General features: G+C 36.5%; 23 protein-coding genes and 3 long non-coding RNA genes across 55 annotated transcripts; 13 read left to right on the top strand and 13 right to left on the bottom strand.

Moving 5' to 3' along the window:
• The first annotated feature begins 7228 nt into the window (after window positions 1–7228).
• Window positions 7229–10800, top strand: LOC143463210 (uncharacterized). The gene is made up of 9 exons (XM_076961621.1): window positions 7229–7437; window positions 7645–7761; window positions 8044–8108; window positions 8299–8377; window positions 8610–8741; window positions 8885–9100; window positions 9206–9300; window positions 9375–9547; window positions 9713–10800. The coding sequence occupies exons 1-9, from the start codon at window positions 7303–7305 to the stop codon at window positions 9841–9843; spliced, it is 1143 nt and encodes a 380-aa protein (XP_076817736.1). The 5' UTR covers window positions 7229–7302; the 3' UTR covers window positions 9844–10800.
• A 793-nt stretch (window positions 10801–11593) lies between these two features.
• On the bottom strand, window positions 11594–16514 carry LOC143462402 (cytochrome P450 2B11-like). 2 transcript variants are annotated; one of them, XM_076960557.1, is made up of 11 exons: window positions 16235–16514; window positions 15396–15557; window positions 14896–15012; window positions 14260–14380; window positions 13875–14121; window positions 13456–13665; window positions 13149–13338; window positions 12828–12965; window positions 12631–12723; window positions 12380–12540; window positions 11594–12077 (listed from the first exon to the last, which is right to left on the bottom strand). In XM_076960557.1, exons 1-10 carry the CDS (start codon window positions 16401–16403, stop codon window positions 12422–12424), a joined length of 1566 nt encoding a protein of 521 aa, XP_076816672.1. In that variant the 5' UTR covers window positions 16404–16514; the 3' UTR covers window positions 11594–12077; window positions 12380–12421. The 2 variants fall into 2 exon arrangements, with proteins under 2 accessions (XP_076816672.1, XP_076816670.1); XM_076960555.1 differs by having other exon boundaries at window positions 11594–12540; window positions 16235–16513.
• A 5411-nt stretch (window positions 16515–21925) lies between these two features.
• LOC143462347 (uncharacterized) lies at window positions 21926–26900 on the top strand. Of its 2 annotated transcripts, XR_013118163.1 has the most exons (4): window positions 21926–23868; window positions 24058–24110; window positions 25155–25282; window positions 25488–26900. It is a non-coding gene; the product is annotated as an uncharacterized LOC143462347 (long non-coding RNA). The 2 variants fall into 2 exon arrangements; XR_013118162.1 differs by having other exon boundaries at window positions 21926–24110.
• Window positions 26901–31522: 4622 nt separating this feature from the next.
• LOC143461897 (zinc transporter ZIP3-like) lies at window positions 31523–37723 on the bottom strand. The gene is made up of 3 exons (XM_076959831.1): window positions 34687–37723; window positions 32939–33042; window positions 31523–32823 (listed from the first exon to the last, which is right to left on the bottom strand). Exons 1-3 carry the CDS (start codon window positions 35067–35069, stop codon window positions 32204–32206), a joined length of 1107 nt encoding a protein of 368 aa, XP_076815946.1. The 5' UTR covers window positions 35070–37723; the 3' UTR covers window positions 31523–32203.
• Window positions 37724–41107: 3384 nt separating this feature from the next.
• LOC143463032 (BRISC and BRCA1-A complex member 2-like) lies at window positions 41108–46199 on the bottom strand. Its single transcript, XM_076961390.1, has 9 exons — window positions 45998–46199; window positions 45361–45446; window positions 44924–45083; window positions 44640–44763; window positions 42871–43046; window positions 42210–42380; window positions 42037–42119; window positions 41807–41960; window positions 41108–41416 (listed from the first exon to the last, which is right to left on the bottom strand). The coding sequence occupies exons 1-9, from the start codon at window positions 46111–46113 to the stop codon at window positions 41353–41355; spliced, it is 1134 nt and encodes a 377-aa protein (XP_076817505.1). The 5' UTR covers window positions 46114–46199; the 3' UTR covers window positions 41108–41352.
• Window positions 46200–46934: 735 nt separating this feature from the next.
• Window positions 46935–47554, top strand: LOC143463033 (uncharacterized). The gene has a single exon (XM_076961391.1). The coding sequence runs from the start codon at window positions 46980–46982 to the stop codon at window positions 47325–47327; it is 348 nt and encodes a 115-aa protein (XP_076817506.1). The 5' UTR covers window positions 46935–46979; the 3' UTR covers window positions 47328–47554.
• A 2643-nt stretch (window positions 47555–50197) lies between these two features.
• Window positions 50198–54397, top strand: LOC143462964 (L-2-hydroxyglutarate dehydrogenase, mitochondrial-like). Of its 2 annotated transcripts, none has more exons than XM_076961292.1 (10): window positions 50198–50388; window positions 50626–50765; window positions 51231–51382; window positions 51567–51695; window positions 51899–52037; window positions 52176–52216; window positions 52501–52665; window positions 52825–52982; window positions 53136–53267; window positions 53395–53857. In XM_076961292.1, the coding sequence occupies exons 1-10, from the start codon at window positions 50285–50287 to the stop codon at window positions 53630–53632; spliced, it is 1398 nt and encodes a 465-aa protein (XP_076817407.1). In that variant the 5' UTR covers window positions 50198–50284; the 3' UTR covers window positions 53633–53857. The 2 variants fall into 2 exon arrangements, with proteins under 2 accessions (XP_076817407.1, XP_076817408.1); XM_076961293.1 differs by lacking the exon at window positions 53395–53857 and adding an exon at window positions 53864–54397 and having other exon boundaries at window positions 50199–50388.
• A 516-nt stretch (window positions 54398–54913) lies between these two features.
• On the bottom strand, window positions 54914–57677 carry LOC143462965 (28S rRNA (cytosine-C(5))-methyltransferase-like). Its single transcript, XM_076961294.1, has one exon. It carries the CDS (start codon window positions 56668–56670, stop codon window positions 55300–55302), a length of 1371 nt encoding a protein of 456 aa, XP_076817409.1. The 5' UTR covers window positions 56671–57677; the 3' UTR covers window positions 54914–55299.
• A 1953-nt stretch (window positions 57678–59630) lies between these two features.
• On the bottom strand, window positions 59631–67944 carry LOC143462966 (putative RNA-binding protein RbpD). The gene is made up of 2 exons (XM_076961295.1): window positions 66334–67944; window positions 59631–59891 (listed from the first exon to the last, which is right to left on the bottom strand). Exons 1-2 carry the CDS (start codon window positions 66662–66664, stop codon window positions 59863–59865), a joined length of 360 nt encoding a protein of 119 aa, XP_076817410.1. The 5' UTR covers window positions 66665–67944; the 3' UTR covers window positions 59631–59862.
• Window positions 67945–76716: 8772 nt separating this feature from the next.
• On the bottom strand, window positions 76717–83632 carry LOC143462065 (putative RNA-binding protein RbpA). Its single transcript, XM_076960088.1, has 2 exons — window positions 83146–83632; window positions 76717–77153 (listed from the first exon to the last, which is right to left on the bottom strand). The coding sequence occupies exons 1-2, from the start codon at window positions 83552–83554 to the stop codon at window positions 77095–77097; spliced, it is 468 nt and encodes a 155-aa protein (XP_076816203.1). The 5' UTR covers window positions 83555–83632; the 3' UTR covers window positions 76717–77094.
• An 11224-nt stretch (window positions 83633–94856) lies between these two features.
• On the top strand, window positions 94857–98558 carry LOC143462069 (putative RNA-binding protein RbpA). Of its 4 annotated transcripts, none has more exons than XR_013118136.1 (3): window positions 94857–95276; window positions 95588–95678; window positions 98195–98558. XR_013118136.1 is itself a non-coding variant. In XM_076960100.1 (3 exons), the coding sequence occupies exons 1-3, from the start codon at window positions 95091–95093 to the stop codon at window positions 98252–98254; spliced, it is 354 nt and encodes a 117-aa protein (XP_076816215.1). In that variant the 5' UTR covers window positions 94943–95090; the 3' UTR covers window positions 98255–98558. The 4 variants fall into 4 exon arrangements, 2 of the variants coding, with proteins under 2 accessions (XP_076816214.1, XP_076816215.1); XM_076960100.1 differs by having other exon boundaries at window positions 94943–95276; window positions 95571–95678; XR_013118135.1 differs by having other exon boundaries at window positions 94858–95678; window positions 98195–98236.
• Window positions 98559–99317: 759 nt separating this feature from the next.
• LOC143462072 (uncharacterized) lies at window positions 99318–100703 on the top strand. Its single transcript, XR_013118138.1, has 2 exons — window positions 99318–99691; window positions 99808–100703. It is a non-coding gene; the product is annotated as an uncharacterized LOC143462072 (long non-coding RNA).
• Window positions 100704–101729: 1026 nt separating this feature from the next.
• Window positions 101730–103952, bottom strand: LOC143462068 (putative RNA-binding protein RbpA). Its single transcript, XM_076960098.1, has 2 exons — window positions 103470–103952; window positions 101730–102098 (listed from the first exon to the last, which is right to left on the bottom strand). The coding sequence occupies exons 1-2, from the start codon at window positions 103849–103851 to the stop codon at window positions 102049–102051; spliced, it is 432 nt and encodes a 143-aa protein (XP_076816213.1). The 5' UTR covers window positions 103852–103952; the 3' UTR covers window positions 101730–102048.
• A 5448-nt stretch (window positions 103953–109400) lies between these two features.
• Window positions 109401–113458, bottom strand: LOC143462063 (putative RNA-binding protein RbpB). 3 transcript variants are annotated; one of them, XM_076960083.1, is made up of 3 exons: window positions 112986–113370; window positions 112588–112695; window positions 109401–109760 (listed from the first exon to the last, which is right to left on the bottom strand). In XM_076960083.1, exons 1-3 carry the CDS (start codon window positions 113220–113222, stop codon window positions 109611–109613), a joined length of 495 nt encoding a protein of 164 aa, XP_076816198.1. In that variant the 5' UTR covers window positions 113223–113370; the 3' UTR covers window positions 109401–109610. The 3 variants fall into 3 exon arrangements, with proteins under 3 accessions (XP_076816198.1, XP_076816199.1, XP_076816200.1); XM_076960084.1 differs by lacking the exon at window positions 112588–112695 and having other exon boundaries at window positions 112986–113458; XM_076960085.1 differs by lacking the exon at window positions 109401–109760 and having other exon boundaries at window positions 112986–113458.
• Window positions 113459–127207: 13749 nt separating this feature from the next.
• Window positions 127208–132652, top strand: LOC143462067 (putative RNA-binding protein RbpA). 3 transcript variants are annotated; one of them, XR_013118134.1, is made up of 3 exons: window positions 127208–127676; window positions 127960–128075; window positions 130629–130992. XR_013118134.1 is itself a non-coding variant. In XM_076960097.1 (3 exons), exon 3 carries the CDS (start codon window positions 131283–131285, stop codon window positions 131637–131639), a length of 357 nt encoding a protein of 118 aa, XP_076816212.1. In that variant the 5' UTR covers window positions 127683–128075; window positions 130629–131028; window positions 131172–131282; the 3' UTR covers window positions 131640–132652. The 3 variants fall into 3 exon arrangements, 2 of the variants coding, with proteins under 2 accessions (XP_076816211.1, XP_076816212.1); XM_076960097.1 differs by lacking the exon at window positions 127208–127676 and adding an exon at window positions 131172–132652 and having other exon boundaries at window positions 127683–128075; window positions 130629–131028; XM_076960096.1 differs by lacking the exon at window positions 127960–128075.
• Window positions 132653–132856: 204 nt separating this feature from the next.
• LOC143462070 (putative RNA-binding protein RbpA) lies at window positions 132857–133333 on the top strand. Its single transcript, XM_076960101.1, has one exon. It carries the CDS (start codon window positions 132955–132957, stop codon window positions 133297–133299), a length of 345 nt encoding a protein of 114 aa, XP_076816216.1. The 5' UTR covers window positions 132857–132954; the 3' UTR covers window positions 133300–133333.
• A 1361-nt stretch (window positions 133334–134694) lies between these two features.
• Window positions 134695–154133, bottom strand: LOC143462066 (putative RNA-binding protein RbpA). 7 transcript variants are annotated; one of them, XM_076960095.1, is made up of 4 exons: window positions 153758–154037; window positions 138243–138347; window positions 137850–137957; window positions 134695–135059 (listed from the first exon to the last, which is right to left on the bottom strand). In XM_076960095.1, the coding sequence occupies exons 1-4, from the start codon at window positions 153887–153889 to the stop codon at window positions 135000–135002; spliced, it is 405 nt and encodes a 134-aa protein (XP_076816210.1). In that variant the 5' UTR covers window positions 153890–154037; the 3' UTR covers window positions 134695–134999. The 7 variants fall into 7 exon arrangements, 6 of the variants coding, with proteins under 6 accessions (XP_076816210.1, XP_076816205.1, XP_076816206.1 ...); XM_076960090.1 differs by lacking the exon at window positions 137850–137957 and having other exon boundaries at window positions 153758–154133; XM_076960091.1 differs by lacking the exon at window positions 137850–137957 and having other exon boundaries at window positions 138243–138305; window positions 153734–154132.
• On the top strand, window positions 144949–147548 carry LOC143462071 (uncharacterized). The gene is made up of 2 exons (XR_013118137.1): window positions 144949–145689; window positions 145961–147548. It is a non-coding gene; the product is annotated as an uncharacterized LOC143462071 (long non-coding RNA).
• On the bottom strand, window positions 147036–150524 carry LOC143462062 (uncharacterized). The gene is made up of 3 exons (XM_076960082.1): window positions 147550–150524; window positions 147274–147341; window positions 147036–147172 (listed from the first exon to the last, which is right to left on the bottom strand). Exon 1 carries the CDS (start codon window positions 149962–149964, stop codon window positions 149074–149076), a length of 891 nt encoding a protein of 296 aa, XP_076816197.1. The 5' UTR covers window positions 149965–150524; the 3' UTR covers window positions 147036–147172; window positions 147274–147341; window positions 147550–149073.
• Window positions 154134–165097: 10964 nt separating the features above from the next.
• LOC143462064 (putative RNA-binding protein RbpB) lies at window positions 165098–170821 on the bottom strand. 2 transcript variants are annotated; one of them, XR_013118132.1, is made up of 3 exons: window positions 170296–170821; window positions 169905–170012; window positions 165098–165462 (listed from the first exon to the last, which is right to left on the bottom strand). XR_013118132.1 is itself a non-coding variant. In XM_076960087.1 (2 exons), exons 1-2 carry the CDS (start codon window positions 170717–170719, stop codon window positions 165413–165415), a joined length of 474 nt encoding a protein of 157 aa, XP_076816202.1. In that variant the 5' UTR covers window positions 170720–170821; the 3' UTR covers window positions 165098–165412. The 2 variants fall into 2 exon arrangements, 1 of the variants encoding a protein (XP_076816202.1); XM_076960087.1 differs by lacking the exon at window positions 169905–170012.
• A 13247-nt stretch (window positions 170822–184068) lies between these two features.
• LOC143461906 (interleukin enhancer-binding factor 2-like) lies at window positions 184069–188236 on the top strand. Its single transcript, XM_076959842.1, has 7 exons — window positions 184069–184276; window positions 184564–184707; window positions 184830–184940; window positions 185142–185374; window positions 186826–186975; window positions 187121–187241; window positions 187735–188236. Exons 1-7 carry the CDS (start codon window positions 184121–184123, stop codon window positions 187945–187947), a joined length of 1128 nt encoding a protein of 375 aa, XP_076815957.1. The 5' UTR covers window positions 184069–184120; the 3' UTR covers window positions 187948–188236.
• LOC143461905 (S1 RNA-binding domain-containing protein 1-like) lies at window positions 188235–194109 on the bottom strand. 2 transcript variants are annotated; one of them, XM_076959840.1, is made up of 17 exons: window positions 193981–194109; window positions 193723–193866; window positions 193388–193505; window positions 193026–193264; window positions 192553–192730; window positions 192192–192326; window positions 191976–192046; window positions 191739–191836; window positions 191485–191609; window positions 191280–191407; window positions 190908–191082; window positions 190697–190803; window positions 190476–190609; window positions 189643–189856; window positions 189451–189536; window positions 189079–189317; window positions 188235–188615 (listed from the first exon to the last, which is right to left on the bottom strand). In XM_076959840.1, exons 1-17 carry the CDS (start codon window positions 194037–194039, stop codon window positions 188448–188450), a joined length of 2418 nt encoding a protein of 805 aa, XP_076815955.1. In that variant the 5' UTR covers window positions 194040–194109; the 3' UTR covers window positions 188235–188447. The 2 variants fall into 2 exon arrangements, with proteins under 2 accessions (XP_076815955.1, XP_076815956.1); XM_076959841.1 differs by lacking the exon at window positions 193981–194109 and having other exon boundaries at window positions 193388–193527; window positions 193723–193862.
• Window positions 194107–195518, bottom strand: LOC143461907 (uncharacterized). Its single transcript, XM_076959843.1, has one exon. The coding sequence runs from the start codon at window positions 195425–195427 to the stop codon at window positions 194975–194977; it is 453 nt and encodes a 150-aa protein (XP_076815958.1). The 5' UTR covers window positions 195428–195518; the 3' UTR covers window positions 194107–194974.
• Window positions 195519–199050: 3532 nt separating this feature from the next.
• LOC143461883 (uncharacterized) lies at window positions 199051–209920 on the top strand. Of its 4 annotated transcripts, none has more exons than XM_076959803.1 (22): window positions 199051–199282; window positions 199386–199460; window positions 199841–199925; window positions 200113–200258; window positions 200649–201503; window positions 201755–201883; window positions 202377–202436; window positions 202654–202719; window positions 202825–202865; window positions 203110–203176; window positions 204258–204306; window positions 204501–204616; window positions 204802–204903; window positions 205121–205238; window positions 205468–205544; window positions 206055–206270; window positions 206438–206545; window positions 207280–207597; window positions 207844–207934; window positions 208319–208553; window positions 208778–208948; window positions 209425–209920. In XM_076959803.1, the coding sequence occupies exons 1-22, from the start codon at window positions 199148–199150 to the stop codon at window positions 209609–209611; spliced, it is 3447 nt and encodes a 1148-aa protein (XP_076815918.1). In that variant the 5' UTR covers window positions 199051–199147; the 3' UTR covers window positions 209612–209920. The 4 variants fall into 4 exon arrangements, with proteins under 4 accessions (XP_076815918.1, XP_076815916.1, XP_076815915.1 ...); XM_076959801.1 differs by having other exon boundaries at window positions 200095–200258; window positions 203113–203176; XM_076959800.1 differs by having other exon boundaries at window positions 200095–200258.
• Window positions 209921–212392: 2472 nt separating this feature from the next.
• LOC143461887 (myosin regulatory light chain 12A-like) lies at window positions 212393–213894 on the top strand. Its single transcript, XM_076959816.1, has one exon. The coding sequence runs from the start codon at window positions 212696–212698 to the stop codon at window positions 213215–213217; it is 522 nt and encodes a 173-aa protein (XP_076815931.1). The 5' UTR covers window positions 212393–212695; the 3' UTR covers window positions 213218–213894.
• A 65-nt stretch (window positions 213895–213959) lies between these two features.
• On the top strand, window positions 213960–238185 carry LOC143461886 (uncharacterized). Of its 9 annotated transcripts, none has more exons than XM_076959809.1 (41): window positions 213960–214289; window positions 214366–214522; window positions 214745–214772; window positions 218333–218435; window positions 220101–220199; window positions 222265–222357; window positions 222806–222869; window positions 223167–223265; window positions 223520–223663; window positions 223896–224110; window positions 224882–225034; window positions 225656–225742; window positions 227247–227333; window positions 227424–227597; window positions 227704–227818; window positions 227948–228122; window positions 228288–228396; window positions 228493–228764; window positions 229232–229472; window positions 229706–229912; window positions 230039–230167; window positions 230309–230413; window positions 230539–230738; window positions 230827–231039; window positions 231198–231342; window positions 231530–231736; window positions 231827–231931; window positions 232332–232484; window positions 232599–232733; window positions 232955–233197; window positions 233342–233417; window positions 233557–233777; window positions 233868–234029; window positions 234184–234401; window positions 234490–234607; window positions 234732–234821; window positions 234920–235044; window positions 235139–235247; window positions 235384–235556; window positions 236254–236343; window positions 237071–238185. In XM_076959809.1, the coding sequence occupies exons 1-40, from the start codon at window positions 213960–213962 to the stop codon at window positions 236339–236341; spliced, it is 5967 nt and encodes a 1988-aa protein (XP_076815924.1). In that variant the 3' UTR covers window positions 236342–236343; window positions 237071–238185. The 9 variants fall into 9 exon arrangements, with proteins under 9 accessions (XP_076815924.1, XP_076815925.1, XP_076815926.1 ...); XM_076959810.1 differs by lacking the exons at window positions 220101–220199; window positions 236254–236343 and adding exons at window positions 218831–218842; window positions 221150–221161; XM_076959811.1 differs by lacking the exons at window positions 220101–220199; window positions 236254–236343 and adding an exon at window positions 221150–221161.
• Window positions 238186–240395: the final 2210 nt, after the last annotated feature.

Below are 240395 nucleotides of genomic sequence, written 5' to 3'. Positions count from 1 at the left end.
AACAAATTATGGGGGCATGGAGCTACAAAGACAAGACATTTCACCAGCGCTTTATGCAAAACTGCAGAAGTGTCAACCCACATCAGTGTCTGTGGAGCGCTCATTTTCCTTACAAAAGTCATTTTTCCGTCCAAATCGTAACTTCAAAGACTCTAACATTCCACAATACCTGAAACTGTACTACAACAGTGATTTAAAATAAAAATGGATGTGTATTACTGTTATGTTGCGTATGTTTTACTCTTTAGTTCCGTGAGTGACGTTGTTCGCATGTAAAAATACACGATTTTCACATAAAGTCATATTTTCCAAAAAAAAAAGTCATATTATTATTGATTTCTTAAGGTCATATAAAAATGGCCCTAAATTTAATAACAAAAGCAAACAGACAACGTTAAGTCTCCTTTAATTTCATGATTTTGTTATTGTAAAGTGAACACAATGGAACTGATACCATTGTGTTTAACAGAAGTATATTGTTATGTAGTCGCGACGGCGACCGAATGTCTTGAAAATTGTTTGTGTGAGGTACGATTATTTTATTGTAGTCTAAGAGGAAAACGCGGCATGGGCCTATGCACCAAGTATAGGCCAAAGCAGTATTTTAGACCTGAAAACTGTTAGTGGACATATACACCGGGATATACAGAAAGTAAATGAATAACTTGATCTAGTGCACCATCATATTTGCCAAAGTGGAAGAAAATATGCTTAATAGCAGCACTAAGAGGCTACAATACTGTTTTAGCCTTCGTTTAAATCAGTGTTTATATTACATTTTTATAATGTCATTTTGGTATTTTCAAAGTCTTGCTAATCCAACAAAATTGTTCAGAAAAACAAGATTCTACTGTATATGATATATATAACTATTATACTTATTTATCCAATCCCCAATATATTTTATACATTTCAAGTGTGAACATGGCGAATCAATAATATGAAAGTTTTTCCAACTGCAGGAATTTGGTACAATAATACAAATTAAATAACTAAAAATGGGGGATAGTCGTATAGTGTTTGTTGGGAATCTTGCTGACGAAGCTACTGTGAATGACCTTTGGGAGTTATTTCATCTGCGTGGTAATATGGAAGATGCGGTTATACGCTATGATCGCGATACTGTCATATCTCGTGGTTTTGGATTTGTCACCTTCAGTTCTCCGCGTGAAGCCTAGTTGGCAAACAAGGATAATCAGGGATGAATAATTCAAAGACGTCCTATCAATCTTATGGTGGCGAATTCAGAAAGAGTTGGTCCTGGTGTTGGAAAATATGGTGTTGGAAAATATGGTGTTGGATATGAAAGTGGAGCTTAAGAAAATGCTTGCAAAAAAAAAATGTATCAGGAGTGCGTGAACAATTTTTATTATTAACTCATTGATTAAATCCGACTGTACAGATATACTAGTTTATGTATAATACAGTGTAAGGTATAAGCTACTATTGTGTTACAAAGCATGAATGAAAGATAGTTAAACGCACTTAAATAAAACTTGATTCCATTACAAAATACTTCGAGTGATGTCAAAACTATGCACATATTTTTGAAACCAGTTAGCAGCTCCAATCAACAAAATCTACCTGTATCAGACCAGATACTTATCCTTTGTTCCAGTAAAGTTGACTAGGTTTTTCTAAGGTACATAATTTAGATCAGGGGTTATAAAACTTTTTTGTTCTGTAATCTCATTTTGAAAGTCTTATTAATGAACAGCCAATGTTGCAAAGGATGACCTGATTTCTTTAACAGTGTCACCTTCATAACAATTCGGTACAAAAACACGATAGTATAAGACAAATAATGCAGCAAAGATATCTGGTCAGTTGACCACATGGTCTTCTTGACTTTGTCTTGAGCAAGACAAAAATAAGTCAACCCAAAGTTGAAGTTTGTACATGAAAATTAAAGAAAAAGAGGCGCCATTTTCGAATGCTTGGTAATTTAAAGGGATGTTTATCTGTTTAATAACAGTGCTTCCTGAATTTTACATTCGTAATCTGTTTTGCCCTTTCGTAATATTTTATAGATATTTATGCGGGAGTCAATTATGCTGCACTTAATACATTGTTCTGTATATCTAGACACTACTGATTTTGCGTACGAACGGTGAAATCTCGAGTGTTTAGCCTACCTGTTTTCTTTGTCGCCATGACAAATGGAACTGCGCACCTTAACGAAAATGTTGCGTGGCATCAAGAACAAATAGCGCAAAAGTGGGTCTCAGAGTCTACAATCCTTGTTTTTGCCAGTCCCCAATAGAACAACTGTACCTTGATGCTTTCGTGCACTGAAATATGCCTGGGCATTTAAGTTTCTCTGCTGGGCTATCTTTTTTCGCCATGAACTCTGCAGTTTTCTTCGTAGTCCAACGAAACCGTTGTGCACAGCACATCGGCTTAACCATCGTACTTCAGTGTGATATAGTAAGTCAACCGGATTGTCACTTGACAAAACAGTCAGATTGGCGGGATTCAAACTTCGCGCGCTGATAAAATTTACAGTTTGCACGATCACTCTCATAACACGATCCAATTTTAGTATTTTGCAACACAACGCTTCCTGATGCAAAATGCAATAAAATGCCCAAAAATCTTGTTCTTCATTTGCTGTCGGCATTTTCTCTGAATTTTGTCGCAAAACCTGCTTTTTTCTCAACCATTATTGGAACGCCATTTGTAGCCTATAGCCAAGCTGACAGCACGGAACGGAAGATGTCATTTACTACTGTGGTGTCTTTCATACACACCAACTCACGGAACTCTACGATGATGGTCAAAGTCTCAACAACCTAAATATGTTCAGTTAAGTTTCGACAAAGGCAAGCTGCTCTTCAAGGCATAAGACTTCTGCATCAGCATACTGTGCATGTTTCCACAAACTGACCGTTAAAACTGGCTTGGATATTTGTACCCGGTAGGGGAGAAGGTCTCCATGAACCATTTTTTGCAGTCAGCACCTTATTAACTGCAGTATCTTTTTATCTTAAATCACGTTTGCGATAGATTTCGAATCTCCATTTATTATTAACCATATTATCTTAATTGTAATTAATTTTTGAAGTGCTTGCCATACTTCAGTTAATGCGTTTAAAGTGCTGCTCAATTTGTTGCTGCCATCTTACCTGACATTTGGAGAACCTCAGATCCACCCCTCAGGAAGGTTTCCATGTAACATGTTTGTCACATAGATAGTCTATGACTCTCGTCGCGTGTTGATCTTGCAATGTTCTCTATTGCAATCCTCTTTGACTTTTTACTGAGATATATCTTTCAACGACTTTTGAAGGAGGTGGACTTATTGTCCAATATCCTTAGCATGTTCTTCAGGAAGATAACAGATTTACAACGTTCAGGACGGGGTGATACGCATTAAGTTCTGCAATTTGCCCGAAACATTCTCATATAAGTTATAACATAACTAACAATTTAAAGTTAGTCAAGTTTTTTAAATAGCCTACCGTGTTGAAGTGATTTGCTCTAACCACTTAATGTAGAATCTAGTACTTCTAACCTAGTGTGCATTGGAATAGGTTATTTTGAATGACAGGCGTCTTCAGGGACGTCGAACTAACTTATATCTGTTCTTGTCAAGAACTTGACTGCAAATATTTTCACAGCAATCAAAATTTATGCAATCGTCTACCACAAATCTATTAAACTGAAGACCTAATAAGTTACAACCAAACAGTTGAAAATAAAAAATATTTAATAAAAGACACTACCTTCCTAAACAACTTGTTAGCGGTGAAAAATAATATCGATTTGGTGTTTATTTTCAATCAATAAATCAACTTTAAAACTAATCTACTTTTTCCACTGAGAGCAACTACTTCTTTTGATGCTAAGCGTAAGGAAGCCCATAATAAGTTATTATTCAAAACTGTGGCAGTTTGAAATTTTTTAAATCCAAGACTTTCGTTAGAAATATCACGTAAAGCTTGCATTAAAGAATTTTTTATGATCGGAAAATTACTACGTCATCGCAGAGCAGCTTGCTTATTTTTAGGTTTTTATATTATATAACAGGGGTGGCCAGACCTGCTTCATTGTCGAGCCGCACATAACAAATTCCAGTTTTAAAAGAGCCACAACACAAACACAATAAAAAACACGAATTTATTCACTCACATCGAAGTGTAGCTATTGATTAACATTAGTGCTGCGTGGTGATACTATGAGTCTCCAACTGGGCTTCACCAGCTCTTTTTGCAATTATTAGTAGAACCGCAACCAAGATTTAAAACTAGGTCAGCCCTGACGTACAGATTCAATCTGACAGTTTACTTAACTACAGTGTACAAGTTAGCACACTTCTTACAATAATGTACTTTTTGGTGTGTAATTTGAGTATTACTAACATTGATTCCATTGTTACTACCTGTGACAGAACGTATTGTTTCATAATTTGATCAAACAACTCATCTAGACCGGGAAAATGCATGTCTAATTCAACAATGATTAATTATAATTCATTGAAGAGCCGCATGCGGCTCGAGAGCCGCAGTTTGGCCACCCCTGTTATATAAGATCACGTATATTTTATTTTATATGAAGACGTATATTTAACTACGTCTTCATATTAGGGGAACTACCTCCAAGGCATTTTTTTATGTTGTTGCTTGGTTGGTTTATGTTTCTGTTCAGTATTCTGTTCTGTTCTAAGCTTAGCATAAATTTTTAGTAAACCAAGGTGTTTGTTTGCTAAGTTTGTGGCATGTTGCCTAGCGGTCTATACTTTGATTATGCATCAATTCTTTCTACAGGTTAATTCTTGAATGATATTGCTGTTACTTTAATTCAATGTGGTGCGACGTAACCTAACTTCATCGCGCTACAAATGAAAGCCACGAACTAAGTTTGGTTTAGCTGAAAACAAGTGATTTTAAAAATTTACACCCAAATAAAGTTAATTTTGAAAAATTAACATGCCGTTAGTAAATGCAAGTCAAACGAAGCCTAAACATGACATTTTCATGAGTTGCTCAAGTCCATTGCTATTCATGAGGTTAAACGCAGTGGTGGTCAGTAATGAAGTAGTTATACTTAAGTAATTTCCTTCTACTTTGGCTACTCACTAAAGTACTTTTGTTCATGGATACTTTTACTTAAGTAGTTTTAAGGCCAAAGTAAATTACTTCAGTAGGTTACCAAATGCTGAAGTAGAAGGTGGCCAGTGTTTTAGTTCGAAGAGAATTTGCAGTAATTTTCATTTGCTAGGCCTAGCCTATCACATCAGCACAAAACTTTTATATACAGTCTGCAATTTGATTTTCATGTAACAATGCTCTGACGAAGGACAAAGGCACGTCTGAAAACATTTAGCTTCATAACAGTATATATTTCCCTGCATTCAGGCAGTTGTATTGCTTTTATCAATACTAAAACTTCCTAATTGAGTAACTTAAAATGTGCTACTTCCTACTTGAGTAGTATTAAACAGCAACACTTCTACTTGTGCTAGAGTTGATTTTTTCGAGAGTTACAATACTTCTGCTTAAGTAACTTATGTCATTACTTCGACCAGCAATGTTTAAATGTGATGTAAGAAGGAAGGATGTTGCAAGGACAGGAAAACGTAAGATGGTTCGCTTCGTAGCGATCAGTCGATTATCGCCTGTTTTTAGTCCAATGATGACAAAGGTGAGTAGGCAGGAATAAATAAATCACAAACATTCCAACACCAGTACAATATTCACCACAGAAAAGTGCAAAAAATCTTTCTTAAGTACTCCTATCTTTACTTAGGTTACGAAACTTATAACTAAGCTTTAAAAATGTTTTCTGTTTTACTCCCAAGCAAACATTTGACGACTAATATAACCAGTGCAGTCTTAGGCCTATAGTAAAATAATTAAGTCAAGCCAAAGTAAGATATATGTGAGGCATCAAAACAATCAGCAATCATTTATTCATTTTTACTTTTTAATGAACTTTTTGAAGTCGCTTTAGATATTTCAAGACTGTACCTTGAGTTTTATTTGCGATAGTAATTTAATTTTCTTAACATATCGTTGTTGTTGTACCAGTTGTATTTCCAGGGTCATGAAACAATTTTCTGTAAAGTTGTGAATGGAAAATCAATTAAAAAATCTATATATATATATATTTCCCATAATGTCGGTGTTTGTGAAAACATAATCGCATCATCTAACACAAGAATTAAGGCATGTGAAAATTTCACAAAATATATTTCATTATAGCCACTCGGAGAAGTAAGCTCATGCTCACAAAAGTTGATAGAAATAAATTAAAGTTAACCTTTGAAGTGCTACGTTACTCTACTCTTACTTTTATACTGTATACTGTAAGTTTCATGTTTTATTTGCGTTTCGCCCTCCCTTGATACTGACATTATGTCAATCCTCTACTACGTAGACAGTAGATACACATATACATTTTAACATTTTCATCGGTACCAAAAGACTATAGAAATCCCATTTCAATTAAAGGTTAAGACTTTGTTAGTGCCTAGCTATAACTGTAAGTTTCGTACTTAGCGAAAAACAGTGCGAGATGGTCAGAGCAAATAGCACGATATGAAAATGTGAAGATGAAAACAAAATTGGATACATATTAGCCTAAGCATTTACTGCTCAAGAAAATAACAGTTCGTTTTTCTCTTGTCATAAATCTGTGATTTAACCTACTAGTACTTTGTAAAACAAAGGCAGTAAAATAAAATGCCATCATTGTTTTATGAAACAAATTTCAAAAAATGTTTAAACAGTTGGGCTATCTGCTTAATCTTTATATCAAAAGCACAAAGAAGTAAGTTAATTGTGCTAAAATCTGCATTAATCAATCAATGGAAGCCTATGAAAGGGTTCAACAAAGTATCTGAGGCTATAGTTCAAGTCCCTTTTGTTAGGTCACCTAGAATATTGCTTGTAGGCTATCAAAACCCATACTCTGGCTGCACATTCGCGAAAAACGTGTACAGCCGGAGTGTTGGACCCCATTGCCCAACAAAAAATAACAGAATTTCAGCAACGGAAATGTCAGTTTCCTGCTGAACTACACGAAGGTGCATATATCTCGACTGGTCAATTGCCATCATTGTATTGGGCTCTTCTGCTGTATGGTATCATCACTGTAGATTGTAACTTTTCGTAGTTATATTATATGAGGTATTTTTGAAAGTTTTTCCTCTTCAGCTTACATTGCTGCTTTTAATTGTGTCTGGCAGTCTAGTGGTGGCCTTCATATCATGCCAATCTTTCTTTTTTTGGCAGGTTTCAAAGCCTGTTTTGGCTGCATATTAATCTTGTGACAATTGTATATTAAGCAGTCTCTCATAAAATGTCTAAAAAATTTGCTGTCAATGCCAGCTATTATTGGAAATGGTTTACAGTGACATTGCTTTACAGCATTAACATCATGGTTACAAACCAAGATGCATTTACCTATGGAGCTCCAGCCATTGATGAGAGCCAGGTACAAAGTTGGAGAGTATTTGTCTGTTATCTTTTTGTGTGCAGTAACTTTAGCTCACTACTACCTACCACTCTGATTATCCTTATACAAGTAGTAAATTTCTTGATCAGTCAACCCTATTCTGGTTCCATGTGATAAGTTATTGGCTAGTTTTTAACAAATTTACATCATATGTAGCTTAATTCAGATTGTATCAAATTATTTCAGCATGGAATCGATATTGATCTTATTCCAAATGCGACAAAGTGCATGGAAAAAGCTAAGTGGACAACACAAGACATTTTGCCTTCACCACCAATTAAAACCTGTTACCCCAGAACAAGGGTACACATATTTTACGCAGTTTAATTGATTTGATTTATTGGTTGCAAAACACCTATTTTATTTCGTGATGAAATTACAGTAATAGTCAGGGCACAAGCGAGGTCATGTAATTGCATGACTAGCAACATAATGCAAGCTGTCACATAAAGTGCTTTGCTAAGTTTGTCACAGAAACAGATGAATGTATATACGTTAGGTTTTTACTGGTTGCTTTCCTTCACGAAAATGTGAAAATGCTTATTGTTATTGAGTTAACCCTTTTAAACAAACATTGTTTTACAGACTTGGCACGTTGGTATTGAAGAAACTATAGACGACTTATATCCAAGGGATCAAATACCCAACAGGTTTTTGTGATGTTTTATTTGCTTTTATCATATCAAGTGTAGAGTAACTAAATATTGTATAGAACATAGTAAAAGTGGACCAAGTCTTTTACAGTAAACAGAAATATAAAGGTACTAATTAACTGCATAATTGCTATCAACAAAGTTTTTTTTACCGGTACTTATCATAGATGTATACATGTTAATTTAGTGGGCCACATCGTGAAGCATGGGCAGTGTTTGGGGAATATGACTACCTTCCACCTGGCAGATACGTTCATAATTTGGAGGTTGGATGTTGTATTTTATGATTAAGCGTTTCATAACATACCACATACATACAACATTAGCGCAATATAATGTAGCTGATTTTATATCATACCTTTATGTGGTGGGTGGCCTTACATTAAAATTAAAATTTATCAGTATAAGCAAATATGTTTTAAGTCCTTAACGTAGTTTTTTTTGCCAAATCCCAACTAAACAAAGCAAGTAAATAGGAATTTATGATATCCATTGCAGCATGGGGGTGTTGTTTTTCTTTACCATCCTTGCACGCCCGATGAAATGGTTGAGAAATTACGGCATGTTGCTGTTACCTGCACTTGGAAGTACAACTTGTCCAAATATCCAAAGATACTGAATATTACATCAGTAAGTTGGACTATCTCTAGCCAAGCTGCTTGATTTTCCAATGTTAAATGAAATGCTGTACATGCTTGGCCTGTCTTTATTTCAATGCTAGTGCTTTGGTATGTCAGTTTTCTTTATAGTTAACTTGTCATTTTATATTCTAGCCAATGGCAGTTGTGGTATACGGATGTGTTTACAAAATGTCATATGTAAAAGCTAGTGATATTCGATCATGGATAAGGCATAATCAACATAGTCCAGAAGCAAACGAAAATGCCCAGGGACCTTACAGTTACGGTCTCATTCATCGTTCTGATCCACCAAAAGAAAATGGGAACTCAGGTTACTGTCCTGATCTTCCTGAAGATAACATAGACATGGTATGTTCATTTTTTCTTTTGTTTTTAACAGTAAATCGCATTTACTTTAATGCAAAGTAAAAGATGCAAGCATTTTCCTACTCCAAGTTATACAATTTGGTTTAGAATGTGAGCCAGCAACTGACTTTGGAAAAGAAAGTTTCAGCCGATAATTCTACTGGCAATTCTTCATTGCAAAATCTACGACCTTCTACACCTAGGTGAGAAACAACAGAGACACTGTATTTAGTTTTTTTTTTTTCATTTTCATCATAATTGTTATTACTTTTATTAGAAATAAGGAGGAAGCAAGGTGGGCCGTCGGATCTTTGGTGTTTCTCGTCATTCTGCTGACGTCAGCGATATGTTACACTCGTTTATGGCAGAAAGGAAACAACGGAGAAAGTTTTGCCAAAGTTGCAAACTTAAATGATTCACCACACACAGACGAAACGATAGATATAAAAGGTGTGTAAAAATGTTATTCTTTATTTGATGTTTATTGTAGCATGTTGAGATAGACAAAGATATCAATAGGTTAAAAGATAGGTTGTTTATTAAACACACTTCTTGCTTCGATAATTTTAGAATTTTTCAAAATTTTATGCTTAGATATACCCTTCCTTTATGCAGGTATTTTGAAAAAGCTACCTCATGTGCTTAAAAAGAATCGAAAAAAATCACGCAATCATTCAAATTCAAAGGGTGCAAATTATCACTTGCTGAATAACGATGACGAGGAATCAGAAGAAGACCAGGTTTAGTTGTTCGAGCTGAAGTCAACTTAAATTCTATGACATTCGTATTTAAACAGCTGAGTGATACTGCCGCGTATCGAACGTATTCAACCTTTTGTGTATTGCAATATTTGAAGCAAATATGTACTATTCTACATGTTATTGTTCTACTTTTCTCACTATCCATGCAGTTTTCGCCGTTTATTTGTCAGTTTCACATGTCAGTTAAGGCAATAAGGGCAACCCTTGAGTTGTTATTTTTTTCTTCAGTTTGTTTTATAATTAATAGGTAAAAATATGTGCACAGTCACCTAGTTAACAGCTGGATTAATAGGACACCATGTTTAACTGAAATTTCTTTTCACACTGGCGAAGTATTATGTCTCTATTGTCATATTCCGATATATTTATCAGAATAATGTGCTTTATGTTTTTGTATATTCTCTTGTTACGTTTTGGTGTGTGCCTTTGTCAAAAAATGTTGCAATGTCTTTGGTTAGTTGTACGCTACAAAACGAAATCACTCAATGTATGCCATTTGCAGTATTGATATTTCGCATTTCTACTGTATCTCTCTTTTTCACTGTATAACGGATATTGCACAAGCAGCATTCATTTTGTTCTCAAAAATGAAATATGAATCGCTTGAAAAATGGCACTGATTGTCAATGACCATATTGGGAAACGGCTGTAGCCGGTGTTTTTATTTGTTTCATAAGTGGGTTAATCAACGTGGCCAAGTATTCGACCAGCCAAGTAGCCGTATCGAACAAGCTTCAAACGTCATTTTGTGCAAACAGTGGTTACCGTCATTTCCCACTGCAACTGCCATTGTAAGCGATCCCTGGCAGATAAATATTTCCTACCTAGTTAGTATATATTCAAGAGATTATACATTGATCCACTATTTCTTTGTGTTGGTTAAATCATAACTTTTCTGAGAGCTTTCCATTGTGCAAATAAAAAATTGGCTGGATTACGACATCGCTACTATAGTCAAAATCTAGCTAACTTGTGCCGTCATGTTCCAAACAACAAGAGCCCGACCGACATACAATATTGCGATTTCCATTATTTTGTTGGACGTTCTGTGTAATATTTTTAAAATATTTGTTAGGCCAGTACGACCGGTGTTATTTTTAACAGGTGGCTCGTTAAAAACTTCAAGTCACATGCATAAGTTCGCTTGAAAATGTATGAAATTTGACGTTTTTGACCCAAAATTCTAGTCTTGAGTTTAGCAAGCGCAAGAGTTAACTTATTGGAATTTCATGAAATAGCCTAAGGCAGACTAAACTCACATTCAAAATTTCATTGAGCTCTATGCGGGATTTTTAGAGTAGCCGAAATGTATTTTTAGTAATTTCACTTAATATTAAAACCAAAAAATTAACCCTTTTTACAGAGGTTGTCGACTGCCGAGCCCTTAAGTCAGTGATTCCCAAACTGTGTGCCACCATAGATTCTCAGGTGTGCCGCGAATCTTTTTGGAATTTTGGAGAAGAACTGTATAAATATTTAGAATAATTAAGGCATGCAGACAAGCATATGCGACTTAAAAGCTTTCTAACTGCTTCAATAGCTGATATATAAGCACATGTGACGATGAAAACAATTATGGCATTGCTAATAGAGTATCGTAATTTTTTAAAGCAACTTTTCTTCTCTTGTAAGTGTGCCACGAGCGTTTTATAATTTTTCTAGTGTGCCACAAGCTGAAAAAGTTTGGGAACCACTATCTTAAGTGCTGTAACTACTGCAGTAAAACACTCGTGCCTTTAAGAAACATACAATTCGTATTTCTACCCAATAAATAATCACCTGAAAAGTACATAAAAAAGCAAGAGCTACTTTCATGAAACAAGATTTTTCACACAGGCATGTAGTATGTGGTAACTGATAACTTATTACAAAGTGTTGTTAACGGTGAAAGCTTTCTGTACAAAGTGCAACAAATAAGGTAAATTTTCATTTCTCGGCAACAATAATTTTTGAGATATAAATATATTCATAACGCCTGAAACCAACGGTTAGAGGTAAGTTATAACATGGAGGTATTTATTTCATAGCATTTTCGGTATGTTTGATAACAACGCAACGTTTGCCTACTCCAACATTTGTAAACTAAATTCGACTAAACTTATTACAGAATTTAGAAACTTCAGTAATTTGTGGCAAGTTGATTCAAAGTTGAACTTGTTGTAGAAGCTGTAAAGGGATTGAGTTGCCCTGTTTTAGGCATCTCAGTTCATATTTGCCACCTTAGCAAAATGGAGATTGTAACTAAAAACGATTTGTTGACCAGGTAGTCCATAAAAGATTTTCTAGTTGACAGCCAACAGTGAACCCCAACCCAGTAAGCAATTTCACCAAAAAAAACATACAAACAATAAGATGGAAAACTGCATACATTGCAACATATTTCTATAAACGGAAACAGCCAACCGTTTCAAGTTAAATCAATTAACGAATTAAGTTATGCTGAATTAAAATGCTGATTTACAAGCAACCTTCCAAGTGGTAGACCTAGAGTTATTTTCACAAAAACTAAAATCGTAATTACATAAACATCAGATATGTCCCTGACCAAGTTCCAAGACCAAGACTAAACCAAAGCGGTAGAGTTCGGCCTTTTCTTGGCTCTCATCACGAAAGGTTTGCAAGTGGCGAGCATACCAAACTCGTGGTGCACAACAGGTTTTAAATCTTCCGACGCCGTTGCATCTATTAACGAATGAAGACAAGCAATGTGTATGATTTATGCTATAGTACATTGCAAATATGAGATAGTTTCACTTGACATGACTGACCAACCTGGTGGAAGAAACTCAAGATGCTGAATCAGTGTAACAGTTGTTATAAACAACTGCATTCTAGCAAGGGATTCGCCAGCACAAGATCTTTTTCCTGTCAGTAGGCAAGAAAATTTATCAATGATAGTAGTAAAATTGAGTACACAATATCCCCTGTCGTCATAAGCCATAACGCATAAGCAAGTTTTTGTGCGTTACCTAGTCCAAACGGAAAGAATCCACGCAGAAGATCTTTCCTCAGCTTTCCTTCCTCATCTAGCCATCTGTCCGGGTTAAAACAAAATGGATCGGGAAATCTTTTCTCATCATGATTCAACGTCCAGTTATTGTAAATTACTGCAAATACAGTATAGTAAATTTATTGAGTTTATGGCTGTTAACATATAGCTTAGTTGTCCATTTTGTTGCTTAATGAAGATACTTTGAAACCAATAAGTGTAAATATAGGCGTTCTGTTGGCTACTACGTATTCGATTGTCTTTCCGCAAAGCAAAAACGACTTTGAAAGGAAAGAAATACCTTCAATATTTCCAGGAACGTCGTAACCGGCTATTGTCGTGTCTTTCCCGGTGGCATGTGCAACTAATGGCAATACAGTTGACACGCGTAAAACCTCGTTGATTAACGCGTCAATGTATCTAAGTTTTGAACGGTGGGCCATGCTGGGAACTTGATCGGCTCCAATTATTTCAGTTATTTCTTTATATGCCTGACCAGGTAAAACAATACTTTCTACTGTGAATCTGAAGTACGAGAAATAAAACTATTTCCAACTTATCTAAATTGTGGTGTGGTCAATAACACAACGAAACCTTCAGATTCCCACCTTGTCCTGAACGTCTTTGTGAAGCACTAGCAATAGAACCGTCCAGTGGAAAACAATCCCTGTTGAATGAGCGCCTGCGATGATCACATCTTGCAAAACATCCGGCAACTCACTAAATTCTTTCTCTTCTCCACTATCATTCGCTCTACCGCTAGATGGCACGCGTGCGTGAATGTTTGTCGTATTTTTGGCTTTGTCGGCGTCTCGTGCCTATATATTCGCAACACGATATGTTGGATCATGGATGATCGCATTTAATAATAATTATTGGTCGATGAAATTCGTAATTAATAAATAAAAACGTATAGTATCCTGGTTTATTTAATATATTTAATACTTTTTGCAAATTTACTCACTCTACATGCAAATTAGAGCTTGCAGCCAACATAGACTAATCTAATTCAGCAATAACTTATCACCTTTAGCCAAGCATCAACAAAATTATTGGTATCTTTCTCATTGTACGTTTTCCTGTGTTCGTCGACCCGATCGTGCATAAATTTATTTAAGTTCTGAAGCTGTTTATGGAAGCTCCTTAAGCTGAAACCAAGGATTCTTCGAAGCCAACTTGGAAGAATGTCGTAGATGCTTGCGGTGGCCAGAATGTTTACGAGCGTTTCCACTGTATCCATTACGTAGAGCAAACCCGGATGGTCATAGTCATACCTGAATGAACAACGAATGCGTGAATTATGTTGGTGAGTTATTGATTTTATTTTAGGCAAGCTCATTTTCTGCATCTAGCCTGAGCGCTACCCAAGGAAAAACATACTAGCTTGAGAGTTGCAAGAGCTCCAAATTTACCGTTTTCCAAAGAGAATCCAACAAAGAGTGTTTACGGGAGAACGTCGTAGCATGTTTCTCGGCTCAAAATTCTTTTCCCCGTTTCCTCCGTTATCCAGCATACATTTTATTAAGCGCAACGCTGCACGAAAATAATTAATGATATCAATGGAAAGGACACGCTGAGTAAATAACTTCATCCAGTGCCAATTACCCTCGGCGTAAACAAGTAAATTTTTCATGGGACGAGTTTTGCCACATCACATGACAAAATAAATACATTTAATAGTTTCGCTACTTTTTGATGCGTAAAGTGTCGATAAAATGGGAAGGCTTTAGCATCATAAAACCCTCTTCTTGCTCATGCCAACGCGTGCTGCAGGTTATTATGCGCAGCAAACACTTGCCGTGAACAATGAAATGAAAAACACGACGTGCACGTTGTGCCGCTGTCGTGCAATGAAAATTTGCAATAAAAAATAGACTGTTATATTTTATCAAAGTTTCCGAGACCTGTCAGTAGAAAAGCAAATTTACTATTGGAGAGCAATCCAACTAAGGTGGATGGAAGAGAAATAAATAGTTTACGCTTTCACCTGGGGAAGAAGTTTTAAAAATGGGTCCCAATATACGGTAAAATGAAGAAATAAATCTTACTCTCTTCGTAGATCCGGTCTTCCATGAATGATTTTCCCATACCAAAGTCTCGTAGAATGGTTAGTGTTCTTCGACGCGTGTTCATCCACTTTTGCGAATAAGGCAAGACCGATAAACCTGTTTAGGAGGCGACAAAAACTCTTAGTCAAACGCTGTACATTTTAAATCTTATAAATTTGGCTTCGGAATGAAATTATAAGCGACAGAACAAGATTTTCTTTACAAGTCTTTCACATCAGGTGAATAAAGCATGTCTGTACATCAAGTGCCCCGGTCAATAGCTGTATGTGTTGTAAACTTGTTTACCATCTTTACTAAGATAAAATCGTCAGGTCGGCCCACGCAGGTTCAATTTAAATTAAAAATGATTAGTGATTGTTACGATTACGCAAACAGCAATTAAAGTTATTAAAAAGTGTTTGGAAATAAATATTTATCACATCTTACAACTGTAAATAGTAATTAACTGTATCATCGATGCTGGTTTCGATATAAATCACCTCTAAACGTTGTTATAAAACAGTATCTCCACTGGCATCGGCTGTCGACCGCGGGTGATTTGGTCAACATGGCTTCTCGTACGGTATCTGCATCGCCAAGAACGACAGACGTTCCAGTGCCAAGGGTGAATCTATAAATTTTTCCGTATGCCTTTGTCCATTCTGTAAAATAAACGTTTGTAAGAACGACTTTTAATGCTAGAAATACACTACAAAATTTTCTGCTTTTAAAATCAGTTTGGGAAGTGTCGGTTTCGGTTATTCCCCTCTTACGATGTCCTTCATAAGTCGCGTTCCATTCGTCTTAGGATGATGTCATGACGTTTGTTTGATAATGTATGGAAATGCGAAAACGGAAACCAGAACGTTTGCGAGATAGGTTCAGGAAAAGTCCAAAATAAATTAACCTGGAAGTACTAGAGGATCTCGATAAGTGGGACGTGAGTTTTCACCAACTGCAAATGGCTTATCACAAACACGCCTATGCTGCTTCAAATATATTGGTGTTTTGTGAAAACTGCAGTACGAATACCAGAATACGCTTGTAGTTGAAATAATACCGGAGACGTGACCGACATAATGAGCTGTAATACGCACGATTTCTAGTCCAGCGGTTGAAAATTTATGTAGTAAGTTCATCACACTAGACCACAGACAACTTGTTAGATCATAATGTAAGCCTTTTGCAGAGAGACAGCAAGCGGTTTTTCTGTCTTAACCCAAATACTTTAAGCGTTCGTAAGAACATAAGTTACACAAACACCAGTCGGACATGTATCGATAACCACAAACCAACGCCTACACGAACAACAAGAGCATAACAAGTCTATAGCAGTTACCTTGAAAAACGATATGGGCTGGCGCCTTCAAAAAACTTGGGAACGTTCCCAGTATTGGCAACCCCTTGGGTCCTGGCGGCAGATTGTATTTTTCGGCCTTGCCATTTTTTCTCAGTTTGTCAACAGCGAATAAGATTACGACCGCCAGGAATAAAACAGCTAGCCACATGGTTAAAAGTAATAGTTACAGAATTTGACAATGATGCATTTGATATTTCAGTTATACACACCTTATGCTTTCAGCTTTCTTATCTGTAAACGATTATGCAGCAATATTAAACACCACAACAGAATAATTAAAGTTTTCTACAGTTTCGTCAGAATTTTGGATTGAAGATTGTTTCTTGCACCACTCCAAAAACCTAGTTAACTGACTTACCCAAAGGCTACAGAGAGTTGCACTGCTTGCTACTTGTGGTTTTCAAGTGTGTACGTATTAATACTGTATCTTAAACACATATGCACGACATAGCCTAATTATAATGCTGTACACTAAAAGCTAAGTAACTGATAAAACCAATTACGTCGAACAAGATAACCCGTGATGGGCCCACATGGAAAAAAATAAAATTGTTTGCCGGGTTTTGCAATTAAATCGACCACCTCCCAAAATAGAGCACACGCGCACGTAAATTTTTCCGCTGACTGCTAAGTTACAGTCAAACCTAGAAGTCCAAAACGAAGACCATAACCACAGCCTAAACTCTAGTCAACTGTAGCTGTAAATATTAACATAAATTAAGCCATAAAATAGTTTACAAAGAAGCGCTAAGACGTTTTACGCACCTCGTCACAAGATACAACGCGGCATATGCTGCTGATGCGAGCTCTATACGTAGCTTATATACACGGTAACCAGAAACACGACGCAACCACGGTAAAGTTTTACGTAGCAGACGGTTGATGTCCGATAAACTTATCTGTAAACAACAGTGCTAATACGTCATAGCCAACGGGTGTTAATTTTCCTTTCTATTCGAAAAAAAAATTCCCAACGACTTCGGTTAATCAGCGTGATTAAACATTTTTATCAAACGTCGCGTCATTGCGTAAGTGGCGTAAAAGCGAAAAAACATTTTCCAATAATTGGGAAGGGTAATATTTAGTCTTAAATTTGCGATAAATTTATATTCTATGTCTCGACCTGACCAGAGCCGCTATCCTAGCCATCAACAACCAAGATTATCTTTGATTCTCTTAGAACACAGTGTGGTAACGTAATGTTGACAAACAGTAGTAGGCCGCACGTGTTATTTCACACGTAGTTCAGGAAGTTACTTATTGCATCATACTTTCAATTATGTCGTCATAAACAGATATTAATTCTTAAAACGAAATGTTGTTTGCAGTAGATTGTTTCCGGAAACAGCAAAGAACTGATTCACGCATTGAAACCCTGATATCATACCGGCGTTTAATTTAAGACTAATTTTAGACTGGGGATTTTTAAAAGACGTAAATTTAATTAATGCCATGTTTCTTACCGCATTTTAATTTTGAACTTATAAGCCTACTTCCAACGAGAAGCTATCTTAAAACGTATGCTTGCGTTAGTAACAACATGATGGTGGATCCACCGCTGTTAACCTCGTAAAATTCTCATTTATTCTTATCTCAACTATGCTAAAAACCGTCATATCACTGTCTGAGCACAAAATGAGACTGGGGTTAAAACTTTCGTTATTTCTGCTCGGTCTGAAACACGTAATTGGTCCCTCATCAACCACGATTATGTTTCCGTTACGTCATTAGCAACATCCCCAACAAAACGTTTAATCCGAAATTTGAACATTCTATGCTCAGAAACTTTGTTCAAGAGAAGAATATAAGTATTTTTGTTTGTTGCGATCGTTTTTGCTTTGTCCTCTGATAAACTTTACACTTTTAACCTAAAGTTACAAAACACAAAATCTGTATTTGCTCAAAATGGACCCATCCAAGATTTCCAAGGTCACAAAATAAAATTCTTGCTACGGCCAAAGTATCTCTGAAATCACTCATGCATGAATCACATATGCCCATACCACGTAAACTTTTGCAAGTTAAATGGGTTCGCTGGGTATTTTTTTCTGGCTTTCGCTAATTTGTTATGCTTAATAGCTTTTACTTTACTTCATTCCTTCTGACATGTAAGTAATAAACAATCTACATACACTGCGTCAACCAACTCTTAAAGACGCCTTGTGCAAAATAGTTACTTTACAACTGCAACGACAACTTTTAAAATAATATTGCAAACGAAGGCAGTTTCCCATAACCGTACATAACAACTCGGACCAAGGTTCGCAAACCACGCCAGAGAATTGTGGCTAAGAATGATTGTAGTATTTAGAATGACAACAACGTCATTTTCTTTATGTCGTGGAACTGCTTTTTACTCGGCGATACCACTGCACCTCTATACCATGTCGCGTTTGAATGCTTTAATGATATAGCCGACGTACTGCTTAGTTGCTCAATGCTGTTGCCATTTATTGCCTATTTTGGCCTAGTAGGTTATATTTCGTCAAAATAATTAGTGTTACGCGCTTACCGTGTTGATTTCAGCTTTGTAAACCGCTGCTGTTGGCTCAAATTTTTGTCTTTAAAATTACCAAGGTATATTTTGCCGCCTTTTCTCTTTAGTAATTGTGCCTTGGGTAAAGTAACCTACTTGAAATTTTGCAAACGAAAACTTTTTCCACTTCAAAATATAGGTTGAGTATATGCCCTCGGCGTGTGATAGTGTATCGGAGAAGCTGATTAAGCGTACTTGCTCTATAAGCGTTAAATAAATTTTTGTAAGTATAAAATTTTTGCATGTTTTATTTTTATCTGAACCGGAACAATTAGGAGAAATTGGATAAAGATGAATACTTTCTGAATTACGTAAGAATAGACTATTCCACCATATAATTAATCAAATTTACATTTAAAAGACAAAACGTAGTTTTCTCAAACCTGATTTATAATTTATTAAAGCAGCTCTTAGTCCTTTGCTGAACAACACCTTTTCCTGATACCCTCAGATAAATCATCCCAAAATATACAACCAGTAAATAGTAGAATTGTTTTGATGAACAACCCTGTGAAGTTAGGTTAATAGTTTTGTTAATTTTCTGGCAACTTTGTTATATTATTTTTTTTTTATTTTCAAAACGTGTTGCAGACCGCGTGGCAAGTATCAAAAAAACTGTAAGTAAGTAAACTGTAAGTGTTGAAGTGATTTATTTCATATTTCAAGTTACTCATTGAAGTTCATTGGACTACATGTTGAATCAAATCACGTCATTGCTACAGAAAGATATACAAAACCACGAAGGTGAATTACGCAAAGAGAAAACTTCCTTTTATTTGCTGAACTTTATTTGACTTTAAAACGGAAGTATTTTGCTACTTGTTTGTCTACCTGTCACTCATGTATAGACATAAATTGCTGTCACGTGTTTCGACGCCTTCCAGATATACAAATATGGTATGATTGCAATTTCAGGGGATTTATTAAATATTTAGACAATTTGTTGATAGGATATCATAAGTACCAATCACATAAGGTGCTTACCCATGACGTTACTGCATATGCTTATATCTTATTGATTTGGAAATAAACGTATATTTTTAATGCGAAAAATGCATATGGCAAAGCAAGACAAATGGCAACTCATTTCCGTGTAAACGGCAGTTAGTGGACAGTTTTCAAATGTTTTTGCACTAATTATAGCAATCTATGCATGACCACTTTTGTATTTAACAGACATGGATTAAGCAAACATTGATTAACATTTTATATCCAGAAGTGGCTGGCTGCAATTACTATGATATAGACATTTGTCAAATCGGCCATATTTTAGTATTGATATTTTGCAGAAAACGCTGGCTTTACTTAGAGTGTACGTATAGATATTTGTTAAATCCACTTTTAGTATAGGTTGGAAAATAAAAAAATTGAAAAATAGAAAAATTGTAAAATCAAACATTAAATATAGCTATTTTGTTATTTAATGTTTGTTATTTGCTGACGTTGCGTTTATTCAACCAAAACGATAAGTATTTTTCAAACTAAAACTTTGAAAGTTTTTATTACAACGGCACGACATTATTTGCCGTATATTTGCATATTTAAGAAACTATAAGTGGTGGGTGTGTTGCATCTAATTAACGTTAACTCGATGGGATAGGCCGTAGAAGAAAAATTTGTGTAATTTTGGAACCAGATTCGTTACGTACTTTGAAAAAATCGGCAGCGCTTTTTAATCTTATTGCACGATTATGTTAAGAAACATACAAATTAAACATCAGCTATATATGTCTTCTAACATAAAACCGATTATATTTTTATTAAATTGTTTCTGATTAGACTGATGATACGTCTCAAATTAAAGATCTGTTCCTGTGTGCCATCTTGTTTATAAGCTTCATCAGCTAGATTCTAGAATGATCTTGATTTATCGCGGTTACTTTTAAACCGCTAACGGTTTAAACAATTAATGACTAATATATTTCGTTATAATAAATTACTCAGTGTGAATTATGGCGGTGTGGGGTAATCAAAATTCTTTCAAGAACACGGTGGACAGGAACAAATAAATGTTGTTTTATCTGGCCAGCAATTTGAATTGTACGTTTGTCTGTATTCATTGCAATGTTTCACTTACATCGTCTTTTCTGTTTCATAGAAATGATATACACTGAACTGATTCGGCCTTCTTGGCATGTATGTTTATGATTTTTTCCACTGAAAATATCAATTTGTTCGCGCAATAATTAAGGCCTGCAAGTCGTGAACGTCACTTGGCGGTGGAAAAGTTTGTGAAATTGGTCGACAGTATTTTTACATATAAAGACATAAAATTCTACCAACTTACTATGTTAGAAGAGCAAAAAAAAGTAGATGTAATAATACTTGAGTCCGTAATCTGATTAGTATCGCTTTAATTGTTGAGACAAACCGGCTATTTTAGGCCTCCACTTGACTGAAAGTTAGTTCCTGCGATGCCAAAACAACCAGTTATCACGTTTGCAACGGTTTTAACGGCAGACAATCTGCTTAAGGTGATGTTCTTCAACATTAACTACTTTTATTAAGCAAATTTTATGAGCTGGGCAGTTAGATGGCAAATTGCATTTAAAACCTGCCAGGCGTGCCGAATCTACAGGACTTTGTCGAACAAGCTCGGAACTGGTTAAAAAATACAAGTTCTTCTACCATTTCTACAAATCATAAAGCGACTGTTGATAAAACAAATTTAACCCACGAGGTCGTGCAGTAAGTATGTTATCAAAAAGTTAAATCGAAATAAACGTTACTTCACATGTAAATCATATTTTCATCATAATTTCCCAGTTTACATTATAATCCTCTGTTGTATATTGATTGCGTCATTGATTTGGAAATGCTTTAGTAAGCAAAAGTTGTTTAGAAACACAGAGGTTTCAAAGATGTCGAAATGTATGAGTTATCTTGCCAATGATGCCACATGCTGACTTCATTGACAGAGAAAAAAGTAGACTTTTACGTTCTTCCAAGAATATTGTTTTCGTAAACGCTGAAGTTGTTTTTACCTGTAATGGTGCAAGTTTGTAGTCAAAGAGGGTAAAACTGGTTCGTTCAAAGTTGTTGATTAATTCTTTATGACGTAATTACTTTGTTCTTTACGGCATAAATAAACCAATCAGCATTTTTTGTTAAACACGGAATGTTTTTAACTTTCTCATTAACCAAATAGATTTTTCTTTCTCTTTTCGAAACCCACGTCTTCCTCTCGGGAGGGTCGTTGGGGGCAGCAGCTTTAGAAGCTCCCGGAACAGTTCGAGATCTTTTGCCACGTCTTTCATTTCAGCTATAGGAATATCAGTCGTGACCAAGCCAGGTCAGTGATATTATTATATCACCTGGTTTTTGGTCGACCCGTTGGTCTTTTACCGGTTTAAACTAGATTTAACAACCCAAATATAACATGCACTGAAGAACGCATAAACTAGCAGGATTTTCCAGGAAGTAACTTGTATATAAAGTGCCCGAACATAAAACTATTCGGGTCTAACATTCAAGATCACAGGCAAGCAAACCTATTATAAGTTAAACGAGTTAATTCGGTTATTTTTTCCGCCGAATTCCGCATAGCTGGGAGGTCTGACTCAGAATAACCAAGCAGGATTTTTTTCTCGCATTTAGGTTACTATGTTAAATATTATGATACCTGAAATAATATGACCCTTGAGTCATAATCTTAAAGTTATATACAGCATTATAAACGCTCACTACTGACGTTTGCAAAAGTACGACGTCAATGTCAAAAACACGGTTGTAAAATGCTAGAGTCAAAGCGGCTTTAAAAAGGTTTCACATCATACCACGTTCTCTCAAGCCACGCCAGTAACCATCAGTACAACCAAATCATATCGACCGAGCTCCGCTGAGCCGATGGACTGCAGCACAAGATGTCTAAATTCGCCATTTCTATAAATTGATACATTTTACTGCTATTAAGACAGCCCGCGCGACTGCACTTAATTATAACCACTACAATCAAACATTTGCACAACGAGGAAAAAAAACGCTTCATGCGTTTTTCACGTGAGAATATTACCTGTTCACAATTTGTATTACTGTAACCAAAAAGAAAAGAAGCAAGAAAGTAAAAAATGTGAGCTTTCGAGTTCCTTTCATGAATCATATTGGAACAGTGCTGTACCGGTTTAACTGACTTGTTGACCTATGTACAAATTTTCATTTGAAATGACTTTGCCGGGGGCATAACGAAAACAGCACGTTCTTTTAATTGAAAACAAACCGTGTTTGTTTCAACAAGAATGTAGCCGGGTTTTATGCATAAAACAATAAACTAATAAACTGATTTGAAACGATTCAAGCTGCATCCGTGATGAGGTGACTGTTGATGAACAGTAACTCAAGGTGAAATGGAAGACCGACTTCAGGTACAAAGAAGAAGCTAAATGGAAAGACTTTTTTAAATAAACAACCACAAAGCTGCACCGAAGAATAGGACGCTCGCCATTGGTGAAACAAAGTCGATTAGCACCACCATACGGAAAAAAATAAACACAATGAAGCACCATCATTGGGTGATTTTAAAACGTAACCCTCCAACAGGTTACCTTATATGAAATTGCGTTTGCTTCTTGTTTTGAATAGTGCAAGAATTCTTCCGATGCAGAAAAATGGGTTAGCATTGGCATGCACATGAAATTGACTAGAAATACATGTGTGGTTATGACGTTGCGCTATAATCTTACAACAGTTTTCGACTTACCAATAATTGCTTTTAACTTGCTTGTTCCACATCAAGCTGCAATAGTAAGTTACTTAAAATAGCTCACTTTATGCAGAGTAAAGGTTTATTGAAGACAGATACATTAATCACATATCTGCTGTAATTGCAGCAATGCTTTATATATCTTTATTTTGAAATAATAGTGATAAAGTATAAACCGCACTAGCTAATCAACTACTGTACAAACCATTTTAAACATAAAAATGTAGAAAATCAGTTACCAACTATACTTGCATTTTGTTTTCCCTTAACAAGTCGTTTTCTTGTAGGGCTGTAGGCTGTAGGAAATTATTGATTGTTATGAGATGGGCATTTTCCTATTGGGAGGATTTGCAGTAAATCACTAATTCAAGATCTTAGGTTTGCTTTGGTGTTGTAGTTTCTTATTTTGTCGAAAGCTAAGCTGTCGTGCCTAATCAAATTGAACAATCAGGTCGAGTCTGCATGCAGCAATCGACTACCGGTGCATTGCTGACTTCTTTTATACAGTACAGCTATTAATTATACATACCAACTGGTGTGTTCAGTTAATGAATGTAATCTGTGTAGAGAAACTTAGTTCTGGCAGAGCAAAGATTAGTGAAGGCAGACTAACACAAATGGTAAGTGTGTTAGACATTTGAATCAAATCTAACTTAGCTTAAGATTTCGAAATGCAAATGATATCTTATACATCTATAGATACTATATTACAAAGTATACTCATATGTTAAAATTTGTTTCAAATTTGCATATATATACACCCATTCAGTTAGACCTCGTTTATCCGAAACCCGAAAAAAACAAAACCCCTTCAAACCAAATCCGACATGAAAATATTACAGGAATGGTTTCCTTCCCATGTTGTTTACTAGGGATGTGCTGCGAGGAAGATTATTCGGGTTCGTGCGAACCCGAATATCATGAAGGTCGACACGAACGAATCCCGAATCTATTCGTATTAGAACCAAACAATAAAATTTCATCCAAAAGTTCTTAAGTCTTGCTTGTAAAATGACGTAATCGATAAACAAATCGCTTTCTTTCGAAAAATAGTGTTTAAAAATCGATTGAAAAAGTAAAATTGTTAGGAAAACGACCTTCATTGTAAGTACTGGAGAGTTAGTTCAACTAGTTCTAGTTCAACTTTGTCGGGAAACTAGATCACCATTTTTAACAAAAGTCAGTAAATTTATAAGTAATATTGTATTTGGGTTAGCTATTTTTGGTATTCGTGTTCGCCCGAATCTTCCATGAAGGCGATATTCGGCGAATCTATTCGGGTTTGGGTTCGTATCGGCCCATCCCTATTATTTACTAATTTAATCCGGAAAGCTCGCTCTCCAAGTCCGACACCGCCGTCTAGAAACGGATCTTCCAAATCAATAGAAAAAACCGTTAATCAAGGTTCCGTCAAATGTTAAAGTATTTATATCTTAATTTTTATACTTGTCACAAACCATTGTTTGTGTTAGGGCCAGTCAATGATCAATGATCTATTTTCCTTTACATGCATTATTCAGTTTAGGCGCAATTAAATCTTGACTACAGTTCTTTTATGCATCTTAGTGTAGTCCTAAATGCATGCTATTTTACGTAAATTGATTTCACTGTGATATTCCTTCGATTTCATTTATCTGGATACCTGCTAAACCGACATTTTACAGATTAACCAGCTTGACGAGATGTGATTCATCTGTATAATCTGTAACGAAAATCTACACGCAGCTGTGTGCATACTTGATTTACACATTTTTGGCCATTTAACTTCAATTTTCAGCATGTTTTTATAGTTGTAAGTTTTATAATTGGATTCAAGACCGTATATAAGGATGCTCCAAAAATGCTCTTGCGCTTTCGTGGTAGTTTTCGTTTTTTCACGTTGTTTATAGTGTATACGTATATATAGCCTACGTTTCCTTTAACCAGTATTTTTGCATGCCTATGAATAATACCAAATACTTTTTTTAGTTGTAATGTTTATGGTCAATCTTTTTCAGAATACTCACATAGCACACATAGCTACAGACAAGATTAAGCAAGGAGTTCAAGGAAGAGTGCAGAGGAAGTGTATGCCAATCTAATGATTCCATAAGACAGGTCTTCAATGAAGTGTCTAGGAAAAGAGAATCTAAAGGGGCTGAAACGGTATCCTTTACCGAAGTAAAATCCTCAATGCTGTACAAAAGACGGCGGCGATTACTTCCACCAAACCCAAAATCAGTTTGTGACGTTGAAGCGTCGGTTCAAGCACCCAATCTTCATCAAATTGATGGATCAACTCCGCTTTTGCGAGACACTATACGTGATAGTGACACTGAGACAGCTTCTGCGATTGCGAACGAGCAGAATAGCGATCGTCAAAAGAGCGATCGTTGAAATAGCGACTTCAACACAGAAATCGTGACAAAACAACAACTTTGAAAATAACGATTTGAAAATGGCAACCATAACTAATAAAAGAAACAGCAAAACAGCGAACAACCCCAAAATATCTAGGTAGGAAAAAGGAAAAATGTAGGAAAAATGATAAATGTTGATGATAAATGATGATAAATGCGTTTGTAAGGAAAGGTAAGTGCTTACCACTGCTTTCTCCAGGAGTTATTGAAAATGAAGTGACAGAGCTTGGTCATATTGTTCCAGAACCAGTGAGTCCACTTCCGCATTTCACGCTACCTTAGTTAGAATATGTTGACCAACATTGGATTAGAAATAATGGACTCACTCGTCTGTTTGTTTCAGAATGTTCATCGAGAACAAATAATTTCGCTGAAAACTTTCATTCATGAACAAACGGAAGCGAAATCAACCATACCTGCATTTGACGCAAGTAGAACATCTCCGATGAGTACAGTTGTGTGTTGTTTGTTTGTTCCAAAGAAGGGACAGGATTTGTTGAGACCTTTGTGGACATCCTCAGTGCTCAGGTTTGGAAGGATCGAAATCCAAGATGTACCCCTTTGCTGCCAATGTGACCACCACCGTTCTACTTTGTTCTTAACGTGAAATTATGCATGTTGTAAATGACTTTACTTTCTTGGTCGTAGAGAAAGTTATGTTTTGTTTGCGTTTATTAGGTTGTTACTACAAAACCCACATTTCCTACAAAACACTATTAGATTAAATTACCGTTTTCAAGGTATATCTCACAATGGTGCTTATGCAAGATTTGTTTGTGATTTGAGTGTGAGGAAAATGCTCACCACAGTAAACGTCGTATTCTGAATTCTAAATTCCATCAAAGAATAAATTGTGCCTTTTTAAATGGAAACACGCGTTATCGATACTCTCCAATAATCTCATTGACCATTATGTCAATGTCCATTGATCAAAATAAGTGAGAAACCTTTTGGCCAAAAACATCTTATCTGTAAAATGATCGCCGAACGCAATATAAGAAAATAAATCGTGAGCAGATATTGATCGCAAATGTATAGTTATGCAAGTAACGACCAATAGGAAGTTCCCAATATGGAAATCTTATAGTTTTCGATTAAAAGCATAGTTTCTGCGACTTCTTTAATAGATCTTATAAAATTCATTCGTATATAGTTAAATGCATATTTTGGAGAGCATAAATGTTACACTGTATTTTACGTAATGCCGTAGATTCGTAGAATATGATGTGATTGTGAAACTGTGCAAAACGATATTTTGTTTATAGCAGCCAGAAGTTTCGAAAGCTCATAGTTTCCAGAAGTTCATTGATCTTGTACGTTCCACGACAATCGTGTCGGGCAAAAGATTTTCAACCTTCTGTGATGACGTCATTAGCTGACAACTTTAAAAAAAGCAGTAACAATTGGACTACTCCTCTACACTAAAAGTCATGTTTATACGCAGGCCACAGGAGCTAAAGATACACCAGCTTGTCGCAAAGACCGTGTTATATACAGGTGTGTCGCAAAACTGTATGTGCAAATCTTTATAGTTTCAACTCACATACTTACAGAGTAAGCTGGCACCGGTAAATGCACGGACACGCCACCCGCCCAAAATGAGAATAATCGCCCAATATATAATAACAAGCAATATATCAAGTCCGATGTTCTTCTAAACACTGACCCAAACATAAAACCATTGTAACAAGCACAAACATGTCACTAAATTAAACCATGATGTGTATTCTGTATTTCCTATTTATTTAGATATATTTTTAGTTGAAATGTGTCGCCGAATTTTGAAGGTTGTATAATTGTTTTGCATATTGAATTATTGGCAGATTTACAATATTTGGACAACCATACAATACAAAGTCGCATCTCATTGCAACGCAAGCCGTCGCAAATGACGGTTTTCCTACGAATCGCATTAAGTATGCAGGCACGTTTAAGATTAGGTTCCGTTTAGTTGGTGCCAACTAGCGGCTGGATTTTTAAATATAAATTCCGAACAGGGTCGCGCAAAAGTTGTATTTAAGGGTCATTGGTACTCATTCATCTTTACAAAAGCAGGATCTTAATTGAGTTGGTACAATATTTAGGGCACTTTAAATATTTTGTAAAATTTATGTTGCGACGTCGAAAATCCCATTAAAAACACAACAACGTAAAAACGCGGTCCCTTGAAGTTTGTTGCCGTTCTAAAACATCACATATAAGTTATATTCATGGTGAAATGGACTGAGAAAAAATGTCGCTCGAAAATAATAAATCATTGATATCGACCCAAGAAGCATTTATTTACAAGTTGTTCAAAAACATGCTGCTAATTAATCACGAAGAAGAAAGAAAAATTACGAATGAAGAAAAGTCTTGGTAAGGGAAATCTTACAATACGGCGTCATCATAACTGTTTCATTAAAGCAAAATTAAAGTTGTAATTAAGGCTTGGGTTCAGTGCTTTGCAAAACGACTGACCTTTTAGTATTCCCAGAAGACTTAAATATTGTAAAGACGTGTTCTTGTCATCAGTAATGGTATAATTTTGTAGTTGGAGAGGTTTAAAGTGGTCAAGTAAGATTGGTGATTGGCTGTTTAAAACGTTGTAAATAATTGTGCTAAAAGGCTAACGACATGTTGCCCATAAAAGGCAACCAAATTTCTTTGTCGGGTCACGTCAGGTCGTCCTGCATTCCATTTGACGACATTGATACGTAAAGCAGCCAAAACAATTACTAATTCAATTTTTAACTATAACAAAATATCAGTCGTATCTTAATTATGTTTTTATGGAATCGGCGATAACTGCCTGTAGACTTTGCAAAAACCACCCTTTAACAATGATTGTAACAAATATCACAAACTGTTCTTTTAAGTCAAACAGTATACGGTGAGTAATAGTAGCTTATATAAGATTCACTGACCGAAGTGCATGAACCTATCAGTAGATACGTAAATGATAAACGACTGCACTACAAAATGGTCACAATATTGCTTTCAAATTACGTTACAAACATAAACTACCAATTTTACTTTAACTCCTTATGACAAAGTTCCGAAATTGACCAAGTTCAGTTGCTTTCTTTTGGTTTAGAGGAGTTATCTATGTATACACTGATCTTTTCATGCGGTTTCGTGCAGTGAGTAAGCCCACAATAAGTTGCGTTTAGAAATTTTTTACACCCCCCTTGCTGTTAGTCGAATTTCACAGTTCGCTGGTAGTCTAATGAATTGGGGTAATGTTAGGAGACGAAGAGTGTTGTGTAAAGTTGTGCAATATGTCTACAAACGGACCACGTTTTCCATCCAAAATCGTATTCATTTTTAATCTATCTTTGTCTTGAAAACAATTCTTAGTTCTTGAGTGTTTTCCGTGTATTCCCGTTTAGATCGGAGAGCGGTGAGAGTGCCCAGTAACATACAGCATTGCGTCTTACCAATAACATGTTATCACACATGAAAAAGTATCTGATCAAGCTATAGCACGTACAATTCTTCTGCTATTTTATATTAAAAATTTATGTGCAATAACTATCTACGAACGATATATGTAATGTATATGTATAGTAGGTCTATATTTACTGTACAATAGCTTCAATTGTGCAAAACCTTTAATTGTTGATAACTTTTTTGATGTAGATACTTTATCGCATTATATAACGGTATTGTTGCTAAGCGAAATAAATTGAAAACCAATATCTTGCAGTTAACGATGTCTCTTAAAGTTCCCTTTAAGACCCATTTATTGAGGACTCTGAGGACATTTTTTAAAACGACAATCATAATCAAGGACAAATTACACAAGAGATTTCATAGCTTCGCTTTTTAAAATGTCATTTTAACCTCTGACACAAGTTGCGTAAAAATTGAATCAAACTAATCACAAAGCTGATCAAAAATTAATGCATTCCTTGGTTTGTGACAATTTCGATCGGTGATCAGCGTGATTACTGAATAATCGCTCCAGGACAAGTAATACAAGATCCATCATCTCATTATTTAAGCATGTGACAAGCCATAAAAAACAGCAAATCGTGTGCAAAAATTGCCGAGAGCGAAATGACATGATCCTTGTGTCGGGTGCAATAGGTTTCCGGATGAAAAACAGAAAATATTTAAAAACTAACCTGCTGACAACGCTGTACTGGTGAGAGCTTTGTAACCAGTAAGTTTGTGGTGTGAAGGTTCTTCCATTTTAAGACATTACCGCGGGGCTAGCAACCTTTCAATCACAACAAGTTTGCGGTGACAAAATAGGTCACCACAACGCTGCTAATCATACCGTTAGTGTAAACATGTAAAATCTATAGGAATTCCTTTTGTTTACCTAGCTTTCAATTCCTTATCTTTTGGCCTTCAAAGATTCTAAATCTAACCTTGAACCATTTTTGTTTAGATATTAACATAAGTTGTTAAAGGCGTAGAGACAGAAGGATTTTGTATTGTGAAAACTTTCCATTTTATCACATTTTGAAAATTGTTGCACTGAGGTATCAGGTTCATGTAAACATCTTTCACAAACACTTTTGTTGACGACATTTTTAGTGAATTTCCTTTCGTTCATACGAAGTTCGCCTTCATTGAACACAATCCATTGTTTACTACAACTAGTAGGAAACAGATTGAGGTGGGAAAGTTGTTGCATAACTCCTTACATAACCGTTACGGTTGTAAGCAGTAATATTAGACCAGAGTGTAAGAGTTTTGCAGCACACCAAGACATCAGTCTCTGGATCATGTCCAAAAATGAGTGCGGAGAAGGGGGCATCACTTTGCATTTCAATCTTTGAGCGTCATGAAAGCGGTCATCAGCTCTATTTTTTGGACTCGTGATTCAGTCCGTCAACTGTGCACACGGACTTTTTATCAGAAAGACCCGAGGGGACATACCCCCTCAACCTTTGGGGAACATTTGGACACATAAGTCTCCTGCAAAGTTTTCTAGCAAGCGATGTCTCTCACCATGCATGAAATGTTAAAATGCCGATTGAGTGTAGTCTAAGTGTGCATTTATGAAAACATGCATTTTTAAAAACGACTACCACTGCCTTTGATCATTATACGTTTTGTGATAAAGACTTATTTTTCGATATTTTACGAACATCCTTGTCACACGGGTCGAAAACCAAGTATTTTTATGAAGCGTATTTTAACGTCAATTATATTTCTTAAATACTTAGCTGTTTTGCTGGATATTTATGTTTCAGTACAAAATTTTATTTAGCGGCAGAGTTCGAGTCAAATGAGACTAGTTATTTCCTTCTGAGAACCAGAAATTGTTATTTGTGTATAGAATACTCGTGCAGATAAGTCAGTTACTTTACGTTGCTGTTACACATGTGTTTACAACAAGCGAGTTTCACGACGTTTTTAATAAAATGATTTAATTATCTCTCAGAGCACTTATAAAACAGACAAGCAGTAAATATTTGTACATATATTTCGCTTTGGGAAAAACTTTGCCCTCGGGCTGCATGGTATTTGAAACCTGCTCTTTTGAACTGTTCTCATTAAAGTTGGTTTGTTTTCTTCAGTTAAATCGCAAAATGTTCGCTCCGCTTTGTTAGTCACAGTAACCCGCTGCAAAGCGTATTGCACCTCCTAATGGTTTAAGTGTCTGTTTCTCTTGAAATGTCAAACTACAGAGTCGGTTTGAGTAATGGCAATTTATTATTATGATGAGTAACAAAACGTTCTAGCAACACAAAAAATCAAAGAACAAAATAAGTAAAAGGATAGGAGGCGAGCCAAAACAGTTCAAGCGCCCTCTAGCGAAAACTATTAGTAAGTTGAGTGTTGAAGGGAAAAGAAATAAATTCAAAAATTATTGCTTATTAAGTATTGCTTCTATAAGGGACAAATGAAGCCCAAATACAGACTACTTTTGCGAAACATACAAGCGCAACAAAACTTCACGCAGGTGTTTGGAGCCGGAGCCTGGAGCCCCGGAGCCGTGCATTTTCAACGGAGCTGGAGCCAGAGATCTACGTGAGATTCAAATGGAGCTGGAGCCAGTTGTTTGAAAAATACCTCCTGCTCCGATGTATTTCATAAGATGCTAGCTTACTACTATTGGCTAAATTCACATAATTTAACATCAACCCTTCACAAAATTAAGAATTGTTGCCTCTTTGGCGCCACCTTTTCTAACTAACCATGTTGCTGGGAATTTGACGGCAAAGCAGTCACATGTTCATAGCTGCACAGTTTTTGATGTAATGGAGCCGGAGCTGGAACAGGAGCAGTGGTATCAATGACCTTATTTATGATAAAAGAGAGCTCCGGAGCTGGAGTAATTTAACATTTACGCTTGCTCCAAAGCCCTGCCTTCTTCACGCATGTTGAGCGATAAAGGAGACCAGAACTAATGCGTAGCCTAGAAGCAAGGAGAAAACCTTTGCAAATCGGTTGCCATTGGATTCGAACTCACGAACCAAAACCTCAAAGAAAGTAATATACAAGAAGGTGCCAGTGGCGATTGCTTGCAGAACGGCGTTAACAAGAGCGGTTGTCATGTTTTCCTCTCCTCCTGTCGTTTTCAAGGTGAGGCCAATCGCGATACCGAGCGGAGACATGAAAGAAAATAGGAAAGCGGCCGACACGATTTTCTTGGTCGTCTGTTTTGCCCGGACCAGGTTGGTGCCCATGCTGAATGCCATCAAGGACTTGTGGAAGAGAACTGCGATAAATATGGCGAGAATACTTCCAACCGAATCCTGGAGTCCGATGGCGATGCCTTCTAGAAGAGAGTGAATGGAAAGAGTCGCGACCAGCATCAGAGATCTGATCCCGGCGTGATCATGATGCGCTTTGATAAGAGTTTCCAGCCGGTTGGTCTGGATAGATGCGCTCCGTCCATCAATAAACGATGCGGATGTTTTCAGATTATTCGCCCCGTTGTAAGGGTTCTTGCGACGTTGTCTCCACTGATTAATAGAGTGTGCGGTTTGTTCTAAAAAGGAAAAACGATAAACGTCACGGTCTTTTCCATATTTGACGTCACACGTTAGCCGCCCAAAAGAAAAGCATAAAAAACCGCAAACAAGTGAAAGAGACAAAACACTCACCAACTGTTAGTATCAAGAATAATCCACAACACACAATGATCTCAGCAATGGGCATATTCTCCCCTTCTTCTTCTCCCACCTCAGCAGTGACGTTCGTTGAAGTACTGCAAAACAAAAACAACTGCCATAGTTAGCCTATAATTCTCGTCCCAGGAGACGACTAATAACGATGTCACTTTCAAAAACATAAACAGGAATTCCCAAAACAGTTACATATGGCCCGTGCAGTTACGTGGCAGTCAACTGCACATGCCAAACTAGCGCATGCTACCACCATTTGTGGTATTAACAATCTTTCAAGTTTGAAACAAAAAAAATAAGCATACATATGTGACTTATCTTTGTTAAGAGCTATCGCGTCAAATCGTCCATTAGAGCGTCTTTAATGCATAATATCCGAGTAAAGAACGCGAAACATATAACTTAATCCAATTATCGATCGGATAAAGCTTTTGCAGAAAGCCGCTGGCCACTTTGTATATCCCGGTCACATGAATCTTGTAGAAATGTAGAATATGCACGAGTACTCCATTGTCTTGGCCAATAACTATGTCGTGGTTGAAATGAATACTTACGGCAAGTACATGGGGAATGTAAATATTTTAACAGTGGGCTACATTTTATCAAATATTATTGTAGAGCTTCAAACATCTTGTAACTTTAAAAGTTCAGTGAAAGTGAACGCCATTTGGAAGGCGGTGTTCGTGCCACTAATAAAATGGAGTAGTTACGTCAAAACACCTGACCGTTTCTTTCGGCGGAACTACACGTATTTCGTACAGTATTTAGTCTTAAACAAAAAAATCTCAATGCATTTTCAATTCGAAGATATTTTGAAATATGGCAAATTTTCTGATATTATTCCTCAATGTAGTGATATATATATCAGCCAGTGTGCGTTCCCATCGAAATGTTTCAAACCGTTGTTTGCGAAATAAACTTCATCAAAACCTCACATGGCGTCCGAATAAAAGAAAATACCTTGAAACGTTCTGAAAATCGTTTCAATTCAAAACCGATATTTTCTCGTTAGAGGCGCAAAAACTAGACAGTTAAAAATAATTATGTGAACGCAGTCCAGGGATGATGAATAACAGGAAACATTTTTGCAATGACCAATACTATGCGTGAACAAAACACCAAAAAGTCAAGATTGCAATAAAGTCAATGCAGAAATGTATGGATTTAAACCTAATTCAATAATACAAGCCTTAATATTAGTTTGATTCCGTCCCCTTCCCTCCAAAATTGGTTTTCACAATAGTGCCCCAAGTAGCAATTATTTATAACTAACTAGGGTAAGCGGAAATAGTCATGCTTGGTTGATTGGTATTTTATTTTATTTGAGTATTGTGAAAAAATTAAAATTTGGCGTTAACTTACTGTAGTTACAGCACTGTTATAGTTGTTCTTATTTTATAGTTTAGATACAAAGTTAAGTTCAATATACGTGTTAATGTATATACGACCGTTATTACCTCGCCCAAAAAATTTACCTTTAGAGCTACTTTTCTATTTTTAACCCATAAGTTGAATAATTTTAATTTGAATTTAACTTCAATTTAATCCCAAGAACTTAAAAACAAGTTATTTAATCCTTCACTAACTTAACCGCATGTTAGTAACAGCGGACAGCGTGACTCATACTAACAATTAAACACTGATGCTTTAAACTAGTAATTTTGGTCTACAGAGTTTACATCACGGTAAAGCAACTAAAACTGCTTAATCCGATGCAAATAATTCACCTGTTATAGAATGTTGGCCACTGTATATTGAAGGCGATGAAATGTTCACGAATCTCCGGAAGCAGACCGATGAAGCTTGTCCCGAGGAAAATTCCTCCAGCAAAGCAGTTCAATGAACTTAAAATGAGTTTCGACCGGCTCTTTCGACGGTTGGCCTGCGAGGCTGTAGTACGGATAATGTCATTTTCAAGAGCGATGTCGTTAAATTCTTTCTGATCTTGCTTCCTCTTGAAACAGCGGAGAATTCTGTTCCAGACCGATTTTTCTCGGCGGTGTCGCCTTCTTCTGATATGCCTCATGCATAGCCAAGGTATCAAGGCCGCAAGTAGGGTTGAAAAGAAGAGACCGAAAATTATTAGAATCTTCGTGATCAGGATTTCCATCTTGCCCTTTACCACCGTTCGCAAATGGCAAATGTTGGGTAGATTAACGGATAAGATCGTTGACTTTGCGAAAAATATTAGTTCTCTAATATTTTCAAAGTTAGCAGTTGAGATTGCAACTCATTTGTAGCAAAAAAACTTCATAAAAAACTTACCGAAATAATTCTCTGTCACAATAAAAAGAATTGCCTCGACTATTACACAAATAAATTTATTATATTTGGGGATAGCAACGTATGTTTTTATATCCAATTAGAAAAACTGTAAAAGTATGGTATAAACCTTAACTGAACAATTTTGGCATAAAACAGCTTAAATTGCATGGAAACTGCGCTGTCCAATTAAAGACTGCTTGTTAGCACTCACTGGTGTAGGCAAACTGATTACTTTGCAGTATGTTTGACAAACATTTACGTCGTTCTTACCTTCTTTCCTACGATCAATTACAGCTATCTGAAAACCAAAATTATTACATTTAAATCGATATAATCCTGACAGACTTTAACGATTCTGCTTGGGCCTTCGTTAAGAATCATACAATTTTATAGGAACTCTGGCAACTATAGGAGGGGAATGCGATCGAGCAGTGTCGTCCGAGTTCTGCCAACAACGTTAAAACAACACTTCTGTGTGGTGAGAGGTACAACATGTGCGAGTGATCACACGTACGTGCGTAATTGTTTTTGAACATTTGTTTAATCTGGTTTAACTTAGTTATTATTTTATAAGGCAGATTGTAATTTGTTAACTAATTATAAAAGTTTTTCAAAATACATAACATTCTTCAAAAAAGAAAGGCGTCCTAAAATATGTCTATTGACCCTATGAACTAACTAGACCAAAAAAAGTGCAAAAGAGCTTTTTCGCCTTTCAGCATGCTGTCTGTTAAAAAAAGTTACGATGCCAACGCAGCATCGATTGGGCATAGATTGCAGGCTGGTGTATTTTCCACTCTTCTCTCGTAGTAATTTGACTTTTTAAGTGACCCAAACACCGCCGAAAACAATCCTTCTGTTTGTGTCGACCTCGTGATTCAATCCAAGAATGACTTTAAAAAATCGCCAATAATATTATAGCCTCACGTGCGGTGACTTGGATGTTTCCAAAACATCTGTCCTCGGGGCCCATTGCTTAGACTCGTTATTCGTTTGCAGATTAACTACATGTCCGGGCAATCGTTCACCATTTAGAGGATTCTTGTAATAAATACAACTGACCGAACTTGTCTATCGCCCGTTGTTTTGACTCGTTATTAGTTGGCAGATTAACTACGTGTCCAGGCAATCGTTAACCATTTAAAGGTTTGTTGTAAGAAATACAACTGACCGAACTTGTCTATCGCCCAAGGCTGTAGAGTATAGACTCTGTTGATGTTGTAAAAAATAATCTGACAAAACTTGACGTAAGTGTTGATCGAGAATCGTACACAAGAAAACAGTAAATACATAAAACGGTTTGTGACGTGTTACATAAAACTGGGATTTTCTGTGAGGCTTACTTAGACAGCTAGGGCATTAAGCTCAGCAAACGTTTATCCTAACCATGACTACGACTTGCATTTTCGAAAATATTTACATTTGTTTCACAAAGTTTCTGCTAAACTTTTTGCTTTGGCCGATCTGTTTCGAATAAATATAGTAAACCGTTAAGCTCCCAGTTAAATAAAAAAAAAACAAACCAATTCCAATCAGTCAGGTTAACAGTTGCAAGTAGGCTTAATCTTAAGATAAGATTATGACCGACTTCGGCGTAAACGGCGAATTTTGATTCAGTAGGCGTACACCTGCGCCTTACATACTTACCTTCAACAGTGCCTGTGGTAAGTCATGCGCTCTCATCACGGTTGACTGCTTCTGGAAAGGGAAATACTGTACAAAACTACGCATTTCTGCTATCAATCTCTGCTAAGGGAAGCTGTAAAGACATGGCATTACGCTTAGACTTTCTAAATGTCGACATATGCAACATACATCATTAGAACACGTTTCATTACTCCCGATTAACTGCAGGTAACCGCTGTGAAACGTCATATCTGTACCGCAATGCCTAATATAATCTGCCACGCTCCTTTCCTAGTGGGTAAACAAAACCACCAGCAATAAGATAAAGGAGTTGTTCTGTCATAAATAACAGCCAGGCGAAAAATGCTATGAACATAATCTTTTAGTCCTGAGTCTTAAATTGTACTTGACAGAAATAAGAAAAATCGCATTAATCAACCAAACTTTTGTATTATACTGTATGTACACACAGTAAATTTGACCGCTACATTGAAGCATTACTTTATATTTTTAGTTGAACTGCCAACTCATCTGCAATCGGCTAACATGCATCAGTTAAACAATTTAGCGCTGCCATTTGAAATTTTGACTTTCAGTAAATGAACTTATCACACCGAAATTGTTCGTTTAGAATCGTTTTGTTAATGCGGAAATGGTCTTGGTATGACCACTAATTGCACCCGTAGCATTACTGACTACACTTCCAAATACAGAAATAAGTATATTATTATCATATACACCATGATGATGACACCAACGCCTTTCCAGCTAGAAACAATAGATTAACATACTACACGTCAATATGTATCTAGCACAGCAATTTATTATTATCTTGTCACCGTCCACCACCATTTGTTTGGCTCTATCTCCTTCTGCTCAATGCTATATCTTAGTTTTGTCGAACAGCATGCCCAAGCATTATGTAGCCAACGGGCTTTTTTTAGCTGCTTGATTGGTCATTTAGCTTTTTTCGCGTACTTCTATTTTGCGTTTTTCAACCCATTGGCTTTCCCTTGGATGTCAACTGCGTTCACTATGTTATCTTTATCAACATTTGAGAGCATTTAAAACTAATTATAGAGAAACCGCAGTTAACCGACTTCGGACCAATTCCAGCAAACCGTACTACTTATTCGCTGGCGTGCACGTTATCATTTCGCTGACCTATTGCCTGTGACATGTGTTAAGACTGCATTGAAATCTGCGATAAAGCTTTCAAATCAATTTAAGTTTTCCATTTACGCTAACAACCATTGTTTTCTGCCATAATAGACAGCTACTATATCATTTTATTGTCGAAGCGTGTGTTCAAATTTTACTTAAAGAATTCACATTGTAGAACTCATTATTATTTACGTATATCTTTATTCAAATTCTTACAGCAAGAAAAAAAATTCGACCACAGGAAAAGTCTGTTTAGTGGAGGACTATTGTACAATTCCGAAATCAATAAATAACTCCAGTGATAAATAACACAAACGCGAGGCATATATGGTGCAGGTTAAATAAAATAGACATCAAAACTCAATAAAAGACACACATCTGCTGCATCATGACTGGTGAAAATTTGATTTATAAAATTTTCAGTATTAATAATTAGTTGTTACTTTCGTACTGCATACATCAAGGAAACTCAACAAATCCAACAACAGTATTTAGAATCGGTTATTATTCGGAAACTATATAAAAACTGCGCTAAACGTTATGCTGTTAAGCATACATAAATTTTCATTTCTAGTTTTAAAACACATGGAGAACAAATGCTTATTAGGTGTGTTTTGTGACGTCTTTTGCATGTTTACCAGCAGTTAGTGCTTTAATATAACTGCTTTACGCAATGTACATTCGCAGCCTGTTAAAACATCGCACCTTTAAAACAAATACTCATGTTCCACTGAATATAGACTAGGCTAGTATAAAAAGAAGTTAAGGCCCAATCTGTTCACGAAATGTGTTAACTATAGCGCTATATTCACACCACAACTGCTGATTATTATCAAGTTAAATGCTATTACGCCATTAATATAAATTGAAACTGTGCGACGCGTGAAAATTGGAAACAATGACCGGACTTTTGCGACTGAAAATTTGATGGCTATAGATTTGTACGAAGTTAAATATAAATTCTGCTGACTAAACGACCTTATCTTTGTTTGTTTTTGCGCACGGCTCAACGTTGTTATTCTGCCGACGGCAAATCATGCGCATTCAGCACACACCAAAAATGTTAACCTTTGCAACTGGGATTGGAATTACAGAAAAAAAACTAAACAATACGAAAGGCCGGTACTTTAGAAACGTAATTCTCGTCTCTCCAAGAACCGTATGCGGGAAATACTTTCTGTCAACAGTCAATCATATCTTCGTCAACTGGTTTACATCGGCTGACGTATTAATATTTTTCGCAATTTAACATTGCAAATTGCAAACAGAGCTTAGACATTTTATCAGATAATTAATACTGTAAACTAAAATTTTGAACATTTTAAAAGACTTTTTAATGAAATCAAACCATTTCGTAGCTCACTGTAAAACCAGCTGGATGTAACAGCAGCAAGGCATTGAAGACAATGCGTATATTGGTATACCTTTATTTATTTATTTACGTAAGCAGCTAAGCCTCACATAAAAGTTAATCAATTAATTGCTTAAGCAAGCTTAATTTGAAAAAAAAACTGTATGAACTCTCTTTGAGTTCCTGGAAAGCTAACGTTTTTTGCAACGTTGATTAAATTATTATTATAATTGCAATTACCTAATTAAGGAAATGCTTTTCTATGAATGTTTTCCATCATCGAATATACCTATAGACTATTTTTTCTGTAAAACCTGCAGCGTTCCTACGCTGGTGTCGTAGTCAAACTCAAAAGCTATAAACTGAAATGCTTGGATTGTCTCTATTTCATTGAAGTTGTTTTGCTAAAGTAATAGCAACTAAAACTCATACACGCCACCTAGGCTATCAAGAACGTGAAACGAAACGACATTGACTATAAATTTACCTTTACCGTTACACCCTTTAGCTATAGTCGTGCTGAAATACAATCCTGCTAGTTAACATATTGCGACAACTTTCAATACGTCATTGCTAACCTCCAACGTACTCAATTGACCTCGTTTGACCATTCACTCAATTGACCCCCAAGAACATCGGATTTGGTTTGCGCTTTCATACAACTCAGTTTTAATTAAGTTAGTATGGTTTCTATTGCTTATCATTTATATTTTCTTATATTGGTTATATAACTAATACTGCGGGAAATTTTTTCATAACCGTCTGTTTTGCAATGTATTTCGGCCCACAACTTCTTTTTATGGACGGTACAAATTCTTGCGGTCTCGTTTACGGCATGACAAGATAATTTAAACATTTTATGCCCAAGTAAAACCATCATTTGTTGAAGATATTAAAGTGAGCTATTTCATTCACTCTGAAATGCTTCACAAAATTTTGTATTAATTTAGCATTATTCAGAACCAACTAGATAACAGAAAAACGTTCATTAGAACCTAACGTATGTTTAATATTTTTCCTTTGTATTATAGCCTAAGATCTTGGATCCGAGTAACATATTTTAGTATAAGAGCATTTGGAATTCTGTTTGTAGAGGTTACGTTTACTCTTTTAAATGAAGAATTTTTTGTTTTAACTAGTATTGTTGAAGCATACATTCAGTACATTGGTATAGGCTACTTTGCTACAGCGGTTAACTGAAATTGCAATGGTTAACAGATTACTATTTTCAATGGAAATCGATTTAAGTCGCTCTGTCATTAATTCTAAATTCGCGAGCGGTCGTTGGGGTTTATCAATGGATGACTGGATTAGCAAATACGAAAGTTAAAATAAATTTATTCCAGTAGGGACTCAAAGCACCAGGGGGTTTATCAACGTCACTCGAATCGAATGAAGGAATCGACAGGCCTATTTATGGAATTCTAATCCAATCCAGTAATATCAAGGCTGTTCCGTGCTTGAAGTAAAGCCTGTCAGAATCATCTCTTGAAACGTGAAGGCTCAGAACTTCTGGCGCATTGTTTTATCAAATCTAATGAAACTAAATGCGTCCTTGGCGACATCTAGTGACAAAAATAAAACAGAACCTGAATCGTCGACTTTCTCAATTTAGTTTGTTTTTCATTTACTGAAAGATGAAAGGCAATGATTTTGCTACCTACTCGGCAAAGGTGCCGCGTAATAAAACGTTGGGCCCCCGAAGCGTCAAATAGATTGCACACAGATGGTAACAACCTATGTAAAGCAAGTTTGTTGTTTTATTTTAGCCTCAATAAAATCGGATCACAGAATGGCGCTAAAGAAAATGACAAATACAGAAAAATCATTATCTTTTTTTGAAAGCACAATTTGTATAAATGGCTAAGAAACACGCATCGGGTATAAGTAACTGCAATCATTTCAAGAAGTGCAATAATTTTATCAAAAAAGCATTTGGTTAGCTGCGAACAATAAACATAATTCACAAACCACTTGACACGATTATCTAAAGTACACCGCTACGTATGCATGTTTCTTTGAAGTGTGGAATCTTCTCCAGGATAAACAATCTGTAGTAATGAATGGAAGCAATTAAATAAAACTAGTGAAGCTTTTTAAAATAATTTTTAATCCAGAAACTTAACTCCTACTTTCGCTGGGAAACCAGAACAAATGGGCAGCTTTCGTATCTTAACACTGGAATAATTTAAACAGCGCAACTACAAACCAAACTAAATATATCATAATTTTTATGTTTGCTATCTCTTGCGTAGTTATGTGGCTATATTTAAACCGGATTAATCTGGTTTAAATATAGTCACGCATTCCTGAATAAAATACTAAAGTAATTAAAATCATGTAGCTACTTTTAAACAAATATTTATACAAAAATGCTAGAAGGGAATAATACAATGTAAATTAAGAAACACTGATCATAAAACTAGTTATTAATCTCATACTTCGCCCGTTTTGCCATTTCTGAGCCTGGCCATCTTGGACTGTATGGGTAATTGTTTGACACGCTTTGACATAATTGACTTCGCTTTGTTACGTGATAGGCTGACTGAAAAGTTATCACTGGCTGTTCACTTGGAAAGAGTTTTGTCAAACTTACTGAAAAGTAAAAAAATGCACTCAAATTTAAGAGAAAGTTTATGTAACTGGATTAGCTTGAAGTAGGCACACTAACCATGAATAATAAAGAAAAAAGTCTGATAATTAAAAAGCAAACTGATCTTGAAAAACTTCTCTGCGTCGTATTCCAACACGTGTCTGCAAAGCAACAGGATCAATGTCAAAGAACTTTACACCGAAACTTCGGCTTTTCGTTGCAGAATATACATTTTTATCTTTCAAATTTACCCTGAAAATTGACTTAGAAAGGCGGCAATGTATTCACAACGTTTTTCGTGGCTTTCTGACAACGTTTTAATCGATTCATTCACGCGCTCTCTTGTTCTGTTGACGTAATCCAGTACAGTGAGTCCCACAGTGAAGGGTGGGGCACCTAGAGCTCCTCTTCCACCCAATACCCTGCAAACAATGACATCTTCCATCAGTACAAAAATATTGTAGGGAATGGGTTACTCTATGACAGAAGTTCTTAAACTGTGGGGCGTGGAAGTTCGTACGCTCATTGTCAGTAACCGGCTAACAGCCGACAGGTCTTGTCCATCAACTTTGTACTGTACATATATTTCACATATATTACATATGTGTTTCCAATTAACTTTGAATTAATGATGTAAAAACGACTGCTCTATGACTACTTTACTATATGCACTATTCATGTGGTTTCAACGCTGGAAACGCCGGCAGTACTGGTTCTAAAATAACAAATTCAGAACATTTCTGTTCAGGTATGCATACATTCCCCAACTTTTACAAGCCTTTGAGCTTTGTCAGGTAACAACATCAAAGGCACCGGCATCACTGCCTTAGGATAACAGAACAGGATATATTTCTATATCACAGATATACTTGGAAATGGACTAGAAACAGTGAAACAAAGAGATTCTCTCACCTTTCTACATGAGATGGAAGGAAGAGAACAGGAGCTACTTTACCAGTGTTTAATTCATATTTTATTAGCAGAAGTGGACTGTGGATCACTGCATCCAGTGGAATGTCTTTCTCAATGATATCTGTGAAGTCAGCTTGAAACTGCACCAGTATATTCATAGTTCGCTGATTGCCAGTCTGTCATGTAAACAACAAAATTCAGACTTGAAGTTAAAGGCTTGGAACCGATAAAGGCTTTTAGTTATTATCGTGGCGTTGGTACTATGAAATACTACACTAGACTTACGACTGTGTAACGCATCATAAAATTTTATCGCACAGGGGATCACAAATCAGACTTAACATAAGTTAAGGATGGTACAAAAATGACAAAAATAGTAAAATTGGTACTAGACCATGGCTTACTATAATCACAGTGACTTGTCACATAACCATACTAGGTAGCAGTTTATTTTTCATTTATATAACTTTAATTTAGATTTATAGGAACTGGCAGTGGGTATAGATATGTTATATAAAATGACACTATGCCTGTTATTAGAAAACCGCAATGTTGTAGGCCAGGGGTGTTCAAATGATTTCTGCCATGATCCACCGCAGCCAAACCTGAGAACGTGATGATCCACTAAATACGAATAGTAAACATATTGGACATGCTTTAATTTTTATGGTGCTTTATTTAAGTAAATGTACCCTACATTTTAGGGCCAACAACATATTTATAACTTTGTAAAAGCCAAAAGTGATGTGTGCTTCAGCTGCAAGATTGTTGCAAGACTACATTGGAAGATCAGTACATTTCAGTGAGAAAAATTATGAGTTGGTTTAGATTTGAAGATCTACACAAAAAGTTGAAAAGATCCGGATCCGGATCGAGATCCGCCATTTGAACACCCCCATTGTAGGCAATTGACGAACAAAAGATGTCATTATCCATATAACATAATTAACCAATACGTAATATGCTTCAAAATTCAAAAACACTGAATTAAAAAATGCATCCAGATCAGTAAAAACCTGTGCAAACACGCAAAACCCTATTTTTATTTTCCAACACCCTTTGGTTTGCTGCATGATGGTAACTTTAGAATTTCTTTGATAAATTGAAACGTTACCAAGAAAACAAAATAGTTTAATCGCTACGCTGCAGTTTTAACCCACTGTACGTATGAAGAGTAGACATGTTAGCCTACATAAACTAAAGCAATGAACTAAAAACTGTTCTTACTTGTACTTTGACGATTAATTAGCCTGCAAAAAACTATTTCCAAAAACGTATGCCAAATTTTTGTAATTCAAGGATACTGTGTCAAACACCTGTCGAACCCAAGTTAAGAACCACTGATATAAGACCAGGCTAATGAGTTTTATCAATATTAGTATGAAATATCATAATCTTTACAAATCTCGTAACTCTCTTAAGTATTGATGACCGATAATTACAATTCAAAATAAGTTCTGCATTACAATGTACAAATGCTATTAGTTTTCGAAAATCTGCCAAAACGAACAAAGGTTTTGATTTGCTAAAAAGGGAGATACCAGCAAAAAATTGCATTGTCTTGTTAACGAGTAGTGGAAGTGTAACAGCACTCCTTTTTTCGCCTGAAGAAAAACATTTGGCAATACTTGAATTTGTCCAAACATTGTAAATATGGGAGTATTTGAACAAGGATTAGGATTTTACTAGTCCTATCCTTATAAAGTATACAATTTATTGATATGAATTGAAAAAACATAATCTATCTTATACTACAAGCCTGATGATACCCTGTCAGTTCTCTTAATGCTAACTTCAACATTGAGTCCTTCACATTCAAACAATTCTTCTAATTCCGTCTTGAATTTTTCACCAAGTTGATAGCATTTAAACTTGTGGTGATCTTTGTACAAGCTATATAATATATAATATATAAATTGTGTTAACTGCAATCATAACACATATTTTAATTGATTTAATGTGTATATAAGTGATACAACACCACATAATATATTTCTTTTATGTTTAAAATTAATTTTTAGTTAAATTTCAGTTAAGCATATCTGTACCGCACCCTACAACATCCTTTACAACATGTAAAAGATTTTCTTCATTTTCCTGGTCCCATTTCACTAGACTTATAATATCGTCATATTCTGGGTCAAAGTCTTCATATTCAGAAAACAGAATATCAGGGGGACTACCAGGGTTGGATCCGTCAAATATAAACTGCCCTGCCGAGATAAATGATTATTTAGTTGACAGATAAATGCAATTACACAAGCTATAAAGAATCATCATTTATTTAACAGCACTTAGTACGTCTATATATCGATATATAAATCACTACATGAGTATATACAAACCACAACATTACATCTACATAAAGTTCTAATTATGCTTATAGCGTGACGTATATACTGTACGTATCCATCACATCAAGCAATGAGCGAATTTTGTCTTAAAATTCCTTGGTCAAAATTGCCTCACAAATCATGCGTTCTAGCTTACATCGAAGTATATCACCAGCTAAAGGGATGGCGATGCTGAATATATCATTAGCATTTTTCAAAACTTCATGAGGAACACAGGCAGCGCTAAAAAAATAAACACAAACAAAATATTAATTTAGTGAGAAACCACGTAACACACCATATATGAAGTCAGAGAAGAGTCAGTATTGGCAATGTTTTAAATAAATTTTGCAGTGATATCACTGATTAACAAATTATGTAGTGTGTATGTGCCAATGCAATTCGCTACGTGTGTTGATGCAAGTTGCAGAATATCTAAACCACCAGTGTATATAGATGTCTACCGAGTGTACGAACTTTTGTTTTTACTTTATTAAATTAATCTTGTTGGAGTGCAACACAAGTTTAATAGCGGTTCATGTGCAAAGTATGTGGAAATACCATTGATATTGAAAATACAAGAAATGCTAAAACTAACGCCTGTGATAAATGCAACAGACTTTTGGCAAATTTTGTACATTGATACTGTTTTCACACACTTCACACACAAACGGCACATTTTGTAAGTATTGTCACCAGCCTATTTGCAAAGTGGGCTTGTGGATTTAATTTATAAACCGTGATCAGTGATGACAATACTGCAATATAATTACATACAAAAACCAGCCACTCACCTGCTAATAGGATCTTCAATTTTTAATCCACCAACACAGAAGCCAGTGGGCCCATGAAGAACTTGTTTTACAAGTGGCTGGATCCAGTCACATAAACCCCACTCACTCAGCTCCATTAACCACACAAATTGTCCTTAGTCTGTGTAACAGAATTTAAACTACTTACAAAATCACTAACACATGCAGCAGAAGTAAAATACTGTAACTAAAGTTAATTTAATAATATTTGCTTTTTGAGTTTTTTCTATTTTTCTTTGTACAGGTAACTGCCAAAATCTGTATAATCTCTATGAACAGACTTAACTGGAAAGTACCTCAATTTTCAACTAAAAATCATGCAAAGAAGCAAATTTTGGTATGCTCTAATTGTTTGTTTGTTAATTAAAAATTGTTTTTTTGGATGAAAAAGTTTGGCGTGCACTTTGATGAGTCTCGTTCATGTAAGTGCTGCAGACCAACTTTCCTCTACAGCTGTATGATAAACATGGTCTCGCAAGACAGAAAAATTCATGAGCTAATGGACTATCGGCAGAACGGTAATGTCAGAGAGGAAAACCAAGTAATATTACCATTAGATTGGATAAGTAAAATTAAAAATTATCTGGACAAGTAAATGGAATGGCCTTACCCAGCAACCTAAAATTCAATATGTTTACAGAATATACCACCAGGTAGCAAAGGATGCTTAACCACTTGCCTTACCTCCCCGAGTTAACTTGGAATCGGTCGACGGAAAAAAATTGACTATCCCGAGTTAACTCTTTTCTAGGACAAAAACGCTCGCATATGCACGAATGAATTCGCTTAGCTATTTAATTGTAGTTTTAAATCAATAGCGCCATCTACAATCGATCTTTTTGTTATTTCCACCGCTGGGTGGGCTGGAGAGCCAATAGCATAACCAATACAAAACTGTTTTAAGCAGTTTTCAGGTGAATAGAAGGAGTAACTATTGTGTTTTTACACAGAGTAATATACTGTAATGGCTAACTTTGACGGTGGTAGTGATAATGTAACTGCACTAGTTGTGGCGACTGAAGAGACTGATAGTGATGACTCCCAGTCTAAAAGTGGCTCGTCAGACTCCTTTTTGTGTGACTACTCTTCTAATGACAGCAGCGAAGATGACACTCCTGGACAAGATGCAATAGGTTGGATGAAATTGAGTGATGAAGGACAGAGTCAAACACTTTTTGTCTATACTGGGAATTCAGCCAGATCTGCAGATGTACTGGAAAGAGATGAAAGTCGCTACTGGTGCGCAGAGTGCAAAGTTGGCTTGTGTGTGTCTCCTCGTTTTCAAGTGTACCACACAAAATCTGCTTTCTAAGAACAATTACACAACCAACTGCAGTGAATCAGATCACTATTGATGTTACTTGTTTTTTGTATGAAAACAAAATGTTGGCGTCGATTTTGTGCTGTTTTGGGGATTTTGTTGACTACTTTGTGTGCTTTGTACATACCAAATTAAAATATGAATTTCTCAAAAACTGTTCACTTTTGTCCAAAAAAATTTTGCACAGTGTTTCATCTCAATGTACTAGATCAAAAAATGCAATAAAAAATAGGCATTTTTTGACCACCATCTCCAAAATAATTGGTAAGGCAAGTGGTTAAGATGCACAGAAAAGTAAATGTGATCTCTCCAAATGCCCGACTGGGAAGTACGGCAATTTTCGACAATAAACGCTGTGTGCAAAGACACAAATTTGGCATGATGGTGTGCACCAAAGCCTCAATTCTTTGCTTATTTATTATAAATTTACATTTAAACAACCAGCTTTTCGTTGTTTTTTATTACAGATCGGCATAAAGAAAAAAAATTGAGTGTGCACGTTGATAAATCTCATACATACAGCTGCCACACTTTCCGCTATGGCAGTAAAGTTTTAATTCTTTGTTTATTTATGACAAATTGGTGTGATGAGTAAAAGATTCGGCTTGCATGTTGGTGAATCTTGTGCATGCTGGTATCACACTTACCTTTGGCTATTGGACCAAGTGTGCTCACTGCTCACAAACAGCTGAAAGTGTATTTAGCAGCAAAAATGCTAAAACGATTTTTTAAACAAAACTGATAGGTCTACCAGTATGATATGATAATGTTCATCCTCGGACTGAGGAAAGTCTTTGCACGACTTGAACGCAGTAATAATTCCTTGTTACTCGAGTTCCGGTTAGAGTCACCTTACTGGAAAGCATGGCAAGTGCACCCACAACATTTTAGAAATCTGTGTTTACTGCACTCGAACATTTCACATTTATCTCTCAAAAACGAAGTCCACAGGTCAAACCGGAAAGTATTGCAGTTTTTGACGAGAAATTTTAGGTGTAAACACAAAAATTTTGGCGTGATGGCGTGCACTGAAGTCTCGATTCTTTGTTTTTATTATAAACTGGCGTTTAAACTACAAGTTATTCTTAGTTTATTTAATATAAATAGGCATGATGAGTAGATTCAGAAATATTCAGCGCGCAGCTGCAACATGTTGCAATGGCACTTTGGACCACAGGCTAGTGCGTTTTGCCTACCAGACTGCAAAATGCAACTGGTACATTATTTTGCAACCAGTGCACCTCAATCTTAGCCATCCTGCTCCAGGTCACTTCGATTTTGGCCGTCCTGCACCCCAAAATCTCGTCGAAAAGCGCCATGCTAGGCTATGCACATGTGCATAGTCTGGGTTATCGTTTTACCGAGCTAACCTAGCCTTTGATCAATTCCGATTATCACACATTTTTTATTTTGTTTATAGTATAGCCGAATTTTGAACTGTGCACCAGGTCACCTGAACAAGAGCAAGCCTCGTTAGTGGTTTGCACAAACGCATTACAACGGTATAGCAGTATGGTGCCACTGGCAGAGAAACACGGAACCTGAGCAGAATTTATTGCGATGAAAGCCCTCGAACCACCCGGCTACCGAGCCGACAAACTGCATAATATTCACCGAGTCGGTGACACCGACTTTCCCCTTCCGACCTCCGATCACCGCCACCACACAAACATCCCAAAATATCAAACAATATTTTAGGTTTTGGTTTGGGCAAATTGCAACAGGGCTTGTATACCGCAGCTTCTAATCTAAAGTCATTATTTTGTCTTTTTGGAAATGTAGTTCATAAAAATCTTACTACTCTGTTAAAAAAATAATCTGCTTTGTGATTATAGACTAGTAATAGCATGAGTGTAGTGTCATTTTTCCTTCTCTCTTTTTGACCCAGTGCATCCTCTCAAGAGGGTCGTGCGACTCAGGTGCGACTCGTGAGGGTAGTAGCTTTAGGAGGCTCAGCTCTGTAATGACCGTTTAATCTTTAAGACATCCTTCATGTCTAAATGATATCCCCAAACAGTTTGTGGTTTTCAGCTCCTACCTTTTATAACAGATCTACTTACGGTGAAATAGTCACTTGCAAAACTTCGTGCTTATTTATCGTCATGTCCTAATTCCGATGAAATACGAGTTTGATCGTTGTTGTATGTGCAATAAAAATTTATATTATGGTTTGTATTTATTATGTCGTCAATCTTGTGCCGTTTATATATTCGTGAGCGGGTTTATCTTCAAACAAATACTGCAGGCTATACATGCAGAAGCATGACAAGTCGGCCTTCGCAGTTTGTAAAACTTGTTAAACAAGTGTTATTCTCTGACGTCATTTGACACGATAGCACACGTTTGCAAACACTTTGTCATTTGGGGTATGTTGGCTACAGGTTGCTTGTTGTACTTGAACTGTTAGGCTAGGCTCCGCTCAGATGAGCCTAAAAGGCTTAAAATGTAGTTAGGGGGCTATGGTTATAATAGTTATACGGTACTCAATACTCATATCTGCTCATGTAGTTATGTTATGAGGTCTCTTACTTTTGCAATCCGCCAGGAAAACTTGAATGGAAAGAATTTTTTAATGTAACAATACCCGTTAATGACATGATTGTCAAAAGTATACCAGTCCACAACCACAGCATGCCTTTGTATACTAGACACCAGCTACTCAAATTGTGACGTCATCTGGTTGTGCACTTGTATATTAGAATTAGACCCGGTTTTTCTTGGGTTTGTTCATAGGTTAGTTGAATTGCCCTGAGTTTACTCGTCCATTGCTTGAATTGACTGACCACCTAAAACATAGTTTTCACATCACTCTCATGAGCCGCCCCCACAAACTTTTCTACATAGTGTTGTTGGTATTTTTGACAGTTATTCCTAGTCATGGATTTTGCAGGTTTGCTTTTTAAATTAGAAAAAAGTTTTTAGCTTGTATTTAGGTTATTTTTAGAAAAATGGCTTGTAATGTTGCAAAGTTTTTATGGCCAAGATTCTCAGGAAATAGAAGCTTGTTATGCCAATTTTGTGTTCGTTCTAACTTCAATGGCCATCACAAAAGGTATGCAGTATTACCAGATTTACTAAGTTACAGGAACTCGTCTTTAGTAAAAGGATTCCTAATTTTAAAAGAGTTTGTATAGAAAAATTGCTTTGAATGTAGTTTATATACGAAAACAACAAGAAATTTGGGATCACCGTATTTGTATTCTGCATGCACAAAAGGTTGTTTGGATCGCTGTTGTGCATTTGTAAACAAGGTCAAGCACAGGCTCAAAAAATGTGATGTCTTCTTTAGGAGCTATTCATCGGATTCAGATAGCACCTGTGACGTCACGGTTGTTGGCGGTGGGATTGTTGGTCTTGCAAGTGCTCGAGAATTGAGTCTAAGACGACCAGATTTATCAATTACAGTTTTAGAAAAAGAAAAGGAAATCAGTAACGCTCTGTTGTTTTTATTACCTTCTGTATTGTTACTTGTGTAAAATGTATATGTATCGGGGGTATCCAATGCTCATGAATTACATCTACAATGGCCAGGTTAAAATGATCGGCCAATAAAGTTGTTGTATCAGCTAATAATACTTTACTTATTAAAAGGTTTAATGGTTTTCACTCATGAATTGTTTAAGGTACAGTTAAATTGCTTTCTTGATCGTTAAATAAAACAAAAAACCGATAGTAGGTAAAAATGCTAACTTTTTTATTTGAGTCCGATCGACTTGAAGTACCTTTTGGTTCAATAGGGCAATCGCGCATGTTGGTCACCCTTCATATATATGGTCTATTTTACACTTGAAATTAACAGATGTGACTGTGAAAATAATGAATATGCTACATCAGTTAACAAAGTATATGGTATTGGTTAAAAAAAATCATATTTTTATTTTGCTTTTGATGAAGGTATGCATCAGACTGGGCATAACAGCGGTGTCATTCATGCTGGCATTTACTATAAACCTGGTTCCCTGAAAGCTAAACTTTGTGTAGAAGGTCTAGATTTGCTATACAAATACTGTGATGAGCAACACGTACCTTACAAGAGAGTGGGGAAGGTACAAATCACTTTTGCATTCATACAGCAATCTGCACTATCTGTAATTAATCGTAGTGGCCCTGGGCAACGGCCAACTTGATTGCATTAAATGGTCATTTTTTGTCTAGCTGTCACAAACATTTCTTTGCATAAATCTACTACTTTCTCATGAGGTTGGATTATGTTTACTTTCTTTTTTTTAGTTAATTGTTGCTGTCGACAAAGAAGAGCTTGGAAGGTTAGATGACTTGTACAAACGAGCTCTAAAAAATGGTTGTACTGTGTCTATGGTGGAAGGAAAAGACATCAAACAGATAGAACCACATTGTAAGGTGGGAAAATAGTTATCTGCATTTCCTAGTGTACGTTGCATGATTTAGATTTAGAAGTATAGTAACATGCAACAGTAAGTCTTGTAATGTCATTGTCGTAAAATATATTATCTTGTTATTCCTCCGATTGAAGCTATTTAGAAAAAACACCTTTTTCATAGTTTTAGTTTGTAGTTTTACACAAATTTTTATACGTGGTGCAGGGACTTAAAGCCATACATTCTCCACTAACAGGAATTGTTGATTATAGTGTGGTCACCCAAGCGTATGGTAAAGAATTCCAAGCCCGTGGTGGGAATATTCAAACAAACTTTTGCGTAAACAAATTTTCTGAGAATACTAGTAAGTACTAATCAGTTCAGCCAGATTGTAACAAAATCTAAAATTTTAACTTCCAGCTATTTGTTACATAAGAATATTATACATTTCATTAGATGTAGTGGGATTTTAGTTGCAGAACAATCAACCGAAAACTTTTAGGTTCAAGTCATCCAGTGTCAACACATTCAGAGCATGGAAGCGTAAGTTGTAAAATTAACGTGTTAGCATTAAGCAATTTATTGTAAGTTAAAGAAAAAAAAAGCTTTACTTTGTTTTTTGTTGTTGACAGTTAACAGTTTGTAGACTAGATTAGCCTAAGCTGGCATTGGGTCGTAAATTAAATCCTTTCAAAATTATACTCCAGTCACATTGCTATGGTAAATGTCACGAGTTATTTACTTGAGTGAAATATGCAGCTACTGTTATTACGATGTATTTATTTATGCAAACTTGTTACATGAGGTCTTATTTTGGTCTTCAACAGAATATCGTCAATTCACGCTACGTGATTGTGTGTGGTGGTCTGTACTCAGACAGACTTGCAGCCATATCGGGAGCAGAGAGTCTTCCAAAAATTGTTCCCTTCAGAGGGGATTACCTTGTGCTGAAACCAGAAAAAACTCATTTAGTAAATGGAAACATTTATCCAGTGAGCACACTAGCACAGTATAGATACATTTCTGTCTAAATTTTATATAAAATGCACATTAAACAATTTTCATGCCAAGGTAGCTGTTTTGCTGGTCAAGGTTTTATGTATTGTCTACCGGTTTGTCATTGATTGAAAACAGTAACAAAATTTTTCAAGGTTCCAGACCCTCGATTCCCATTCCTTGGCGTGCACTTCACCCCTCGTATGAACGGCGATATATGGCTCGGGCCTAATGCAATCCTTGCATTTAAACGTGAAGGCTATAATTTTACAGACTTCAATTTAAAAGACTTATCCGAGGCATTGATGTTTAGGTGAATGCAGGATCTCTTTGGTAATATTTATTGTCCATTATGTATGGGTGTAACAACAACCCTTTAGGAATTTGAAATATAAAACTGTATTTGATATGTTACTTTTATTTATTTTTTCCTGTGGAATGAAATAACAATGACTTTTCGTTGCAGCGGCTTACGGAAGCTGGTATTTCGCAATTTGACTGCTGGATTCGATGAATTATACCGAGTCATGAATAAAAATGCACAACTTGGCAAACTGCAAAGATTTATACCAAATTTAACAATCAATGATGTAACAAGGTAAGCTTCATTACAAGGGTTTTTAACCTGGGTTCCATGAAAAGGTTTCAGGGGGTCTGTTAAGGTTTAGTAATTAATTAAAAAGATTATTTATTTCATTCATTCTTGGATTTGATATTTTGTTTAGGTATAGTAACTGTATCAAGCTAAACAAGGTTTTAAATTGCTTATCAAAGCAATTATTAAATAACCTAAAAGGTCATTATGAAATAATAAACATATCAACGTGTGAAAAGCAAAGGAAATTTTGTGCTGCAAAAGGACAGGAAAGTAAAATATATAAAAAGCGTTTTTCTTGTGGAAAGCTTAGTCTACTAACCTATTGTAATGATTTTTTGTTGCAACTTGAAAAAGTTAAAAATTGAAGGACTTTTTTAAACTTATATATTGGAATTCGTAGTCTTCAAAAATTGTTCCATGAGGTCCGTGATCGAAAAAAGGTTGAGAATCACTTCCTGACTACACTAATATCATCATATTTCACCCCACTACTCACCAGCAGTTGCTGTAAATGTAGGCTGGCAATTACTCTCGCACTAAACAGTCATTTTATTACATTATATGTTTCACCAAAATATTTATTTACCTCATCACAGGGGACCATCAGGAGTGAGAGCACAAGCCCTGGATGCAGATGGCAACTTAGTCGATGATTTCATCTTTGATAGTGGGAAAGGAAGCATCGGGAAAAGAATGTTGCATGTGAGGAACGCTCCATCACCCGCTGCCACTTCATCACTTGCCATTGCCAAGATGATAGCAGATGAAGTTGAAAACAGATTCCAATTATAATCGCTTTGCATTTCAGTGTTAGATCTTACCATTTCAATCAAGACTTCATTCTAAGGAAGTTTTCAATCTTAAGCAATAAAGTGGCACTTACATCTATTTTTACTGTATTCTAGTTAGAAACAATGTCTAACTCGTAATTGTTATAAGTCATTTTTCTAATTACCGCGACATGATATGTGTTGTTCTACTGCTTATTCTGCATTTCGTTGCAATATTATGCAGTGATTTTGTTGTAGTATAATTTGCAGAGCGTGTATTTAATTTGACTGCGAGTTAAACTTACTGCTCATTATTTTTGTAATAGAAATCCGCACTTAAGCATGAACGCTGAACAGGCATCTGTGTGTAGTCTTGATATGTAGCAAAGTACGAGAACCGAACCGAAAACTTTTCCAGTATTTTATCAGCTAAATCTAGCTCAATGTGATTCAATATATGCAGCCGGCTCATCATGTGTGGTATGTGCAATATAAAGAATAGAATAGTTCTTTCTCAACAGAAATTGAGCTGTATACAAAATTTTATAAAAAACATTAGTTTGAATAAAGTCCTAAGGTGATTCAGTTTTCCAGTGTGATTTTCTCTTTTTCTACCTGCCTTTTCTACTATATTTAATAGCACCGTGTATGAGATGTCTAGTGGCATGGAACAAAAGACTGGTATGACAATGGAATCTTCATCACCAGATGATTTCTCAACACTTGAGTCCCAGTTAGTTTGTTTGGGTGCATTCCCCTGAGCAATTCACATTTTTAAATAGTGCCCAGTACATCGCGTTAATTAAGAATAATTAATACAACACACTTTAAACTCACATTCCAGTTTTTAATAAGCACAGTGCTAACAGAGAAGTATCGAGTTTGTTGGTATTTATTCTGTCACAGTTCAAAATGGCAATTTTCCACCTTAAGTTTACGCTTTTTCAACTAGAGTCCGACTTGTGGCACTTGAAGCTTTTCAGTCCCATCTTCACCTTTAGTGCAAAACTAACAAATGTAGTAAGCATGTTTGTGGAATACATACAAACATTTTTGCTTAGTTATAATAACTTTAGTAGTATATTATTGTATGCTTTGGTTCAAACGAAGTTGTTTGACAAATTATTCATAAAGATTTTGTTCCAGCATCAAAAGAATCCCGTAAATACTACTAAACTGTCACTTTTTGCCTTTTAATGACCACTAACCATTTTATTTAAAGAATGATGCACATGTAGATCACTTTGATTACAATACAAGCATCAAACCTTTATTTTATTACTGTCTGTTTTGCCATTGCTTTTTCTTGGCTTTCTTTTTCTCGGCCTAATCAGTTTAGCTTGAACATGTTCAGCAGGACAAATAACAGAGGATTGAGTTCTTTCAAACAAAGCAATAAAAAATCCATTGGTTCCATCCAGCTCCGGCTGACATCTGACACACATTTCTGCTTCGTCAGTAAATCCTTTAAGAGCGTGGCCTCTTCTAGTCCAGGTAGGTAAACATTTGACAAGTTTGAATTTGCTGTTATTTGCCAGTGCTTGCTTCACTACGTCTTCATTTTCGATGTCATGAATAGAACAAGTTGAATACGCAACTCTTTCTACTTGGGGAAATGACAGGGCATGATTCAAAACCTGGAGTTGGAACTTTGATAATGAAGACAAACGTTTATCACTGGAGCTCTCTGCATTATCAGTCAAATGTGACAACCGCTGCACCATCCCTGATCCTGAGCAGGAAGGATCAACAAGAATGTATCTCACATCCTTGTACTTAAGGTCATCTTTTTTAACGTGCAAGAAGTTAGATTGTGTTACTTCACAATTAGCAACACCAGCTCTATCCAACAAAGTTTTCATAGTTCTGATTCGTTTCAAATCCAGATCAAATGCATAAATTGTTCCAGTGTTGTTCATCAGTGAAGATAAATGAGAAGTTTTGTTTCCAGGGGCTGCACAAGCATCAATTACAGTTTGATTTGACTGTGGGTTTAGAACTTGTGCTGGAATGCAACTCGCTTTGTCTTGGAAAATTAAATGACCATTTAAGTACAAATCGTGTTTATGAAAATTCACTTTATCATTGAAAACAAGCAAGTTATCAATGTGTTCGTCAATCTTGAATTCTTTGATACCCATTTTCTTCCAGTTTCCTTCAAATAAGTTGTAACCCTCACTTTTTAGGCAGTTAGTCACAGATTTAAGAGTTGTTTTTAAAGTATTTACACGGAGATATTTTGGAATTTTAACGTTTGCTATTGGATCAGTAATTAGTTCAGCATTGGTAATAATTTTCTTTTTCATTTTGATTCTTGCCAGGGTGGATTGCAATGAAGACTTATTCGCCATTACTGCTCTTTTGTATTTTCCAGAACATTGTATACCTTTGCCAAACAAAAAATCATACACAAGCAATTTTGCTAGTGGTTTGCTGAGCCCTTTGCAGTGTTTGAAAAACTTACTAGACACAAAAATTTCATCAAGTACTTCAGAATATTTTAAGGTCTCACAAACAAGAGCATATAATTCTTTCACATTTCTGTATTTTGATGCAAATACCAGATTTTTGACGGAACCCTTTTGCTTAAGGGCTTTTGACAGAACTACTTCTCCAACTCTATATAAAGCCATTCCTGCATTGCACAAAATAAATGTTACAATTCATTGTGATCTTCGTTTTAGAAAGGCTTTAATTAACCCTTTTACTTATACAAGGTAAACAAACGTTAACTCAACCTGGCATTTATCACAACCGATAACAAATTTAACAAAGATTTAACTCTTTGTATGTCTTTTTACCAGCCTTGAACATTACAATCTGTTGGTGAAGCAGTCTTCTCGATTTCAAGTTTTATTAAAATCTCAAAATAAATGTTTTTATGCAAGGGGTATTCCCTAACCAAGAAAATTCATTACAAAACTATTTTGAAAAGAACTACATTTACAATATTTGTAAATTTTAATTAATTAATTAAATTCTGCAATAAAAAGTTACTGGCAATCTTTGCGGTCTCAATCCCGCATAGACTGACCCAGTTTATCGCTACATATGCTAGTACAAGTGTACACAGCCCTTACGCCGTCTCCACAAAGAAACTGCCGTGAACGTAACATACGTTCATGGTTTTTGGAAGCATTACAGTCTACGGCATACGTGTCAAACTCCCGGCCCGCGGGCCACATCCGGCCCGCTTTACATTAAAACTTGGCCCGCAATGCTATTTTATACATAGAACTATTTCTGGCCCGCGAGATCATTGTATAGTAAAACTTACTTTTTTCAAGCAAGAAACAAGGTTATAACAAATCGTAAAATACAGCAGCACAGCAGTTACCCCACAATACGACAGAATAAATCGATTTATTCTAACGCTTGTAATCTGGGCTGCTTTTTTCTTTATTGTTTGTTAATTCTTTAATGCTTTTGCAAAGAGAAAAATGAAACATACCGATGTAAGAGAAGAATAATTAATCAAAAATAGCCCAGACAAAAATCGTCAAAAACATCAAAAATTTGGTGTTGTTTCGCTGCCTGTTCCAACTCATGTTTCTTGTCACGAAATGTTTAATCAAATTTTATCCTTGACCGGCCCGCGGCGTTAAATAAGTTTTGAGTTTTGGCCCCTGGTGCGATTGAGTTTGACACCCCTGAGTCTACGGGAAATAAAAAACGTTTCTCTCAGTCTCAAGCAAATTTTTAGTTGCTGTTCTATGCCTGCGACCTCAAGTGTGAGAAACATCACACCCCCTCCAAACAGGTACCCTAGTACAACCGCTTGCTCACTACGTTAAGTCAAACAAAGGTAATCAAGACTCTCCAGCAAATTCCATGTGGGCACAGTTCTGTACATTAATAAAGCCAAATTGGTTTGCGGATGACATTTCTATGATAAGGTGTTGCGGCATTTAAATCCTGAACAACCCAAACCAGTAAAAAGGCGAAAAGTTGAAACATTACTCTACTATGTTCGAGCAAAGAGGGTTCGAGTAAATACTGTCATTTTCGTTAGTGTAATAGCCTAGGTTTAATGTAAAACCAATTCAAATTAGAACCTGGCCTAATTTTATTTTAGTAACTATAGGCCTACTACTACCATTATAACCATTTACTATAGGCCTACGTGTGGAAAAAAATTACTGGAAAACAATGTTTCATCTGAAGCCGGGTAACTTTACTATCTGACAAAATAGTCAGCGATTGATCTTATGCAAGAATGCTTCTTTTTCGATTGAATTTTGCAATTGCGTTTCTCGTTTTTCCTCGGAGATTACCCTCGAGTTTAGGGAAAACTTACAGGGTTACAATGACTTAACTTACAAACAAGAAGAGAATACATAGAAAAACACTGGGAATACAAGGTTGTTGATGGAAATAATTGCGATGAGTCATGCAACATTTTTACGTCATAATACCTGGTACTCTAATAGTAACCGAGTAAAGCAGTTTTGATTTCAAATATTACGTACGGTATACAAATGCCTATAATTGTATATTGACCTAAATTTACGGCCAATGCTAAGGGAATCGACTTTATCCATTATTATTTGTACACAATGTTCATTAATTAAATTATTCCTATGTCTTCTTATCTCAAGTTGAAAATAATACTAAACACGCGGCTAGGCATTCGCCATCTGCTGGTTAGTTACATCCTACTCCAAGGACATGCTAGCCGACTCTCATGGTTAGTTCAGTAGAAACATCTCCACAAGAGTGAGTGTCCCAGAGCAACATTTCATTTAAAATAAAAACAGTTAATTTCTGCCTTAGTTTTGTGACTGAATATGGAACACTCATCCTACAAATTAATGTACTTGCCTAAATAATGAGACTCAATGAATTTACAATACTTATTTTTAATGCAATTTCTTGGCAGATGTTTTGATTTTACATCTTGTCCACACATTTGCAAAAATGCAAAAATAGTCCATTCCGATAAACAACCGAAACATGGTTTAATGTTACAGTACTGTGGGTTTGGCGATGTGGATTGTTTTTACGTTGGCCTAAAGCCAAAGGCTATTAGTCTTTCTTTTAGAACTCCTAGACATTTGTGTCTTTGACTCCGTTGCGCCTGCTTTCTCTATGTTGTTTCTTAAAATCAACACCAGATTCATAAAGTCTAATTGCTATATTGTCCAAAATATTGTTGATTCACATCGGAAACATTTTCATCATCCTTTCACATTCAAATAAAGCTATAACTTCAATTCAGTAATGAACAGTCCAGAAGGTAAAACTGATACTCTGCGAAAAGTTAACCAGGAAGAAGAAACAGAACGATTTTGACCAAACTTTAGTTTTTATACCACTGTATCCACCAATGAGCGACAGCTGCGCTACTTTTACCATGACACATATAACACGTGTCTTTGTTGTACATTATCTAAGCGTTTTCACATAGTACTATCGATTTTATATCGAGAAACACAATAGCTACTTGACACACTTCAACTACGTCGGTATGGAACTCGTACGCTTTAACTACGTAGAAGGCACTTCAAATATTCATTGAATCTAACTGGAGACACACCCAATGAATTTTTTAGAATGCCAATGCATAAATTATTGCAAATACTATCACGACTGCCACAGTACAATCCACTTTATTTTAGAAGTGCTGAATTTGAAATATAAGAAACACATATTACAAAATATTTTCCCAAAAGGTCATATACATCAGTCATAACGATGAAGTTCAAAAGTTTCAAAGCTTGTCTAGAGCAGGCTATTGTTGTTAATGAAGTTGTTTTGATCAAGAAACGGTTGACTAGGTAGTGGTTCATATGTACAAATCAATAGCGGTCACTATATCTATCCCTTCAGTGTCCACCGTCGCCACTGCCACCACCTAGAAGAGTATATATTTAATAAAAATATTTGACAAAAAGCACAATGTTTAACACCAAATGCCTACAAGATGTGTATACGGATCATTGTAGATTTGTGAACTTTTAAGCCTAAAATGATACACAATTTAGAATGTATCAACTGAACAAAAATATAGAGTGCACATGATTGAATCGAGTTTAAAGATGATTCATGGTTATATTAACAAATGGTATACTTTGGATTTTGAATATTGTTGCTTAAATACAACTCATAAATGATTTAACTGGTTAAAAAGGTACTGTTTAATTGCATTTATTTTATTGTTTGTTTTACTTAAATGTAGTGTATATAGAGTAAAATATGCTTGCTGTAAAAAAAACCTAATAATTATGTAAATATATTATATGTACGTGTATACAAGCAAAGCCGGGCAATGTTTTCAAATAGAGCGTTGCCCACCAATGAAAAAGAGCATGGCTCATGCTTTTGCTCTTGCATAAAAAATTGAGTGCGCTCGTTATGTTGCTCTCGCTCTCTTTTGTACCTATTAAAATATATTTTCACTCGGGCACATTCGTACGTTGAAGTTTGCGATTTGCCGTAATAATCATTTTTTTACCATAAATCGAGTTATTATTGACCACATACGATTTCGATAAAGTTACAATAAGCAATTTCGTTTGGAAAAAATGTTCATCAGTAAAAAAAGTGTTTAAACCAATTCACCGTAACATGGTTTTGATTTGCAAATTATATTGTTCAATTTTCGCTATCAACTTTGTGCTTAGCAAAAATTGTGCGTGAAACTACTATCAAAGCATTCATTTATTTTATTATTCATGTTTTCATATACATAATTCAATTATCTATTCACTACATAAAATTATGGTTTTATGAAAGTCGAAAACCCTAATATTTTTTTCAACCCGACCATTTGTATCCAATTTGTACATTTGAGTGACAAGCAAATAACCCTTGAAAGGAGTGTTGCTCGTGCCAACTTCTATTTACATGGGAGCCTACTTTAATGCAAGGTTGGCCAGCCCCTGTATGAACTTGGCGAACAAGTCTTCATGATCACTAACAACTTATTAACTTAGAAAGCAGATTAAGTTGGATTAATCTAACTCAAGCAATCAGCCCTAATTCTGTAATCATGCGTATGATAGCAGTTCCCATTGTGTGATACCAAAATTTAAAGGTATAGTTTGTTATTTATGCTGTTATTTATGCTAGTTATTTATGTTATTTATTTATTTATGTTATTATTTATTGCCATTTAATTCTATGTGATTTACATTGTAGCATCTTTGATTTTGCCTGGAGTATTTCTTACAACTGAATGCGGGAGGTTAAGACTTACAAATAAAGCCGATTTCAACGTTTTAAACATAACATACCTAAGACTGTCTTTTACGGATGGTTGTACTATTGCAGTGGAAAAAATCGTGCGATTGAAGTTATTTTTTACAGTTTCTTGTTGACCTGTGTTATAACTTAGTAACCTAATCTAAATCCAACTCCAATCAAACCATAAATTGCTAAAATCAACTTTTGTATACCCATTCTCCTACCCTAGCCGCCTATCTTTAACAACAGGCTGCATGAGCTATGTAAGGTGCAATAGTAACATCATTTAGCAATTGCTTGCGTGTGCCGTGCCCACACAAGTTAGTTCATGGCACGGTGCATGCTACAAATGAATCCGCAACAGTTCCTTGTTTTTCAACAGATTTTTAACTGGTTTTAAGACGTGTAAAAGATATGAAAACATTTCTGAAAAAAATATATATCTTTACAACTAAAAGCAGCCATACATACCAAGTTATAGAAAAATAATTACTGATAAATGACTAAGAAAATCTATATAGATCTATGTAAACATTAACAAAAATATCAAGATTCCTAAAGAAAATTTTACAAGACATACATAAACGATTTTCATTCGTACTGAAACTTTTCCAATGTATGGTCAAATGTCCAAAAACGGGCGCACACAACTTTCCCACCCCAAAAAATGCACTTCGTTTATTATAAAAATATCGCTTTTATGTCTTTTCGTTGACTTATCTTTCATCTAACACACTAAAGATAAGCTCACTGCATGCAGTCTGACCTTATCATATTTTTGCAGGCAGGTGGATTCAGCCGCGGTGATGAGATGTTGAAACACCACCATCAGTAATTAAAATAAATTACGCAAGTACTCTTTACTTTTTTAGTTAAAAACAAGCAGTAGTTCGTTTCAATGCAAACATGCGGCATAGTGCATTTTCTAAATGTTTTAATGACAAGAGGCACGCATATTTTCCTCTGTCCGGCTTCTCGCCTTTCTCTCTGCCCATTGCCCAAATTTTTCTTTTCTCTCTTTCAAATATTCGTATCTGGTTTGAGTGCAGCCCCCTGGAATTGAAACCACATTGGTACTACCAACAATACTTTGGTGGGAATGAAAACTTAAAAATTTCCCCGCACAAAGCGTGTCAGTGGCTCATATCGGCTTCTAGATGTCGCATCGTCATTTCGCTTTACGAAATATTATTAATTTATTATACGAAATATATAATTATTAAAACGAAATATATTATTCAGGATAAACAATAAACACAATACATTGATTGCTCAGCGATACTGGAAGACTCTACACTTTTGTGGTATCTGTCAGACATGAGCAACAACATTACCAGGCCATTAAAAGCTAAGAGACACAAACAAAATATAACTGGATACGAAAGGTCAATATTTGCCATACAATTATCTGGTTAGTAGTAATCATTGTGGTTATCTCATTTCATTCTTATTAATTAATATATCTATTTCTGCAATCGTTGTACTGGATATATACTAATCACAATTACATCGTTTTGGTATTGTTATCATAATTATGATACTACATGTGTCCAGGTAATTTGATTAAACAATTGATTGACACACATTTGATTGATTGATAGCCCACAATTGATTGACAGGTGGTGGGTCCTTGCGCAAATATTTGTTTGTTTTTCTTTAAAGAAAACTTCGCTCGACCGCACAACAAGCATTCATCTTTCGGATTTTAGTAACAATTAGCAAAAAAAGATTAGACGTGCCCAGAACATGTCGTTTTACTATAACGATTAGCGCTTTAATTTATTAATGAAAGCGGTGGCGTATACAGTTTGTGTTGTTGTTGTTACCAATGTCGACAAGGCTAAGCTGAAAAAATGACTAACACAAACAAAAAATACAGCACAGGTGTCAATTTTACACACAAAAAAATGTGTAGACTTTTTTATTCCTTGCGTGTTATTTTCTGCAAGTAAGTTTTTTTACGTAAATTCTGTGACGTTGCCTGATTTCCTGGTTTTGTTAAACACCTTACATCAAAGGCTATGGTGAAATACAGATATTGCCTTACATTTGTATAGTTACATGCGTCCGTGTGCATTAAAACATCGTGGGAGATGTGATGTAAAAATCACTTTTTGAATAACGTGTTCAGGTATTCTTAATGAACACGTTTCAATTTTTGCTAAGTATTAATGACCTACGAGCAACGTGTTGAATGACATGGGTTACCCCTTGGTAACCCACAACCCTTGCAATGGATTAAGCTCGGCTCAGAACAATTTAGTCTTTTCAAAAAGAGCACTAATATTTTTAGTTCACTGACATATACACTATGGATGGGGAAAAGAAAAAATGTAAACTTGCATCAAAAAAACTTGAAAAAATTCCCATATCTTGACTTCTTGATGAATCCCCATATTCAAAAATTGTGACGTTTAGAACATCCCACTAAAAAAATTCCAGATCCGATCCTGGTGTTAGGCCAATAACATTTTTCGCATTGGTTTTCTGACATTTGTTGTGACACGATCAATGGAAATAGTTTTTAATTATTATAACATTATTGGTGAAATGTAAAAGATTGTAAAAACCTTCAGCAGAGTTAGAAGCAATAACGTGCACTTGGATTTGGTATGCATTTTGAAGTTTGTACAGAAAAAAACACAGGTCAAGTAAGCGGTCTTGAGAGGAATCTTTGGACTCAATTTTTTACGTGACTGAAGTTTTTCCCGTTTTTCTTTGATGCCTTGTTAGATGTTAAGCTTTGTTTTACATTTGAAATATGTTTCATGAAGCAGGTTATTTCCACCCATGTCCAGTGCAAAATGTCAGTAGTATATATCAAGTTAGTGACTAGGTTTAAAATAAATTCTTTTATAAATATAAATGAATTACAAGAATTCCAAGGCTATATTTAAACTGTCAATTTACCTACCACAAAACGCTCTTAAATTAAGTGTAACAAGTTGATTTAAGCCTAAACTGTATTCATTTGGTTGAAAAGCCCTGGAACATGCAAGTATTGTCCACCTTAGGATGCTTAAATGACCAGTTATGATGTCATAACAGGCATTCTGGCTTTGCTAATACACAAGTTTTGAAAATGTTTATTAAACGTTTTGGGTGTTGCAGTCACATCGATCAAATTTTAATCTTAACCTCCAACATTCATCTGTAAATAAATTTTCCAGACCAAAGCAAAAATGCTATGATGTATGTCAGATGGAATTATAGGGTTAACAGAATAGCTCAATTCAACCGATTCGTCTGCTTTCCGCCCATTAAAATGGAGGAAAATGCGGTAATATTTTTCCATTCGAAAGGCAGGAAGTATGCCTTTCTTACCCTAAAGTAAGATATATGCATTTGGAATGGGGAGATGTTTACTTCAGCAGAAATATGGTTTGTGGGAAACCCCATTGCTGAAAGCAGGTCCATTTTAATGGGCAGAAAAATAGACAAATGGGGTTCACAAACCATACTTATGCCGAAGTAAAATTCTCCCCATTCCAAAAGCATATATCTTACTCTAGGGTAAGAAAGGCATACTTTCAACCATTGGAATGGGAAAATATCCCGTACTGTGGACCATTTTAATGGGCGGAAAGTAGACGAATGGGGTGCTCAATTATATTTTTTTAAATTTCAGTATCACTGATGAGTAGGGCAATTATTTTTGGCCTAAAAATTGAAAATTTTGACATTAAAAAACTTTTTTTGACATACCGGTATATCAAGAACTCAAGTATTTAAATTACGCATTATTGTACAAAAAGTTAAAATTTATTGTAGTAAAGAAGGGCAAAAATCTGAACGCAGACCTAGCCTATTCTGAAAAGGGAAATGAGCTAATCACAAATCAATGCCAAAAAATTGCAACAAAGACACAACAAAAACAGGTCAATACATTTGTCTAAACCAGCGGTTCCTAAACTAGGGTCCTTAAAGCAGTTTCAGAGGGTCCGCAATGAGAATGCTTTTTCTTTCATTGGTGTGGTTTTTGCATTTTTCCTATAGCATACTTTGATTTTTATAGGGCCGCGAATTATGAAAATAATTGCAAAGGGTCCACCAGGCAAAAATTTAAAAAAAGTTTGGGAACCGCTGGTCTAAACTAAAGATACATGAAGTTATTGAACTATCTAAAGCAAAACCGAAGGTAAGAGCTGATTCACAATAAGTAGACAATGGGCCATTTACAAAAGTATAAAGTAGGCTACAAGGTGTACAATGTAAATTGACAAGTTCACCTACAGTGCAAGTTCGATGAAACCACAAAAATGCAGTTTGTAAAAAATTTTGACAATTTTTGACACCCTAACGTTGTAAATTTGACAAATTTTTGAAAGTCAAAAAATAATCGCCCTACTGATGAGGTTTCAGGAGATTTACCATTATATGCGTTATTGTTTAATTCTTTTAAATTGAGTGTATGAGTTGGGTTGATCCAAATTAATCTTGCTTACAATGACTACTAATGGACAATCTCCTAGGGGGTACCGTCCCCCTGCCATACATAGCACACATTATTAACAAAAAGCAATGATTCTTAAATTGAACCACAAGTGGCATTGAAACATAATAGCATTAGCCCCACGAGGTTGTAAACAAGGATAGTTTCAGACTAATCAGAGTGACTAATTAAGTTCTTAGCTAGTTAATGTGCCGAGAATAGTCAAAAAGTACAGTTGTATGTCATTGTAATTAGTTGTGCAACGTCTGTTTACTTAGCACAGGCTTAGTGAAACAAATTGAGCGAATCATTTTTTTTAACATCTATACTCACACAATCAGTCTATTCGCAAACTATTGCGATACCCTTTGATGTTTGTTGCCCGCAACAAAAATGGAGCGCAAATTGTTATTTGCATGAAAAGTAGTTGCTATTATTAAAAATGTTATTATTAACAGGTGTAGGTAGGTACAACCTTTCACCCAAGCATGACTCATTGCAGGTTGATGCCCAAGCAAATGTGTAACTGGATAGTTTCCAAAAGAGTGTGCCTAATTAGGACATTTGACCATACATTAGTGCAAACCATTTCATAGGTTGCAAAACGTTAAAACACTGTTTTGCAATTAAAATATCTGCTGGTAAAAATGATAGGTATAAATGTTAGTGTGAGTTTTACCACATGATCTTCTGCCTCCATAATTGTCATCGCCACAACCCAGTCCATCGCCCTCTCGTTGATAATTTAATTTATCATTTCGTCTGTCCGCCTTCCGTACAATGAGTTTCCGTTCCATGTATCCTGTCCCATTGAATTCATCGATTGCCAGCTGGACTTCTTTTGGCTCAAAAAAGGTGACATATGCAAAGCCAAGAGGTATATCAGTTTCTCTGTCGCAGATCATTTCCACTTCTTTAACTCTATGATGCCCCCCAAACGTTCCCATCAAGTTTTCCTCAAGGTGATAATGAGAAACGTTTCCCACAAAAACTTGGCAATCATATGACATTTTGCACTTTTTCTATATTTTTTTCAATCTTTTAGTATCTCAAATTCACCACACACTTAAATTTAATAAAATATGTTATCATTAGAGTAGGCTACTATTATAATTATTGCGAATCTTAATCAGAAAAAAGTGCAAACTGCTGTCCAAATTGTTAAGTCATATCAAAGGCACATCATAATCAAGCACAGGATTCAAAATATTGTAAAATAACTAGGCAACAATTTTCAAAAAAATTAATACAGTACTCACAAAAGGGAAATCTTTACAAGCCGATGTACAGAGAGCTTGCAATTTAAAAGATAATTAATTAGGGACGACAATTTCTATGGTTAAGTATAAACGATTGAAAAAATCTTACCACCCAAACCAAAACGGCTACTGTAACTCAGATAAGAGTCGATAATTAATTTATGTTGCCTTTTTAATCCTTGCGTTTTATTTTCTGGAAATAATATAACAAATATACACAAAAATTATTTTGTAAATGCAAAATCAAATGACAAGACTTTTTTTCTATGCTAGATAACACATATTAAGGTTTAGAACAACTGGGTTTAATCAGATGACAATTTGAGAAGCTTGGGTATAGCTCACAAAGGCATCTTGTGGTTCTGCACTTTTATACTCGACCCGAAAAACTGACTATGGTAGTTTGCAACGAATATTGTGTGAAAAGTTGTGAGTGTAACAATAATTTGTTTGTGGCATGATTTTTATCTACCTTTCCCTTTTCAATTAAAAACAAGAAAGTCAGCGTTCTTGTTTCGTTATTGTTCAAAGTTCTAAATTCAAAACATTTTATTCCAAATAGTATGGGTGTAGCTCATTTTAATGTGTATAATTAGAAAGCCCATCCCCGAAAAAATAGGGGTAAATCAACAATAGAGACGTACCGATGCCGATGTTAAACTTTACCTATGGATCGGTTCCTTTTTTGCTGATGCATCGGTCAACGTTTTGTATAAATATGTATTTTGTATATATATGGTAGACCTTTGCTTTTTTCTGAAATTGCTTTTCCACTTTTCACTAGCTCTGTTAACAAAGGAAGTTTACTCAGATCGAAACAAAATATATGGGTGTATAAGATAGCCATGTGTTAAATAGCGAATTATCATAACCAGTCTTATTTTAACTGTCTTTCCTTCGTTTTTGAAGATGTGGTAATTTAACACAGTTGTAAATCTATGTGCTGTGCTATCGTTTAAGTCTGGTAGTTTTGCCCATATCACAGTCCTTTATTGCCGCCAAACATTGCATTGTATTCAACTTTTTAACTTAAAAGTCTATAGCGAAATAACAATACAGCGCCTTGTAACCAACACAAGCAGCTAAGACGCTTGGTTTGGTGAAAAAGTTAACCATACCCCTGTTGAAGCATTTTTTATATTAAAGCAATCGTTTTGAAACATGGTTGAGAAATCAACCCAGTGAGATATTTCCAAGCGTCATTGATCTTATTGTTTTCAGATTAAGAAATTGATATCAAAGAATGTAGGCTACTTGCAATAACTTTCATCAGTACCGTATTTACTTGATTGTAAGTCGCGGCTTACAAAGTTTTTTTTTCATCATGTTTGTAGCTTAAATTCAAGGGCGGCTTATATTTTTTATTTTTGCCTTTTTCCTTGTCGACTTTGCCATAGAATAGATGTTTTTCCGTATTGCATTGTCTGATACCGACAATTGTGAAGTTGTGACGTGCATTTTAAATTGTCGGTAATCTCGGTGACATTTATCGATGATGATGACAATGACAATAATGAGCATGAAAGTTAAAATAAACCTTTAAACAGTTTCAGCTTTGCGTTTAAACAGTTGGTATATGCGGCTTACATTCAAGAGCGGCTTACATTAAATTTTTAACACTATCACATGCGGCTTACAATCAAGGGCGGCTTACATTAAATTTTTAACACTATCACATGCGGCTTACAATCAAGGGCGGCTTACATTAAATTTTTAATACTATCACATGCGGCTTACAATCAAGGGCGGCTTACAATCAAGCGCGGCTTACAATCAAGTAAATACGGTATTCAAAATGTAATAAAACCTAACGAATGCAACGACGTTAATAACAGAAGTTGAATGTTGGCCAAAAAGCATCTTAATTACCAGTACGTTGACACTCATGATTTTCAACAACATGTCAACAGACTTGAACATTCACTTCGCGTGTAAAATTCTTTAAAATTGTTGTTTAAAGATGATTATGTGTGATCTGTTTATCGCATGAACAGAATTCAGCCGATAAGACATAAACATTTTCCAGATTTTTGGTCGGGCATTTAAGTCCATTCTTGTTTTTTTGGCGCAATATTTTTCTTAAAAAGGCACATCACAGCACAAACTTGTGCTGGAATGCAACTCGCTTTGTCTTGGAAAATTAAATGACCATTCAAGTACAAATCGTGTTTATGAAAATTCACTTTTTCTTTGAAAACAAGCAAGTTATCAATTTGTTCGTCAATCTTGAATTCTTTGATAATCATATTTTCTTCCAGTTTCCTTCAAATAAGTTGTAACCCTAACATTTTAGGCAGTTGGTCAAAGATTTAAGAGTTGTTTTTAAAGTATTTACACGGAGATATTTTGGAATTTGAACGTTTGCTATTGGATCAGTTATTAGTTCAGCATTGGTAATAATTTTCATTTTGATTCTTGCCAGGGTGAATTGCAATAATTACTTATTCGTCATTACTGCCCTTTTGTATTTTCCAGAACATTGTATACCTTTGCCAAACAATAAATCATACACAAGCAATTTTGCTAGTGATTTGCTGAGTCCTTTGCAGTGTTTCAAAAAGTTACTAGACACAAAAATTTCATCAAGTACTTTGGAATATTTTAAGGTCTCACAAACAAGAGCATATAATTCTTTCACATTTCTGTATTTTGATGCAAATACCAGATTTTTAACAGAACCCTTTTGCTTAAGGGCTTTTGACAAAACCACTTCTCCAACTCTATATAAAGCCATTTCTGCATTGCACGAAATAAATGTTACAATTTATTGTGATCTTCATTTTAGAAAGGCTTGTGATGACATTATAAAATAGCCTGCAAATCGAATGCTGCATAGAATACTTGTTTACGAAAATCGGCATTACGAAATGTGATATAAATGCCATACCGATAACTTCTTGTTTTTTGTTTTGAGTTGTGACATAAATGTTGTGGCTGCCTGTCTTGCGCACAGTAGTATTATTAATATGCACAGTTGTAAAATGCATACAGTCTACTATGATAAACGCTGTAACATGGACGTCTTTATGCTGTTGCTGCTATGTCAATGTTCTATCTAAAAGTATTTGTTCAAAGAAGCTTCAATATAATCAGTATACTCTATACAGTTGTGATGCTTGTGTAATAAATTTTGAGAACTATATTTGATGAAGATCAGTGTCAAGTTAAACAACCTTGTTGTCACCTTCGAAAGACAATAATTCGCTAAGGTGGACAATTAATTCTAAGGTTTGATAAAGCAAGAAAACGGCCTTTGAAAATCATATACCATCGAGCGCAGCAAACAATTAGACAATCAAACATTGTATTGGAGTGGCTAAACCAGTCAAGTTCAACAACCATAAACCAACCATTTCATTACAATCTAGTGCGCCGAGTTCGGTGAGAACTACGCTTTTCTTTTATCGAGGAAGCTATGAACAATTAAAATTGAGGTTAAGAGAAGTCTAGTGATTTCCGACTACAAATTTCGAAGACTCATTGAATTCAGACAACTTTGGATGCAAAAATGACCGACAAACATCGCACGCTGAACCATTCACGAGACGTGGCAGTACAGTGAAGAAGCTTGATCGGTATTTGGACATTCAGTAATGATTTTTTGTTTGTTTATTCTCTATCTATCATAGCGTATAGTTTATTTTGCTGTATGTTTTTGTAAAGCCTAATGTCAGAAGAAAACAAATGAAAGGTAGATGAGTTGCTAAAGGATATGTTAAATGATAACGTTATTAGTCACTCACAGTCGCCTTGGTCTAGCCCAGTTGTGTTGGTGAAAAAGAAGGACGGCAATGTGAGAAAGAAAGCAGAAAGAAAATATTCCACCACGAGGAAGGAACTCCTGGCAATTGTTTTTAGGATGCAGAAATTTCGTTGTTATCTTGGCACACCTTTTCTTCTTCGCACGGACCACGCTTCGTTACGGTGGCTGTGGACAGCAAAAGAGACATACGGTCAATGTGCGCGCTGGTTTGAAATATTGGCTGATTTTGATTTTAAATTAATACATCGCTCTGGATCAAAGCACTCCAATGCAGACGCATTTAGTAGAAGGCCACAGAGCAGCAAAATAAGTGATTCTAATAGCATCGAATTGAATCCTGAGAAGTATACGTTTGAAGTTGAAGAAAACTTTAAAACCGGTAAGACCTCGACGGAAAGTGTTTTAAGTATTGATCTTCGTGAGGGTTTTGGTTGGACTCCTGATAAATTTCACAAGCTCAAAAGTCCGACGAACATCTTTTCGTAGTACTAGGTTGGATTAGAGCCGGCGCAAGACCCCCTTGAAATTGAGCAGTGAGATTCGACATTACTGGTCTTTGTTTGGAGATTTTTTTAATTCACCAGTGTACCGCAGTCTGGAAGACACATTGGAAGGAAAACGCCTTCAGTTACTGGTTCCTAAAGAAATGCGTCCGAGAGTCCTGAAAGAGTTACATGACGCATCCCTTGGAGGAGGACATATGGGTGTTGATAGAACAGCTGAAAGAGTTTCAATACGATTTTACTAGCCCCGCTGGAAAACGGATGTCCGTGAGTATTGTGAGTGTTGCACACTCTGTGATTTACGTAAAGCTCCTTCTAGAACACCAAGAGCATCCTTGGTACCTTCCGATGAGTTGGAGCCGATGCAAAGAATAGAGATTGACGTCCTTGGAGGACTTCCTGTGACACATTCAGGAAGCCGTTACATACTGGTAGCCACTGATATGTACACTAAATATATGTAGGCTTGGTCAATGGCATCACAGACAGCCCAAGAAACAGCATTTGTTCTCTATCATAACTGGATGACGATTCATAGTGTTCCGGAGCGTATTCACAGTGACCGAGGAGGAAACTTTGAGAGCCAGTTGTTTAAAGAGCTTATTAATCTTCTCGGCTGCAAGAAATTAAGAACCACCGCATACCACCCTTCTGGGAACGGTTGAAAGGGCCAATAGAAGCATCCTTTCCGTCATGAAGAATTATGTCCAATGCGATCCACTATCTTGGGATAAATCTCTCTCCTCAATTTGTGCGACCTATAACGCCAGTCGACACGAAGAGACAGGTGTTTCTCCACATTTCCTTCTGACTGGACGAGAATTTAGGTTACCAGAAGATTTGATGACTGGACAGCTTTCAAGTCATCCATCATCGTCGGCAATGTTCGATTTACAAGACCGTATGCGGCTTGTCCACGAAGTCGTGAAAACGAGACTCGACCAACGTTGGCAATCCATGAAAGCACGTTACGACAAGTCGGTATCGAGACAAGCGGAGTTTAAAGTAAGAGACAACGTCATGCTGCGAAACACTGTCATATCAAAAGATGAAAAGCGAAAGTTTCACCTCCCTTATTCAGGCCCCTACGAAGTTGTTGAAACTTTTCCACCGGCAAATTATCTGATTCGCAATCATGAACGGACGTTAAGAGTATATTTTAACAGGCTAAAGCTAAGCAGAGGTGACCATCATACGATGCCTTCCTATAGTCAAGATAGTCACCCAGAAGATGTTCCCCAGCACTTGGACAAGCCCTTGACTGGAGCTTATTTTTTAATAACCGATCAAATGCAAATCGTCACGAGAGTAACAATTTTAATATCGTTTGTAACTCCCGAAATATCGGTCGACTTCACCCTATTCGTTACCCAGACGTCGAAACGTATTAATTGTATATTTGTGTGATGCTTGATGTTATGTTGTTGACTATTTTCCTATGATTTGTATTTTATATACCACAGTTTCACACATAGGCCTACCAAGTATGATGGTATTTTATTTCGGATCGGTTTATATACCGTCTATTTTAGCTATCAATCTTACGTTTTTATACCTTTTGTAGTATTATTGGCATGAAGCGTGATTTGTAACCCACCTTATTGTTTTGGTATAGTCAACATATGTTTGAATTTCTTTTATAACAAGTTATTTTTAATTTTGCTTTGGTTTTCAATGTAGTGTTTGTGTTTACATTATTTACATAGAAATGCTGTACCTTGATTGTTTGTTTTATTAGTGTGATAATCATACTTTTTTTCGCTATAGTGCACCGTTTTGCTGTGTTTGGGGAATCGTTTTGTAAACCTTTTTTTATGTGTCCCACTGTGGCATGCGTGGTCGAAAATTTTCTTCAAGATTCACAAATTCATCTAGGTAACAGAAGTACTAGCGGTTTCTTCGTGATTATATTCTATTTTTTCGTTTTAATTACCACATACCTAGCTTATAACCAGTTTTGCTAATTGATGTTCAAGTAATGTCGAAGAAAAATTTATTGGAGGGGGAGGAGTGTTACGTTGTTTTCTGCTCGGTTTGACGTGTCTTTGTATTTTCTGCCTTCGGCCAGAAGCACTGATAATTGTGATTATGCCTTGACCGTTGTCGAACATGTCATTTTACCGATGCCTTTACTGCTGTGTGGACGTGCCCACTTTTTACTATTATGAAATATACAATCCTATAGTTAACTGCAGGTCTCTTCGAACCAGCACTAGGAAAAGGCCAGTAACAAAAGGACCTGTGGTAGGAATCTCTGACATTATGATATTACGTTTATAATAGCGTTATTGTTCAGATTACGCTTAATTGATGATGGCTTAATTTCCATAATCTCTAACGGTTAAGCCATGCCGTAGAGAAATATTTCTCTATGTTATTTTGTTATGCTTTAAACATAGCGGTTGTTTTCAGAAGGTAAAGACGTACATACCCGAGGCTAACGCCCATACACTATGTTGAATGTCAATAACAAAACGTATTTAACTGATTTTGTAATAAGCTTATTTCCAAGTGAAATTTTCACACAGCTATCCTGGGAAAACCAGATGCTGAAATATAATTCAATGGTCTTATAGCTGAAATTGCCTATCGCGAATTTCTTTTATGTTGATCATAAAATTGCATTTTAAGCGATTTTCTGGGGGGAGTTGTTGATATATGTTGATACTATCTGATGATATTATGAAATAGCTTGCAAATTGAATGCCGCATAGAATACTTGTTTACGGAAATCGGCATTACGAAATGTGATATAAATGCCATACCGATAACTACCTGTTTTCTGTTTTGAGTTGTGACATAAATGTCGTGGCTTCCTATCTTGCGCACATTAGTATTATTAATATACACAGTTGTCAAATGCATACAGTCTTCTAAGATAAACGTTGTAACATCGACGTCTTTATGCTCTTTCTGCTATGTCAATGTTTTATCTAAAAGTATTCGTTCAAAGAAGCTTCAATATAATCAGTCGGCTATATATGTGATGCTTGTGTAACAATTGTTAACTCTATTTGTAGAAGATCAGTGTCAAGTTAGACAACCTCACAAGACAATAATTATAATTCATCAAGCTAAACAATTAAGTCTGTGGGTGAGAAAAGCAAACAACGACTTTGTGAGACTCATACATCATCACCCACAAAATATAATTCGACAACCAAATATAGTAGTGAAGTGGATCAACCTTACAGTTTAAGGTACAATAAACAACATTTTCATTACAGGCTTTAACCCTTTTACTTATAGAAGGTAAGCAAACGTTAACTCAACCCAGCATTTATCACAACCGATAAAAAATTTAACAAAAATGTAACTCTTTGTATGTCTTTTTACCAGCCTTGAACATTACAATATGTTGGTGAAGCAGTCTTGTCGATTTCAAGTCTTATTAAAATCTCAAATTAAATGTTTTTATGCAAGGGGTATTCCCTAACCAAGAAAATTCATTACAAAACTATTTTGAAAAGAACTACATTTACAATATTTGTAAATTTTAATTAATTAAATTCTGCAATAAAAATTTACTGGCAATCTTTGCGGTCTCAATCCCGCATAGACTGACCCAGTTTATCCCTACATATGCTAGTACAAGCATAGACAGCCGTTATGTCGTCTCCACAAAGAAACTGTCGTGAACATAATGGATTTAATGTAATGACGAAATGTATGCTCAGTTGGAAGCACTCCGGACTATGATAAATGAAAAACGATTGTCTCAGCCCAAGCCTTGACGGGCTCTCAGTCTCAAGCAAATTTTTAGTTGCTGTTCTATGCCTGCGACCTCAAATGTGAGAAACATTACACTCACTGAACAGGTTACCCTGGTACAACCGCTTGCTCACCAGGTTAAGTCTATAGCGGTCTGACGGGTGGCATCTTTTAATACCGTTACATCATTTCTTGGAAAAGTGTTTTCCAGTTATTGATTGAAGTTTATGAGCTGGTTTTTTGATAATACTTCAACTGTCGTTTGATATTTAAAACTTGCTCTGAATAACTTCGTGTGAACACTCCCTTTAGTACGTTCCCAGGTTGTTTCCAGCATCTGTGCTGATAAGAAATCTTTATTGCAAATGCCCGCTTCTTAACTTTATACTGATTTTATTTATCTGTGTGTCAGCTTCAACTACATGTAACCCCCATTACCATCGCTTAAAGTTTTATAAGATCGCACTTTTACCAGCGAGCGGTCAGACAGAGAGGCACAATCACGGAAGCGAACAGATGAGCTTTCTAGTCATCGTGATAGTCATGGTGATAGCCATGGTGATTGCAACTCAATAGACATCTTATAAGCAGTGATATTACTATGTTTTTGATGATGCGTAATATTGAGAAAGTGCACAGCACCTACAATAAAAACCCTTTCTTGTAAATTATTTCTGTTGTAATATTAAAAACTTTCGGCTGAAAAGAGGTTAGCGTATTTTAACCGCACGCAACAATAGAGTCAGATAACAATTCAACAGGTTAATTAAGTTAACGTAACATAAGTTAAGACAGATAAATTAACCTCTGCAAGTCAAACAAAGTTAATCAACACTCTCCAGCAATCTCCATGTGGGCACAGTTCTGTACATTAATAAAGCCAAATTGGTTTGCGGATCACATTTCTCTGATAGGGCGTTGCGTCATTTAAACCCTGATCAACCCAAACCAGTAAAAACGGGCGAAAAGTTGAAGTATTCGTCTACTATGTTCGAGTAAATATTGTCATTATCGTTAGTGTAATGGCCTAGGTTTAATGTAAAACCAATTCAAATTGGAAACTGGCCTACTTTTATTTGAGTAACTATACTACTACCATTATAAACACTTATTAAAACTACGTGTGTAAAAAAAATTACGGGAAAACAATATTCCATCTGAAGCAGTGTAACTTTACCATCTGACAAAAAAGTCAGCGATTGATCTTATGTAAAAATGCTCTTTTTCGATCAAATTTTGCAATTGCGGTTCTCGTTTTTCCTCGGGTTTAGGGAAAACTTACTAACAAGAAGAGAATACATAGAAAAACGCTGGGAATACAAGGTTGTTGATGGAAATAATTGCGATGAGTCAAGCGATATTTTTACGTCATAATACCCGGTACTCGAGTAGAAACGGAGTAAAGCAGTTTTGATTTTAAATATTACGTACGGTATACAAATGCCTATAATTGTATATTGACCTGAATTTACGACCGATGCTTAGGGAATCGACTTTATCAATTATTTGTACACAATGTTCATTAATTAAATTATTCCTATATCTTCTTATCTCAAGTTGAAAATAATACTAATCACTTATAGGCATTCGCCATCTGCTGGTTAGTTACATCCTACTCCAAGGACATGACATGCTAGCCCACTTTCATGGTTAGTTCTGTAGAAACATATCCACAAGAGTGGGCGTCCCAGAGAAAAATTTCATTTAAAATAAAAACAGTTAATTGCTGCCGCAGCCTTGTGATTGAATATGGAACACACATCCTACAAATTACTGTACCCCAAAACTCTTTAAATGTTCACACTTGCCTAAATAATGAGACTCAATGAATTTACAATACTTATTTTTAATGCAATTTCTTGGCAGATTTTTTAATTTTACATGTTGTCCACACATTTAAAAAAATGCAAAAATAGTCCATTCCGATAAACAACTGAAACATGGTTTAATGTTACAGTACAATCCACTTTATTTTACAAGTGCTGAATTTGAAATCTAACAAACACCTATTACAAAATATTTTCCCAAAAGGTCATATACATCAGTCATAACGATGAAGTTCAAAAGTTTCAAAGCTTGTCTAGAGCAGGTCATTGTTGTTAATGAAGTTGTTTTGATCAAAAAACGGTTGACTTGGTTGGCTGGAAGTATGAATAGCATTTCAATCGTATTGGTATTGGTTCATATGTACAAAGGATTGGCAATCAATAGCGGTCACTATATCTATCTCTTCCATATCCACCGCCGCCGCCACTGCCACCACCTAGAGGAGTATATATTTAATAAAAATATTTGACAAAAAGCACACTGTTTAACACAAAATGCCTACAAGATGTGTATGCGGATCATTGTAGATTTGTGAACTTTTAAGCCAAAAATGATACACACTTTAGAATGCATCAACTGAACAAAAATATAGAGCGCACATGATTGAATCGAGTTTAAAGATGATTCATGGTTATATTAACAAACGGTATACTTTGGATTTTGAATATTGTTGCTTAAATACAACTCATAAATGATTTAACTGGTTAAAAAGGTACTGTTTAATTGTATTTATTGTATTGTTTGTTTTACTTAAATGTAGTGTCTTGAGAGTAAAATATGCTTGCTGTAGAAAACCTAATAATTATGTAAATATATTATATGTATGTGTATACAAGCAGTCGGGCAATGTTTTCAAAAAGAGCGTTGCTCACCGATGAAAAAGAGCATGGCTCATGCTTTTGCTCTTGCATAAAGAATTGAGTGCACTCGTAATGTCACTCTCCCTCTTTTTTGTAACTATTAAAACATATTTTCACTCGGGCACATTTGTATGTTGCAGTTTGCGATTTGACGTAATAATCATTTTTTTACCATAAATTGAGTTGTTGTTGACCACACATGATTTCGATTAAGTTACAATAAGCAATTACGATTGGAAAAAATGTTTGTCAGATAAAAGTCGAACTAATAACGACTATAATATGTAACCTATTTTTAACTTTTCAACATTTCAGTTTGCCTTTAAACAAAAAAAACAAGACAAAAAGACGATTTTTTTATAGGAAAGTTCTAGTGAATGCCATAAAAAACGCAAATTTTTTTAATCTGGACATCGATCATAAACAACCATATACCGGTGAATCCGTCATATGCTGCTTGAAACCTGCTTTGTCAAGGAACAACAATGATATCACAGTATTACCATACAAAATGTGAATGGTAGCAGAAAAGATTAAAGTATAAATATAATAATATAAATATAAGTATAATTTATACTGAAAGTATAAATCCGCTAAATTATAAAAATAACAGCAACTTGAAGCAAATTACAACATCACAATAACAACTCAGCTCATTGATATCAGCAAAAAAAGTGTTCAAACCAAATCACCGTAACATGGTTCTGATGTGCAAATTGTATTGTTCAATTTTCGCCATTAACTTCTGCTTAGCAAAAATTGTGCGTGAAACTACTATCAAAACATTCATTTATTTCATTGTTCATGTTTTCATATTGATAATTCAATTATCTATTCACTACATAAAATTATGGTTTTATGGCAGTCGAAAATTCTAATTTTTTTTTCAATCCAACCATTTGTATCCATTTTGTGCATTAAGTGAGAAGCAAATAACCCTTGAAAAGGAGTGTTGCTCGTGCCAACTGCTAATTACATGGGAGCCTACTTCAAGGCAAGGGTGACCAGCCCCTGTATGAACTGGGCGAACAAGTTTTCATGATCACTAACAACTTATTAACTTAGAAAGCAGATTCAGTTGGATTAGTCTAACTCAAGCAATCAGCCTTAATTCAGTAATCATGCGTATGATAGTAGTTCCCATTATGTGATACCAAAAGTTAGCCATTTAATTCTATTTGATTTACATTGTAGCATTTTTGATTTTGCCAGGAGTATTTGTTACAACTGAATGTGGGAGGTTAAGACTTACATATAAAGCCGATTTCAACGTTTTAAACATAACATAACTATCTGCAACAAACCAAACATTTAATAAACAATTTCAAAACTACTGTATTAGGAAAGCAGATGGGAACAAACAACGCCTGTTATGATATCATAAATGATCATTTGAGACACCATAAGACAACAATGCGAGCATGTTTCGGGCTTAATATGACTAAATAGAGACAGTTTACGCCTAAATCAGTCTGTTATGCTTAACTTATGTACGTGCTGTGATGTGCAAATTTAAAGTTTTTGAATTTGTTTAATTAACTTTAAACCTATTCACTATTTTGATATTATTTGTGTTTTGCCCTCCAAATATTTTAAGTAGGCGCCTATGTATATATACAATGGAACCCCGGTTAATGACAACACCCGATAACGCGAACATTCAGTTATCACGATCACTTCAACATGGCACGGAATATCCTCTATTACAATGTATAACATTCTGCTTCGCCAACGTGACTACTCCAGTAACCAGGCCGGGACCGCAATAAAGTTGGAACGAAGCAAATGATTCAACCATGCCTAAGAAAATTTGCAAACTTTTTTACTCGCAATTGTTAAATCCTAACTAATTAATGGCAGCTGCGCTGTAGTCATCTAGGACTGTTTTTTAGTGATGGTTGCACTATTTCAGTGGAAAAAATCGTGCGTTCGAAGCTATTTTTTACAGTTTCTTGTTGACCTAATGTAACTTGTGTTATAGCTTAGTAACCTAATTTAAATTCAACTCCAAACAAACCATAGATTGCTAAAATCAACTTTTGTATACCCATTCTCCTACCCTAACCGCCTATTTTTAACAACAGGATGCATGAGCTATGTACGGTGAAATAGTAGATTCATTTAGCAATTGCTTGCGTGTGTGTGTGTGCCGTGCCCACACAGATTAGCACATGGCACACGAATGCTGCAAATGAATCTGCAACAACAGTTCTTTGGTTTTCAACGGATTTTTAACTGGTTTTAAAACGTGTAAAAGATATGAAACCATTTCTGAAAAAAATGTATATCTTTACAACTAAAAGCAACCATACATACTAAGTTATAGAAAAATACTTACTGAAAAATATGACTAAGAAAACCTATATAGATCTATGTAAACATCAACAAAAATATCAAGATTCCTAAAGAGAATTTAATTTTACAAGACATACATACATAAACAAAAAATGCACTTCGTTTATTATAAAAATATCGCTTTTATGTCTTTTCGTTGACTTATCTTTCATCTAACACGCTAAGATAAGCTCACTGCATGCAGTCTGACCTTATCATATTTTTTCAGGCAGAGGTGGATTCAGCCGCGGTGTTGAGGCGTTGAAACACCATCATCAGTAATTAAAATAATTTTGGCAAATACTGTTTACTTTTCTGGTTAAAAACAAGCAGTAGTTCGTTTCAATGCAAACATGCGGCATAGTGCATTTTTTAAGATGTTTTAATGACAAGAGGCAAGCATATTTTCCTCTGTCCAGTTTCTCGCCTTTCTCTCTGCCCATTGCCCAATTTCTTCTTTTCTCTCTTTCAAAAATTCGCATCTGGTTTGAACGCAGCCCGCTGGAATTGAAACCACATTGGTACTACCAACAATGCCTTGGTGGGAATGAAAATTAAAAAATTTCCCCGCACAAAGCGTGTCAGTGGCTCATATCGTTTTTTAGTAACCATTAGCAAAAAAAGATTAGACGTGCCTAGAACATGTCGTTTTACTATAACGAGGAGTGCTTTAATTTATTAATGAAAGCAGTTGCGTATACAGTTTGTGTTGTTGTTGTTACCAATGTCGACAGGCTAAGCTGAAAAAATGACTAACACAAACAAAGAAAAACAGCTCAAATGTCAATATTACACACAAACATATATGTAGACTTCTTTATTGCTTGCGTTTTATTTTTTGCAAGTAAGTTTTTTTACGTAATTTCTGAGACGTTACCTGATTTTCTGTTTTTTTTAAACACCTTACATCAAAGGCTATGGTGAAATACAGATATTGCCTTGCACTTGTATGCGTCCGTGTGCATTAAAGCATCGTGGGAGATGTGATGTAAAAATCACTTTTTTGAATAACGTGTTCAGGTATTCTTAATGAACACGTTTCAATTTTTGCTAAGTATTAATGACCTACGAGCAACGTGTTGAATGACATGGGTTACCCCTTGGTAACCCACAACCCTTGCAATGGAGTAAGCTCGGCTCAGAACAATTTAGTCTTTTCAAAAAGAGCACTAATATTTTTAGTTCACTGACATATACACTATGGATGGGGAAAAGAAAAAATGTAAACTTGCATCAAAAAAACTTGAAAAAATTCCCATATCTTGACTTCTTGATGAATCCCCATATTCAAAAATTGTGACGTTTAGAACATCCCACTAAAAAAATTCCAGATCCGATCCTGGTGTTAGGCCAATAACATTTTTCGCATTGGTTTTCTGACATTTGTTGTGGCACGATCAATGTAAATATTTTTTAAATGTTATAATATTATTGGTGAAATGTAAAAGATTGTAAAAACCTTCTGCAGAGTTAGAAGTAATAACGTGCACTTGGATTTGGTATGCACTTTGAAGTTTGTACAGAAAAAAACATAGGTCAAGTAAGCGGTCTTGAGACGAATCTTTGGACTTAAATTCCAATTCTTTACGTGACTAAAGTTTTTTCCGTTTTTCTTTGATGCCTTGTTAGATGTTAAGCTTTGTTTTACATTTGAAATATGTTTCATGAAGCAGGTTATTTCCACCCATGTCCAGTGCAAAACGTCAGTAGTATATATCAAGTTAGTGACTAGGTTTTAAATATAAGTGAACTACAAGAATTCCAAGGCTATATTTAAACTGTCAATTTGCATACCACAACGCGCTCTTAAATTAAGTGTAACAAGTTGATTTAAACCTAAACTGTATTCATTTAGTTGAAAAATCCTGGAATATGCAAGTATTGTCCACATTATGATGCTTAAATGACCAATTATGATGTCATAACAGGCATTGTTCATCACTGTTGGCTTTGCTAATACACAAGCTTTGAAAATGTTTATTAAACGTTTTGGGTGTTGCAGTCACATCCATCAAATTTTAAAACGTTAGTCGCATTGATCTGGTAGGCTAATCTTAACCTCCAACATTCATCTGTAAATGAATCTTCCAGACCAGCGTGGTCCAACTTATTTTCATCGCGGGCCAAAATCAAAAAAATTTTTTATCTTGCGGGCCAATGTTTTTAAATTAGAACTGAAAAAATGTGAAATTAGAACTGAAGAACAATGTGACATTGATATTAGAACTGAAATTCGAATAGTTCAAAATTTAGCTATTAAATGCTGATCAATGTGACATCTGCGGTCGAGGTTCTTCCTCGACAATAGCGACTATCAAAGCTGACTATCAGTTCGCGGGCCAACTTTGGCCCGCGGGCCTGCAGTTGGACCACGCTGTTCCAGACCAAAGCAAAAATGCTATGACGTATGTCAGATGGAATTATAGGGTTAACAGAATAGCTCAATTATATTTTTAAAAATATCAGTATCACCGATGAGATTTCAGAAAATTACCATTATATGCGTTATTGTTTAATTCTTTTAAATTGAGTGTAAGAGTTGGGCTAATCCAAATTAATCTTGTTTACAAAGACTACTAATGGACAATTTCCTAGGGGAAACCGTCCCCCTGCCATACATAACACACATTATTAACAAAAAGCAGTGATTCTTAATTTGAACCACAAGTGGCATTGAAACTTAATAGCATTAGCCCTACGAGGTTGTAAACAAGGATAGTTTCAGACTAATCAGAGTGACTAATTAAGTTCTTAGCTAGTTAATGTGGGGAGAATAGTCAAAAAGTACAGTTGTATGTCATTGTAATTAGTTGTGCAACGTCTGTTTACTTAGCACATGCTTAGTGAAACAGATTGAGCGAATCATTTTTGTTAACATCTATACTCACAGAGTCAGTCTATTTGCAAACTATTGCGATACCCTTTGATGTTTTTTGCCCGCAACAAAAATGGAGTGCAAATTGTTATTTATATGAAAAGTAGTTGCTATTATTAAAAATGTTATTATTAACTAGTGTAGGTAGGTACAACCTTTCACCTAAGCATGACTTATTGCAGGTTGATGCCCAAGCAAATGTGTAACTGGATAGTTTCCAAAAGAGTGCGCCTAATTAGGACATTTGACCATACATTAGTGCAAACCGTTTCATAGGTTGCAAAACGGTAAAACACTGTTTTGCAATTGAAGATATCTGCTGGTAAAAATGATAGGTATAAATGTTAGTGTGAGTTTACCATATGATCTTCCGCCTCCATAACTGCCACCACCACCACCACCATATCCATCGCCTCCGTAGTCTCCACCTCGTCCACCATATCCACCACCACCGTGTCTTCCTCCTCCGCCACCTCGGCCATAACCTCCTCTTCCACCACCACCTCCTCCTCCTTTTCGTGATTCCGCCTCCCGTATAGTGAGATCCCGTCCCATGAAGTCTGTCCCATTGAATTCCTTGATTGCTGACTGGGCTTCATCTGGAGAGCTAAAGGTGACAAATCCAAAGCCACGAGGTCTACCAGTGTCTCTGTCTTTGATTATGGCCACATCTACAACTGAAAAATTCTTCCCAAACAAATCCATCACTTCATCCTCATTTGCATCATAAGAAAGGTTTCCCAAAAAAACTTTGCACTGTTCAGACATTTTGCACTTTTTCTATATTTTTTTTAAGCTTTTAGTATCTCAAATTCACCACACACTTTAAATTTAATAAAATATGTTATTAGCATTTGCCAAACGCATTTCTAAACCAAGGTATTTATCTGCTTTTATTAGAATAAGCTACCATTATGATTATTGCGAATCTTAATCAGAAAAAAGTGCAAATCGCTTGCCGAATTGTTAAGTCATATCAAATAAAACCAAAGCGCAGGATTCAAAATTTTGTAAAATACCTAGGCAACATTTTTCAAAAAAAATTAATACAGTACTCACATAAGGGAAATCTTTACAAGCTGATGTACAGAAAGCTTGCAATTTAAAAAAGCATTAATGTAGGACGACAATTTCTATGGTTAAGTATAAACGATTGAAAAAATCTTACCACCCAAACCAAAACGGCAACTGTAACTCAGATAAGAGTCGATAATTAATTTATGTTGCCTTTTTATTCCTTGCGTTTTATTTTCTGGAAATAATATATATAACAAATATACACAAAAATTATTTTGTAAATGCAAAAACAAATAACAAGACTTTTTGCTATGCTAGATGACACATACAAAGATTTAGAACAATTGGGTTTAGTATACAAGTACACAACCAGATGACAATTGGAGTAGCTCGGGTATAGCACACAAAGGCATCTTGTGGTTCTGCACTTGTATACTAGACCCGAAAAATTGACTATGGTAGTTTGCAACGACTATTGTGTAAAAAGTTGTGAGTGTAACAATAATTTGTTTGTGGCATGATTTTTATCTACCTTTCCCTTTTCAATTAAAAACAAGAAAGTCAGCGTTCTTATTTTGTTGTTGTTCAAAGTTCTAGATTCAAAACATTTTATTCCAAAAAGTAAAGGCGTAACTTATTTTCATGCATATAAATACAAAGCTCATCCCCGAAAAAATAGGGGTAAATCAACAATAGAGACGTACCGATGCCGATGTTAAACTTTACTTATGCATCGGTCGACGTTTTGTATAAATATGTATTTTGTATATATGTGGTAGACTTTTACTTTTTTCTGAAATTGCTTTTCCGCCTTTCACTAGCTCTGTTAACAAAAGAAGTCTACTCAGATCGAAACAATATATATCGGTGTATAAGATAGCCATGTGTTAAATAGCGAACTATCATAACCAGTCTTATTTTAACTAGCTATCCTTCGCTTTTGAAGACATGGTAATTTAACACAGTTGTAAATCTATGTGCTGTGCTATCGTTTAAGTCTGGTAGTTCTGCACATGTCAGAGTCCTTTATTGCCGCTATACATGGCATTGTATTCAACTTTTTAACTTAAAAGTCTATAGCGAAATAACAATACAGCGCCTTGTAACCAACACAAGCAGCTAAGACGCTTTGTTTGGTGAAAAAGTTAACCATACCCCTGTCGAAGCATTTTTTATATTAAAGCAATCGTTTTGAAACATGGTTGAGAAATCAACCCAGTGAGACACTTCCAAGCGTCATTGATCTTATTGTTTTCAGATTAAGAAATTGATATCAAAGAATGTAGTTGCAATGACTTTCATCAGTATTCAAAATGTAATAAAACCTAACGAATGCAAAGACGTTAATAACAGAAGTTGAATGTCGGTAAAAAAGCATCTTAATTACCAGTACGTTGACGCTCATGATTTTCAACAACATGTCAACAGACTTGAACATTCACTTCGCGTGTAAAATTCTTTAAAATTGTTGTTTAAAGATGATTATTGTGTGGTCTGTTTAACGCACTGACAGAATTCAGCCGATAAGACATAAATATTTTCCAGATTTTTGGTCGGGCATGTAAGTCCATTCTTGTGTTTTGGCGCAATAGTTTTGTTAAAAAGGCGCATCACACATCACAGACTGTAAACTCAAAGCAGCTGTCACTATAAACAAGTGTTATTAACAGTGCGTACAGGGTTTTTATTTAGTTTTGCTAAGGCGATTGCTGAGAAATGTTTAAGGAACGCAAGTTATTAGAAATTAACCGGTTACCACTAATTTTCTGCTGTATTTGTAGAAACGTAAATTTCGAGAGACCGTTGAAAAACGTAAAGTCTCGGCATTGGTATCAACATAGGTACATCTCTAATCAAAGATATTATCGAAATAGAATGATCGATTATCAAGATATCACAGTTTGTTTGTTGCTACTTGATTTGAAGCCACCGAATTGTCAAAAACGTTTTTGTCCATAATTTTAAAACTGTTAATCCGATGTTCATCGAATTTTTCCCAATCATCTTAGAAATTTAAAAATTAAAAAATAAGGTGGTTCCAAAAGTTTAACTTTTTTTCCCATTATAAATATAATGAAATACCCATACGCCAAGAAATTCCAGGGTCCATTCCATGTAATATGTATGTCACATGTCAGTTTGCCGTGTATTAGATTTACGCCTAAGACTGTAAAACGTGGCAAAGGAACAAATGTCGTTATAATGCATTTGGTGTAAATATCAGCTATCTCTTTTCTGACATTTTCATAAAAATTAAAAAAAACATCATATATTCTTTGTTATCGCTGTGTATATACAGTCGAAATCGGTTAATCGCATAGTCAATTTGCCTTTTTTATGCGATTAACCGATGTATGCGTTTCCCACGGGCGCCGAACTTGGGTGGACAGGGTGGATTTTTCCACCCTGGATTTTTCTAACAAATAATAGCGATTTTATGTTCAAAAGGTTATTGCATTCTGGATAATCACATAATTCGTTTTATCGCATAAAGGGCGGAAGACCCAAACCGTAGGCATAGTCTATCATTTGTAAAGACAATACTACGGTTTATCGCTTAACGGTTTATTGCACAATCCGGTTAATTGAATAAAAATTGGTGATTTATTCGATTATTCAAAAGTTTTTAAAAGATAATTAAAAACAACGCGCATTGGGAGCGCACACGCAATGGATAAGCTTTGTGACTTGTACTGCGCTTTGTTATGAAACAATGAAACCAACAATGCTCGATTTAAGCATTAACACGTGGCTGTCAATAGGCTCACATTAACATTCGCACTGTTTTAGTTTCATTTAAGCGTTGCGTTAAGATGATGCCGTAATATGTGAAGACGTTTTACGAAACAAACAAGTTGAAAAAGACGACAACAATAAAAAAAGCTCTGCTGACGCAATCGTTGTGACAATACGAAAAATTAAAGAAGTTCTGCATGTACTTCATACAATTCGCCAACGACTACAGTTTGAAGGGGCGGACATGGCCACATTTGTTCGCTTAAAAACACAAATGCAAGAAAGCAAGCATGCGACGTAACTATCCTTTAAATAAAAATTAGTCTTGTTGTTCTATTGTGATGTAACAATCCTTAAATCAAACGTAGTTTTGTGGTTCATAATCACTGTAGGAAAGGCCTTTTTTCGTGAAGTTTTACTTTATTGTTCAAATGATTTACGTGCCACTTAACACTTCATCAAAGGAAATATGCGGTTAAGTGATACAAGTCTACAAATCAATCAAGAATTTCTATTCCATTAACCGATTTATACGATTAACCGTTATGCGATTAACCGTTGAATTTTCTTCACAAGTGAATGGGAATGGTTTGGGATTATGCAATGCTATGCTATTAACCGATGTATGCGATTAACCGATTTCGACTGTGGTAGGGATGGGCCGATACAAACCCAAACAGATTCTCCGAAGATCGCCTTTATGGAAGATTTAGTTAAAAATGATGATCTAGTTTCCCGACAAAGCTAAACTAGAGTCAGCAGTACTTATAATGAAGGTCGTTTGCCTAACGATTTTGCTTTTTCAATCGTTTTTTAAACAGTATTTTTTGAAAGAAAGTGATTTGTTTATCGATTACATCATGTTACAAGCAAGACTTGACAAATTTTGGATGAAACTTTATTGTTTGGTTCTAATACGAATAGATTCGGGATTCGTTCGTGTCGACCTTCATGATATTCGGGTTCGCACGAACCCGAATAATCTTCCTCGCGGCACATCCCTAGTATATAGCACATTGCTATGTTGCCCAATGTACTACAACAGTAATCCAACATAGTTTACCCGATGGGCGATGGCTCTCTGACTAAATTGACTGAACCTGACTAAATTACTGAAAGCTCCAAAAGCTAATCCAACAGTGGCCAAACCGTGGGTCGTGAACTGCATGCTGCCCTTTCACATTTTTACAAAAAAGTGTAGAAGCCACTTAATGTAATAATTAACCGTGGGACCGGACCATTTTGGTCATAGTAACTGAAGCTGCTATAAATGAACCTATAGATTGAGATAGTTAGCCAGAAAATGACCAAAAAAATGTTGTGAGTGTAACAAAGTGAATGTAAAAAAAATTTTCTCGTGATTATCCACCTAAATCTAAATCAGGAAAAATCAAATTAGCATAGTTAAAGTCTTCTCTTCAGAATCAACAAAACTTTGTGACAGTATTCAGTAAGTAGGCTGATGTAGTGACTGAAGCCAGCTTTTTAGTGGCATGGAATATAGCTCATGCTAAACGACCATACTCAGATGGTGAATTTGCGAGGAAGATTATAGCTGACGTTGTTGAGTGTTAGACCCTGACAACAAAATACTTCAGAGACAGATGCTGCAAATGTGATGTTCTCGCCACACTACAGAAAGACGTATTTCTCAGATTAGTGCGGATATTGCTGGAACAATATGGAACTTGTTAACATCCCATTCCTTCAGTCTGGCTCTTGACGAATCTACCGACATTAAGGACAATCCTCACCTAGCTATATTTGCTCGTTATGTTTCCTTCGAGATGACCTTGAAAGAGTTGTTAGACATGGTAGCAATGAAAGAAACAACACGAGGCATTGACATTAAAGATGCACTTGGCAAAGTCTTAATAAAAGCTTAGGTCCCTCTTAAAAATCTTGTCAGTTTAGCGACCGGCAATGGGGGGAAAACGTTTCGGGTTAATTGGACTATTAAGAACAACCCCAAGTTTCCTAATTTTTTTCAGTTTATTGCATTATTATCCGCGAAGACAAACATTTCAAATAGGAAATGTTATTGAGACAGTTCTTGATATTGTGCACTACATACTTTTGAAAGGGAAGACAATTGGCAGTTGAGAAATTTTGTTGAAAACATGGAGTTGGAGAATGAACCTAGAACTGTCTCTTTGCACTGTTCTGTAATGTGGCTCTCAACCAGCAATGTGCTGCATAGATTTGTGAACTTGTTGAAACCAATTCGGGAAAACCAAACCAATTCCTTTTAGAAAAAAGCATTTTCCGCAATTGGAAAGTGATGAATGGTTGCACGATCTGATGTATTTTACCAATGTTACGAAGCATTTGCAAACTTTGAACTTGGCCATTGAGGGAAAAATAATATCATCAGAGATCTCTCTCAGATATTAATTTTAGTTTCTAAAACAAATTCAAACGTTTTCAAAACGACATCATGTCAAAAAAATTGTCATTTTCTTCTTCTCAGTAAGAGAGTGACAGAGCTTCCTGAAAATGGGTTAACTGATGAAAAACTCCAAGAATATTTAGGATAAATTGCAAGATTTCGTGGATTGTTTCCAAGCTAGGGTCAATCGGCGCTATTGCGGCCACGGCGCTTTTGCGGCCACGGCGCTTTTGCGGCCGGTAAAATTGTTTCTGAAATTACCGAAAAATTTTACAACGAAAATATTTTTTTTTTTAAATTAGCCTCATCTAATATTCCTAATAAACAACTCCAGCAAATTTCAGGAAGTTACTCCAAGTAAAACGTTTGTTATTACCCTTAGAACGTGACCATCTCAAACTAAGACCAGAACGATATGAAAAAACAGCAAAAACAATTGTTTCACTCTGCAAACTAAACTGCTGTTTTTCCCGCAAATGTTGCTCTTTTTTCATTCTTTTTTCGCACACGAGGAACTGTATCCTTCTTCTGTGTATGTACAAAATTTTAGGTGTCTATGTGTATTTTTTCAGTGTTTTTTTTTTATTTTTCTGTGTTTCATCACAATTACAAAACAACCCCCTAAATGCGGACAGCACAATGTGGTCATTCTCGTTTATCAAATGCTTTGTTTGCACGTGATTATTTGCTTACTTTGGTCTACTTGCGCAATATGCAGCTCTTTCAGCTATTTGCTAAATGGGATCATACCAAATGCACCAACCTCAATATCGAGGTTAATGAAATTGAAAACGTGCAGTGGTATTGTGATATGTTTGTGTGAAAATGGTGCTGATAAAATTTTTCGGTTCTTTTTTCATTAGCATCGACTCTCAAGTGGTATTTTCCTGAATTGTTTCTTGTCGCATGAAATAAACAAATACATTATCAGAAAACATGTTGTACCATAAAGTTTTAACATGTACACGAGTATAAGCTTGCCGCCTTACTCCTTTGGAATTTTTCTTGTACTCGATGCAGGCTAAGCGTAATGACTCACTTTTTATTTTGCATTACACTGTAAACATACAATAATCGTTACGGTTAAGTTACGCTTATAGGATATGCGAGGTATACTAAAAACGTTTAAAACTTGGCCCGTCCATTATATAAACGCAAAAGTAAAATCGAATCGTAGTGGTTGCGCATCGTTTTACACCAACCAAGTTACCTGAATATTCTTCTCCCTTATTCTTACAATATTTATACATACATATATTTATTATACAGTTAGCCTATTTGATGAATCAATGAATAAAAACAATTTATTTTGCATTGCTTGTAACTCCAATGTTCTCCTTCAGTCTTGCACACAACAAACGGCAATACTGTTTAAGGCTAAATTCTTCATAAAAATACGTCCGCAAAAGCAGGGAAATACGGACGCATTTATGGAGATGTGTGTCCGCATTTGCAAGGAGTGTCCGCAATTAACCGGAAAAAGTAGTCTTGGAAGAAATCGTTTAGCTCCGTTTTTGCAACAACAGAAAATAAAATAAAATTATAGTAAAAAAGTAGATTAAATTCTGCACAATATGGTGAAAAAATTTTTTCGCTTGCCCCAGGCAAACGTATTTAACATGAGATTTAAATCGCAAAGAAAAAATGTGGCCGCAATACCGCCGATAGACCCTAGATTTGAATGCTTTGAAACCATGTTTTGCATTCTTTGTGGATCTCTTTTATGCAGACGTAATGTAATTAGTAGGGCAACCAGTTTTTTGACCTAAAAATTTTAAATTTTGACCTTAAAATTTGCAAATTTTGACCTCATTTTGACCTAAAAAGTTTATATTTTGACCTTATTTTGACCTAAAAAGTTTACATTTTGACCTTATTTTGACCTAAAACGTTTAAATTTTGACCTCATTTTGAAAAACGCTATACTGATAGTCTCTACACTGTCTACAGCAACTTTCTAATCTAAAGCTGCATTTGAAAATGACAAAATGCTTTTCTAGTGTTGACTTTTTTTTCGTTTCTGCGTATTAAGATTGACAACTTGCAGTTTCAAATGCAATGCCGTCACATCGTGATGTCACCAAACGCGCTGAAAAGCCTTCCCTCTCTTTGTGTCTTTGGTTCTAAGTAAAATTTGCGGGACTGGAATTGTTTGCGGTACAAGAAAAGAGAAAAACGGAAGAATAATATTACAAAATGGTTACAAAATTACAAGTTTAATAGATTTTGACCTAAAAAAAAGACCTAACGAAACAATTTGACCGTATTTTGACCTAACGTAACATTTTGACTTTATCTGACCTAATAACTTCTATACCACACGTCGTACAAAGCTGAAATTTGTTTTGTACTTGTTTCATAGCATTCTGAGCAGGTAAAAAAAAATTGACCATATTGACTTTTGGTTGCCCTAGTAATTAGTGATGGGTTTCCAGTCCCCGAACTTTTACCACACACTCATCAGCTGCTGAAATTGAACTCTTAGAATTGAAGGAAGGTTTAACAATGACAATGTACCGTTAAAGCCATTCGATTTTTGACTTCTGGAAACAAGTGCCAGAAAGTAAATATCCTGCGCCTAAGAAAATTAGCAGACAACTTTTATCTATTTTTAGTAGGCTACAACGTACATTAGTGAATCCTTGTATTCAATAATGGGTTAGGTAAAATCTATATATCGTGAAAGCCAAACGACCACTTAACAGAATTGGTACGAATTACTGTAACAACTTACCAACCGGATTAAGCAACTTACAGATAGCCTGGAAACGCACAAGTCTTCTGAGCGACATATATTTGCAGCATCTTATTAAATAAACTGTTTAATTTTAAAAAATTTTGCATATTCACAATTTAACACACTAGTTTGCTGTATATGGCTCATGCTTGAAAAACGTTGGCCACCCCTGGGCTAGTCTCTAACAGCAGAAGCCTTTCCAAGTTGTTTGTCGATTTTGGAACGCTTTGTGCCTTGTCTTTCGATTACCCGCATTCACAAACCACGTGGCGAACGAACCAAACCCTTGCGTGACCTTTACTTTTCGTCGGCCTTGTGGAAGGCCGGTTAGAGTATGGCGAAAGTATGGCACCTGACACTTAACATTAAAAGAGAGGTTAAGAACAATTTTTTAGCTCAACAAAAATTCTTTTCTGTTTTGGCCTTGCACTCAATATGTATGTATTGTAAATATTTTTTGTATATAATTTGTGTGTGTTTTTTTGAGCTGCAATAAAATATACTGCACTCAATATACATGTATATGTATATACAGTACAACTTGCAGCGTTCAGGGGTGTATCAAGGATTGCCATAAGGAAGAGCCAAAAAATTCTATAACAATGACTATTTATTGCATGCATCGTATAATTAACTAAAAAACGATTTTGAGACGCCGTATACGCGACCGTTCTTTTATTATTAAAAATACCCGAACAAAGGTCACAAGTAAGGGATTGCGATGTGTAAACTAGGAGTGAAATTGCAAATACCCTTATGGTCCATATCATGGATGTCGTGGTTAACCTTGGGGCTTTTATGCTACACGTCTCGAATTCGATTCTTGCCGTTTTTTGTTTCTTTTTTTTTTGTTCAAACTAATTTCTAATTTAATTTAGAGTCTAAAGTCTCTATTTTAGACCTCGTCATGATAGCAGAGAGTTTAAGTTGGAGGGAATTAGTATTAAATTAAATTAAACTTTGAAAAAAAAATTATTTTCGTTTGAAAAAATAGCATTTATTTCAATTCGCAGCTTGGCTCAGTAATTTAATTAAGATAAGTGAGAGTGAGTTTGGGTCAGAGGGGATTAGTTTTGGGTGATTTACATTTTGGAAAAATTAATTCGTGGTTCTCAGTTTAAATTACATTTCAATTCACTAACTAGTGTAGCTGCCATTCACCGCATTTGTATTTTCCTACTGCGGTAAACGACGTCGGCTAAACAAGTGTCTACTGCAACGGCCGCCGTTAACCGAAATAAGAAAATATCAGTTGTGTAACCGGCTAGCCGTTTTCGCGGGTAGCTTTTTCCAAATTCGATAACCGGGTGCCAGTGAAATAGACGCTGCCTACAGATATGTTGTAATGACTCAAATCACGTTTTTTATTAATTTGATTTGAATCGAGTCTTGGAGAGTAATTTGACGCCAGTCATTAGATATTTGTTGCTAATTTATTAACAAACTGAGTTACAGACATTTAATTTCGTTGTAAAGTTGCAACGTTTAATAGCCGTATTAGTAGGCTATAGTAACAAGCAAATATCAAAGTTATTTCTCTGTAGAACTTTTTAAGCCTTTTCGGTTTTGCCACATTTTCTTGTACATTGGCGCGTGTTAGTAACAACTGGCTTTGATTTTTCGTCCCCATCGCGCTTTTGGCCGAAAATAAATTCATTGATTGATTGTGCTACCGCAGGTGGTCGCAAACATATTAGCAGTTAATGACAATAATTTCCCCAAATTTGACAAGGCCTCGACGGCAAAACGTGCATTACCGACCAGTATAAGTATATAAAAATTTGTTAGCGTCATTACGGTCACCAAACGCGAATTTAAAAAAAATTTATTAAAACACATTTAATGTGTTTTACTTTTCGTCGGCCATATGGACGAGTGGTTAGAGCAGCGGTTGTTAGGTAGTGGGAAATTTTCCCACAGTGGAAAATTTTGCAGGTTCAGCTGGAAAATATTCATTAAGGTTTTGTACACAATAATCCTATTCACTAACCTATCCTGAGTTGACTTTGTATTTGTGGTACGTATCAGAAATGTTTGATTTGATTACAAAAAAATCGTTAAGTTGAAGTGTTTGGTTAGTTACATTAAACTATGTTTAGAAGTGAGGCTTACTTTAGCTCTAGCCAAAAATCTGTTAAAAACTAAATGGGGAAATTTGGGGTGTGGTAGTTGGCGTAAATGGCAAATCAGATGAAAAAACTTAAGAACTACTGGGTAGGACGTTAAAGCACCTGACAGTTAACATATAAGTAAAAAAAAATAATTATCCGCGTCTAAAATTTCAGCAATCCATCCCATCAAAAATGCGCGCAACGAAAAATGGTACAATGACATACCAACCACGTGGTCAACGAACCGAACCCTTGCGTGACCTTTACTTTTTGTCGGCCTTGTGGAAGAGCGGTTAGAGCACCTGCTACTTAACAGAATTGTTAAAAGCGTTTTTTTAGCCCAACAATAATTTTATCTATTTTTGCCTTGCAATAAAAGTGTTAATATACATGTAACTTCAGCATAGAGTAGCGTATCTAAAAAATGAGTTGAGGAAGAGCCAAAACTTTCAAAAAGCTTGGCATTTTGTTGTGAATAGTATTGAAACAACGTATCAAACAAGTATGGGACGCCGTATACCAGTCGGCTCCATGTTCAATTTGTCAATCCAATCCATTTTTCGTATTTCTTCCGAATCTTAGGACCGTTTTTTTTATGATTGAAGGTTTTCATTGGAACGTGCAGGAGATGTTGTCGATTGTTATTTCAAATTCCAAAACTATGCGGTAATAGCGGTTAACTGAGCTGTACCTTATATTAATTTTACAATTACCAACTGGTTTGAACCATAATAATTTGGTGAGCTTATTGCGAAGGCAAAACAAAAACACTGTGGGTGCTTGAATATTTTCACTTTTATGCTATTCTAGAATTGGATTTGAAATAAACTAATCAAGAATATTCAATTATTCTACATCAAAGTGCCAGTATTTTGGACTTGAAAACTGAGAGTGGACCTATACGCCGGCATTTACGAAAAGTAAATGATTTACTTTGAACATTTAGTGCACTATTAGGCCTATTGGCCAGAAAAATGGTTCAGAAAAACAAGATTCTACTGTATATGATATATATAACTATTATACTTATTTGTCCAATCCCCAATATTTTTTATACATTTCAAGTTTGTACAAGACGAATCAATAATATAAAAGTTTGTCTACTGCAGGATTTTGATACATTAATACAAAATAAATAACCAAAAATGGGAGATAGTTGTAAGGTTTTTGTTGGAAATCTTTCTTACGACGCTACTGAGGATGAACTTAAGGACACATTTAGAAATTGTGGAAAAGTTGAAGATGTGGCTATAATCACAGATCGTGATACTGGCAGAGCTCGTGGTTTTGGGTTTGTCACCTTCAGTTCTCCGGATGAAGCCGAGGCAGCAATCAAGGGACTTCATCAAACTGATTTCAAAGGACGTGATCTCACTGTTCGGGAGGCGGAGTCACGAAGAGGTGGTGGAGGCGGATATCGTGGAGGAGGTGGCGGAGGCGGTTATCGTGGAAGAGGTGGTGGATATGGCGGCGGACGTGGAGGTGATGGTGGATATGGAGGTGGTTATGTTAAGTCTTGCAGATCAAATTGAAAACCAGTATAAAACTGCTATTGCTATGAAATATTTAACAAAGACAAGGGCTTTTGCTTTTCACTAACCAGGATATATATCTTTTGTATAATATATATATAATAATATTTTGTTAGTAGCGTTAATGCTTAGCTGTTGTTTAGCTTTTAGAAGATGTTTTTTCATATGCTTACTGAAACAACATGTTAGTTATGGGACTGGACATACTTATTTTGGGCCAAAATAATCATACTAATGTTTGTTCTTTTGTGAACAACCCAAGCGTAAAATATCATATAGACCAAGTGGATATTTTCACAAGCACTTAGAAATGTCCCCAAGGGTGACACACATCAGGAGTTATGTGTTTGACAGGGATTTAAATGACGAGGTAAGAAGGCCAATTTAACATTTCAGTTTTTATTCCAGCATCCCTCATAACATTAAGCGAATTGTTATTTATTTGCTTAGTTCGTAACACTACATAATAATCGATAGGGTTGGGACAAGCCATATTTTATTAATTTGTGTTTAAATTTTGTTGTTTTAAGGGTGAAAAGTGATGACATATCGCAAAAACACAATTTAAATTAGGCGCTTAGCCTTCTTCCATTTTTTTGCCAGAATTTTTTCTTAGCAGAGAGCTTTTACGCTGGTATACAGTACTAAATTGATGCTTTATAATGTATATGAATGTTTTGCTGATAGCCAAATACTGGTGCATTGAGTTTTAATGCATATATGATATTTTAAGTGTTTTGCTCACATAAACAAACCTTAAACTGCTGTTTTTACGTTCAATGCACCAGGTTATGTGTTGAAGTACCAATGCTAAATTGGCTGGCTGAGTTTCAATTATAACAACTTAGACTTGGCCATATCAAATACTTTCAATTCTCTTCTGTCCCAACCCTAACAGTAGTTATTAGGTATAATATTATGCTTATGTATATACTAGGTTTTCAAACTTTCTTTGGTTTTTTTAAAGTATAACATTATAACAACTATAGCAATGTTTTGTGATATATATGCGTGTTGATTTTAGTCACAATAAATGATAAATTTGGTTGCTCAAAATATATCTCATGGGTCTATTGTGAATTGCAATAAGTGTCATTTTCATTTTTGTTATATTTATTTTAAATTTTTTAGTGTTTTCTTACAAAAAATTATACCATAGTTCAAAACATCCCAAATTTAGACATACCATTAGTTTGTGCTAACTAGGCATGTTGTTGAGATTAAACCTTGTTGATTATTGCTTAATAGATTGTTCGTTAATCTGACTCCATTGATATTGCATTCATTAACCCCTGATAGCTTAGTTCAGCATTACAGCACCAAAAGCAAACTGTCAATGTCTTTCATGTTGATTTATTTTAATTCTCAATGAAACAGGTCCTGTTTTCAGAGCACGGAATAGAGTTGCTTTCTGTTGACCAGGGGTTCTTAAACTTTTTGGCACACGCCCCTCCCCTTGACGGTACCTAAAAAATCCGCGCCCCACTTCATTGCAAAATAAAAAAGCATCAAAAAAAACAACAGTTTATTTTCAATTAACTTTTATTAATGTGACGGATGTAGTTGTTTTTGGAAACCAAACGTTTAATTTGAGGCTTTGTAGAAGATAATGCATATATGTCATCTCTCGCGCCCCTTATGAATCTTACACGCCCCCTGTTTAAGAACTACTGCAGTAGACTGTTAATACTCGACTCAACAATTGAAAACTAACGCATTGAGCGCTGTAGTACGAATGACGTGATTCGTAAGTAATCAAAACTGGGTCGCGTATTTTAAACACCAAAATCTAGCCCAACGCTTGTTGATGAATACACGAAATAGAACACAAATAACATTATAATATATCATCAGATCTGCACGAGAATTATGACCATACATGTTGGGTGTGATTGTCACAATTATGAAGGGCTAATTATGACAATAAACACAAGAACTCGACAGTTCAAATGCTGGGCTTTTCTAAACAAGAACTATCTATCACTGTGTTACACAAACAATGACTTTTGCTTATTATAGTATGTTTGCTAATGGTTCTGAGATGTTATGTAATAAATGGTATAGGTTAGTAAGATTTAAAACAGATCTGAAACCCAAACATATCTCACGACACATTGCACCTAAATACTGTAGATTTTTCCGTATTTAAAAGCTAGAAGTCTGTCACAATCACACCCAACACACATTTGCATTTGAGTTTCCATGTAAAGTTTGAAAAGTGGTCATTTATTACAGTAAATTATCCATTATCGCGACACTTTGTGCCCTAGTTTTGGGCTTAATGTTATGTTGGCACTAAAGGGCAAAGTGATTTTACTGTTTTCATTAAAAGCTTGACACTGAAATATCGGGGTTAGCTGATGATTATACTTTTTGGCGTTTTCAGTAGGGAAAAAACAGATTTGTAGTTTGCTGCTTAGTTTCGACTATGCGGTAGACTCCTCCTAATATGACCACACACACCACCAGACCATATTAGTTATTATATCTGAATGGCCACAATGACCGAAACTGTTATAGTGCCGTGTTTAACCCCACTAGGTTTGGTACGGTTAGGCTCAAAATGGCAAAAACATCAAATTCGTCATTTATTTCATTAAGATTAAAGAGAATCATTAAAGTAAACTTAAGTAGATGAAATAAGAATACATTTGGGATAATTGCAACTGTCAAGTTGCATGTTTGCCTTAAAAAATTAATAAAAAGACCCAAGAAATGGTCAATATATCCAAAGACTGGTCATAATAAACAGAATTTTAAGTGGCAAAATTCGTGATCAGATGAAAATGGTCTTATTAAGCAGACTACACTGTACTTGAGAAGTTTCATCAAGACAACCTTTTTTTTTGTTGGTGCTTTGTATTAAACAAATCCCTTATGTTGCAGGTGGTGGCGGCGGCGGCAACTACAATGGAGGCAGATATGACAACTAGTGATTGCAAATGACATATTAAGCAATTCTTTTGTAATGTTTAAAATATACTTTCTGCCAAAGCAAGTCAGGCTTTTCTGGGTTAGCATTTATAGTTTCAAGCTCCTAATATGTTGTGTACTATCATATGGGCCACCTGTATATGGATATAAACTACAATCATTTGTTTTGCAATGTGTCTCTGCATTTTTGTAAAAGTTGCTGCTAGAGCATTTTGTACATCTTGTATCGTGCTTTTTGGCGTACCTTTATAGAAATGTGTTGTAGTATTGCTTTGCCTTTTTGTCATTCACATCAATTAAAAGTGGAAGCTTGAAATGGCTGTTTTGCACGATGCTATAGCCTGAGTCTGTGGTGAGCAAACAAAAATCAGCAACCTTAAGTTGAAGTTTGTATTTGGAAATTAAACATCATCAAAATTGCCGCTGTACCAGACTAGAGCAAATTAGAAAACTATACTTTATCATTAGTGTATTTTTGTATCTGTTGGAGGAAGCGGTACAGCAACGGCAGGAATAGACGGTTACATACTGAATAAAAAACGTCCCCACCACGCCTTTTCCGAAAAATAAATTCATTGTTTGATTATGCTGCCGCAGGTGGTCGCAAACATATTAGCAGTAAATGACAATAATTTCCACAAATTGCACAAAAAGCGGAGGGCAAAACGTGCATTACCGATCAGTATGAGAATGTAAAATAGTTATTAGCGACAGCACGGTCACCAAACGTAAATTTAAAAAAAAATATTAAAACACATTTAATACAAAACAAAAGTTAAGCTGATAGTTTGGCAGCACATAAGCGTTGTATTATTACCGTCAAGATGGAACCGACCGGTGTGTCTGGATGAAAAGCGAAACCCCAACTTAAATGAACACCATCCACGGGACCAGAGTCCCGTTCTGGTGGCCTGTATACAAGGCAACAATCTTTTACACAGATCGGTAGTGCGAGGAAGTAGAACATGGCCTGCTACGTCACTCATGTCCAATCAGCTAGTTTTGAATATGCAGATATCATCAGTGATGTAGGTGCCAGGAAGAGTTTGTCGATTTTTTGGAACGCTTTACGCCTTGTCTTGCCACATACCATGTACGCCAAAAATGACAAAAATCCCATCAATAGAGTTTATAGAGAGACTTTGATACCCGCTTTCATAAATCAAGTGGTGGACGAACCAAACCCTTGCCTGAATTTTAATTTTGTCGGCCTAATTGACGAGTGGTTAGAACAGCGGTTGTTAAGTGGTGGAAAATTTTGCAGGTTCAGCTGGGAAATATTCATTCACGTTTTGTACACAGTAATCTTTATCACATGAAAAGTTTTATCGTAAATGAATACACCGTATACGCTACAGCTCACTGTTTAACATTCCTTTTACACTGTAGCCACTGCCCAATCGCTTCATGCACAAATAGATGTGGAAACAGCCTACATTTAAAGTAATGGTAAGCAAAAACGTGAATTAAATGTTACTAAGCTGAGTTGACTTTGCATTTGTGGTACGTATCAGAAATGTTTGATTTGATTACAAACAACTCGTTAAGTTTTAAACTATGTTTAGAAGTGAGTTTCCCATCCATCCCGTCAAAAAAGCGCGCAACGAAAAATGGTACAATAAATTACCAACCACGTGGTCAACGAACCAAACCCTTGCGTGACCTTTACTTTTTGTCGGCCTTGTGGAAGAGCGGTTAGAGCACCTGCTGCTTAACAGAATTGTTAAAAGCGTTTTTCTAGCCCAACAATAATTTTATCTATTTTTGCCTTGCAATAAAAGTGTTAATATACATGTAACTTCAGCATAGAGTAGCGTATCTAAAAAATGAGTTGAGGAAGAGCCAAAACTTTCAAAAAGCTAGGCAATTTGTTGTGAATAGTATTGAAACAACGTATCAAACGAGTTTAAAACGCCGTATACCAGTTGGCTCTGTGGCGTTCGGACAATTTCATAATTGCAATAATTATATATATTGGCATTGCATAAAGTTTGATTTTTCTCCAGTCTAGATAATGTAATAATGTGCAAAGCTTGTAGCGTGCTGACATAGATTGAAGTGTTTCAAGTACCTTGTTTTCGTGGTGTAATATGCGACACGTGGTTTATGGTAGCAGGTATTGTTCTAGTATCTTTAATCACAAGCGTAGTTTCAAACCAATATGTGATATAGTAAGTGTGTCAAGTGGTTTTTTTGTACTGGTGTAAAGCGGTTTGAATGCTTTGTGAGAAAAAGGCTTAAATTGGAACTGACACGTGATTATGGGCTGATTGGTCAATACTTTAGTATAAAAAGAAATGTTTTGTTTAAATCGCTCTCTTCTCTGACTCGTACGAATTGAATTCTTTTCTGAGTTATTCTATTTTGAATAAGTAATTGCTAACAAATTGGGAATTGGAATCATGGTGTAAATATCCTAATTCGGACAAGTTATTCGGACAATATAGCAAATTTGAACTTATGAAGTTGGTGTTGATTTAAGAAGCAATATAGAGACAGTAAACGCAACGGAGTCAAAGACAATCATAGGAGTCAGACAATAAAACTGAAAGACTGGGTTTGGCTTAGGCCATCCCAAAACCATTACCACACCACCCAATCCCATAGCTCCATGTTCAATTTATCAACCATTTTACTTATCTTCAAAAGATCAAGCCAGTTGTTATGGGCATGCATGTTATGATCTACATTCTACAAGAACTAAACAGAAACCTGTACTTTTATCGGATGTTAAACAAGACCAAAAACCTAAGACAGAATAAACCAACCAGAACGACAACCACCAACCAGCACTCAAAGTCAATATCGACCTTAACTACACCTAGAGATGGACCTTCTACAATAAGGGAACCTTAAGAACCAAGTCTCAGAAGATTCCCATCCAATTTTCATATTTCTTCTGATTCTTAGGAACCGGTTTTATTTTATGATGAAGGTTTTCATTGGCACATGCAGGAGATGTTGTCGATTGTTATTTCAAACTCCAAAACTATGCGCTAATCGCGATTAATTGAGCTGTACCTCATGTTAACCTGACAATTGCCAACTGGTTTGAACCATAATAATTTGGTGAGCTTATTGCGAAGGCAAAACAAAAACACTGTGGGTGCTTAAATATTTTCACCTTTATGCTATTCTAGAATAGGATTCGAAATTCTGGATCCGGAATAAACTATTCTGGAATAGTCAATTATTCTGTATTGTAAATCTTCAACTCCACCCATTTTTTTATTCAATGTGTAACCGTCTACTCCCTCCGTTGCGAACTTTGTACTCCCTACTCCAACAGAAAAAATACACTAACGATAAAGTAAAGTAACGTTTTCTAATTCGCTCTAGTCTGGTACAGTGGCACTTCTCATGATATATTCAATCACATTTTGATACTAAAATAATGTTTAATTTCCAAGTACAAACTTCAACGTAAGGTTGCTGATTTTTGTTTGCTCACCACAGACTCAGGCTATAGCATCGTGCAAAACAGCCATTTCAAGCTTCCACTTTTAATTGATCTGAATGACAAAACGGCAAAGCAATACTACAACACATTTCTAAAAAGGTACGCCAAAAAGCACGATACAAGATGTTCAAAATGCTCTAGTGGCAACTTTTACAAAAATGCAGAGACAAATTGCAAAACAAATGATTGTAGTTTATATCCATATACAGGTGACCCATATGATAGTACACAACACATTAGGAGCTTAAAACTATAGATGCTAACCCAGCAAAGCCTGACTTGCTTTGACAGAAAGTATATGTTAAGCATTTCAAATGAATTGCTTAGTATGTACTGTAATTGGCAATCAATAGTTGTCATATCTGCCTCCATCGTAGTTGCCGCCGCCGCCACCACCTGCAACATAAGGGTTTTGTTTAATAGAAAGCACCAACAAAAATAGGTTGTCTTGATAAAACTTCTCAGAGTACAGTGTAGTCTGCTTAATAAGACCATGCACTGTACATGACCATTTTCGTCTGATCACGAATTTTGCCACATAAAATTCTGTTTACTATGACCAGTTTTTGGATATAGTGACCATTTTTTCAGATTTTTTATTAATTTTTTATGGCAATCACGCAACTTGACAGTTGCAATTATCCCAAACGTATTCTTATTTCATCTACTTACGTTTACTTTAATGATTCTGTTTAATGATTCTTTTAATAGAAGACTGCATTCTCATGGCAAGGTAAAGTCTATGAAGTGTCAGTTGAAAAGCTTTGACTACAACCTAGTTTGAAGTGACTAAATTTAAGAGATGGAATTTAATTTAATTTAGTCCCTTCTACAGGATTCCACAATTGATGCATTGTGCTTTATAAGGAGGGCGTTGCAGAAGCAGTGAACTTTAAATTTATGTGATTTTTCTCGTATTCGCTCGTACTGCGCGTGTACGTAGATCTAAAATAATTGCCTCACTTAGCAGTTATTATCCGGTTAACCGGTTAGATAAATTCCAAATATACGGATATATCCGTTATCCGGATAGTAAAAATCTTTGATATCCGAACTAACCCTACTATCAGCCCAACATTTACATTATAAAGCATCAATTTAGTACTGTATACCAGCGTAAAAGCTCTCTGCTAAGAAAAAATTCAGGCAAAAAAATGGAAAAAGGCTAAGGTGCCAATTTTAAATTGTAATTTTGCGATATGTCATCACTTTTCACCCTTAAAACAACAAAGTTTAAACACAAATTAATAAAATATGGCTTGTCCCAACCCTATCGATTATTATGTAGTGTTACGAACTAAGCAAATAAATAAATAACAATTCGCTTAATGTTATGAGGGATGCTGGAACAAAAACCGAAATGTTAAATTGGCCCTCTTACCTCGTCATTTAAATCCCTGTCAAACACATAACTCCTGATGTGTGTCACCCTTGGGGACATTTCTAAGTCCTTGTGGAACTATCCACTTGGTTTAAATGATATTTTACCCTTGGATTGTTCACAAAAGAACAAATAATAATATGATTATTTTGGCCCAAAATAAGTATGTCCAGTCCCATAACTTACATGTTGTTTCAGTAAGCATATGAACATACATCTTCGTATTGCTAAACAACAGCTAAGCATCATTGCTACGAACAAATTAATTATTATTATATATATATTATACAAAAGACATATATCCTGGTTAGTGAAAAGCAAAATCCCTTGTCTTTGTTAAATACTTCAGGTTTATTCTGGCTAACAATCTGATCTGCAAGACTTACCGTAACCACCTCCACTTCTTCCACCTCCATATCCACCACCACCTCCACGTCCGCCACCATATCCACCACCTCTTCCACGATAACCGCCTCCGCCACCACCACGATATCCGCCTCCACCACCACCACCTCTTCGTGACTCCGCCTCCCGAACAGTGAGATCACGTCCTTTGAAATCAGTTTGATTAAGTTTCTTGATTGCTGCCTCGACTTCATCCGGAGAACTGAAGGTGACAAACCCAAAACCACGAGCTCTGCCAGTATCACGATCTTTGATTATAGCCACATCTTCAACTTTTCCACAATTTCCAAACATTTCGTAAAGTTCATCCTCAGTAGCGTCGTAAGAAAGATTCCCAACAAAAACCTTACAGCTATCTCCCATTTTTGGTTATTTATTTTGTATTATTGTATCAAAATCCTGCAGTAGGCAAACTTTTATATGATTGATTTGCCAGGTACACACTTTAAATGTATAAAAAATATTGGGGATTGGATAAATAAGTATAACAATTATATACTGTATGTCATATACACTAGAATCTTGTTTATCTGAACCATTTTTCTGGTCAATATAATAGTGCACTAAATGTTCAAAGTAAATCATTTACTTTCTGTAAATGCCGGCATCTTGGCCCACTACCAGTTTTCAAGTCCAAAATACTGGCACTTAGGCCTATATTTGGTGTATAGGCCCATGCCGCGTTTTTGTCTTAGACTACAATAAAATAATCGTACCTCACAACAAGAAGTCTCAAGACATTCGCTCGCCGTCGCGACGCTACAACTACATAACAATGCATTGTGCTTTTGAAAAAAAGATATCTCATAGCATAATCGTTTTGAACGACAAAACAAATTCCTGCAAATATGCCTTGTGATAATGTATTAACTAATGTAACATATGAAGTTAAATAACATTTGGAAACTTAGTTTTTTAAGTGTCGTATCAGCAAAGCGCAACACTCCGTCACGACAGCTTCCTGTTTGCCGTTATAACTTATGCTATCATGTTTCGTCTCGGCCTTTTTGTATGCGTTTGCTTGCTGTAGAAGCCTTTCCGTTGTGTTAACAATTACCAGCAACCAGTAATATCATACAGTTGAAAATAGCAAAAGTCTACTAATCTCAAAGCTATAACATAAACAGTTGTAATGAATGTACACAATCTTATATTACATTAGTTCATAATATTATCACAGCCTATTTGCATGACTACTTATTGCAACTCAGCCACTTTTTTATTTTCCTACACATACGCTTTTAAAAGTGTAGTGTATTTTCTACTGTGTTACAAATTCTCGTTATGAATTGCCATTGTCAGATAAAAATGTCTCCTGCAGCAAAGAGCAGAAAATTTGATGCTACTTTTAGTTAAAAGTTTGCCAGAAAAACTAATAACTTAGCAGCATTTAAAGAGTTTGCAGCGAAAGACTTCGGTCTTTTGCTGCTCGGCGCCGTGTCTAAAAAAGGTTTTCATCGTATTGCCACCAGGTACTTTAGAAGACAGATTTTTCATATAAATCATGATTTATCTCACCCTGGTGAAAGTGGCACTTTAAAATTAATTGCTGATCGTTATGTTTGAACAAGAATGAGTAAAGATCTTAACGGTTGGTGCAGGACTTGCCTCCACAGTGGGCGATCGAAGATTCAACGTCACACAGTAGCACCCCTGATGAAATTTCCTCCACTGTCGGAACGCTTTTAAAATATTATTTGGACCTGGTTGGTCCATCAACAGAGTCAACGGGTTTTCGTATATCTTAACCATCATTTGCAGCTTCAGTAGATGGATAAAGTCATTCCTTTACCTTACAAATCATCTCAAACGGTTACGTCTGCTTTGATTTCAAACTTTATAGATTGTTTTGGTTGTCCTCTGGAAACACTTTATTCTCGATTACCGTACCCACCATGACAGCGTCAGCATTTATCGTTTCAAGCCGTGTTTTGTTGACATGCTTGCCGATTTAAAACGTACGATCTATTCGATGGCCCGCAGTAAGTATATTGACTAAAATACTAGGCCTATAGAAGCTTCGTAGGCTCGTCTCAACCAGCAGAAACCTTTCCACGTTGTTTCAATTTTTATTTCGTCTTTACTCCAGGGGACGAAACATTTTAGGTTTAGTAGCCGTACTAGTAGTTACAAGCAAATATCAAAGTTATTTCTCTGTAGAACCTTTTAAGCCTTTTCGGCTTTGCCACTTTTTCCTGTTCATTGGCACGTGTTTGTAACAACTGGCTTTGATTTTTCGTCCGCACCACGCTTTTTCCAAAAAATAAAATGATTGATTGATTGTGCTGCCGCAGGTGGTCGAAAACATATTAGCAGTTAAAGACAATAATTTCCACAAATTTGACAAGGCCTCGAGGAAAAAACATGTATTACCGATCAGTATAAGAATATAAAAAAGTTATTAGCGTCAGCACGGTCACCAAACCCAAATTTAAAAAAATATTAAAACACTTTTAATACAAAAGAAAAGTTAAGTTGATAGTTTGGCAGGACATAAACGTTGTATCACCGTCAAGATGGAACCGATTCAACCGACCGGTGTGTCTGGATCAGTGCTGCTCAAACCGGGCCACTTGGCTCACTAAAGAGGGAATTTTTAATTCCAGGGAGGAATTGGGGAGGAAAAACTGTATATGAAAAAAACTTTAATTTTATTTGTAACAAAAAAATCCTCTCGAAGAGGTTGTTTAGATGTCTACAATAGTGCGCGAGGACAAGCTCCTTAAGTGCAGTGACTGACGTTATAAACGTGTGTGTTTGGTTCATAATGGCTATCGTTTTCTCTTTATTGTTAGTAAGGTACTTATAGAACTAACTAGTAAGCTAGTGATGAAAAAAAGAGGAACACACGATATTTGCGGAGACCTTCGAGCAAAACTCACACGCTTTTCTCCCCGATTTTCTTTATTAACTTCTCAACATGAGGCCCACGGTTCTCACTAACAATGAGCAACGATTTGTTTGTAAATTTGTTTGGTTATTTTGTAAGAGCGTTCTTTTGCAATTTTGAATTTTATTCCTGAGATAAATCTTCAAAAGACATCATCCAGGGACAATATTCAGGTAGTGTAAAATTTGGAAATTATTTTTTGTGATTTGGGGGGGGGGGGAGGAATTGACGGTGTTTTGGTTGATAATGGAGGAATCGGAAAAAAACTTTGAGAACTACTGGTCTGGATGAAAAAGCAAAAACCCAGCTAAAATGAACACCATCCACGGGACCAGAGCCCCGTTCTGGTGGCCTGTGTACATGGTAACAATTTTTTACACAGATCGATTGTGCGAGGAAGTAGAAGAGAGCCTGCTACGTCACTCATGTCCAATCAGCTAGTTTTGAATATGCAGTAATCATCAGTGATGTAGGTGCCAGGAAGAGTTTGTCGATTTTTTGGAACGCTTTACGCCTTGTCTTGTCATATGCCATGTACGCCAAAAAAAAACAAAAATCTCATCAATAGAGTTAATAGAGACACTTTGATACCCGCATTCATAAATCAAATAGTGAACGAACCAAACCCTTGCCTGAATTTTAATTTTGTCAGCCTAATGGATGAGTGGTTAGAGCAGCGGTTGTTAAGTGGTGGAAAATTTTCTACCAGTGAAAAATTTTGCAGGTTCCACTGGGAAATATTTATTCACGTTTTGTACACAGTAATCCCATTCACATAAATACTTTTGTCGTAAATGAATACATCTTATACGCTTCAGCTTACTGTTTAACATCCCTTTTACATTGTAGCAACTGTCCAATATCCTCATGAATACATAGAGGTGTAAACAGCCTACATTTGAAGTAATGGTAAGCAAAAACGTGAATTAAATATTACTAAGCTGAGTTTACTTTGCATTCGTGGTAGGCCTACCTATCAGAAATGCTTGATTTGATTACAAAAAATCGTAAAGTTGAAGTGTTTGGTTAGTTATATTAAACTATGTTTAGAAGTGAGGCTTACTTTACCTCTAGCCAAAAAACTGTTAAAAACTGAATGGGGAAATTTGGGGTGTGGTAGTTGGCGTAAATAGGAAAACAGATGAAAAAAGGTTAAAAACTACTGGGTTGTCTGGGTAGGACGTTGAAGCACCTGACAGTTAACAGATAAGTAAAATAATTATTAATCCGAGTCTAAAATTTCCACAGTTGTCTTATCCATCCCGTCAAAAATGCTACCAACGAAAAATGGTACAATGACAAATCAACCACTTGGTCAACGAACCAAACTCTTGCGTGACCTTTACTTTTTGTCGGCCTTGTGGTAGACTGGTTAGAGCAGTGGTTCTCAACCTTCTGATCTTGGCGGACCCCTTTTGGTGCTGTCAAAGCAGTTGGCGGACCCCTGAAGTTTAAGCAAACTAAGGGTTCTGAGACTGCACTTAAATGTTGCTTTGCTTAGTTTTACTTAATAGTCTTGGTGCACAACTGCGCTATTCATTCACAATAACATCAAACTATGCGGATATTTTTATTTATTTCAAAGCGTTATCTATACCTTGCTCACAACAAGCTGCTAGTTACAAGCTAAAACTGAGAAAGCGATTACGTGCAATCTCCAGCAACTTAAAATCACTGTATCCAGCTGTCTTCTCGTATAATCCGCAATCTAGTGCATCACAATAGGCCTTCCCTGCGGGTGATAAATCTAAATAAGCTTTCGTATTGTCCCATCACAATAGGCAATTAAGCAAATGTTCCAGCCTATTTCAAAAAGCAATGATAAACAGCAAAAAAAATTTAAAAACTCGTACTTTATGTTGCAAATTTCGAAGTTCTCAAGGACCCCCTGAAAACGTTTCGCGGACCCCTGGTTGAGATCCACTGGGTTAGAGCACCTAATACTTACAGAATTGTTAAAACGCTTTTTTCTAGCCCAACAATAATTTTATCTATTTTTGCCTTGCAGTAAAAGTGTTAATATACATGTAACTTCAGCTTAGAGTAGCGTATCTAAAATTGCGTTGAGGAAGAGCTAAAACTTTCAAAAAGCTTGGCAATTTGTTGTGAATAGTACTGAAACAACGTATCAAACAAGTTTGGGATGCCGTGTGCCAGTTAGCTCCATGTTCAATTTATCAATCATTTTACTTATCGTCAAAAGATCAACCCAGTTGTTATGGGCATGCATGTTATGATCTGCATGGACTAAAAAGAGACCTGTATTTTTATCGGATGGTAAATAAGACCAAAAACCTAAGACAAAGAAAGCATCCAGAACGACAACCACCCACCAGTACTCAAAGTCAATATCGACCTTAACTACACATAGAGATGCACATTCTACAATAAGGGAACCTAAAGAACCGAATCTCAGAAGATTCCCATCCAATTTTCGTATTTTTTCCCGAATCTTAGGACCCGGTTTTATTTTATGATGAAGGTTTTCATTGGCACCTGCAGGAGATGTTGTCGATTGTTATTTCACATTCCAATACTATGCGCTAATCGCGATTAACTGAGCTGTACCTCATGTTAATTTGACAATTATCAACTTGTTTGAACCATAGTAATTTGGTGAGCTTATTGCGTAGACAAAACGAAAACAATGTGGGTGCTTAAATATTTTCACCTTTATGCTATTCTAAAATAGGATTCGAAATAAACTAATTTAGAACATTCAATTATTCTCTATTTTACATCATACACCCATTGTTTTTATTTAATATGTAACCGTCTACAGTACACCCTCTGTTGCGAGCTTTGTACCGCCTACTCCAACAGATACAAAAATACACTAATGATAAAGTACAGTAACATTTTCTAATTCGCTCTAGTCTGGTACAGCCGCACTTCTCATGATATATTCAATCACATTTTAAAACTAAACTAATGTTTAATTTCCAGTACAAACTTCAACTTAAGGCTATGATTTTTGTTTGCTCACCACAGACTCAGGCTACAGCATCGTGCAAAACAGCCATTTGAAGCTTCCGCTTTTAATTGATGTGAATGACAAAAAAGGCAAAGCAATACTACAACACATTTCTAAAAAGGTATGTCAAAAAGCACGATACAAGATGTACAAAATGCTCTAGTGGCAACTTTTACAAAAATGCACAGACACATTGCAAAACAAATGATTGTAGTTTATATCCATATACAGGTGGCCCATATGATAGTGCACAACATATTAGGAGCTTAAAACTATAGATGCCAACCCGAATTGCTTTGGCAGAAAGTATATGTAAAACATTTCAAATGAATTGCTTAGTATGTACTGTAATTGGCAATCAATAGTTGTCATATCTGCCTCCATCGTAGTTGCCGCCGCCGCCACCACCTGCAACATAAGGGTTTTGTTTAATAGAAAGCACCAACAAAAATAGGTTGTCTTGATAAAACTTCTCAGAGTACAGTGTAGTCTGCTTAATAAGACCATGCACTGTACATGACCATTTTGGTCTGATCATGAATTTTGCCACATAAAATTCTGTTTACTATGACCAGTCTTTGGATATATTGACCATTTTTTGGGACTTTTTATTAATTTTTTATGGCAGACATGCAACTTGACAGTTGCAATTATCCCACATGTATTCTTATTTCATCTACTTACGTTTACTTTAATGATTCTCTTTAATCTTAATGAAATAAATGACAAATTTGATGTTTTTGCCATTTTGAGCCTAACCGTACCAAACCTAGTGGGGTTAAACACGGCACTATAACAATTTCGGTCATTGTGGCCATTCAGATATAATAACTAATATGGTCTGGTCCCAATGTGGTCATAATAATAGGAGTCTACCGTATAGTCGAAACTAAGCAGAAAAGTACAAATCTGTTTTTTCCCAACTGAAAACGCCAAAAAGTATAATCATCAGCTAACCCCGATATTTCAGTGTCAAGCTTTTAATGCAAACAGTAAAATCACTTTGGCCTTTAGTGCCACCATAACATTTAGCCTAAAACTAGGGCACAAAGTGTCGCCATAATGGATAATTTACTGTAATACATGTAACAAACCACTTTTCAAACTTCACATGGAAAATCACATGCAAATAATGTGTGTTGGGTGCGATTGTGACAAACTTTTAAATTTACGGAAAAATCTACAGTATTTAGGTGCAATGTGTCGTGAGATATGTTTGGGTTTCAAATCTGTTTTAAATCTTACTAACCTATACCATTCATTACATAACATCTCAGAACCATTAGCAAACATACTATAATAAGCAAAAGTCATTATTTGTGTAACACAGTGATAGATAGATCTTGTTTAGAAAAGCCCAACATTTGGACTGTCGAGAATTTGTGTTTATTGTCATAATTAGCCCTATATAATTGCGACAATCATACCCAACACCCAACATGTATGGTCATAATTCTCGTGCAGATCTGATGATATGTTATGATGTTATTTGTGTTCTGTTTCGTGTGTTTATCAACAAGTGTTGGGCTATATTTTGGTGTTTAAAATACGCGACCCAGTTTTGATTACTTACGAATCACGTCATTCGCTCAATGCGCTAGTTCTCAATTGTTGAGTCGAGTATTAACAGTCTACTGAATGCAACTCTATTCCGTGCTCTGAAAACAGAAACTGTTTCATTGAGAATCAAAATATATCAATATTAAAGACATTGACAGTTTGGTTTTTGTACTATAATGCTGAACTAAGCTATCAGGGATTAATGAATGCGATATCAATGGAGTCAGACTAACGAACAATCTATTAAGCAATAATTAACAAGGTTTAATCTCAACAGCATGCCTAGTTAGCACAAACTAATGATATGTCTAAATTTGGGATGTTTTACACTATAGTCTAATTTTTTTGTATAAAACCCTAAAATATTTATATAAAATAAATATAACAAAAATGAAAATGCCATTTAGTGCAAAGCGCAATAGATCCATGAGATATATTTTGAGCAGCCAAATTAACCATTTATTGTGACTAAAATTAACATGAACTGTTATAATGTTATATTTTAAAAAAAAAACAAAGAAAGTTTGAAAACCTAGTACAGTCGAAATCGGTTAATCGCATATCGGTTAATCGCATACATCGGTTAATCGCATAGCATTGCATAATCCCAAACCATTCCCATTCACTTGTGAAAAAAATTCAACGGTTAATCGCATAAGGGTTAATCGTATAAATCGGTTAATCGAATAGGAATTCTTGATTGATTTGTAGACTTGTATCACTTAACCGCATATTTCCTTTGATGAAGTGTTAAGTTGCTGAAGATTATCTTCACCAATAAACAAAAATCGAAAAAAGGCCTTCTCTACAGTGATTATGAACCACAAAACTACGTTTCATTTAAGGATTGTTACGGATCGTTACATCACAATAGAACAACAAGACTAATTTTTATTTAAGGATTGTTACGTCGCAAAGCGCAAACCACGTGTCGAAATCGAAAAGAAGGAAGCTCACTTGTTGCGTCATAATGCATTGTGTCATTCCAAAAAATCGGCGGAGGAGCAAGAATGCGTGCGCCGGTGTTTAAAAAAGAGAATAGCGGAGAAAATGTAGGAAATGCATACATCGGTTAATCGCATAAAAAAGCTTGGCAAATTGACTATGCGATTAACCGATTTCGACTGTATATACATAAGCATAATATTATATCCAATAACTACTGTTAGGGTTGGGACAGAAGAGAATTGAAATTACTTGATATGGCCAAGTCTAAGTTGTTATAATTAAGACTCAGCCAGCAAATTTGGCCTTGGTATGTCAACACATAACCTGGTGCATTGAACGTAAAAACAACAGTCTAAGGTTCGTTTATGTGAGCAAAATACTTAAAATATCATATATGCATTAAAACTCAATGCACCAATATTTGGCTATCAGCAAAACATTTACAATATAAAGCATCAATTTAGTACTGTATACCAGGGTAAAAGCTCTCCGCTAAGAAAATTTCAGGCAAAAAAATGGAAAAAGGCTAAGCGCCTAATCTAAATTGTGTTTTTGCGATATGTCATCACTTTTCACCCTTAAAACAACAAAATTTAAACACAAATTAATAAAATATGGCCGTATAAATAATTATGTAGAGTTACGGCCTAAGCAAATAAATAACAATTCGCTTAATTTAACGAGGGATGCTGGAATAAAAAGTGAAATGTTAAATTGGCCCTCTTACCTCGTCATTTAAATCCCTGTCAAACACATAACTCCTGATGTGTGTCACCCTTGGGGACATTTCTAAGTGCTTGTGAAAATATCCACTTGGTCTATATGATATTTTACGCTTGGATTGTTCACAAAAGAACAAATAATAATATGATTATTTCGGCCCAAAATAAGTATGTCCAGTCCCATAACTTACATGTTTTTTTAGTAAGCATATGAAAAAACATCTTCTAAAAGCTAAACAACAGCTAAGCATTATTGCTACTAACAAAATATTATTATATATATATTATATAAAAGATACGGTATATATCCTGGTTAGTGAAAAGCAAAAGCTCTTGGCTTTGTTAAATATTTTATAGCAGTAGCAGGTTTATACTGGTTTGCAATTTGATCTGCAAGACTTACCGTAACCACCTCCACTTCTTCTTCCACCTCCATATCCGTCTCCTCCACGTCCGCCGCCATATCCACCACCACCACCACCACCACCACCTCTTCCACGATAACCGCCTCCACCACCTCTTCCACGATATCCGCCTCCACCACCACCACCACCTCTTCGTGACTCCGCCTCCCGAACAGTGAGATCACGTCCTTTGAAATCAGTTTGATTAAGTCCCTTGATTGCTGCCTCGGCTTCATCCGGAGAACTGAAGGTGACAAACCCAAAACCACGAGCTCTGCCAGTATCACGATCTGTGATTATAGCCACATCTTCAACTTTACCACAATTTCTAAATGTGTCCTTAAGTTCATCCTCAGTAGCGTCGTAAGAAAGATTCCCAACAAAAACCTTACAGCTATCTCCCATTTTTGGTTATTTATTTTGTATTATTGTATCAAATTCCTGCAGTTGGCAAAACGTTTATATTATTAAATGGCTATGTACACTTGAAATGTGTAAAATATAATAGAGATTGGCTAAACGAGCATCACATATATATATATATATGTATATATAATATACAGTAGAATCTTGTTTATCTGAACCATTTTTCTGGCCAATATGATAGTGCACTAGATAAAGTAAATCATTTACTTTCTGTATATGCCGGCATCTTGGCCCACTACCAGTTTTCAGGTCCAAAATACTAGCACTTTCGTCTATACTTGGTGCATAGGCCCATGCCGCGTTTTTGTTTCAGACTGCAAAGTTCCTCCAAAATTGCCTGTTTGCCTGACTACTTATTACAACTCAGCCACTTTGTTGTTTTCCTACACATACGCTTTTAAAAGTGTAGCGTATTTTCTACTGTGTTACAAATTCTCGTGAGATAAAATTTCTTGTTACAAATTTCTAAGATAAAAATGCCTCCTGCAGCAAAGAGCAGAAAATTTGATGCTACTTTTAAGTTAAAAGTTATAAAGTTTGCCAGAAAAATTAATAACTTAGCAGCATCTACAGAGACTGAAACGTGTCTCAGAAAGGTTTTCATCCTATTGACCCCAGGTACTTTAGAAGACAGATTTTTCATATAAATCACGATTTATCTCACGCTGGTGAACGTGGCAATTTAAAATTAATTGCTGATCGTAATGTTTGGACAAGAATGAGTAAAGACGTTAACGGCTGGTGCAGGACTTGCCTACACAGTGGGCAATCGAAGATTCAATGTAACACAGTAGCACCCCTGATGAAATTTCCTCCACTGTCAGAGTGCTTTTAAAACATTTATTTGGACCTGGTTGGTCCATTAACAGAGTCAACGGGTTTTCGTATATCTTAACCATCATTTGCAGCTTCAGTAGATGGAAGGAAGTTATTTCTTTACCTAATCGTGCAACCAAAGTAACCTCAAACGGTTACGTCTGTTTTGATTTTAAACTTCATAGGTCGTTTCGGTTGTCCTCTGAAACTGTTTCTGACAGAGGCGCGGAATGGACGTCTGTGCTTTTCTCTTAACTGCGTACATAGGTGCGAAACACAAGCAGACTTGCGCCTACAGACCCAACTGCCAGCTGCAATGGACAAATTGAAAGCCAACATCGAACGTTGAAGAGCGCCATCAAGTGTCATGCGGTTGGAAATGACTCTTACTACAAGCTCGGTTGGATTTTGTTAGGTACAGTGTTCGAACGACCTGGATAGAAGATATCAACGGTTCAATGGCTGATATCTCTATGGTACCACTTTACGTCTCCAAGCGCAATTTTTTAAACCATGTGACCAGATAACACCGGCCAACACAAACGGATACTGCAAATGCCATGTTCTCAACACACTACAGAAAGACGTGTTTCTCAGATTCGTGCGGATATTGCTGGAACAATGCAAAATGACTTGTTAAATTCCCATTCTTTCAGTCTGGCTTTTGACGAATCTACCGACATTCAGGACAATCCTCAACTAGGCTAGCCATATTTGCTCGTTATGTTTCCTTCAAGATTGCCGTGAAAGAGGACTTGTTAGACATGGTAGGCTGGCATTAAAAGAAACGACGCGAGGCATTGACATTAAAGATGCACTTGACAAAGTCTTAATAAAAGCTCTGGTCCCTCTTAAAAATCTTGTCAGTGTAGCGACCGATGGTGCTGTGGGGATCATGTAGAAATTGCAATTAGTTATATAAATTGGCATTGTATGAGTTTTTGTATTTTTTCTCCAGTTTAGATAATGTAATGTTTGCAAAAGCTTCGTATTCATGCTAAGCTCTTATTCAAACAAAGAAATTCTAACCGACATATTGACGCAGATTGAAGTATTTCAAATAGCATTGTTTTCACGGCGTAAAGTTTGAAGTGTACTTGATGAAATGTTTGGATGACGTAGATTCGTAGAATAATAGATAGTACACACATACACGTAGCAACGATAAATTAACATGGCGTTAGCTGATTGGCTGACGTGTATGATATAAAACGTTAAGCTTGGTTCATATTGTTATGCTCTGGATGCTCGGGCCGGCGAGGCTCTGCGAGGGCTTGTCCCTTCAGGACTTGCTAGTACTTCTCTCGGTTTTTAGTTTTGGATCTGTTTTACGTTTTGGCTTATTCAGTATTGAATTCAAGTGATAGTTCTATTCAAAAATGGGAATGGTGTAAACGTCTCTATTTCGATACAACTTATTCGGACAATATAACAATTTGAACTTACGAAATTGGTGTTGATTTAAGAAGCAATAGAGACAGTAAACGCAACGGAGTCAAAGACAATCATAGGAGTCAGACAATAAAACTGAAAGACTGGTTTGGCTTAGGCCATCCCAAAACCATTACACCACCACAAATCCCATAGTGCACCGGCAATGGTGGGAAAACGTTTCGGGTTACTTGAACTAATTAAGAATGATCCCAAGTTTCCTAATTTTTACCAGTTCATTGCATTATTCTCCGCGAATATCTCGTATCGTATCTAAATATCGTGAAAGCCAAACGACCACTTAACAGAATTGGTACGAATTACTGTAACAACTTACCAACCGGATTAAGCAACTTACAGATAGCCTGGAAACGCACAAGTCTTCTGAGTGACATATATTTGCAACATCTTATTAAATAAACTGTTTAATTTAAAAAACTTTTGCATATTCACAATTTAACACATTAGTTTGCTGTATACGGCTCATGCTTGAAAAACGTTGGCCACCCCTGGGCTAGTCTCTAACAGCAGAAGCCTTACCAAGTTGTTTGTCGATTTTGGAACGCTTTGTGCCTTGTCTTTTGATTACCCGCATTCACAAACCACGTGGCGAACGAACCAAACCCTTGCGTGACCTTTACTTTTCGTCGGCCTTGTGGAACACCGGTTAGAGCACCTGACACTTAACAGAGAGGTTAAGAACGCTTTTTTGGCTCAACAAAAATTCTTTTCTGTTTTGGCCTTGCACTCAATATGTATGTATTGTTACTATCTTTGGTATATAATTTGTTTGTGTTTTTTGAGCTTCAATAAAATATACTGCACTCAATATACATGTATATGTATATATAACTTGCAGCGTTGAGAGGCGTATCAAGGATTGCCATAAGGAAGAGCCAAAAAATTCTATAAGAATGGCTATTTTTTCTATACAATATAATAATATATAATTAACTAATAAAACGATTTTGAGACGTAGTATACGCGATCGTTCTTTTATTGTTATAAATACCCGAACAAAGGTCACAAGTGAGGGAGTGCGATGTGTAAACAAGGAGTGAAAATGTAAATACCCTTATGGTCCAAATCATGGATGTCGTGGTTAACCTTGGGGCTTTTATGCTACACGTCTCGGATTCGATTCTTGCCGTTTTTTGTTTCTCTTTGTTTTGTACAAATTTATTTCTAATTTAATTTAGGCCTCGTCATGATAGCAGAGAGTTTAAGTTGGAGGGAATTAGTATTAAATTAATTTAGACTTTGAAAAAAAAATTATTTTTGGTTGAAAAACAGCATTTATTTCAATTCGCAGCTTGGCTCAGTAATTTAATTAAGAGAGGTGAGAGTGAGTTTGGGTCGGAAGGGATTAGTTTTGGGTGATTTACATTTTGGAAAAATTAATTAAAAATTACCACCACTTCTTCTTCAACCTCCATTTCCGCCGCCATATTTACCACCACCACCACCACCGCCGCCATATCTTTCTCCACCACCACCTCTTCGTGACTCCGCTTCCCGAACAGTGAGATCACGTCCTATGAAATCAGTTTGATGAAGCTCCTTGATTGCTGCCTGGGCTTCACCCGGAGAGCTAAAGGTGACAAACCCAAAACCACGAGCTCTGCCAGTTTCACGATCTTTGATTATAGCCACATCTTCAACTTTTCCACAATGTACAAATTGAAATTTATTGGGGATTGGACAAATAAGTATAATAGTTATATATATCATATACAGTAGAATCTTGTTTTTCTGAACCATTTTTCTAGGCAATATGATAGGCTAGGCCTAGTACATTAGACAAAGTTAATCATTTACTTTCTGTAAATGCCGGCGTATAGGTCCACTACCAGTTTTCAGGTACAAAATACTGGCACTTTGGCCTATACTTGGTGTATAGGCCCATGCCGCGTTTTTGACTTAGAATAACTTACAGTAAAATAATCGTACCTCACACCAAGAAATCTCAAGACATTCGCTCGCCGTCACGACCCTACAACTACATAACAATGCATTGTGCTTTTGAACAAAAGATATCTTATAGCGTAATCGTTCTCAACGACAAAACAAATTCCTGCAAAATTGCCTGACTACTTATTGCAACTCAGCTACTTTTTTATTTTCCTACACATACGCTTTTAAAAGTGTAGAGTATTTTTTACTGTGTTACAACTTCTCGTTATGAATTGCCGTTGTCAGATAAAAATGTCTCCTGCAGCAAAGAGCAGAAAACTTGATGCTACCTTTAAGTTAAAAGTTTGCCAGAAAAACTAATAACTTAGCAACATCTAAAGAGTTTCCAGCGAAAGACTTCGGTCTTTTGCTGCTCGGCGCCGTGTCTAAAAAAGGTTTTCCTCGTATTGCTACCGGGTACTTTAGAAGACAGATTTTTCATATAAATCATGATTTATCTCACCCTGGTGCATGTTGCACTTTAAAATTAATTGCTGATCGTTATGTTTGGACAAGAATGAGTAAAGACGTTAACGGCTGGTGCAGGACTTGCCTCCACAGTGGGCGATCGAAGATTCAACGTCACACTGTAGTACCCCTGATGAAATTTCTTCCACTGTCGGAACGCTTTCAAAAAATTATTTGGACCTGGTTGGCCCATTAATAGAGTCAACGGGTTTTCGTATATCTTAACCATCATTTGCAGCTTCAGTAGATGGAAGGAAGTCATTCCTTTACCTAACAAATCATCTCAATCGGTTTCGTCTGTTTTGATTTTAAACTTCATAGGCTAGGTCGTTTTGGTTGTCCTCTGGAAACTGTTTCTGACAGAGGCGCGGAATGGACGTCTGCGCTTTTCTTTGAACTACGTTCATAGGTGCGAAACACAAGCACACCCAGCTGCTATGGACAAATTGACGGCCAACACAAATTTTGTGGCGTAACTGTCTCTGTTTATGACAACATTAAGATACAATGCTCTCCGTTATCCCACGAATCCGATAGTTCACGTGGACCCGCGCTTACTTACCAGCTCTCATGTCTTTGTCAAGCACGATGCAACCCGCAAATTCTTGGACAGGCCATACCGAGGACCATGGTTGTTTCGCGTTTTTAAAAACACTTTATTTTCGTTTACCGCACCTACCATGACAGCGTCAGCTATTATCGTTTTAAGCCGTGTTTTGTTGACATGCTTGCCGATTTACAACGTACGATCTACTCGATGGCCCGCACTAGGTAGGCTATATTGACTAAATTACTAGAAGTTCCGTAGGCTCGTTTCAAACAGCAGAAACCTTTCCAAGTTGTATTCATTTGTATTTCGTCTTTAATACAGGGGACGAAACATTGTAGGTTTAGTAGCCGTGCTAGTAGTTACATTTACCACCAAATATCAAAGTTATTTCTCAATAGAACGTTTTAAGCCTTTTCGGCTTTGTCACTTTCTCCTGTTCATTGGCGCGTGTTTGTAACAACTGGCTTTGTTTTTTCGTCCGCACCACGCTTTTGCCGAAAAATAAAATGATTGATTGATTGTGCTGCCGCAGGTGGTCGCAAACATATTAGCAGGTAAGGACAATAATTTCCACAAATTTGACAAGGCCTCGAGGGCAAAGCGTGCATTTCCAACCAGTATGTGAATGTAAAAAAGTTATTACTTATTACTTATTAGCGTCAGCACGGTCACCAAACACAAATTAAAATTAAAATATTAAAACGCATTTAATACAAAACAAAAGTTAAGCTGATAGTTTGGCAGGACATAAGCGTTGTATCACTGTCAAGATGGAGCCGACCCGTGTATGTGGATCCAAAAGCAAAAACCCAACTTAAATGAACACCATCCACGGGACCACAGCCCCGTTCTGGTGGCCTGAGTATATGGTAACAATCTTTTACACAGATCGGTTGTGCGAGGAAGTAGAAGATGGTCTGTTACGTCACTCATGTCCAATCAGATAGTTTTGAATATGGATATGTGATGATAAGGAGATATTATAATATACAGATCGAATACTGTATAGAATTTTGTTTACGGAAATCTGCTTAGCGAGGCATTGTGTTGTGTATTGATGACTTCCTATTTTTCGTTTTAAGTCGTGACATGAATATCGCGCCTGCCTATATTGCGTGAGTTATTCACAGTTGTTCATTCTTTCTAAATGTAATCGTTCAAAGAAGCTTCAATATAATCGGTATATACAGTTATCTTTCCTGTGTAATCATAGTTAAATTCAATTTGAAGAAGTTTAGCATCAAGTTAGACAAATTTGTTGTCATCTTCATAAGACTATAAGCCGTTAAGGTGAACAATTCAGTCTGAGGGTGAGAAAAGCAGACAACGACCTTATGAGACTCATATATCATCACCCGCAATAAACATTTTAACAAGCAAATGTTGTAGTGAATTGGGTCAAACTGTCAAGTTCAGCTACCATACACCACCCTTCCATTGCACATACATCAGCAGTGATGTAGGTGCCAGGAAGAGTTTGTCATTTTTTTTGGAACACTTTACGCCTTGTCTTGCCACATGCCATGTCCGCCAAAAATGATAGAAATCTCATCAATAGAGTTTATAGACAGACTTTGATACCTGCATTTATAAATCAAATGGTCAATGAACCAAACCCTTGCGTGAAGTTTACTTTTCGTCAGTCTTATGGACGAGTGGTTGGAAATTTTGCAAGTTCAGCTGGAAAATATTCATTACCTTTTTGTACACAAAAATCCTATTCACGTAAAAAGTTTTGTCGTAAATGAATACATCTTACACGCTACAGCTTACTGTTTAACATGCCTTTTAGACTGAAGCCACTGCCCAATCGACTCATGCACACAGAGAGGTGTAGACAACATACATTTGAAGTAATGGTAAGCAAAAACGTGAATTAAATATTCGTAGCCTGAGTTGACTTTGTATTCGTGGTACGTATCAGAAATGTTTGATTTGATTACAAGAAAATGGTTAAGTTTGAAATGTTTGTTTAGTAACTTTAGTTACATTAAACTATGTTTACAAGTAGGCTTACTTTAGCTCTAGCCAAAAAACTGTTAAAAACTAAACGGGGGAAATTATGGGTGTGGTAGTTGGCGTAAATGGGAAAACAGATGAAAAAGCTTAAGAACCACTAGGTAGGACGTTAAAGCACCTGACAGTTAACAGATAAGTAAAAAAAAAATTATCCGAGTCTAAAATTTCCGCAGTTGTCCCATCCATCCCGTCAAAAATGCGGGCAACGAAAAATGGTACAATGACATACCAACCAAACCCTTGCGTGACCTTTACTTTTTGTCGGCCTTGTGGAAGAGCAGTTAGAGTATGGCGAAGGTAGTTGTTGTTGCGTTGTTACGATGCTGCGTTGCTGACTCCTTGTCTCAGAAGGTTGCTGTTTAGTTGTATGCCAACTTCGCTCATATATTAAAGTAAATGAACAGGGCTTTCTTAGTTCAACCTTTATTATTTATATTATCAACGAGAGCGAGTCGACAGCCAACTGACACTTTTCGGGATTAACAGCAACGCCATGAGCAGATAAACGTTTAAATAATATGTGTAGATGTTGCAAATGTTCCTCGTGATTACGAGAAAACACTAAAACGTCATCAAGGTAAACAAAACAAAATTTTAAATCTCTTGCAATCGAATCCATAAATCGTTGAAAGCTTTGAGCAGAACATTTAAGACCCAGTGGCATTCTTGTATAAACCAAAAGGACAAAGGAAAGCTGTCTTTTCTTTATCTTCGGGGGCAATGGGGATTTGAAAGAATGCCTTTAATAAGTCACACTTAGAGAAGATTGTTGCATCGTGTAACTCATTCGTGAAATCTCGCAGGTTCGGTATTTTGTAACGGTCAAACTTGGTGACAAGGTTGAGATTACGAAAATCACCTACAATTCTCACACCCCGGTTTGTTTTTTTAACCAGGTGCATGGGACTAGACCATGTGGAGTTGCTGGGTTCAATGATGCCTTGATTGGTCATTTTAACAAGCTCATCTTTAGCTACGCGAAGGTTCTCGGGAGATAAGCGCCTCGCAGGGGAATGGACCGGGGGTCCGGTCGTCTCGATTTTATGCTGCACGTTGTGTTTGATTACACGTGACCGTAAAGACGCATCAAATACCTCTGGGTAGACGCTGCGAAATTTAGCCAAAATCTCATCAGATGGTGCGCTGAGCGCTTGTGCTGAAAAAGGTGAACCTTCTCTGGCGTCGAAATTACTTTGCCTGGCCTCGTCAAGTTTAACCAGACGCTTGCCGCCGACGTCAACCAACAAGTTGAAACGTTTCAAGAAATCCGCACCGAGAATCGGATAAGGGATGTTTGCTAAAGCGAAAGTAAATTGAAACTTGCAAGTGAACTCATGGAGACAGACGTCAATGGATTTGTAACCATAAGTCTGGATGCGGCTATTATTCAAGGTGGAAAGAAAACCAGTTTGTTGCACATTAGCATAACAGGTAAAAGATAGAGGGAACAAACTAAACTGACAACCTGTGTCGATTAAATACTCGACTTTGGAAGTGAGATCGGTGGCAAAAAACAGATTACTATTGGTTGAGTTGTGGTCAAGTCTTGTTGTACTGATGGATCCGCCGGGATTGTGGACCAAGCAACAATTCCGGCCTAGGCATTTTTTGGAGCATTTTGACGGCTATTCCAGTTACAAGGTGGCTTGCAGTTAAAGGCTCGATGACCAAACCTAGAATGGTAGAAACACAACCCATGAAAATCGGAGCCCTGCTCGTGACCAGAGTATTCCCTGTTGAAACGGCAACCGAAACTGACTGAGCCAGGTTGTCGAGGACCCTGAAAACTGTCACGTTGGTTATATTCCATCTGCGAACTTCGTGGTGCTCTGGGGAATCGTGGCGCTGAATGGGGCGTGGTTGAGGCTGTAGGTCGCACATGCTGTTCTAGTTTGTTTATTTGCTTGGTAAGCTCATCCAATTTTGTTTCGAATAGTTCATTAATGACACTTTGGCGAGGGACCGGATTGGCAGAGACTGGTTTTTTAATAGCCATGATCTCGTCCGCCTTAAGCGCAAGTTTGTCCAAATCACGTTCTGGATCGATTTTTAAGATTAATTATTTGCGCTTGATAATCCGAACTGTCCAAGAACAACTTGCGCAAGAGATTATACATACGCCATCTCATCGTCTAAACTGGACGAGCCTAAGAGTGATTTCATGTGTTCTAAAGTGTCACTCGGCCTTTTGCCTTGAAAGGTCTTGCTGTCCAAAAGAACGCTCAAACGTTCATTCAAACTCGGTCCACACTTATTGAGCAATGCGGCTTTTAAGTCATCGTAAGATGATGATGGACTGCAAATGACGCTGGCGACACGTTCAGCGTGTGCTGGATCAAGTGCTAAAACCACGTGATCAAATTTATCGTTATTGGATGAAATGTTAGCTCTTCTAAGTTGAGTTTCTACCAACTCAAACCATAGGTTAGCGCGGCTTGGCCAGAAAGACGGGAATTTTACGGCTTTGGTTTCCAAAGAACGGCTAAGTGGTGTCGATTGAACGTAGGGGAAAGTGGGGCAAGATGGGACTCAGGGCAGGACGGGACATGATGGATTTTTCCAAAAGTATTGGTTTTAGCGCCCTCTATCCATTTGGATGGTACAGGTTACCACAATTCTTAGTGACTTGCAAAAAATTGAAAACTTTGCGTGAAGCAAAAGGTTTAGGCAGCGGCAGAAGTGTTTGTAAGCCACTTCTTATAAGAAATTTTCTTAAAACTCTACTATTTTAGCTAGATTTGACAAAACTTTGGAAAATGAAATGTGTTTTAGAGATGCAGCAAGACAAGTAATTTTAAAAGGTAGATAACTTTTTCAGATCTGAGTTACATATAATAAGCAAACCAAAAAATTCAAAATGTTGGTCATTGGGGCAAAACGAGACAGGACTGCTTGGGGCAAGACGGGTCAAATATCCCGTCCTGCCCCATTGAAATTATTGATAATCTTTGTTTAATATCTAATGATATATTAGCCTAAATTGTCGTCTAGGCTACTGCAATGTGATGCAAATGTGAATTTAACTAGTCTAATAATGTAAACAGCCGGTATTCTAATTTTAGCTCACTGTTTTGGTGTTGTTAAGTAACGTAGTCTGGTCTAATATGTAGCGTATAACACTTGTTTTTTTGTATTGTTTAGCTGGTATGTTGATGCTTATATGCTTAAATTTCTGTATTCTTTAACTTTAACTTTAACCGTACACAAGTTGGTCGTTTTTTTGATTTGCTCAAGGGCATTTATGAAAAAGAAGCAATAACTGTTGAAAATGTGTACAACGTGTATGAAACTGGAATTACCTGTGTCCAAAAGCCAGGAAAAATAATTGCAAAAAAGGGGATGAAGCAAGTGGGTAGGATTACAAGTGCTGAGCGGGGAAAAACTATTACTGCAGTTTGTGCAATGAGTGCCATTGGGAATTATGTCCCCCCTATTTTTATTTTTCCTCGAAAACGGATGGCCATGGGTCTATTGCAGGATGCCCCACCAGGTTCTCGTGGATTTGCCTCACCGTCTGGCTGGATAGATTCCGAAATATTTTTGGATTGGTTGAAACACTTCAAAAAATATGCAAATCCCTCCATTGATAAAAAAGTTCTTTTAATCCTTGACAATCATGCGAGCCATTTGAACCTGCCTGCGATTGAGTTTGCTCGTCAGAATGGAATCATAATGTTGTCAATTCCTCCTCACACATCTCACCGCTTGCAACCCCTGGATAGGACATTCTTTGGGCCTTTGAAGACATATTACAATCAGTCTATCGACCACTGGATGGTTACCAATTATGGTAAACGTGTTCAAAGTTCTCAAGTCTGTGGATTTTTTTGCACTGCATATTCCAAAGCGGCTACAGTTCAGAAAGCTGTAAATGGATTCAAATCGGCAGGTATAATGCCCTTCAACCCGGACATTTTTGACGAAACAGACTTTGCTCCGTCGATGGTGACCGAGATCCATGCTGTTGGTTCACCGGAATTGGAAGCTCATGGTGCAACCACCAGCTCTCTGGCTGAAGGAGAAGGGGTTACGAGCATTCAGCTGTGTAATAACACTATCACTAGCTCTCAGACTGCTGCTGAAAGAGAAGGGGTTTCGGGTATGCAGCGGAGTGGTGACTATGCTCCCAGCGATCAGGTTTCAGCTGAAAGAGAAGGGGTTGCAAGCATGCAGCGGAGTGGTGACTCTACTACCAGCGATCAGGCTGCAGCTGAAGGGCTCAGGGGTATTCTGCTTAGTGATGGCCCTACCACCAGTGCGCAGATTGCAGTTCAATCGGAAGTGCAGCTGACTGATGGCCCTTCCACCAGGGTGCATGTGATGGACATCTCTCCACTTCCTGATGCGAAACTGACCACTCGGAAGAGGAAAGCCATGAAATCGCAGGTGCTAACCATTTCACCTTTCAAGAAAATTTTACTTTCAAAGAGCAAAGTTCCTTCCTCAAACAAACATATCCATAAAAGGAACAAGAAGCAATTGCAATTTTCCGGAAGCTATGAATGTCTGATTTGCAGTGAATTGTATATACATCCACCGAAAGAAGACTGATCCAGTCCAGTGTTCTTTGTGCAAAAAGTGGTGTCATGAAAACTGCTCTGCTTATCCTGGACATGGCAATTTTGTGTGTGACTTTTGCGCAAAAAAGTAGCCTGTCATTCTGCCTCATTTTTGGCTAATGTTATTCGCCTATGTGTGCTGCAAATAGAGACAAATCGTGTTTTGATATGACAAGATATTGGCAGTGCTGTATATATTCGTTATTACAATTGATTACTTGTTTATTGTTTTCACGCAATGCTTCAGTGGCAGGCATAAATTAGAGTAAGATGATATGAAATATTTCAGAGTATTAAGCACAAAAAACATACAAAACGGCTTCAGTGGTGGTTATAGAAGTCCAAACCTTACAAAATACCTTCATAATTAAAGCTCAAATCGAGTTTGGTAATAATGGGGTAGGACGGGACGGGTGTCCCGTCCTGCCCTAGGTGTGGGGCAAGATGGGACAACTTAATTTTATTTTATTTTTTTAATTACGGCGGTGTGTGATTTTGGCCGAGTCTAATATTATGGTTGTTGGTAGTGGTGCACCTAAGGTATATTATGGTACCAAAGTTAGCAAAATTGATGAAAAGGAATTCTTTAAAATACTGATTGAAGTTAAGTGTCCCGTCTTGCCCCACTTTCCCCTACTCTGGAAGAAACGGGTTGGTTGCCGAAAACTGGACAGAGCGACATGGTGTCGGACGGTGAGTTAAATTTCGCGGCAAATCGAGCAGGGAATCAACTCCGAAGTCAATTAAAGTATTATCAACACTTTCCGCCTGAGGTGGCTCAGACACGTCAAAAGCTAAATCGCAAGGAACATTGCTGCAGGACGGGGCGTGCAGCGAAGAAGAAACCTGGGCACGGCCCTGACTATGCTGTAAAGTAGAAGAGTTACCTTGCATGGGTTGTAGGTAGGACATATCTTCAGAGTTGTAGTCGGAGGTCACCAGAATATATGGCGAAGGTAGTTGTTGTTGCGTTGTTACGATGCTGCGTTGCTGACTCCTTGTCTCAGAAGGTTGCTGTTTAGTTGTATGCCAACTTCGCTCATATATTAAAGTAAATGAACAGGGCTTTCTTAGTTCAACCTTTATTCAATCTGGCGTCCTGTGCACAAGCGGTGCAAAACGGAATGGGATGGTAAAACGAACGCGCAGTGCTGAAATCAACACGTGCCGTAACATTCCGAGGGCGCCAACCAGCGACAAACCAAACAAACACCCAATGGCCGCTACAAGAGCACCTAATACTTACAGAATTCTTAAAACCGTTTTTTTAGCCCAACAAGAATTTTATCTAGTTTTGCCTTGCAGTAAAAGTGTTAATATATATGTAACTTCAGCATAGAGTAGTGTATCTAAAATTGCGTTGAGGAAGAGCCAAAACTTTCAAAAAGCTTGGCAATTTGTTGTGAATAGTATTGAAACAACGTATCAAACAAGTTTTGGGACACCGTATACCAGTCGGCTCCATGTTCAATTTGTCAATCCAATCCATTTTTCGTATTTCTTCCAAATCTTAGGACCCGGTTTTATTTTATGATTGAAGGTTTTCATTGGCACGTGCAGGAGATGTTGTTGATAGTTATTTCACATTCCAATATTATGCGCTAATCGCGATTAACTGAGCTGTACCTCATGTTAATTTGACAATTATCAACTTGTTTAAACCATAATAGTTTGGTGAGCTTATTGCAAAGGCAAAAGAAAAACACTGTGGGTGCTTGAATATTTTCACTTTTATGCTATTCTAGAATTGGATTTGAAATAAACTAATCTAGAATATTCAATTATTCTACATTAAAGTGCCAGTATTTTGGACTTGAAAACTGAGAGTGGACCTATAGCCTAAGCCGGCATTTACAGAAAGTAAATGATTTACTTTATCTAGTGCACTATTATATTGGCCAGAAAAATGGTTCAGAAAAACAAGATTCTACTGTATATGATATATATAACTATTATACTTATTTGTCCAATCCCCAATATTTTTTATACATTTTAAGTTTGTACATGACGAATCAATAATATAAAAGTTTGCCTACTGCAGGATTTTGATACAATAATACAAAATAAATAACCAAAAATGGGAGATAGCTGTAAGGTTTTTGTTGGGAATCTTTCTTACGACGCTACTGAGGATGAACTTAAGGACACATTTAGAAATTGTGGAAAAGTTGAAGATGTGGCTATAATCACAGATCGTGATACTGGCAGAGCTCGTGGTTTTGGGTTTGTCACCTTCAGTTCTCCGGATGAAGCCGAGGCAGCAATCAAGGGACTTCATCAAACTAATTTCAAAGGACGTGATCTCACTGTTAGGGAGGCGGAGTCACGAAGAGGTGGTGGTGGTGGAGGCGGATATCGTGGTGGTGGCGGAGGCGGTTATCGTGGAAGAGGTGGTGGTGGTGGAGGATATGGCGGCGGACGTGGAGGTGGTGGTGGATATGGAGGTGGAAGAAGTGGAGGTGGTTACGGTAAGTCTTGCAGATCAAATTGCAAACCAGAATAAACCTGCTATTGCTATAAAATATTTAACAAAGTCAAGGGCTTTTGCTTTTCACTAACCAGGACATATTTTTTGTATAATATATATATAATAATATTTTGTTAGTAGCAATAATGCTTAGCTGTTGTTTAGCTTTTAGAAGATGTTTTTTCATATGCTTACTGAAACAACATGTTAGTTATGGGACTGGACAAACTTATTTTGGGCCGAAATAATCATACTAATATTTGTTCTTTTGTGAACAATCCAAGGGTAAAATATCATATAGAGTTATAGACCAAGTGGATAGTTCCACAAGGACTTAGAAATGTCCCCAAGGGTGACACACATCAGGAGTTATGTGTTTGACAGGGATTTAAATGACGAGGTAAGATGGCCAATTTAACATTTCAGTTTTTGTTCCAGCATCCCTCATAACATTAAGCGAATTGTTATTTATTTGCTTAGTTTGTATAATTACATAATAATCGATAGGGTTGGGACAAGCCATATTTTATTAATTTGTGTTTAAATTTTTTTGTTTTAAGGGTGAAAAGTGATGACATATCGCAAAATTACAATTCAAAATTGGCGCCTTAGCCTTTTTCCATTTTTTTTTGCCTGAAATTTTCATAGCAGAGAGTTTGTACGCTGGTATAAAGTTCTAAATTGATGCTTAATATTTTAAATGTTGGGCTGATAGCCAAATATTGGAGCATTGAGTTTTAATGCATCTATGATATTTTAAGTGTTTTGCTCACATAAACAAACCTTAGACTGCTGTTTTTACGTTCAATGCACCAGGTTATGTGTTGAAGTACCAATGCTAAATTGGCTGGCTGAGTCTTAATTATAACAACTTAGACTTGGCCATATCAATTAATTTTAATTCTCTTCTGTCCCAACCCTAACAGTAGTTATTAGGTATAATATTATGCTTATGTATATACTAGGTTTTCAAACTTTCTTTGATTTTTTTAAAATATAACATTATAACAACTATAACAATGTTTTGTGATATGAATGCATGTTGATTTTAGTCACAATAAATGATTAATTTGGTTGCACAAAATATATCTCATGGGTCTATTGCGATTTGCACTAAATGTCCTTTTCATTTTTGTTATATTTATTTTATGTAAATATTTTAGTGTTTTCTTACAAAAATTTAGACTATAGTGCAAAACATCCCAAATTTAGACATACCATTAGTTTGTGCTAACTAGGCATGTTGTTGAGATTAAACCTTGTTAATTATTGCTTAATAGATTGTTCGTTAATCTGACTCCATTGATATCGCATTCATTAATCCCTGATAGCTTAGTTCAGCATTATAGTACAAAAACCAAACTGTCAATGTCTTTAATATTGATATATTTTAATTCTCAACGAAACAGTTTCTGTTTTCAGAGCACGGAATAGAGTTGCATTCAGTAGACCAGGGTTTTTAAACTTTTTGGCACACGCCCCCCCTTGACGGTACCTAAAAAATCCGCGCCCCACTTCATTGCAAAATAAAAAAGAATCAAACAAAACAACAGTTTATTTTCAATTAATTTTTATTAATGTGACGGATGTAAATGTTTTTGGGAAACCAAACGTTTAATTTGAGGCTTTGTAGAAGATAATGCACATATGTCATCTCTCGCGCCCCTCTTATGAATCTTACACGCCCCCCTTATGAATCTTACACGCCCCCCTGTTTAAGAACCACTGCAGTAGACTGTTAATACTCGACTCAAAAATTGAAAACTAACACATAGAGCGCTGTAGTACGAATGACGTGACTCGTAAGTAATCAAAACTGGGTCGCATATTTTAAACACCAAAATATAGCCCAACACTTGTTGATAAACACACGAAACAGAACACAAATAACATTATAATATATCATCAGATCTGCACGAGAATTATGACCATACATGTTGGGTGTGATTGTCGCAATTATGAAGGGCTAATTATGACAATAAACCCAAGAACTCGACAGTCCAAATGCTGGGCTTTTCTAAACAAGAATTATTTATCACTGTGTTACGCAAATAATGACTTTTGCTTATTATAGTATGTTTGCTAATGGTTCTGAGATGTTATGGATTAAATGGTATAGGTTAGTAAGATTTAAAGCAGATCTGAAACCCAAATATATCTCACGACACATTGCACCTAAATAGATTTTTCCAGAAAGCTAGAAGTTTGTCACGATCGCACCCAACACACATTATTTGCATGTGCGTTTCCATGTAAAGTTTGGAAAGTGGTTTGTTACATTTATTACAGTAAATTATCCATTATCGCGACATTTTGTGTCCTAGTTTTAGGCTAAATGTTATGGTGGCACTAAAGGCCAAAGTGATTTTACTGTTTGCATTAAAAGCTTGCCACTGAAATATCAGGGTTAGTTGATGATTATAATTTTTGGCGTTTTCAGTTGGGAAAAAACAGACTTGTAGTGTGCTGCTTAGTTTCGACTATACTGTAGACTCCTTATTATGACCACATTGGGACCAGACAATATTAGTTATTATATCTGAATGGCCACAATGACCGAAATTGTTATAGTGCCGTGTTTAACCCCACCAGGTTTGGTACGGTTAGGCTCAAAATGGCAAAAACATCAAATTTGTCATTTATTTCATTAAGATTAAAGACAATCATTAAAGTAAATGTAAGTAGATGAAATAAGAATACATGTGGGATAATTGCAACTGTCAAGTTGCATGTCTGCCATAAAAAATTAATAAAAAGTCCCAAAAAATGGTCAATATATCCAAAGACTGGTCATAGTAAACAGAATTTTATGTGGCAAAATTCGTGATCAGACCAAAATGGTCATGTACAGTGCATGGTCATAATAAGCAGACTACACTGTACTCTGCGAATTTTCATCAAGACAACCTATTTTTGTTGGTGCTTTGTATTAAACAAAACCCTTACGTTGCAGGTGGTGGTGGCGGCGGTAACTACGATGGAGGCAGATACGACAACTATTGATTGCAAATGACATATTAAGCAATTCATTTGAAATGTTTAACATATACTTTCTGCCAAAGCAAGTCAGGCTTTGCTAGGTTAGCATCTATAGTTTTAAGCTCCTAATATGTTGTGCACTATCATATGGGCAACCAGTATATGGATATAAACTACAGTCATTTGTTTTGCAAGTTATCTCTGCATTTTTGTAAAAGTTGCCACTAGAGCATTTTGTAAATATTGTATCGTGCTTTTTGGCGTACCTTTTTAGAAATATGTTGTGGTATTGCTTTGCTGTTTTGTCATTCACATCAATTAAAAGTGGAAGCTTCAAATGGCTGTTTTGCACGATGCTGTAGCCTGAGTCTGTGGTGAGCAAACAAAAATCAGTAGCCTTAAGTTGAAGTTTGTACTTGAAAATTAAATATCATCAAAAGTGCCACTGTACAAGACTAGAGCGAATTAGAAAACGTTACTGTACTTTATCATTAGTGTATTTTTGTATCTGTTATAGGAGGCGGTACAGCAACGGCAGGAGTAGACAGTTACATATTGAATAAAAACAACGTCCCCACCACGCCTTTGCCGAAAAATAAATTCATTGATTGATTGTGCTGCCGCAGAAATGAGGATGATTCGAATGATGTGTGGTAAGACACTACGAGATGGGATTACCAATGATGTGATAAGAAGGTGGACAGGTGTGGAAGATATTGAAGAACATCTGAGAGGACATCGTCAGAGATGGTTGGGGCACGTTGAGCGAATGAATGAGGAGAGCTTAATAAGAAGAGTACAACATAAGATGATTGAAGGAAAGGTGAAAAGGGGAAGACCAAAGAAAACATGGGAAGAGACGTTGAAGGATGATATGAGAAGGAGAGGTTTGAAGATCGAGGATGCCATCGACAGGGGAAAGTGGAGGCGTCGCTGCAGACAACTGGTCGACCCTGAATTTTTTCGGGATGAAGACCAGGCCTGAACAAGAGGCAAATGGAAGATGATGATTGTGCTGCCGCAGGTGGTCGCAAACATATTAGCAGTTAATGTTAACAATTATCCGAGTCTAAAATTTCCGCAGTTGTCCCATCCATCCTGTCAAAAATGCGCGCAACGAAAAATGGTACAATGACATACCAACCACGTGGTCAACGAACCAAACCTTTGCGTGACCTTTACTTTTTGTCGGCCTTGTGGAAGACTGGTTAGAGCACCTGATACTTAACAGAATTCTTAAAAACGTTTTTTTTAGCCCTACCAGACTTTTATCTATTTTTGCCTTGCAGTAAAAGTGTTAATATACATGTAACTTCAGCATAGAGTAGCGTATCTAAAATTGCGTTGAGGAAGAGCCAAAACTTTCAAAAAGCTTGGCGATTTGTTGTGAATAGTATTGAAACAATGTATCAAACAAGTTTGGGACGTCGTATACCAGTTGGCTCCATGTTCAATTTATCAATCATTTTACTTATCGTCAAAGGATCTAACCAGCTATTATGGGTATGCATGTTATGATCTGCATGGACTAAAAAGAGACCTATATTTTGATCGGATGGTAAATAAGATCAAAAACCTAAGACAAAAGAAAGCATCCAGATCAACAACCACCAACCAGCACTTAAAGTCAATATCAACCTTAACTACACCTAGAGATGCACATTCTAGAATAAGGAAACCTAAAGAACAAAATCTCAGAAGATTCCAATCCAATTTTCGTATTTCTTCCGAATATTAGGACCCGGTTTTATTTTATGATTGAAGGTTTTCATTGGCACGTGCAGATGTTGTTGATTGTTATTTCACATTCCAATATTATGCGCTAATCGCGGTTAACTAAGCTGTACCTCATGTTAATTTGACAATTGCCAACTTGTTTGAACCATAATAATTTGGTGAGCTTATTGCAAAGGCAAAACAAAAACACTGTGGGTGCTTGAATATTTTCACCTTTATGCTATTCTAGAATTGGATTCGAAATAAACTAATTTAGAATAATCAATTATTCTCTATTCTACATTAAAGTGCCAGTATTTTGGACTTGAAAACTGGTAGTGGACCTATAAGCCGGCATTTACAGAAAGTAAATGATTTACTTCATCTAGTGCACTATTATATTGGCCAGAAAAATTGTTCAGAAAAACAAGATTCTACTGTATATGATATATATAACTATTATACTTATTTGTCCAATCCCCAATATTTTTTATACATTTCAAGTTTGTACATGACGAATCAATAATATAAAAGTTTGCCTACTGCAGGATTTTGATACAATAATACAAAATAAATAACCAAAAATGGGAGATAGCTGTAAGGTTTTTGTTGGGAATCTTTCTTACGACGCTACTGAGGATGAACTTAAGGACACATTTAGAAATTGTGGAAAAGTTGAAGATGTGGCTATAATCACAGATCGTGATACTGGCAGAGCTCGTGGTTTTGGGTTTGTCACCTTCAGTTCTCCGGATGAAGCCGAGGCAGCAATCAAGGGACTTCATCAAACTGATTTCAAAGGACGTGATCTCACTGTTCGCGAGGCGGAGTCACGAAGAGGTGGTGGTGGAGGCGGTTATCGTGGAAGAGGTGGTGGATATGGAGGTGGTTACGGTAAGTCTTGCAGATCAAATTGCAAACCAGTATAAACCTGCTATTGCTATAAAATATTTAACAAAGTCAAGGATTATATCTATATTTTATATTTGTATCATAAAGTTGACGATTTCGCATGGCGGCCGGCCCGCCATGCGAAATCGTCCGGCCCGAAACATATTAATAAGTTATCACAAGAATACGGCCTGCCGTTTCTTATTGAGTTTCAAACTGCAGTGTTAGCACTGTTTGAAAAAATTGTGGTATCGTTACGTCGCGCCCCCGCTGTGCGGAAAACCAGCTAACCGCGAGAAGAGAACGAAAGAGAATAATTAGTCAAGTTATTGGTGCGTACATGAGTAATACGCTTCAATGCGGAGAGAGAGCAAAATTATATAAATATCACAATATCTCAAAAATTACAAAATCCAACTTTATCAAACAAACATGGACAGATAGCTGAACATTTTTTATGAAAAGTCACCAAATTTCAATTTTCTACAACAAACAATGCAACTGTACGCCACGTTGTGCTATGACTGTGTGCGGGAGAAACAACAGTCGATTCGACCAACTGTTGGTTTGATCAACTGTCGGTTCGATTACTTGTCGTTCGATCAACTGTCGGTTCGATCAGCTGTCGTTCGATTAAGTTCAATAAACTGTCGTTCGATAAACTGTCTTTCGATTAAGTGTCGCGTCACGAAATGTTATGGTGGCACTAAAGGGCAAAGTGATTTTACTGTTTGCATTAAAAACTTGCCACTGAAATATCGGGATCACGTGAAGTGACCGTGAACAAATTCACCGGCGACAACTGGTAGTGGACAACTGACCGGCAACAAATTGGCCGGCGATGAAATTAACCGTCGATAAATTGGCCGGCGATCAAATTAACCGGCGACAAATTGGCCGTCAAAAGGTCAAAATTCTAATTCACTATCTAGTCGCGCATCAGCTTTAATCCCAGCCAATTTAGTATGTGTATTGCAGTCAAGGTTGGCCATAGTTTGTTTGAACCATAGTAATTTGGTGAGCTTATTGCGAAGACAAAACAAAAACACTGTGGGTGCTTAAATATTTTCACCTTTATGCTATTCTAGAATAGAATCCGAAATTCTGAATCTGCAAGAAACTATTCTAGAATAGTTAATTATTCTGTATTGTGCATCTCCAACCACACCCATTTTTTATTCAATCTGTAACCGTCTACTCCTTCCGTTGCGAACTTTGTACTCCCTACTCCAACAGAAAAAATACACTAACGATAAAGTACAGTAACGTTTTTTAATTCGCTCTAGTCTGGTACAGCGCCACTTTTCATGATATATTCAATCACATTTTAAAACTAAACTAATGTTTAATTTCCAGTACAAACTTCAACTTAAGGCTACTGATTTTTGTTTGCTCACCACAGACTCAGGCTACAGCATCGTGCAAAACAGCCATTTGAAGCTTCCACTTTTAATTGATGTGAATGACAAAAACGGCAAAGCAATACTACAACACATTTCTAAAAAGGTATGTCAAAAAGCACGATACAAGATGTAAAAAATGCTCTAGCGGCAACTTTTACAAAAATGCACAGACACATTGCAAAACAAATGATTGTAGTTTATATCCATATGCAGGTGGCCCATATGATAGTGCACAACATATTAGGAGCTTAAAACTATAGATGCTAACCCAGCAAAGCCTGACTTGCTTTGGCAGAAAGTATATGTTAAACATTTCAAATGAATTGCTTAGTATGTCATTGGCAATCAATAGTTGTCATATCTGCCTCCATCGTAGTTGCCGCCGCCACCACCACCTGCAACGTAAGGGTTTTGTTTAATACAAAGCACCAACAAAAATAGGTTGTCTTGATGAAAATTCGCAGAGTACAGTGTAGTCTGCTTATTATGACCATGCACTGTACATGACCATTTTGGTCTGATCACGAATTTTGCCACATAAAATTCTGTTTACTATGACCAGTCTTTGGATATATTGACTAATTTTTTCAGATTTTCTATTAATTTTTTATGGCAATCATGCAACTTGACAGTTGTAATTATCCCACACGTATTCTTATTTCATCAACTTACGTTTACTTTAATGATTCAGTTTAATCTTAATGAAATCAATGACAAATTTGATGTTTTCGCCATTTTGAGTCTAACCGTATCAAACCTAGTGGGGTTAAACACGGCACTAGAACAGTTTTGGTCATTGTGGTCATTCAGATATAATAACTAATATGGTCTGGTCCCAATGTGGTCATAATAAGGAGTCTACAGTATAGTCGAAACTAAGCAGCAAACTACAAATCTGTTTTTTCCCACTGAAAATGCCAAAAAGTATAATCATCAGCTAACCCTGATATTTCAGTGGCAAGCTTTTAATGCAAACAGTAAAATCACTTTGGCCTTTAGTGCCACCATAACACTTAGCCTAAAACTAGGGCACAAAGTGTCGCGATAATGGATAATTTACTGTAATACATGTAACAAACCACTTTCCAAACTTTACATGGAAAATCACATGCAAATAATGTGTGTTGGGTTTGATTGTGACAAACTTCTAGCTTTACGGAAAAATCTATTTCGGTGCAATGTGTCGTGAGATATGTTTGGGTTTCAGATCTGTTTTAAATCTTACTAACCTATACCATTTATTACATAACATCTCAGAACCATTAGCAAACATACTATAATAAGCAAAAGTCATTGTTAGCCCTTCATAATTGTCACACCCAACACCCAACATATATGGTCATAATTCTCGTGCAAATCTGATGATATATTATAATGTTATTTGTGTTCTGTTTCGTGTGTTTATCAACAAGCATTGGGCTATATTTTGGTGTTTAAAACACGCGGCCCAGTTTTGATTACTTACGAGTTACGTCATTCGTACTACAGCGCTCAATGCGCTAGTTCTCAAATGTTTAGTAGAATATTAACAGTCTATTGAATGCAACTCTATTCCGTGCTCTGAAAACAGTAACTGTTTCGTTGAGAATTAAAATATATCAATATTAAAGACATTGACAGTTTGGTTTTTGTACTATAATGCTGAACTAAGCTATCAGGGATTAATGAATGCGATATCAATGGAGTCAGATTAACGAACAATCTATTAGGCCAGTGGTTCTCAACCTTCTGATCTTGGCGGACCCCTTTTGGTGCTGTCAAAGCAGTTGGCGGACCCCTGAAGTTTAAGCAAACTAAGGGTTCTGAGACTGCACTTAAATGTTTCTTTGCTTAGTTTTACTTAATAGTCTTGGTGCACGACTGCGCTATTCAATCAAAATAACATCAAACTATGCGGATATTTTTATTTATTTCAAAGCGAATACACTTAATGGGAGTTTTGCTGTTGCATATTAGAAACAAGTCTTGAAATACGGGGTTGAATTTTCGAAATCGATAGTCGCATGTCGTCTTCAACATTTAGTTGGTTACGTGTTTTCGATTTTATATGAACGAGAGCAGAAACTGAGAAAGCGATTATGTGCAATCTCCAGCAACTTAAAATCACTGTATCCAGCTGTCTTCTCGTATAATCCGCAATCTATTGCATCACAATAGGCCTTCCCTGCGGGTGATAAATCTCAATAAGCTTTTGTATTGTCCCATCACGATAGGCAATTAAGCAAATGTTCAAGCCTATTCCAAACAGCAATGATAAACAGCAAAAACTTTTTAAAAACTCGTACTTTATGTTGCAAATTTCGAAGTTCTCACGGACCCCCTGAAAACGTTTCGCGGACCCTTGGGGGTCCGCGCACCCCCGGTTGAGAACCACTGTATTAGGCAATAATTAACAAGGTTTAATCTCAACAACATGCCTAGTTAGCACAAACTAATGGTATGTCTAAATTTGGGATGTTTTGCACTACAGTCTAATTTTTTGTAAGAAAACATTAAAACATTTACATAAAATAAATATAACAAAAATGAAAATGACATTTAGTGCAAATCGCAATAGACCCAAGAGATATATTTTGTGCAACCAAATTTATCATTTATTGTGACTAAAATCAACACGCAATCATATCACAAAACATTGCTATAGTTGTTATAATGTTATATTTTAAAAAAACCAAAGAAAGTTTGAAAACCCAGTATATACGACTCAATTATTATACGACTCGACTAATTAAGACTCAGCCAGCAAATTTGGCCTTGGTATGTCAACGCGTAACCTGGTGCATTGAACGTAAAAACAGCAGTCTAAGGTTCGTTTATGTGAGCAAAATACTTAAAATATCATATATGCATTAAAACTCAATGCTCCAGTATTTGGCTATCAGCAAAACATTTACAATATAAAGCATCAATTTAGAACTTTATACCAGCGTACAAACTCTCTGCTAAGAAAAATTCTGGCAAAAAAATGGAAAAAGGCTAAGGTGCCAATTTTGAATTGTAATTTTGCGATATGTCATCACTTTTCACCCTTAAAACAACAAAATTTAAACACAAATTAATAAAATATGGCTTGTCCCAACCCTATCAATTATGTAGTGTTACGAACTAAGCAAATAAATAACAATTCGCTTAATGTTATGAGGGATGCTGGAATAAAAAGTGAAATGTTAAATTGGCCCTCTTACCTCGTCATTTAAATCCCTGTCAAACAAATAACTCCTGATGTGTGTCACCCTTGGGGACATTTCTAAGTGCTTGTGAAAATATCCACTTGGTCTATATGATATTTTACCCTTGGATTGTTCACAAAAGAACAAATAATAATATGATTATTTCGGCCCAAAATAAATATGTCCAGTCGCAAAACGAACATGTTTTTTTAGTAAGCATATGAACAAACATCTTTGTATAGCTAAACAACAGCTAAGCATCATTGCTACAAACAAAATATTATTATATATATATTATACAAAAGATATATATCCTGGTTAGTGAAAAGCAAAAGCCCTTGTCTTTGTTAAATACTTTATAACAATAGCAGGTTTATTCTGGTTTGCAATTTGATCTGCAAGACTTACCGTAACCACCTCCACTTCTTCCACCTCCATATCCTCCACCACCTCCACGTCCGCCGCCATATCCTCCACCTCTTCCACGATAACCGCCTCCGCCACCACCACCACCTCTTCGTGACTCCGCCTCCCGAACAGTGAGATCACGTCCTTTGAAATCAGTTTGATGAAGTCTCTTGATTGCTGCCTCGGCTTCATCCGGAGAACTGAAGGTGACAAACCCAAAACCACGAGCTCTGCCAGTATCACGATCTGTGATTATAGCCACATCTTCAACTTTTCCACAATTTCCAAATATTTCGTAAAGTTCATCCTCAGTAGCGTCGTAAGAAAGATTCCCAACAAAAACCTTACAGCTATCTCCCATTTTTGGTTATTTATTTTGTATTATTGTATCAAATTCCTGCAGTTGGCAAACTTTTATATCATTGATTCGCCAGGTACACACTTTAAATGTATAAAAAATATTGGGGATTTGATAAATAAGTATAATAGTTATATATATCATATATATACACAAGAATCTTGTTTTTCTGAACCATTTTTCTGGCCAGTATAATAGCGCACTACATGAAGTAAATCATTTACTTTCTGTAAATGCCGGCGTATAGGTCCACTACCAGTTTTCAAGTCCAAAATACTGGCACTTAGGCCTATATATGATGTATAGGCCCATGCCGCGTTTTTGTCTTAGACTACAATAAAATAATCGTACCTCACACCAAGAAGTCTTAAGACATTCGCTCGCCGTCGCGACACTACAACTACATAACAATGCATTGTGCTTTTGAACAAAAGATATCTTATAGCGTAATCGTTCTCAACGACAAAACAAATTCCTGCAAAATTGCCCTAACCTTAACCTGTAAGGTTGACCACTTCACTACAATGTTTGTCCACTGAATTGTTTATTGCACTCGATGATATATGAGACTTTAAAGGTCGTTGTATGCTTTTCGCAATCTTGGACTTAATTGTTCTGCTAAAAGCTAATTGTCTTGAAGATGATGACAAATTTATCTATAAATAATTCTATTGAAACTGAACTTCTTCAAATCGAATTCAACAATGATTACACAGGAATGACAACTATATATTCTGATTATATTGAAGCTTCTTTAAACGAATACATTTAGATAAAACATTGGTACAGCAACAGCATAAAGACTTACATGTTGCGGCGTTGATCGTAATAACAAGAAGAGTGATAACTCATAAAGCACACACAATTAGCAGGAAGTAATCGATTACTTCACGCAGTTTTATGCTTCGCTGATTCGATAGACGAGAATTCTTAGTCTTACACAATCTTATATTACATTAGTTCTTAATATTATCACAGCCTATTTGCCTGACTACTTATTGCAACTCAGCCACTTTTTTATTTTCCTACACATACGCTTTTAAAAGTGTAGTGTATTTTCTACTATGTTACAAATTCTCGTTATGAATTGCCGTTGTCAGATAAAAATGTCTCCTGCAGCAAAGAGCAGAAAACTTGATGCTACCTTTAAGTTAAAAGTTTGCTAGAAAAACTAATAACTTAGCAGCATCTAAACAGTTTCCAGCGAAAGACTTCGGTCTTTTGCTGCTCGGAGCTGTGTCTAAAAAAGGTTTTCCTCGTATTGCCACCAGGTACTTTAGAAGACAGATTTTTCATATAAATCATGATTTATCTCACTCTGGTGAAAGTGGCACTTTAAGATTAATTGCTGATCGTTATGTTTGAACAAGAATGAGTAAAGACGTTAACGGCTGGCGCAGGACTTGCCTCTACAGTGGGCGATCGAAGGTTCAACGTCACACTGTGGTACCGGTACCCCTGATGAAATTTCCTCCACCGTCGTAACGCTTTTAAAAAATTATTTGGACCTGGTTGGTCCATCAACAGAGTCAACGGGTTTTCGTATATCTTAACCGTCATTTGCAGCTTCAGTAGATGGAAGGAAGTCATTCCTTTACCTTACAAATCATCTCAAACGGTTACGTCTGCTTTGATTTTAAACTTTATAGGCCTAGATCGTCTCGGTTGTCCTCTGGAAACTGTTTCTGACAGAGGCGCGGAATGGACGTCTGCGCTTTTCTCTGAACTGCGTTCATAGGTGCGAAACACAAGCAGACCGCAGCTGCAATGGACAAATTGACGGCCCACACAAATTTTGTGGCGTAACTGGCTTAGTTTATGACAACATTAAGATACAATGCTCTCCGTTCTCCCACGAATACGGAAGTTCACGTGGACCCGCGCTTACTTACCTGCTCTCATGTCTTTGTCAGGCACGAAGCAACCCGCAAACCCTTGGACAGACCAATTAAGGTGGTTTCGCGTTTTAAAAAACACTTTATTCTCGATTACCGTACCCACCATGACAGCGTCAGCATTTATCGTTTCTAGCCGTGTTTTGTTGACATGCTTGCCGATTTAAAACGTACGATCTATTCGATGGCCCGCAATAAGTATATTGACTAAAATACTATAGAAGCTTCGTAGGCTCGTCTCAACCAGCAGAAACCTTTCCACGTTGTTTCAATTTTTATTTCGTCTTTACTCCAGGGGACGAAACATTGTAGGTTTAGTAGCCGTACTAGTAGTTACAAGCAAATATCAAAGTTATTTCTCTGTAGAACCTTTTAAGCCTTTTCGGCTTTGCCACTTTTTCCTGTTCATTGGCACGTGTTTGTAACAACTGGCTTTGATTTTTCGTCTCCACCACGCTTTTTCCAAAAAATAAAATGATTGATTGATTGTGCTGCCGCAGGTGGCGAAAACATATTAGCAGTTAAAGACAATAATTTCCACAAATTTGACAAGGCCTCGAGGAAAAAACATGCATTACCGATCAGTATGAGAATATAAAAAAGTTATTAGCGTCAGCACGGTCACCAAACGCAAATTAAAAAAAATATTAAAACACATTTAATACAAAAGAAAAGTTAAGTTGATAGTTTGGCAGGACATAAACGTTGTATCACCGTCAAGATGGAACCGACCGGTGTGTCTGGATCAGTGCTGCTCAAACCGGGCCACTTGGCTCACTAAAGGGGGAATTTTTAATTCCAGGGAGGAATTGGGGAGGAAAAACTGTATATGAAAAAAACTTTAATTTTATTTGTAACAAAAAAATCCTCTCGAAGAGGTTGTTTAGATGTCTACATTAGTGCGCGAGGACAAGCTCTTTAAGTTCAGTGACTGACGTTATAAACGTGTGTGTTTGGTTCATAATGGCTATTGTTTTCTCTTTATTGTTAGTAAGGTACTTATAGAACTAGCTAGTAAGCTAGTGATGAAAAAAAGAGGAACACACGATATTTGCGGAGACCTTCGAGCAAAACTCACACGCTTTTCTCCCCGATTTTCTTTATTAACTTCTCAACATGAGGTTCACGGTTCTCACTAACAATGAGCAACGATTTGTTTGTAAATTTGTTTGGTTATTTTGTAAGAGCGTTCTTTTGCAATTTTGAATTTTATTCCTGAGATAAATCTTCAAAAGACATCATCCAGGGACAATATTCAGGTAGTGTAAAATTTGGAAATTATTTTTTGTAATTTTTTGGGGGGGAGGAATTGACGGTGTTTTGGTTGGTAAGGGAGAAATCGGAACAAAACTTTGAGAACCACTGGTCTGGATGGAAAAGCAAAAACCCAGCTAAAATGAACACCATCCACGGGACCAGAGTCCCGTTCTGGTGGCCTGTGTACATGGCAACAATCTTTTACACAGATCGGTTGTGCGAGGAAGTAGAAGATGGTTTGCTACGTCACTCATGTCCAATCAGCTAGTTTTGAATATGCAGTAATCCTCAGTGATGTAGGTGCCAGGAAGAGTTTGTCGATTTTTTGGAACGCTTTACGCCTTGTCTTGTCATATGCCATGTCCGCCAAAAAAACAAAAATCTCATCAATAGAGTTAATAGAGACACTTTGATACCCGCTTTCATAAATCAAATAGTGAACGAACCAAACCCTTGCCTGAATTTTAATTTTGTCAGCCTAATGGACAAGTGGTTAGAGCAGCGGTTGTTAAGTGGTGGAAAATTTTCTACCAGTGAAAAATTTTGCAGGTTCCACTGGGAAATATTCATTAACGTTTTGTACACAGTAATCCCATTCACATAAAAACTTTTGTCATAAATGAATACACCGTATACGCTACAGCTCACTGTTTAACATCCCTTTTACACTGTAGCAACTGTCCAATATCCTCATGAATACATAGAGGTGTAAACAGCCTACATTTGAAGTAATGGTAAGCAAAAACGTGAATTAAATATTACTAAGCTGAGTTGACTTTGCATTCGTGGTAGGCCTACCTATCAGAAATGCTTGATTTGATTACAAAAAATCGTAAAGTTGAAGTGTTTGGTTAGTTATATTAAACTATGTTTAGAAGTGAGGCTTACTTTACCTCTAGCTAAAAAACTGTTAAAAACTGAATGGGGAAATTTGGGGTGTGGTAGTTGGCGTAAATGGGAAAACAGATGAAAAAAGGTTAAGAACTACTGGGTTGTCTGGGTAGGACGTTGAAGCACCTGACAGTTAACAGATAAGTAAAATAATTATTAATCCGAGTCTAAAATTTCCACAGTTGTCCCATCCATCCCGTCAAAAATGCTACCAACGAAAAATGGTACAATGACAAATCAACCACTTGGTCAACGAACCAAACCCTTGCGTGACCTTTACTTTTTGTCGGCCTTGTGGTAGACTGGTTAGAGCACCTGATACTTAACAGAATTGTTAAAACGCTTTTTTCTAGCCCAACAAGAATTTTATCTATTTTTGCCTTGCAGTAAAAGTGTTAATATACATGTAACTTCAGCTTAGAGTAGCGTATCTAAAATTGCGTTGAGGAAGAGCCAAAACTTTCAAAAAGCTTGGCAATTTGTTGTGAATAGTAGTGAAACAACGTATCAAACAAGTTTGGGACGCCGTATGCCAGTTAGCTCCATGTTCAATTTATCAATCATTTTACTTATCGTCAAAAGATCAAGCCAGTTGTTATGGGCATGTATGTTATGATTTGCATGGACTAAAAAGAGACCTGTATTTTTATCGGATGGTAAATAAGACCAAATACCTTAGACAAAGAAACCAACCAGATCGACAACCACCAACCAGTACTCAAAGTCAATACCGACCTTAACTACACCTAGAGATGCACATTCTAGAATAAGGAAACCTAAAGAACCGAATCTCAGAAGATTCCCATCCAATTTTCGTATTTTTTCTCGAATCTTAGGACCCGGTTTTATTTTATGATTGAAGGTTTTCATTGGCACCTGCAGGAGATGTTGTAGATTGTTATTTCACATTCCAAAACTATGCGCTAATCGCGATTAACTGAGCTGTACCTCATGTTAATTTGACAATTATCAACTTGTTTGAACCATAATAATTTGGTGAGCTTGTGATAATATTGTAATAATAACCAAAGGTAATATACAGATTGTGTAAGATTTACAATTCTCGTACTTATGTGTCGTTTTAGCAAAGCGTAACACGAGCCACAATCACTTCCTGTACCATTGTTGTGTGGGGATCATGATAGAATTGGCAATTAGTTATATAAATTGGCATTTTGCATAAGTTTTTGCATTTTCTCCAGTTAGATAAAATTGAATATTTAGACAGCTGTGTTACACTTGGTAAATTCTGTTATTCAAACAAATTGTATTTCTAACTGACATATTGGACACAGATATAAGCATTTCAAGTAGCATTGTTTTCACGGCGTAAAGTTTGAAGTGTACTTGATGAAACGTTTAGATGACGTAGAATGTATGCGATACGTGGTTTTAGGGTAGCAGTGTAATAATAACATGGCGTTAGCTGATTGGCTGACGTGTATGATATAAAAGGTTAAGCTTGGTTCAAATCGTTATGCTCGGGCTGGCGAGGCTCTGCGAGGGCTTGTCCCTTCAGGACTTGCTAGTACTTCTCACAGTTTTTAGTTTTGGATCTGTTTTACGTTTTGGCTTATTCAGTATTGAATTCAAGTGATAGTTCTATTCAAATGTGGAATGGTGATTAATTGGTTTCGATGTGACAACTTATTCGGACAATATAACAATTTGACCTTATGAAGTTGGTGTTGATTTAAGAAGCAATATAGAGACAGTAAACGCATCGGAGTCAAAGATAAATTATCTCGGAGTCAAACAGTAAGACTTGGCTTAGGCCAGTCAGAAATCAATCTACCACACCATTTCCCATAGTTGTGACGTAATATTTGTGCCTTTCTCGCATGCGTTCAGTTTGCCAAAAGTAAGTGTGTTAGCGTATGCCAGTAACAAGTCTTACAGTAACCAGCAACAAGTAATTTAATACAGTTGAATATAGCTAAGCCAATATGCTAAAACATTAACTGTTGAATGAAATGCTGTTGATGTGCAAATGATCTGCCAATTTTTAATCGTATTAAGAAGAAACAATATAATCAGTTTATACAATCAACATTATTGTGCAATCTACTGATGAGTACAAACTAAATTAGCTCAGTGACAAGTTAGACAACTTTGGTTGTCGGCAACACAAGACAATCAGCTTTTGGCTGAACAGTCGAGTCTAGGGTTGATAAAGCAAGACAAAGACCTTGAGGCTCATTATATCGAGGACAATAAACATTCAGTCAATCAAAGATTGTATTGGAGCAAAGAGATTTAAACACATGAGTAGAAACTTCTCTTTTGCGCATGACGTCATGTTTGTTTCTTTTATTCTCTTGGAGCATATTCTACTTTCTCCACGGTCACGGTTCACTACATAACAATAAACATGCGGACGACGATAATGATTTTCAGATCTGTTTGCTGCTGGAACAGATTAGTCTTATTATTACGGTGCAGTTGTTGGGATCCAATGGGTGTTAAATTTAATTGAAATTAATTAATGAAATCAGGTGAGAGTTTTAGGTTCAGCAATTAATTTAGTTTCAGTTCCTTGAACTGCTAATGCTGCTGTTTTGTATCAAGGCATGGCTTAGCCTAGCCTACTTGCATTGCACGGGAAGATTTTTTCGTTCACCATAACATTTAAGGTGAAAAATAAAATGAATGGATGAAAAATTTAGATAGACCGAGTCATATTGTATTGTTTCATCTGCGCATAAAATTACGCTCTACGCACAGAATAAAAACTTTACAGATTAAGACTCATTAGTACAGGTCTTATGTTGCAGGTTTTGAGTTATTGAAATAGGCTAAAATGCTAAATAGTCTGAAATAATGGCAAACTTGTGCTGTTTACCAATGTGCAACAACAGGTCACCTGCCGTGACTCTGTTTAAGATACCTTCGAGAAAATTTGTAAAAAAGGAGAAGGAAAGCTGGGCTGAAAGGTTGGAGTGTATTGTGCTGGCTTGCAGAAGCGACGAGCACATAAAAAACCTATTTGCTCGAGATGCTGTGAAAATGTGTGAAGGGCATTTTGAAAGATCTGACATTGTTTTAAGTAAAATTTGTTTTACATACACTTATATGTAGTGTAGCTAGTGCATTGAGGAAAGATATTTAATGTAATGCCATGTCTAGCGTTTGTTTTCCATGAGATGGTTTGATGCAGAATTTCATTACATTTGCTAGCGAGTGAGCACAGCATAACACTGCATCTGTAACAAGCTATTAGTGCAAACCTTCACTGTGGTTTCAGATTAATATATGTATCATTACAAGTATCAAAATTGCAAATGTTCATGTATGCACAAATAAGAGTTTTTTTGCAGAGGGTTCCCGTAAAGAATTACGTGAAGGAGCAGTACCCACTTTGTGTATGCCTAAGCTGACTTTGGCGCAGGTAAATTCAAGAAAGCCGCCGAGGAAGCGTATCTTTGAAACAAAAGTACATTTCAAATCTGTTTCGTCCTTGAAATCTGCTCGCTTGCCGGAAGGTTCTGGGAAGTGGTTGAATCCTTGGCCAGATGTGGTTTTACAGTCTTAGCACTTGTTGCTGATGGTGCATCCTGCAATCGAAAATTGTTCCAATTGCTCAATAATTCCAATTTGACCGTCCCCTGCAAGTGTATTAATATTTATCAGCCAGAAATGCCTATTTATTTGATTAGTGACCCTCCACACTTGCTGAAGACAGCCTGTAACTGTGTGAGATCTAGCCGTCCAGGTGGAGCTAGAATGATGAAGTACAAACAACATTTCATTTTGTGGGAGCATTTTTGCCATGTTCCCTACCTATTTGAAAGTTCAGAGTTGAGAAGTTGCAAGTTGACTGATGGCCATTTTTCCCAAAAGAGTTACGCAAAAATGCGGGTTTGCTATGCTGCACAATTGCTCTCTGGAACTGTCTCCAGTTTAATGAAAAGTCGTGGTGGAGAAGAAATGAAGATGAGTGCGTGGTTTGCTGAATAAGTGGTTTGACCTCATGAACACCAGATTAAATTATTCATACAACCCAGACTTGAAACCATATACAACGATTGATGATCCTCGTCTGAAATGGCTTAATACATTCCTCTCACAGTTAAAACAATGGAAAAGCAGTTTAACTGGGTCCGTTTCCGAACAGTCAAAGCAGTTTCTGAGCCATCAAACCTACGACGGTTTAGTTTCCACATCCATGGCCATTGCTGAATTGGTGAAATTCTTGTTGGAGAACAGCCCAGAAGGTTCATACGTCTTAACTAAGCGCTTAAACCAAGACCCATTGGAGGCATATTTCGGTCATATGAGACAAACTGGCCGTCGAAATGAAGTGCCTGATATTCACCAATATGCACAATTTGAAAATGTGATAATGTGCAAAAAGAATATCAAGTCACTTAAGGGGTCAAATGTAAATCACGTTATTGACTGGAAACATGGTGATGTTTGCGATGATCCAATGCCGAAGCGAAAAAAATAACTTAATTTCGAGTGAACGCCACCCACTGTTTCCCACCATTCCATCAGCTTTTCTTTTGTAATATTAGTGCTAGAAGATTCTGCGAGAAAAGTGTAAAATTAAGTTTGTTTGATTTTTTAATCGGAACTGCCAATGATAGAGCTCCAAATGAAATAAGTTTCAAACACTAAACAAATATACCGTGAACAGTTTTTTGATGAGCCAGCAAAGTTTCATCACTTGTGCAGTTATGCAAACATTGTCCACATCTGCAAATAAATATCTTCATTATCAGATTAAATGACATCAATATATCAGTACAGTATTTCTTCAAATATTCGTTACGGCTTACATTAATTTGTTGTTTTGCTTGTTTGTTTATTATAAATTGGCCAGAACGTACCCTCTGGGTGACCGCCATACAGGAAAAGCTCAACAGCAGTTGGCTAATTGAATAATAAACATATCGTATCTTACATGAAGTTTGCTGCATCGTCTTTTGGGTCACAATCTATTTCAATAATTAACTTCAAATTGACCTCCATTAGATCTCAACAACTGCACTACAATAACAAGATCTGAAATCAGACTTTCAGTAGCCTATTTTAATAGCACAACACCTTTCAAGCACATTTCAATTAAATTTAACACCCATTGGATCCCAACAACTGCACCGTAATAATAAGACTAATCTGTTCCAGCTGCAAACGGATCTGAAAATCATTATCGTCGTCCGCATGTTTATTGTTATGTAGTGAACCGTGACCGTGGAGAAAGTAGAATATGCTCCAAGAGAATAAAAGAAACAAACATGACGTCATGCGCAAAAGAGAAGTTTCTACTCATGTGTTTAAATCTCTTTGATTGGAGTGACTGGTACAGTCAAGTTCAACAACAATAACCAACCATTTCATTACAAGCTTATTGTGAAGGCAAAAAAAAACAATGTGGGTGCTTAAATATTTTCACCTTTATGCTATTCTAGAATAGGATTCGAAATAAACTATTCTAGAACATTCAATTATTCTCTATTCTACATCATACACCCATTGTTTTTATTTAATATGTAACCGTCTACACCATAGGTGTCAAACTCCCGGCCCGCGGGCCACATCCGGCCCGCGGGCCACATCCGGCCCGCTTTACAATAAAACTTGGCCCGCAATGCTATTTTATACATTGAACTATTTCCGGCCCGCGAGATCATTGTGCAGTATAACTTACTTTTTTCAAGCAAGAAACAAGATTATAACAAATCGCACAATACAGCAGCACAACAGTTGCCTCATCATGCGATAGAATAAATCGATTTATTCCCAGCCAAAACCGCCAAAAAAACAAAAATTTGGTGCTGTTTCGCTGACTGTTCCAATTCATGTACTCGTGTCACGAAACGTTCAATCAAGTTTTATCCTTACGGCCCGCGGCGTTAAATAAGTTTTGAGTTTTGGCCCCTGGTGCGATTGAGTTTGACACCCCTGGTCTACACCCTCCGTTGCGAGCCTAGTACCGCCTCCTCTAACAGATACAAAAATACACTAATGATAAAGTACAGTAACATTTTCTAATTCGCTCTAGTCTGGTACGGCGGCACTTTTCATAATGTTTAAATTCCATGTACAAACTTCAACTTAAGGCCAGGGCTTTGGAGCAGGCATAAATATTAAATTGCTCCAGCTCCAGCTCCGGAGCCCTCTTTTATTATAAATTAGCTCCAGCTCCGGAGCTCATTAAAACCACTGCTCCGGCTCCATTACGTCAAAAACGTAAAATTTTAAAATCAAAATTTTAAGCATGAACGCTCAATTAGGAATATCTAGCGTTTCAAAATAATCACAAACAAAACAACACAATCAATGAACACAAAACATCTATTTCTGCATAAAGAAGCTCAAAAACCATTCGTGCGAAGAAATAATATTGCCTCTGTCAAGTCTTCTTTCATCGAGCATCTTAAATCAGAGTGAATGATGCGCAATGTGGAGAAAAGTCTCTCTACACTCACTTGTGTTGGTGGCAAAGCTGTAACTGAGTACGCCACTTTTTGCAGAATATCTGGGTACATGGAAATTGCATCCATGACAGCCACTTTTGAGGACCTATCAATATTTTCCATATTGGATATGCATTGATAACGTCCATTTTATACCTTTGAAGTGCACTTCCATCTGTAGCTTCTGCTGCAATTTTGCGACGTTTTGCCTGCCGATCTAGAATTTTTTCAAAGTCCTCATCTTCTGAGGTGGGTGAAAAGTTTGCTGATTCTCCCACGTTGGTTTGATTTCCACCTTGTGACAGATTTTTACCTAATCTCCTTTCTTCATGATCCTTCATAGACAGAGCAATTTCGAGTAAAGTAGCTTTCCCTTTTGAATGTTGCTCATCATTCAATATTACCCTGTACATCGGGTCAACATATACTGCTGCCAGCAGCACATCATTGGCGAAAAGCGCCTGCTCACGACGCTCCATGGATGTTCTTATGGCATCAGCCAAATTGCCACCAATATGAGAAAACTGGAAAAGTAGTTTTTTCCATTCTTTGAAAAATGACCCAGGTGTCAAATCGGAAGCCTGCAGTTTTTTGGTTGTGACGAAAGGATGGCGAAGCAACTCTTCCAGCTGTTTTACTTCGTTCCATTGACCATCAAACAGTGATACAATGTCTACCAAGACAGGTTTCAGTTCAAGAAGGCGTTCAAGCATAAGGTATGTACTACCCCACCTTGTAGCTTGGTCATTAATAGCCCCTTTATTGGTTTTTCTCTTTAAAATTGCATCAATTTTCGGAGTTCTTGCAGCCGTCACAACCTGGCGAATTTTGCTGATCAGTGAAGCAACATGTCTCACTTTTAACCCAAAGCATTTGTTGTTTACTTGTGCTGTTGTCATGAATATCTTCTTTGTTCTTTGGTTGCTCTTCTTCAAGAACAGTTTTCAAAATATCATGGTGATGCCGTTCTATGTGACGTTTCAAATTGAACATTTTTAATTCTAATTTGGCTGCACAAATTTCTTCATTTTTTTCAATTTGACAAATATAACCCGGAAGATTTCTGGCTTTTCTTACTCATATCGTTAGTACAGAATTAAGATCTTTTAGTGCCCTAAAAGCATGGATTAGCATAAACTAAAGTTGGATAAACTAAACAAAGGTTATATCCACAACTTTCCTGCTGCATCATTGGCTAAAGGAACTACGGTACTTTCAATCTAAAAACCTCAGTGAAAACTATCAAATCAGTCAGTCAGTAGGCAGTACCATTGGTAGCAGCTACGAACATGTGAGTGTGACTGCTCTGCTGTCAAATCCCCAGCAACCTGAGTTAGCTAGAAAAGGTGGTGCTAAAGAAGTAACAATTCTTAATTTTGTGAATTCAGCCTATAATAGTAGCATAGCAACTTATGAAATACATCGGAGCCTGAGCAATTTTTCAAAAAACTGGCTCCAGCTCCATTTGAATTTCAAGTAGAGCTCCGGCTCCGTTGAAAATGCACGGCTCCGGGCTCCGGCTCCAAAGCCCTGCTTAAGGCTACTGATTTTTGTTTGCTCACCACAGACTCAGGATATAGCATCATGTAAAACAACCATTTGAAGCTTCCACTTTTAATTGATGTGAATGAAAAAAACGGCAAAGCAATACTACAACACATTTCTAAAAAGGTTCGCCAAAAAGCACGATACAAGATGTACAAAATGCTCTAGCGGCAACTTTTACAAAAATGCAGAGACAAATTGCAAAACAAATGATTGTAGTTTATATCCATATACAGGTGGCCCATATGATAGTACACAACATATTAGGAGCTTAAAACTATAGATGCTAACCCAGCAAAGCCTGACTTGCTTTGGCAGAAAGTATATGTTAAACATTTCAAATGAATTGCTTAGTATGTAATTTGCAATCAATAGTTGTCATATCTGCCTCCATCGTAGTTGCCGCCGCCACCACCACCTGCAACATAAGGGTTTTGTTTAATACAAAGCACCAACAAAAATAGGTTGTCTTGATGAAACTTCTCAGAGTACAGTTTAGTCTGCTTAATATGACCATGCACTTTATACGACCATTTTGGTCTGATCACGAATTTTGCCACATAAAATTCTGTTTATTATGACCAGTCTTTTGATATATTGACCATGTTCTCAGATTTTTTATGGCAATCATGCAACTTGACAGTTGCAATTATCCCACATGTATTCTTATTTCATCTACTTACGTTTACTTTAATGATTCTCTTTAATCTTAATGAAATAAATGACAAATTTGATGTTTTTGCCATTTTGAGCCTAACCGTATCAAACCTGTTGGGATTAAACACGGCACTATAACAGTTTCGGTCATTGTGGTCATTCAGATATAATAACTAATATGGTCTGGTCCCAATGTGGTCATAATGAGTGGAGTCTACCGTATAGTCGAAAATAAGCAGCAAAGTACAAATCTGTTTTTTCCCACTGAAAATGTCAAAAATTATAATCATCAGGTAAGCCTGATATTTTAGTGATAAGTTTTTAATGCAAACAGTAAAATCACTTGCCTTTTAGTGCCAACATGACACTTAGCCTAAAACTAGGGCACAAAGTGTCGCAACAACGGATAATTTACTATAATACATGTAACAAACTACTTTTCAAACTTTACATGGAAAATCACATGCAAATAATGTGTGTTGGGTTTGATTGTGACAAACTTTTAAATTTATGGAAAAATCTACAGTATTTGGTGCAATGTGGCGTGACATATGTTTGGGTTTCAGATCTGTTTTAAATCTTACTAACCTATACCATTTATTACATAACATCTCAGAACCATTAACAAACATACTATAATAAGCAAAAGTCATTGTTTGTGTAACACAGTGATAGACAGTTCTTGTTTAGAAAAGCCCAGCATTTGGACTGTCGAGAACTTGGGTTTATTGTCATAATTAGCCCTTCATAATTGCGACAATCACACCCAACATGTATGGTCATAATTCTCGTGCGGATCTGATGATATATAATAATGTTATTTAAGTTCTATTTTGTGTGTTTATCAACAAGCGTTGGGCTATATTTTGGTGTTTAAAATACGCGACCCAGTTTTGATTACTTACGAATCACATCATTCGTACTACAGCGCTCAATGCGCTAGTTCTCAATTGTTGAGTCGAGTATTAACAGTCTACTGAATGCAACTCTATTCCGTGCTCTGAAAAAAGTAACTGTTTCGTTGACAATCAAAATATATCAATATGAAAGACCAATGACAGTTTGGTTTTGGTACTATAATGCTGAACTAAGCTATCAGGGATTAATGGAGTCAGATTAACGAACAATCTATTAAGCAATAATTAACAAGGTTTAATCTCAACAACATGCTTAGTTAGCAAAAACTAATGGTATGTCTAAATTTGGGATGTTTTAAACTATAGTCTAATTTTTTGTAAGAAAACACTAAAATATTTATATAAAACAAATATAACAAAATTGAAAATGACATTTAATGCAAATCACAATAGACCAATGAGATATATTTTGAGCAGCCAAATTAACCATTTATTGTGACTAAAATTAACATGAACTGATAACGAACTGTTATAATGTTATATTTTAAAAAAACCAAAGAAAGTTTGAAAACCTAGTATATACATAAGCATAATATTATAACTAATAACTACTGTTAGGGTTGGGACAGAAGAGAATTGAAAGTACTTGATATGGCCAAGTCTAAGTTGTTATAATGAAGACTTAGCCAGCAAATTTGGCCTTGGTATGTCAACACATAACCTGGTGCATTGAATGTAAAAACAGCAGTCTAAGGTTCGTTTATGTGAGCAAAATACTTAAAATATCATATATGCATTAAAACTCAATGTCCCAGTATCTGGCTATCAGCAAAACATTTACATTATAAAGCATCAATTTAGAACTTTATACCAGCGTACAAACTCTGCTAAGAAAATTTCAGGCAAAAAAATGGAAGAAGGCTAAGCGCCTAATTTAAATTGTGTTTTTGCGATATGTCATCACTTTTTACCCTTAAAACAACAAAATTTAAACACAAATTAATAAAATATGGCAGTATAAATAATTATGTAGAGTTACGGCCTAAGCAAATAAATAACAATTCGCTTAATGTAACGAGGGATGCTGGAATAAAAAGTGAAATGTTAAATTGGCCCTCTTACCTCGTCATTTAAATCCCTGTCAAACACATAACTCCTGATGTGTGTCACCCTTGGGGACATTTCTAAGTGCTTGTGAAAATATCCACTTGGTCTATATGATATTTTACGCTTGGATTGTTCACAAAAGAACAAATAATAGTATGATTATTTCGGCCCAAAATAAGTATGTCCAGTCTCATAACTAACATGTCTTTTTAGTGAGCATATGAAAAAACATCTTCTAAAAGCTAAACAACAGCTAAGCATTATTGCTACTAACAAAATATTATTATATATATATATATTATATAAAAGATATATATCCTGGTTAGTGAAAAGCAAAATCCCTTGGCTTTGTTAAATATTTTATAGCAGTAGCAGGTTTATTCTGGTTTGCAATTTGATCTGCAAGACTTACCGTAACCACCTCCACTTCTTCTTCCACCTCCATATCCACCACCACCTCCATATCCGTCTCCTCCACGTCCGCCGCCATATCCACCACCACCACCACCACTACCACCTCTTCCACGATAACCGCCTCCACCACCTCCTCCACGATATCCGCCTCCACCACCTCTTCGTGACTCCGCCTCCCGAACAGTGAGATCACGTCCTTTGAAATCAGTTTGATGAAGTCCCTTGATTGCTGCCTCGGCTTCATCCGGAGAGCTAAAGGTGACAAACCCAAAACCACGAGCTCTGCCAGTATCACGATCTGTGATTATAGCCACATCTTCAACTTTACCACAATTTCTAAATGTGTCCTTAAGTTCATCCTCAGTAGCGTCGTAAGAAAGATTCCCAACAAAAACCTTACAACTATCTCCCATTTTTGGTTATTTATTTTGTATTATTGTACCAAATTCCTGCAGTTGGCAAAACGTTTACATTATTAAATGGCTATGTACACTTGAAATGTGTAAAATATAATGGAGATTGGCTAAATGAGCATCACATATATATATATATATATAAAATACAGTAGAATCTTGTTTATCTGAACCATTTTTCTGGCCAATATGATAGTACACTAGATAAAGTAAATCATTTACTTTCTGTATATGCCGGCATCTTGGCCCACTACCAGTTTTCAGGTCCAAAATACTGGCACTTTCGTCTATACTTGGTGCATAGGCCCATGCCGCATTTTTGTTTCAGACTACAATAAAATAATCGTACCTCACACCAAGAAGTCTCAAGAAATTCGCTCGCCGTCGCAAGGCTACAACTACATAACAATGCATTGTGCTTTTGAACAAAGATATCTTATAACTAGGGCAAGTTTTTGCAACTTTTTTTTACAGCTTCCGGCAGCTTCCTAAATACTCAGAATTTATGTAGTATGATGTTTTAAGCTGTTTGTAGGAATTTTATATTGCAACTTTTTTCTATTTTTCATGCAACTTTTTACTGCAACTTTTATCAAGTATTGCGCAAAATGAAAAGGAGTGATTTAAAAAATATGCTATAAAACTATTTCTAGTATGGTTCTATTCTCTTTGCTTTGCATAACAAAGAGCTATGTGATGGATTAGCTGAATCTCAATGTTATCTATGACGCAACACTAGGCTTGCAAGCTAGAAGTTCAACAACCCCAGCCAAGGACGACTCACGACAGTGCCCAAACTAAATTAGAAGTGGAAGTATGACTTGGCTTTTGGCCAAGCCCGCACAAACGGAAACAGGTTGTGTCTAGTCTTTCGAGGTCAATTTTTGTTGAGATAACTTAGTTAGTTGCAGACCTAGGGGGTTTGGGGTGTGGTATTTGACTTGTTTTGGGGGGAGGGGAGGGGTGGGTTAACGCTTTGCTGTTTGGCTTTTTTTCCGCATTGCGTTATTTTCTTGCTGCGTACCGGCAAAAAATGTTATTTTCGGCGGTCTCGCCAGGCCGTCCGTGAAATGGGAAAGTACCAAATTTGACAGCTCTACAGGAGCTGACATCGAAATGCTGTCATGTAGGTTTCAAACCTAAAGAACATAAAAATGTATGCATGATCGATTGTATAGCGAAGAAAGAAACGGAACAAGCAGACACCCTGCAAATCTTAGACTGTTGGGTAATACAACGGATCCTTTCGAATATCTCATATCCTAATGCTTTTAAAAACTTCTGCATAAATGCAACTTTTTACTGCAACTTTTGTTAAAATTAACTGCAACTTTCTCACGTTTTTAGTGCAACAAAAACTTGCCCTACTTATAACGTAATCGTTTTGAATGACAAAACAAGTTCCTCCAAAATTACCTGTTTGCCTGACTACTTATTACAACTCAGCCACTTTTTTGTTTTCCTACACATACGCTTTTAAAAGTGTAGCGTATTTTCTACTGTGTTACAAATTCTCGTGAGATAAAATTTCTTGTTACAAATTTGTTAGATAAAAATGCCTCCTGCAGGAAAGAGCAGAAAATTTGATGCTACTTTTAAGTTAAAAGTTATAAAGTTTGCCAGAAAAATTAATAACTTAGCAGCATCTACAGAGATTGAAACGAAAGACCCCGGTCTTTAGCTGCTCGGCGCCGTGTCTCAGAAAGGTTTTCATCCTATTGACCCCAGGTACTTTAGAAGACAGATTTTTCATATAAATCACGATTTATCTCACGCTGGTGAACGTGGCAATTTAAAATTAATTGCTGATCGTAATGTTTGGACAAGAATGAGTAAAGACGTTAACGGCTGGTGCAGGACTTGCCTACACAGTGGGCAATCGAAGATTCAACGTCACATAGTAGCACTCCTGATGAAATTTCCTCCACTGTCGGAGTGCTTTTAAAACATTTATTTGGACCTGGTTGGTCCATTAACAGAGTCAACGGGTTTTCGTATATATTAACCATCATTTGCAGCTTCAGTAGATGGAAGGAAGTCATTTCTTTACCTAATCGTGCAACCAAAGTAACCTCAAACGGTTACGTCTGTTTTGATTTTAAACTTCATAGGTCGTTTCGGTTGTCCTCTGAAACTGTTTCTGACAGAGGCCCGCGCCTCGCTTTTCTCTTAACTGCGCACATAGGTGCGAAACACAAACAGACCTGCGCCTACAGACCTGCGCCTACAGACCCAACTGCCAGCTGCAATGGACAAATTGAAAGTCAACATCGAACGTTGAAGAGCGCCATCAAGTGTCATGCGGTTGGAAATGACTCTTACTACAAGCTCGGTTGGATTTTGTTAGGTACAGTGTTCGAACGACCTGGATAGAAGAAATCAACGGTTCAATGGCTGATTATCTCTGTGGTACCGTACCACTTTACGTCTCCAAGCGCAATTTTTTACACCATGTGACCAGATAACACCGGCCAACACAAACGGATACTGCAAATGCCATGTTCTCAACACACTACAGAAAGACGTATTTCTCAGATTCGTGCGGATATTGCTGGAACAATGCAAAATGACTTGTTAAATTCCCATTCTTTCAGTCTGACTCTTGACGAATCTACCGACATTCAGGACAATCCTCAACTAGCCATATTTGCTCGTTATGTTTCCTTCGAGATTGCCGTGAAAGAGGACTTGTTAGACATGGTAGCATTAAAAGAAACGACGCGAGGCATTGACATTAAAGATGCACTTGACAAAGTCTTAATAAAAGCTCAGGTCCCTCTTAAAAATCTTGTCAGTGTAGCGACCGATGGTACACCGGCAATGGTGGGAAAACGTTTCGGGTTACTTGAACTAGGCCTGATTAAGAATGATCCCAAGTTTCCTAATTTTTACCAGTTCATTGCATTATTCTCCGCGAATATCTCGTATCGTATCTAAATATCGTGGAAGCTTAACTAACGACCACTTAACAGAATTGGTACGAATTACTGTAACAACTTACCAACCGGATTAAGCAACTTACAGATAGCCTGGAAACGCACAAGTCTTCTGTGTGACATATATTTGCAGCATCTTATTAAATAAACTGTTTAATTTTAAAAAATTTTGCATATTCACAATTTAACACATTAGTTTGCTGTATACGGCTCATGCTTGAAAAACGTTGGCCACCACTGGGCTAGTCTCTAACAGCAGAAACCTTTCCAAGTTGTTTGTCGATTTTGCAACGTTTTTTGCCTTGCCTTACGATTACCCGCATTCACAAACCACGTGGCAAACGAACCAAACCCTTGCGTGACCTTTACTTTTCGTCGGCCTTGTGGAAGAGCGGTTAGAGCACCTGATACTTAACAGAGAGGTTAAGAACGCTTTTTTGGCTCAACAAAAATTCTTTTCTGTTTTGGCCTTGCACTCAATATGTATGTATTGTTAATATCTTTGGTATATAATTTGTTTGTGTTTTTTGAGCTTCAATAAAATATACTGCACTCAATATACATGTATATGTATATATAACTTGCAGCGTTGAGAGGCGTATCAAGGATTGCCATAAGAAAGATAAAATTCTATAAGAATGACTTTTTATTGCAAACATCCTATAATTAACTATAAAAACGATTTTGAGACGCAGTATACGCGATCGTTCTTTTATTGTTATAAATACACGAACAAAGGTCACAAGTGAGGGAGTGCGATGTGTAAACAAGGAGTGAAAATGTAAATACCCTTATGGTCCAAATCATGGATGTCGTGGTTAACCTTGGGGCTTTTATGCTACACGTCTCGGTTTCGATTCTTGCCGTTTTTTGTTTCTCTTTGTTTTGTACAAATTTATTTCTAATTTAATTTAGGCCTCGTCATGATAGCAGAGAGTTTAAGTTGGAGGGAATTAGTATTAAACTAATTTAGACTTTGAAAAAAAAATTTATTTTTGGTTGAAAAATAGCATTTATTTCAATTCGCAGCTTGGCTCAGTAATTTAATTAAGAGAAGTGAGAGTGAGTTTGGGTCGGAAGGGATTAGTTTTGGGTGATTTACATTTTGGAAAAATTAATTCGTGGTTCTCAGTTTAAATTACATTTCAATTCACTAACTAGTGTAGCTGCCATTCACCGTATTTGTATTTTCCTACTGCGGTAAACGACGTCGGCAAAACAAGTGTCTACTGCAACGACCGCCGTTTACCAAAATAAGAAAACACCAGTTGTGTAACCGACTAGCCGTTTCCGCAGGTAGCTTTTCCAAATTCGGTAACCGGCTGCCAGTGAAATAGACGCTGCCTACAGATATGTTGTAATGACTCAAATCACGTTTTTAATTAACTTGATTTGACTCGAGTCTCGGAGAGTAAATTGACGCCAGTCATTAGATATTTGTTGTTAATTTATTAACAAACTGAATTACAGACATTTGATTTCGTTGTGAAGTTGCAACGTTTAATAGCCGTACTAGTAGTTACAAGCAAATATCAAAGTTATTTCTCTGTACAACGTTGCTTTCTCGGCTTTCCCACTTTTCATTGGCGCGTGTTAGTAACAACTGGCTTTGATTTTTTGTCCCCACAACGCTTTTCTGAAAAATAAAATGATTGATTGATTGTGCTGCCGCAGGTGTTCGCAAACATATTAGCAGTTAATGACAATAATTTCCACAAATTTGAGAAGGCCTCGAGGGCAAAACGTGCATTACCGACCAGTATGAGAATATAAAAAAGTTGTTAACATCAGCATGGTCACCAAACGCAAATTAAAAAAAATTATTAAAACACATTTAATGTGTTTTACTTTTCGTCGGCCTTATGGACTAGTGGTTAGAGCAGCGGTGGAAAATTTTCTACCAGTGGAAAATTTTGCAGGTTCAGCTGGGAAATATTCATTAACATTTTGTACAAAAAAATCCTATTCACGTAAAAAGTTTTGTCGTAAATACATCGTATACACTACAGCTCACTGTTTAACATTCCTTTTACACTGTAGCCACTGCCCAATCGCCTCATGCACTCATAGAGGTGTAAAGAACCTACATTTGAAGTAATGGTAAGCAAAAACGTGAATTAAATATTACTAAGCTGAGTTGACTTTGCATTTGTGGTAGTATCAGAAATGTTTGATTTGATTACAAAAAATCGTAAAGTCGAAGTGTTTGGTTAGTTACATTAAACTATGTTTAGAAGTGAGGCTTACTTTAGCTCTAGTCAAAAAACTGTTAAAACTAAACGGGGAAATTTGGGGTGTGGTAGTTGGCGTAAATGGGAAAACAGATGAAAAAGGTTAAGAACCACTAGGTAGGACGTTAAAGCACCTGACAGTTAACAGATAAGTAAAAAAAAATAATTATCCGAGTCTAAAATTTCCGCAGTTCCCGTCATCCATCCCGTCAAAAATGCGCGCAACGAAAAATGATACAATGACATACCAACCACGTGGTCAACGAACCGAACCCTTGCGTGACCTTTACTTTTTGTCGGCCTTGTGGAAGAGCGGTTAGAGCACCTGATACTTAACAGAATTGTTAAAACGTTTTTTCTAGCCCAACAAGAATTTTATCTATTTTTTCCTTGCAGTAAAAGTGTTAATATACATGTAAATTCAGCTTAGAGTAGCGTATCTAAAAATGCGTTGAGAAAGAGCCAAAACTTTCAAAAAGCTTGGCAATTTGTTGTGAATAGTATTGAAACAACGTATCAAACAAGTTTGGGACGCCGTATACCAGTCGGCTCCATGTTTAATTTATCAATCATTTTACTTATCGTCAAAAGATCAAGCCAGTTGTTATGGGCATGCATGTTAAGATCTGCATGGACTAAAAAGAGACCTGTATTTTTATCGGATGGTAAATAAGACCAAAAACCTTAGACAAAGAAAGCATCCAGATCGACAACCACCCACCAGTACTCAAAGTCAATATCGACCTTAACTACACCTAGCGATGCACATTCAACAATAAGGGAACCTAAAGAACCTGTAATGAAAGGGTTGTTTATTCGACCTTAACCTGTAAGGGCGACCACTTCAATACAATGTTTGTCTGTTGAATTGTTTATTATCCTTGATAAATGAGCCTCAAGGTCGTTGTTCTGCTTTTCTTAATCTTAGAATTAATTGTACACCTTGACAACTGTATATTCTGATTATATTGAAGCTTCTTTGAACAAATACATCAAGATAAAACGGTTCCAGGTCGATTCAACCCACGGACGATTCAACCCCGGACGATTCAACCCACGGACGATTCAACCCAGGACGATTCAACCCCGGACGATTCAACCCGCGGACGATTCAACCCGCGGACCATTCAACCCGCGGACGATTCAACCCACGGACGATTCAACCCGAGGACGATTCAACCCGCGGACGATTCAACCCGCGGACGATTCAACCCACGGACGATTCAACCCAGGACGATTCAACCCCGGACGATTCAACCCGCGGACGATTCAACCCCGGACGATTCAACCCCGGACGATTCAACCCACGGACGATTCAACCCGCGGACGATTCAACCCGCGGACGATTCAACCCGGGGACGATTCAACCCAGGACCATTCAACCCAGGACGATTCAACCCGCGGACGATTCAACCCACGGACCTTTCACGTACTATTGGCTTAGGTTATCACCAAGTTACTTTGTAGCCAATATTATGTAAGCTAAATAAAGCTAATATATAGGCCTAAGCTAATATAAAGCTTTTTGTGTTTCCTTTTTTTTCTTTTACCACTTCTTGTTAGCATTGGTTGTACATCAAAACACTTATTGTTTTCTGCTTTCCAGTAAAACCTTGAATATTGTTATTTTGCCCTATACAGTATTTTGCGTACATTTCTGTCTACGCCTGCTATTATTTTTTGTATTGACCATTGTAGATCGGTTATTATATAAAATGTTCTCCTTTTAGCATTAAGTTAACATTTTTGAAGTTTTTGAAAAGACAAAATGCATGATTTAGTTAGCTTTCGACTCACGTACGTAAATGTGTGTAAGTTATTTATTTTTTTGCATGTACACAAACTACAGATATTTTTATAGATACCTGTTTATACATCGATTAATTAGAAAGAAAGTTGTTTTATTTACAGGCAAGCTTAAGAACATGAACCTGAACACAAACACAGCACGTATAAAGAGCTAGGCCTTCCCTCTCTTGGTGGCTTTGGTTCTAAGTAGGCCTCTAATTTGGGGCACTGGAATTGTTTGCGGTACAAGAAAAGAGAAAAACGGAAGAATAATATTACAAAATTACAAGTTTAATAGATTTTGACCTAAAAGAAACAATTGACTTTATATTGGCCTAATAACTTCTGTACTACACGTCGCACAAGACAGAAATTTGTTTTGTGATAGCATTCTGAGCAGGTTAAAAAAAATTGACCATATAGACTTTTTTTGCGTGCAATCTTCATTCCAATCAACAAACAGTTGTTTCTAAGGTTTGACTTTTAATCGACGTGTAGGCTTTTCGCTAAGCAGGCCTACTAGTTACAACACGGTACATAAACTTGTTTTTATTTCAACACAAGATGTGTATTGGTATAGTTGTAAAAGCGGCATCCGTGCCTGATAACGAACTGCGTAGACGTTTTTATAAACGGGTTGAATCGTCCGTGGGTTGAATCGTCCGGGGTTGAATCGTCCGTGGGTTGAATAGTCCGGGGTTGAATCGTCCTGGGTTGAATCGTCCGGGGTTGAATCGTCCTGGGTTGAATCGTCCGTGGGTTGAATCGTCCGTGGGTTGAAAGGTCCGTTGGTTGAATCGTCCGCGGGTTGAATCGTCCGTGGGTTGAATCGTCCGACCACCAGATAAAACATTGTCACAGCAACACCATAAAGACATGTTGCGGCGTTGAACGTAATAGCAAGAAGAGACTGATAAGTGATAACTAGGGCAACCAGTTTTTTGACCTAAAAAGTTTAAATTTTGACCTCATTTTGAAAAACGCTATACTGATAGTCTCTACACTGTCTACAGCAACTTTCTAATCTAAAACTGCATTTAACACTAGAAGGACGGGGCGCGTCAATTGACGCATTTTCAACCTAAGTGCATCTATAACTTTTAAGTGGTGCATCGCAAAACCGTGATATTTCCTGACTTTTCCTACATTAGTGTTAGGTAACTAACCCATGAATATGAAGATTTTATTTTACCGGTAGAGATAATTAACGTGGTCACTACCTAGAAGGACGGGGTGCGTCAATCGACGCATTGTTAATGTTACTTCACAGTACAAAAACCAGTTCTCGCGATAGAGAGCATTGTTTTCTTTCTGTTGATAATTACAGGTTTATCGAATTAGGTCACAGCTGCCACGAACTAGGTCACAGCACAAACGTGTCGACAAACTATGCAAGTCGACTTTTCCGCAAAACAGAGTAGTTTCGTCACAAGCGCAGCCTAATTTCGGAATTTTTGAAGTTTATCGAAGCGTATGTGTAGTAAGAGTTTCTTAGTTAGATAAATTAGATGAATTAGATAAATTCGTCGGCTTGGTGGTTGCTCGTGGCGTGATAGGAGGGCGCAACTTCCCTGTGAAGAGTTTGTGGGGAGGTCGTGGGGATGTCTGATGTTTTCCCAAACCATGGCAAGAGACAGGTTTCTGGAGCTCATACGATTCCTTCGCTTCGATCTGAAGACGGAAAGGCGTAGGAATCTATTGCATGATAAATTTGCACTCGCTTCACAACTTTGGAACAGTTTTATATCAAACTGTCAAAAAGCATTCATTCCACAGTGGAAGATAACTGTGGATGAGCAACTATTGCCGTGTAAGGCACGCTGCAAGTTCATCCAATATATGGCCAATAAACCAGACAAGTTTGGTCTAAAGTTCTGGCTGGCAGTTGACGTTGAAAACAAATATTTATTCAACGGTTTTCCTTACGTTGGAAAAGATGACGCAAGGAGCCCCCACGCGAGTGTGCCCACCGACGTTGTACTGAAACTCATGGCTCCGCTTTTTCAAGGAGGTTACAACGTCACTTGCGATAATTTTTCACCTCACTTGACCTGGCGTTGCGACTTGCGGAAAAGAAGTGCAGCCTCGTAGGGACAATGCGCCAGAACAGGAGAGAAGTCCCGGAAGAGTGCAAGAAGAAAAAGGAGTTGCGTGAAACAGAAGTGTTTAGGCACGAGTGCTTGTATTTTCAATGCGATTGCTTTTGTTAATTAAAATGCACAAAGCGGACATGCGATAGAAGTAGTTTTTTCGGAGCAACAGCACAGTTTTCTCAACAAAAAACGTTAGATTTGCGCCGTTTTGACCTTTTGCGTCAATTGACGCACTCCGTCCTTCTAGAGTTGAGAAATGAGTCAAATTCCCCTCACCCAACTGCTGCATCCATAAACGTAGTTTGACTTTGAACGATTTCACATGGTCATACATCTGTGTAATAATTTGTTTTTTACCTTGAAGCTTCAAGTTCAATTCATTCAAATGATGTGTAATACCTGTTAGGAAAGCAAGATTGCATTGGAAAGTAGCATCAGCCAACAAAAGAACTGCCCTGTGTTTCATATTTATGAATGAAGCGATTTCATTTCTGAGTGCAAAGAAACGCTTCAAAACACTTCCACGACTCAGCCATCTCACTTCAGTATGATAAAGTAGTTCACCGTACTCAGAGTCCATATCTGCAAGAAATGATTTAAACTGCTTGTGCTTCAGCCCCCGAGATCGTATAAAGTTGACTGTTTTAACTACAACATCCATCATTTCCTTCATTTGTAGACTTTTACTACAAAGGGCTTCTTGGTGTAAAATGCAGTGTACACTAGCGAAGTTGATTCTTTCGGTTTCAAGACTTTTTAGTTTGTTTTTCACAAATCCAACATTTCATACTACACCCACATTTCTAGAACGCATTGCCGGTGCACCGTCTGTGGCCAAACATACAAGCCTATCTCATGGCAATCCATGCTTCTCGAAGTACTTTTCCAAGGCTTGAAATATATCACGTCCAGTTGTAATACCCTTCAATGGTATTAATTCCAGAAACTCTTCCGTCAGATTTAGAATGCAGTCTACACCCCTGATAAACACAGCACATTGTGCGGTGTCGGACACATCTGTGCTCTCAACAAGGGCAATCAAAAATGCTTCGAAGTCCTTTACCGTCGCAACTAATCGTTTCTCCACATTTGCAGCTAAATCTGTGACTCTACTTGCAACTGTATTTGGGGATAAGCTTATGCCTTCAAACAGTTTTTTTAGCTGGACATAAAAAGTCACTTGCTTTTACAAGGCATTTTTTATGAACAAACCCTTGATAAAGGGCCGTGATGACTTTGCTATCATTTCACTGATAACAAAACTCGCTTTTACCGAATCTTTGTTGGACTGATTAATTTCGTGTGTGATTTTTCTTTTTTTCGAAGCAGAAGACATGTGTAATTGGGCTTTATAAACTATAGCCATTTATTCAATACTAGACTAGCCTACAGCTAGACCAGACGTGGGCAAACTGCGGCTCGCGAGCGTGCGGCTTCCCATTTGTGTTTCAGGTTTTAGTTTTTATAAGTAAATAATGTTTTATGCAATTTTTTAAAATTTTGTATCTGTATGTAAAATGGCCTGGACTGGCGTGCCTTGCCAACACCATGCATTTATTGTGGAAGATTTCATTAGAAATGGGGAATATGTGACTCGAACGCTAAGAAATTTTAAGACTCATTTCAAACTAAACCGTAACGACCCTGGACCCAATCGAAAGTCTGTAATGCTCTGGGTCAAAAATTTCAAAGCTACGGGTTCAGCAGTCAGCACTAATTCGAAAGCCACCTGGAAGGCCTCGAGAGCGCCATCTACATCTCGAGGGCACCACCTACAGGATGAAATAATTAAAACATATTTACATCAAATGATAACCTTTTGACTTTGAGATGAGACAATACATGTTTTGAATGCTTATAAACTTTGTCCCTTTTTCCTAGTTTGAAATGTGGTAGGTTTTTCTGACCCACCCTGTACAAGCTTCAATTTAAGGCTATGATTTTTGTTTGCTCACCACAGACTCAGGCTATAGCATCATGTAAAACAGCCATTTGAAGCTTCCACTTTTAATTGATGTGAATGACAAAAACGGCAAAGCAATACTACAACACATTTCTAAAAAGGTACGCCAAAAAGCACGATACAAGATGTAAAAAATGCTCTAGCGGCAACTTTTACAAAAATGCAGAGACAAATTGCAAAACAAATGATTGTAGTTTATATCCATATACAGGTGGCCCATATGATAGTGCACAACATATTAGGAGCTTAAAACTATAGATGCTAACCCAGCAAAGCCTGACTTGCTTTGGCAGAAAGTATATGTTAAACATTTCAAATGAATTGCTTAGTATGTAATTTGCAATCAATAGTTGTCGTATCTGCCTCCATCGTAGTTACCGCCGCCACCACCACCTGCAAAATAAGGGTTTTGTTTAATACAAAGCACCAAACAAATATAGGTAATCTTGATGAAACTTCTCAGAGTACAGTGTAGTCTGCTTCATATGACCATGCACTGTACATGACCATTTTGGTCTGATCACGAATTTTGCCACATAAAATTCTGTTTACTATGACCAGTCTTTAGACACATTGACCATTTTTTCAAATTTTTTATGGCAATCATGCAGATATATTAACTAATATGGTCTGGTCCTAATGTGGTCATAATAAGGAGTCTACTGTATAGCCGAAACTAAGCAGCAAAGTACAAATCTGTTTTTTCCCAACTGAAAACACCAACAATTATAATCATCAGGTAAGCCTGATATTTTAGTGATAAGTTTTTAATGCAAACAGTAAAATCACTTGCCTTTTAGTGCCAACATGACACTTAACAAAGTGTCGCGATAATGGATAATTTACTGTAATACATGTGACAAACCACTTTCCAAACTTTACATGGGAAATCACATGCAAATAATGTGTGTAGGGTTTGATTGTGACAAACTTCTAGCATTACGGCAAAATCCGTTTAGGTGCAATGTGTCGTGAGATATGTTTGGGTTTCAGATCTGTTTTAAATCTTACTAACCTATACCATTTATTACATAACATCTCAGAACCATTAACAAACATACTATAATAAGCAAAAGTCATTGTTTGTGTAACAAAGTGATAGATAGTTCTTGTTTAGAAAAGTCCAGTATTTGGACTGTCGAGTACTTGGGTTTATTGTCATAATTAGCCCTTCATAATTGTCACAATCACACCAAACACCCAACATGTATGGTCATAATTCTCGTGCAGATCTGTTGATATGTAATAATGTTATTTGTGTTCTATTTCGTGTGTTTATCAACAAGCGTTGGGCTATATTTTGGTGTTTAGTATACGCGACCCAGTTTTGATTACTTACGAATCACGTCATTCGTACTACAGCGCTCAATGCGCTAGTTCTCAATTGTTGAGTCGAGTATTAACAGTCTACTGCAGGGTGGTCCAAGACTGCGAACATGAAGGGCCACATTAGGGTCTGAGAAAAACTTCACGGGCCGCATAGTGAGAAATGATAACGCGTTGCTGAAAGTAGAAACATTGTTAACTACTGTTCGCAGGCTATGAACATTAACAAATCTTGTCGCTTACAAAATACAGTTGTATGAATGAAATGAAATGAATGAAAGGAAAGGACTGAGTTTGCTGTTCTGATCGACCTAATGTTTTGCTGCACGCCTAACTCACTTTTTAATCTCTGCTTGCGACTCTGCGTTTTTGCTTTTGCATATGGTGTCGATCTCTGCTTTAAATTCAGTGGTCGACAGACGTAAGCAGGCATCCAGGGTTTCATCAGCCATTCTGTTCCGTGTGTCGCTTTTTAATCGCTTCATAATGGAGAAAGTGCTTTCACATATGTATGTGCTACCAAACATGGAGCATATCTTCAGTGCGAAGTCGTTTAATCGTGGAAACTGTTCGTTGCTTAAAAGCCTCCAAAAGGCGTCGTAACGCTCATTCTTACGTGAAAGAAGAAAAGGGTCTGACTGCAATTCACATAGTTCTTGCTGAACGTAAGATGGTTGGGATTCTATAACTATTTCCATTGGATTGTTGAAAAGCTCCATTTGTGCTTTCAGCAAATCAAAGTCAGCGAATCTGTCGTTAAACTCATCGATGATGTCACCAATTTTGTTAGAAAATGCAGAAAAATCGATACTTTTTCTTTCACCAAGTACTTCACTGCATGCAGGAAAGTGGGTAGCATCATTCCTTTGCAAAGAAGCCTTAAATAGCACAAGTTTCTTGCGAAAACCTTCAATGTGTCCAACCAATTGAGAAATATTTTGTTTCTTACCTTGCAGTTTCATGTTTAGGATATTGAAGTGATTACTAATGTCTGTCAAGAACGCCAACGAACCAATGAACTTGTCATCACTCAACTGAATCTGGTATGTCTCGGTCGTCCCTTCTATCTCATTCTGGAGAAAATTTAGTATTTCTTTTCGCAAAGAAAAGAAATGTTTCAATGTTTTGCCTGCACTTAACCATCGAATTTTTGAGAATAGTGGAACATCTTCATATTCTGCACCCACATCTTTTAAGAACTGGATGAATTTTCTATGTCTCTGGGCTCTGTTTCCCCCTTTGATGATGTTGACTATATTCGTCACACTAAGCATAACATCACTCATCTGCAAAACTTTGGCACATAGTGCTTCTTGGTGAATGATACAATGCAATGTTGGGCAGTTCACTCCATGATCTTTTAGAATGCCAACTAGTCCTCTCTTTCGTCCTGTCATTGCCCTGGCACCATCTGTTACAACACATGCACACTTCTCAAATCCTCCATAAGCATCAACGACAGACGCAAGGCTGTTATATATGTCGATACCTTTTGTAGTTCCACGAAGTGGAGATATCTTGAGTAGTTCTTCAAATACAGTAAAGTTTTTATCAATAGTGCGAATGAAAACCAAAAGCTGGGAAACGTCACTGATGTCAGTACTTTCATCCAAGGCTAAAGAGAAGTACTTGCATTGTTGAACAACGTCTTTCAATTGCACAGTCACGTTTTCGCTCAATTCTGCCACTCTTCTTGCAACGGTTTGATGAGATAAAGAAACGTTTTCAAATTTTTTGGCTATTTTTTTATCTCCAAAGGAAAGGGCCATCTTAATCGCACACTCTTTTACAATCTCCCCGTCTCGAAAAGCTTTTCCATGTTTTGCGAGCGTTAGAGCAACTTCGTATGAAGCTTTAAGGTCTGCAGTTGAATCGGGTTTGGAAAAACCAATAATCATTTTTTTTTGCTTGGAATAATTGCCCTTTAACTCTTTCAAAATTGCTTCCCTAGAAGTTCCATGGTATTGGCCATATTTTTTCTCATGCATGGTGCTGTAATGTCGCTTTAAATTAAACTCTTTAGGCACTGAAATAACTTGCAAGCAAACCAGACACTGTGGTTTACCATTGCTATTGGCAAAAAAATACCTTTCCTCCCAAGTAGAATTGAACTCTCTGTTTTCCTCTGACACTTTTCTTTTGACACTCATGCTTTTAGTAAACTTTTCCCCTTGACTAAATAAACGAGTTGCAGCTAATTTACAACCAAATTCGAGAGTGTACTCTGCGCTAGCAACAAAAGCAAAATATCAACGCACGTTTGTGTCGTCACAAACCGACATTGTTCCCTCATAGTTACCTATTGACCCGATTATGCACGACTTATTTAGGGTTGTGGCGAATGTAATGTATTTATAAAGCGTAGGTGTATTTTTAAACCTTGGATTTAGCACTGATAATTCCGGCATCCACAAAGTGTTCGCGGGCCGCACAAAAGCTTCACGCGGGCCGCATGCGGCCCGCGTGCCAGGGTTTGGACCACCCTGGTCTACTGAATGCAACTCTATTCCATGCTCTGAAAAGAGTAACTGTTTCGTTGAGAATTAAAATATATCAATATTAAAGGCATTGACAGTTCGGTTTTGATACTGTGATGCTGAACTAAGCTATCAGGGGTTAATGAATGCGATATCAATGGAGTCAGATTAATGAACAATTTATTAAGCAATAATTAACAAGGTTTAATCTCAACAACATGCCTAGTAAGCACAAACTAATGGTATGTCTAAATTTGGGATGTTTTGTACTATAGTCTAATTGTTTTGTAAAAAAAACTAAAACATTTATATAAAATAACTATAACAAAAATGAAAATGCCATTTAGTGCAAAACGCAATAGACCAATGAGATATATTTTGAGCAACCAAATTTATCATTTATTGTGACTAAAATTAACATGAACTGATAATGAACTGTTATAATGTTATATTTTAAAAAAACCAAAGAAAGTTTGAAAACCTAGTATATACATAAGCATAATATTATAACTAATAACTACTGTTAGGGTTGGGACAGAAGAGAATTGAAATTACTTGATATGGCCAAGTCTAAGTTGTTATAATTGAAACTCAGCCAGCCAATTTGGCCTTGGTATGTCAACACGTAACCTGGTGCATTGAACGTAAAAACAACAGTCTAAGGTTCGTTTATGTGACTAAAACACTTAAAATATCATATATGCATTAAAACTCAATGCACTAGTATTTGGCTATCAGCCCAACATTTACATTAAAAAGCATCAATTTAGTACTGTATACCAGCGTACAAGCTCTTTCAAAAAAAAAATATCAGGTAAAAAATGGAAGGCTAAACGCCTAATTTAAATTGCGTTTTTTGGGGTATGCCATCACTTCTCATTTTTAAAACAAGATTTAAACACAAATTAATCAGATCTAAGTTGTCCCAACCCTATGTATGTAGAATTAAAAAATAAGCAAATAAATAACAATTCTCTTAATGTAACGAGGGATGCTGGATTAAAAACTAAAATGTTAAATTGGCCCTCTTACCTCGTAATCTAAATCCCTGTCAAACACATAACTCCTGATGTGTGTCACCCTTGGGGACATTTCTAAGTCCTTGTGGAACTATCCACTTGGTTTAAATGATATTTTACCCTTGGATTGTTCACAAAAGAACAAATAATAATATGATTATTTCGGCCCAAAATAAGTATGTCCAGCCCCATAACTAACATGTTGTTTCAGTAAGCAAATAAAAAAACATTTTCTTAAAGCTAAACAACAGGTAAGCATCATTGCTATTAACAAAATATTATTATATACATATTATACAAAAGATATGTCCTGGTTAGTGACAAGCGAAAGCCCTTGGCTTTGTTAAATATTTTATAGCAATAGCAGGTTTATACTGGTTTGCAATCTGATCTGCAAGACTTACCATAACCACCTCCACTTCTTCTTCCACCTCCATATCCACCACCACCTCCATAACCGTCTCCTCCACGCCCGCCGCCATATCCACCACCACCACCATATCTTCCTCCTTCGCGTCCGCCGCCATATCCACCACCTCCACCATATCTTCCTCCTCCACCGCCGCCACCACCTCTTCTTGACTCCGCCTCCCGAACAGTGAGATCACGTCCTTTGAAATCATTTTGATGAAGTTCCTTGATTGCCTTCTGTGCTTCCTCCGGAGAGCCAAAGGTGACAAACCCAAAACCACGAGCTCTGCCAGTTTCACGATCTTTGATTATAGCCACCTCTTCAACTTTTCCACAATTTCCAAATATTTCGTAAAGTTCATCCTCAGTAGCGTCGTAAGAAAGATTCCCAACAAAAACCTTACAACTATCTCCCATTTTTGGTTATTTATTTTGTATTATTGTACCAAATTCCTGCAGTTGACAGAACTTTTGTATTATTGATTCGCTATGTACACACCTGAAGTGTATAAAATATATTGGGGGTCGGATAAATAAGTATAACAGTTATAAGTACTTTTTGTATATGCCGGCATATAGGCCCACTACCAGTTTTCAAGTCTAAAATACTGGCACTTTGGTCTATGCTTGGTGTATAGGCCTATGCCGCGTTTTCGTCTAAGACTACAATAAAATAATCGTAGCTCACACGAAGAAATCTTAAGACATATATTGGGGATTGGCTAAACGAGCTTTACATTTATATATATATATCATATACAGTAGAATCATTATATCTCGTTTTTTTTCTGAGAAATTTTGTTTCATTAGCTGATTCTGTGGCGGAAGTGTGGTTAATTTTTTCCGCCCAAAACATATCAATGACTCGTGCTGGCTTTTAGAGGTTACATTGTTATTTCACTTTTAGAAATAATTTTCAGGAAAAACGATGATCGCAATTCATAGTGGTATTGGAAAGTCTTACAACCTTGTGACAAGGGCATGTAAAAAATCGACCAAATTTGAGCAACACTGCGCTGCATGATGGTTTGTAACTGTGTTAAATAACAGCATCATTATAAGTAAAGTAAAATAAACGACATACAACTGGATGTGACAGGTCGCATTTTGCCAAAATAGGTCTATCATGGATTTCATAAATTAAGAACATTTTCATGTTAATTTCTACACATTCAGCCTTGAACAAAATAATATATTTCATTGGTTTGGAACAACAATACCTAGTAATAAGTACATGCAAACCGCAAGCACAAAGACTATCTTTGGCAATGCTTCAGTGTGTATTCCTCATACACTAGCCAAGGAGTTAAAACAGAAAAACGAGCTCAGCGCCCTTGACCACAGAATATTTGTTATTTTTGATCATTTGAAGGGTTACTGATCGAATTTCGGTGTAGCCTATGTTGCGAAAATCTGGCATACAAATGGATAAGTTCTGCACAAAATTTACTAACGTACAATTGTCTCTATGCCGCCTTTCAGTGTTGCTAAATTTGCCACCGAGCATCAGTTAAACCAAATGACAACTCACCGATAATGAATTTTTTAGTCAGTGTCTTGCAAGTTTTAAACTAAAATATTTTTTTTAAATTAACGGCATGCCAGGCGATGCTACTTGGTTTGAAAAAGATTTTCCCAAAAAATGTTAAAATGCCTAGCTCAAAATTTCATGCTAAACATCATTAAAACTTAGTTTAGTAGGAAAAGGCCAATATGACAACCCCGTGCATGATGGGATTGCCTGTTCTAACACATCATCAACCTTTTCTTTTCTCTTTCCTTTTGTATCTGAAACTGACGTGCTCGGACGTGACGTACATGCATATAGTGTGTTGTCACGAAAAAATTCTCGTGATGATAACAGCAAATCATTACAACATTTAATTGGAAAAGCAGTTAATTATTATTTCATCATATACAGTAACTGCTAATTTTATACTGTAGTTGCAGAAAAACAATTTTTGAGGGACTGTTTGAGAAATTCAAGAGATAGTTTCGGTCCCTCAAATTGTGTTAAAAAAACAGACTATGTCATAGCATTCAAGTTAAGTTAACAAAACGCAAATGTGTCTTTATGGAAGAGGTTTTAAACGTTTCTTTCTCCGTATTGCTCTAACAGTGTAACACTACTAACATTGCATGCTTACTGAAAACTAAACTGGAAGGCTACTAACTGTAAAAATTAAACATCTTTGTTGTGGAATACACTCAAGTAAAATAGGTTGTTTCTCGTCATTATAAGACGTAAACAATCAGGTTTGATTATGAATATGCAGAGGTATAACATATCACCCCAGCTAACTATTCATTTCTTCTTATGCGCGAGTAAGCGTCTAGGGTCTGTTGTTTTCATAAATTATAACTTGTGCATGAACATACAACACACTTTCTTTGGTTACAACTCAATCAATCCAGAATTACTGGGTAGGTGTCGGAATAATTACATTGAAACGTATATAACTAAGAGACTCGGTGTGAATAACGAAATATCAGCCAAATACCAGTTTTAGAAATTACTGCAATATCCGGACGAGTACTCGGTCTCGCATTTAACTCCGAACATCCTAACATGGACATCTAAATTGATACACGACATTCGATAAGGAAATATGAGACAGAATATGGGATTTATTGTTGAAATAGTTTTGTACTTTGATTGAGGGAAACATACTCTAGGTCAAAATTCTTTTTTAAGCTGCTTGTATCTTGAAAAATGAGGAAGCTTTACTGACATATGGGATTTATAGAAGTATTTGTGATTGCAGATTTATGGATTGCATTTTAAGTGAAAATTTGTGTTTGTGCATTTTAGATTGCACAAAAATAATAATAGAACAATTTACAAGGATAGTTATTACTAGGAGTGGCAAAGTTAAATCTTAGTAGTATCTAAAGCAGAGACAACAAGTTTAGAATTTTCAGTGTAAACGTTTTATCTTTAGTGAGTTGCAAAAACGTTAACAAAATGCAATTCAATAATTCAGCATTTAATTTAATATAAAGTCCTAAATAAGTCAGAATCTAACTACAAATGTTGTAACTTTGTTGTTTGAAAACTACAAAAGTACTATAGACCAGAGGTTGGGAACCTATGGCTCGCTACCCAGATGTGGGTCTTTTGTTGAAGACATCTGGCTCGAAGATTAATCTAAGCTGGCATTTCTTAGCACAATTGTTACGAATAAAACTTTTTCTTTAATTGTAAGTCGCATGTTATGAAAGAGCGAATTCAGACATTTACCGTTGTCTAAAATTGTTGGTTTTGCTTAAAAATGCATACGTTAGTTGCATTAGTGTTGGTAAATATATTATACAGCAAAAGGTTGGGAGTAGCAATTGAACTTAGAATGAATAGAAGTAAAAAATGCTTTCTACTGTTTGGGTTTGTGTATTCATTCTTCAAACACATTCGGTGACGTCATCACGTTTTTGTCATGCAGTACTTAATTTATCCCATGCGCAAAGCAGTGCAGGTCAGATTTTGCAGTTAAGTAGTTGCTGTAGTAAATTTCTATGTCATGGTATGGTATAATAATAACGAATGATACAAAACAATCATAAGAGTGTTAGAAATTAATTAAGACAGTGCAAGCGCTTCTTCAGAAAAATAGCATTAAGTAGTATTTTTTATTTTTTTGGAAATTAGTACAATATTTTTCAAATACGAATACAACCATCCAGCCAAAACAAAGCATTTATACTTAGTACCATGTCCATCAGTGATAACTATAAGCAATCGACATAATTGAAACATTTTAATTCAGACAACTGACAAAATCGTAAATGACTTAATTTTGTTTCTTTCCGTAATGTTCAGGTGGTGCGTTCGATTGCCACCCTTTATACTATGGCCATGGTTAAATGAGTATGCTAAAATTAGAACAAAATTTAATTTACAAACTATTATAGTGTTATTGTCGTATTGGTAGGCTATTTTCCTATAGCACGGTACTCAGTTGCAGTGTACAAAAATGCTTAGACACAACGGAAGTACGCGCTTATTGATTGCATAGATACTCTTTCCAAGTCATTAAGTGTCTCAAGTGCGCCTAAGCCAAACTCTGCAGTCTGGGCGATAGGTCAGGACCTGTGAATACAGCAGGTGTAGCATAGCCTAACGAGCTACAAAGTTTTTTTAAATTCGGTAACTGTTGAAAGGGACGCTGTTTAAAATATCTAGCACAAAGCTTCTAATTGCGTCCGAGGTCAGTATATAATTTAACGGTACCGTAAAAACACATTTGTACGATATCTGGGTCAAGTATACAGGTGCAAATTCACAGGATGCCTTTGTATACTAGACCTCAGCTACTCAAATTGTGACGTCATCAGGTTGTACATTAAACCCTCCTTTTTCTCGTCCTACAGTATAGACTAGCATAGTGTTATGTTATCATATCATAATAAACCATAATTATAGCTAATTTTATGCCCTAACACAGTTGAACAGTGGTTGCCTAATCGATTGGGCTAGATCACATAATACCACAACCTTACTTCGAAACGCCTTTTCCAAAAGAACTTCTTTGTCGAACGATGGTGCCATGTGCGGAATTCTTAAATCACGTGCTCAACGAACAACGATAAAAATACCTTGCGTGACTTCCGGTTGGTTGGTGCAGGCACACTGTGTGCACAAAGTTTTCTCAAAATGGGTCGCATTCGTATTCCATTTTTTAAGATTTGGTTAGCCTCAAAATTTTTTTTCAATTAAAGATGAACTGAAGTCATTTTCAAGATATTTTCTAAAAATGGATAAAAATTCGATGATTCCGAAAATGTAAACGAAATTTCTCTATCTTTTTTCGATAATGAGATACTGGCAAAGCGGTTTTAAAAAAACTGTACGGGGAGCGGACGATTAGACATAACCTAGTTGGTTGGTCTTCAAACATGGTTCAAGCGCATATCAGATCAATGAAAAGTTGCTGTTGAAAATCTTGTTTCGGCGAATGTAGTCAAAAAATAGGCGTATCTAAGACAGAGATACGCTCCTTTCAATTACTTCAATGACATAACGATTTCAGCAAAAAGACATTGTAAAACTGTGGCCATGCCTCTCAAATGTGTAAGTTTTGTACTTTTAACATTTCAATTTGCAGCATTTAGCAGCAGTACCCAGCAATCACCCCAAGAAGTGTATTGATTTAGTTTGTCTGATAAACATAGCCTATCTTGTTTTCTGCTTACAAAGGCGATATCCCAAACTGTACTGTTACTCGCTTAAAGTCAAAGCAAAGATTACTCTTAGTGCTAAGATTACTTAGTAATCTTTGGACAAAGTATTTGTTTCTTCCAACCCAATTTAGAAATTTGAAGAAGTTTTGGGACTAGGCTAACTTAATCATAAAAGGTGAAAGTCCGGGACCGAGAGGCTTAGTTTTAGATAAATTGAGAGTTTGGAAAAAATAGTATGTTGAAAGTTGGCATATATTTCAATTCGTAGATTACCTTCCTTTACAAGCATTTGCGTTTTATAGTAAGCGCATGGCATTAGATTTGGGTTATCAATTCGATTAAGTTTACTTTGCTTATTTTTGTGAATAAACTTTCTATCAGTTTTCATCTCTTGGCTATGTTGCTGAATAGGCCTAAGTGCAATACCGACATGTACACGCATCGTTCACATCACATCAACCAACACATTGTTCAGTAGATTGGTAATCTGTAGATGAATCAGTGGTCAATGATCAAACATTACATCATTTACCCGTCTCATTTTTTTAAGTGTGTTATTTTTGCATTGCGGTACGACGGTGCAATGATTTCATCAAGCCAATTTATTGTGGTAATCTACTGTACAGTATATAATTACCACGTTCGCATTGGTTAGCGGATGGTTACTGTTCGTTGTTTTTCCTTGTTTCTACAGTTTGATTTGTTCTGTGCGTTTTTTATAGTATTTTATTATTATAACTCAAGCTGCGATCATTCCATTAGGACCTCATCCTTCATTTATGTCCGCATTTGCGTCATTTTATGATGTTAACATTGATTAATTGTAGCTATTTTGGATAAATATGTAATTGTATGTTGATGTTTTTTTATTTATTTCACCGTCTTCAGTATTTTCGTTATTTTACTTTTCACTTTTTGACTGCGCTTTCGGGGAATATAGGCCTACTCAGCTGAAGCAAAGCATTTTTAGTGATAATGACTCACTGCTGTAAATTGGTAAGCTAATTTTCTTTTAAGGCACGTTTTCTTGGTAAAATCGGTCGTTTTTTAATTTGGTTCACACTTGCACTAAAAAATAGTAACAATATATGCAAAAGTTTGATATGTAGGCTAAACGAGTCGCACTTCTGCAATTAAGCTAAAAGTCGATGACGTAACAAAATAAACGGTTTCTTTGATAAGTTGGTCGCATGCCAAATTTGATGTTACCACATCAATAGCAGAAGATCGTGATGCTAACTTCAAAATTTTACTTGCCCCTTTTTAAAATACCCACCGCATGACAACAACGAAGTCGTAACAAAATTGTTAAGTTTAAATCTGAAAGAAACTTATTTTCGGATCATCAACTGCCCTTTTTGGTCCAAACATCGACGACTGTGTCCCCCCCTCCCCCCATGTATAACAAATTGCTGCAAAAATTAATTATTGTTGCAAGATGGCATCGCTGTTAATTGGCTGCCCACTTTGCTTGTTTGTTATCGTCCGCGTGCAAGTTTCCGTTTCATTATTAACATCTGCTTCGGATTTTTGAAATGTAAAGCTAAAACGACTCGCTTGCCGGCACCACTTTAAAAAGGACGCAACCCACAAACGCAAATTCTATGCAATATAAGCCCAAAGCTCTTATCAAATATTGACGTGTGGGTCGACCACATCTCTTCGGGTGATATTAGTGAAGCGGTAGGCGAGCTCAATCGCTACAAGGCCATAAAATTCAAGTTGTTCGTAAATGTCTCCAACAATATCCAGTCGAAACTTGAAATGCTTATTATTATCAACACTCAACATGCGTTTATAAAAGTAGCCTATAACATTTTGGCGCTCTTTCGGGTTCACATGGTAAAACAAGATCAATAAACCACATTTTAAGACTTTGTTGCCGGGTTTGCCAATTATTGAGGATAAGATTAATGAAAAGAAAATTTTCTCAAATGCATGGTTTCTTTTATCGAACAGCGTATCAGAAGAGAAACCTTGGCAGGACTTACAATCTATTGTATTTATTTATTGTATCGCTTCAGCAATTATAACTTTTCAACTTCGTTATGCGCCACATCTCGTCCCTTTACGACCGTTCCTTTTCCCTTGACTCTCTAGACACCGCAAAAGCAGCCTCCTCGCTCTTGGAGAGGCTCAATGCCAAAAAGCTAGTGCGGTGGACGGATCTATAAACTCAATACTATCTACTGCTCACAGTTGAGCCACAAGGAATGGAGTGTCTTAAACAATCTCGCTGGCCGGTCAACTCACTCACCTCGTCCGCTCCTTCTCTCATCCAACACTATTGCCATACAACTGACTAAATGCGGAATGCATGAAAACAGGTTAGAAACACCTGATGGCGAAAACATTTCTGGCCATTTCTCCCCAAATGAGTTCGCTGCTGTCCTCCATCAAACAAAGCCAAGCAAGGTTTAGGGCCTACACTACATCTGCCCAGAGTTCCATGCCGGTTCTGCTTTGAAGTATTCGCTGTGCACCTTTCCGCTTAACTGCTTGCGGCATCATAAAATTTCGAGAAGAGCTTGTGATAATAAGGGCATATTATAGTATACAGATCGAATAGGGTATAGAATTCTCGTTTTTGAACAAAGACTTAGCGAAGCATTGTATTGCGTGCTGCTGACTTCCTGTTTTAAGTCGTGGCATAAATGTCGTGGCTGCCTATCTTGCGTGCATTATTATTCACAGTTGTTTAATGCATACAGTCTACTGAGATAATCGCTGTAACATGGACATTTTTATGCTGTTGCTGTGCCAAGTTTTTGTCTAAATGTATTTGTTCAAAGAAACTTAAATATAATCAGTATATACAGTTGTCTTTCCTGTATAACCATTGTTGAATTCAATTTGAAGAAGTTCAATATTAAGATAAACAACTTTATTGTCATCTTCACAAGACAATAAGCCGTCAAGGTGAACAATTAAATCTGAGGGTGAGAAAAGCAGACAACGACCTTATGAGACTCATATATCAACACCCGCAATAAACATTTCAACAAGTAATTATTGTAGAGAAGTGGGTCAACCTCTCAAGTTCAGGTGCCATATACCCACTTTCCGTTACAGCTTTTGTCGTCGCGACCCAAGTCTTCAAGCACCGTTTGGAGAGCCAAAGAGTTATCGCCTATATCTCTTTTGTGTGTCCTCTTGACTGTCCTCAAACGCCTGATCTACGTACGTCCGCGTAGAACCCATAAGCGACCTCCCTTTCCTCTGGGTGAGTTTCAGGTCACTCTTATGTCCCAGGACACGCTGAATAAAAATTCTCTCACGTATGGCTAACCATACATGCCAGCTTCATTCCTAAGTCGAGTGAGATGGATGGTGATATTTGATGCTGTTTCACGGCTATTCCTCGAAACTAACGAATCACATCTCAAGACGTGAATATTGCTGACAAGTAGTTGTTCTTGAAATGACTTGCATATAGTATTATAGTCAGATAATCACAAATTAATTTCCAGATGTTTTATTAGTTTGACCGTTTGAACTACAGTAATAGCCCGACATTTTAAACGTGGTCAATGCAAATTAGGCCTACTTCATACATTCAACTGTTGAAAAACTAGGTATGTCTCACAAAGATACGATCCTTTTTAAATACCTCAGAGACCAGGCCTTACGGCAAGAGATCGGTAAAACTGGTTTTTAAACACAATTTGCCCGAAGATGAATAATTGTGTATAATATTTGCAACCAAATACGGGCATCGTAATGCAATCACTGTGACCGTTACGTCACACCAGAATCATTAAAAGATATAAAAAATCACCACAAATTTACACATTGTCTGAGACACACATTACACATTGCTAAAACATACATAGCCTACAACAAAAATCCATAGCAGATAATTTTTGAATTATACATATGTGGTTTGTCGCAAGTGTTATGAAGCACTATTTCGTTGAATAACTTACTGTCTCTTTTTAAATGTTTTTCATTGTTACAAAGTTTGACTACCTTAGATTACTTCATTTTTTTTTCTTTTCTCAGATATGAGTGGACTCAATTTAGCAGAATAGTCCATCAAAAAGGGGCAGCTACCAAACATGCACAAGTGAAGACACGGCCACTACAGGTACTTCCACAGCAACCATCCACGTCATGATCCGGTTTCATTCTTTTAATTTCTTCAGTTGATCATTTTCTCATGATCTTCCAACTAAGCATGGCATTCCTTGGGCATAATTAACTACAGCATTGTGTTAACAAAATTTAATTAATCTGCATTAAAATGTTATTGTAATATGTATAGTAGTTCACATCAGTTTTAATCTTTACGTAGCCTACATACGCTGTAGTTACCATATCTATATTTATTCTAGCATTCAATCTGTTTTTGAGAACATAGTGGCATGCTGTATTTATTTCAAAGTATTACCTCTTATATAGAGGCCATAGCCTACTTATATCCGTACACCTGAGAGCCTGATCCACTCAACCTGGCCACAGAAATATGATCCCAGAAACGGGATGGGGTTTTATTTTTACCATTATAGTGCATGTAATACAGCATGACGTTAAAGTTTCCTTGAGTGCATATTAATGTAGCCAAAGTGCTAACTTTGGCATCTATTTTTCTTTGTGTTTTTCCTTTTTAGCGTTTAGTTTCGTTTTAACTTGAAATGTTTAGGCTAAGTTGCCGTGCTAACTTCCATCGTTATAGTGTAGGGTTCACCACTCTGTCAGCTAGATAGCAGCAAGACACCACAATTATTTGCCCATTATCGTGTTTTTTTCTCTCTATTCCCTGTTCCCATTTCGAGTCAGTCATCTTTTAGAATAGGAAGCATACAGACGTTCTTTTGAAAGGGTTCTCCGCGTCAAGTTATAGCTGTGCTTTGACATATGTCATTTGCCAATAAAATAATGTCGAGTCCGCTGCAGTGGTGGATGAGGAACAGATCAACAACCATAGGTGGGCAGTACCGCGGTACTATGGTACCGAATTATTGTACCGCGGTACTTTTTCAGTACCGATATCGGTACCGTGGATACTTAAAAAAGCACCAAATCTCTGTACCGAATTATATTTTTCGAAAAATTTGAGTCGGTTCCAGTACTCAGTACTTTTCACATGATCATTTCAAAATTTTAAGAAGTATGATTTGAAAAACACATGTTAATTAATCTACTAACTTTAGCATCGGTTGATCTTTTTCAATCTAGAAATGTCAAGTAAAATTGCAAGCGATTAACGTCACATATGTGTTGACCTGAAGTAACCTTTACCGGGAGCATAATGGCGGCAAAGATTGCATTTACAGCAGTATCTTTTACACAAAAACTACCAGACAAAGTACCGAACTACTTGTTCAAAATAGCATCGAATACCGGAACCGTCGGTACATTTTGTACTAAGAACCGGTACCGTTACCGACGGTACATTCAATGTACCGACTACCCACGTCTGCCAACAGCATATATGTATAGCGTAATGTCCTCTCGCGCTATGGTAGCACCACTGTAATTTATACATTGCACGTTTTAAGCCCTTAGGACTTTGCAGTTTTTCCCGTTCTTTGGTTGTTTGCAAATGTGTTTGTTTGACCATTCTATAACGAAGTTGGCACAATACTTTGCGCTTTCCATCGTCAATAGCGAAAACTAAAGAATAGAAATATTTGTACATACTTTAAAATATTCTTGCTCTTTTTCATTTTTACGTTGGCAACACGGATGTAAAATATTGACTGGAGCTCACATGTATGTGCACTATAGGCAGATGAGTGTAGCATTACAGGCTATGTTATTTTGGCGTAGGCACAGTCCAACGTCTGAAGGACCATTTCATATACCATATGAAATACCTATGTAGCTAGAACGCCGGTAAGCCGACAACTTGCGGGACCGTAGTGAAGTGGTCGCGTTAGTGGATTTCTTACTTGAAGTAGCCTAGGCATATGACGCCACAATTGTACATAAGACCATGTTGCTTATATAGCCTAGACTAGAGTATGAAGCTTGTTTTTGTGATGCTGTTATATTTTAAACATATGCAGAAGATTCATTTAATACGTAATAGTAGGCATTGTTGCACCACACATCTAATAAATGCGATTTTAAGGGATTCATCACTTTTTACTGTGCTCTAGGCCTATAAGAGCTGTTTGATAGACGGTTGTTTTAAAGCAGTTTAAGCTGTTGAAATTTCATACATAACCGGTTTTGAATCTCGTGCTTGGAACCGAGAAGATGGGAAGTATATTGCTCCTTTTCAATCGGTTTCATATCTTGTTGGCTCGGTAGCCGAGTGGTACGAGTGCTGGCCTTGCAACAAGTGTGGCTTGTGTTCCGTGTTCTATGGGCTACCCACTGGCTTCACACTGTTGCAATGTCTTTGAGCAAGACAAAACGATACTTGTTAATTTTCAGGGGTCTTGTCGGACTGTTTTAAATTCGATCAATATTAGCCTATAAAAAACTTTAAAAATACAAAATAAAAAATGAGTGACAGTCGGAATTTGCTCAAAGACCAGTTCAGTAACGGGGGCTCGAGTGACAAGGAATCATTGCCAAATTTAAGTTGTGCAAAGGCTTTCCGTCCAGTTTTTCAGTCCAAGGATAATGACTATCATACCATTTATGTTTTAAAACCATTTAGAAAGTGTTGAAAAATTTTAGATTGTTGCTGCAGATTCATTTGCAGTATACACATGCCATGCACTGACTAACTGGTGTGCGCACACACATGAAAAAAATCACTAAAATACACTTGTAGATGCTAAAGGCGTGGCTGAAAATAATTTATTTAGAATCTAACAATTGTGAGTTAAAAAGTCTGCAAACTTTTCTGTAATAATGGATGGTCGTGTTTGGTGGGGTTCAATCAGTTGTTTCTCGCCAAGTTTATTGATCTCAAGGTCTGGACAACGGTATGTAGGCTAGCTATAAATCTAACTACTAAATACCAAAATGTAGTTTATGTTACATTGAAAACTCAGAGATCTTGTAATTTTGTTACTGCATTGGCTTGTTTTAAACGGTGTGTGTTTTACTGCTTCGATATCGCAAAATCCTGATTTGAAAAAACTGAAATCATTATGAGTCGTGGAGTCATTTTGCCCAAAATATTCTCCTGATCCAGTTAGTGAGGTGGTGAATTTTGTTTGTTATAGTTTTCAACTATTACCTCCATAATAGCAAGTGTAGCCTTGTTTTGTTTTCTTCATCTTTCCATTTAATAAGGTGGATATCAGCATATGTTCATTATTCAGAGTAAGATATTTTAATTGATATGGGCTACAAGTTACAAAATTTAAATTTTATTATTTCAATGCGACAAAGATGATTTATTAAGCAGCAAGGTTGTAATACATTAGAACTAAATACATTATGAAATGATACAAGAAAGTGATAATTTCAAACTTGCGGGACGTTTTTCGGGCCAAGTTAATGAATTATCGTATTGTGTCATATTTTAAATTCTATGAAGATATAGCTACGTAAAGCCTAAATGCAACATATACCGAAAACAAATATAGAATGAAAAATATCTCTCAACACCATTATCTATGGCACATCAAAGGAAATAAATACTAAAACATTCACAGAAATCAGCATAAATTATGTTTTTTACTTTTTGAAATTTTTAATTTGAAAGTAATTTAGCTAACTTAATTTATAATTATAACCAATTTAATTAAAAATTTGTAGCCTATGTCAATTTAAAATATCTAACTCTTAATAATGAATGTACCCAGATATCTATATTATTAAATCTAAACTAACTAAACAAAACAAGGCTGCACTTGCCACGCTACTGAGGTAATAGTTAAACATGAAACTAAAGAAAATTCACAGCCTCACTAACAGCGAACAGTGACACGTTCAGTAGAATAATTTGATCCAAACGACTCACAACGAATTTCAATTCTTCGCAGCAGAATTGGCAGTTTTTGTGCGTAGCGTACCGGTAAAACACTCAAGAGTTGAAACAAGCCAATACACTAATATAAATACAAAATTTAGCCTACAATGTAGCCTTACCTACAATTTGGTATATAGAATGGTCCCAGTCCAAAGGTAGAGTCCGATTGTCATTATTATTTGTCATTGTTTCATGTAATTCATAACCAAATTGTTCAATAATCGCTTTGTAGTTCACTATCCTATCCGGTAGCCGGTAGTTAACCATGTTGGCATTCATACATAAAATACGAACAATGGAATGAGACTGGCCACAGTGAAAAATGTGGCACACGTGAGCCTACTCAGTACTTTCCAACATTCATAAGTCATTACTCATTACTTTAAATTAGTAAACAGAAACTAACCAAATGCACTTGGTTAGAATAATTCCAGTTTTGTGTTTTTTCTTTGTTGGACAAGTAATTTGAACATATTTCAGGTTAATTAATGTTTGTTAATTGGGCTTTCAATGAAATTCCTCCTTCCGGTAATCACGCCTATTTTGTATATAACATTACTATCCCTACTCCTTTTGTGCAGAAGAGATTACTTTTTGAGATTTTATGACTTGCATAGATTAAGTTAAATAGTGATGGTTTATCAAGCATATTTGGAAAATATGATTAACACGCAATGCAGTAGTAACACGTATGCTTATTAACTAATATCTCGTCTACAGCTTCTGTAGGTATTTTGATAGAAATAATTTTGCTGTATAAGATGAGGGGTCGTGGTGGGCGTGGCAGGGGCGGAGGTGGTGGTGGAATGGGTCGCGGTGCCCGGGTTTTTGTGCCACATATACCGTTTGACTTCGTAATGTGTGAACAAGCATTTCCGCGAGTAAAACCAGCACCAAATGATCAACAATTCACACAGGTAAATCTGTTTCCCCATAACAGAAAGTGTGGCATGTGCATTACACTCTAATTCATACACAAACTACACAAACGTCGATTACCCGCCATCTTGCCAAAATTTTATTTTTTCACTCATGAAAAGTATCATGCTTTCCAATCTGGTATATTATTATTCCTTTAATGCAAACATTCTATGCATTTGAAGCACAAATAATTTTGTTTATTTTCTACGCACAAATAAGTTGTGGTATTTCAGCAATGACATACATTTTGCAGATGAGCTATCAGCTATTTATTGTGTTTCAGTCACTTGTTAAAAGAAGTCAAGAATTAACTGCCTCCGCACAAGACCAAACAGCCATTTTAAGTTTAGTTACGAAAGTCACCAATGCTTTGGATGCTGTCATTGTGATGACTCAAGGGGATATCCAAATTGAAGAATATAGACAAGTAGCATTGACAATATGTTTAAAATTAAATCTGCTCAAAAAATTACATTTTGAACCTGGAACCTTGGCCTGGTAGATGTTTTTTAAAATTTGTTTGCTTACTTAACTCTACTATCATTTCAGGTTGGATCTTTCAAGAAAGGAACCATGATGATAGGTAATATTGTAGCCGATGTTGCGGTCATTCTGAAGACACTGCCTACAAAAGAACTTGTCCATAAATTTGCTGAGAAGGTGGGTATGATAGTTACTTTTTATTGCTATGTTAAGCTCTTTTGTGATCCTGAGTGCCCAATTAAACACTTTTCTGTAAACAAGTGAGTCTATTCAAACTTTTATTGTGCAAAGTTTCTAGAACAAAGACATTAGAGAATTAAGTTTTATAGCTGGTCAAAATAAAAGACTATTTGTTTATAATTATACCTATTTTCACAGCTTGTTGATCAGATGAAAGCTTCTGATGCCAGTGAAACAGTTAACATTGTAACAACTGATGCTGGCTTTGAACTTAAATCAAACAACGCCACTGTTAATGTGTTAATTGCAACAATTCCTGCGAACATGCGCAAGCTTGATCCATCCATACACATGGATCAAAAGATTTTGCAAGCCACACTTGCTGCAATTCGGCATGTCCGGTGGTTTGAAGAAAATGCTTTCCACACAAAGTAAGAAGAACCTGTTTTTTGAAATCTTTAAATGAATTTTGTGAATAAGGATAGCAACTATAATTGTTTATTTTTCATCATTCACTGTGAGAGACGCGGTAGTGCTAAGCATTGTTACGCAGAAGAAATTTAGTCAGTTGGTAAAGCGCTAACCCTAAGCCCTAAGGCTTTACATATATAACTCACAAATGATAATACAAGATGTCAGATGGTATTGAAAAGCTGGAGTCTAGCTCAATTATGCTTGTTGTATGGAGGCCATATTGCGAAGGAGTTACAACATGTCATAATATTTCAATACTTCATTCTGACAATAGCGGTTGTTCACTAAACCCAAAATTATGAATGGTTAGATATGAACACATGAAAAATTGACAATAAAATAATTAAAAAATGATACAATAATGGTAATGGCTGAATGTCTTAACAGAAATGAAAATGTGTCCATACCTCAAAAATGAAAGGTTTTTTTCACTTCTACAAACCTTGACATTATGACAAATGATAATTTTACTTATGTGATGTATTACACAACAAACATTTTTGCCATAAAAACTGGACTTTCTCTGGCGGCTATTGTTACGATATGAGCAAGGACGGTTGATAACTTGTTTTGCTTCTGCTGTGATGGTATGAGTTTCCATTCCTCAAACGGCATGACTATGCTGTTATTTGCTTAATTCTGTCTATACATTTTACTAAATGATAAAGTTCCCATTTTTATTTATTGTCAGACACAGAGGCTTACGCCTTTGGGCAAAGCTTACTGCTGTTACATTGTGCAAGTATTAGCAAGTGAAAGGGAAAAGGAGAGCTATTGCAAACATTACATCGGTATTTATATGGCATACCAGTTCAAGCGAGGTAATTTATCTGAAGGACATTAAGGAGAATTTAAGCTTGGTCAGCAATTGAATCAGAAGATCCTGAAATAAAATTTCAGCATTTACAAAACAACCCATGACTCGTGACGTAACCGTCACAACATCCAAAGCAGTGTTTCCTATGATAGACAATGTGAAGTGAAAGTTAAGCTTCCCGGTGACATACACATGAGCTTTGCACTTTTTGTTGTTGAATATATTTAAACTTTAAAATGTTTGGATTCTGATTTGTTTAAGTTGTCATTGCACATAAATTCACTGGTAAAAACAAAAGCCCAACAAGAGAAGTTACATCCCAATCGCAGGATATTTTTGAAATATGAAAATTATATAATAATTTGGGTATCAATATATATTACAGGCTCTTAAGAGCCTCAACATGCTGTTTCATTTGATGTTTTGCTTGCTGTTGTTCTATTGACTTTGTTTTTTGGGATTTCGGACGATTTGTCCATTTTTAGTTGTAATCCACTCAATTTTAAATTAGTAGTTCTGGGGTAGACCGTAAACGAGACCATATATCTCCCAGGAAAGTCTGTTAGTTTTTGAATGTGTGTACTTTCGTAGTGTAAAAATGCTGGTGAGAATCCTCAAGGATATGACACGGAGATTTGAAGGTTTTGGTCCGCTGACACCATGGATTCTGGATCTTCTTGCCCACCACGTCGTCATGAATAATCCCAATCGACAACCATTACCAATTAATGAAGCATTTAGGTAAGCTGTAACATTTATACGTAGCACATTTTGATAAAATACATTCAATAACACAGAACAATTTACATTAGCTTATGCTAATTATGTCAGACTTTGGAGAAGAGTACGGTATGTAATTTTAATTTTTTGAACTCTTCTACAACAGGCGTGTGCTTCGCTTATTATCTGCTGGTTTTTTCCTCCCTGGATCTGCTGGAATTGTTGATCCATGTGAAAGTGGAAATGTACGAGTGCATACTGTGATGACATTGGAACAACAGGATAAGGTATAAAGAAAGAACCATGTTTCATCTAGAAATTGCAGCCCATGGAAAACATTACTTACATACATAGGTGGGCAGTACCACGGTATTATAGTACCGAATTACTGTACCGCGGTACTATTTCAAAAAAAGCACCCAATCTCTATACCAAATTCCTTTTTTCGAGAAATTTCAGTCGGTAGTTTTCACGTGATAAATTCAAAATGTTAACAAACATGTTAATTAATCCTTAATACGAATTTTAGCATCTGTTTATCTTTTTTAATCTAGAAATGTCAAGTAAAATTGCGGCAAACATTACATTTGCAGCAGCATCTTTTACACAAAAAGTACCGAATACCGGAACGAATGTCGGTACATTTTTTGCCAAGTACCGGTACTTTCAAAATACCGACTGCCCAACTCTGCTTACCTGTAACCAGTTGTTTTGAGTTAGAAACCTGAGATATCTATCTACGCTTTAAAGCAGTTAATTATTTCACAATTTCATGTGCAGGTTTGCTACACTGCCCAAACTTTGCTTCGAGTTCTTACTCATGGAGGCTACAAGAAGATTCTTGGTTTTGACGGAGATGCCACCATTGCCACTGAGATGTCTGTGTGGAACGGAGTTGTGGTAACGCCGAGTGACAAGGCATATGAGAAGACAGAGGAAAAAGAACCAGAACCTACAGACGACTCCATGGACACGTCGCAGGATACACAATGATGAATGTTGTTTAGATTCTTGGTATAAGTTTACTATTTTCTCAAACTGCTAGATTCCTTGCTGCTGTAAAGACACTTGTGAAAAAGTACGCCATTATTGTGGATCTGTTTTGCCAAGCCAACAAACGATATAACGTTGCAGATTCAGTTCAGTCGTGGACTTGCGTTGTGGGTGGATTATTCGCTCAGTGGCCTATTGGTTCTAGGGACATTATAATGCTGTTTGCTGCCTTATGCTATATCTGTAGGCACCTGTGCTAATCACAACGAAAATAAACCAGACCACAGTTCGTTTTTGTGCCAATGTTTACAACACCATTGTGGTTGAAAAGTGAAATCAAGTCGGTAAATCAGGCAGTGAACTATAAGAAAACTAATTGCAAAGCCAAAAACATAATAACAGTGCTCAGTGAAAAAGAAAAAACGAGGATACTTAGGCAAAGTATTCAAATGTGCAACAGTGAAACATAAAAGAGTAGAAAAAACTTGCGAAACTGATCACTAAATAAGTTTTGGTTTAGTAACTTGTGCATCAACCAAGCGAAAGGAAAGACGACTCTTTTTGACATCCATGTTTTTAAACCTCACTTTGATGACATCATTAGGTCCAAGTAAATATTTTAACTCTTCCCATCTGCCTTGCATTTCAGACATGTGAATAAGGCCGTCCTGCGTAAAACAGAAATATCCTTAACATAGCTTTTGACTACCGTTTATTCTTCAGGACAGCTTGTATTAAAATGCTAGGTGATCAATTTTGTTCTAGGGTGAGCGACATTTACTAAAACATTTGAACGCGATATCATTTCCTTTTAATCTTAGTATCACAGTTAGTGGCTGATAGACAAGGGCCACAACACTAAAAGGTGCCATTTCATCACTTCATGTACATACTTTTTTCACAATCTGCCCGTTTTATCTTAGGTCAGTGGATTCAAAATACTGAAAGAATAAGTTCATAAGGTGGTATAGTAGGATAATTTTTATCCTCGTCCTGAGGAAAGTCTATAAGTCATGTTGCTGACATGATTGCCCATAAGTGCCTCTGTGATGTAATTTTGCTTCATTGTATAACTGACCACTGACTCATGGTCAAAACTCAAAGTAAAGCTTTTTTGACTTTATTTTCTACCTGTCCCACGCCAACATCCACAAAAACTCCAAAATCAGTCACGTTGGTAACCCGACCATGGATACTGTGGCAGTGATGAAGATCTTCAATATGCTCCAGACCTCTTCGATAGAGGGGCTTCGAAGATTCTTCCCGGATATCTCGGAATCCGAATGGTTGAGTAAGTCCGTCAATGATCAGCTGGAGCGTTGGTTCCCCGATACCCAATTGTGATGCAAGTGATGACATGGTTGACTTCACTTTTTAAAAATGTATGATTAAAACATTGTTTAACAACGTATTTCAACAACATTGACTTTACTGTAACTTATACCGAATTAACAAAACCTGTGTCTTTTACAACAAAGAAATGTTTGTACAAATGAAACTCACTTCCTTTGTTGACTGCATTCTCTATTTGATTGATAAACCACTGAGTTCCAAGCTTAGATACAGGGCAGTTTAAAATGTTCAGCAACCTTAATAAAAAGCACATTTCCTTAAATTAGTGCTTGATAAATATTTGGTTAAACAGAATAGGATCACAAAACATGCTAAAGTTACAGAGCCTCCTTAAAAACTCACTTTTTTGTGACCTCATAAGCCTCGGGATGGATCCAAGTTTGATCCAGTAGATTTGGAGTATGTTCCACTATCCTTCTCTTCTTTTCGGATCTTGTTTTTCCAGTAAATTTGTTTTTTCGCTTCCTTCCAACGATTGTTTCATCCGTACTGTCATCATCAACAATGATGCAATTTTCATGATCTTGAACATTTTTCTGGGATATTCTCATAAAACCTGCTGAAAGAAATCGAGATACCAATGCAAAAATCTTACCGATGTCTTTTGGCGCCAATTTCAACTCTGGTGGTGCTAAGTTCATTATTATTAACACATTCACTGCTAACAACAGATATTTTAAGCAATTAAATATATTAAGCAACAAAATAGTAAGAGTAAGTAATAAGTATATAACTTTAGTAACAAATACGTTAAACTGAAAACTCTTCATGGTAAAATAATTTCCTTATTATATTATATCCTAAAACTATTACTTATAGACAGGGGAATTTCATGAAAAAATCTTATGCCTATTCCCTTTCATTAATATTCAACAATTAATTTTTGCGAAATTCAAACAAGTCATAACTACAATACCGAGTCATTACAAGAGAACCACTGTTTGCAATGAACTAAAACCAAAAAATGACTCATATCTCATGGTGCTAAATTTTGGAACAAATTTCCAATATGGTAGTTAATAACTATCATAAATTACCAGAATTATCTTAAAAGCCGCTTCTTTAAGTTGTCATCAACAACAACCAACATCAACAACAACACTAATAAAAAATTTTCAACAACAGAACAATACAGCACTCCAAATCAACCAAATTCCTACTGGCAAAGACCGGACCTGCACATTGTTGATATGTCTTGGCTCCAATGCCAGGCACTTCAAGAAGTTGCTGCCGATTGATAAACTTTCCATTCTTTTTTCTCCAATCTAGAATCTTCTTAACTTGGCCAGCTTTCAGCCCAGCTACATGGCTAAAAAGAGCTTATATTTGGTATTACTTGCATGATGGACACTTCCCAATAAATGTATTTGGTGGTATGTCTTTAGTAACTTGTTACCTAAGAAGTGAGGGTCCGGCTACATTTAGGTCTACTCCAACTAGGGTGACACAGTCTACCACAACACTGCTCAACGCAGCCTTTAACATGTTGCTTGCTATGTCATGCTGCAAAAACACAAGTCCACAATATTTGCAAAGTTATAGAAAGACAATAGAAAGACTTTTTGAAACTCAGAAAAATAGCTCAAGGCTTCCAGGCCATACATCACCTGATACATTCCAACACCAAGATGTTTCGGTTCAATCTTGACAAGTTCAACAAGTGGGTCTTGCAGACGTCTTGCAATTGACACTGCACTTCGAAGATTAGGATCTAGATTGGGCATTTCTGTCTCTGCTTCTTTTGTGACGCTATAAATGGACGCACCATCTTCGTTTACTATGCTGCAAAATATGATCGAACAGAGTTATGTTAATAATGCTGAATTCTTACCCACATAATTCTTCGTTCCACCAGGTATACTTTTGCAAGCAGGCTATTTTAAAATGTAGTTATTTACAATCTAAACACAGTATGAAACACCTTTCTTTTACAAATAATTGTAGATTTTCATAAAATGCATGTCAAAAAATTAACTGACCAGTAAACCAAATTAGGGTTGCCGACATGTTTAATGAAGGTAGAAATAAACTGTTCAGTTTCACGACATGCAGTTCCATTTCCTATTCCAACAACTTCGAACTTGTGATTTTGATAAAGCTGTCGCAGCTGAGTATCAGAGGAAAAGATATGTTAGGGAATGAACTTAGAAGTCATGATTTAAGTAAGACATAAATATTACCCACTTTACCCATTCTTTCTTGCAAAGGCTGCCGCAAATTGAAAATGTCAGTCGCCAAAATTACGTTTCCAGTGGAAGATAAAATAGCACATTTGCAGCCATTTTTAAATCCAGGATCTACACCTAGAACTACGTGAACGGAAACGAACAGAAATTAGAGGAACAAAAAACGAAACTGTAGAAAGTGCAATGGTGCTGGTAATCAGCTAAATTTTATTACCTGTAAAAAGAAATATTAAAGAGTTTTTCTAAACATACCAGCTTTTCCTCTCACGGGTGCGGTGAGCAACAATTTTCTCAAGTTACGACAGAATACTTCCACAGAAGTCATGTGGGCAGACTTTGTTAAATCAGATCTAAATATAAACAAATTTATTAACAATTTTTATTTTAAAGGATTTCTTCCTTAAATGAGAAATGAAATGCAAACAATATGCTTTTTCAAGCTATAGATGAGGAATTCTTGTATGATCAAGATTATATTGCATAGCATACCTCGCTTTTCGGAGTACCAGAGGCTTTATCAATCTGTTGTAAGAGTCTTCGATGCACGGTAATAATATGTCCTGCATATGTTTGTAAAAAAATTCCATTAATTTTCTATAAATGATCAATACTTTTAAACTTTAAAAATCATAAACTGAACTATTAACATTACAATAACAATTTATGTTAACCAAATATTTGAATAATCCCACAGGCAAAATATACCCTGACTTCGTCGTGTTTAACATCTCTCAGCCACCTCAACTTGTACCAGTGAATGAATGAATCTTCCATCCTGTCACTGATCAAGACTTTAACAGTGAGCTGTTTCTGTGCCTCACCACGGTTGATGGCAAGAACCTTCATAACCGTCCATTGACAACATGTTTAAATGATGCATGGTTAACTAAAGATTTAACTTTTCTGAAAACAGACAGTGTGAGCAACATGGTTTGCGTCTTGTCAGTAGCATTTTACATTAAATGTGTATTATATACATGTGAAATCGCAACTGCCGTATTTGCAAAAAGAAAAAATTTGATCTGAACGTACAATTTACAATAGACAAGATCACTGAAATTTGTACCTGATAGGATTTTAGTTTAGAAATCTGGCAGCGAAAATTATAATAAAGTTGATATTTGTGGTCCGATTTATCCTTGGAAGTTTGCTTTTGCTGAGAAACTTTACTTGAAAGATCTGCTTCACTTTTTAATTTTACAGTGGATACTTTTGATTCCAACATCATATCATGATTTTGAAATCTGAAACAATGATTAACTTAAAACATTTATTTCAAATAATTCAATTAAAATCATTTATCCATTTCAAACGATACAAGCCAACACTTGAACAAACAATTTTCAAAAAACGAAGTAGATAAACAAATTGAATAGCTTTAAAAGCAAAATATTAGAAAACGTGGATTTTTTGAAGAACAAATACAAGAGCCAAAAAACCTACCGCACTGATAACTAATAATGAGTTTAAGGTATATATACCTGTATATATATAGTTTCAGGTGACAATCATCATGTCTTGATTTAATTTAAAACTCACATTTTTCTCACTTGTTCCAAAGTACTGGGATGTTTCGCAATAAAATCACAAATAAGATGTCTAACACCCTTTTCCACATCAGAGAGAGTAGATCGGCCTTCCACCCCCTTTCTCACCCATATTCTTAGATTGATCTTTTCTTTGGGATGCTCGAGAAGAAACTTGCTCGCTTCCTCAAGACCTAGAGCGCGAGCACGATCAGCCAATGAGTGCTTCTTATCACCTTTGTACGGTGCGTACTAAACAATACGAGTCAGTGTGTAGCTTTAATTTAAAACAGCAACAGCAACCAGCAGATACTATCTCATCAAAAATGAAGAAGACATTTCTCTTAATTGCTCATGTAATATGAATAATCTTACCACATGATTCAATTCATCGATGGTTTGAGCACATTTTAAAGACTGTTTGACTTGCATATCCAGCTTCCCTTGCTTTTCTACATTCTTCATCATAGATGTCGCTTTTTTTTGTACATCCCTTCAAAGCAGCGGATATTTTACTATGAATTTGAAATTTTAACTTTTATGATATACAGTACATATATAATTCCATTTTATAATATGTAAATATTATATATACCATAAATATAACATAGGTAACCTTATGAAGTTATACATAGAATGTCCTTCGTTTTGCAAATAAAATACAATATCATATATTTGAAAGATAACATAACTTTTCCACAATGCTACACCTCAAATCTTGTAAGGTCTCAGTGAATTTTCTCAGCTTGTCAGCCTCCATTCCTCTTGTCTGTTCTTTTCTGTATCTTGCAATAAACGGGACAGTGCACTCTTCCTTTTCAACCATACGCAAAAGGTTTTCCGCAACATTTTTTCTGTGAAAGAGTCAAAATATAAAATTTGGAATATTGATGTACTTTTCTCCTACTTGAAATGTTGCCTATGTCATAGGTAATAGACTTCTACACCAAGTTGAAAGTTTCCAGAACCTTATGTCTAGTTTTTCAGATACGACATCAATAATATTCCATTCTTCTGGCTCCTCCATTATGATAACAATCTGGCAGAACTAGCAGCGAGATACGACAAAAATATTTACTTCGATTATGAAGAAACTTGTATGCAGTAAGAAACACAAAAAAATGTTAAGAAAAAGACTTATATGATTAGCATTTATTTTGTGTTATATGTATAGACATCAAAGTGACACATAAGGTAGGAGCAGAAATATTTGACAAGACTCGAATTGAAAAATATTTTCATAACAGGTTACAAGACATTGAAGTACAGTGCTTCCTCGTTGCTCTATTCTGCTACAGCATTTCAAAATTAGATGGTAAATCCAATCATCACAATAATATAGTTTATTACATCACTATTAAAACAATCAGAGGCTCCTTTCCTGCGATAGAGTCAGCTGTCAAATTGTCACTCCACTGTACATGACCGGTATGCCTAGTTGTTAAATTTTTGAAATGGATTCATGTTTGAAAGGCAATGTGAAGCGTAAAAAGATTGTTTTGTATGTGGAAGACAAGCTGAAAGTATGTGATATGGTATGGAAATAAATTGAATGTGATATGTACGGAATTTTGACTTTAAAGTAACAATTCAATTATCGTTTTTTTTTGCTTATCCGCTCACGATTCTGAAAACATTGTCCCAACTAAACCGGATAATCGAGGAAGCACTGTATTTGCAATCACAGAACTATGGGGAAAATAATAATATGAACTTGGAAAGTCACAATTATCAAAAAATAAAACATGTTAAAATTCTTAACATAAAAATAGTCACTGAATACTCACACTTAACTATAACAACACACTCATTAATGGTAGATAAATAGAAGTCGTAAACCAAAACACATGATATGATAAAATAAAAGTTGTATACTCCAAATGAAAACAGTAGCTGGTATAGAATTTAGTTACAAGGCAATTAAAACAAACGCAGAACATATCTCACAAAACAACATCAAAACTAGCTTTGGTTATTTTTTGCAATATTCAAATCAATCTTCTGATCGCTTTCTGAGTCTGTCTCCGAATCGGATGAATCACTTGACATTTGATCCAAAAACCTGACAATGCCCGTTTTCTCGAGGTCATCAACAACGGAAATGTTCATTTCAATTACTTTTGAGCAACCATCTACGTTTTCTATGTCATATTTGTCGGTGTCTTGCAAATTGTCAACATTAATTTCCTCATTTGCGGCTTGTATCTTAGGTAAAAATGATTTCACTCTGTCCATTAGTGCTGAGTCTTTGCATTGAAAAAAATGTGGCTTTGTTGTTGGTAGTGCAACATCACATTCATTATCGTCTTTTGAACCAGTTTCAGATGTCAGTAACAGTTTTTGTTTCCATGAAGAGCTTGCAGGCTCAAGGTTTTCATCCAGCAGTTCAGATGAATGACATTTTTTACTTTCCATGATTGCCACATGTAACCTTCCACTTCAAATTACTTTATTCAGGTATTTATTTAGCATCTAATTGATCTAAACATGGTGCATTGCAATTACTTTTCATGGTCTTCTGAAAGTTATTTTCAACACTTACAATATTTGCAACGATTTGTAATAATCTAATAATTATAAAACAATATACATTATAATAAACTTGTTCAAGGAAATGAAGAGAAATATCCTTTTTATAGCAAAGTTGTGTTTAGTTTTGGTTATTCACATCTCATTTTTTAGTAAAAATGAGGGCCCTAATATTTTACTTTTCTTGGCCACAGAAAAGGGTCATTCTGAACTATAGGATGAACTTTCTTCGGTCCAGTATTCTTACCATCTGTATGTTATGTACTTAAAAATATTCCGGGCAACTACTATTAAATAAAGTTACTTAGGCGGTCCACTAGGAAATTGGGCAACAGGTCTTTATTATCATCATAACAATTTAGCAGACTTTTTTAGTATTTAGTAGGCAACTCAGATTTAAGCTATTCAGCAATCATGCATATAATGGTAATCCCATTATGTGATACCAAAATTTAAAAAATTCTGTTAGGCTTATAATTTCATGTGATATACATTGCAGCATTTTTGAATTTGCTTGAAGTATTCATTTACAGATGAATGCTGAAGGTTAAGATTTGCAGAAAAATGCGAATTCAGCCTTTTAAAAATTTAACGGATTTGACTAATTGCAACAATTAAAACGTTTAATAAACAGTTTCAAAAAAATTGTGCTAGCAAAGCAGATGAGAACGAATAATGCCTTTTATGACATCATAATTGATTCCTGGCTTATATGGCAAAACGGAAAGAGGCCTAAATCAACTTGTTATATTTTACTTTTTAGTGTGTTGTGATGTGCAAATTGACAGTTTAAAGCCTTGGAATTTTTGCAACTCATTTATTTATATTAAGAATTCACTTTAATCCTAGTAACTAACTTGATGCTATTAACGTTTGTGCATGTTTGATAGCAGATTAACAAGCACATAGTACAGGAGTAGCAGATAAATTGTAGGCTATACATTGCTGTGTACAGTGGCTAGTTAAAGCATCAAAACCCGCATCTGACAGTTTGTGAGTGGGCCTTTTACATGTTTATGCACCCAAGATCTTGTCGAAATAAGGAAAAACTGCAGAACACCATTATAGTCACCGTACTTCACAATGCTTTAAAATCCTTGGTGTACTGTAGTTAGTGTAGTACAGTAGTGTACTTATACTCCATACGAGACTAATTGTTGTTGACCACGCGCAATTTGCAAGGTTTTCCCCAATGTAAGAACTTTCCAGACTTGTAACTTAGGCCCTTAGGCAAAAGTGCAAATTTTCAACTTAACAAAGTTGAAGTTTCAAAATTTCAACAAAGGTTCAACAAAGAGAAATATAAAAAAGGCACTACATCTTGTTTTTTTTATTAAACTTAACAAAAATGGACTTGTATTATGTTTTTTTCCTTGCTATTAGTACAAAGCATGAATTGATTTTTTGTTAAGATTCTCCAAGATTGCATAAAATTTGGATGTATTTTAAAAAAGCTTATCTGAATTTTAAACTTTCCTTTTATTAATAATTACAGAACTGAATTGTCTTTTTTGATAGCACGGGTTTGGCGTAGGCATTCAAAGGTGTCTATTGACAAGGATGTAGGACACCTAGCGTTCCATTGGATTCAAGAGAGGCGTTTTTTATGCCGCCCTGCGCCCAGAGTTTGAGATGGACGTTCGGTTTACGTTTTTGGTAACAAGTTCGACAGTTCAGTTGCTTAAAACATCGGGAGTTATATTATCAATTTTATAATCAGATGAATGCTGAAATATTTAGTAAAACCAAGGCCTAGTTACTGGTAATTTAGTAAACGATGTCAATTTAAGTTGCAACTTGCCTTAATTAATACCGGTACCGGTATTTTTCCAAATTACCATTAATTGAAAACAAATGTACTTGCAGAAGAAAGCGCTGGATATTTCAATTAGGTTTTACTACGTAGGGTGAAAGGTTACATTGGTCTAACTTTTTAAACTAATTTTCTTACAAAGTGGCTAGGCTAGGCCTATTCACTGTAGGCTAGGCCTATGTAGCCTGTAAAACTCCCGAAAAAAGAATCTAAGTGAGTCGACAATTTTCTTTGTTAAGTGTAGGCAATCGAAACAATTCTGCCACCCAGACAGTTACTCGGAATGGGTCTGTTTATAATAAATAAACAAAAAACTAAGGATTCAGTGTATGCCGTCATGTCAAAATTTGTATCTTTTCACGCACAAGTTCTTGTCGAAAACTGCCATACTTTCCAGTCTATGCCTATCGACCATGCTAACCATTACTTATTTTATTATTTCGTTAGGCTACATTATTCTTGCACATTTTAAGCCCTTGAGCTTTGCAGAATTTTCTCATGGTTTGCTGATGGACTTGTTATTTTATCATGTTATAGGCTAGAGATCGACCAATATGGTTTTTTCAGGACCAATGCCGATTATTTAGTAATCATGCAAGCCGATAGTAAAATGGAAAATATTGATGTCAAAATTTTGAAGAAAACAAACTCTAACAATTAACTTTTTTGAATTACTTTTATATACCTATCAAATAGCTGGTGTTTCAAAAGTATGTGGTGCAAAAAAAATCTTACACCAACAACACATGACAGTAACAAAAAATTGTTTGGAAAGTAAGCAGCTGTACATGCAAAATTTTCACTGCTGTCTCCTGCCTCGAGTCTGTGTATGACTAGAACAAAGCTTGAGACAGGAGACAGGGAACCACCGCTCTGGAGCGAGCCAAGCTACGTGGTTTTAAAGTGATGTGATATCGACTGCTGGATTAAACAAAACCCATACCGATATGTGTCAAAATGCGAAATATCGGCGTCGATTATTCCTACTATAACCTAATGGTTAGCATTTTATTTTTTGTTCCTCCATATACAATAAAGAAAGATGTATGATATATATAATACAAGATCACTATTTGAGTCGAGTACAGAAGTGCACAGAAATGATGTCACAATTCAGCGAATTTTATTGCCGTCTTGCACATGTCACTGCATTGTCGAGGCCCTACTGGAAAGTTTGCTTTCACTGCGCCATGAATTGTAATGCCCAAATTTGCACCATCCCAACGTAATATGCATAATATAGAACATAGGGCAAAATTGCAATTCTGCTCCATAAAATTGCATACAAACTTTCCAATAGGGCACCGAGGTTTACAGAATATGTTTGGGCTGAATTTGTGGAAATACAGTTGCTGAATCCTGACTAGGCTAGAAAGTATGACAGTTTTTGATAACAAATCTTACATGTAAAGATCAATCAATTTTTGTAAGAATGTACGCAATGGATCTTCAAATGTTTGTTTATTATTTATAACTTGGCATTAAACACACTATTTTTGTGTTTATTTGTTATAAATGAGCATGAAGATTTGGGAGTTTGGCTTGTACATTGTTGAGTCTTGTTTGTGTGTGTGCCATGCTTTCCACTATGAATCAGAGCTAAGTATTGGATAAATCACTCTCTTACAAATTATTGCAATCTTTCTAATCTGCTTGATTATATTTATATTATTTATAATAGCACACAAATTTTAAAATTTTGTTTTTTACAGTTTTGTGTCACAGAAATCCTTCCGGATTTTCCTAAGAAAATATATATATATAACTGCAAGTTTTATGAATAAAGAAGAATCATGAATGAAGAAGAAATTATAATTGATGGAAGGTATTTGAAAGACCTTAAAGTACCAGAACTACGGCAAGCATGTAAAGCTCGTGATTTGCCCCACAGCGGAAATAAAGCGACGATTATAAAAAGATTAAAAGCAGTAAGAAAAATATATTTTGCTCAACACATGCTTAATTCTGTTATTTGTTCATTACGTGTTACAAGCAAGATTTGCAGATATATTACTATTTTTATTTGCACAGGCTGTAGAGTTAGAAGGGTTGAAAAAATCAGCAAGAAATTCGGAGGGAAATGCTCAGCCCAACTTTAATCAAAATGTGAGTGTTTACAGAAGGATATATATTTCACATCTTTTCCACAAAACAGTATAATATTCATCTATGCCAACAAAAAAGTTAAATAATTTTTCATTGGGGCGCAACTTTATCACTTCTTAGTGCCAAATGAAATAACAGTAATACGAAATAACATTGTAAGTTTGCAACTAGGGATAACCTCGGTAGACTTTCGTATAAGTTGGTTACATCAGTTTGGTGTTTGCCTGACTGCATCAAAGTAGAGCATTGTATTTTGAATTATTTTTTTAGTTTAAGGATTTGAAATTCTACAGTTAGTACTGAACTTCTAAAATTTCTTAGGTTTCTTCTTTGGCCATCCCTATTTGCAGCTAGTTGATTGCACTATATATCTTTTGTAGATTGCCGATAATTCGTCAGAGAATGATTTTATAAAGCAGTATTTGGAAAATCAAAGAAAGATGCTGCAAAAGCAGCATCATCGCTGTAAGTTAGTTATTTTATGTTGGCTAAAATTACATCTGTTTTTGATTTTCAAATGCTTTTAAGTGATTTAGATGCATTTCGAGTAGACCTACTCATGATAGAAGGAACATTTCATTTAGTGTTGCTCTTAAATTAAGAAAAGTTATTTAGTCTAGTTTCAACATTACAGTTTCTTCTGCATCTGAAGCTGAATCAGAAGATGATCAACCAAAGAAAAAACTGCGATCGGAAATGGGTAGTCCAAGTGGAGCAATGTCACCCCCAAAATCTGTTATGAAATCACCAACAACCACAGAGAAGAAAACAGCCCAAAAACCTGAAGTTAAACCAGAGGTAAGACAGTTAGATAACTCTTTTATATTTTAGATAACTCGTTATTTAATCACCAAAATCAGCATGTTTTTGATCATTTATGAACATTGTTTGTGCATGCAAATTTTTGATTGATTGTAAACGGTATAACACTTTCTTTTGGTAACCATGTCCAAAAGATTGAAAATTTAAATTAATTTTTGTGCATTCTTAAAGGGTCTGAGAGGGAAAAAGAAAGTTGTTAGCTTTAAAACATGCAGTACATATTTTGGACAAACAAAACAAATTTTTTGTCCAATTAATCAGGTTGAAATCTGTGACTTTTAGGGTTTGAAAAATTCCCTCTGATATTATGTGACTTATTGTTGACAATTGAGTGACAGTTAATGACCAACATTCCTGTTTTAAAAGGTTGTCACCATCCAGAAAGATGAGAAACCAGCACAAAAAAAACGAAAGAAACAAGAAATTGCTCAAGAAAAAGGTGAGGAAGCAAACAAAAGTTACGTTGCTGCTAGTCCGGATGCAACAAATGAAGTGGAAAAAGAAGAAAACTGTGAATCAGAGAAAGATTTGATCACTGCTGCTGCAGCATCTGATGTGATCACGACTGAGCAAAATGAAACTCAGGTTGATGCTTCTTCAAGTGATAAGCAGGAAGATGATGGAAGTGAAAAGCCGGATCAAGAGGAGCAAGTTGAAACTCCATCGCAAATTCAGTTGGACATCGATGAAGCTACATCAAAAGATCTGAATCAAAATTCTGAAGCTAAACTGCAACATGATGTGCAGGATCCTGATGCTGTTCAGGTGGTTGACGATGATTCTAAACCAGCTGATGACAAATCTTCTTCCAGAACACCAGAAATGAAACAGGAGCTTGTCAAGCAGGAAGATAATTACGAAGAAAAACCTGAAGTGGAAAAAGCTCCAGTTTGCCAAGATGAGGAGGAGGATAAAGGTGTTAAACAGCAACAGGATAAAGAGGAAGTTAGTTCTCAACATATACCCCAAGAAGAGGAGGATGTTGCAAAGTGTGATGAAGACAAACAACCGAATGTTGCACAGAAAGACGATGTGAGTGATGCTGATGAACCTGGAAAAGTGAATGACGAAGAAGGTAACAAAGATCACATGGACAGTAAGGAAAGCAAAGAACCAGTTCAAGCTCCAGAGAGTCCAGAAGATATGCCTAGCAGTCTAACTACAGGAGGAAATGCTGAGGTTGAAGAAGTTAAAAAAGATGTTAAAAGTCCACAAAAAGAGGTTTGTATCAGGGTGTTATAGGTGTTTTTATAGACAATTATTGCAAAATAGAAGTTTGGAAAGTCAAAGGAAAATAATGCACTTGTGCATATATTTAAAAAAAGTTAAGTAGTGGAGATGCTATGGTAATTTGATTAAAAAGTATCCAGTTAGATTTCTCGTTGGATATCAAGGTCAAGCAAATAATTTGGTTACAGTTTAACTGTCTCAGAGGTTATTCATATTCTTTGCACCCATGTTGTGTGTCTAAGGAGGTTGCTGCTGTTGAGATGGAAGCGGAAGAAGATGCTTCTGGAGTTCCTGTGATCTCTGTGGATCCGGATGTTCTTATGGAAGAAGTGGAGGAGCTGGATTACGATGATGAAGAAGATCACAAAGAGGTAAATTTAAAACGTTTTAATTTACACAAGGTTAGAAAAAATGATTAAAAAAATAGTTAAACAGCAAGCATTTTGTCACAAGGACATGTTATTTCAAAGACGCTAAGTTTCTCTACACATTTACCAACATTTGCATTGCATAATTTGGGAAAATACTTAACATTATCAACTGAGGTGAAAAGTTTAAACATAATTTTCTTGCTTGTCAGTTCTCCTATCAACAACCCTAGCTTGCAGCTTTTATCATAATACAGCAAAAGCAGAGACCTTTAGATTTGATGTAGATCTAAAAAAATTTGAAAAGTTTTTTTCATAAATCCCAAATTTTTTTCTTTTGGCACATCCTTTGTATAGTACAAAAATTGACACAGGCTGTCCAGCATTGGCTCTGTTGGACGTCTATTGTAAAAACTCACAACATCCTGATTCAGCATCCTGTTTATTTGATGCTTGCTCGTTATAACAAACCACTTCAATGTAACTGGTATTTTAGGACCATTCTCGGGAAAGGAGCCGTAGATCTGGCGGAAAAGAATCTAAAAAGAAGAAGAAGGTAAATCCAGCATATTTTGATTGTTTTTGTTTCCTTAAAAGATCATTTGGAAATAAGCAATACATGCCTTTATTCCTTGAAATTGTATGAAAAATGCATCTGTGCGTTATATGTTACATGTCTGTCTATGTGGGCTACGATGTACATATCACAGTTTACAATACAATAAAATTTCTGAAGTTGTTTGTGTGACCAAATTATCTTATAATATTTTAAGCACAAGGAAAGGGATTTAAGCAATGAAACTGAAGTGAAAATTACAGCACCTAGACACAGACTAAAGGTATACAATACATCGATTACTTGAATGATTTGTTACTTTCGATGAAGTATTCTGTTATTCAAGTTTATCCATGTCGATTCATTTTCATCATATTACTTTGCACAGAGACCTTCTCTGGACATTCGTTCTTCAAAAGATCAGGAAACGTAAGTTGCAATTTTTCTTGAAGTGATTTTTAATTAACATGGGATTGTTAAGATTAGAAGTCATGCCAAACCCAAAAATATTTATTATTGTCATGCCATCATTAGACATAATTAGTCATACCATCACTTGGTGCAGTTGCCAAGCTAAAGCCATTGAAGGTGTACAAATAGTTTTGGTTGAATTAAATTTTTGTGTCTTCATATAAAGTTGGCGCTTTGAAAGATTTTATTCTTTTTTGTGCAGCAGTGCAGACAAAGATGAGTCGATGGAGAAGGAAGAAGCAAAAGCAGACGCAGACGACGGGCAACAGGTGAAATTGGTGTCGTAAAAAGTGTTTTGCAGTTGAAACGGACAGTAGAACATTCATGTTTTCCACCAGGGCTAATACTGCCATTTAGTGACACACATCATAGTGCTTAGTCAAGGGGTGTCTGTACTAAAGTGTCTTTTAACTTAAGAAAAATGGCAGTAACTAAACTATTCTTGCTTGACCTCCTTGTCTTGTAGCAACATCTGGAGACACGATTTAGATGTGTTTCATATTTTACTCATCTGATGATGTTGTGGTGATTAATGCGCAAAAAGCAACTTTGCCACACTTCTGGCAATCTTGCCAAACTTCGTAAATACCATCACAATGTACTCTGGGATATATGGAGGTTGACTTCCAAACCTGGACTATGCCACCATGCCTAAAATCAAACTGAAGGCATTGTACAGGCATTTATGGTTATAATTTTAAAAGTGGGGTTGGATGTGTTCTCACAAGGACTATGCTGCCATGCTTATGCATTTTACCGCAAGCTAGGCATGATGAGCATTTGATTCTTTGTTGTATGAGCGCCAATATTCCCGTCTCATGAAGAAGATTACAAGAAAAACTGTGGAACCCCAGTTTGGACAATCATTTCAGCAAAGTAATCAGCTGGATCTGGTGTTGCTTTGTTGGACCCAAGTGCTATGATGAACTTTGACCACAAAATTCAGTGAACATCAAACATTAACAAACTTAAAAATCCTGACTCTGACTTCGCAATCAGCAGTTGTTGGCAACAAGACTTTGCATCGGACACTGTTCTTGCTACACAGCTGTGTTGCAACCAAACAGGAAAATGTAGAGAATCATCAGCCAGATTTAACTGCATGTTCCATGCATGCGGGTCGGCATAGTTTGCTCCTGTGCCATTTAAATGGTCTCGAAGCAACGCTTAGTGGGCAAGGATGGTAATACTCTCTCTCGCCATGGTCTTTTTCTTACGTATTCACAAACTTTTTTTTAACCTCTCAATTAAGCATAGAGTTACCCTGTGGTTTATGGTACAGTTTTGCGTGGTCACTTCTTAACGTATTTTGATAGTCTTTTAATTTTATGTTGTATCTGCTATAAACAGGAAGTCTTTTCCGTGAGGCCAGCACGTCGAAAGATCACCATAAAAAAGAGTAAGGCTTCAATGACTTCTCATAACTTATACATTAGAAAATCTTTTGTAACGAACTTGTATAATTGTGTATATATTATTCGTAGTTTTTTCTCAAATTTAAAAGTGCTAAATCTTATGTTTTGATGCACCAGTTTGCAACCAAATGCAGTTTATTGAAGCTTTTACTTTTTGCATTTTAAAAATCCACCACAGATCCACTTAAACGCTCAATGGCACCCGAGCAGCCGAGGGAGAAGAAGAGGAAGTGGGGCAAGACAAACAGCGCGTCTGACTCTTCCCAGATAGCCATCAGCACTGACTCGTTAAAAGTAAAACATGTCTTAAATTTTTTATCGACACTTGAGTATTTTTTGCGTTGATTAATGATTCTTAACTAATGAATTATTATAGTACTTTTAGAAAATAATATGGTTAATATTTTGACATGATGTAATTTTAAGACGTTATCAGAAACACTAGTGTGGGTTATGAAGATGAATAATTTAATCCTCAGGACATAATTGAGGTGAAGAATGACGATATCCGAGATGTTGTTTTGGATCTTGAACCATCTCCAAAGAAATCGCCCAGCCCTGACCCGTCACCGTATGAGAAGGTGATTTAAATTTATTCGCAAAGGAAACAAAAGATGTTCCAGATAAAAACTAAAACCTAACAACTAGAATAATTAACTCTGTTAATTAACGATAAAATATTTACAATATGACAAACTGTGACCGATATAAATCTCAATGCTTGTCAATAAAAATTCAACTGTACATCACTCCTCATCCCCCATGGATGAGATCTTTAAGAACTATGTCCATATTCAGGAGGAGAGTGAAGAGGAGGAAGGAGAAATTGTTGAGGAAGTGATTGTCGAGGAAGAAGTACGAGTCGAGCATGAGGACGAATTGGACGAGGATTTGCCTCAATATGAAGAGAAAAAAGGTTCATTTATTTGAGGCGTACTGTCTGAATAACATAGGCTAAAATACAAGATGCTGTTTAACAGTAATCTAATTAATGTTAATGGCCTTGGTTAATGTTAGTGGTTAAATTTACTGCTACATCGAACTGTGTTTCTAACATGATTGGTAAGCCTTGGCGGCTTAAAGAAGTAGTGTTAAATTTTTCAAGTCTTGCTGCTACGGTTGCAATGTACACTTTACAATTTCAGAACCTGTAGCATCTAAACCTCCATCGGTGAAACGAAGTGCTCCAAAACCTCTTGACAAAACAACAAGATCTGTTACCGTGGGTTGCTTACTTTTTTTATTTTAAAAGTACTTGCACTGAAACTGCTGTGTTTACTAGGGCTGGGAATCTAGCTGTTTTTCTTTAGCCAATAGCTAGACGGATGGCCTTAGTCGTTAACTGCCATAGTCGCTAAATAGCAAGTAGCATTTTCAAATGCAGGCAAAATTACCGTTTATTCCAAAAAAGTGTGATGAAAAGTTTTGTATTAGAAACGTATGTCATGCTGGACTCCAAACTTTATCAAAGAAACAAACTATTCAAGCATTAAAATGGTTAACAGAGCAGTACATTTCCACGAGTTGGTGGATTACTAAATATTTTGCTCCAAATCCTCTCGTACAAATGCATTTTCGGCTAACAAAAAATGTTTAGTCGCTAAGAGCTTTTGGCCATTAGTGGCTATTAGCTGTATAAGTTTTTCCCAGCCCTAGTAGTAACTATGGTGCCTCCTAGTGAACGTGTATCCACCTTGTGTACGTTAATTGATAGTGCTTATATTCCACAAAGGCTGTTGTCATGCAGAGAAATTCTAAGCCTGTTCAAGCACCAAGACCCCAGCGTGATGTTAGTCCTCCAAAAAATCCGGTATCCTGTCTCGTTCATGTTTCGAATCTGGTCAGGCCTTTTGCACTGTCACAACTGAAGGAACTTCTTTCAGAGAATGGAAAGTTTCTTCCTGATTCATTTTGGATCAACAAAATAAAGTCGCATTGCTTTGTGGAAGTAAGTTGATTGCATAGGAAATTTTCAGTTGTCAATGTAGGTAGTTTTGTCGTCACACGTCTACAATGATATTTAGCTGTTCAAACCATTGTCACAACTAACAATTGTTAGATAGTTTAAAATGAATATCATTTCCCATTTATTATAGCTTTACATTTTAATTTTAGTATGAAAGTACAGAGATTGCACAGAAAACAAGAAATGCTTTGCATCGTCTACAATGGCCTACGTCCAGCCCAAAAAAACTGTTCGTTGAGTTTGCACTACAGGAAGATGTAAGAAATAAGAACATATGTTTGTGTGTGTACAGTATACCATGAGAATAAACATATAGAGATTGTTCATTCGTAATCTTACGATATGTTTCAAAATACCAGTTATATCTCCTAGTTCAGGAGTTCTCAACCTTGTTTTAGCAAGACCCAACTGTTCTTCATTTTGGATGTCCGCAACCCAATCTTTTGTTGCAGTATATCACAAGTTAATGAAGTGTAATTAACCAAGATTCCTCAAACACTTAGAAAAAGTAACTTGGTCCTCAGCACTAAATTACACAAAATCATTATTCAGGACACCATAACAAGTCGCAAAAAAACATTGAACGCTAATGCGTAGTAATGACATATTCTGCCAGCTTTGCTGAAGCAAAACCTTTTTTGAATGCACCATTCTTTAAGGAAGGGCCATTGTTTCTTTGCTGTTCTATCATAAAATGACACAAGAAAAGCTTAGTAAAATTGTCATACATTGTTTAACAATGGTTATGGCTTCGCATGTTGATAACTAAGAAACGTTTATGTCCATTTTGAAGCACTTTACATCAAAAACAAAACGAACAAATGAAGTAGCCATGTAATATATGCCTGATGACCCAATGGATAATGCACAGAGACTCAACTTTGGGTTGCTATCCATTGGACGAGAACCTATGCGCTAGTCCCAATAACTGTTTATTGCATGATTCATACTAATTACTCTTTTTAATTTACATGCATTCTTTAAATGTCAGATTGACTGGCACAAGAGTGAACAACCAAATCGTCCACTTAAACCAGTTAAGGAAAGGAAGAAGAAAGTGGCAGAAAGTGATGTTGCTCCTATTCCAGCAAAGATGGCTCGTCAGGATGAACATGTTTTGGAGGAAAAGAAAGAGTCGTCTCGCTCGCAACGGGAGGAGGGCAGAAGAGGACGTGAAAGAGAGAGGTCTCCTCCAGGCAGAGAAAGACGTCAGGAAGCTATCAAGCGAGAGCACAGCAATGGATCGAGACGGTATAATGAAGAAAGGGATTCACGCAGAAGAAATTTAAGGGAATGGGACATGCATAAGGTGAAAAACTCGCGTCCACACACGACGCTAATCTCCTAATTGCTTTGAAACTTGTTGGATTACAGTTTATGTGTTCATGAAGACACTTAAATATTTTCTATCTACCTGCACTTTCCCTTCCTTAAACTCATCTGGTCAGCTTCTTGAAAAGATGATCTTCTATGATTGTCAAGATTCGAAAGTTTTTTTCTTAATACAACGTACTTTTATTTTTTATTGTATAATGAAATGATACGATTCTTGTAGCTCGATCAAGATGAGGAGGTTCGTCGTAGACGTGAACTTGAACCCCAACCTCAACCTCCTGCTGAGCCACGTCGAAGACGACATCAAGAATGTAACTAGTTTTTACTGTTATTAATTAGGAATCTAACCAGTTATACCGGTCAGCGTTGCCAGTTTTGCACTTTGCTAGTCATTTTTTACTCTTGTTTTATGTATTTGGTGTATTAAGAAATTCTACTTACTGAGAAAATATTTACAGTATATTTTGTAGTCTTACATACAGTTTTCTGTGGTTTGAAGTGAAAGTTATTGCTATTTTAAATTGTAAGTTTGCAACTCTGATAGAAGCCCATGTTTAATTCCAACATGTCTTTGTTTTATTGCCTTCGACTAGGTACAAAGTTTTGAAGTTTTTTTTTTTAAACAAAACTTCAGTTGTTGTTTTACCACTTAGTTTCCTATCTCTGACTCAATCACCATCTAGTTTCGTCTTTAGCTCCTCAGCCACCTCCAGAGCCACCAAAGCTTCTGGATGACCTATTTCGAAAGACAACAACTCTTCCATGCATTTACTGGCTTTCGCTAACTGACGATCAGATCACTGAGAAAGAAAATGAAAAAGAGAAGAGGCGGGAAGAAAGAGGTGAGATGAGAAGGGAACCAGAAGGGTCCAACAACAAGGATGCTAGCTTGGAACGATCGAGAAGAAATGAGATAAGAAATAATGAAAGGTAGTTCTGAAAGATCCAGTAGGGGTTCATCCATAATATGCAGAATTCTTTATAGTAAATCGTTTTTCTTAGTGACTGATTTTGAGTTAATAGTTTATTTCTAAACCATTCTTACTAATGTTAATTAATGTTTCTTGAAGTTCAAAGGTCAAAGTTATAGTTAATTAGGAAGTATCAATATTTCAACTTGTGGTATATTTTCATTTTGGTTAAATTTTTTTCAGACAAAGAGATAACAGAAAAAGAGATGGAGAGAATGAAAGGCTTCTCAGAAGAGAGCCTGATCATCCTCACGAAAGAGGTGAGGACAGGGGAAGAGGTGAAGACCGGGGAAGAGGTGATGCAAAAAGCCGCCAAGAACGTTCAGCCAGCCGCAGGAATACTGAAGTGGAGAGGTGTGTTGTCGGCATCTTGAGTAGCGCTTTAAAATAAATTCTTTTCGTTAAAAAGCTATTGTTTGGTTTATAACATTTGAAGCGGTTGGCAATATGTAGCGGAGATAAATAGAATTGCTGAAACATTGGCATACAACTGTAAATCATAGCGGCTGTCGTTTTGTACTGATTGAGAATACATTACCTTGTATATTTGTATGTGTGAAAAAGGTCAAGGCAGTGTATATTCTAATTTACCAGGTTGTGCTCTTTAACCATCTGGTGCAATAGTATTGTAGTTAACCAATAATTATAATCAGATGTTGCGTTAAAAGTTGTTTAACGTTATTGGTAGCTTGGCTTGCTTAGAAAAATCGTATCAAAGAACATCAAAAGTTTCCGATATATTTATACATATATACTAGTATATAAATATTTTTGCAATTATTCAAACTTCGATAAAACTTATGGTTCAGCAGATCTTGTTATCTTTCTAGATCATCTAAGCCTAAGGAAGAAAGAGGCAGCAAACAGACTCGTCGTCGAAAACAGCCCTCCAGTTCGAGTTCTTCTGACTCTTCCAGTTCGGGCTCGTCTTCTAGCTCGTCAAGTTCTGGATCAGATTCATCCGATTCAGATTCCTCCTCTGAATCGGAGCAGGAGAAAAAAGTGAAAAAGCGTTGAAATACTGCCAGATAATGTGACATTTTTCGTTTAAGTGTCGCAATAAAGCCTGATCGCTTTCTTGCGCCCTATTTCAGCATCAAAAAGTACCACCGTGTAATCATCTTTGTCACAAAATAAACCGGCTTATTTTAATCTGAAGGGTAGTCTCGCAATGCGTGTGTACGGCTGTACGCCTTTTTAAACCATGTGTGCAGCTTAGCCGTTTGGTGGCGCAAATTAGCCACATTTTTGTCGACCGGTTTGATGAATCTGCTTTTACCCAAACTGATCATTTGTTTGTAAATACAGTTATTACGTCCACCATAATTGCTGTAGTTTTTTACGCTGTCGTAGTTGAAAGGCTTAGATAAAAAATTTCAACTTTTAAGAGGTGCTGACGTGAAGTCATCCATGTCTATATCTCCGTGATTCACTCCTCTGCCCGTCACAAACCGGAAATGCTTGTTTGGCTCCGGACCTAAAGACGGAAAATTGTAGCGGAAGGTGTACTCCGATATCGGACAATTACCAAGCTCTTCTTATGTAGGCTTAGATGTACCGTTCTGCTATTTTGAGGCTGAACTTATACTTCTTCAAACATGTTCAAAGTATCAATGTATAAGAAAAAAAGCAATTGGCAGACAGATTTTGTATTTGCATAAATGAAGGTATATTCCTACCTATAAGTGCCGTGTGAATAATAATCATAGCTTGCTATTAAGTTTATCCTATGCTAATTGCAAAGACTATTTTCCAAGCTGGGTGTACTCACAGAAAACATACGTATACAACCTTTTAGCATGGAAGAAACGCTTTATGAAATTTGGCCGAAACAGATTGTGAAGGAGGTACCGGTAGCTTCTGTAACACTGATACAGCATAAAATACCATTTCGAAAAGAGAGTTTGTTAACAGAAAGCAGAACGTGTTTTTAACAGGGCAATGCGATGGCATCGTAATTTACGTAAAATTAGTAAATGCAATATTAATTTAAACGTATGTAACGCAGGAGCTTTGCAGCGGAACAGGTGATTTTTGGCGGTATTGCTAGCCTGGCGCTTTTAAACAATGAAAGTTAATAAAGTCGATACAATATTGTTACATAACTCTAATAATGCAACTCAGACAGAGGAGAAAAATTTTCTAACAGAATAGATTTACCTCCGATTTCATAGTTGCTAAAAACTTTCAGCCCAACCGTGGTTTGTAGATTGTTACGTTTAAAAATCGCTGTCATGAAATATGATTATGATAGGCTACAGACTGCATGGGGCCTTTCTCGTCAAGACCAAGACATGAAGAATAGGTTAAATAGGTTCAAATACCCTTCCGTTAATTTATTTCTTTAAAACGCTGATATTGTAGCTATGTAGTGCGAAATAAAATGCCTTTGCAACACTAATTATCGCGTTGACGCGCTATTTGAAAGATACTTTATGAAAGGGCAAGGGTAAACGACTAACGTTACCCAAAACGTTGCATCGCCGTAAATGTACGGGTTAAAAAATCTAAATTATTGATCGGATAACTATATGGTATTGCATTGTTACTTAGTATCAAATACAGGCTAACAGGCTATTTCTACTCTTGGACATGAAACGTTAGATTTGCTATTAGTAAACTAAATACGAGCTAACTGCTGGCCACAACGCTTTGATGCAGGTGGGCACTAAAATATTAAATAAACAGAACCATTATTAAAGGATGCCAAAAGTTACAGTTAACCTTAACTACAAGCTTTAAGGCTTTTATAGTATGCAGACCGTGTTTGCTTTGCAGTCAGTACGCAAGCGTCTTTCACTGCTGAGATTAGCGCTAAGAAAATATTTTTGTGTAGCAGAAAAGAGTAAATTAGCCTGTTTTGGTTTATTTCGTTTTTCTGGCTAGTGAAGCAAGGCGCGGTATGTCATGGACAGGTAGCTATCATAGAGTCTCGTTTATCCAACAGGTGAATTCTATCTGGGCGTGACTTCAGTTTGCTGATCCCAAATTATTATTTGAGCAAAAAATGCAAAGAGGAGACCTCACAATTCGCAAAGAGCTCACTGTTCTTATGAAAAGTGACATGAGCTAATAATAACAAGGTTAGGTAATCTATAAATTGCTTGTTAACACGGTAATTTGCACCCAATCTCGCTTGCGAAACGCAGGCAAGTAATGTGGAATGTGGATGTGAACCGAAGCTCTCTCGCGAAGAATCGTGACTTTTGACCTTGTCACGTGACATTATTGCAAACACCGTTAAGCTCCGGGCGCGGTTGTGCCATTTGCCGGTGGCTTCGCCATGGCTTGTATATGGGTGTTGGTCGTTCAAAGCAGAGCACGGTTTGAATTAAGCAGTGGTGGATGACTATTTTTGATCAGATAATAATTTCACGAGTTTCTGGGCTAGGGAGTACAATTTACTGAGAAATTGTATCGTATGTAAACTGCGTTATCGTTCTCTCCGGAAGCGCGATAAACAACACCTTTTATGGAAATGCCTACATTATAGTGAGAAATTCCTGTAGTGTTATGGTTATTTAGAAATTCGTGCAAAACGCGGTGATACTGAACGCTTGTATTTTGACGTTGGTGGTTTATATGTACCGTACATATGTTTCAAGGGAAGTGTATTTTGCGCCTTTAAAAGTTTGCACGTTAAGTCGTCTTAAACGTACAATAGTACCGGTATAGGCCTAGCTACCTGTCCATGTTTGTTGTGCAAGGTCAAAAGTAAAAAGATTTTTTTTGCCAAGTTCTTCGGTTGACAAGCACCTATTCTTGTAATTGGCGTCTAGTATACAAGTGCACAACCAGATGACGTCACAATTTGAGTTGCTGGGTTCTAGTCTACAAAGGCATCCTGTGGTTGCGCACTTGTATACTTCGCCCATTTAATTGTTTATTTCAGTATTTAAGCCTGTGAGCCTAAGCTTAACAAATAGCCTATAGTTTTACTCTGTTGTGAAGTCTCTTGATTAGTCTAAATATAGCTATGTCTGGATCTAAAAATTGCCACTAAAAATATACTTTTTATGCTGAAGACTGTCGAAAAAGTATTTTAGCTTTAAATTTTATGCACTGTATCTTTAGTAGTCGGATAGGAATTGGTAAAACAAAATGTCGAGTCGTAGAACGAAGAAGACGACCAAGAAGCGTGCTCAACGAGCCACTTCCAATGTCTTTGCCATGTTCGATCAAGCTCAGATTCAAGAATTCAAAGAAGCATTTAACATGATTGATCAAAATCGTGATGGTTTTATTGATCCAGACGATCTCAAAGATATGTTGGCATCTCTCGGTAAAGATGTCACCGATAAATACATCGACGGCATGTGCTCCGAAGCTCATGGCCCAATTAACTTCACCATGTTCTTGACCATGTTTGGAGAGAAACTCAACGGCACCGACCCCGAGGAAGTGATTAGGAATGCATTTGCGTGCTTTGACGAGGAAGGCACGGGCAAGATCCATGAGGACTACCTTCGTGAGCTTCTCACCACCATGGGAGATCGTTACACCGATGATCAGGTTGATGAGATGTTTCGAGAAGCCCCAATCAATTCTAAAACTGGTGACTTTGATTATGTCGAATTCACGAGAATTCTCAAGCATGGTGCCAAGGACAAGGATGACCTTTAACTTTGACTTTCTAGGTTGTAGTGAACTTTCGGAACGTAACTGCGTTGTTTATGCAACCAGTAAATCACTTTATCAAAGCAGTATTGTTTCATTTAAATGCACATACTGTTATGTTTTCAAAGTAAACTGCATGTAACTGAATTGGTTAAACTTTCACGAAAATCTTAAGTTTGCCCGCATACAATTGTTTTAAACTCATAAATACATATAAAAGTAATGAATTTTTTATCACATGTTGAGTATATATTTCTTGTTTACTGATGGTGATAGCAGCTTAGCAATTCAGCTTTCAATTCATCTTTGTACTATAAAGCATTATATATAATTGTAATCATTGTACAATGTAAATAGCTTAAGCCTGTATATATATATGGAGGTGATAAAGTCAAAAGCACAAAGAGAAGTTTCATTTAGTAGTAGATGTTTGAAACATGCGCGTGCCTGCTTTCTATATTCATTTGTTGTTCTATTTTGTTACTAAATCAGTAAAATTTGTATTGAATACGCTCTGAAATGTTTCTTACCAATTTTTTTGCCCTGTGTGAGATAGTTAACTACAAACGAAATTTATTATTCTAAATAAGCAAAGGCCTATTCAAGTGAATAGTTAACTGTTCTCAACAATATGTAATATATGACTATGATTTGCAAATAATGTGATATTTTGGCTTTCCAGAGAGTTGTTTATGTTTTCTTAAATGACCATTTGATTTGCTGTTGTGCCAATTAAAGTTAATTTACCATGGATGACAAGGAATTGCAATACCTGGTCGTGGACAAGAAAGTGATCAATGACCCTGCACGTCAGGCGGACTGGACGCAGAAGCGGCTGGTCTGGGTGCCCTCCAAGGAACACGGTTTCGAAGCTGCCAGTCTTAAGAGTGATAAAGGCGATGAAGTGGTTGTTGAGCTAGCTGACAGTGGCAAGAAAATGTCGCTCAATAAAAATGATGTGCAAAAAATGAATCCGCCGAAATTTACCAAAGTAGAAGACATGGCAGACATGACCTGCCTCAATGAAGCCTCTGTGCTACACAATCTTAAAGACAGATACTACTCCGGTCTCATTTATGTAAGCGCCTTCATTTTGGTTAGAAATTTCAACATTATATTACATGTTTATAAGTTGAAACTTGCGTTTCTTTCAGACATACTCTGGATTGTTCTGTGTGGTTGTCAACCCTTACAAATTCTATCCAATTTACACTGAAAAAGTCATTGACATGTACAAGGGTAAGAAACGTCACGAGGTGCCACCCCACGTATATGCCATAACAGATACAGCATACAGGAGCATGTTGCAAGGTAAAGTATAACTTATTTTATTACCATTTTTAAATAAAAAATTTCCCGTGATATGTACTAAATTTTGCATTGATATTCCTTTGAAGTATGTATATATTCTTTATTTGAATGTGAATTGCATCAGCTGCATCACATATAGCTTAGGTAACCCTTCACATATTTAGCACGCTTAGGATTTTACATAACAGTGACAGATGTTGTAATATTACTTTCCATTCACAGATCGTGAAGACCAGTCTATTCTCTGCACGTGAGTACTCATATTTATCAATTGTGCAATAAGTGATTTTTTTGTGAAATATGGCTGAGTTGTTCTAAGAGACACCTAAATAATTTAGTAAGATAATGCTGACTTTCTTTAATTATTCCTCGGAAAGAGACGAAGGCTTAACTAAGACAAAAATGTCCAAAAATCAATACACTTTTTGTCTACAATGCTATCGAACGCATCTGTTAGGCTGGTTTGTTTGCATAAAATAGGTGGCGTGGGCATAGATAGCAATAGTATACAACAAGCAAACTGTAAACTGTAAATTTCTGTTCCACAAACCCATAACAAAATGTTTTTTGGTATTGGGCTTAAAAAAGGAGCAATTTATGCTGAAGTTGTATTTTGTTTTGTGAGCCAACGCTGTTCTGGTCTTGCCGAATGTCTGAAAGCAAGTTTGCTTTGTTATTACATAGGTTGTTTGTATAAGACTTTAATGTTTGATCCGCACCACTTCATTACGTTTGTCATTTTTTTCTGTTGTGCTAAGAAAGAAATACCCTTTTTTTGTCCTGAAATACTTAGCATTACTTTGACCGTAATGGCAGTCACAATGGCAATACATGTAGTTATCTACTTGAAAAGTAGTTTACTTGAAATACCTAAATTTGCCCACGTTAATAGTGTAAGTTTCCAAGTTGTGGAAATACCCAAGAGCACTTAATAAATTACTAAACGTTTAAGAGTGTAGGTGCGGTATTGTTGGAATGCGCTTTCTCTGTGTTTTTCTGTAATTGTAACCACCTACCTACGAATCCATACGAGTACACATTAACAACTTCGAAATTAATGTGCCAGCGATTGTGTAAAAATCCCAGCGAATTACTTATCTTTATTCTTACATCATTACGTGATGTCCACTGTAGAAAGCGAACGTTGCCACGTCGTAATTCATGTTTTAGATGTGCTACTTTGTAAATGAAATCGGATGCCATCGCTTGGGTTGCGTTTGCTTGTTAGGTCACTTAGGCCTTTGAGCATAATCTTATAGCTTATCGTCATAATTGGCACCAAACGTCGTTGTGTAGTCATTGTTTGATATTGTCTGCTTGTCACTTTCTCCCAACCTGACGTCTCGTATATCCAAAAAGCCCCTTTGTGTTAAAAATATATGCATATTTTGAGCTATTTTAGCAGGCAAAATAAACTGGTCTTTGCGAAATTGTAGTTAGGAGTCTAGGAAGACTGCAATGTTAAAAACTGATAATAGTACAACAATACGTGCAAATTGTAGGAACTGTAGAAAGCACAACGCTTATTAAGACTTGCGAATTCTATATATGCTTGGATCTTTTAGATAGATTAGGTGAAACAGTACTTAATATACCTACTACCGATACAGTGTACATAAACTTTTACGTGAACTTTGCGTTTGCAGTGGTAGCATGATCAAATTTCACCGATAAATACCGATAATGTTGTATCTTCAAGTTGGAGTTTGTCATGATTGCATGTAGTTTACCGGTTTATTACGTAAGCTAACGCAAACATCACTTAAACAAGTCTTCTGCGTATAAGGTATACGATAATCTGTTAGAATAACGGGTGTTGGCGTATTTATGTTAGGAAACGAAATGTCGACAGATTTGCTGCAACTCACGAATTTCTGATCATTTACCGTTCTGCGCATTTATACATGTCACGGCTAGCATTCATGCTCGGGCGCATTAAGTGTTACTGTTTTCAGCTCACTCTCATTGCATACCACGTTCCAGGAAGGCCCGGTCCCTTCCGGAAATGACGTCACCGGAAGCTGTTTCGTGATGCAAACAGATTGGCGACGCACCAACCCTATATACTTATCAATAGGTCGGCAATGAATACATAAGCAGCAAATTACAACCTTGTAGAGCTGTTAAATTATATTCTGAACTTCCCGTGGGATCCGTTCGTTAGCAAATTACTGTGGCTGCAGTAATTGATGGCAAGTAGCCAGCCTTGTTGTCGGGTCCCTAATTGTTAACGATGCTACTGCTTTTAAATTACACTTGTGGCTATTAAAGGCTTGCTTAAAGCCATGCATGTGAAACTTCTGAAACGTCAACGTTGTTGAAATTAGTTTACAGCCTCGCTAGTTTTAACTGAACACAAATCAAACCTGTTATTGGTGTCGAGTTTCTGAAAATTTTTAGACCATTTACAACATCACAATAAACCGTGGCGACTTGTTTCACTTTTTACGGGCGTTTTTACGACCAAAATAATATATCTCCACGAGCTTTTTTTTAGTTAACATAGTTCGGAGAATTTTGCTGCAAGGTCGTTTTGTTTTGTGACGTACGTTTCTTCTAGAATGACGTCAGAATCGCATGGCAGCGTACGCAAACAATTAATACTTTGTTCAATGTTTACGATTGTTGCCCACGATCTCCACACGTCACAGATATTGTTTACACAGCAGTGGTATGCAAAGCGATGCTGCCTTATTGGGGCCAGCGATACTGGCGACTTTCTCTTATCTCAAATTTACAAATCGCCACTGTCTACGATCAGATGTCACTGCGAAACGAGGTCAAGCGCGAACGAAGTCGTAATTTCAAGTGGGTTGCGCTCTCTTCTGTAAATATTAGCGTCGTGAAATTTTGGGATCTATTGCAAAAATTTTTGTCCCCGTCCTTTGATGTATCACATTAAATATCGTATACTCTGCAAATTTTTACGTGTTTGCGGTTGTCCCAGCACGAAGTAAATAGAAAATTAATTACAACTTTCAACACATAGTCTGTACGCTATCTGTTGCCGCTGATGGCTTCGGGCTACGCTTACCGCATTCACCAGCACCTGCCCACCGACCATATAAGGAGGTCTTGTTCAGTCCTTTTATGGAAACGCGGTTCCGCTTAGCCCGGCATTTTAGTGCGTCATTTTGTCGAGAACACCGCGTGATTGGCTGTTGTAACGTCTCGCTTCATCGCTTTGTCCTGACGTAACCGATAGCTTTTTGAAGAACACTTGGCGAGCATCGTTTTTATGTTGGAATTTGTCGTAATTCGCCGTAGCGGGTGTCCTTAACCATTACCGCCCAGCCTGGAAATGTACCTCTCAGTAGGTAGAACAGCTATGGGCGTGTGCTGATTGTAACAACTTTCTGTATTTTCCCAATTACGCGGAGATTTACTTCCTCTAGTCGGTGCATTAAACATAAACAAATCACTAAAAATATGTACATAAATGTTCTTTGTCATGCACTAAAATACAATGTCTGGCGTTCATGGATCTTTGTTTCCTGATAACTGCTTTAATTGAAGTAATTGCGATTAAATAGGAAGCCAACGTGCCAAATGCACCATTTATGCGTTGGTAAAGTGCCTGTAGTAAACAGCTCAGTTTTTGGGCAGCAGCATGCTGTATTTTCCATGTTTAGTCACAAATTACAATTCACCTGCGTCACTACAACGTTCTACGTTCTGCCATATTTCACTTAAAATTTTTATTAAGCGATTTGTGTGGGTTTGTTTTATTACTATTTTTTCTGGTGAAATCTTACAATAACTCTTATTTTGCAATGATTTTCCAAAAATTTAATGAAATCAATTTGACAGTGGTGAATCCGGTGCGGGAAAAACTGAAAACACTAAAAAAGTGATTCAGTTCCTGGCTCATGTGGCTGCTTCTCCGAAAGGAACAAAAGCTCATGGAGCACCTGTAAGTAGCTCTTTCTCCAACTTTCAACAGTTTGTGATGTAATGTGTTTACAGTAACATGATTTTTTACATGAATATGCGCCAGATCGTTATAGGAAATGACCATTATTAGACTATTAAGAACGGGAAAGATACGGACACTTGAATGAAGGAATGTACAAATATAGACTTAGCAATTTGCTGAAGGCGTTCCAGTTTATCAATGTTCATAATACTGTTCTCTATCTGTTGTTCAACAATTTCATCATTTTGTTGACTATTGTCCATTTATTTAAACTTAAACTTGTAATATACATCCATATATGGTAAACTTACCAATGTGAATACTATAACATGTGTGAATTTGCGTGATAAGTTAGCCGTTACTACACTTAAACTTTTGTATTCTTTATATAGGAATTCAAGCAGGCAAGTGGTCAAATATACACAATTTGTTATGTTTAATTATGTCATGCTTTTCATAAATTTTAGTTCAACATTTGATTTATTACGATCATAACACTGATAGAGTTTATTTATTTGAAGTAAAGACAAACATACTTTTTGTTTTACATACACACACACACACACAATAAGCACTGACAAGAGTAATTTTAGCTGATAGTTCACTGCAGAAGTAGTTGGTAATTATTATCAATAAAAATCATTAATTATGTAGTTTATATTTCAATTTGTGGTGTTTATGTGTTTAAGATACACACACTGCGCGTACTGCATGCTGTGAAACGGTTTATTAATTTGTTTTTTATAGTAGTCATTTGAAGGGTTTTAAGCTTTCTCTTAGTTTTAATGTAACTTCGGACAGCTTGTCAAAGTGCTGCGAATTTTGAAATTATACATTTTGTTTTGGATTTGAATAAGTTTTCGAATTGCTTTTCTCTCAGTTTTCTGGTGTGCTTTCTTGAAAAATGTGTGATTTGTTGAAGTATAATACGGAGTTTTATAAATAACGATTAAGTTCAGTGAATCAGTTAAGTAGTAAATCTTGTTCAGCAAAGTGTAAGAAATCCAATAAATGGTAAGTAGTTGTGAACCTTCCCTCAAATATCCATTTGACAAGCATTTGGGTTTGCATACTTTAAGGTCATTATTGTTTGCCTTGTAGTATGAAGTTAAAATAATCGGCAAGGTTGGTAGTTCTATTGGTCTCATATTTAACCAATGCATCATTTCCATTTCATTGAATACAAATACATCAATACAAGTATGTCTGCCCCATTGATTTCTTCTAAAGTAGTCAACAGGCCGATAAAATAGGTTTTGAAACTCAATCCTACCTCTTTACTATCCTGTCTACCTTTCTTTCTCTCTGTGTTTTTCCAAACAAAAGTTAAGATTTTTTGTTAAAAGCCTGTTTTGAAATGCTTGAATGAATGTGGGTTTTAAGATCTTTACACTCAGTATAATCCAGAGTTTGCAGTGAACGCTAGAAAATTCAAGTAACATTCTCATTTGCAAGGTAACTGTGTTAAAAATTCAGAGGAAGTAAAATCAAATTTAACAATGCTCCTGTGTGCTGTACTGCATATTTGAATATTTTTACAGTCCCCAAATTTTACACCAGCTTATTTTCATTGTTTTCAATCCCTTACCCACTTGTGTTTCTTTGATTCTCCATCTTTACTTTCCAGTTCTCTCTTTCTCTTTCATGTCAAACCTATGTCAGGAAGACCCAGACGTGCAATTTGTCGGAACAGTTCATTACGACATCTTCAATCAACGCAAGCGGCGCAGAAAGCGACCAAAATCTTTTTCAACTACTGCTGTGAGTGACACGCTTGCTAGTTGTCACAGATCATCTTGTTCTTCCACTCATGGCTTATGCACTGTTGTCTCCTTACATTTGATTGTAATGTCGTGTCTATGTCAAAGTATACTCATATGACACCATGAACATCCCGTCATGCATTTTCAATGATCTTTCAAAGACTTGCCTGTTGAGACATGCTTTGCTATCTGTATATGTGACACCCTACTTGTGGCTTGCTGATTTGCAAGGTTGTACAGCGCTGGAAGTTACTGTGATTTCACATCCTATTTATAAATGTAGTCACAGTTTGTCCACATTGTTTTATTTTACTTATTATTTTTTAATTTGTTCTGTAATATTTTGTAATTTCATTTAGTAAGATATTATTGCACCAAATTTGTCTTCTTCATCTGAATTTCATTTGATTTGTTCAGAGAAACAGTCTACAAAAAAATAATTAACATAAAAATTATAATAAATAAAAAAAAATGAATAAATAAAACTAGTTTGTACCAGGGTTGCGTAATATACTCGAAGGATATTTATATACTTACCACCGAATTTTCATTTATTTTACATAAATGAAGCTTATAATTAGTATTTGGTATGAAAGTGACTTTATTAGTCGATAATCTTGATGCACTTTTGCAAAAGTAGCTTGAAAAGCTGAAATCTATTATCTAGGTCTATACTGTATATTTGATTAAGAATTCAAAACTAAATTGTTTATGTTATTTTGTTACCTCGAAATATGCATAGTATCACTGTAATTAGATCTTAATTTCTAAAGACTGTAACAGTGTAAACCTACAAAATACTGTTATGATGCACTGGTTTAAATTCAAAGTGACCACCTTTATACTTTTCATCTAGCCAGCTAATAAAGTCATCCTGTGTGAACTCTATTTCCTTATCTATATTCATCACCATATACTGTAACTGTGTTGTTGTTGTTCATAAAATAGCAATTGGCATACGTAAGTATTCAACTTTTCGCCCAAACTTAATGCATGTCATCATGCCATTTCTATTAAACAAGCAATAACTGTAACATAGAGATGATGATCCATGCTGACGTACTCACGCTGGTTTAGTTCTAATAAGTTCAAGAACTGATTCTTTTTACACTGCTAACTCACTGCATTATAACTCAGTACAAGAAATGCACAACGGTGTCCTTAAAATTTATCAATGGTTTTGTGTCATGTTGACATTCTTGTAAAAATTAATTGTAAAAGCAGTGAGGCTGTTGTGCATTTGTATTTTCAATGCAATCTTGTGCATATTAATTACATCAGATATGATTTTAATATTTTACCTATCTAAGTTTCCATTTACTTACTTTTAACTACTATAAAGCGAAGCATGCATGTCACCTAAATGTTTCTGTTTTTTTCTCTTGTAACAAGTTGCATGGCGAAGTCATTTGTTTTAAACTGGTGGCTTATATATAAATTTATTTGTGGTGTCTTGATTGCAGTATGCATCATCACAGTGCCATGCATAGGTTTTATAACATACATTAAGTGCAGCTGTAGCCAATATCAGCCTGTTTAAGATGGAAAAGTTTGTTGATACAGCTTTTATTATAAAGCATCATAATGTCCTGTTCTATGTAGTACTGGTATTTTCTGCGGGGTAAATACTTGTTTTTATTCTGAACACAACCCGATACTGATTTGAAAGTTTGCTAATGGCACTGCCATATATGGATTACTTTTACTGTGGTATGCAAACAGAGTTGATTTACCGTGCACTTAAATTAGGAACCTTGCGTTGATGAGTTGGTGAAAATTACAATGAAATATATAATGGCTATAAATTATCTCCTTTTAAAAGCATGTTAGCAGGATTATTTTCAGTTCGTCTACTTTAATGGCATGCATTATCTAATTGCAAGTATTGCGTTATGTTTCTATGACATTAGTAAATTTACCTGTATTAATTTTTATCTCAACTTGAAGATTTTTCAAAACTGTGTTGTATATATTTCTTGTGAAAAACATTCATGCTTTAAACTAAGGATATTTTACAACCACTTTATTGTAGAGGCGTTAAAATGTCTGTTGCATAATTGCAGGGTGAATTGGAGCAGCAACTTCTGCAAGCTAATCCTATCTTGGAGGCATTTGGTAATGCAAAGACTGTCAAAAATGACAATTCTTCAAGATTTGTAAGCGCCATTCCTCCTTTTGTAACATTTACATCTATTCCAGCTGTCATAGGTTCCTGATTTAGTAGATAACGATGGAAAATTTCTAAGTTAAGATCGTGACGAAAATGTAAATTTGTTTAATGTACCACGATATGTAGTTTACTTTATTTATCTCCTATTTTGGCCTGTTTGCTAATACGGCACGCCCTTATTTTCTGCTGAGTTTAATGACTGGATCAACCAGAGTCTTTGTTTGTCCTAGCTTATATATCATGCTGCAACATACTGTAACAATGGTCATTTTCAGTACAGTATAACTTATTCAAAACCCTAAATTATGCAAGTTAGCAAATATAACACATACATGGCCAGGCAGGTGACCTGTTTAACTTTTAGTCACGCTGTCTGACACTGTGGTTCGCATTCCAGCGCATAGCGTCTTAAAATAGACTCACTTCCTTTGCAGGGAAAGTTCATTCGTATCAACTTTGATACTTCGGGTTATATCTCTGGAGCCAACATTGAAACATGTATGTTTTATCACATATTTTAATAGATAGGCTGCTGATATTAAATTTATATACATAAGTTAGGCCGATTAATTCACATTGGTATGTAAGCAAGGTGGCTTGATAATACAATGGTAGTTTGTCTTAAAACAGCAAATGTTCTGAAATGTAACTGTTTCAGTAACATTTCAGCAAATAACTTGCTGCCGGGTTCTTTCTAGTATTGTGAGCTGGTCTTTTAGCCAACTCTTGACACCTGACTACATTTAAATGCACAGGATGTTAAATTGCTTCCTAAACCAAATTCTTGTGCAATAGACTTGCTGGAAAAGGCCAGAGTGCATCAACAAGCCCCCAATGAAAGGACTTTCCACATATTCTATCAACTGCTTGCTGGAGCCAATGACCAACTTAAGCGTAAGAGGAAATATGCAGACAGTTGCAATGTCATTATACACTATTACATTTGCTTTGATGTTGCAAAATATCAAGCTTTTCATTCGACATACTTCGAACTACCAATGTACCAGTAGTGTGATTGAATTTCTTAACCATTTAACTTACTGTATAATCCTGTTTTAACATGTAAAGAGCTTTATAACAGTAATTGTTGTTGCAACAGTTTAGTCTTTTTATCTGCATTTTTTACATTATTGTCTTTACACAAACAGGCGAGCTCCTTCTCCAGGATATCAAAAACTACCGCTTCATCTCGAACGGGATGCAAACTGTTGCGGGAGCAAATGATACTGATGTCTTCCAGGAGACTCTTCGGGCCATGGAAATCATGAACATCAGTGAATCAGATGTTAAATGTAAGAGGGTTTGTTTCCTTCACTTCCATGCTGTTTTTAATCTTTTTGTTAAAATAATGCGTCTTTGTTTAGATAATATGTAGTTTTCCCATTATTTTTAATTATTTAGTTTTGTATTTTTAATTCTTTATTTTTCTATTTTTCATTCTTTGGTTTATCAATAATTACAATATTCCACAAACTTGCAATCATTCAGAGTAGACTTCAATAATAACCAATGTTGCTTCAACAGCGATGTTGAAGGTTGTATCCGCTGTTCTATCATTTGGCAACATGGAGTTCAAGAAAGAACGAAACTCAGATCAGGCGTCAATGCCAGACAACACCGTTGCACAACGTGTTTCTCAACTTCTTGGCATTCATGTTGTTGATTTCACGAAGGCCCTTCTGAAACCAAAAATAAAGGTCGGCCGTGATTTCGTGCACAAAGCACAGACCAAAGAACAGGTTAGCATTACTCTTGTTTTGATGTTTAAGTTTAGATAATTACTGAATTTTACTGCATCACGACCACGATAAAAATCTCACAAGATGGTGCCCCAAGGGCCCTTTAGGCAAAAAAACTGTTGTATTGTTCATAGCTTTATATCATAATCATAAATCCAGGGAGTCGTTACAAAATATATGGTTTTGACTTGATACGCTATCTAAGCTAGCTATCGTTTTATCATTGGCCAGCAAAATAGCAAGGTAAATGACATTTAACTAATACAAGGTTACTGTTTAATTTTAAATGTAAATTACCTTGCATTTAAACCAGTGCTTTGCAAAACTTTTAAAAAACAGCAAAATTTAATGTAGTGAAACCGGGTTCACGATTTAATGCAATGGAGCACTCCATTGATTAGGTTGACCTTGTCTAATAAGCCAGTAGTAGACTTGGTCGGTTTTCTGACCTTTTTAAAAGCAATATTTGCACTTTTCAGAAAAGTATCTGAATGTATGCTATCATGCTACTATATCATGATACTGTAAAAATACATTCCGTTTTAATTAATTTAAGCAGCTAAGCACACTTTTCAGGATCATGTTTACTTTTGTAAAATTGTAATCTAATATAATATGTTTCAGTGGAATATGTTTACCACAATGTAGCAGTTTTAGCTCCACTGTATATATTATTTTCACAAAAATAGGATTAAAATTGCAATCTCTGCACACTTCAATGGTCGTGTATATTTCTCTTTTGGTTTCTAAACGTGCTTTTGTTGACATTAGGTTGATTTTGCTGTTGAAGCCTTGGCTAAGGCGCAATATGAGCGTCTGTTCCGTTGGATTGTGGACAGAATTAATCGCTCTCTTGACAGGACTACACGACAAGGCACCAACTTCCTTGGTATCTTGGATATTGCTGGATTCGAAATCTTCGAGGTTTACAAAATACCTTTATGCTCATTCACAAGATATAACAACATTCCTGGGATAATTTACATTTACTTTGGACCTGCTGTAATCAAACTCCGTCTGTTAATTTGATATGTCAAATGGTAGTACTGGCTAACTTCTAATCTTGTAAGATGTTTTTTGACACAGTTGAATAGCTTCGAACAGTTGTGTATCAACTATACGAATGAAAAGCTGCAACAGTTGTTCAACCATACTATGTTTATTCTAGAGCAGGTAATTTAACTTGCCGCCCCAGTGAGAACTCGATGACATCACAATTGTTGCAATTGTGACATCGCAAGTTCTCGGGGCTTGGTGTGCTTTGTATTAACAGTCGTTTTATCTTGTATTTTCATGTTTGCTTGCTGGATCTTCTATCACTGCTGTCACCAATGAATGGCACTTACAAAAAAACTCACGTATTGGCTTCCTTCCGTTAACAAACGGCGTGTTTATGTTAAAAAACATGTTATGAATTCACTTGGAACACAACGCTAACGATGCGGTAACTGTTTTACGAATGTTGCGGTGACATGCGTACACGATGTTGGTCATTGCTGTTGAAAAAACTTACCCCTGCATTCGAAATACGCACACGTACTACAGATAAACAGTTTTGAACAGCTTTGTATCAATATGACCAACGAAAAACTTCAGCAGCTGTTCAATCATACTATGTTTATACTGGAACAGGTTTGTTAAATTGACTCAATATGCACGGATTCTTTTGCTAGCTCCACCACCACGTGTGGCCGACACTTTTTGGATGAGGTTTACAGGGCACGCTTATTTATTTTTTAGTTTCTCTGTGGTGTGTATTAAGCCAAGATTTCTTAGCTTAATTTCCAAGTAAAGTTTTCAAATGTCTGCTTTTCAATTACGTAAAATGATAATTCTTGCATGCCTAGGTTTCATTTGATTTCTCTTGTAATAATTCACTCAGTGTGGTTGGAACTAAAATTTTTTTAAAAGAAAATCTATCCTCAACGACTGAAAATTATTTGTACATTAACTCACAAAATCGTTTTAATTTCTGTCAGCACTTCTTTCATTTCGCTCTTTACTGTGCCTTAAATATTTTTGCAATCAAGCAATTTTTATTGTTTTATTGCCCAAACTTCTACCGGTAAATGGAACTCATGATCAGCATGTTTTAAGCGATCGCAGCAACATATCATAAGGGTTAAATAAATTGTTAAACCTGTGGAAATGAAAGATTTTATAAAGTGCCAAATGCTCTACACGAATCAATTTGCCAAGTGAAATAAAAATATTATTTAAACAGTTACTGAATAACGCCGTGGTGTCAAACGTATGCCTCTCTTCAGATTATGCAAATTTTTTTGATTCCCATGGCAGCAAAAGTGCGATCTCATCGAAACACTTTTCAAGTTGCCTTAAAGCCTTTTTGCATGTCATTTACATACCTATAGAAATCTTAATAAGCGAACTTAAAAGACGTATTCTTTGGAAATTGTTATTTGTCGTTTGGTGACACCTCAGTGATCATTTTAGAAATGGGCATAATCAAGAAAAACTCTGAAAACTAGCTTGTTATAACTCTTTCTGTTCAATTAACTGAAAAGCGGTGAATTATGTCTTGCCCCGCCCCTACCTTATTTCATTGTGTAATTACATGCACCATGGTATGAGTGTAATGTGTTTCATGAAATTTGTTCGGTGTTTTTGTTATGCAAAGTTGATGCCCATTGTCAATAATTTTCGTTCAGTTTAGAGTAGTGGTCTTCAACCTTCAACCGTTGAATAACCCTGGTTTAGAGTGATTAACCTATTTAATATCCTGCTTACAAACCTATGTGCTATTGTACCTTTACACTTGTGAAATGGAAAGGTATTGGCATTCAGATGCAATAACTACTGAACATAACAAGCATGAACTTTGCATTAATTTTGATATTACAAACTAGATAAAGGTGCCAAGGAAATTTGTTAGCTCCAATTTCTATTTTTCGTAATCACAGGGTTTGTAATAAGCTCAAATTAAGTACCTACTTGCGTATAAAAAAAATCAACTTGGCATCTTTATTTGGTTTAACAAAGAATGCGTGCTGTGGTCTATAATATGTAAGAAGGATTTGTCTTTTTGATCAACTTGTGTATGAACGACTAGTGGATTACTAATGTTTCCATAACCACCGCATGCTGGTGCATTTTCCAATTCTTGTGTCTTCCGCAGGAAGAGTATCGCCGTGAAGGCATCGAGTGGAAATTCATCGACTTCGGATTGGACTTGCAACCTTGCATCAACCTCATTGAAAGTCAAGTACGAAACGTTTTCTTTAAATCCCTCATTTTTTCAAATTTTTTTGTTGCTTCGTTTTCAAAAGACAAAATATCTTGAAATCTTCTTCAGGCCAACCCACCTGGGATCCTATCGCTACTGGATGAGGAATGTTGGTTCCCGAAGGCAACCGACAAGACATTTGTGGAAAAAGTTGTCAAGCAACTGGGAGGAAATCCAAAATTTCAACGTGCTAAACAGCTTAAAGGAAACTGTGATTTCTCGATCATTCACTACGCTGGAAAGGTAGCTTACTTTGCCAACTGCTGATGGTATTTATAAAGTCTGTGGTTATAAGTCTGCGTTTATCAGTAAAATATGCGGTTATTAATGGTTTTATTTTGATTCAAAGGTCGATTACTTAGCTACAAAATGGTTAATGAAGAACATGGACCCGTTGAATGACAACGTCACTGACCTTCTCCACAACTCCACCGACCAGTTTGTCAGCATCATGTGGAGGGACAGTAAGTAGCTAAAATCCTTCATCATTATTTCGTTTTCAACTTTGCTTGGTTTTGTTTAAGATACTACAAGTGTTCAAAGCAAAATAGCTGGCTTACTTATAATAACGTATTGACCATTTCGTCATTTAGTGTCGAAGGTTGTTGGACTCGAACAACTGGTTGCAGCCGGAGGAGAGTCCAAATTTTCAAGCAGCCATGCTTACAAGACAAAGAAAGGGATGTTTAGGACCGTTGGTGCTCTATACAAGGACCAGCTGCAAAAATTGATGGTCACTTTAAGAAACACCAACCCCAATTTCGTCCGGTAAATTAGGCAATACACTGCTTTGTGTCCGTACAAAACTATTGAAATTGCTCCCGTAGATATGAAATATGCTGCATTACTGTTGTTATTACGGTTTATATTTAATTTTACCAGGTTTTGAAATTTTTAACTTCAGGTTCTTATAGAAAGTTACTTTTTATGCAGTTGCATCATTCCTAATTATGACAAGAGACCTGGCAAAATCAACGCGCATCTTGTGCTGGAGCAGCTCCGTTGCAATGGTGTATTGGAGGGAATCAGAATCTGCAGACAGGTTTGTCTTCAACTTCTAATAGCTCTCATCAGTTTTCAAATCAATTAAAAAACCCTCTTCGTCTCCTCATCATAATGGGATTCTTTCCATCAATAGGGATTCCCAAATCGTGTTCCCTTTCAAGAGTTCCGTCAGCGTTATGAGATCCTAACTCCCAACATTCTCCCTAAAGACATCATGGATGGAAAGAAAGCTGCCATCAAGATGATCAACGCTCTCGATCTCGACGAGAATCTCTTCAGGATAGGTCAGAGCAAGATCTTCTTCAGGAGCGGTGTCCTGGCTCACTTGGAGGAGGAGAGAGATCTCAAATTGACCGACATTATCATCCAGTTCCAGGCTCAATGCCGCGCCTATCTTGCTCGCAAGTAAGGGCAACTTTGCAGTTTCTTCCTCCTTCACAGAGGATATGGTTTAAATAACCATGTTAAAAAATCTGCTTGATATGTTGGTTTACTGATAGATGATAACAAATGCTTTGATAGGAGTTAAACAACTGGGTTAATTTAAAAGCTGATAAGTGATAATCCACTTAACTCACAAGACTTATAGTTAAAGCTGCATTTTATCTGTATATGGTTTATTTGGGTGGATGTTAGCTTTAGTTGCCATGTTTGTTATCTTTCCATTGCTTTATGATAGAAACTTTACGCCATTGAAAACTGCTACAGTAGAACTCTATTACTAAGTGATAAGTTAACATCTTCAGTTATAACTCACAAAAAGATCAATTATTGATGGAATTAAAGTTGAATTCAAACATGGTTTTAGCTCTGAAGAAATCTGATGATATTTTTTCCTGATTTCATTTTTACTTTTATCTTTGTCACAATAGAAACTTCTCCAAACGCAAGGATCAGCTTCGTGCTATCCGTGTCATCCAGAGGAATGGTCTTGCTTATCTCAAGCTCCGCAACTGGCTGTGGTGGAGACTCTTCACAAAAGTCAAACCTCTCCTGCAAGTCACAAGGCAGGAAGAGGACCTTAACGCAAAAGAGCGGGAACTTAAAGTGGTTCAAGAAAAAAAAGAAGAGCTTGAAAAGTCTCTCGCTGATGTAGAGAAGAAATTTGCTCAGGTGTGAATGTCAGAGTATAAATTCAAAGAAAACAAATCAAATTAGAAAAATGGTTGTGAATTACTTTGTAGTGACGAGTGTTTTAGGAAAGAGAATCATAAACCAGCCCTGCATGAACACAGATATGATTGAAATTGCAACCTGTCCGTGAAGATTTCTTCCAATCTACATCCTAGAATTCACCAGAACTTCTAGTGACGGAAATTTTTCAAAGTTTCTAATTTCGTTTCCAGGTTTGTGAAGAGAAAAATCTGCTCACAGATCAACTTCAGTCAGAGCAAGAAGCGTGGGCGGAGACTGAGGAGATGAGAGGAAGATTGGCTGCCAAGAAGACCGAGCTAGAAGAGATTCTTCGTGATCTTGAAGCTCGACTTGATGATGAAGAGGAGAGAAACCTTTCTCTTACAACAGAGAAGAAGAAGATGCAGACCAACATCAAGGTGAGTTGATGTTTGAGTTCGTTCGTATCATTTGTTGGTTACTGTTAAGATTCTCTAATTATATTCCGTGTTATTTATTACTTCCGTGTTAACTTTGACTTTGATCTGTAACAACTTTGATGTTAGGATCTTGAAGAGCAACTGGATGAGGAAGAGGCTGCTCGTCAAAAACTTCAACTGGAGAAAGTAACCTTGGATGCCAAGTGCAAGAAGATGGATGAAGATCTAAATATGATGGAGGACATGCAAGCTAAAGTAAGTGACTTTGAATTTTAGATCCACTCCATCAACCATCTCGACGTGGATCTCATTATTGCCGCATCAAAAGTAATTCACGGTGAAAGCTTTAATTCCATATTTATCGACTTGCGACCTTAATTTGACGTTTCTTTTCAGATTCAACGTGAACGTAAAGCACTGGAAGAGAGATGCAATGAACTTGAAGGCTCCCTTGGAGATGAGGAAGAAAAAGCAAAGATGCTTTCTAAGATGAAGAACAAGGTAATGCTACTAGGTTACTACCAGGAGGAAGGATTTTATTGTTGATTACTTTTAATTCTTTTGTTTGTTTTTTAAATTAAGTGCCTTTTATTACCACTTAATTGTTTTTAATCTAATTCTTCTAGAATGAAGCGGTCATATCTGATTTAGAGGAGCGCCTTAAGAAAGAAGAGAAACAACGCCAGGAGTTGGAAAAGATCCGCAGAAATCTTGAAGCTGAAATTGCTGATCTTCGTGATCAAATTGCGGATCTTCAGATGCAAGTGGAAGAATTAAAAGCTCAAAATCAACGTAAAGATGAGGAGCTTGCGGCACTTCAAGAAAGGTAAAACAACAAACAAAATAGTTAGCAGGTAGTTACGAGCAGTTAAGTTAATCTTACGTACCTGAAATTCAACTTTTATTTTTTGCAGGCTTGACCAGGAACAGTCGGCCAGGAGCCAACTTACAAAGAACTTCCGTGAACTCCAGAATTCTCAGGCAGAGACCCAGGAAGATCTTGAACAAGAAAGATCCCAGAGGAGCAAAGCCGAGAAGCAGAAGAGAGATCTCAGTGAGGAATTGGAAGCACTCAAGACCGAGTTGGAAGACTCTCTTGATACAACAGCTGCTCAACAAGAAATCAAGTATGAGTTATTTTCACCTCACAAGTTTATCAAATGTTATTGTCTTAATTTTGCGTTACCATTGTGAGCAATTCAACTTCGATTTGGAGCTTTGCCGCAGGTGAGACCAAACGCTTGTTCTTAAGTAGCATTTTCGTTACCGTTTTCCTTATATTTAGATCTCAGCGTGAACGTGAGTTGGAAAATCTGAAGAAGACCCTTGAATCTGAGACACATTCATTCGAAACGCAACTTCAACAGATGAGACAAAAGCACAACAGCTCAAACGAACAATTTCAGGATGAAATTGATTCACTCAGACGAGTAAGTAGAACTGTAGATGCTTCGTGGTATGGTGGAGATATTCCATTTGAAGTGCAACACGACACTTGTAGAAGTTAAACATCTTCCAAGATAAATTAGTATGTCAGTAGTCAGTACTATTGATATTTTACCAATTAGTCTTGTATTGACTTAAGTTTTCTGAAAATGCAACATTTGGAATAAACAGAACAAGTCCACCCTTGAGAAGACAAAATCCGCTTTGGAATCGGAGAACCAAGAACTGCAGGAGGAGCTAAGACTTGTCTCCGGTGCCAAGAATGATTCGGAAGGAAAGCGACGCAAGCAGGAGGCGCAAATCCAGGAGTACAGCGCCAAGTTGCAAGACACAGAACGAGCCCGCAACGACTTGCAGGATAAATACAGCAAAGCACAGGTATATTTTCCATTTTGATGCTCTTTGTATATATGCAGACATCTTTTTTCGAAAAATTCCTCATTTGCTGATCATTGATTCTTCATCCAGATGGAATTGGAAAGCTTGAGTCAGAATCTTGAACAAGTCGAGGTGCAACTGTCCCGCTCACAGAAGGAGGCATCTCAACTGGACAGTCAACTCCAAGACGCTCAAGTACAATTCTTAATATTCTTCTTCAGTGAACTGAAAGATCATTAATTTAACTTTACTTACAGCAAGGCTTCCACATAACTCACAGTAAACTAAACAATAAACAGTCAGTAAAATGCTTGTCTATTAAAATCAGCCGTATCAGTTTCGTATAACTTCCAGTAGTTGAATCATTTTTTTTCAGATCCAAGTTCCTTCCTGTATCACTTGCATAACTTGTTTTTATTTAATTCCAAAATTTCTAAGTGATCTGGTTCATTTTATCATAACAAGCTCAAGCGCCCAATTGTAACAGTTATTATTACAAAATGATAAATAGCAGGGTATATCTGTCTTGGTTGCATTTACCGTGGGTTAGAAATTAGTTGTGAATAACCATAACTTCATTCATTTCTAATGTCAGTCCCAATCGCAAGAGGAGACACAAGCCAAACTGAAGCTTGCATCCCGCATTCGAGCTCTTGATGATGAGAGAGCTGCTTTGGAGGAGCAACTAGAAGAGGAAGAAGAAGCAAAGAAAATTGTCGAGAAGCAACTTAGCACTGCCAACCATGCGGTGAGCATTTATCTGTCTTACCTTCTTTACTCTTGAAATATTAGCAAACGTGATCATTCACCTAATCCAATAAATTTAGGAAATCATAACTGATGCAGAAGTTTTTATTTTCAGCTGCAAGAGCTTCGCAAGAGAATGGAAGCTGATGGTGAAGCTCTCGACGGTCTTGAAGAGTCAAAGAAGAGACTCCAGAGAGAATTGGAAGACAGAAACCAGCAACTGGAAGAGAAAGCCGCCCAGTGTGACAAGGTAAGGAATAATGTTTGGCCGCACAACTCCAGCAAAAAGCCCAGAATAATTAATCTGATATAATTTTAATATTTAATCTCCTTCTGTAACAAAGTTATATTACTTCAATGTTAATTTTTTTGTAATTTCAAGGTAGTGTAAAAAATTGTTCCAGTTTCATGTGACTGTAGTTTAGTGGTTGAAGTTATCCAGTTCGTAAAGGTTACTTCAAATATTTACAGCTTGAGAAGACGAACAAGCGCCTCCAAGCCGATGTGGATGACTTGTCTGTTGAATCTGATCACAACCGCTCCGTGATCTCACAATTGGAGAAGAAACAGCGTCAATTTGACAAAGCTCTTGCCGACGAGCGTCTTGTCTCCTCCAAGTACGCTGAAGAACGTGACCAAGCTGACCGTGAAGCGCGCGAGAAGGACACGAAAGCCATCTCACTCAGCCATGAGTGCGATGAACTCAAGGATAGGGTAAGTTGACTCAGTCTGTGCCTAGGTGTGTGTGTAATCATATGTTGAATTTGATGAGAAAACAACAGTAGCGGAACAATATTACAAAGATTATTGCTTTTTGCAGTTTTAACTTGTGAGTTGTAATTTACTCTTGCTTTTTAGATTGATGAGCTTGAGCGTGTACGTCGCTCACAACAATCGGAACTTGACGAATTGATCAGCTCCAAAGATGCTACAGGTTAGTTTAAGTGTCTTATTAGATATAAATCATTTCTTCGAGAAACAGGAAAGGCAGAAAACTGTAGTTTCTTGACATCGAAATTTCTGAGGCAAGGTGAATTCGGTGAACTTGACATTTTCCAACATTTCCGGCACAGGTAAAAGTGCTCACGAGCTTGAGCGCAGCAAACGTAATCTTGAGAGTCAGCTTGAGGAGCTGAAGACTCAACTGGAGGAACTTGAAGACGAACTACAGGTGACTGAAGACGCCAAACTTCGCCTTGAAGTCAACTTGCAAGCAGCCAAGGCCAACTTTGATCGTGAGATGCAGGCTCGAGATGACCAAGCTGAGGAGAAGAGAAGAGGAATAATGAAACAGGTAACACCACATCACTTGAGAAGATTAAGATCAGACTCAGATTGTTTCCTCTCTAATGTAAAAATCATCCACATCCATTGATTTTTGCAGTTGAGAGAAATGGAAGCTGAACTAGAGGAAGAAAGGAAGCAAAGATCTTCTGCCTCTGCTGCCAAGAAGAAGCTTGAAATGGATTTCAATGATCTTGAGAGCAACATTGATGCTGCCACCAAGGCCAAAGAAGATGCCATCAAGCAACTTAAGAAAGCACAGGTGCCTGCTGTTTCTCAGCATGAGTAGTGTCGTGTAAACTTTTGTGTTAGCTCTGTCGCTACTGCCATTTTCGTGCGCTGGTTACGGTGAAGTTATGAACTTCTTCTGAAGATTAATATTTTTTCCGGTCTTTACCACTCATCCTTTATATCAGGCTCAACTCAAAGATTATCATCGTGAAATTGATGACCTGCGTCAGTCACGTGACGACCTTCTCATCTCATCCCGTGAGAGCGAGAAGAAGGCGAAGAACCTTGAGGCGGACATGATGCAAGCTCAGGAGGATCTCTCTGCATCCGAACGTCAACGACGTGCTGCAGAAGCAGAGCGTGATGATCTTCAAGAGGAATTGAGTGGAGGACTCAAGGACAAGTAAGAGCGATTTACATCCAAGTGCTGAGTGTCACTCAAGGAATTCCATCAAATTTTCACGAATTTTAATTGTGCTCCTCCTGTGAAGATCTGTCCAAGCTGATGAACGACGCAGACTTGAGTTGCGCATCAACGAGGTAGAAGAAGAGCGTGAAGACATGGAATCTTCATTGGAAATGATGGATGAAAAGATTAGGAAGCTGACGGTAAAAGAATTGTTAATGTTAAAATTTGTTAGTTAACTGTTGTTATTATTTATGGCGCAAACAATAAACATAGTTGGTAAGCCTTTTTATAACATTCCCACGCACAATTATCTTTTTATTGCAGTCTCAAAACGAACAATTTGCAAACGAACTTTCTGCCGAACGTTCAGCTCTTCAGAAACAGGAGAGTGCGAAGAGTCATCTTGAAAGACAAGTGAGATAAATTTTTTCATCTTTCCACTTATCTTCCACACAGCAGCAACCTCACTCCATGCTTTGTTAAATCACAAAAATCTCTTATTTTTTCATCAGAACAAGGAACTGAAGATTAAGTTGAGCGAAATGGAGCAGACGATAAGGACCAAGCAAAAGAACGCGATTGCTTCACTTGAGGCCAAAATCGCCAGTGCTGAGGAACAACTTGAGGGTGAAGCTAAGTAAGTCTTCACGGTCACTCAACTCAGACCTTTGCATTTTGACTATCAATTCTATAAGCACTGGTATTCACGGGTTTCTATTATAACATCACAGAGAACGCGCTGCGGCCAACAAATTGCTTCGTCGTAGTGACAAGAAACTGAAAGAATCGCTGATGCAGATTGAAGACGAAAGGCGACACGCTGATCAATACAAAGAACAGGTGGGTAAAGAAGGTTCAGAGCCAGCTGCCAACTTTCAGCATAGGACTAGCTAAGCGTCCATCGTTTGGCTTTGGTTTACAATACCACTCACTATTTTTTCGCATTTCCAGCTGTAAAACTTAATAACCTTTCCAGGTCGACAAAATTAATGGCCGTGTGAAGGCGCTAAAGCGTCAGCTTGACGACACGGAAGAGGAGGTGTCACGTGCTAACGCCGGTAAGCGTAAGATCCAGCGCGACCTCGACGACATGTCTGAACAGAATGAAACTTTGCAACGCGAGGTCAACCAACTGCGAAACAAACTCAGGTAATTGGAGTTTTCTGTTTAAATTTTTGACGGTTTTGCGGACGAACTGCTTAAACGCCGCTTCAGTTGCTCTGCTTTGTAGCTTAAGTAGCTTAAAACTCACGGATAAAAGGAGCTTCACGGTCAACGCTGAAGTCGCTATGTCTATGTCGTATGTTCTTTTTGACTCTCATTTTAGGTAAAACACTTGCACAGAAGGGTGTATTTTGATTCTGACTTTTGTTGGTTGGAAAATTATTAAATTTGTTTGTAATGGAATGATTTTATAAAGGATTGCATTCATAATTAACTATTTGTGAATTTTGGGTGTTTAATGATGTTACCATTAAAGTGTTAACTAATCAGTTAGTTTATTATAATGGCTCCTTCATTAAAAACAAATATTTTTGAATGAAAGTGAAAGAAATGGAAAAGACAAGAAAAATAGGTATTTATCAGTTTGAAAAAGGAACGTTACATGTCCAAAATCACTACAAAACCTCACAAATACATCCCATTGCCAGCAGCAACCCCAATTGATTAATTAAGGCATCTCGCTTACCCCATGATAATCACCCACTTGAATCACTGCACCATTTGTGAAACGATGCTGGTCATGGTTTCGTGTATTTTCATACATATTCGTGTGTGTACATATCATTGCAATAACTGCTTAAGACGTTCCGAACCGGTGTGTTAATGCCTTGATTTAAACTAGGAGTGGCATGGGCGGCGGCTACTCCAAAGGCCTCAAATCAAAGTCAAAGTATGACGCCGCCGCGGCGTCGGATGACGCTGAGGAATAGAGGTAAAAAAGCGAAACAAATCGCAGCATGTTTGCTATGAACAACTCAAATCATCCTTCTCCATTGCGGTGATTTTGCTGACTAACATACCAAGCTTGCAAATCCCTTTTGTTTTCTTACGTCATATGGCTACGTCATCATGAAGTAATACCCCAACTTTCTTTGAAGGCTAGGAATTTGATTGAACCTGAATCGAGCATTTACTCTGTCATCGCACGATGTCGTTATGGGTTTTATCTGCTATTTAAACTTTAGGCATTATAGAACCCTGCAGAGGTCCCTCAACGAGTTTTGTTGCAATATTTCAGTTGTCATTTTTTATTTCTATTTTTTTTCGTGTTGGTGTTGCGTAACCAGAGTTTGCTGCATGTTTTCGTCGTTACCAGCATTGCACGTTGTTAGTCTTTTTGTTTGGTTCAACTGCGATTTAAAACACTAATACTTCGAATAAGGTGTTCGTTGTGGTGCACTAATGAGGGTCGCAAAGCTTTCTTTGGTATCGTAGCTCTTTGATGTTGGTGGCGCTTTGCTGCAGATTTGTGCACAGCTTTGCTATGGCTTGTAAATTTTATTTTAACGTTCCAATACAAAGTAATTACACGATATAATTTTCGATTACCCTCACCACTTTGCAATTTATAAAATGGTCATATACAGACGTGCATAAAAAATGGTTATGACGTCACAATCGACAGCGATAATTGACTGTCAACTTTTCCTTGTTTGCAGGCGAGGTGATACCGGCATCCGCAGCTCGAAATCTTCCCGATACCGTCTCCAACATCTCCAAGACTCCGACGACGACGGAGCGGAAGGCGACGGGGAGACAACAGCTGCTGCAACCGGTGAAGCGTGAATATTCATCCGCCGCAATTTAGCAAAAATGACAACTGCACAACCAATATCCGCTTTGCTTTAAACGGCGGCCTATTGCTTTGTTTTCCACTTTTTTTCATATCTACTTAGTATGTACGTGTACAGAGTGACCAACGCTTGCATTGTCTAGTATTTAGATTTGTATAACACACAGTGAATGGGGTGCAGACCTCCAAAAAATCTCAAAATGAGCGACTGTCTGCCGAAGTTTCATGGACTCTAGCATTCCTTGCACATATTACTTAGCGCCTATTGTATAAAGTGTATTACTGTTTCAATGTGCCTTGCCCGTCAATTATTGAAGATAGCGGCCAGCTATTTCATGACTCGGACTTGTGCGCCGATTTGCGGCCTTCAAACTCGTGTACATAGAAACAAAAAATCTCCACGATGACCATTGGTTGTGGTGACGTCACGGCTACTTGCTATACTTGTATATAATGACGTAGTCCAATGTTTGAATTGTTTGGCTTGCTGGTGGCAACTCTTTAAGAAAAATGTGGCGATACACCGCACGTTACAACGTCGTTTTGCCTTGTAAATGTTGTACGAGCAATATACTGGATGTACGCGTATAACCCACTTAGCATGTACATTTGCCGCTTTTCGTCCTGTGTGTGTGGAGAGTTCCATAATTTGTCCCCAACCTGATAACGTCACCGACACGATGCCGTATATGTGTATATTTCCTGCGCCATAGCCAATCATAATTGTGCTCGCGCCGGTTTGCCAAAGGAAAATTGTACTACACAAAAATATTATCGCTATTACTAATTATTGTGTTGTATGTTTAGTTTTTTTGAGCATATTATCTTATGTTAGGGGCTTTTTTTCTTTATCAAGTGACGTTGTACGGAGAGAGAGAGTGTAATGTGATTACGTAGCTTATAAATGCGATTTCTATAATCAAAGGTGATGCCTTACTAACGATCCGCTGCACCAAATAAACAAGATATCATTGAATGAAATACGACTCTTTCCTTGTCGATTAGCAGAGCTAGCGTGTTGAATAGCTTGGTGACAACGAATCGGTTGACTAGATGAGCCAATGCCAGAAATGTTTACGGTTGCATGAATGGTAATCTTTCCCAGAACATTTAAAGCAATACAGTATTTCATACGTGAATGTGCTTTTTTGAATAATAGTTCCGTTTGGACGTGCTCTTTGAGATACTTTGTTTGCTTAGTGCGCTACACTTTTTTGTAGCAGCCCGTATATGTTTATACCTCTCACTACGCGAGGAAACAAACTCCATTCGACAAGGTGCAGGCACTGTAATAAATTCTCTTTCCGCGCAGTTTTTCTTTTAAATGCGACAGGGTTTTGTTGCAAAACTTCATAGTTAACTACAATTTTGTCATTCTCTGACATTTTAACGTTTAAATCGATCTTCTTTCACCGAATTTCGGTTTTAAAACATTTTACGTTTTTTTAAATAAAGCTGGAAGGAACTTATATGAAACTAATTGTGCCTAAATTTGTGAAAGTAAAAGCTAAGTTACTGCAGGACTTAAGAGAGGCTCCGACCAATGTTTCTCATAAAAAAGACTGAATTTTTCCACCTATCTGAAATTTGCTTCTTTCGTCTACTAATCGATGGATGAAGTGCTTTGTAGTTATTAGAAAATTTGGCAGAAGAAACACAGGCGCTCCGGGCAATTCTCGCTTCCATTTTCAGACGATTAAGTGTATACACGGTTGTGGCTGGCACTACTACATCAGAAACAAATCGTGCGTTTAAAGCTATTTTTTCACAGTTTCTTGTTAACTTAACTAAGTGTTATAACATAGTAACCTTAATCTACCTTCGATTTAATTCTAACTCCAATAAAACCTAAAATACATAAATTCAACTTTGTGCATAGCCCTTCTTCTAACCAAACCGCAACTATCCTTAACAACGGGCTGTGTTACCTATACTTACGGTGAAATAGTCATCTCCTACAATTACATATTTTTCAAATCATTGCACTGGTCCAGTATCCAACGACGTTTTTGCAGCACTAGTGGCCCTTTTGAGTTCAGTTCAAGTCAAAGTTTTTAGCAAAGCACCTAAGCTTCACTCAAGCTTAATTTAGTCTGTTTCCAGTGAAATGGTTAGATCGCTTTCGATGCAAAATTATAAAACTCTTGCTAGATATGTAATTTTTAGGTATGACATCTTATATTTTCCTGGCCGTTTACGAAGCAGGCCCCACTATTTCGATAGAATGGCGACGCTTATCAACTATTAGTGCTTGAAAATTTCATCTCCTACCGGAATGTCATGAAGATTGTCTTGAATGGCTAAAAGAGGTCGTAGGGTGTGACCCCGATGCTATAAGTGATCTGCTGCATTATCCCTTGAGGAAATGCCCAATGAATGAATGCCTTGTAGCTCCATTGAAGCCAGCCGTTACTGAATGCTGAAACTTATATTATTGCAATAACTCTTATTGCCCCCAAAACAAGCATAGACTATTACCCGAGCGGTAGGCTATAGGAAATTTTGCCAAATGTTCGAGTACAAGGCACAATATAAACTAGTTTCGTGTGCTTGACTACTAAACACGTCCGGCCATAGTTTGGCGCGCTACGCTCAAACCAGTGAAGTTTGATACAATTAATTATTTGGTTTCCTTGTCTTAGCACCGATGTGTTGCGCAAAGACAAAAGTCTGAAAGTTATTCGGCACCTTTGTGTCGAACAATTTGATCATTGCGGAAAACAGTCGCTGCTAACTAGGCTGTTCTAACGAACTTAAAACACTAAGTGTGTACTGTGTATCCTGAAAAAAATCAAACAATCACGTGGCAATAACTCAAAAAGATATCTACTATTAACAACGGGGAATAGGAGTTATGCCATATACTGTTGTCTGTGCGGTCCGTTGTAGTAGCAATGCCATACTGTTGGATTCGTTTAAACAATCCATCTATTACTGATATCTGCATGTGGTTCCGAACCGGTCAAAAATGTGACCATTTGTTTGTTTTTGCAACATGCCTGTTTGTCGCATATGCAAGCGGCCGAAAAGCAATTTAAAATGAAAGCATTTATTCACACACAGTCAAGACCGCAACCGAGAAGTGCAGGTGATACCTAAATATCAAGGGTCATTGAAGACGCTGAGTTAGATTTCCGGTTTATGCTACAGTTGCAGATTCTTCAGAAAGAATGTTACACCTCATTAAACAT

Source organism: Clavelina lepadiformis, chromosome 6, assembly GCF_947623445.1.
Source record: "Clavelina lepadiformis chromosome 6, kaClaLepa1.1, whole genome shotgun sequence".
Lineage (NCBI taxonomy): Eukaryota > Metazoa > Chordata > Ascidiacea > Aplousobranchia > Clavelinidae > Clavelina > Clavelina lepadiformis.
The sequence above is the reverse complement of the archived record's forward strand: the minus strand, read 5'-3'. Positions and strand labels throughout refer to the sequence as shown.

Bases quoted from the DNA above. Each gene is read 5' to 3' on its own strand.
- LOC143463210 (XM_076961621.1), top strand. From the start codon at position 7,303: ATGTCTAAAAAATTTGCTGTCAATGCCAGCTATTATTGGAAATGGTTT. The intron at 7,762-8,043 runs GTACACATATTT...ATTGTTTTACAG, and splicing joins CCTGTTACCCCAGAACAAGG to ACTTGGCACGTTGGTATTGA. The intron at 9,548-9,712 runs GTGTGTAAAAAT...TCCTTTATGCAG, and splicing joins CGAAACGATAGATATAAAAG to GTATTTTGAAAAAGCTACCT.
- LOC143462402 (XM_076960557.1), bottom strand. From the start codon at position 16,403: ATGTGGCTAGCTGTTTTATTCCTGGCGGTCGTAATCTTATTCGCTGTT. The intron at 14,381-14,895 runs GTAAGATTTATT...ATTTTCGTGCAG, and splicing joins AGACCGGATCTACGAAGAGA to CGTTGCGCTTAATAAAATGT. The intron at 12,541-12,630 runs GTTGGTCAGTCA...ATTCGTTAATAG, and splicing joins TCTTGAGTTTCTTCCACCAG to ATGCAACGGCGTCGGAAGAT.
- LOC143461897 (XM_076959831.1), bottom strand. From the start codon at position 35,069: ATGGAAATCCTGATCACGAAGATTCTAATAATTTTCGGTCTCTTCTTT. The intron at 33,043-34,686 runs GTGAATTATTTG...TTTGTTTTGCAG, and splicing joins TGGCCAACATTCTATAACAG to TACTTCAACGAACGTCACTG. The intron at 32,824-32,938 runs GTGAGTGTTTTG...TTTCCTTTTTAG, and splicing joins ATTCTTGATACTAACAGTTG to AACAAACCGCACACTCTATT.
- LOC143463032 (XM_076961390.1), bottom strand. From the start codon at position 46,113: ATGGAGCTGAGTGAGTGGGGTTTATGTGACTGGATCCAGCCACTTGTA. The intron at 42,381-42,870 runs GTGAGAGAATCT...CATTGTTTGCAG, and splicing joins CTTCCATCTCATGTAGAAAG to GGTATTGGGTGGAAGAGGAG. The intron at 42,120-42,209 runs GTAAATTTGAAA...GTTGCTTTGCAG, and splicing joins TTTCTAAGTCAATTTTCAGG to ACACGTGTTGGAATACGACG.
- LOC143463033 (XM_076961391.1), top strand. From the start codon at position 46,980: ATGGCTAACTTTGACGGTGGTAGTGATAATGTAACTGCACTAGTTGTG.
- LOC143462964 (XM_076961292.1), top strand. From the start codon at position 50,285: ATGGCTTGTAATGTTGCAAAGTTTTTATGGCCAAGATTCTCAGGAAAT. The intron at 52,217-52,500 runs GTAAGTTGTAAA...GGTCTTCAACAG, and splicing joins CACATTCAGAGCATGGAAGC to AATATCGTCAATTCACGCTA. The intron at 52,666-52,824 runs GTGAGCACACTA...AAATTTTTCAAG, and splicing joins TAAATGGAAACATTTATCCA to GTTCCAGACCCTCGATTCCC.
- LOC143462965 (XM_076961294.1), bottom strand. From the start codon at position 56,670: ATGGCTTTATATAGAGTTGGAGAAGTAGTTCTGTCAAAAGCCCTTAAG.
- LOC143462966 (XM_076961295.1), bottom strand. From the start codon at position 66,664: ATGTCATATGATTGCCAAGTTTTTGTGGGAAACGTTTCTCATTATCAC. The intron at 59,892-66,333 runs GTAAAACTCACA...ATACTCTTCTAG, and splicing joins TGGAGGCAGAAGATCATGTG to GTGGTGGCAGTGGCGACGGT.
- LOC143462065 (XM_076960088.1), bottom strand. From the start codon at position 83,554: ATGTCTGAACAGTGCAAAGTTTTTTTGGGAAACCTTTCTTATGATGCA. The intron at 77,154-83,145 runs GTAAACTCACAC...ATACTCCTCTAG, and splicing joins TGGAGGCGGAAGATCATATG to GTGGTGGCAGTGGCGGCGGC.
- LOC143462069 (XM_076960099.1), top strand. From the start codon at position 94,922: ATGGGAGATAGTTGTAAGGTTTTTGTTGGAAATCTTTCTTACGACGCT. The intron at 95,277-98,194 runs GTGGTTATGTTA...CTTATGTTGCAG, and splicing joins AGGTGATGGTGGATATGGAG to GTGGTGGCGGCGGCGGCAAC.
- LOC143462068 (XM_076960098.1), bottom strand. From the start codon at position 103,851: ATGGGAGATAGCTGTAAGGTTTTTGTTGGGAATCTTTCTTACGACGCT. The intron at 102,099-103,469 runs GTAAGTCTTGCA...CTTATGTTGCAG, and splicing joins AAGAAGTGGAGGTGGTTACG to GTGGTGGCGGCGGCGGCAAC.
- LOC143462063 (XM_076960083.1), bottom strand. From the start codon at position 113,222: ATGAAGCCGAGGCAGCAATCAAGGGACTTAATCAAACTGATTTCAAAG. The intron at 112,696-112,985 runs GTAAGTCTTGCA...GAACAATCCAAG, and splicing joins AAGAAGTGGAGGTGGTTACG to CGTAAAATATCATATAGACC. The intron at 109,761-112,587 runs GTAAGAGGGCCA...CTTATGTTGCAG, and splicing joins ACAGGGATTTAAATGACGAG to GTGGTGGCGGCGGCGGCAAC.
- LOC143462067 (XM_076960096.1), top strand. From the start codon at position 127,286: ATGGGAGATAGCTGTAAGGTTTTTGTTGGGAATCTTTCTTACGACGCT. The intron at 127,677-130,628 runs GTAAGTCTTGCA...CTTACGTTGCAG, and splicing joins AAGAAGTGGAGGTGGTTACG to GTGGTGGTGGCGGCGGTAAC.
- LOC143462070 (XM_076960101.1), top strand. From the start codon at position 132,955: ATGGGAGATAGCTGTAAGGTTTTTGTTGGGAATCTTTCTTACGACGCT.
- LOC143462062 (XM_076960082.1), bottom strand. From the start codon at position 149,964: ATGACAACAGCACAAGTAAACAACAAATGCTTTGGGTTAAAAGTGAGA.
- LOC143462066 (XM_076960089.1), bottom strand. From the start codon at position 154,058: ATGGGAGATAGTTGTAAGGTTTTTGTTGGGAATCTTTCTTACGACGCT. The intron at 151,029-153,643 runs GTAAGTCTTGCA...CTTATGTTGCAG, and splicing joins AAGAAGTGGAGGTGGTTACG to GTGGTGGTGGCGGCGGCAAC.
- LOC143462064 (XM_076960087.1), bottom strand. From the start codon at position 170,719: ATGGGAGATAGTTGTAAGGTTTTTGTTGGGAATCTTTCTTACGACGCT. The intron at 165,463-170,295 runs GTAAGTCTTGCA...CTTATTTTGCAG, and splicing joins AAGAAGTGGAGGTGGTTATG to GTGGTGGTGGCGGCGGTAAC.
- LOC143461906 (XM_076959842.1), top strand. From the start codon at position 184,121: ATGAGGGGTCGTGGTGGGCGTGGCAGGGGCGGAGGTGGTGGTGGAATG. The intron at 184,277-184,563 runs GTAAATCTGTTT...ATTGTGTTTCAG, and splicing joins ATGATCAACAATTCACACAG to TCACTTGTTAAAAGAAGTCA. The intron at 184,941-185,141 runs GTGGGTATGATA...CTATTTTCACAG, and splicing joins TCCATAAATTTGCTGAGAAG to CTTGTTGATCAGATGAAAGC.
- LOC143461905 (XM_076959840.1), bottom strand. From the start codon at position 194,039: ATGGAGGAGCCAGAAGAATGGAATATTATTGATGTCGTATCTGAAAAA. The intron at 192,047-192,191 runs GTATATTTTGCC...AAACATATGCAG, and splicing joins TTAAACACGACGAAGTCAGG to GACATATTATTACCGTGCAT. The intron at 191,837-191,975 runs GTATGCTATGCA...GTTTATATTTAG, and splicing joins CTGGTACTCCGAAAAGCGAG to ATCTGATTTAACAAAGTCTG.
- LOC143461907 (XM_076959843.1), bottom strand. From the start codon at position 195,427: ATGGAAAGTAAAAAATGTCATTCATCTGAACTGCTGGATGAAAACCTT.
- LOC143461883 (XM_076959800.1), top strand. From the start codon at position 199,148: ATGAATGAAGAAGAAATTATAATTGATGGAAGGTATTTGAAAGACCTT. The intron at 199,926-200,094 runs GTAAGTTAGTTA...TCAACATTACAG, and splicing joins GCAAAAGCAGCATCATCGCT to TTTCTTCTGCATCTGAAGCT. The intron at 200,259-200,648 runs GTAAGACAGTTA...CTGTTTTAAAAG, and splicing joins AACCTGAAGTTAAACCAGAG to GTTGTCACCATCCAGAAAGA.
- LOC143461887 (XM_076959816.1), top strand. From the start codon at position 212,696: ATGTCGAGTCGTAGAACGAAGAAGACGACCAAGAAGCGTGCTCAACGA.
- LOC143461886 (XM_076959806.1), top strand. From the start codon at position 213,960: ATGGATGACAAGGAATTGCAATACCTGGTCGTGGACAAGAAAGTGATC. The intron at 227,598-227,703 runs GTAGCTTACTTT...TTTGATTCAAAG, and splicing joins TCATTCACTACGCTGGAAAG to GTCGATTACTTAGCTACAAA. The intron at 232,485-232,598 runs GTGAGCATTTAT...TTTTATTTTCAG, and splicing joins TTAGCACTGCCAACCATGCG to CTGCAAGAGCTTCGCAAGAG.